A 243,793-nucleotide genomic window follows, 5' to 3' on the forward strand; every position below is an offset into this window, starting at 1 on the left:
TGTGTGTGTGTGTGTGTGTGTTTTTCCACTGTGATTATAAGGTCAGAATATACTTTATTGTTCCTGAATAAGCCGTCTCAGCTATATTTCCTATAATGCCATGAATCAGCTATTTTAAACCTAAAGTTAACTGATACAAAAAGGTAAGTACAGATTTGTTGCTTCCTGTACGTGTCATATAAATGAATAGAAACTAGATGATCTGAGGTAAATTGAACAAGTTTGATCATGTGAGACTTTATGCAACTGAGAGTTAAAAGAAAAAATACAATTTTTTTTTTTTTCAAATACAAGCACTTCTACTATTTCCAAAAATCTTCAGAATTGATTTTTCACTTCCTGAGTAAAGCATTTTAATAATGTATTACTGAGAGTATATTCTTCCGTTCCCACCCACCCTGCCTTATCCTTTCTAATTTTTTTTCATGCTCTTAATGTGGGTCTATTGGATTGTCTAGGCTTACGATATCTATGGAATAAATAAGAGAAAGGGGAAGTATGTTTGCTTAAACGGGACTTTTGCCTACAAGCGAAAATATAAGCTCGAGATTGAAAAGGCAAGCAATTTAATTTTTAAAAATCAGTCAAGAGCAGACAGCATAACAACTGATGGAAGTTGCATAAGAAGATCCAAGATCTCCACAGAGACAAAAGGAGAAAGAACGAATTTGATTCAACATTCTGTAACACAATAATATGATTACTTTTTAATCACCAGGAAAATATTCTGACGGCTTTTCTCAGTTTTTATTCACTACTTATGCAATCAAAATTCCCACTAGTTTCTATCCCATGCTGTTTTCTCCAACTAATATTTAATTATATTAAGTTTATGTAGCCTTGTATGAATCACACAGAACACAATCTTACTCATTTAGCTGCAGGAAGCAGTGTCTTTCACGCTCAGAGACAGGCAGAGCTGTTACAGCTTGAACAAAAAAACAGATTAAAAATGATACCATACTCATTATACTCCAATGGCCAACTTCATACTTCCTTACCTAACCATATTTCTTTAAAAATTGAGAACTGTTACAGTTATGCCGATTTGATGGGTATAACTGTATGATCGCAGCAATATGCAGCATATTGTAGTTTGTGTAAAAATGAAATATACCACTCAAAACAGTGCTTTGAAGACCTACAGCAATTAACTATCATGTTCAAACTGAGGCTTTCAGGCTGACTGCAGTTTTAGTTGCTGAGTCCCATTCTAACGACTCAGGTCATAGATTCCAAGGCTATTTTTGTCTCTTCAAATGTGTAGAGAAACATTTAAAATCAAAATTTGCCTCACATACATACAACGCATATAGATCTTCAGGAATGACATGCATATGCAGGGAAGTACTATGCATTTCCCATTGCATTTCAATGAAAGGATAGTTATAATGTGAAACAGTGTGAAATGATCTGCTATGCGGTTGGACTTGATGATCCCTAAGGTCTTTTCCAACCTAAGCAATGCTATGATTCTATGATAGAAATTTAAATAGAACTTATCTAGATCTCTCAAAAAATCACTGAAAAAAGCAAAAGAAGAGCCAGAATGAAAGGAGATTTTACGAACAAGTCATGCTTGATAAACAGTTTGCAATTAGTTACCAGATAATTCTTAATTTAGAATCATAGAATCATAGTATTTTTTTTAATTGGAAGAGACCCTTCACAGTCATCTAGTCCAACTACCCTGCAATGAACAAGGAAATCTATAGCTAGATCAGATTGCTAACAGCCTGATCCAGCCTGACCTTGAATGTCTCCACGCATGAGGCTTCCACTGCCTCTCTACGTAACCTGTTTCAGTGCCATACCACCCTTATTGTAAAAAACACCTTCCTTACATCCAGTCAAAAGTCTCTCCCTCTTTAAGTTTGAGAGCATTTTCCCCTTTCATATCACAATAGACCCCGCAAAAGAATCACAGAACCATAGTAATTGGAAGGGACCTCTAAAGAGCCTGTCCCCTTCTTTCTTATAGAATCCCTTTAGATACTGAAAGGCCACTTTCAGGTCTCCCCAAGGACTTCTCCATTGTGAACAGCTACAGCTCTCTCAGCCTATCCTCACATGGAAGGATGGAACCTTGGATCATTTTTGTGGCTTTCCTCTGGATACATTCCAAAAGCTCAGTGTCTCTCCTGTACTGAGGACACCACATCTGCACACAGTACTCCAGGTGAGGACTCACCATTGCAGAGTAGAGAGGCAGGATCACCTCCTAGACATTCTGGTCACACTTCTTTTGATGCAGCCCAGGATATGGTTGGCATTCTGGGCTGCAAGGGCACATTTCAGGCACATTCAGCATGCCATCTACCAGCTTCAGGATCAGGACCAGGACCAGAGCCAGTATCAGTACTTTTTCTTCTTCTCTCTTTCTCTCTTTCAATAGATGGTTTCTTACAGATCGTTTTGAGAGTGCATCTGTATTTTTTGCTGTTGTGTCAATTAAATAAATATAATTAGTAAAGAAATGGAGAAGAGGAAAACCTTCTGGTCTACCCTATAGAATCCAAGAGTGAAATACTTCTGAAAACCATGCTGTGTCTTGGTCTTGACAAATGCTATTTATGTATTTATAGGTGACTGGACACTGAGTGTATTTCCAATGCTAAAGATGCTTAACCACTGGCTTATAGGTAATGTCAAATGAAAAATACTAAAAATTATTTTTTTCTTGAGAAGAAATGATCATTGACTTTCTGAGAAAGTAAATGACTTTCAGTGAACCTTTCATGTTTGTATATTTGTATATGATTTACAAATTAATGGTTAGTACCAGTGTGAGTTTACAAGCAAACAGAATATTAGCTAAGTACAGTGAAAATTCTCATTTAGTTTACTTCTTCCACATTAAAGTTACTTTCCAAAAGAAAAGAAGTCATATTTTTCACCTCACACATCTTGCACTAACATATAGATACAAAAAATGTCCAGTAGAACTACTATTTTGATTGTTGTTCTCCCTTAAACTCACCTGTGAATACTCCTGTCTGAGCAAATGTGTAGACCATGTCTATATCTGATCACAGCAATGAATTATTTTCAATAAAACACACATGATCAGAGGTTAAATTTTTACTAAGGAATCCATCTGTGGATAGAGTAAATACATTAAAGGAAATGTAGATTTGTAAACTCATTCTTCAGTTATGCTAAAACCTAACAAGTCAGCATTCTAGTATATAGGAATCTTAACTCTTCATCTGAAAATTACTGACTGCATTTTCTTAACTTGCAGGATGTTTTGAGAACAGTTTTAAAAAGGATCAGATTCCATGGTGGTGAACTTTATTAAAGAAAAAATCTGCAATCCGTACCTAAGCAATTTCCTGTTATTATCATAATCCCACTTAATTCATATCTCAAATGTACTAGCATGAATATTTTCTGATCAACAAGTGGTTCATCAGAGATTACCATGTATGAAATTAAATTGGAAGACTCGGGAATAGAGAAACTACATTAAGCCAACAATACTTGGCTTTCTTTTTTCAACAAGATTTTCAATCATTCATTCTTGATCAGCAGCTGATACTCCCAGCTGCTTCAAACCTTTGCATTTTTCTGTTTAGAAATCACAGAACTGATACCTAGATCATTGACATTTCTGGCTTTTGGATCATGTCCTACATATGAAGGAAGCATGTTTAAACAGTTACTAGTACTATTAACAGAACTGGATAATGCCTGTATAATAGGCATAGAAGTTTAATTGACATGATATTAAATGTTGACTTCTATACTTACTTAATACTTAATGGCTGCTTCCACCATTTTCAATTCTGTGTCAACCTTTTCTCCTTCTAATGTTCTGTCATTTAACATACAAAATAAAGTCCACATAGTGTTCATACAAGATTCAAACAGATTTTCTGCTGCTTCTGTTTTGATTTTATTTGGATTTATTTTTCTAAACCAAGTTACTGTATACCTTGCCAGTGTAACGCGTCAGGAAATAATGTATTAATTCAAACAGTGTTTGTTTGGAGGAAATCTCTGATAGCTTTCAGCTGGCTAAACACTCTTAGATAGCATCCTGTTGGTTTCTAAAACAGAAGTGAAATACTGGTATGCTTAGAGAATGACAGCTTTGAAGCAATATCCTTAGAACCTACAAATACTTACAGTCTAATAGTACTTAATGATAGCTTTTTCTCAGAAGCTGTCAAGTGCTCGAGTTCATGCAGTTCATGTATATAGTTCAATTAAAACCTAAACTATTTGCAGACAAATCTTGCATTCTTGAGCTCTATAGAATCCATTCAAACACATCTTCTACATGATAACAGGATGGGCAAATTAGATAGTTCTGTGGCAAACTAAATCTATCAGTGTTTATTTTTGTAGAAATTTGTTGCTAAAACTGTTTTTTTCACACATCCAAAAATACATGGAATTTAATAACAAAACTATGAAACATTATACAGAAAAGGAAAATGCAACTTAGATTTGTTTTTAAAGCATTTTAAAAAAGCCTGATTATTTTGTTTTCCAAGGGAAATAAATAGCTAACTGTGCCATATCTAAATATGAATGAAATTTATTGTGCTTCTAAAATGAACTTGAAATCTTAGTGGTCAAATGTAATGATTCATAACCATGCTTTCATAGTCTTTTTCTCTTTTAATACTCCCTGAAAGAAGCAATCAAGGAAATTAATCACATACTCATGAATGTTAAATGCATTATTAGTACATGTATACTTCTGTAGCGTAATAGCCTTTTACTTCCCTTTAAAAAAAAATTACTTTTTGTCCCTCTGAAAGTAATGGCAACTTTTTATTTCCATGGAAACTACAACACTATTTGATAGAACAAATTCTCAGCTATAAAACACAATTTTCCAACATAATTACCACAATTAGCTATGCATTTTTGCCAGCAATGCTGCACCTGTAAAAATCTGCCTGGCCATCCAGAACGTGCTTGTTTTTTTGATATTTAGTCACTTCTGCTGAAATGCACCATCCACCAACTCACTATGCTAGCATACAGTTTGGTCTCCATAAACATTCAGCAAGCATCAATGAATGTCAATGGGTGCCATTTTTTCTGCATAGAGGAATTCAATTACACACCTTTGCTTCATACATACTTACTTACATGCTAGACAACACTTTGTCAGACTGCCTCTCTGCTGCCATCTGTTGTATGGCAAGAAAATGGAATGAAATGTTGGTGGGAAGGTTCACCCTCTACTGCCATGTCATCAACATCACCTCTGACATTGCAGACCAATATAATAAAACATGAGGTATTACTTTTGGGGCAGCCTTTATATTTTTCTAAAGCTGCAGCAAGATATTATGTTATATATTATGTTAAGCTCAAAAACCTAGAAAACTACCAGCTGGTTAATTGTCTATTAATATATCTTTTCTATGGCATACCCATACACAAAACGCTTGCTTTTCTAGCTGTCTCTGCCAATAGTGCTTCTTCATAGTAATTTGTATGGAAAATATGTCCAAAAATAAATAAACTTTTTAAAGTATAGGTACAGTATAATCACTATTACAATATTGTGTTATTTGCTGATAAAACACTGGTATTTCCGGCTGATAAGGGCTACATAATCAACTTATCTCTAATTAAACATAATTAATGTTAAGACAAACTGGTAATAGACAAATAGCTGTTCTAGTACCATTAGTGAATACTTTTCTTAAAGAGCATAAAAGTATTTTTATGAGCAGGCTATTTGATTTCCTGTACAGGAAAAGGCTTTTATCAACTACTCAGTTCTGTCAATCTTTCCAAAATAAAATGTTAAATTTTAGATAAGTAGTACAAACCATACAGAAGATAGGAATAATTTGAAGACACTATAGTTTCAGTAGAGTAATTAATTAATTAATTTCTGGAAATTTTATGCAATCTCTCACTAAAAAAAAACACAACAACAACAACAACAAAAACAAAAGAAAACAAAAAATGAAAAACAAACAAACATACAAACAAAAAAAAACCCCAAAAGTCTATACTTTTGACAGATACCTGGGAATACTCACTATAGGACTGTTATAATTTGATAACTCTTCCCTTTCCTGAGAAGAAACCATGATTGCCACTGTTTGCCTTTCACAACCAGACACCATGTACATTTGGACTTGGTTCCTGAGAATTTTCTTTTCTCATTTCAACCTTTAGATCACTAAAGAATCAGAACTGACAGTGTTGATGTAGTTTCATAATTTCTTCCTAATGTGATCAATGAAAGCTTTTTAAAAAATGAAATAAATTTTGTCTGAAGGGAAGCTTTAGTCAAATTTCAGGATATTTATTGGAGAAAACCAAAAGTTAACCCACCTACCCCACAAAAAATGGAGTTCCTGAGAAAGAATCCCACCTCCAAAATTAAAAACATGTTTGCCTCTGTGTTCCTGAACCTGGCTTGATTTTATCAATACCAAATATTTACTTTCATGGCTTCTTACAATATCCACTGTAACAAAGCAATATCTGAAACATGCACTGGACTTCAGAACAACAGTCATCTGTTAAATAAAGCATGTTTTCTGTCAGCAGCCTCCGTTCTGCAGCATAAGGTATCATGATTTCACCATCTCTAGCTTAAAATTTAGCTCCTGTAACATCTTTACTATTTACATGTTAATGCATGTTCAGACTCAACTTTAATATATACCAGCTTGCTCACTGGCAGAGAAAATCTGTCTTGGAGAAAGAACAAGAAGAAAAGATTGAGATCTGTTCTGTTTCAGATTTATTGTTAGACAAGGTCATTGGAATGTTTGAGTAGGATCTCAATTAAATTGCCCTGGCTCAAGTCCTTAGTATTACATTGATTTGCATATGAGTTTCTTGTGTGACTCCATAAGGACATAATTTCAGTGTTCTACTAAAATTCTATTAGACATGAAACAGATTTTTGCTTTCTGGGACAGTCTTTATATAGTTATGATGAGAGATGCTCTGAAAGAAATGCCTCCTGTTTTATAATGTTGGTCCACAATGTCAGAGACAGATGCTGGTGGTATGACAATAGAGGTCAAACCTTCCCTCCAATATTCCCTTATATTTTGCTGCCATGTGACTGATGGTGGCAGAGGAGCAGTCTGACAAAATGGTGTCTGACATGGAAGTGTGTGTGAAGCAAAAGTGTATTTGAATTCCTATACACAGAAAAAACGGCATCCACTGATACTCATTGACACTTGCTGAACGTTTATGGAGACCAAACCATGTATGCTAGCACAGTGAGGTGGAAGGCGATGCACAAACCCACTACATAAAATGGGTTAGTAAATAATATACTTACAAGGGATCTATATCTATAGATCTATCTATGGGCCTAAGTGAAAAGTAAAATGTCTGGAAATAGTTAAAGGAAGTAAGTCTTTTCTTCTAGCCAGTTAACCAACACAGAAGGAAGGCCACAGAGGGAATATGACTCTGAGCTGGATGCAACAGGAAAATACAACTAGATGTTTGAAAAATGAAGAATTTGTCTGCAAACATACAAAATCTCAACTAGCCCTGCAGGGACACACTAGCCTGTTTCATGAGGAATAGACTGGATGTAATCTATGTGATGAAATCCTTGAACACTTGTGATCTGGTTTCACAACTGCAAATGAAATAGGCAAGTTAGGCCACAGCTGTCATTATACATTCAATGTGTGAGGCCATTGGGCAGGGGCCTTATCCTGCCAGTCAGGAAACTGATTTTGGAAATTCCCTTCCCACAGAAGTGTATACATATTCCAGTTGCAGACTATTACTGAAAAAGTTGTATATTCCTTCTATAAAATTTGGCTGACTACGCAGGCATAGTGTAGTAAATTTGCAAATGTTGAGGATAGGTGGAGGGTCTGTCATGAAGAAGTACAGCACATACAGGAAGTCCAATCTCTTACAGTGAAAATTTTCTAACTGCTTAACTCTAGGATGAGTATAAAGATAAGATAATAAGGCAGTCTTTATACACCTTCAGAGTTTGTACTTGTCCAGATCTATAAGTTCTCTGAGGAACAATCAAAATTTGAACATATTAGAAGGGTAAATTATGGGAGAACAGATACCATATTACAGAAAATAAATGTATTAAAGCTATCTGATGAAAATTCCTCTCACATGTCTCTGTTAATTTCCTTGACATGTACCAGAAAAGTAAAATAAATCACTCAATGGGGAATAAAGAATTAATAAAAATAGGAATGAAATTTTGTTTTATACAAAGGAAGTTATACAGTATAGAAGAATGCTAATAATAAAGTTATCAGAATTTTAAAATATACTTCATTGTTAGTGCAAATTAGATTTATCCATTCCATACCTATGGAATGTGAAAATGTAGGTAGCGGCAAGTCTTACAGCGTGTGAGGTCAGTCCTGCCCCCAGACACTTTTGTATGTGTCATTTATCTGTTAAAATGCTAGCTAACACTTGCTGATTTTAGAAAGTATGTGCATACAGCTGTGGACAAGATTGAACAGAGACTTTTCAACTTGAAATTTCTTCATACAAATGCAAATACTTTTTTGCAATCTGATACTAGTTAACAATAGAGTCATTCATTCATTCTCACTGTAACAAATGAATAAAAATCCCCTTCTGTTAGCAGTACACAGACATTTGATAGTAACTAAATATCTGTAGTGATTATGTGTTACAAGATCTGATTCTGTTGTATGTAAGTTCTGTTTTCATCTCAGCTATAGGCTACAAAACAACTATGTTCTATTACTTGCTCACGGGCATTGGAAAAAGAAATCTTCCATCCACAGCTGCAATAAAAAAGGTGAATTTGATTTGAGGAAATGAAGAAAACTTCAGGGTTCGCCTAATACTTAGGTCATATTCACTATTAACAGAAAAGTATCTACTGAATTTCAGTAGTGGCAGATATCTTAGTCTTTTTATTGTTGGAGTTCACTATTATATGAAACTTTCCAATTATTTCATTAATCTGAATTAATTCAATCAAAATGGTATAAAAGTGTCTATCAGTCTGCTGGCTATACTCTTGATAATGCAGCCCAGTATGATTGGCCTTCTATTTCACAATAACCTACTTATTGAAGACTTATGTCAAGAAGTAAGAGATGCAAAAATATGCTATTGGTTTTATTTATTATTATTTTATTCCTTTCAGACAACTACTATCAGGGTGTTTATAGTCCCTGTCAAATATTAGAGATCTTGAGAAAAAAAATTACCTCAGAAGATTTTGAAAGGATTTAAAACTGTCAGTCATAAACTCTGCTATAATCTTTAAATTACTTTCTGAAAATTCTCAGCACAAGTTGCAAAGATATTTTGTCGAGCTGTTTAAGGACCTATCTGCAACATCTACAGAAGTGCGGTTTGGCAAAACCACATCCGTTAGTGCCGATATTTCAAGGATTTTATTTTGGACTAGCTGTACATGGTCTTACAGATTGAACACCCCTTAACAGCTGGTGTATATTATGTGCACTTCTGACAGCATCTTCCAATTTAGTTTCTTTCAAAAGGAATTTAGCTAATGTATTCCAAGACTATTCCGTGATCTGAAGCTTTTTTTAAGTGAAGACAATTGAGAGATTCACTTCAAAAGCACATACCTGATCTAAACTAAAATACTAATGTGGACACACTTACGGTATCCTTAGATACGTGAGGAAATGGAAGACATAAAATCATGAAAGAAAGGGTGCAGGAAGAAAGAAGCTGTGGATGTCAGTGATCTAAATAGGAATGTGGTGAATCTAAATGTGTTTAAATACAAAGTACCATGACTACTGAACAAGATGCCAAAAGGATCAGTCTTTCAGTCACTTAATATATAATCTGCAAATGTTGGCAGAATGACTATTGACAGAAGGAGTATCAGTATTCTAGAAGTGTCTTGCATATACTAACACTAAAGTTAAGAGCACTGACTCTCTTGAAGCAATCTGACATTGGGTAGCCTTAGATGTGGTTTGTATAAGATACAGAAGCACTTCAATATTTATGCGAACACAAGGAGAGTCCTACTGAGGTTCTCAGCCTGCTCTAGCATTCTAGAATTCTTGAGGCTGTCAATGTTTTTCCTACTACTTGTGTCTCATGCATATATACAGCTTATTAATTAGCCAATACTGAAGCATACTTCTCTGGAAATAACTGGTTATAGAGATAAAAAATGTTGATGAAGAGTGAAATCAAACAATAGAAAAGAGCAAAGATCCTGAATGAGCCCTAAGCATTTAAAAGAATCATAAAACCCAAGGAAAATTGAAGAGTTGCTGTTCCATATGTGTATGAGAAATAACAGGGGAAAAGCACAGCAAACAAATTTTCCCCTAGATTCAAACTGTTGTTTAGTATGAAGAAAACTGCGGAGATGTTGCCAATCAATTTTGCTGTTTCAGAAAGTGAGTAGTTTCCTTGAACAATGTTCCACTTGCTTTTCTCTCTGACCCTTGCACAGCAACCTCCTCTCTCCCTTCCTGCTGCTTCCTTACTATCTTGCTTCTCTGTACTTCAGTAGGAAGAACATTCCACAGTAACCACAGAAGGAAAAATCTTTGGTTATGTGGTAATCCTGTAATATTACTGTGATTTGACAAAAGACGTTTCAGATGGGTCTCTCTTTGTTCTCCTTGGTAATGAGTAGACTGTATTGGTCTTAGACTATATTAGCAGGAGAACACTGAGAATGCAGTTCAGTTCATTATGCTTGCTGTAATGCTCTATCTCAGTTGCTTTATGAATTTTATCTTCTCTGATGCATCTGTTTTAACAGCTTGTCTGATTTCTGCTCTTTGAAACTATAAAGCTGGTGGTTATTAAAGGCCTGTCTGACTTTGGTGCCAAGGAAGATTATGGGGAGGTTACTTTGACTGCCATCAACACAGCAGTGTTAGTCGATGACTAACTTGATATCTTCCTATGGCAAGATGACCTGCTTAGTGGACGAGGAAAAGGCTTTGGATGTTATTTATTCAGACTTCAGCAAGGCATTTGATAGTGTTTCCTTTATCATTCCCCTGGAGAAACTGGTGCTCATGGTTTCGATGGATGTACTGTTTCTCAAGTAGAAAACTGGCTGGATGGCTGGGCCCAAAGTGTTGTTGTGAATGGAGTTAAATCTAGTTGGCAGTTAGTGCTCCCCAGGGCTCAGTATTGAGACCAGTTTTGCTTAATACCTTTACTATAAATATCAATGAGGGATTAAGTGTACCCTTAGTAAGCTTGCAGACAACACCAAGTTGTTGGGAGTGATGATCTGTTTGAGGGTAGGAAGGCTTTGCAGAAGGATCTGGATAGTCTGGATTGATGGGTTGCATACAAGTGTATGGCATTCAAAGAGGCTAAGCGCTAGTTGCATTTGTGTCACAATAACTTCATACAATGGTAAAAGCTGGGGGGGGAGGAGTGGTTACAAAGCTGCATAGAGGAAAAGGACCTGGAAGTGATGGTTGGCAGTTGACCAAACATGAGCCAGAAGCGTGCCCTGGTGGTCAAGAAGGCCAACAGCATGTTGGCCTGCATCAGAAATAGTGTGGACAGCAGGACAAGGAAAGTGATTGTTGCCTTGTGAATCAAAATGGTGAGGCCACACAAGTTTTGGTGCTTAGTACTATGCTTGGTTTTGGGTCACTCACTACAAGAAAGATACTGAATTGCTGGAACATATTTGGAGAAAAAAAACAAAGCTGGTGAAGGGATGAGAATGCAGGATATATGAGAACTGGCTGACAGAATTGAGGCTATTTGGTCTAGTGAATAGGATGCTAGCAAAAAGGAAGTTCATTTTGCAATGGGAATACTATGACTGAGGACTGTAAGATCTTTAGAAGGGATAGGCAGAACAGGAAAGGTGGGGAGATATTCTCTATGTTAAGAAGAGGAGATATTGTGAAGAGCAGCCTCTAAAAAACATGACTAGGCTGAGAGCTTCTGGGTAAAAATTAGGGACTGGATCAATTAATGGTATCTGGTGGTGGATGCGATATATTACAGGGTGCCCAATCAAGGGGAGCTTGTTGACAAGGCATTCTTGCTTCCATTACAAGTGCTGCTATTCTTGCAAGCTCTCATCGTGATGGGGGATTTCAACCATCCAGTTGTCTGTTGGCAAAAAAAAAAAAAAAAAAAAAAAAAAAAAACGCAATGGACAGCAAGAAATCCAGGAAACTCCAAGAGTCTGTTGAGGATAAATTCCTGATCCTGGTATTGGACAAACCAAACAGAGGTGAAGCTTTACTGGACCAAGAGTTCGCAAATGAAGAAGAGCTCATTCAAGAAGCAGTTTGGACTGTAGGAACCATGCTCCACCTGAGTTTGTGATCTCAAGGAACATAGGCCAAGCAAAAATCAGTCCCTGAAATTCAGAGGAATGAAATTCCACGGGGTGAGTTCTCCTGGGAAAACATCCTTATGGACATAGGAACAGAACAGAGCTGGCAGCTCCTTAAGGACATCTTTCTGAGATCACCAGAGCTTTCTATCCCATAGCATAAGAAGTCAAAGGCAGGGAACGAGCATGACTGAACAAGGACCTGCTTGTTAAACCGTTGGATAGAAAATGAATGCACAGATAGCAGAAGCAGGAATGAGTGTCCTTGGAAGAATACAGGGATGCCATTCAAACATGCAGAGATGGGATCAGGAAAGCAAAGGCAGAGATAGAATTGAATTTGGCAAGGGATGTGAAAAATAACAAGGATTCTACAGGTAAATTGGTCAGAAGAGAAAAACAAGGAAGAAAGCATTCTAGACCATCTGGTCTTATCTGGCTCTTCTCTGTTACTTGGAAGTACACACCCTTCCCACATCATATCTATTTTAAAGCTCTGGTTATCAGCCAAGGTAAAGCCCTACCTTTCAAATATTGGTGGCCTGAGTAGAGGTACTAGAAGTAAATTATTCAGTAATTCAACACCACTAAATAAATCATTAAGATTTAACTGCTCTCCAGTTCCTAGAGAAGTCTCTACAAGACTTTATTAATTAGATAAATCCAGTAGTACTTAAAAATCTGTCTTCTTTTGCATGTATTTATTAAATACTGAAATGAAACCAACAACACAACAAAACGTTAGGAAGATGACCTAAAAACCTTCAGAAGACTATTGTATGATGGAATTTACTTTCAAAAAGCTTAACTTCAAGAAATCAGGGTTTGGTGCTTATCTTTATAAATTTTAGCAATGTTGTTGAGATGGTACTGATTATTTTAGAAATAAAATGATGTTTCAGAATGATCCATAGATGTTTTGAATACTGATGTTCTAAGAATTCCAAGTGGAAAAACAGTTATTTTCAAGCGGCTACAATTTTGTCCTCAGAAACTATTTGTTTTGGACACAGTTCAGTGTTCTTGAATATGGTGTGGAGAAAATTTATAGTTCTTCTTTGTTCACTCTTCTAAATCCTAAAAAGATACACGTACATTAGCCACCATTTGATGAACACAGACATAGTTCTTGTTGACGATATGTAACTAGTTTAAAGAGCATGCAAGTATGGTTATAATGGCTTTAAAAATGACTTGGACTTTTCGCTCAGAGCTTAAACAAACTCCCAGCACTTGTGCAGTTTACCATGATTAACTAGGTGATTTCTTTGTGCAATATTGTTTTCTCTAGAATTTGTACAAACTCAAATATTTATTCATTTTAACATTAAATGAGGGAAAATAAAATACTGTAGGAAAATATCACTTCAACTGAGAGTACTGTACCTAAATTGCTCTGACAAATGTAGGCAAAAAGTGATTTTAAAAGACCAGTATGAGAATCAAAAATCTGTCTTCAATACTTTAACAGGATTTCACAAAGAAGTCTCCAGCATAGCAGTGCTGCATATATCAATGCTCTTAACATACACATACACACACTTGGAAAAAGGTAGCTGAAAAACAGATCACCAACTCCAAATTAAAAAAAGATGATTTACAAAGCAGTACGGACAAATATTTACCTCCACCCTCCAGAACAAAAATAAAACAAGACAAAACAACCCTCTCCCGTTACCCCCCGCCCTTCCCTCCCCCAAATAAATAAATAAATAAATAAATAAATAAACCCACCCTACATGTAGCATTGAGTCATTTTAAATTGAAAAAAGTTAGTAAAGTGAGTGCTTTTAATTTACTGTATGCTCAGGACTGCACGACTCTTGAGACTACCGATAGAGTGGGATAGTTGAGTAGAACACCAACACCTACTTGACCACAGAATCATAGAATGGTTTGGGCTAGATGGGATTTTTAAGATCATCTAGTTCCAACTCCACCTGTTATAGGCAAGGACACCTGCCTCTAGACCAGGTTACTCAAAACCCCATCCAGCATGACTTTGACAGCTGAATGTGCAGGAAGCAGTTGCTAAAAAAACACCCATGGAAACAGTCCGAAATTTCAAACTGTGAAATGCATTTGTTTTTGATATTATAGAGTGTAAGTGTAGAGTATGAATTGCAGTTGTTCAAGTAGTTGAAATTTTTCCTGCTGACTTCAGTGAAACAAAACTTGGCTTCATTGGCAAGTTGGTAGACTAAAGCAGTGTAATTGCCCAGTAAATAACAAAGTTAAAAGGTATGAGTCTGCATATAGTTTACTCTTTGAAACCTGAATCTCTGTCTTCTCAGTCTTCATGGAATCGGAATGGTTTGGGCACAATGGGACATTTAAGATCATTTCGTCCTAACTCCACCTGCTACAGGCAGGGACACCTCCCTCTAGACCAGGTTACTCAAAGCTCCATCCAGCCTGGCTTTGAATGCTTCTAGGAAGGGGCCATACGCAGCCTCTCTGGGTAACCAGTTCCAGTGTCTCACCGCCTTCACTGCAAAGAATTTCTTCCTAATATCTAGTCTAAACCTACCCTCTTCCATTTTAAAACCATTTCTCCTTTTCCTTTCACTACATGAACCCTCTAAAAAGTCCCAACCCAGCTTTCCTGTAGGCTCCCTTCAGTTACTGGCAGGCCGCTATTAGGTACCCCAGAGCCTTCTCTTCTCTAGGCTCAAGAGCCCCAGCTCTCTAAGCCTGTCTTCGTAGGGGAGGTGCTCCAGCCCTCTGGTCACCTTCGTGGCTCTCCTCTGGACCTGCTGCAACAACTCCATGTCCTTCTTGTGCTGGAAGCCCCAGAACTACATTTGGATTGCCTCAGTGTAAACTGTCATAGCATCTGTATTTCCAGTAAGTGTTTGGAAGAAGGGAGGAGATACAAGGTTTGTTTGTTTGTTTTCCTTAGATGTTAGTATGTATTAGTGGTTTTCTTTCATGTATCTGTGGTCATCTGTCAGCTTTTGTAACTTAAAAATGGAGTAGTATTCCCTTGAGTAGTTGACCACTTTCTGGTAAATTCCCTAGACACCACTTAAGGAAAAACAATATTCCTTTCATAATGTTTAACTACTGTGTTTAAGATTGTTCTTTATTTTGATCTTTACTGTTCCATTTTTTTGGTGAAGAGTTTCATTTTTAAATACAAATCACATTTTTACATGAAAATCTATTTTTCCAGTGGAATTTCCAGTGGCTTAAAAAGTAAAAACAACAACAACATCAAAAAAAACCAGAACACAGTACAGAAAAAAACAACAGAAAAAAGATACAGAAATAACAAAGGAACAAACAAAAAAAATCCAAACAGCAACAAAAAGTAAAAAAAAAAAGTCCCAAAAGATCCAACTGTATTTAACCAGGCAAGCCAATTTGCCTTGTGGTGGGAGCCCCAGAACTGAATGCAATACTCCATGTTCACATGTGTTGTGAGAGCAGAGCAGAGGAGCAGAAGCACTTTCCTTGACCTTCTGGTCATGTTTCTCTTCATGCAATCCAGGATATAGTTGGCCTTCTGGGCTGCAAGCACATATTGCTGGGTCATGTTGAAACTTTCATCAACTGACATTGCTGTTTTAATACTGTTCAGGATTTTCAAATATAGTCAAGGCTTTTAACAGCTTTATTGTATTTATCATCTGTCGTGTGGTGATCAGCAGGAAAGGATGGAGAAAGTTCAGCTTTTTAGAGACTGTTTGCATATTAAGAACTGCCATACTCTGTCACTCCTGTGATCAATATTAGAAACAAAAAACAAACTGCATAGGCAGGAGAGTAAAATACTGTGTCAACCCTGAAACTAGTCATCATGTAGAGTAATTTAATCTGTTTTGTCAACTTAAGTTAGTGATTTATCCACTATGAAGCTTACTACTCTCATCATCAAATAGTTTACTGTTTTCAGTTAGCGATAAATTAAAAAGTATATTTGTTGCTGAACCACAAAATCCTCCTGCTTAGAAAAGCTTTAATATCTTTTCCTACACAGTAAAAAAAAAAAAAAAAAAGCAGCCAAAACATGCTGTACTTGTTGGCCTTTATGTTTTTATATGAAAAATTATGGTACAGAAACATGTTATAAATAATACACATAAATATGTTAACATTTCCTTTCAAGAGAAATTAATAAAAAGTGGACAGAAAGCAGAAAGCAGTGGTAAGAGCTTGCAGAAGGAAGATCTGCCTGCTGTAAGTGAAGAACACGTTCGATTTCATCTAAAGAATGTGGAGGTGCACAAGTCCATGGGACTTAATGAGATCCATCCCATGGGTTCTGGTGGAACTGGCAGATGATGTTGCCATGCTGCTATCATATTTGAAAGTCCATAGCAGACTGGTGAAGTTCCCACTGATTGGAAAAGGGGAAACATAACCCCCATTTTCAAGAAGTGAAAAAAAGAAGACCAGGGAACTACAGGCAAGCCAGTTTCACCTCTGTGCCTGGCAAGATCAGGGAGCAAATTCTCCTGAAGGCCCTATTAAGGCACATGGAAAACAAAGATGAGGTGATAGGTGGTAATCAGCATGGCTTCACCAAGGTAAGTCCGTGCCTGACAAACTTGGTGGCCTTTTATAATGGTGTTACACCATCAGTGGAAAAAGGAAGAACAACTGACGTCATCTACCTGGATGCATCCAAAGCATTTGACACTATCCCACATTACATCCGGGTTGCCAAGATGGAGAAAAATTGATTTGATGGATGGACCACTTACTGGATAAGGAATTGACAGGATGGTCATGCTCAGAGAGTTGTGATCCAAGTGGAGACCAGAGACGAGTGGCATTCCTCAGGGATTGCTGTTGGGACAGGTGTTATTTAACATCTTTGTAGGCAACATGGACAGGAGGATCAAGTGCACCCCCAGCAAGTTTGCAGATGAAAATAAGCTGACTGGTGCAGGTGACACCCTAGATAGAAGCGATGCTAACCAGAGGGATTTGGACAGGCTTGAGAGGTGGGCCCATGCCAAACTCATGAAATTCAACAAGGCAAAGAGCAAGGTCCTGCACCTGGATCGGGACAGTCCCAAGCAGAAATGCAAGTTGGGCAGAGAATGGCTTGAGAGCAGCCCTGAGGAGGAGGTTTTGGGGGTGTCGGTTGATGAAAGATTCCACATAAGCCAGCAGTGTGAACTTACAGCCCCGAGGGCCAACTGTATCCTGGATTGCATCAAGAGAAGTGTGACCAGCAGATCAAAGAAAGTTTTTCTGCCCATCTGCTCTGCTCTCGTGAGACTCCACATGGAGTACTGCATCCAGTTCTGGGGTTTCCAACACAAGAATGACAAGGATTTGCTGGAGCAGGCCCAGAGGAGGGCCACAAAGATGATCAGAAGGCTAGAGCATGTCTCCTACAAGGACAAGCTGAGAGTGCTGGGGCTCTTGAGCCTAGAGAAGAGAAGGCTCAAGAGGGACCTTACAACAACCTTCTAGTACCTGAAAGGGACCTGCAGGAAAGCTGGGTTGGGACTTTTTAGAAGGGCATGTAGTGAAAGAAAAAGGGGAAATGGTTTTAAACTGGAAGAGGATAGGTTTAGACTAGATATTAGGAAGAAATTCTGAACTGTGAAGGCGGTGAGACACTGGAACTGTTTGCCCAGAGAGGTTGTGGATGCCTCATCCACATTCAGCATTCAAAGCCAGGCTGGATGGAGCTTTGAGTAACCTGGTCTAGAGGGAGGTGTCCCTGCCTATAGCAGATGGAGTTGGAACAAGATGATCTTAAGTGTCCCATCCAGCCCAAATCATTCTATGATTCTATGCTATAAAGAAGCTTACTGCTCTATGTCCCACTGTCTCAACCTCTTTCAAAACAAGTGAATACTTCTTGTCACAGTTGTATCAATTTGCTTCAGTAAGGAAGTCAGCACTTCAGGTTAATGATGGCATTCAGCAACAGTGAATTAACCCATATCAAGTTTCAAATAATGCTTGTTCAACAGACTTTTTCTTAGTTCTCTGAAAAAATAATGTATTCTTCCCAATAGCACTACATACACTGTTTGATTTGGAAGATAAGAAATACAGCTTCATGCCACACAAACTGCTGTAAGAGAGGTTGATATTACCCAACTTATCATAACCACCTAAAGTTAATATGTATGGCTGAATCAATAAAAATATCCACAACTGACAGGAGCCTCTATAACTTTGCACTCCAGGAGACATATCAATATCATTCAACCAAATGAAGAAATTTCTGCTCTTAAAATGGTTCAAAATAAATTCAGTGCAATTGTAAATTTGATTTTTCAGTAATCTAAGCATTAAAAGGTGTCTTTTTTTCATATATCATAGAACTCCAGGGGGAAATGTAGTTTGAAGTCGAAAACAGATGTCAAATACAACCACTCTTTTAATAACTATCTTCAATCAGTTGAAAATATAAGCCTCCTATCTAGCTCTTATTTTTTAATTAGTTTAAAAAGCTTTAATAAGTATGTAGCTTGCAATGTATTTCGTCTCCAGTTTCTTCTTTCCTTAATTAATTTAGATTTACTATGTTACTCTGTTCAGGCTTAGTGAGTGAGTCTGAAAGTGAGGCAAATTAATTTTCTCATTTCATTTTTGTTTCGTTGTCCATTAGTTTCCCAAAATACTGTAGCTTTTGAAGAATGTCAACTACTTTTGCTGAAGATCTGTCTGAATCAGGATATCCAACAAATGGTAGAGTTACATACCAAGAAAAAACTGCTCTATTTCCTTGGGGTACATTATAATAGGAAACACTCTTAAGCTATATAGAACAATATCATCTCAGGAGATCTTTAAAATTATCTTGGAACTGGTCAGCTGAATTAAAAGCTGAAATAAATTCACCAATAGCAGTACATTTTCATGGCTAGTGTGGCAACTCAGTAAGGAAGACGATTATCAGAACAAAACCACAACAGACCTCATGAAAATCATAAAATACAGGCATTTGGAAAATTATAGACTTAAAGGACTTTCCCACTTAATCTGGGGTGGGGAAAAAAAAAAAAAACCTAACAATCTAACAAACAACAAGATACAGAGGCTTGTGTTACACTAAGCTAAATTGCACAGAATTGATATTGAAATTGATTTTTGTATAGTCTAAACATTATTGTACATGAAAAAAAACCACAACGCTTTAATATTTGATTTACTTTTTGAGCTGGTTTAGAGTACTGGGAATGCTTTCCTCTTCTGCGATAATGATACATAAATTAAGGATAGAAGACTCTTTTGCATACTGTTTGAAGAAACCTTTGAGTATTTTAAATGAAGGAAAGATGAATTTAATAGTTTATTAATTTGTTTTCTAGACTAATATAGTTTACTATGCATATATTCAAGTTTTATGGAAACTAAAACAGTCTCAGAATATTAGTTACTACTTGCACTGTAAGCTTTTAGGACCTCCACAAGATACTGTGATCTTAATGAGCATTTAACTAACAAAATTAGAATCTTATTTTAGTTTATCTTCTTCAGTTACTTAGAAAATGATACCAGTGGTGTCATTCTCGCAGCACTGAGAAAATTCAGTAAATGTCATCTTTAATTGATACATTTCAGATCATTAAAACATCACTGAAAAATACCGTGCTGACAACACAACTTCTTCTCAAAACAGCGAGGTGAGCCTGAAGAAATACTGGGAGCTAATGAGCAGAAGTGTTTAAGTACTCTGGAATACACACTAGATAATGGTCTATGCTGGAACAGTAGATGAATTTTCAGAATTCCAGGCAGCCAACAAGAAATGGACTCTGTTTCAAATGCCTGTACATACCTAGTAAGCTTCGGAACAATGAGTTTATATTCATGTGATGAGGAATATAAAGAAAGGTAGAACTAGAAGGACAAGAAGAACTTCTTTTGCCAAACACCTTTTACTTCCCTTTCTTTGAGAGGTTCCTGATCTTTCCCAGTCTTCTTTAAGTGCAACTGCTTGAGTCTGATATTACAGGAAGCAATGGTGAAAATAAAAAAAAATGTAGTGTAAGCAGAGAAGGCTGTATGCCTTGGCCTCTTTTCAAGTCCTTGAGGAGCCTAATTCTGGCTCTAATAATTTTGTCTTCCATCTTCCAGTGGTATTCTGGAGTGCACTTAAAGGAACATGGCCAACAGATCAAGGAAGATGACCCTCCCCCTCTGCTCTGCCCAGGTGAGGCCACATCTGGAATACTGGGTGCAGTTCTGGGTTCTTCAGTTCAAGAAAGACAGAGAACTTCTAGAGAGATTAAGTGGAAGGCCCCAAAGATGATGAAGGGTCTGAAGCACCTCCTGTATGAGGAAACGCTGAGAGACCTGGGGTTGTTCAACCTGCAAAAGAGAAAGCTGAGAGACGATCTTATCATGCTTATAAATATTTATGAATTAAAAAAATTAAATACCTGAAGGGCAGTAGTGGATGCAGGTAGGCTTTTTCAGCAGTGCCCAGTGATAGGACAAGAGGCAACAGGTACAAACTGGAACACAAGAAGTTCCAAGTGAAAAAACTTCTTTACTGTGATGGTGCCAACAGAGCACTGGAACAGGCTGCCCAGGGAAGCTGTGGGGTCTCCTTCTATAAAGATATTCAAAACCTGCCTGAATGCTTTCCTGTGCAACCTGCTTTAGAGATCCAGCTTTAGCAGGGGGTTGGACTAGATGATCTCTAGAGGTCCCTTCCAACTCCTACAATTCTGTGATTACCTAATATTAATAATTGCTTTAGTCCTATTAATAATAGAAAATCAAAATCAAAAGATATATTTTTTTCTCCTCTACCAAACACTGATACAGAAAATGTAAGAGACATCTGCTAATATTTACTATTTTTTAAACTTGAAAAAAGTAGTAATAATAAAAATTATTATTATAATAAAAATACAATAAGCAGTATGTTTGCTTTTACGGATTTTCAAAAAAGATAAAATAAGCTAATTTTGAAGGGATTTTTTCCCTTACATAAAAAGTATAAGGTATATTATACATTAATTCTCACAACCCAAAAGATACAGCTGTACAATAAAAACATAGGGAAAATGCAATTAACTAATTTGACTTGGTAAGAGCTACCTTCTTTTGGCTTTTTGTCCAGAAATGCAAAAACAGTATGGCAAATACTAAAAACGAAAAGGAACATGTCACAAAGAGTTAAGAGAGAATATCTAAGCTTTACTGCATAAAAATTATTAATGGAATTTTGCATTAATCCATACAAAGAGAATAATACCTTGACAATCAAAAAAGTGAGATTTTTAGTTTACTGACAAAATATGAGTAGGTACTGTCTGTCCCGAAAAGAGCATATTTGAGCACCATTTCAGAAAGAATCTCCTGAAACCCTAAGAACCTGATTTTGCACATTTAGTGCTGTAGAAATCAGTAAGAACTTCTTGAATGCCCAAATACTAGTAGAGACTATTCAACTCCAGCTGTGGTGCCCCTGTTCATTGCAGGGGAGTTAGATAAGATGGCCCTCAGAGGTCCCTTCCAACCCAAAGGATTCTATGAGTCTATAATTCTACGGAAAGATTCTTTTATGATTTTTTCTCTTGTACTTTCAAGAACAAACTCTACAATTTGATTTATGTTTGTAATGGTCTTTAGCCGGGATAATACTGCAGTGGAAGATTAACTAATGCAGAAAACAAGAGTCCTCAGAACTGCTGATTTATTCTGTTGAAGATAAGTTTTTCAAGTGGTCTTCAAACTTTCCATTTTTATAGTGATTCAGTCATAAATATTAATATCTTTTTTCTCTAATGCATGGAACAACTTGTAAAAAAACTTACAGAGGTGTATATGCTATTTACAAACAAAAAAATCAAACAAACCCCAAACCAATAAAATACGTTTTGCCAACATCTCTGGGTACACTGCAGTCATGTGCAATAAGACATAGAGTCTGAAACACCGTATTTTCTGTTTTTCATTACATAGTACAATATATGTAAATTACCACAATGTACTATTTCAGTGCCAGGAATTTATTGGCCCTACTGACTCTCCTGTTCTCCATACTGAATAGTTGCAGCTCTTTCAGGTTCTCCTTACAGGAAAGGTGCTCAAGACCCTCAACCATCTTGGTGGCCTTCTGTTGCACTCTCTCCAGTATGTCCACGTTTCCTTTGTACAGGGTGGCTCAGAATTGATTTATCATATTACAGAACGCCAACTGTAGTTTTGTCCTCGCACATTAGTTTTTGTAACTTTATGCCATATCATCTCAGCACTTTATGGCAGCTATAGAAAGGACCACCTGAAAGCTTATCTCCTAACCAATCTGAGGAGTGGTTTGATCTTCACTTCCCAGTCAACTCTTGATTTGTTTTCTGCGAGGACATAGAAAGTTGGTAACCAATTCTAACTTGGTACTAAAACTTGAGCTGAGGTCAGCACACAGGGTGAGCAAACACATTGCAACTAAAGAATCAAAAGCCAAGAGTAAAGGATACATCTGGGAGCCTGGAGTACCCTGTGAGCACAGTCTCCAGCACAAGTATACTTCTACACCACGCACACACACAAGCAAAGAGCCACCACACACTCAACTATTCCCACGGCCCATTGCGCCCTTTATAGCCGCCGTACCCCCGTCCCGGCAGTGCCCTCATTCCCCCAATCACGGACTGTCGGCGCCGAGCACGCGCGCTTATGTGCGCGATGCGGAGAAGGGGGCGGGCCGGAGAGGCGGGCCGGGGCCGAGCGTGAAATCCGCATCCGGGTGAGGCCGCAGCGCGTGGGGCTCGTGTGTGGGGGATGGATTTTAGGAGTAGGGAGCGATGTGACTTGCTTTGCGCGCACGGTCTGCGCGGGAGCGTTGGGGACGCACAGCGGTCCTAACAGCCGTGCCGGTGTCTGGCGGGGGCGGTCGCTGGAACGTCAGGCGGGATGAGGAAGCTCTGCTGTGAGGGCAGCTTGCCCGCGTTAGCTGAGCCTAACAGAGAGGAGCAGCCATTAATTCCGGCACCCTCACCTTCTTCTTCCCTGGGCCGTTTAGCTACTGCCAGTGGTAGTGGAACCGCGGCGGCTGCTGTAGGTGCTGCTGTAGGTGCTTCTCTCCTGAGGCCTACCTTTCTTTGTGCCGCCGACTGGTTGCTTCTCCGTGCTGCCTGAAGGCCGGGCCCACCTGCGCAACTGTCATGACACTAGTGGTGGCCATGCTCTGTGGGCGTGTGGCTATGGGAATGCTCAGATGGGGTTATAGCAACACATCAGTGGAGCTGTTGTGTTTTCCAGTCTCTGCTCTGGAAAACTGATGGCAGTGGAAAGGCAGTGTAGGTAGTTCTCTAGCCCAGTGCTTTGGAAATGACCTCTGTCCATTTGCTTCTGAGGAGGAGAGGGTGTTTGTGACCAAGGTTTCTGACGTTATCAGAAATCTTACATCGTGGGGAAACATCTAGTAAGATTTTCAGTGCTGTCTATGTACTTAATATCTGTTTATGTAAAGGGTGTTAGGTATTGAAGTATTTCTGAATAGCTATCTGAGTCCTTGGGCTTCTAAAAACTTGTCTATAAATCTAGTCTTTAAGCATTTTAGTACTGTAGAATTCTCTTTTTTATAATAGGTCTGACTGTCACCTGTTGGGATCTCAGCATCTGAGCTCTACCTTTTGCTCTAGGATAGTCCCTTCATGAGCTCTGTATGCAGCTTTAGCCCTTCTCAGCAGGCTATAATTTATTCTGTAAGCATTTATCCTTTCTGTCTGAGTAATTAATTTTGCCCATCAACTGTACACTGTGGATGTTTTTCTTGCCATTTTATTGCTGCATTTTAGTGCAGCATTTTATTTGACTGTTTTTTTTCTGTCTTGGTACTTGAAGACTTGTTGATACAGAGTTGTATAACTTCTCATTTCTTTGTAGCTATTTTGTTTTCTTTTGCTCTTTGTATTTTGCTCTATTTTGTTTCTTCATTGCATGATTTTGTTCTGCCTCCATATGCCTAGTTTGGGTATCTGAGTAACTGTTGGTGCAAGTGTACTGGTATTTTGTGGGGTTTTTTTCTTTTTAGGATGTTAATTTTTCTGCCACTAATACAGGAAGTAGACTGCTGATCATTTTCAAAGAGTGTTTGTAGGATACATGATGTCTTCTAACAAGTGCAGTAATGACCTTTGTACTGATAGGACTTGAAAGGAGTAGGAAAAAAAATCACAGCAGTGTTTGAATGAGATGCCTGAATGTACAATTAATAGGATACAGCCTTTCAAGGAACCTCTTAAAAACATGCTTGAAAATATAGTGCACATTTATTTTACGCTGTTTTGAAAAGAAAACCATGAAGTATAGGAGACAAACTTAGATGCTTTTGTGCATAGTCTCAGTAATGCCTTCTGCTATTAGCATTTGGAGATCATAATGTTCTAGACTGGTTTCTTCTACCTTGAAGCTGAGGTGATATTTTATTGTAGCTCACCTGAGGAGGTGTGTGGATTTTCTCCACACCAAATTGAGACTGGATAGCAACAATTAAAAAGTGATTATACCCGGTGACCTGTTCATATCTGTGTTGTTCACATTGATTTTGAGATGCTGATTGGTCTTCACTAGAACCTGGAGTGCAGTTTAAGTACTTCTGTACTCAGTTACTCATTCCTCGGTTGTTGTCTGGTTGTCTTTGAATGCTGTAGACCAGCTCCTTTATATCTCTTCCCAGGTGACAAAACCACAGCTAGAGGTCAGTGATGAAAATATGTTCTCTAGACTCTGTTAGCAGCTTATGTGGTGTCAGCCTGATGTTCAGGATGATAGTTACATAGATTTCTGAGTGGCAAAATACAATTATGCTATAATGTGTGTTTCTGATTCAAAGGAACAAATGGATAGCAATCCTAAGGGCAATAACAGTGGTTCTCCAAATGTTTTTAGAACTGCTAAGACACCTAGGTATGATGCATGTCTGAGCAGTTGGCTTGGTTCCTCCTGGCTTCCTGAAAGCCAACTTCCAGGAAGGCTTGTAACACCAAATGGAAAAAGTTTGTGGTATGATGGAAACAAGTTTTCTGTCAGTCTTCAGAGCTCTCAATACCTTCTTTCTCATGTTATTTGAGTCCATCTAGATTCATAAGGTGGTTGTTTCATTCTGCAGTAATCTGGTATGCTTGTGTTCTGTAATCTGCTATTGTCAATCTGTGCAATTTTTGATTCCTTTAAATGCCTGTGTAAGAAATATCTTTCTATTTAAATAAAAGTAATTTAGTCGTAGTAATGGAGGAGAAAAACCTCTTCTTAAACAAGTCTTGATATTATTTTTCAGCTATATTTTTTCTTTTGTCTAGAGCTTTTTCACTAGTATGGGGGCTTGGGTTGCAGACAGTAAATTTTAAGTCATGCAGATTAAATCTGCCTTTAAGTATACTTTAAGTAATAGACTATCTAGAATGTGCTGCAAGTTAGTTTTCAGGCAGTGTAACTCTTGTTACATTTAATCTCTTTTTTACTTACATATTTAGCATAAGAATGCATCAGAATTGAAGGCAAGAGTTATTTTTCTGTTTTATAAAATTTATGTTTAATATGCAAATAACCATCACTTGTGCTAATAAAAAGAAATACTTTTAGGCTTTCTCACTTTTGATAATGCCTGCTGCAGCTATAATCTCTTTCCTGGTATATTGCTGAAGTACCTGCTTTCCAGACTTGAGTCTCCAGAAGTGGTGCAATTGTAACATAAAGGAATTAAGTTATTTGTAATTTTCTTTATGTAGAATAACACAAAACGTAGAATTTCTTAGCATACAGTGGGAATTGTATTCTTTCATCCTAAAGAGTTTGGGATGAACTTTCCTTTTATGAAAAGATAGCTGGCTTTTGCCCTTTAAATTGTTCAGCTGACAGGCTTATTTTTGGAATGAATGAAATGAATTTTCAGGCTTCTACTCATTGCTTCAATGAAGTCTTAAAAAGGGAAATTTGGTCTTAGGGTATTCAGACTATGTTTGGAGCAGTAGAATCAAGTTATCCATACACTTTTGCTTTTTTTTTTTTTTTTTTTTTTCATTGATTTACATTGACTTTTTCAAGTCACGATGAGCATTCGCAAATAGATTAAAAAGGTTGGCCTTATAAAACTCTTCTGAAGTTTTTCATAAACTGGTTGTGGAATGTGTCAGTCTTAGCTTGTTTATAAGGTTAATGTTTCATGTTGATGGTGTTGTTACAGATATTGTCTAGTAAACTTTTCAAGCCTTTGAAACAGGAATGAACATGATAATTATAAAAGTATTCTGGATTCTTAGTAGGAAAAACATATTTCTAATGCCTGTATACATTTGAGCACATTTTTAAACTCACTGCTATGTGCTGAACATTTTGAAGAAAAAATCTGTTTTTTATTACTTGTCATTGAAGTGATCACAATTCATTGTTTATATGTATTTCAGCGAAGAATATGGGAATGACTGTAGCTTAAATGGCTAACTTTAATCTTTATGAAATAAAACTTTTATTACATTTTCATGAAGTTCTAAATTTCATGTAACAAAAACACACTTGTTCAAATCATTGTGCTAGTTTAGAATAAAAAAAATCTAATCTCAGCTAGTTTATGGAACACTGAGGCAGTATTATTATTATAGGGTAACACTAGTATATAGCTTCAATAACACTTTTAAAATATAGTTTTCATTTATTCAGTACTTTCTTGATCAAATAACCAAATTTTAATCTTTTAGCTATTTTCTGACACCATGTAACATCCTAATACTTTAACATTAATTAGGTAAGTTTTCAGATACAGTGGAATATAAGTTGGGTCTTGTCCAATTCTCTTACCTTTAAACTCTCAGGAATATTACTACTTTAGTACAGATCTCCTGGAAAAGGTGGAAAATCTTTGTGCGCAGTTGTAAACTAATCTTACTTGATTCTGCTACAGTATGGTGGGTTTTTTGGTTGTTTTATTGTTAGTTTTTGTTTTTCTTTAGGAAAACTTAATTAAAATAGTTATGCTGGTAGCAAGGATGTTTCCAAATTGAGATTCTTGCTTCTATTCATCTTCTCTTCGAACTATAAAGGAAAACAATTTGTACTGGAGTCCTTATTGCTTGTAGTCTGTAAATACAATTGGAAATTAGCACTGAAGACTGATAGTGTTAAAAACTAATTTATTTGTAAACAAGGAATATAAGCATATATTAAAGCACAAAACATTCAAAAAGCAAATTATTCCAACTGGGAAAATTACTAATTTTGAGACTGATCCAGAATGTGTTAGTGAACTATTGCTTTTACATCAGCCAAGAACTTAAAAAGGGACTTAATGTACTACATAGTGTCTGTAAAAACAGTTCACAATGGTGTTACCAATGTTAAAAACAGTAATGTTTGAGTATAATTATTGGTTGTTTTTTTCCCTCCAGTTTTGGTATGTAATAAGGAATTGTGCTGTTATTATGGATTACTGTATTCTTAAGGGTTTTTAATGTAATTATTTTATGCACTAAAACAACACAGGCCAAGGATGTATGTATGCTCTCGGTTTGAATAGGAGCAGAAGAATATGCAGTTGGCCAGCATCTGTTTCAGCCAGATAAATGCGTGTAAAAATACAAGGAAAAGATTTAGGGAGTGATTGTATTCTGTTCAGTTTTTTGGCTTATCTGGAGAAAAAAAAAAAAAGTAACATGCCAGTGTTTTGCAAATGTATGAAGTTAATATGTAGGCTGCTTAGAAAGTGATGCCTCCTATTTGTTTCAGTAGAAACTACAACAGATACAATGACCGTACTACTTGGTAGAGCAAATTCTCAGTTATAAAACAGTTTTCCAACATAGTCACCACTATTAACTATGCATTTTTTGCTGGTGATGAATAAGAGCCTTCATGCTGTTCATGTTTAAAAAAATAATAAAAAAAAATTTGCACCACTGGAGGTGATCTGCTGTCACTACTGCTGAAATGCACCATCTACTGTGTCACTATGCTAAAATCCACTGTTTGATCTCCATAAGTGTTCAGCAAGCGTTGATGAATGTCAGTGGGTACAGTGTTTACTGCATGGTGAAATTTAATGGCACACCTTTGCTTCATATGCACTTCTATGTCAGACTGCCCCTCTGCTGCTATCTGTTACATGGTTTAAAAAAAAAAAAAAGCCACCAAAACAATGGAATATTGGCATGAAGGCTCAATGTCTACATCCATACCACCTCTGATACCTGTCTCTGATGTTGTGGGACAACATAATAAAATAGGAAACAGCCCTCTTAGTAATGTAGTTGTAGGACTTTGGTCCTGATTTTTATGGGCTGTTAGTTCTATCCTCTCCTTGCACATGTGATACTTCCTGGGAATAATACAACATTGAGTACATCTAGACATGAGCAGTATCACTGGTGGTGGGTGGGGGGGGGGTGCCAGAATTTCAGAAGAACAATGTGACTTAAAATTTCTATTATGGATTTCATACCTACTTCAAATGAGTATTCTGAGCACTTGAGAGAAGATAAGCAGCTCTTGGTGAGGATACTAAATGTGAGCTGATGGGCGTGCCAAGTATTTGCTCTAAGCTGTGGATGTTCTTAGAAAATTACTGTCATAGAGGCTTACTTTTGCATGTGATCTTTTCTGTACTGTGTCAGTAGGGTTAGAATTAACCTGTAAGAAGGTGAGCAGGTTTAGAAATGCTTCATCTGTACGTATCCAGAATAAGTGTTGCTTTCTTGGAAAGTTCTCATCACTAATCCTTGCTGAAATTGGGTTACATGTTTTCCAGATAGTGTTTGGGGCTTTCCGTAATTTAAAGGTTTCTCTGGCAGGAGTTACCTGCTAAGCCTAGTTGCAGAGGTATGTGGTAGTATTACTGTTACATTCTGGGAAGAACATACTTAGAGTAGTGGAAATTAAGCCGAGATTGCCCTGAGTGTAGTATATTCTTACAAATTATGTAGATGCATGGAGTGCGGAAGGAATTGGGCTTCTGAATTTTCTGATGCTCCACATAATTTCATGGGACACATCTTCCTTAATGTTCAACAAAGGTTAAAATTTTGGAAGCATGAACAGGTAAGGTTTCTTCTGGCTTTAGGTCAGCATCTAAGAGGAACTGTAACATGACTCTGCACTCTTTGATTATGTAAGTTTGTCCCAGTTGTTTCAATGCTCTACAACAAAACATTAGAGGAACTGGAGAAAAAAAAAAAAAAAGCAAATGTATTTCAGTATATTCTTGCTCCTGTACTAATTGAGGTGAGCTGACTCCATTCTCAGAATAGATTTTATCCCACAATGTCAGCAGTTGTTTCATAAGACAGAATGGTGGAGTACTATTTTCAGATTGTTTTGGTAGAATTTGTACCTTTTGTTACTGTTTCCTGTGACAGGCTTTGCAAATTTTTAATTTCATTAATGCTGCTAATAGTGATTTCAGGAAGTGCAAAAAAATATTTTTAATTCTATTTTTATTTTATTTTTTTAATTGCATGTAAAAAAAAACAACAACAACAACAAAAAACAAACAAAAAAAAAAACCCCAAACCAGGTTACGAATAGCTAATAATTGGCATTTTCATTAATTCTTATGAGAACACTTATCTTAGAAAAGCATTTGCAGAATATGGACTATAACTTACCTTTTACAACCTGTAGAGGTGTTGGAAAACATCATAGTGTGATATAGTAACTCCACTTGTCCACATCCTGTTCAGAAAAATGATTAAGAAACTCAAGGCTTTCTGAGAGGTTGAATTTTTTTGTTTTTATTTCTGATGGTCGTTAAATTTTTATAAAATGATTATGATTAAAATATTCTCAATATTAAAAAATGGCAGATGTTTTGAAATGCAAATTGTTAAAAGACAATATTAATATCAGAGGATTTTTAAGTAGTTCTAGAAATGTTGTTAGAAGATGGCTTTTCCCCTACTCTGCTAAGACATAATACATAAAGACAAAGGATTATATTAATTTCAAAGATGTTCCTGATTGTTCTGTTTAATATTCTGTATACAGTATTAATCTATGTATTTTTAAACTGTATTTTAAAATGGTAATAATAACTTCAACATTCCTTGAATTGATTCCTTCATAGACTTGAATTACTTTTAATAAACTTGTTCATTTAAATCTCTTGCTCTTCTCCAAATCTGATCTTTTTTTTAATTGACTAAAATGAATAATTTTATATTGTTATTTTGTAGTAGTATATTATAATGAGATTTCCAAAATGAGTTGTCTGTTGTTGAGAAAGGTCTTTTTCTTCTTTTATGAATATCTTTTGCTTTGTTTGGTATAGCAGCTCTTGTTTGAAATGTCTGGATTTTAAAAAGGTAGCCTTTTTACCTGATGTCTTTGAAAGTCTTATTTCCTCTCCACATGACATTTAAAATTATTGTATGAGTTGTAGTAAGTAAATGGAAAGGATTTGATCTGTGGTGACCAATGATAGTCCTGTTTTGGTGAGGAACTAGCTACACCTCATGTAGGACTGAACAGATTTGGTTGCTTCTATGTTCTATCAACAACAAAATGGAGGACACAAGGAATTATTACTTTTCTCTTTTTTTTTGGGGGGGGGAGGCGGGGAAGATTGTTCCCAAAATGTTGTTCCCATACAGCTTGAGATAAGAAAGAAGTACACTGTGTAGTCTTCTGAGATCAGAGACGACTAAGAGGACAGCTGGTGTCCCTTTGAAATCACAGAATCACTGAAGTTGGAAAAGACACCCAAGATCATCCAGTCCAACCATTCAGCCATCACCACTATTTCCCCACTAAACCATGTTTCTCAGTACAACATCCAAATGTTTCTTAAACACCTCCAGGGACAGTAATTCCCCTACCTGCCTGGACAGCTTGTTCCAGTGCCTAAAAATTCTTTTGGAGATGAATTTTTTCTTTATGTCCAACCTGAATCTCTCCTGGCACAAGTTGAGGCCATTCCTTCCAGTTCAATTAGTACTTATATGGGCAAAGAGGCTGACTCCCACCTTATCACAACCTCCCTCTGCGTAGTTGTGGAGAGTGAGAAGGTGCCACCTGAGTAGATTGTTGTTCCCTCAGTTGTTCGTCATAAGACTTGTGCTCCAGACCCCCTCACCAACTTTGTTGCCCTTCTCTCAACATGCTCCAGGTCCTCAATGTCTTTCCTGTAGTGAGGGGCCCAAATCTGAACACAGTACTGAAGATGCAGTCTTGAGCAAGGAATTAAAAGGTTGCTGATTTAATATGCATGATTAAGTTCAGCTGCACAATGCAGGCATGTATTGTCCTGCTTTTCATTGTCAGATGTGTTACCTGCAAAATGAAGTTGCTAATAACCTATAAAAAGCAGTGTAACTAATTTGAGTTACTGTGTATCATGTTTCATCAGCTGTTTCCTGTAGATGTTGTCTGATCCCCCTCCAGTGAAAGTTAAATGAAAGCTGTGCTATTAAACAGGTGTAGTTCATATTTAAAAGACACACGTGATTTAGTTTTTAGGTGTTAAGGGACAAGCACTTAGGTTTAGGTATTTCTTAGAAGACATCACCTGATATAATAATTGGTGAGATTTATATTCAAAGTACCATCTAGATGAGAAAAGTGAGTTTGTATGTTAAAGAAGCATATCTGTGTGAATTAATGTGCATAAGAGAAGAGGTAATAATAGCGTTAGATGGCATTGATTATTTGGGCAAGGCTGCTTATGTGGCCTGAAGGTAGAATTTGGAGATTCAAAATAGTTTCAAAGACTTGAAAATGGTTTTGTGATTCCAGGCCGTTACAGGTAGCTGAGGGAGCAAACTAATTCTTATTTCAAATAGGTGGCATAGAATAGCAGTGGTTTGTTGCTAGTTAATCTGTTTCTAGGCCATGAAAGGGAAACTTTTTCCATCAGGATGTGTAGCCCTGGCTGTGCTTTTCTGTTAATGTTTAGGAAAATCTTCCAAGGTGGTTTGTACCTAGAAGTTGTTTAGTGACATGACAATGAGTTCTTAAGCTCAGCTTAGAGATAGTGGCAAGCAAGTCAGACTGAGTTACAAAACTGCTAAAACAAAAGTGAAATGCTTTGAGTATTGACTTAGATTACATGCTACCAGTTTACTTTTGAAGTAGTGTTGATATCTGGGTAAATGGTTACTGATTTCCTTGACAAGTTAAAGAGAAATGGCAGATTCACTCCTATAACAGAGAGCAGAAGAGTAGTACGTGTTCTGTCAAGTGATTTATTTTCAGATCCTTGAGAGCCAGCAAACTCAACATACTACTTACTTTCTGTGCTTGTTCTTGATTGTAATGTCTTTAGTTTTTATTGCAGTGTAATATCTTGCATAGAACTGACTGACTGGTAAATAAGGTGGTGTTGAAACATATTGCTGATACAAGAGCCTACTTTAAATTTAATCTTAAGTTGTACAATTGTAAAATCATTAAGGCTGGAAAAGAACACCAAGATCATCTAGTCCAACTATCAACTCATCACTACCATACCCACTAACCCATGTCAGTCGGTGCCACATCTACATGTTTCTTGAACATCTCCAGGGACAGTGACTCTACTACCATCCTGGGCAGCCTGTTCTAATACCTCACCACTCTTCCTGAGAATAAATTTTTCTTAATGTCCAACTTGGACCTCTCCTGGGACAACTTAAAGCTATTACCTTTTGTCCTATTGCTATCTAGGAAAAGAGGCCCATGCTCACCTTGCCACAATCTCCTTTCAGGTAGTTGTAGAGAGCAGTAAGGTTTCTCTTGAGCCTTCTCTTCTCCAGACTAAACAGTCCCAGTTCTCTCCACTGCTCCTCATAAGACTTGTGTTCCAGATCCTTCACCAGCTTTATTGCCCTTCTTGGGACATACTCTAGGGCCTCAATGTCTTTATAGCAATGAGGGGCACAAAACTGAACACTACTTGAGGTGCAGCCTCACCAGTGCCAAGGACAGAGGGATGACTGCTTCCCTGGTTCTGATGACTATGCTACAAGCCAGGATGCCATTGGCCTTCGTGGCTGCCTGAGTACACTGCTGGTTCATGTTCAGTTAGCTCTTATCTAATGCCCCCAGATTCTTTTCCACCCCACAGCTTTCCAGACACTGTGCACTGTGCCCCAAGCCTGTTTTCTGGGGTTGTGACCAAAGTGCAAGATCTGGCATTTGATCTTGTAAAAGCTCATATAGTCTGCTTCAACCCATGGATCCAGCCTGTCCACGTAGCTCTGCAGGGCCTTCCTAGTGCCAGGCACTAGACAGTTCTTCCCAACTTGGTGTCATCTGCAAACTTCCTGAGGGTGCGTTCAGTCCTCTTGTTGAGATCATCAGTAAAGATATTAAATAGGGCTCAGTACTGCCCCCTGAACCAGTCACCAGCTGGATTTAACTGTGTTTACCACCACTCTCTGAGCCTGTCTGTCCAGGCATTTTTTTTTTTACCCAGCAAAGATACGCCAGTGCTGAGTTCAGGCTGACAGGCCTGTAATTCCCCAGGTCCTCCTTACAACCTTTCTTGTAACTGGGAGTCATATTAACAAGTCTCCACTCATCCAGGATATCCTCAGTTGTCCAGGACTGCTGATAAATGATGAAAAGTGTCTTGGCAGTCACTCCCGCTATCTCTCTGGTGAATCTCAACTTTTCCTGGGGACTTGTGACAATCCAGGTGGAGTAACAGTAGTTTCTCTGTAAACTTAGAGAATTGTATGAAGAAGAATAAGAACAAAATCTCTTTCATTACTATAACGACAGCTAAAATATTCATAGAATAGGGGACACCAAGAAATATATATCAATTTAGAAAAATATCAGTTATAGAGTGACTTATTTGACACCTGTTACTCAGTACTGTGTAAAGCTTTTGTTGCTTACAGAACTTTCAGTAAAGGCTGTAGCTTTCAAGTTCTACCATCATGCAAATAAATATGATGTAGTGCACGCTGATTTTAAATTCATTTTGTTCCTTTTCAAGATTTTTGAATAAGATGAATGTAGGTAAAAGATATCCAAATTTCTGTTACAGATGCCAAACTGTTGCTCTTTCCAGTTAAACATTTTGTCATTAAATACGCTGCCAAAATGTGCGACTCGAATTGATTTCATTTATTTTGCGGTGGGACTAGAAGGAAGGATTGGAATTGCATGACTTTAAATTTTAGTACTAAATACACTACATACCTAAATTTTTTCTTACATAATTTTTTGTTTATTGCATAGTATAGTATAGATAGTATGGTGGTTTATTTTATTTATTTATTTTTTTAATTTCTGAGACCTACAGAGACCTACAGTCAGCTTCTTCTATTTGGCTTCCCTTTTTTTTTTTTTTTTACAATACTTTTCTAGGCTCCAGTATTTGAGCTCAGTGTGTATAGAGAGAAATAAACTGGGAATCCTGTCTCTGAGGATAGCAATCCAGTATAGTTTTAGATGGAAAGCAAAATATTTTAGTACATAATATTTTAGCTTGCCAGTTAAGCTTTTAACAGAACTTTATATGTGTGCAATTTCCAAAATGGAAGTAATGTAGAATTTCTAAAGACTTTTGCATGTGATGTACGTGCTGTAGTTGACTTGCCTTCAGTTTTGTAAGCCACTTCAGTGAAAAATCAGTATTTTGTTCTGACAGATTACAAATTGAAGAAGAATTGCATCTCATTTGAAGGGCTGGTTTTCAGTGAAGATTTGTGGCCTGTTATGCTGTCTGCTGATGGGGCTCAAGTTTTTGTTCCTTTTCTGTCTCTTATGTGGGAAACTTTAAAAAGTTTGATGTGAATCTTTTTTTCTTCTGGATGAGTTCTTGCTGGCATGGTTAGAACTAATGTACTGTTAAAATAACTGCAGAAGTTTTCTCAGAAATTGTCAGTATAAATACTTGTGTTTAAAAGTTACTGTCAACCTAGAAGATCCATATGGAAATTTAATATGAATTGCTGAATGGTGAATAGCAAGATGAGGTATCGATAGTCTAGGATTAGATTTATTTTATTACTAAAAGATAAATAATTTGTTTTAGGATTTTGTGAGTAGTTTTCTCTTGTTAATGAATGCTTTAAAAGTTTGTAATACTCTTGTCTGACTTTACTGATGTTGCAGGTACATAAGATCTGATGGATTGATAAATGCATGTATGAACTGCTTGTAAGGTGTATAAAGAGGCCTGACTTACTCTTTGCTGGAGTGAAAAAAAGCAGTACTAGTTCAAGTACCATTTTCTTTGAAAGGAGAAAACATAGGAATTAATATGCTTGAAAATTTCAAAAATAGAGACAAGTTATATTTAATTTTGGAAACTGTTCCATTTAAATTGTCTGTCTCCTTGAAGAGAACCCATTTCAACACCCTCCTCTCCAGCTCCTCCTCAACACCACACATTGCCCCAATGATACATGCTAAGATGAAGTTAGAGGGTTTTTTTTTCTGTAATTGTCATAGGAAGCATAAAAATGTATATTTTTTTATACTTTCAGAGCACAGTTGTAAGAATCAGTCACATTTGAAAGAGGCCAAGGTAAAACTATAAACTCACAGTAAAATGTTTCAAATTGTTTTTACAATTTCTAAGATATTGATCTGTCAGTCTGCTTAAAGTGTTGCAGTGTGTTTAAGATGGGTTTGAGAAGTTTATTTTGTCTATTAACAATTTTCCTTTTTTTTAAGTTAACAAGAATGTTGCAAAAATATACTATACTTCTATTTTGAAGACTCTTCAGCAGGTACCAACTATGTTTAAATTACTCAGACATACTACCATTCTTTTAATGTAAAATACACTGTGATCTGATTACAGTTTCCAGGTTAGAAGACTAGATGATAAATGACAATTTCTATTAAAAAATGAAGGTTTGTTTAATGTATGTCAATTACTAAGGAGAGAAAGGAAATAGCTTTGATTTTTTTTAATGCTTTTTTTGAAAAATATCATGTTTTCAAATATGAATTTGTTTATTTACAATAAAGTTTTTGTTAAAATCTGTAAAAAAAAAAAAACAAAAAACATGGAACCAGCTTGAAATTTCAAACTGTGAAATGCATTTGTTTTTGATATTATAGAGTGTAAGTGTAGAGTATGAATTGCAGTTGTTCAAGTAGTTGAAATTTTTCCTGCTGACTTCAGTGAAACAAAACTTGGCTTCATTGGCAAGTTGGTAGACTAAAGCAGTGTAATTGCCCAGTAAATAACAAAGTTAAAAGGTATGAGTCTGCATATAGTTTACTCTTTGAAACCTGAATTTCTGTCTTCTCAGTCTTCATGGAATCAGAATGGTTTGGGCTCAGTGGGACATTTAAGATCATTTCGTCCTAACTCCACCTGCTACAGGCAGGGACACCTCCCTCTAGACCAGGTTACTCAAAGCTCCATCCAGCCTGGCTTTGAATGCTTCTAGGAAGGGGCCATGCGCAGCTTCTCTGGGTAACCAGTTCCAGTGTCTCACCGCCTTCCCTGCAAAGAATTTCTTCCTAATATCTAGTCTAAACCTACCCTCTTCCATTTTAAAACCATTTCTCCTTTTCCTTTCACTACATGAACCCTCTAAAAAGTCCCAACCCAGCTTTCCTGTAGGCTCCCTTCAGTTACTGGCAGGCCGCTATTAGGTACCCCCAGAGCCTTCTCTTCTCTAGGCTCAAGAGCCCCAGCTCTCTAAGCCTGTCTTCATAGGGGAGGTGCTCCAGCCCTCTGGTCACCTTCGCGGCTCTCCTCTGGACCTGCTGCAACAACTCCATGTCCTTCTTGTGCTGGAAGCCCCAGAACTACATTTGGATTGCCTCAGTGTAAACTGTCATAGCATCTGTATTTCCAGTAAGTGTTTGGAAGAAGGGAGGAGATACAAGGTTTGTTTGTTTGTTTTACTTAGATGTTAGTATGTATTAGTGGTTTTCTTTCATGTATCTGTGGTCATCTGTCAGCTTTTGTAACTTAAAAATGGAGTAGTATTCCCTTGAGTAGTTGACCACTTTCTGGTAAATTCCCTAGACACCACTTAAGGAAAAACAATATTCCTTTCATAATGTTTAACTACTGTGTTTAAGATTGTTCTTTATTTTGATCTTTACTGTGCCATTTTTTTGGTGAAGAGTTTCATTTTTAAATACAAATCAAGGGGATCTATTTAATTTTGAAGCTCACATTTTTACATGAAAATCTATTTTTCCCATAGCACTAGTTTAAAAATAAAAAAAAAAAAGTAAAAAAAAAAAGGCAAAATTCTCCTATTCTCCTGTCTTAATATTTAATTTGAAAAGATCTCCACTTGAGTACTTCGAATTAATATTGTTTGTTTGTTCAAGTTACCACATGTTCTTTTGAGTATGTATGTATGTATATTCATAGACTATGTTTTAGTTTGAGATGTTGGCATAATAAACTTTTTCTGTAATGCTCTGATACTAAGACTGTGTGAAAAACTCTATTTTTAGATATTTAAATCAGTGACAAAGTTCTCTTGTGTTAATACTTTATAGTTTTTATGCTTGGAAAGCTTCTCACTTCATCATACAGACTCCTCTGTTTAAGTTCTTTTAAAATACATTTTCTGCTAGTAAAAATATTTGATGGTATTCAGGTAGGCTGGATGTTAAAACAATAGAGAAGCTTACCTATTTCAATTAAGTTGTTGAAACTTAATAACTTAAGTAGAAATGCCTTTGAAATATGACCATTCTATTCTACTTTCAAAGCCTCAACTTCTTAGGTTTATCTTAGGTTATTGAAGAACCTGTGTGTCCTAGCATTCCAAAATCCTTAACAGTGAATGGTTTTGTACCAGTTGTTTATTTACTTCCAAGTAAAAAGATTGTGTTGCCCGAATAAGCAATTTACAAAAAGTAAACATACAGTTGAAGTGTCCAATTGCATGAACTCTTTACTGTCTGGTTTTGAAGTGCAGCTCTTCTTTTAGGAGAAACATAAAATAACAAAGCACTGTATCTGTGAAGACCAAGAGTAAAACATAGATAGAGATTGCTGAAAAAAACCCTTTCATTTGTTATGAAATGTGAACTTTAAAAAAAAAAAATGCTATTTGTAGATGTCTTAACTTATTCACGGTTGAATTGTGCAACTTAATGAACTTTTTTGAGAGTTTTGAACTAATTACAGTTCAAATTGAAGGATTTTGAGCAAATTAATCAATAAACCAAGTTTTCTGTTACCTCCAGAGAATAAATATCCCCCCATGCAATTCTTCTTGTAAAACCTTTTTTCATGCTAACATCACCTCATCCTTCCTCAGGAAATATCTTTGCTTTAAGAGATTTAATTGAGACTGCTTTATGAAGTCATGATAAAAATATTTCACTAGGATTTTGCTGTCTTTGTCCCCCTCTGTGTCTGTGGAGACTTCTAGATATACTTTCCCTTCCATTCTTCTGTGGAAGTTTGTTCACTTGTCATTAACAAACCCAATTCTAAAATGCTCTTGAACAGATATTGGTTGTTCATAGTATAATTTAATTGGAGAATGATCTCTTTTCTAATTTTAATTTTTATTTTTTACAGCCTTTGCTTCTGTGATTCAATACATTTCCTAGCTGTACTGTTCTTAATACTCTGAAAGTATTGGGTCTTAGATTATGTATGGGAGGGAAGTAGAGGTTTTCTAGTCCAAAACTTTGCTTAAAGGAGGATAAAGAGTAGGTTGTTCAGAGACTAGTTCGATTCTGAGTATATCCTGGAATGAAGAGCCAACACTGTTTATGGGCTACCCCATTTCAATAGTGGGTCAGAATTTTCATTATTCTGGCATTTCTCCTGTGCATCTTGTCCTGTTCCTGTGTAAGTCTGATACCAGTCTAGCTCTGTCTTCTAAGAGAAATTTGAAATTTTATGGTCACTAGTATGGTTTGAGTGTTAGTCATTAGAACCTAGTGCGGTCACTTTTGCACAAGCGTTTACAGGGTGATTACTGACTGATCTGTGTTACCTAGTTAATGGTAGACAGGTCAAGCTTTTCTTAGCTATTTATTGAATACAGACATATTTCCAGGATTCACAATTGTCAGTCATCTGAAGCAATTACAAGTATATGCCTGGCTGTGAAAAACAGAAATGCTCTTTAATTCTAACAATGTCTGTCTCATTGGTGTTATTGTTTCTTTCTTTCAGAAAACACAACATATTTTCATTATATCTGCTTTACTGAACTTACCACAGGAGTTTGTGTATGTCTTATAAATTCTGTGACTTTTGAATTAAAAGATGTTTGTGGTGCAGAAGGCTAAAGGGGGACATTAAATAGTTTTTAAAATTATTCAAGTGGTTGATTATTTTATGATGACCACAAAAGTTTGTGGTCTGGTCAAAAGAAACTGTGGTGAAGATTGGAAGCCTTTGAAGGCCTTTCTATAACATCTTAAATTGTTAGAATTCAGTATTCTGAGAAAGAATACTGAATATTCCATTATTTGTGGAGGTGAATAGCAGTACAATCCTTGCTCTGGAGTTAAAATGGTCTTCATTTGTATCCAGGTATCTGCAGTGAAAAAGGGTTTTTTTTTTTTTGCTTGTTGGTTTTTAAAAGTTCTTTAAGAACTAAGTTCTTAAAGTTGGGAATAGCTGACCAAGACTCACAGCAGGTAAAATCCTCAGTGACTAAGTAAATATGTCACTAAAATTGCTTTTGTCAGGAGGTAACCCTCTGGAGTTAAGTCTGTCCTTGTCTTGTTAGCGAGTTGTGTGGTGGTTTTTTTTGTTTTGTTTTTTTTTTCCTGACTATGGGTAGATCTCAGTGACCAAAGCATTTAGAAGCTAAACTATACAGACCTTCTCTCCATTCAACCTCTTAATTTGAAGCATCACTGTGGTATGATATAATCCTGAGTACTTAAGATTGGGCAAGGAATTCCCATGTGGTCCATGGACTGTGGTTTAGTATAGAGTCAAAAATGGTACATTTGTGTGGTAGATCTCTAACTCAGGAAATACTCTGAAGTAAAGCTTAGCAACTATTTCTGAATCACAAATAGAATAATATTTTGGACACTGGCCTAGAGTTGACACCTTCGTACTGATCCAGGAGAAAATGCCTTTGTTCCAATGTATATTTGGTCTTTCCTGTACTTAAATGCACATCACATATGTGGTACTTCTACATTTACAGTAGCTTTTCAGGTAGTTTTACATACAAAGTTGGGCATCAAGGAAAAGTTGTTTCCCCCCGCTAGTAATTTCCTTTTGCTCCCAATTGGTTTTAGAAAGACCTCCAAAGAAAAATCCAGTTTCCTGACCACTTCATGGCTAACCAAAAGTTAAAGCATATTAATGAGGGCATTATCTAAATGTCTCCTGAAAGCTAAGCAGCATGGTACATCAACACTTCACTAGGACAGCCTATTCCAATAGTTTACCACCTTCATAGTAAAGACATTTTTCCTAATGCCTGGTCTGAGTCTCTCCTGGAACAGTTCTGTGCTGTTCCCACACATGTGGCCATCAGTACCAGGCTCTGCTCCTGGGAACCTCTCTCTGCTTTCTCCAGTCAGGGAAGCTGCAGCAAGATGATCTTTCAGCTTCTCCAGGCTGAACAGCCCAAGTATCCTCAGCCTCTCCTCACAGGGCATGCCTTCCAGTCCTGTTACCAGCTTTGATGCCCTCTTCTGGGTGCTTTCAAGAACATCAACGTTCTTTTTTGTATTGTGGGGACCAGAAGTGCAGATAGTACTCAGAGTGATGCCACACAACTGAGAATATGATTCATGAATAGCAGTTTTAATTTCTTTGATAAGAACTATATCCAAGGAAAGAGTAACTTTTGTTCAGCTCATGATTGTATATAATTACTGAGATTTTTGTCCACCCTTATTATGCTTATGAAGGTGTATATTTTAGTGTTTAATCCTATGCTGTGCTTTATTGTTCTGAAAATGTTTCTTAAAATAAAATTGGGAAAGGCAGTTATAGAAGTTCTCAAGATTGCACAAGATGTTCTCATTACATGAAACTGATGTAAATGCAACTTCTGCATCTTCTATTTTATTACATACTGCACTGAGTTATATGAAAGTAGTGTTATTTCAAAATGAGTTATAAAGCTAGATATGAAATAATCACAAATATAATGAAGGCTCCTGTTTCTTACAGGCTCTGCACCTTTTGTTCGGGGCTTGACTCCTGAGTAAAAGACCTAGAAGGTACAATGTTTTTTTGTTATTGGCTGTTTGTTATGAATCTTAAATTTGCTCTTAGAATAGATTAAAAATACTTCGCATATGTTATTTTATGCAGATTAATGTTTGCCTGTTACTGTCACATTCCTTAATGTGCTGGTTTTATCTGAGAACAGTAAGACCCCTGCCTTCTTAACAGTAGAAAACTTAATTGAATTTCTAGGTTTCTTTGGACACTTTGTTCTCTAAAATTACAAAAAATTGTATTTCTTCTTAAAATATCATCCTAATGTTCATCTCTTCTTCTAGCCAGGAGTCTATAGATCTCATTAAAAAAAACGCTCTATCTTATCCAAGATTGATTAATGAGTACTGAAATTGAAGTACCATATTTCCTAATAGAAGAATTTTGAGAATATCAGAGGAAATAGTCATCCTAATTTCCTATCACTATTACTAATTTATTAGTTATGCTTTAGTTATGAACTGTTAATTTCTCATGGAAGTCCAGTGTAATTTTTGATAAAGATTCTCATTCCTTAAACGCTGCATTTACTGTATTAGGAATGCAATAAAATTTCCCAAATTGTAATTCCTCATGGTCTTGTTGAAGTTTGCCTCTGGTCAGATACATACTTTACTTCCCAGAAACAAATGGTAAATAGTGAAATTCTAATGCAGAATGTACATTTTGTCTTTGTAGGAATTTTTCCAAATCATTATTTTATCTGGTTAGGTGTTTTTAAAGTTTGCAAAAGCTTTTCATTACAAACAACATTGCTGTAAGGCAAATTTCAGAATTGGAAGCTTAAAAAAAGCAACACTAAAAGCCGCATGCTTTCCAAGTTGATCCTTCGAAGTGTACAAAATTATGCAACTAAGTGTACTGCTTTCTCAAAATTATGGTCCAGTCAGTGGTGGCTTGTAGAATGTATCTGGCAAAATTAGTTGTTTCTGTTATCAAAGCAAACTTATATTTGACTTAAAGATCAGGACTTGATTTATTTGAATTGTTATCAGAGTTAGACAAATGAAGAATTCTTAAATTCAACATTTGAATCTCTACTAATCTTGATTTCTGGATTTGAAGAATACCAGGATTTATGGAGGGATTACAACATTCCTTCTCTGAACAGCTGGACTGGGAAAGAGGGGGCTTTTTCTCCCATCTTACTTTTTTATATTATTCTTTGTGAAAGTCTACGCATCTTCCTGTGTATAAAAACATGACTTTGGTCTGTCTATTAGATAAGTGTATTTCACAAAGTTCTCATGATGAGTGTTAAGCTGATGATTGAGTGTTGGTGGCTGTGTTTCGTATAGAAAGCCTGTGAGCATCTCAGGTAAGTACATGTCTGTATTTCATAGAATCATAGAACCATTAAAGTTGGAAAAGACCACTAAGATTATCTAGACCAGCCATCAATCCATTACCACCATACCTACTTAACCATGTCACTCAGTGCCACATCTACCCTTTTCTTTCTTTTCTTAAATGCCTCCAGGGACAGTGCCCCCCAGGCAGACTATTCCAATACCTTAGCACTCTGAGAGGGAGCATTTCCTAATATCCCACCTGAAACTCCCCTGGCACAACTTAAAGCCATTACTCATTCTATTGCTAGTTATCTGGGAAAAGAGGCTAATTCCTGCTTTGCTGCATCCTCCTTTCAGATAGTTGTAGGGAGCAATAACGTCTCCTCTGAGCCTCCTCCAGTCCCAGTTCCCTCAGCTACTCCTCATAAGACTTGTGTTACAGATCCTTCAAATTCCAAAACTTGCATTGTTAGCAGTCATAGGGAATGTCCTGAGAAAACTTATCATTGTTGACCCTGCTTTTTGCAAGCGGTTGGACTAGATGACCTGCTGAGATCTCTTCTAGTCTGAATTATTGTATGATTTGCTGTATACAAACTTGATAATAAAATCCAATATTTAATGAAAATGCAGTGGCTTACATCTCTGTAATCCTTGAAAAGTTTTCTTTTCAAAGGATTGTGACCTTATTATCTAATTTTGCAGTTGCTTGATTCCAGTAACAGGCACATTTTAAGAGATCACATTTAGTCATGGTGAGACTGGTGTTTCAGGTTTGTTTTCTGGTTTGGTTTATTGTCTTTTTTTTTTATCCTTCTGTGTGTTGTCAGCACTTAACGTAATCTTTCCTATTCTGATGCCACAAAACCTTTTTTTGCCTTAAGTCTTCACTGGCAGCTGATCTTCATACATTCCCTGAGTGAATCATTCAAAAGGCGGGAACTCTGGGAGTGATGTCTCTCCTGTTGAGAGCAAAGACCAAGTTTGCAACCTGTTAAGGTACTTTAAACATCCATAAATCTATGGATTCTGATGAGATGCATCCCAGAGTTCTGAGGGAATTGGCTGATGTAGTTGCCAGGCCACTCACAGTGATAGTTGCAGCAGTCAGGTGAAGTCCCTGGTGACTGGGGAAAAGGCAATGTCACACTCATTTTTAAGAAGGGTAGAAAGAATGACCCAGGGAACTACCAATCTGTAAGCCTCAACCACAGTGCCAGGGAAGGTCATGGAGCATATCTTCCTGGAAGCTGTGTTAAGACACTTGGAAGACAGGGAGGTGATAAGGGGCAAGCTGTATGGCTTCATCAAATGCAAGTCTTTCCTAACCAACCAAGTGACTGCTTATGATGGTATAACAGTATCACTGTGCAAGGGAAGAGCCACTGATGTCTTCTCTCTGGACTTAAATAAAGGCCTTTAACATGGTACCCTACAACATCCTTTTCAAATTGGTAAGATGTGGATTTGATGGGTGAACTGTTCATTGGATGAGGAACTTGTTATGAGATCATACTCAGAATGGTGGCCAGTGGCTCAGTGTCTGGATGGAGATCAGTGGTGAGTGGTGTCCATCGGGTCACTACTGAGACCAGTGCTCTTTAACATCTTCATCAGTGGTGTCAACAGTGGGATTGAGTGCATCTTCAGGAGTTTTGCAGATGACATCAAGCTGTGTGGTGCAGTCAACATGCCTAGGGGATGGGATGCCATCCAGACAGACTTGACCAGTGGGCTCAGGGGAGCTTCATGAGTTTTTAAAAAAAACCAAGTGCAAAGTCTTGTACCTGGATTGCTGCAACTTCCACCATCTGTACAAACTAGAAGAAATGATAGAGCACAGCCTTGACAAAAAGGACCTGGGGATACTGGTGGATGGTAAGCCAGACATGAGCCAGCAATGTGCCCTTGCAGCCCAGAATGCCAACCATATTCTGGGCTGCATCAAAAGAAGTGTTGTCAGCCAATTACTGTACCCAGATGTGGAGTACCCAGTACAGGAGAGACATGGACCTGTTGGAGCACATCCAGAGGAGGGCCACAGAAGTGATCCAAGGGATGGAATACCTTCCTTATCAGCTGATAGAGCTGGGACTGTTCACTTGGAGAAGAGAAGGCTCTGGGGAAAGCTAATAGAGGCTTTTTAGTATCTAAAGCGAGACAGAAGAATTAGGGGGATAGACTCTTTAGCGGGGCCTGTTGTGATAACACAAGGGCAGATTCGGTTTGGATATAAGAAAGAAGATCCTATAAGGATATTGAAGCACTAGAACAGGTTGCCCAGAGAGGTGATGGATGGCCTCTCCTTGGGGATGTTCAAGATTAGATTGTAGGGGACTCAGAGCAACTTGATCTAGCTGTAGATGCCCCCCTTGTTTTCTTTCAACTCAAGTGGTTCTATGATTTTATGAGATATTGTTCCCAGTCCCTAGGGAAAGAAACGTTTTATGCAAGAAGAAATATACATTTGGACAGACAGTAGCTCGTAGTAATAATTCTTGTATTAAGACTTTATCTAAAGCGTAATCATCAACTGCTGAATTTCTGAAATGTCTTTTGTCCAAATTCATTAGTACTTAGTCTATACATTGCTTACTCATATACTTGCCAAATTTGCGGTTACATTCTGATTTTTTTTTTTGTCTTCATTAAACAAAATATGTGAACAGGCCTGTGTTTCTTTTTTACAGACCAGAAAGCTTTTTGTTCAAAAGCAGAGGTGCATTTAAATGTGTAACAAGGGATCCTTCCTAGCTGGTTGTATAATCAAAGAATATTAAGATAGTGTATAATTGAGGAAAATTGTAGAAAGGAATATTGTATAATCAATAATATTAAGATGTTCTAATAATGAAATAAACAAGAAAATTAGGCAAAGCAAGATAAAGAGAATAGATAGGATGCTTACCTGTATTGCAGCCTTACTCAGTAAACTCCAGTGGAATGGATCTTCAGAAGAGAGATCCTTCCCCACTGGTAGTCAGCTCTTAAATGGGTCTAGGAGAGGTGGAGCCAGGCTCCACCCTTTCCTGCAGCACAGGTGAATTGCTTTCACCTGTGCTCCCCCGGCAGACTCATTGCTTGCCTCAGGTGATTAATCAGAGGTTCAGGGCGTGACTTAGCAGTTCCCATACACTGGTTGACCATCTTTTAGCCTAGAATTTATATGGAATCTCTGAAGACTTGAAAATCAGTGGATTAGCAGTTGTATCAAAGGTATTTCCATGTCTTTCTTGGATTTCTTTGGGATTTTTTTTTTTTCCTGTTTCCCATTTAGATGATATGTGGCATGATTCAAAATCATGCTAGGCCAAACAGCCAAGAAATGCCTGCTAAAATTTGTGAAGCAAGGTAATGTTAAGATAAGTCTGATCACGATCTCGAAATTATGAATGCTATATGTAAAATGTAATGTAAATATGATGGATTCAATAACTGTGTGTGTGTGTGAAAAGTGACTTACTTCTGTTTCATATATCCCTAAATTTTTGAAAGTGTTCTTGTTGTGGTTTGTTGTTGCCTTTGAAATTCTTGCTAATGTTTAATATGTGTTTTTCCTACAGAGACATCTGTTTTTACTGGATGTGATGATAAATTAATTGATCAGTTTTATTCTTTGAATATTATCTTTCGTATTTTATAGATTCTTGTTTATTTGTTTTCCCTCAGCTCTACTTCTCTAATTCAGTGTGCCTCTCCAAAATTTCTCTGAATTTCTTCCAGTTAGTGTTATAAAACAGGGTACTAAATGTGGAATGTACTTTCTCCTGTTGAGATTTGACAACTGGTTCTGAGAAAAAGAGAGTATCTTTTGCTCTTTGGTGAGAAAATCTGCTATTTGGAATGTGGTACTTTGAAGTAACTTCTAGTACAGCCTATGGAACCTGAAGCCATGACATGCGTAGTGTAGATAAAATAGTCATTTGCCTTTCTAAAGATTTTAGCTCTGATTGCTATATGAATGCTGTTTCTTTGAATAAGTTTAGAACGTTACTATTACGTAGTTTTAAAAGTTCTTGTTAAGGTGCTAAGCACATTGAAAGTATTAGGTATATTTCAGGAACGTGTTGTTAGACTGAATTTATTCCACAGCAGTTAGTTTGGAGTTTTCCAAGCGCATCAACAAAAGTAAGAGTTAAGAAAGACGTTTCACCTTTTCACAGAAACATTTCTGTTAGCTGAATTAACTGTGTTAAGTATATTATAAGAAATTTCTATTGCAAAGTGCATCAGGCTATATACAGGGTTAAATGAAACTAGAGGTGTTTCAATAATCATGCTGAAAGACTTATTACTATTGTATGTTTTAATTCAAATTAAACAGAATGCAATTATTGCGGGTTCTTATGATTTTATATATTTAGCAATTTACATTCTTTTCCACAATGAAGCTCTTTTTAAATCAAGAGGAGGGCTCATTTAACATAGCAGCCTTCTATAGTAAAAATAATTCATCCAGAATTTTCAGATTCCTTTTAGTACCTCAGATTAAAGATCAGGTTAAGTTTTATAGTTGCCAACTTGTCTTGGAATGCCATTTAGTAGTGTATGTTCACTTTCTCGTTTATACATGGCTGCCTTGATTCTGCAGTTGCTGTCATTTATGTTTGCAGATTTCATATTTTTCAATAGCATATTAAAGTTCTGAATGTTAACAGAATGCACGAATAACAAACCAGTTAAGATTAATACTGACTGGAAAAATACTCAATCACCTTCTCCCTCTGGAACAAACTAAACATTTGCAGTCCCTAAAAAGATGTGTAGTTCTGAAAATCAAAACTAAATATTGGATCATGCTCTTTTTCCGTTGAACCAGATCTACTTACATTTTAACAGTGTTGATTTAATTGAAATTTATCAGTAAGAACTTGGAAATAATATGTTAAAGTTTGGAAGATGTTTATTTAAGCTTTTCCTGGTAGTGTTTTCCAACAGAGGATATAAACTGAAGGTATCTAGTTTGACAGAAATTTGGAGATGTCCTCCAAACCTTTTGAACTGTTCTGTTTCTGAAGATGTGCTTTCATAGTATAAAGTTTCTCCACCCTATAAACTAAAGTCAATTCACTTTGCAACTATTTTGACATTAAAAAAAAAAAAAAGCTATATGTCTTTTTGAATCATCCTTCATTTGCATATCATGGTGAATTTTTTTTCACTTAATTATTTATAATACCCTTCCATGAACAGCCATGTATATCTTGGGTTACTTTCACTAGCAACTTAACTTATCCTGCAGTTTTGTAAAAGGAATGTCAGCTTAACTATAAATATTTCAAAATACCACAGAATTTAGGGCTACAACTCAAAAATGCTGATCAGATTGTAAAATCTAAATCAACCCCTGCATGAAACCTAGAGACGGACCTCTGTGGTACCAAAAAGATTTCCAGAAATTCACTGCAAGATTTTTCTGAACTGCAGTTTGTGCTGACAGCTAAGAATAAATGGGAAAGGCAGGAAACATATTTGATTTAATTACAGTGCTGATTTGGAAAAGCAGCTTAAGAATAGATGCTGTTTTTATATTTTAAGTTCTCATCACAGAGCTGTAAATTATACTGCATATTTCTGTATCATTAAATTGAGTTATGTTCATTATTAATTAAGAAAATTCTTCATTTCAGAATCTAATGATCTGAAATTGTTTTTTATAATATTCAGATAAACTGGATTATGTTGCTGTCAGTATCATTTCTGTAGGTACTAGACAATTGCTTGCTATGTTTCAGAGCAATAGACGTAACTTCAACTTTTCCTATTTTCCCATCTTAAAAAGCATTTGTTACTGTCTTATTCTGTTCAATATTGTGCTTATCTTTTCTCTTGAAGATTTTAAAAGATTCAAATCTTTTACTTGTATCAATAAAAATTTGCTTCTTACAAGAAATCTTGCAGCTCTAGTCCTTGTAACCTCTGAATTTTTTTTAATTTCTTTTTTATAGTACTCTTGATCTTTTGTAGAACTTGTACATTGGGATGATTTCAGATAGCTTGTGGAGTTAGAGTTGAGCAGTGAATGACTGAATCCTCTTTTCTGAATGTAAAGGTGATAAGGTTAGGAAGAGCACAGTAGATGAGCTAGGAATTTGTATCCAACTGTTTATTCATCTGTCATTTAACTGAGTTACAATATAGGAGTCATTTTTTTTTTCTTTTTGATTCTTAGTTGATCAGAAAATTGACACATTTGTCTTATGAAACTGACTAATGAAGTGTATTCATTTTCCTGCAGTGTATTGCGTTGTAAACAGGATATAAATAATTGGTGATTTTGGTTTTGTTTTTAAATCAGGATTTCTACCATACTGTAGTACTTGTTGAAAAATGGATGATGATGATTTTGGAGGATTTGAGGTATGTTGATTTAATTTTGAAACCTAACTGTTTATGTGGTTTTGACAGTATTATTTTCAAGAAATATATTACACCTGTGCTTCTGTTAATTTTGTTAACTTATGAAAATGTCAAATTAATAGTTATGTACTTTAGTAATGCAGACTAACATTTTATTCTGAAGTTGTACTGAAGTAGGGGATGATAAATAGATTTTATTTAATCTTTAACTTCCTAAGTATTGTATTCTCAAGTATCATAAATCTTCTTAAACTAAATTTCTGTTTGTTAAACATAGCTGATATTTGTTCAGCAATAAACATGTCCCTCGTACCTCCATACATACCGTGTATCTGGTCTATTATCCTACATTTATGTTGTTTAATTGCTCAGACATTTTTATATTGCTGACTGAGAGTTTTTACTTCTCAGGTTCTAACACGCACTACTTGTACGTGCTTTGTAGATTATTTATATTTGTACATCTGTTTTCTGATAGTAAGATGCATGCTCAGTGCAATTAGATAAATTACTTAGAACTTACGTTCCTGTCTACTATATGAAAACTTTGGTAAAAAAAAAAAAAAAGTTTTAAAACATTTTTTATATATATAGCATTTTATAAAAAGTATGATTTTTTTTTTCTGTGTTCGTAGGCAGCAGAGAGCTATGAGTGTGGAAATGGTGACAAGCAGACAACATCTCCTGCTATTCCATGGGCAGCATTTCCTACAGGTATTGATTTTGAAAAACAATATATAAAAAACCCAGGGTTTAAATTGTTAATAATGTATTACTGTTCTCTGTTCATTGTAAATGCTAGAACATGAGTGTGTATATGCAATAAAATAGTGGACAGGAGTGAAAGAGTGACATAAGAATGTTTCTGAGTAATTATTTTCAGAAGCTGTACATTGCATTTCACTGAGGAATACAAGTGAGAAAGATAAGTATAGTTTATCCAATTGAAATGTTGACTGGCCCTTAAGTCAGTCATGGATTAAAAAAAAAAATAAAAATGAACTGCTTTACTCAAAGAAAACTCTCAATTTTGAGCATAGAGGGTTTGTTGCAGGGGCTGAGAATGAAGGCTGATCTAAATGTAATGCCTCCCATTTTATTATGTTGGCTCACAGTGTCAGAAGCAGATATTGGTGGTATGGCAGTAGAGATTGAACCTTCCCACCAGTATTCCATTACATTTTGTTGCCATGCAACAGATGACAGCAGAGGAGCAGTCTGATGAAATGATGTCTGATGTGGTAGTGTGTATGAAGCGAAGCTGTGTCACTAAATTCCTCCATGCAGAAAAATGGCACCCACTGGCATTCATTGACGTTTGCTGAATGTTTATGGAGGCCAAACAGTGGATGTTAGCACAGTGAGGTGATGAGTGGTGGTTTTCAGAGGTGGATGGTGCATTACAGCTGTAATGACAGCGATGTGAAAGACAAACCGCATTCTGGACAGCTATGTAGATTTTTATAAACACAGTGTACAGGCTCTTGCTCATCCTTGATGAAAATGTGTATCTAATGTTGGTGACTGTGTTGAAAAATAGTGCTTTGTAGCTGAGAATCTGTTCCATCAAATAGTGTTACTGTGCTCTTTGTATCTGTTGCAATTTCCATGAACATAAATAGGACTCATTACTTTCAGAGCAATGTATGTAGACTGTTATGAATTAATCTGCTTTCCTTTTGTAAGACTTAATTTTGATACTCTGAAAGAAAAACCCTGTTTGCACCTGTATGCAGGTGAATTATCAGATGATGTAATTGAAAGTTTAGTTTTAATCTGTAACGCAGACTGTAGTCTGAACTGTCTCATATGGCATAAATTCTTTTTCTTGTTTATTAACAGTAGTATGTGAACCTAAAAAAAATAAAAGCAAAACAAGTTCATGAAATTTCAAAGTAGGAGATGGGGAGGAGTGACTGAGTGAGGAAATGGTGAATAGAGTGACAAGCAAAGGGTCTGAGTGGATGGAAATAGAAAAGATGTTGAACTGGGATCACCCCAGGTATGCACACATAAGTAAGTAAATGCATGTAGAATAGCGTTATTAGCAGAGCTCTCATTTATCTTTTGAGAAATCAGTACAAACGGGGCCTCTCTGAAATAGCTGTTGCCCTGAAACACAATATGTGATGATCAAACTGGAGCAATTAGAAGGCTCTGCGCAGAACTATGATCTCATTGGGATCACAGACAAAATGATGAAGATAGCTCAAATGACTGAAATGTTGGAATGGATGAAGGGTAGGCCCTTTAAGAACCAAAAGCTGGGGCAGGGAGTATCCTTTTATGTAAGGGAATGGAAGGCACAGAACTCTTTTGGGGTAGGCGATCAGTCATGAATTTATGAGTCTGGATTAATGGGCAGACCGACACAGCTGACATTGCTGCATTTGCCTGCTGTAACTGAGGCCTTCTTCGGCTTACTTCATCCCTCAGAGGGATGTTAAACATTTTAGGATTTCTTGGAGAGAAGACACAGCAAGACACTCACAGTCCAGGAGTACAAAACATAAGCATAATAATGTAAGAAACATAAGCATAACATTATGTTCAGGATTGAAGGATGATCTTCATAAGGATGTTTTAAGCTGAACTGAAATACTAATGCAATTTCATACCACCTGTTACATACACACACATAAAAAATGAATTAAGAGATCTTGAATTACAGACATAGCAAATATTAATTAGATTTTCCTAGAATGATGAGTCCATGCTGCTGAAAGCAAAAGCTTTGTGGGGAAAAAAAAGATATCTCAGGCTTGCCTTTATTCCTTGTCTTCTGCAAGATCATGTGGGTCATGTGTTTAGTTCAAACCATAGTGTTCAGAGTGGTTATCATTTGTTGCTCCTTGTTTTCCAGGCTTTATTTTTACAGTTGAGGAATTGAGATTTTTTTTAATTTATTTTTTGTTTCTTTTTTCTTTCTCCTCAAAATATTAAACTTTTATTATTGAAAGTCACTGAAAGCTCAACTTGATTATAAAAGAAGTTTCACAAAAAAAATTATTTGAAAAGTTGTCTTATGTGTCCCAGTCTCATGTTTTTTGCTTCTGTGGTAAATTATTTGTTTGAACAATGGCTGTGTTCTAATAATCATAGCCAAAGTATGAATGGTAACAACTTGGGAATCAGTGTTGCGCTAGGTTTTTCTATTTGTGCTAGCAGTTTTAATCACAGAAACATCTTGTCTGCTCAGTCAGAATTATCTGGTATGTTACTTTAGTTGATGTTCCATCTATTGGAAACAGATTTCAGCTGAAAGTCAGGGTATCAAGTGACAGCATAAAACTGAGACCTTATTGTTGTGGTGTGTTGTTTTTTTTTTTTTTTTTTTTTTTAGCAATTCAAAAGGTAGTGTTCTCTGTCTTCATCTCTGTCACTTCAACTAATAGAGGAGGTAATGGCTTTAGGAAACTGCCTTTTCTTTGTGAACAGACATTTGGAAGGGCGGGAAAAAGTTAAATAGAATCTTCTAGTGGATTTCACAGATAATTTATGTTACATAAAGGAAGCATAAAAAGTCACATTTAAGATTATGGAGAAGAGTTAAAAATACTGCTGTTTCCAAGTCTGTTTTTGTTGGTCTTGGTTACCTAAACTGTTCTCTCCTTTTAATTTTTGAAATACTGTTCTCTAGCATTTTCATCCAGTTTTCCTTTTTTGTTTGTTTTTTTCTTCTCCATGTGTCTAAATACATTCTTGCTTTGCTTAACACCCTGGTGATCTTCTTTTATGTAGTCTTTCTTCTTTCGTTTTCATAGATAAAGGTTTGTGTCTTTCTTAACCTGAATCGTAAATTGGGAAGGTAAAGAAGGTGGAACATGGCATACCGGATTCAAGGAATAGATTTATCATTTAGAATGCCTCTAGGCCAATTATATTTACTTGTTCTGTATATATGTATGAATGCAATTCTTTCAGCGATGATTTTGAGAATCTGAGCCTTCCTCAGGTAATCTCTACAGTTCACCAGATATATTAGAGTGAACTATTTTTTCTAATGCAATTGCATATACTTTTTGATTGCACGGACTCGAGCAGAAAGGCCTCTATGTCAGAAGTTTCAGAATAGTACTGTCAACATATAGTCATTAAATGATTTCAAAGAAAATGTTATTCTAGTAGGTCTTTTTCTTTCATGAAATACTTAATGGTTGTAATTGCTTGTGCTGACATAACAAAATTGGGGGCATTTCTTTTGGAATATTTATGTTAGCCAGCAAACATCAGAGACAGATGTTGGTGGTATGGAATCTTCCCACCAATATTTCCTTATGTTTTGTTGCCATGTGACAGATGGCAACTGAAGGCAGTCTGACAAAATGGCATCTGATGTGGAAGTATCTATAAAGCAAGAGTGCATCACTGAATTACTCCCTGCAGGAAAAAAACCCACTGACATTCATTGATGCTTGCTGAATGCTTATGCAGACCAAACAGTGGATGCTAGTACAATGAAGAGGAGGGTGGTGGTTTTCAGCGGTGGTGACAGTGACATGAAAGACAAGCCACAACAGATTCTGGACAGCCATGCAGATTTTTAGAAGCGCAGTGTGCAGATTCTTGTTCATCGCTGACAAAAATGCATGGCTAATGTTTGTGACTATACTGAAAAACAGTGTTTTGTAGCTGAGAATTTGCTCCATCAAATAGTATTATTATGCTCATTGTATCTGTTGTAGTTTCCATGGATGTAAATAGGATGTATTACTTCCAGAGCTGCGTATGTATTGTATGGGCAGAATTGTGAAAATAAAAGATCATAGGATTTTGTTGTTAAATTAAGAAAGTAAGCAAGGATTTATTTTTACTTAGAGTGTATCTGAATCTGTCATAAAAGCATTCTAGTTTCTGTAGCGCAGGGTTGGTGAATATCCTCTGTTCCTTTTCTTGCAGCATAAACTGCAAGAAAGAACTCACACCAATATTTAATTACATTTTTGCTTTACTAGCTGTAAAGTTATTAACTTGCTATCAAAAGATAACTATATTGTTGTTCTTTTTGATCTGTTCTAAAATGAAAACTTGCTTTTATCAAGTGTCTTGGTAAAAATTTATAAAAGATAGGAACTTGCAGATATGTTTTTACAGTTGACTTAAATTGATTTGAGGTCATGCTGAAACTAAAGTGCTCTGAGAAGAGACAATAGTTATGGATGGCGGTTGCCTCCTGAAATCTTTGTGTAAGTTACAAGTCTAAATTTAGTGTGACTGTATAAATTTGCATTTTGTTAAGATGGTAGTACTTAAAAATAAAAGAACTTTGTGTGGAGTTACATTTCAGCGCATTTTGTTTGTGAAAGTTACATATTCTTATTTGACTATGACTCCTTAAACTTTTTGCTACTGCGATATGTTTAGATTTCAGAAACATAATTTTTGAAGGCATCTTCAAGTTGTTTGTTTTTCTGTTTCTATTTCATGCACTAGAGTTTGAAGTCCATATAACTCAGAATGTTGATGTTCTTCTGGAGCACTCTGTGCCTTCATCCTTCCTGGATCCTTCCGACTCATTCACTTTGTCAAATGATAATGTGGCAACATCCAGTCAGACAGCCAACAATATGATAAACTCAGCTGTTCTTGAAGAACAGGTAAAACAGCAATCACAATTTGTATTTCAACAAGAGAACTTGATGTATTAAATATCTTAGCATTACGTTTTTTCTATACAAATTTAGTTTGTGTTTTAAGAGCAAATGCTGGCCCTTTGATTTTTGTGATTTAGATTCTCAAGCAAAATAACTTTTGATTCTGTAGGAGTGTAGGACATAAGAAAATAGTGTTTAAGTCTTCTAATTGGGAGATTCCATACTAGTTTGGTATGGACTGCAAGAGTGATAAGTATATTAAAGGCCTGTTTATAGTACTAAGAATGAAAATAGGAACTGGTAGCAAAAATTTCTATACGTATATACGTGTGTGTGCGTATATATTACTGTTAAATCTGTAAAGATATACTTCTGTTTAATTCTTAAGTGATATTACAGTTAGAGAATTAACATTTATTTTTCCCCTTAATTAGAATGAATTTTATTTTTTCCCTTAAATTCAGAGAATCAAAGAATGACAGAATTATTTGGTTTGGAAGGGACCTTAAAGATCATCTAATTCCAGCCCCCCCCATGCTGGGCAGGAACACTTCCCACTGGATCAGGTTGCCCAAACACCATACAACCTGGCCTTGAACACCTCCAGAGTCGAGGTATTCATAGCTTCTCTGGGCATCATGTGCCAGTGCTCCACCACCCTCTGAGTAAATAATTAATTCTAGTTTGAAACTATTACCCCTTAACCTATCATTACACTACTTGTTAAAAGAGTCTCTCCCCATCTTTCCTGTAGGTCCCCATTAAATACTTCCAGGCTGTCTCAATAGATCCTTTTCTCGAGCCTGCACAAACCCAGTTCCCTCAGCCTGACTTCATTGGAGAGGTACTCCAGCCCTTTCATCTTTGTTTTGGCCTTCTCTTGACTTTGGGTAACAGGTCCTTGTCCTTGTTTTGGGAGTCCAAGGCCAGATCTACCTTCTCTTTGTTTCTGACAAAGTGAATTGAGAGAACAAACTGCAGCTCTCTATCTGTCCGTTTTATATTCTGGATCTTGCACATTCATGTACAGTCAAGGTCTTTGCTATTTTTGCTTGTTTTTCATTGAATCTAGTTATCAAAAAGTCGGTTCATTACTTTAGTGATTGTTTTAATAAAATGTGTTGGGGGAATGGACTACATCATATCATTCAGTCCTCTCCTAAAAAAACATACTGAGATGTTCCTTTGCTTCCCCTCCCCTCTCCCCCCAAATCTCAAGTGCTGTTAGCTTTCAAAAAGTTGTTAGAGAACATATTTGCTTTTTAGCTGAAGTTAATGTACTCGTTTTTTCCTTTGAAATTTGAAATTCCTCTGCAGCTATACAAACAAGTAAGGTTTGATTTTTTTTTTTTTTTTTTTTTTTTTTCCAATTAGGAAAAGAAATGAAGCCGTATCTTCTGTTAATTGTACCATAAAATATTTAAAATTTCACCTAATTTACCTTTATGCTTTGCTGAAAGTATACTATTGTTAATGTACTCTCTGTCTTAGGTAGTATATTCAAGAGGCCTCTGTTTCAGTTCTTGTACTTGTGCAGTTTACAGAAATAGCATTAGCTAACTGCTGCAGACGTCTTAGTTACTCTTATTCTGTTGGTGTAGCCTCAGTATTTTTCTGTATTCTGATTTTAATTGAAATCTATTTAATCACTTCACTTTCTATGGCTACTGTTTGTATTCTTCATTTGATGAAAAACAAGGAGTGACTAATCCATGGAAGTTTATTTCCCTTAAGCCTGATGCTGTTAGAGCAATGATTTTGTTTCACTCTTGTCCCCTTTTCACATATTGTTAGTGTTTTGACCTCATTCAGAACTGAAGTATCTGATGTCAGTCTCCTTAAAAGCCTTCTACAAAGTATTTCTTGAAAAGGCAATGGAGGAGATGTAAAGAATTGATCTGAATGCGAGTAGAATTTCTAGTTCCTGTTCCATTGTTGGAGCTTTCTTTTTGGCTAGCACATTATCCATGCACCCTCTCACATGTATGATGTCAACGAAATATGATTACAAATAAGAAACCTCTGTGTTTATATTTATTAAGGTCTGTAATTTCAATTGGAAATGAAATTTAACTTGACTGGAATATTAAATTCTCTTTGCTATCTCTTTTACCATTTTGTTTTCCTTGTAAATTAGATTCAAGTAGATATTCCAGTTGCCTCTTTGAATGTAACAGAAGATAAGTCTTCAGTCACATCGTCCGTTGCTATGGATGATGCTCAGACACAGAGAACAAACGAATCAAAGAGCTGCCTTCAACAAACTCTAGCAAATCTAGAAATCAATCTTTGTGCTGCTGAGGAAGAAAAATTAAAAATTAAAAAGGTATGTTTTGTTTTTCTGTTAAAAAAAAAAAATAAAAAAAAATCTTACATTTACAAAGCTCTCTAAGAGAAAATAACCAAATTGAGCCAGTTTTTAGAAAGACAAAATGTCTCAGTGTAAGGTCATATGGTACGAAACCTTAACAATGTTTTGGGAGTGTGTGTGGTCTCTGAAGTTGAAAGTGCCTTTGGCTGTCTATATAAATATAATGCCTTTTTTTTTTTTTTTTTTTTTTTTTAATTTCTCTTGGGAGATCTGGTAAATAAATTCATGTTGCTTCCACACTGAGTGTTGTAGAGTACCAAGCAGGATCATGCTTGTTGTGGTGTATCTGACTAAATCAAATGTCACTGAGATGCTGGAGACTAAGTGTCCTATCCTCTTGGTGGGCTAGGGTTACCTTTTTAATTCTCTGTTTGGTAACCAGGACTAATGACAATTACTTGAGACAAATCACAAATTTGAGTCTCAATCACTTAAGACTCAGCAGAATTACAGTAGCGAAAGTGAAGTGAAAAGGAGAAAAAGACAGTGGTTATCCAGTGGTGCTTATACCTTTTATAATCTGGTTCACATATACTCAGTCTGTTCTAGGACCTTCCAGGGAAGAGGCTGGGCAACACCTCAGTCTCTCACAGGTGATCCTGCAGGTGACTGCAACATCTTCTTTTCCTGCCTAGTTTTTGAGACATTAACTCAGCCCAAGTCTCTTACCACATGGAAATAAAAATGAAGATGGAGATGAGTAATTAAGACAAGATTGGGAAGATCTAGTGTGAATTGATATTGCTGGAAGTTAAGAGCATACCAAAAGGGAAGTAAGGTTAGCATGAGTACACATTATAAGAGAGACATACAAAGAAATAAGAGCTACATCGTGGGTGTCCAACCTCTTGGCTTTCATGGGCCTCATTGAGTGATGAGGAATTATCTTGGGCCACTTTAACAATATTATATAACTAACAAACCTTGTTTTACATTTTAAATTTTTGTTTTTGAAACATTAAAAAAGGGCCACTAAAACTCATGGAATATTTGGCTTTGTTTTTGTGAAACTAATACATCACTGGTTCATTGAAAGTGTTTGCACTTCTTAGTGAGCTCTCAAGGTGTTTGTTCATCAAAGAGTTTCACTCTTGTCCTTTACCCTTAAAAACAGTTGTTCAGAAAAACATGTACTGCCAAAAAAGTGATGACATGAATAAGGTGTGATTGTGAAGCAAGGGATTTTTTTCTCTCATCAGAAAGGTCTTATTAAAGAGACATTCTCAGATTTTTCTTTATGTTGAATGTCTGATTGCAACTCTGTATATTCCATTTGAAAACTTGCAAGAAATGTATTTACATCAACTGAAAATGTAGTTGTAAATATATGAAAAAAGATGATGATTTTCTAAGCAATCTTTAAACCTTTTGACAAATTCCTTTGTCAAAATGGAAATCAAGGCTGCATATTGTTCGCTGTTCAAAGGACTGTGTATAGCCAATGTACCAAAATGCATATAATTCTTTGCCTGAGCGCTGCAATGTGTGCTCCACTCTCTCCCTCCACCCCATCTTGTGCTGATTTCAGCCCCAAAAATGTCCATCACACACTGATTGTTTGTTGTTGCTGAGTGATGGGCACACACTTGGGGCCAGGCTGGACCACACAGTGGGGAAGAGCCACCACCATGATGGTGTCAGGGAGGAGGGAGCAGACCACAGTATGGCTTTGGGCAGGGCTGCATGTGGACCGTGGGCTGTGGGTTGGGCATGCCTGCTCTACATAAAGAAGTGTTGCAAACTCTCTCTCTACGCTTGAATCAGACTTTGAATCTCAGATGCTGTCCTTATTTCATCCAAATGCAGGAGTGAGCTAAGCCTACCTGCTCCTTTTGTCCTCTTTTTGACCGTCTCAGTTGCACTTTTTATTTTTTTTTATTTTATTTATTTATTTTTTTGAATAGCTATCCAGTGATTTGGATGCTTATTTGTTTCTAAATTGGCTTCTTCAGTGGCTGAGAAAATAGTTGTTCTTGAGCAACTGAAAGGTGCCCACAGCTTATTTATAGGGAAGCATTTGGTAGGAGCAACAGCTACATGGGAAAAAAAAAATGGTCTTCAGCTTTTTGTTCAGCAAATAATTTTGGAAATTAGTAGTGGTGCCATTTTCCTTCCACTTATTTGGTTCATGCTGGGAGTTGGTTATGTTAAGGTTCTAGTCATTTCGGGGATGGAGGTGCCTTTTAGTGAAACCGTTCTCTAAAAGTACTTGAGGTATTCAACTGTAGAAAGACAGAAACCACTTAAAATGTGGAAATACTTGATTTTAAGTATTTTCTGATGTTATGATAGAAAATGTTATTGTCTTCAGAACTGAAGCTAGTTGGAATGATGATTTAAATCTGTATTTTCACAGCTCACAAACATTTTTACTTCTTTTATTGCATTTTGTAATCTTTACAGGAATTAGAATATTTACTGGAAAAACATAGTGTACAAGAAATGAATTTCTTGAAGGAGAAAAAAGAGAAAGCTCTTTCACATCAAGATCATTATAAGATACTTCAGGTAATTTCATTTCATTTCTTGCAGTATGCTTTTATTTTCAAGTGTTCAGTGTGAAGTATGTTTATGTTGAACAAATCCTCTCAGTATCTACAGGCCTGCTCCAGAATTTGAAGAATTTTTAGGGTCTTCAAATCAAAACCTGATTTTTACATTAGCAGGAATATAACTTTAATAGTCTGCATCATGCATCAAGTATCTGTCCATTTCTCTATTGTATGAAAGAGTGACAGATAAAAAGCCATAACATTTAACTTGTCAGAAAAACTCATGTATTTTGTCTTCTGGATATGGTCAAATCAAATTAGAGAACAAAAGTGAGTCATGCTTCTAAAAGCTACAAGTTAAAATTAATTTCTTGAAGCTTGTACTGCTTGTAATGCCAGTTGCTTTTGTCTTTCTTTGGCTTGTATGACACAAAAGAGAGTATCTGTGGCACACACTGAGCAAGTTTGGCAGATACAAAGTACAGATGTCAGTGAACTTTTTTTATGGTAGGAACAGCCAGTTATTAGTTCTCTTGACTTGAAAAGCAGAGTGTAGTGATGATTCTGGGATAGTTTTGTGAGTTTTCAGGTTAAAACTTTTAACTGAAATTATTCTTGAGTCTATGAATGTGCATAAACTTGGAGATCTGGAGTATTGCATCCAGTTCTGGGGCCTCTAGCACAAGAAGGACATAGAGAGTTGGTCCAGAAAAGTGCCACGAAGGTGGTTCACAGGACTGGAGCACCTGCCCTACAGGGACAGACTGAGAGAGTTGGGGCCCTACAGCCTGGAGAAGAGAAGGCTGTGGGGAAACCTTATAGTGACCTTCCAGTACCTGAAGAGGGCCTACAGAAAAACTGGAGAGGGACTTCTTAGAAGGGCATGCATCAACAGGATGAGGGAAAGTGGCTTTAAACTGGAAGAGATAGTTTAGACTAGATATTAGGAAGAAATTCCTTACTGTGAGAGTGGTGAGACACTTGAACAGGTTGCACAGTGAGGCTGTGGATACTCCCACCATGGAGGCATTCAAGGCCAGGCTGGATGGAGCTGTGAGTAACCTGGTCTAGAGGGAGGTGGTCCTGCCTATAGCAGGTGCGTTGGAACTAGATGATCTTAAAGGTCTCTTCCAACCAAACTATCCCATGATTCTATGACTTAATTCCTTGTATATGTTTATTCTAATATTTGATAGCAACAATTGTTGTATATGATAGATCTAGCATGTAATACATCTGAAAGAGCATTACTTCATGCTGTTTTATACTTCCTAAATTAACTGACTGTTAATCACAGATGCCAGAAGTTTCAATGTATTCTGTATTTGCAAAAGCTGGTTTGGAGGTAATAGAGCCAAACAAGTGGTCAGATCTTTATAGCAGGTAATGTTTAGATAAGACTCGTTGTTGTTAATGTTGTTGTGAGTTTGTTGCATTTAGTTCTGAGAAGATTTCATTAGTCTGACTTTGACAACTCAGCCGGTTATTTTTCTTGTGATTTCATAGGCTTTATTGGCTTTTCAGGTCTGGTTTGGAGTGATTTCATTGGACGATCACAGGGGCTATTTTCCAGTATTAGTCTCAGCTTAAGTTTTCCCTACTGATCAAGATGTTGCCTTTTGTTTTAAAGATTTTCTAATTGTAGACTGCTTCTATACAGTGGCAGAAGTGTGGGGGTAGGACTTAAAGATAAGCTTTAATGTTGCTAGAAACGGTCTTAACTTCTTAGACACACATTTTTGCCTTCTCTCTTGCAAATAAATATAAAATACTAGGTTTTTTTGAGAAGCTTTGTCAGTCACCTTGTCCTTTCATGTTCCATAAAAATATGGGTAGCTCCTAGGGCTTCTCTTTTTTTCTTTTTTTTTTAAATACATTTCTCAGAGAATACAAAATATCAAAATGTAAATGCAGAGTTTTCCAATTTTAAGATAAGTAGCAGAACCAGAATGCAGACTTTATCTTTTTTGTTCAATATGTTTTTCCACTTCATTGTCTGAACTCTTTTTAGTTCTATAAATAATGGATGTTTGAAGCTCTGGAATTCATTAGTCACTTGTTCATGTTTTTCTTCAATTGTAAATATTCATTCAAAAAAAGCTACCAATTGTAGTCATAGTTTAGAACTATCTTGCAACTATCTGTACTATATGAAAGCAATTGAATAGGAAGATAGAATCATCAAATCCTCAGAGTTGGAAGGGGCCTTTAAATGCCATCTAGTCTAACTCCCTGCAGAGAACAGGGACATCACAGCTATATCAGTTTGCCCAGGGCCTTATCCTACCTCACCTTGAAAGTGTCCAGGGATGGAGCATCAACCACAACACTAGGTAACTTGTTCCAGTGCCTCCCCACTCTCACTCTATAAGATTTTTTCCTTATATCTAACTTAAATCTATTTCTTTGAGCTTGAAGCCAGTTCCCCCCTGTTCTATTACCACAGACCCTGCTAAGGAGTCTGTCCCTTCTTTCCTGTATTTTCCCCTTTAAATACTGAAAAGCTGCTATCAGGTCTCCTTTCAGCTTTCTCTTCTCCAGGCTGAATAGCTGCAGCTCACTCAGCTTGTCCTCATAGGAGAGCTGTTCCGTTCCACACATCATTTTAATGTGCTCCAATAGTCCATGTTTCTCCTGTACTGAGGACTCCACATCTGGATGCAGTACTCCTGGTGGGGCCTGACCACTGCAGAGTAGAGGGGCTGGAACACCTCCCTTGCCCTACTGGCTTTTTTAGATGCAGTCCAGGATGCAAGGGCACATTGCTGGCTCATGTCTGGCTTCCCATTCACCAGTATCCCCAAGTCTTTTTTCGGCAGGGCTGCGCTCAGTCTTTACATTCCCCAAATTTGTATTGGTAGTGAGGGTTGCCTTGACCTAGGTGCAAGACTTGCACTTGGATTTGTTGAACTTCATGAGGTTCACCTGGGCCCACTGCTCTAGCCTGTCTAGGTCCCTCTGAATGGCATCCCATCCCTCTGGTGTGTCGACTGCACTCCACAGCTTGGTGTGTTATCAGCAACTTGCTGTCAATGTCATTGATGAAGATATAAGAATTTCGGCTCCAGCACTGATCCGTAGAGGACACCACTCATCATTGATCTCCATCCAGACATTGAACCATTGACCACTGTCTGGACTCGATCCTGCAGCCAGTTCTTTGTCTATCGAACAGTTCGCCCATCAAATCCATATCTTTCCAATTTGGAGAGAAGGATACTGTGTCAAAAGCCTTACTGAAATCCAGATAGATGATATCAGTGGCTCTTCCCTTGTCAATTGATTGAGTGACATGATCATAGAAGGCCACTAGGTTGGTTAAGAGGGATTTGCCCTGGTGAAGACATGCTAGTTCTTCTGTATCATGTCCCTGCCACATGCCTTAGCATAGCTTCCAGGAGGATCTGTTCCATGATCATCCCTGGCACAGAGATGAGTCTGATAGTTTGGCAGTTCCAGGGGGTCATCTTTTTTACCCTTCTTAAAAATGAGTGTGGTGTTACCTTTTTTCCAGTCACCAAAGGTTTCACCTGATTGCCACAGCTTTTCAAATGTCATAGAGAATGACAAGGATATAAGCAGGTTTTTTGGGAGATGAGTTTTTATTATTGAACGTTTCTTTATAAATACCTGGAAAATGTATATGCAAACATAAAAGTTATTCTGGTAGATCCACATGGTATACTGAAAGCCTTCATAATACATTTCAAACCTGTCATGTGAACAAGAAAAGCAGAAAGGTGTTAATAAGATTCATGTAGTACGTAGCAGTTCACTTGAGCTTTAATATGATACTTTAGATAAAAAGAATCTCTCAGTTTTTGTTATCCATATTCTGTTTTCTGATGCAGATTATCTGTTTTCTCTTAATAGTCCTGTTAGTAAGTGGCATCCTCTAACTAACATATTGTAAAAGGAACATGTGGTTCGAGAAGAGAAAATAGTGCTTGAGTTCTAGACTTCTAAGTGGGAACTTAATTATTTGGACAGATTGTTTACCTGATAAGACTTACGATCTTTGGTCTAGTGGCAGTCAACAGTTTTTGATGATTCACTAAGAACTGGATCATATTTTTCCTCTGCTATTTCTTTGATTTACCACGCAGTTTTATTTGAGTAGTGCATTGCTGTTGGAAAACTCCAGTTGTGGTTATGCACATTTTTTTCCCATCGTCAACAGTTTCTGGAAGTTAAGCAGGCTCTTTTTTTTTTTTTTTTTTTTTTTTTTCACAGCACAATGTACTTGATGTAGTGTGATCTTTCTTTTTGAAACAGACGTTCTTTTGGCAACTAACTTCTATTCTTCTAACTTAATAGATCCATAGTTCTTTTTTGAACGTACTGAAAATGTTTGTGTTTAGAATCTTTTGTTTCTGTTCCCCATTTTTGTTTAGGGAACATCTCTGCAATTTTTATTGCGACAGTGACTTCAGTTTAATAATATTTCTACTGCTGCAAAAAGTCATGATTAAAAACTAACTAGTTCAATATTACTATTTCATTTTGAGTAATGTTCTTGTGTGTAAAGAAGCAGATCAGGTAGAAACCTTATTTAAGTAACATTTTAGAAAGGTGAGAAATCTTATGCTGAAGAAAATGTTGATGAATTAGTACATAATTATGCAAAGACTGTACATTAATTCTTAGCTGGAATTAAATTGCATGGTAATGTAATTATAATCGTTGCTCTTATTAGATGATGTTTCATCTGCTTATTTCTGAAGCTGTTGATTTTTGGGGATTCTTTTCATTGAGTTTCCACTAAATCTGACATTTAAATTATAAAGCTTAATATTATGAGGGGACAAAATAGTAGAATCTTAGAATGGCTTAGATTGAAGGTACTTTAAAGACCATTTAGTGAAAGAGTGATTGGTGGCCATCTTGGCCACAGTGGCCATGAGGTGGTTGTATTTAAAGTAAGTGATAGGAGGAAAACCGCCACCAAAACATCGATACTGGATATAGGGAGAGTAGATTTCAGGCTATTCAGGGAAATTGTTAATAAGATCCCTTGGGAAACTTCTTTGGGAAGCATTGGGGCACATCAGTGCTGGTCACTTTTTAAATTCCACTTTCTGCTCTTGAGTGCACAGAAACAGGCAATTCCAAAATGCTAGAAGTCAAACAGGGACGGCAAAAGGCCAGTTTGGCTAAACAGGGATCTTCTTTCAGAGCTTAGGTGGAGAAAAGAAAGCATATGGCTGCTGGAAGCAAGGTTAGGCAACATGGAGAAAACTGCAGGGATTCTGTCTGCAGTTACAAGGAGAAAATAAGTGCGGCCAAAGCTCAGTGAAAGTTGAAGCTATCCAGTACTGTGGGGGACAGTAATAAGGTTTTATTTTTGAATTTGTTAACAACAAAAGGAGGACCAAAGAAAGCATGACTTCTTTACTTGATGAAAACAGTAATCTTACAAAGTAGAGATTTTTAATGACTTCTTCATCTTTGTCTTTAACACTGATGATGGGCTCTGGCACTCCAGATGGCCTGAGTTAGAAGACTGTGACTGAGGTAACAATCAATTCCCAGACAACACTGAACTTGTGTGGGATTTACTGCTCCATGTGCATGCATATAAATCTATGGGATTCATCCAATGGGATTCATCCCAGGGTACTCAGGGAGCTGGCCAGTGTCAGCATGAGACCTCTCTCAATTATTTTTCAGCAGTCTTGGGAATGTGGATAGGTCCCATTTGACTGGAAGCTGGCAAACATTGTTCCAGTTATCAAGTTATCCAGGTATCATGGGTTCATGAGGGGAAGGTCCTGTACAATTAAGTTAATTTTGTTTTATGACAAGGTCACCCATCTATTTAACCAAGGGAAGCCAGTTGATGTTATCTCCTTGGATTTCAGTAAAACTTTCATTACTGTTTCTCACAGTATCCTTCTGGACAAAAGGCATACGGCTAGACAAAAATGTAATGTGCTAGGTGAGCAATTGGTTGATGGTTTAGGCCCAAAGATGCATAATAAAGGGTGTTACATCAGATTGGCAGCTGGTCGCTAGTGGAGTTCCCCGCAACTCCGTTTGAGGGCTAGTTCTATATAATCTTTTAGTAAATGACTTGGATATAGGACTGGAAGGTGTTTTAAATGAAGTCTGCTGACAATACTAAACTGGGAGGAGCGATTGACTCTATCAGGAATGGAGAGGCCTTGCAGAGAGATTTAGACAAACTAGAGAACTGGACAATCACCAATTGCATGAAATTTAACAACTTTCTTCCCTGCTGAATGAGGTTTGGGGATCTTGATTGACAGTAAGTTCAACACAAGTAGACAGTGTGCCCAGGCATACAGGAAGACCAATTGTATCCCGAGATGCATCAAGTATAGCAGTGCTAGCCAGTCAAGGGAAGTAATTGTCCCATTCTACGCTGCACTGCTATGGCCTCACCTTGAGTACTGTGTGTAGTTTTGGACTCCACAGTACAAAAAGGACATAAAACTATTGGAGAGTATCCAAAGGAGGCCTGCAAAGATGGTGAAGGGTCTAGAGGGGAAGATGTGTGCGGAGCAGATAAAGTCTCTTGGTTTGTTCAGCCTAGAGAATAAGAGACTGAATGGGAGACCTCACTGTGGCTATGGCTTCCTCATGAGGGTGAACAGAGGGGCAGGTGCTGATCCTCTGGTGACCCAGCGACAGTATCTGAGGGAATGGCATGAAGCTGCAACAATGAAGGTTCAAGTTGGCTATCAGGAAAAGATTCTTTACTGAGAGGGTTGTCAGGCACTGTAACAGGTTCCCAAAGGAAATGATAATTGCATGGAATTTGCCAGAATTAAACAGGCATCTGGACAATGCTCTCAGACATATGGTCTCATTTTTGGGTGGTCCTGTGTGGACAGGAGTTGGACTCGATAATCCTTATGGGTCTCTTCCAACTTGGAATATTCTGTGATTCTATGACAGTGTATAATAATGCTAAAAAGCAAAGAAAGCATAGCTGTAGCCTGTTTTGTGTTAAAGTTTCATTCAATTTTAAATAACTCCACCTTAACTTCAGTTCATATTAGAAGAAGAGGATAGAAAATACTCTGAGCTGCAATTAAACTGGACAGCTGAATTCTGAATATACAGATTCTTCTGTTACTGGGAAGTTAAGCTGTAAAACAGAATTCCTCTTCTTGAGCTGGCTCTGGAGGCTTAGGGATGACTGGCATACCTAGATCATGTACACATGGAAAATACCATACCATTTTGCTGTCTTTTCTATTTCTGTTCTATAAAACATAAATGTTCCTGTGCTTGCACACTAGCTGTGTTAAGCTACTAGAATTAATTTAGGCAATTTTAATATAATATACCATTGGTTTTAGATAGAAATTGAGTTATAATTTACACGACATTCTTCATAAATATCCCAAATTTGAAAATGTTAATGTTTTTATACATAGGTCATTCTGAAAGTAATATCTCCTTTTTATTTCCATGGAAACTACAACAGATACAAGAGCGCAGTAACACTATGTGATGGAGCAAATTCTCAGCTACAAAGCGCTGGTTTTCAACACAATTACCACCATTATTGTTGGCATTTTCACGAGTGATGAATAAGAACCTGTAGGCTGTGCTTCTAAAAATCTGCACCAGTGGAGGTGACCTACTGTTGCTGTCACTACTGCTGAAATATGCCATCTCTGCCTTGCTGTGCTCACATCTACTGTTTGGTCTACATAAACAATCAGCAAGCATCAGAAAATGTCAGTAGGTGTAGTTCTCTCCACTTGGAGGAATTCAGTGACAAATCTTTCCTTCATAGACACTTCCATGTCAGATGCCATTTTGTCACTGTCTCTCTGCTGCCACATGTTGCATGGCAACAGAATGTAATAGAATAGTGTTGGAAAGGTTCAACTTCTACTGCCACACACTACCAACATCCACCTCTGATGGTGGATGGACCAACATAATAAAATGGGAGGCATTACTTTCAGAGCAGCCCTCAGTAAGTTTACAGATGACACCAAGCTAGGAAGAAGTGTTGATCTGCTGGAGGGTAGGAAGGCCCTGCAGAGGGATCTATGCAAGTTGGCTTCATGGGCTGAGGCCAATTGTATGAAGCTTGACAAGGCCAAGTGCTATGTCCAGCACTTTGGTCTTAACAACCTTATGCGTTGCTACAGGCTTGGGGCAGAGTAGCTGGAAAACTGTGAGTGGAAAAAGGATCTGGGAATGTTAGCTGACAGCCAACTGAATAGGAGCCAGCAGTATGCCAAGGTGGCCAAAAACGTTGATGGCATCCTGGTTTATGTCAGAAACAGGGTAGTCAGCAGGACTGTATTTAACCCTGGTGAGGCTGTACTGCAAGTACTGCATTTGATTTCGGGTCTCTCAATATAGAAAAGACATTGATCCCTTGGAGTATGTCCCAGGAAGGGCAACAAAGCTGATAAAGGAGCTGGAGCACAACTCTTATGAAGAGAGGCTGAGGGAACTGGGATTGTTTAATCTGGAGAAGAGAAGGCTCAGGGGAAACCTTATTGCTCTCTACAGCTACCTGAAAGGAGGTTCTGGTGAGATGGGAGTTGGTCTCTTCTACCAGTTAAATGTTGATAGGATGAGAGGTAATGGCTCTAAGTTGCGCCACGGGATGTTCAGGTTCGAGGTTAGGAACAAAAATTTCTTACAGTGGTGAGATATTGGAATAAGTTCCTCAGGGAGGTGGTGGACTCACCAATCCTGGAAGTGTTCAAGAAACATGTAGATGTGGTACTTAGGGATATGGTTTACTGGGCATGGTGGTAATGGGTTGAAGGTTGGACTGGATAATGGGAGTCCAAACTTCTGGTTTGCCTGGGCTGCACTGAGTGAAGATAAATAGTCCTGGGCCACATATAATATAGATCATAGATCTATATTGCTCAGGTTGGAAAAGACCTTCAAGATCATCAAGTCTATATAATACTGTTAATTTATGTAAGTAACAAAACTTTTTACTTTTTTTTTAGTCAAAACATAAGAGAGCAACAAAAAACATTAGCAACTCTAGAACTCTGTGTCAGCTTGAGTCCTGTTTGCACTCAATGCAAGGTATCAGACAGTATTAATATAATTGTTGTGAATACTTGACCATTCCTCATTTGAATGCACTCTAATAGGTTCACATCTCTCCTGTACTGAGAACACCACATCTGGACACAGTACTCCAGGTGAGACCTCACCAGCGCAGAATAGAGGAATAGGATCACCTCCCTTGACCTTCTGGCTACGCTTCTTTTGATGCAGCCCAGGATACAGTTGGCTTTCTGTGCTGCAGGTAGCTCATTGATAGCTCATTTGCCATCCACCAGGATAGTAGGGGTTGCCATGTCCCAGGTGCAAGACCTTGCACTTGGCTTTGTTTGCTCAAGCCTATCTAGATCTGTCCAGATGGCATCCTGTCCCACCAGTGTGTCAACCATACAACACAGCTTGGTGTCATCCACAAACTTGCTGAGGGTGCACTCAATCCCAATGTTGGCGCCATTGATGAAGATGTTAAAGTGATCCCAGTACTGACCTCTGAGGGACACCACTCATGACTGATCTCCATTCAGAGATTGAGCCACTGACTACCACTCTCTGGGTTCAATCTCATAACCAGTCCCTCATCCTCTGAAGAGTTCACCCATCAAATCCATAACTTTCCAATTTGGAGAAAAGGATTTTATGGAGGACCTTGTTAAAGGCTGAAGTCCAGATTGAAGACATCAGTGTCTCTTCCCTTGTTGACTGACGCAGTTAATATCATCATAAAAAGCAACACAGTTGGTTAGGCACGACCTCCCGTTGGTGAAGCCATGGTTATCCCAAACCACCTCCCTCTCTTCCATGTGCTTTAGTGTAGCTTCCAGAAGGATCTGCTACTATGATCTCCCCTGGCACAGAGGTGAGACTGACAGGTTGGTATTTTCCTGGGTAATCCTTTCTACCCTTCTTTTTCCAGTCACCAGGGACTTCACCTGACCACCATGACTTTTCAGAAGTCACTGAGAGTGGCTCTGTGACTGTGTCAGCCAGCTACCTCAGTACTGTGGTGCATCTCATCAGCACCTGTAAACGTACGGACATTCAGGTTCCTCAGGCAGTCACAAACCTGATCTTCATTTACAGCAAGAAGGACATCATTCCTCTGGTTCCCACCTTCTTAACCATCCACTTGATGGCTCTGTGTAGAGCAGTCACTGGTGAAGACTGAGGGGAAAAAAAATAATGTTGAGTACCTTAGCCTTCTGCTTGTCTGTTACAAGCCTGCTTGTATTGCTTACTGTGAGAATTACACCCTCCTGACTTTTCTTTTCCAAAAGGATATATCTATGAACCCTTTCTTATCCTTCTTTGCACCCCTTTCTAAGTCCAGTTCCAGATAGTCTTGGCCCTTCTAACCTCATTTCTACACAGCTTGGCTCCTGGGTCAGATATTCCCCCCACCACCACCCCCTTTTGACCCAGGTGGACCCCATTAGCAGATATCAGGCCAGGTGCCAAGTAAACTGCCCCATGGTTGAAAAAGTCAAAATTCCTGCAATGGCACTAACCTCTTAGCTGTGTATTTATGAGATGGGTTTTCCTGGTCCTCTCAGTACCTCTTGATGCCACCTGTATTCCTGCACTGTCCATTCATTCCCCAGTCTCCTGAAGTCTCTTTTTATAGCCCTCAGGCTTCTCTTGGTAATTATCACTGCCAACCTGAACTATCAGTAAAGGGTAATAATCAGAGGGGCAAACCAGACTAGGGAATCTCTTAGTCGTGTCCCTTACCCAGGCCCCAGAGAGGCAGCACAGTTCCCTATGGATAGGGTCTGGTGATATGGGACTCTCCATTCCTCTCAGAAGCAGTCACTCATGACAATTACCCTTCTTTCCTTTTTGGTGGAGGCAGTCTTGAGGCATGGAGTTGACCTCGTTGCCCTAGACAGCCTCGTTGGTTGACCTACCACATTCCTACTTACCTTTCCCTCAGGTTTTAAAGCCTTAAACCTGTTTCATAAGAGCATCTGGAAAGAGGGTGGGTAATGGGGGGGAGGGAGAGGGTGGTTTCTTGAAATGGTAGTGGGGATCTGCTTCTATTCCTCTGCATCTCTTAGGTCTTCTCCCCCTTCCTGGCAGCAACAGGGCAGGGGATCCACGACTGCTTGGGGTGTATCACTCAGTCAAGGTGATACCCACCTTTCTTATAACTATGACAGGGAGCTGCTCCTCCAGTCTATTTCCTGCTTACGCTTCCTGATGCTCCTTGATCTTTCCATCTCTTTGTGTTCTGCCACCAGGCTGAGCAGATCATCCACTTGCTCACACCTCACACAGGTGGTATCTCTACCATCCTCTGGTGTCAGCAGCAGGCTCGGGCACTCCCTCCAGCCAGAGACCTGAACAGCTGAATAGGCACATGGTCTGCGTAGCTGCATTCTATTTTACAAGGGCTTTCTGCCTAGTGGAAACCATGATTAGATTTGTTGTGTGGGAAGCAGCCAATCAGTGAGCTAGACCTCCAACTGGAGAGGGGTGCTCACCCTGCCTGCGCAGACTGCTGCACCATGCTTTCAGTGACATACCATGCTCTGTTTGCAGCGCTCCTGTAGAAGCCACTGCTCCTGTCTCTGCCCAGCCATGTCAGAGCCATTACCATGTGGAAGGCAATGGCAGCAGCAGCTGCTTGCTGAGAGGAATTGTTTCCTGGCGTAGGCGATTCCTTGCTTCAGTCTGGAATGCGATTCCATCAGAGCTGTCCGTTTGCAGAGAACTTAGTCAAACTTGTTAAATACTTTTAACAGCATTTTGGTTTTTCATGCTTACATACTTGGAGAAATGAAGATGCATAACAAATTTTAGAATGATAGTTTGGAAACAACTTTGAATAACTGTCCTTTCCTTTCCCTTTAATTGCTAAATCTTCATATTTGCTGCATAGCTTTTCAGTAAGCTCAGAAGAGTCACAGAATGCATCTTAATATATTTCAATCTAAAATTCATACATTGGAGCATTAGAGGTTATTTACTATGTAACTAACAAGTCAAGTTTGTATAATACTTTTTACTTTTATGTAGCAGTTTCAATTTTCATTTAAATTGTCATGATTTTTTTTTTTTTTTTTGGAGTAACTTATGATAAATTATTCAGATTGAATATGCAAGAAATTCCTTACTAGAATACAATGAAATTATCTGCTTCCAGGGAGATTTGGCTCTTCTTTCTTCCTTCTTCCTTTTGAACATATATTTTGTGTTCTTCAATATTGTAATCGTTTACTGTGACTATGTTGACTGAGAAAAATTATTTAGACCTATGTGGGATTTGGTCAAAAATGCAGTGAACATTTCACATGGAGGAAGAGAATATGGTAGCTATCCTGTAAAAATAAAAAAATAAAATAAAATAAAAAAATCTGAATATATTTCATGAAAATATGCAAAAACTCGCAACAGTCTAGTCACTTTTGCCCCCCTTCGTATATCAAAGTACTCTGTCTTTACTTGCATATTCTTTTGAGAGCAAAATGTTTATTAAATAAAAATAGCATCCCTTAGCCCTTTTAGATGTTGTAATTCCTACGATTTCAAAAACTGTCAACACATTCCTCTTCTGTCACCACGAGTTACGTTATCTTGTTACATACCAATCACTGACATAGCAGATTAATCTTTCATTGCACAATAGATACCCAGTAGAGGTAAGAAACAATTTTTAATTTGATTTTTATATGTATAAATATATTTAATATATATTTGCAGCTGTTCAGGTTTTTAAATATGGCCTCAAGTCTTTTAAGTAGCTTTACATGTGCTTAATTATTTTGCATACATACAGTTGAGGACAGCTGTATTTTAAAAGTATTTCCTTACACTTTTTGAAACACTTCTAGCCAAGAGCCTTACTGTAAGCAGTGCTTGTGCCCCTTTGAGAAAGGGAGCTACTCAGAACAAGAACTTGTCTTAATCATGATTTTTCTCATCTGTATTAGCCATTTTGTGGGAGGTCTAATAGAGTGCAAAATACCCAAAAGTTTCAAACATACAATATGCTAAAACTTTAAATAAAATTCAGTCCCAGTGCTGCAGTCTTTAAAAGTCTATGTACATTTTGTTTCATCTTTATACAGTGAGTAAATCATGAGCTTGTTTCTGCATCCCTTCCAGCTGACTTGTAGAAGGGAACTGAGGGATTCTTGAATTCACAAGGACAACATACATATGGTCTTAGTTTGTAGAAGTAGAGGAAGTGATATTTGCGTCCAAATTAAAATCTGTGCCTCTCCTTGTCACTTTTTAGCAGTAGGACTCTCACTGATGCTCTTTTGTCCATTTTGTTCTCCTGATTTCACTTGGAAATAGTGTGATTTCTTTTACTTTTCATTTTTTTTAATTTTACTTCACTTTTCTGAAAGTGCATTAGATTAAGAACTGTGAAGATGGTTACTGTTTTCCAAATGAAGAATTCCAGAGATAAAGCACAGTTTTGTTGTGGTTATAGGAAAGAAGAGTGTGAGATGGAAGAGTATAACATAGAAGAAATATAATGACAAAGTAATAGTGATCTGAAGAGTGAGTGCTAGGTACAGAAATAAAAGGTCAGTTACTGTCTCAGTTATGTGTATGCAAGTCTTTGAAAGAAGCACATTTCTCAGTAGGAGACAGTGGGAGAAGGAAAGATAAATTAGATTTTACTCATACTAATTCTGTTTATGTCACTTCACCTACCTTTGTTGGCACAGGAGGAAAATTGGTTGGTAGTTTTATTTCAGTTCTTTCTTTAAGAAAGTCTTTCTGTAAAAGGACCTGACACTTGTCACTATTGAAATTCATACAGTTTGCCTTGGCTTATTGATCCAGTCTATTCAGGTCCCTCTGTAGTGCCTTTCTATCCTCTGGCATCAGCATTCCCTCCCAACTTGGTGTTGTCTGCAAACTTACCGTATTCAATCCCCTCATGAAGATTATTAATAAAGATGTGAAATAAGAGTGGCCCCAATACTGAGCATAAGATGGCCTAGACCATATAGTTTAATAATATTTCGTTGTTAAAATGTCACAGGTCTGTGTGTTTTTAAAAAGCTAACATTGTAATAACTTTTGGCTATCTGTGAGTAACTTAATGCAGTATCGATAATTGCTGTCTTTTTCAGAGTATATGATATATTTGATATATCTGATATGTTCTGGTTTAATTAAAATTTTATTTTTGATTATTTGAAGACTTTCCTTAGAGGAGGAAAATAGATTAAATATATCATCCTTTTAACAGGAAAAAAATTAAAATCAAGCTCTATTTCCCCCTCTTCCTTGGAGGAGGGGAGAAAATTCTCTTGAGAAAAGAGTTTTGCTTTTATTTAATTATGGTAGTGTTTTACAGAAAGTATAATAGAGGATTCTCTATAGACTTGTGTCTGTTTCTATTAGGTCACAACCAAAAAATGTTAGTACATTTTACAGTTTTCACATAGGAATACTCTTCAGCTGTTTAGGTTTATATGTTAGGGTCCAAAGAATGGTTTATTTTTTTTTCCAAATACTCAAACTTCATTGATGATAAAGGAACTAGAGGTAGCTGTAGCCGTTGCTAAATAAGCCAAGTTTCCTAAAAACAGGTTTAAGGACTACTGAATACTGTTGTTCCTTCCTGGATGTTTTATATATTGCTTTCCCATCTGAGTTTAGAATCTCTATATATTTTTAAGTGGGATTATAGCTGTTCACTGTTGAGAAGTGGTAAAAGAAATAACTGAATCACCAGACTTCCACTCATCAAGCAACATGAGAATTAAATCAGTTTTCAGGGATCGATGCTGAATGGCCTTTTGCAAGTACATGCAACTTAAGAAACAAGCAAAAGGAACTGTATACAGTGGTTAAACTAATGTTTAAATAACTGTGGTGATTTGGGATTCTTCATGTGGCTAGATCTATGTTATGGATAGTGGATATTAGCTCATTAGAAAGGCAATCTAGAAGAGGAGGTGAGGTTGTCATTTATAAGAATTAGCAGCTCGGACTACAGAGTATTTGAGAGGACAGCCCACAGAATTTGAGAGAGCAGAATTTGACGTAGGCGATAACTAACTGATGTCACTCTGGGAAGATCTATATCATAGTGGAGACTCAGGAAAGTCTGATTACTGGAGGAAGATGAAAAGGTTGGTTTACAGATTTACTGGTTTACCAGCCTTTTGGACTTTGGGAAATGCGTGGAAGAAATGCCATTGGCAGCCATTTGGGGCAAATGAAGAAAGTGGCTGGGAACAGCCAGTATAGATTTATCAAAAGGTATTTGTGCCTGAGCAACCTAGATTGCCTTCTGTGATGAACCAACTGGATTGTGAATGAGGGGAATGCAGTGAATGCTTTATGTTGACCTCAACACGGAGAACGGAGGGCTTAGAGGAAGCCTTCTGGCAGATTGTAGAGTCATAGTGTGGCTTGAATTGGAAGGGACCTTAAAGATTGTCTATTTGTAACCCCCCTGGGGGTTGCCACAGATGTCCAATAGCTGTGATGTCAGAAAGATAGAGCAAGACAGGTTCTACTAAGGCACACAGCAGGAGGGTGAATGATAATGTTTGTAAATAAAAATATAGGAAGTTAGAACTTGGTGTAAGGAAAAAAAAAATGTAATGAAGGTAAGCATTAGAATATTTTAACCAGTGATGTTGTAGAACTTCCATCCTTGGAGATTTTCAGGGTCCAACTGAACAAAGTGGTTTGCAGTCAGTGTTTATCCTGCTTTCAGTAGGAAGATCAACTTGATGGCCCCAGGAGATCCTTTCCAACCGGAATAATTGTGTGATGTTGTGATTTAATACTTTGATCATAAACCAAGAAAAATAAATGTCTATTCCGATTCAGGAAGGTCATAACTGAAATCCAGGGGATACTCCCTGGACTAAATTATTTGGAATATTTTACTCCAGTCTGACCTAGCTCATTGCCAGAAAACAGACATTAGTAATTATGGGCAGGGCCAGGAATGTCTGAACCAAAAATCTGATTAATTCAGTATTTGAAATTTTATACTAATCAGAATATCAGTTACTGTAAACTTAAATTTCAGTTGCATAAAATGTAACACTTGGACTTTGGAAATGTTTGTCTTGTTAAAATAGGAATACATACAATGCAATGTATTTATATTCTATGAGACTTTGGAGTAACTGTAACAGTAATTCAGAATGTAGAACTGCAAGAGTAGTTCACTGAGTTACACAACAAAAAACAAGAAGAACTTATTGTAAAATCTGTGAATCTGTGGCTTGGGGTTCTTTTTCGGGACTGTAAGAAATGCTTCCTTCCACATTGAATTTTACTGAAGTTAAGTAACAAACACTTTTCTTTGGTTTCTGAAGTACTCCTTCTGTATTTAAAATAAAATAGATTAGTTCTGCTTTTTCAATTTACTTGTTGTTGTCTTTTGTGAAGGTGTAACTTGTATTTTGTCTTTTTTTTCCTACATGGCTTTGGTTATTTAGGAATTTGTTAGGTACGTATAGCAAATAACCAACGACTAATCTCAAAGTTGATATTTTGCTAGCAATTAACTGTATGCAAGGGAAATGTTGGAGTTAATTGTAGATGCAGTTTGCGTTTTGGCTTGGGCAGTCCAGTCTAAGTGTCGAGTGTTCTATTTCATTTCTTGACCCTTTCTTCTTTTGAACAATAGTGTCAAGAGAAGCTTATCCTGCAAATCATCAGCTGAGCAAGTCTTTACAAAGCCTTGCTGTCTTCTTGACATTATCCCAAACTCCTTGAATCGATGCTTAGATTCTCAAGCTGTTCTTCATTTTGTCTTCTGATCTACACAATTCTTGTCACCTTTCTAATGGAACAAATACAACAGCTTGATGAAAAGATTATTGTCTCTTGGTTGATCTGCAAGTTCTGTTAATTTGTTTGACTTGTCTATCAATCTTATTTTTCATCAGCTGTCCTCAGATTTTTACACAAGTTTTGTTTTTGAGGATGCTAGAAAATTGGTATAGTTCAATATAAAATCTCTAATTGCATTTACTTCTTCACAAAAAGAGCAGAGGAGATAATTTGCTTTTTTTTTTTTCCTACAGATATTACTTGAGATCTCTAGAAGCAACTCTCTCTGTATATTGTTGTCTTCTAACTTTCATGGTAGAAATTGGTGTTCAGCTCGTTTTGAATTATAGTATTTGCCTGGGCAATTAATACATTTGATTAGACAGTATTATTCTTACTGAAATAAATTGTGGAAAGATGTTGGGGATTAGCAGGATGGAGGGACTTGCAGCACTCAATAAAAATGGCAGACGCTTTGTGTTGGAGCAGTTTTGCCACACAGCTGTTGTTTGGCTGGTTTTCAGAGAGCATGTCTGATTTGTAAATAGATTTTTGGAACACTAAAAACATTTCCCATGATGGAAAAGGATTTAAGATTGGCAAGAGAAGTAGTATTCACTTTCTGAACTTTATATTGAGATGACTGTGATACTGACCTATTCCTTCAACGCTTTTGAGTACCTCGAGTTAGGGTCCATGTATGTCCAGTTTTCTTAAGTATTCCCTGGTTAATCCCCTTCCTCTGAAGATAAGACTTCCTTTCTCCACTGCAGACTTTCCTCTTGGGATTCCTTAAGGCTAGTCTTACAGATAAAGTAAGGCTCTCAGTACCTCTGCCTTTTCCATGTCCTGTGTGACATCATCTCCTTCAGCAGGTGCATTTCAGCAGTGATAACAGTGATGTGAAGGACAAGTCAAATTTTGGATGGCTGTGCAGATTTTGACAAGCACAGTGTGCAAACTATTGTTCTTTGTTGGCGAAAATGCATAGCTAATGTTGATGACTGCTGAAAAATAGTGTTTTGTAGCTGAGAAGTTTCTCTATTAAACAGTGTTGTTGTGCTCTTTGTATCTGTTGTAGTTTCCATTGAAATAAATAGGAAGCATTATTTTTAGAGCAACCTCCATACTTGCAAGAGACGTTCTTGTCTTTGATACCCCTTGTTAGATTCAATTCCAGTTTAGTTTTGGCTTTGCTAATTTCAGACAATGTCGATGTATTCCTTCCAGGTTATCTGTCCTTGATTCTGCCCTCTATATGCTCCCTTTTTTTTTGTTTTCGTGCTTTATGCATGCATGGTCAACTTTACTAGTGATAACTGAGGCAAAGGTGGTGTTAAGTACCTTAGCCTTTTCTTTGTACTGTCCAGCTTAACCAGCGTTTTCTTCTGACAGCATTCCTGGGTTTGTTGTCTTGTGTGCTCTTTCTCCTTGGCTTTCCCTTGGTATTAAGTCCCATTATCTTGATTATGGGGGGAAGTACCAAAACATCAGTAGCATAAGATGCCCTCGCACAGCTCTAGCTCTATTCCTAAGAATTATCTACCCATATTGTATTTTAGAAGCCTTATGACAGTCAGAGGAGGCTTCCTGAACTGTACTTTGCCATTTACTGTATCATATAGTTTTGCCAACAAAATGGTTATTAATGCTAAGTACACGTAGTTTACAGATTGTTTAATAAATTTTGCTTCTTACATAGGTCTTTTCTCAGTTAAAATCCTCAGTAGAGAATCTATATCCTGTAGAATATATTAGCAGATATAACCTGTAGTTGTTTTTTCACACAATATTCATGTCTTAAATGTAACATTTCCAGTATATATAGCACGTGCTTGAAGAGTTTTTGCAGTTTCTTGGGGGACTACAATTTTCATAATTTTTGAGTATGTACAGGCACTCACATACTATTCCTTTTACATAGTCTTTCACATATAATAATTCATATTGTCTTCCAGAAGACTGGTACGTTGATAATCACTCATCTCTAGCTCAGCCCAGTTTAAAGTGAGCAGCAAGTGTCTTTACAACCATAATAGGAAGTTGCTCATGAAAATTTGCTCAGTAACTCGCTCCATTATTTACTTCAGTGAATTCTGTCATTGTATATGTCAGCTAGCAACGTTTTTTGTATAAAATATAGTATCTCTTTGATTCCTGTGGTGAACTTAAAGTTGTGCCTACTACATGTTCCGTTGGTTATATAATGGAATCTGAAATGTTTTTTTTTTCCTTCCAGCAACACTATTTGTTCCTATATTGTTAGGCTTCCAGCTGCTTCTCTCACTAGCATCCTGACAATGTGATCAAAGTGAAAATCTTGTAGACCTGAAGGCAATCCTGTATCTTTCTTTAGGAAAGCTTACATTATTTAATCAAGCATTCTTTATCTTATATACAATAGCACACTCTAGTGTGTATATAATTAGACATTATGGATTTATTCTCATCATGTTTAACTCAATTTTTTTGTGATTTTGTTCTATTGTGTTCAAAAGATTTTTTCCCCCTATATTTGAGTTATAGAAATATTAATAGAATCATTATGACATTAAGTATCAATTTTAAAATTAACAAATAATGCTTTGGAAGAAAAATAGAGTTGATAACTTTTATGGAAAAGGAAAACATAATGGAGTAATTGAGTCTAATATGACAATTCTTAGTGATTTAACAATATACAGAAAAACTGTGTGTGGAAGATGGGAAAACACCTTATAATTTATTTGCATCTAGGAGCTTACAGTTTGCTATTTGAAATTACTACAGAAGTTAGGAAGAAAGAGAGACTATCACTTTTGAAGATATTGGCTTAGACTTGTGAATAGTTCTGAAGATACAAAGCCTTACAGGAGCTAAGCAGTCAGCAACTGGCTTGCACATAGAATCATTACGATTGGAAAAGACCATTAAAATCATCTAGTATAACCATGAATCCCTCACCACTATGCCCACTAAATCACATCACTCAGTACGCCATCTACACATTTCTTGAAAATCTTCAAGTGACTCCACCACTTCCATGGGCAGCCTGTTCCAATGCATTACTACTATATCTGAGAAGAAATTTTTCATAATAAACTAAACTTCCTCTGGAGCAGCTTGAGGTCATTCCTTCTCATCCTATTGCTAGTTACTTGGTAGAAGAGACCAACCCTCAACCTCACTACAACCTCCTTTCAGGTAGTTGTAGAGAGCAGTAAGGTCTCCCCTGAGCCTCTTCAGACTGAACAGTCCCTCAGCTTCCCCTCATAATTTATGCTCCAGATCTTCACCATCTTTGCTGTCTTTCCTAGGGCATGCTCCAAAGCCCAGTTTCTTTTGTAGTGAGAGCCCCCAAACTGAACACAGCATTCAAGATGCTGCCTCACCAAGGCTAAGTACAGAGGGATGACCACCTCCCTAGTCCTGCTGACTACCCTATTTCTGATACAAGCCAGGATGCCATCTATCTGTTTGACCACTTTCGCATACTGCTGGCTCCTGTTCAGCTAGCTGTCAGCAAACATCAGCATCCTTTTTCAGCTCACAGTTTTCCAGCCACTCTGCCCAAAGCTGTAGCCATGCATAAGGTTGTTATGACCAAAATGCCAGTCATGGCACTTCAGCCTCATACAATTGGCTTCAGCCCATGGATCCAACCTGTTCAGATCCCTCTGTAAGGCCTTCCTACTCTTCAGCAGATGAGCATTTCCAACTTGTCATCCCCTCCTCCAGATCATCAATAAAGATGTTAAACAGGACTGACCCCAGTACTCCCCTTTGAGGAACACCCCTAGAGACCAGTTGTCGGCTGAATTTAACTGCATTCACCAGTCTCTGGGTCTGGCTGTCCAGCATGTTTTTTACCCAGCAAAGAGTACCCACTATCCAAGTCATATGCTGCCAGAATCTCCAGGAGAATGCTGTGGGATACAGTGTCAAATGTTTTACTAAATTCTAGGCAGACTATGTCCCTAGTCTTTCCCTCATCCACTTGATAGGTCACCTGGTCATAGAAGGAGATCAGTGTACTTGTAATAAATAATATTCTCTTCAAACTGTCATAGACGTTGGCTGATAAATCTGAATGAAGCAAAGCTGATTTCTTACTATTAGTTCTTTCCTATCAATTAATTTCCTTTACTTCGGGGAGTATGTAAAGAAAGTCAGTACTCTTAAAATGTGTTAAATGGGATCTTTATGTTCGTTTAAGTATATCTTGGTGTTGCTACTCTAGCTTGTTTTGTCACTTCCCGTTTGGCGTGTGGCTTTAGACAAGTTTCAAATACTGGAAAATTTGAGAAAATTATTCTAAGAAGACACACTCCATTTTTTTGCTTTGCATCTTGATTTGCCTGTCACTGCTAGTAAGGGTCAATATATTTATGATGGGAGCAGCCATAAAGGTGACTAGAAAGAATGGCTTCAAGCTGCGCCATGGGAAATTTAGGCTGGACGTTAGAAAATACTACTGTCTGTGAAAGAGTGGTCAGGCAGTGGAATGGGCTGCCCAGGGAGGTGGTGGAGTCACCGACCTGGAGGTGTTCAAGGAATGTTTGGATTTTGTGTTGAGGGATATTTAGTGTTTAGTGAGAACTATTGGTGATAGGTGGATGGTTGGACTGGATGATCTTGTACGTCTTTACCAACCTTGGTGTTTCTGTGATTCTGACTTGGCCCTGGAATCACAATCAGCAGGAAATAACTGCTAAAACACTGGCAGGAGAAAATACCTTCCAGGCTGAGGACTGCTACGTTGGGAACCTGACCTGTGAACCAGGAGCAAATGCTTGAAGGGTACAGGTGGCCTCCTGAAAATGCCATCAAAAAGGATAGCACCAAGGAACTTTTATAAGAACTTTACATCTGAAAAGCAGGAAGTAGTCCGGGAAAAGTAAAATTTTGTTGGAAAATCGGAAACCTTTTCCAGGGATTTTCTCAGGTGTAACGAATTAGCATTTCTTGTGTACTGTAAGAGGCAGTGTCCCATGCTCTCTTTCATTTCTATGATCTAAAAATTTTCTTTCCAAAGTGGAGTCTTTGTCTCAGAATTCCCCATATTGCAAACTTTTCTTCAAGATTTTCTAGACAAACTGAGCCTTTGTTGTGGAAGCCTATGTGACTGCAAACTCTGTGATGCTGGTGGTCTTCAAAATGCAATTTTGTTATTTATTTGGTACTGCTCCTGATCCCATTTTCAGGCATCAGTTTCTTCTGAGATAGTTTTTCATACTTAAACTATTTTGAGGTCAGTTTTCTTAGGCCCCTTTGAAGTTGTTTTTGGCACTGCACACTTACACACAGACACACCCCAAATACATATCTGGGATTAGTTTGATGCAGTTGGTACCAGTAGTTTTATTAAATTTATATTTATTATTTATATTTGTCTGTATAATCTGTCAGAAGTAGTTTTGGCAAATATAATCTGTCATTAGTGTAGTTGTTGTTATATTACCAGTAACTTTATAATAAAGTACATTGAGTAGTATTGATAACTTGATGAATTTGTTATATATATTTGCTGTGTTTATTATAACTAATTCTCTTTTTAAATCTGTTTGTTGTGATTATTTTTAGTTCTACTCCCTCAATATCTACTACATACATCAATTTGCTTCCTGGTAGTATCTATAATAGCTTGTTGTTGATGTAAATATTTGCCTTTTAATCATAGTATATTTACCTTAGGTTTGTGATAATCCATAATAAATAAAAGATAAATCTTCATTGTTCTTGTACCTGTGGAATCTTAGAATCCACTGTAGAGATCTCTGTATACCCATAGCCTAGGTAGCCCTTTAGATCGTGATAAAATTTACTGGAACTAAATATCTCACTTAGTTGGTGAGCACACTTGATCTACTGTATCTTACTGTCAAATTTAAAGTACTTCAGACAGATCTTCACTTGAAATCCTACTGTTCTAGTAAGAACACTAAGAATCTTACTATTCTAGTTTGAAGGTCTTTTTTAATAAGGAATGCTTTCTTTTTTTTTTTTTTTTTCCTGTTAGAACAAGTATTAAAAGTGAATTTCCTCATTCTATAGATTTCTTTTTATCTAATATTTGAATCTTTGTTATTCTACTATAGTAGTTACAGCTTACTTGTTCTTTTTGTTCATTTCTCACAGTGAACTAATTTAAATTTGACTTGCAGAATTAAGCATTAAATCATTTTTTTCTTTAAACCAGTTTTATAGTATTGTGCTGTAAAAATTTGACTAGCTCAGCCCCTTTCTACATGAAACGTCTAAGCTGAGCTAGTTTATGATATGTGCATGTCAGTGCAATTAAACAGATGTGCATAGATATTGTTGTGTATTGTTACTGGAAGTAGGAGTTATTTACACTTCAAAATGTTTCCATCTTCAGCTTTTTTGCTTCATTTCATTGTTCTTACAGGGCTTTGCAAAAAGAAATTCTGTTCAAGTTAATCTGAATCTAACTATGTTTGAGTTAATAATTGGTCTGTATAACCACGATTTCAGACTCTTTTTGCTAAGATGGAACCAAATGACTTAGCAGAGTTTTCTAATCGGATTTAATGGAGTTATAGACTGATTAATTTGTTTTTAATGGTAATGTATGACTTTCATAATTGAACATGCTTTGTTTTATTTATTTGCTTCTTTGATCATACAGCTACTTGCTATGTGTGTTCCCTGTGGCACTGTCAACAATTTCCAGAGGATAGATTAAGGTTATCATTTTTCTGTATGGTGTAACACTGGTCAGGAAACTTACTTGGTATTTGTATTTCATATTGCAGCCATATTCATACTTTGGGATACAATTATTAATAATTTCACTCGACTCTATTTGCTTGGGGAACCAGGCTATGGGGAGACAAGAGGGAATGTTCAAACCAGCATGTTACTATTGTTATGTCTACTCAGTATGCTTCAGGTTTTGTTTAAGGTTAAACCACTATTTACAAATATCTCCCAGAGATTAGCCCTGAGACTGGATAGTTGTGGGTGACAGGGATTGTTGAATGGTATGAGCAGGTACCTAGAACAGTGGGCTTCCCCAGTGTTTTGGAACTTAACCTCTGAGCAGCTTCAGAATCCTGAAAAACTAGTGAAATATTTGGAAAGTTGTGTTGTTACCTTGGCAATTCTAAAAACGCACAATCAGTGCAGTCTGGTGGGACCTGGCCCATCTACTGAGCCAAGTTCAACACTGTTCAGCACTCTAAAGAGCAAGAAGTATCTAGATTTGATGGCAGTGCAACAGCCATGCAGTTTCTCCAGGTCCTGCAACAGGCCATGCAATTGTTTCAACCCCTGGAACAGGCCTTGCAGTTCAGTCAGAGAATCAGTCTGTGCCAGCATCAACCAGTCCTATACACAAGAGAAAAAAATGTCCACAGAAGTCAGCTTTTTTAGTAAGGACAGAATCTACTATTAAAACAAGGATGGAAGAAAAAAATGAGGATGAGTCACGGCCATCACAAGGACAGGAGGGGGAGGAAGAGTCAGAGTTCATTTCTGTCCAGTTGCTAACAATGAGTGAGCTGCAAGATATGCAAGACTTAAACTGTCAGCCAGCTGAGCATATATTCATCTGGTTGATCCAATGGATCCTCAAGGATCACCGCTGGGATCAGTGCTATTTAACATTTTGTCGGTAATGTGGACAGTGGGACCAAGTGCACCCTCAACAGGTTTGCAGATGACACCAAGCTGAGTGGTGCAGTTGACATGCTGGAGGAAAGGGATGCTATCCAGAGGGACCTGGACAGGCTTGAGAGGTGAATCTATGCCAGCCTCATGAAGTTCAGCAAGGCCAAGTACAAGGTCCTATATCTGTGTTGGGGCAATGCCAAGCACAAAGACAGATTGATTGGAGAATGGCTTGAGAGCTGCCCTGAAGAGAAGGATTTGAGAGTGTCAATTGATGAAAGACTCAACATCAGCTGGCAGTGTGCGCTTGCAGCCCAGAAGGCCAACCGTATCCTGGGTTGCATCAAGAGAAGCGTGACCAGCTGGTAAAGGGAAATGCATCTGCCCCTCTACTCTGTCCTGTAAAACCTTGCCTGGAGTACTGCATTCTTTGCTGGAGCCCCCAACACAAAAAAGACATGAAGTGTTGGAGCAGGTCCAGAGGAGGGCCATAAAGATGATCAGAGGACTGGAGCACCTCTGCTATGAAATCAAGCTGAGAGAGTTGAGCCTTTTCATCTTGGAGAAGTTTCCTGCAGGACGTTATAGAAGCCTTCCAGTATCTGAAGGAGGCCTACAAGAAAACTGTGGTGGGATTTAATATAATGGTATATAGCGACAGGACGAAGGGAAAAGATTATAACCCAAAAAAGAGTAGACTTAAACTAGATATTACAAAGAAATTCTGTGTCCAGCCCAGAGACCCTACTGTGAGGGTAGTGAGACACTGGAACAGATTGCCCAGAGAGTTCTGGATGTTCTGACCCTGGCCTCCACCCAGGCCAGGCTGGATGGAGCTTTGAGCAACCTGGTCTAGAGGGTGTTCCTGCCCTGTTCCAGGTGGGTTGGAACTAGATGACCTTAGAGGTCTCTTCCAACTCAAACCATTCTATAAAAGCAATTGGAAAAGGTACACAAGCCTTCACCCTGTGGAGATGACTTTTGTCAGCCATGAAAGGAAGATGTCCCTTCAGAAAAGACCTGATATATTTTCTAGGCAAGTGGATCACTAGGGATAAAGTTATTCAGCACATAATGGAATTGGCTGTGCTGGAGGTAATGTATGTATGACCTCAATGGTGATCAGTTATCCCAAGATACAGACAACACCAAGTTCCCACAATCTGTACGGTAAAAATTTGTACAGAGTGCACCATCTTGTAAGCAAGCAGAAGCAGCAATGGTTTGGAAAGATAATGAAAATCCAGCGGTAGATGAAGTGGCTAGTCTACTTTGACAATATGAAGGAAATCTCTCTTACTCCCTATGGGTTTGTTTCTCATCTGTGGAGAAACAGACCTGGGAGTTCCAGCAATTCAGAGACAGTATCTCTTATTCCCTACCTATATAGTATTCAGTATCTCCGCTATTAATCCAGTATCTCAGCCATTAGAATTGAGCATTCCTGTTCTCAAGGGAGGGGATATAGTGGGTATATACTGCATGCCACCTTCTAGTTTTACCTGCATGATTATGGAAAGGATATGAGAAAGTGGGATATCAAATCCACCTCAACCCTAGAGGCAGGTATACAAGAGTTTTGAGGAAGAGCAATTCAAATAGGGGATTCTTCCAGGAAAATAGCTGCTCTAGTTTCCAGTGGACAGTCTCCTAGACAAAGAAGGCGGTTTGATCCTGAGTTGGATAACAAGTCTTTTGGTTTGCATTCATGAATACAATAACCAGAACCAGAGGGGCCCTATTTTCTAGTCATGTGGAGGAATGAGACAATCGGGTTTATTGGAATGTATGGATTTTATGGCCTGGCGTATTAGAAGCATGGAAGTATAAGACTTTAGAGGATGCTAGTGTAGTTTACTCTAATGCCATCAAGTTATAAGGGAGTAGAATCCATCTGTATTTCTGGAGTAACAGGATCTCAAGCGCTAACTGCATTGGAGGCTGAAATAAGCCTAACTGGGAATGAGTGGCTAAAGCACCCCACTGTGTCTGGCCCAGAGACTCCATGCATCCTTGATATACATTACCTCAGAGTAGGATACTTCAAGAATCCAAAAGGATACTGTTGGCCTTCAGTATATATTTCTTGCAGATGGAGGACATTTATCAGCTGTTCTTGCCTTGCCCAGTCTTTCAGAGGATGCTTTGCCAAAGGACTGGGAGAAGCAGGTGCAAGTTGTTACAGTGACAACACACTGATGGCAGTGTTGCACCAACTGAGACTGATTCCCATCCGTATGCTGATATGTCAACTGGAGAGCCAAGGAGTAATCAAAGCCAAAGACTGGCTCACCTTTAACAATTTCATATGGCCAGTGCGAAAGTCCAGTGGAGAGTGAGAGGAATGGACTATCATGGCCTTAATGAAATCACACCACTCTTAAGTGCTTCAGTGCCAGGCATGCTAGAACTTCAATATAAACTGGAGCCAAAGGCAAATAAGTATTATTCCATAATTGATATCGCCTATGCGTTTTTCTCAATCCCTTTGGCAGCAGAATGCAGGGCACAGTTTTCTTTCAATTGGAGGGGCATCTAGTACCTGGAGTCGACTACCCCAGGGGGGGAAACAGAGTTTTACCTTTTGCTATGGTCTGATCCACACTGCACTGGAACCGGGTAAGTTCCTGAACTCCTGCAGTATGTTGATGACATCCTAGTGTGGGGCAACACAGCAGAAGTAGTTTTGAGAAAATAAACCAAATCCTTCTAAAAGCTGGTTTTGACATGAAGCAAAATAAGGTCAAGGGACCTGCACAGGAAACCCAGTTCTTAGGAATAAAATGGCAAGATAGATGTCATGAGTTCCCTATGGATTTGATCAACAAAATAATTTAAATCCTCACCAACTAGAAAAAGGAAAACACAAGCTTTCCTAGGTGTTGTGGGTTTCTGGAGAATGTATATTCTGGATTACAGTTTGACTGTAAATCGTCTCTATCAACTGACCCAGACAAAGAATGATTTTACATGGAGTCCTGAGCTACAACAAGCCTTTGAACAAATTTAACAGGAGGTAGTTCATGCTGCAGCCCTTGGGCCACTCCAGACAGGACAAGATGTAAAAAATGTGCGCTACATTGCAGCTGGGGAGAATGGCCACACTTGAAGCCTCTGGCAGAAAGCACCGGGGGAGACTCAAGTTTGATCCCTAAAGGTTTCAAAGTCAGAGATAGAGGATCCAAAGCCTGTTACAGTGAACCCAAAAAACACACTGAGCAATACAGTCTGGGTTATTTCTGTGTCGGGGAAAGGCATGGTTGTCCAACCTTTTGGCTTGCATGGACCGCAGTGAGTAAATAGGAATCATCTCAAGCCTCGTATATGATATTGTTGAAGTATACAACTAACAAACCTTTTTTTATTTATTTGTATTTTAATGGAAGCATTTAAAACTACAGCAACTAAAACATAAAACTAGTGAGATATTTAACCATGTTTTTTTGTGAAACTAATGCATCTGGTTCAGTGGAAATATTTCAGTTCTTGGTGAGTTCTCCAGGTATTTTTTGATCAGAGATTTTTGATGAAATTCTGCTCTCCCTGTCCTTCACTCTTGAAAACAGTTTAGTAAGGAACATTTTTCTCTGATCACATAGGTCTTATAAAAGTCTAGTAGAGAGACGTGATCAGATTTTTCTTTGAGTTGAATCTCTGATTGTGTTCTATATGTTCAGTTTGAAAAATCACAAGTAATGTATTTATGTCTACTGAAAGAGGGGTGCTTGGCAGGGAAGAGCAGCTGACACAAGGCCATGAATCAGGGGCTGGGTCACAGTATGAGCAGGGCCAAGGCACATGTGGCCCACAGGCTAGGAGTGTCTTGGACATGTCTGGGCAAAGGCGAGCCTGTACATGGTCCTGGATTCACTTGGTAGGTTATGTGTAAGGACGGTGAAATCTGATGTGTACCTTAAAGGAATTTGATGTTTGTTGAGAAGAGCCAGCAACCAGTAATGGTACAGTAAGAATCAACTAGATTGAAGAAAAATAGATTCTAACCCTTTTCTCAAAACCATAACTGGCTTCAACATGCAATAATCCAGCACCATGCATCATCTGTCCTGCCCTGAAGGACTATTACGATAGATGGAGCCCAAAGTCATGGACTAAATGAACTCTGTGGACAATTCAGAGGGCTTGCCCATAGACTACTGGAATGATTCCCATGTGATTAATCAGGATGTGTGGGAAAGTGTAGGAACTGAGCATGATGTGAATTTTACAGAATAAGGGGTGGATGTTGTCGTGGTTTCTGATGAGAATGCATTTATAGCACATCAGTATGCTGCTGTTGCTAAGTGATAGGAGTGTGCAGAAAACTTGACCAGACCGCTCAGTGGAACAGCAGCTGCCATTATGGCATGGCAGCAGGCAACAAGACTGCTGGCTTGAGTTAGGCAAGAGATTATTCCATTCCATGTGACGTCATGCAGAAAGGCTATCAAACTGTGGGGAATTGTCTGGGGAGTGGGCTGCTGCTCAGGGTTTAGCTGGACATTGGTCAGTGGGTGGTGAGACATTGCTTTGCAAGTGGGCTGTTGGTTGGCAGGCATTTGTTTTGTTAGCTGGGCATCAGTTGGCAGGTGAGTAATTACATTGTGGATATGTGTGTGTGTATAGTTGTGGTTTTGTTTTTATTTTTCTTTTCTGTCTTAGTAAACAGTTTTTATTTCAACCCATGATTTCTATTTTGTTTTCAGTTTTCTTCCCTGTCTCACCTGGGGAAGAGTGAACAAATGGCTGTGTGGTGTTCAGTTGCCTGTCAGGTTAAACCACAAGAGAATTGGACATGTGGTGCAAGTTCTGTATGGGCTTGACCTGTAATTGTTGCAAGATAAGATTTGTGAGATCCTTCTATTTTCTGCACCAATTTTCCAAGCTGATTTAATACATTTGTGATCTGTGTTCTGGCTGATTCAAAAACAGATCACTGAAACTGATAATGAGAGAGGAGGGGAAAGTTTTTCATATTTTTTACCAACTTATTGTTTGAAAACATGATGCTGCTCATTGGTAAGCATGAAATACTGATGAGAGTCTAATGAAGTATTCACATTACAGACACACTGTAAATCATATGCAAGCATTTTTTGTGTGAAGGCAAGAGAAAAATTAATGTTTCTGTGCATTAGAAGAAGAATGATATCAGGAAAAAGTATTGCTGTTCTGAGAAAGCTAGGTCTGATAATAAAAGAGTTAAAATGGGTTAATAATATAGTCAGTAAATAAAACTTCCACAACATTTTAAAGTTATAGTTGTGTTTTTATTCACTAACAGTCCTTCAGAAGTCTAGCCATCCACAAGTGCATCAAGAAACCAGAAAAAACAGAGAAACAAAACAACAATAGCAAAAAAAACCCACACAGAACTGCTCAGAATGATCTGGAGGGTACTAGAGTAAAATTAATAGATAAACTAAGTTTAACTTTTGGAAAAGCTTGCATTTTGAGTACATACGTAATAATAAAAAATCCAAGAGGTATATGTTTTTTTTATAAAAGATAGCAAAAATGAGAAAAATAGTTGTAATCTCTTAATTAATATTGTGTGCTTATATTGTATATAATCTTTCCATGTTTTATATAGGAAAAGCATAAGCAGGAGTTAGAAGATATGAGAAAAGCTGGACATGAAGCCTTGAGTATTATTGTTGAAGAGTTCAAGGTAAATGAGTTAAGACGGCACATTTTCCAGTGTCATACTATATAATGAATATGCACTACAGATGGTCTTCTTTAATACTTAGTTTTGGTTGCTCAGCCTCTTTCATTATAAAACCATTTTGTTGGTTGCTTCCAGTTTAGACTGCTTGCCCTGAAATTTTACATAGCGTGTTTTCTCTCTCTGCACTTCAGTTAAAGGGGAAACTTCAGATAAAATGTTAGCCATTTTCATTAGTGAAAATTAAATCTGGAGTGCAAGAAAAATGCTTAGTCAATTGTGTTAAACTTTGATCTTAATTACTTAGTGTGCACCTACATTTTGGATCTCCTTGGCTTTGACAAACTTCAAACTGTAACCTCACAGAGCAATTGAGCAGGTTTTTTAAGTATTTTATTTATTTATTTTCACAGCACTAAGAGGAGTTCGGGATAAAATAAGGCTGAATCTGTAACTCTTTTCATGTTGTTCCTATTTGCACTGAGCCAGTAAGATACAGGAACGGAACATTATTGTACAGGATCAATCTGTATCTATTGTACTGCTTTGAAAACATAATAATAAGAAATGCGCAAACCTAAGGATTCTAATTAGACTTAATTGAGGTAAACAAGGTGTGACTGGAAAAAACTGATTGTAGGAAATGGAAAATAGAGTTGTTGCTGAGAATGAGAAGGGAAATATGCTGTCAGCTGGGAGCACCAAACTGGTAATGTCATTACTTAGGTTTGGTTTGGAACTGGCAAAGCAAGAAAGGATGGTACTGAGACTGTCATTTCATTCAAGTAGTAAGCTGAAAGGTTGAGTCTAGGGCCTGCCTGCTGGTCAAGAAACCTGCAGTGCAGAAGAGGTTAGGCCGACTTCTTTGTTTTCAGGAAATATCAATATCTTACTTTATATTTATCTCTCTGGAAGTGTCAGGACCGACAGCTCCAGGAGGGCCATCTATACCGGCTTCTAAGTCTGTTGCAAAACCTGGAACTAAATGCTATGCAAAAACTTTTTTTTGTTTAATTAGATTTTGTGGGGCTTGTAGCTTCTCTTCCTTATATGTAGGTTAGGCCTAACACGTTCCAGGCTTGAGAAAGGACCACTGTAGGATACCTGATGATGCATTTAGGAATACTTTCTTGAAAGAAGGTATAGGATGGGTCAATGAACACATGTTGTATCTCAGCATTTTTCATTTCTGTTTTGCACTAGCTTTGTATAAAATGTCTGTTTCCATGTGACCTTACAGTTAGAAAAAAAGAGATCAGTGATCTATTGGTAATTGCTGCATTTATGTTTCTTCCTCTTTATTTCTGAAAATGTAAGCAAGTTGTGAAATGCACCTATTCTATTGTAGTGAATGAACAGATACATTTTCCACCCTTTCAATGCCTTTGTGTGAGCTAAAGAAGAGTTGCATGGATGACAGAAGGGATTATTTAAGGAATATCTCTTCATGCTTATCTGGGTAAAATGATACACATATGTATAATTTTTTTAGAATTATTTTACAAGTCAAAAGCAGTTGTGAAACTCTGACATACCATCTTGAAAAAAGGATTTAAATTTTTCAGTTTCTATGATACACAAAAGATTAGGTATTCAATTGAATACAGTGATTCTTAGCAATGTTTAGCATGCTATTTCTCGTAAACTGTTAGTCTTCAAGTTATACAAATATATTCTAATCGCCATAGAATGAGTCCATAGAAAAGGACTCAAAGATCATCTAGTTTCAACCCCTCTGCCATAAGTAGGGTTGCCAACCACTAGACCAGGCTCCCCAGAGCCACAACCAGCCTGGGCTTGAATGCCTCCAGGGTTGGGGCTTCCACAGCCTCCTTGGGCAACCTGTTCCAGTGCTTCTCTACCCTCCGAGTGAAAAATTTCCTCCTAGTATCTAACCTAAATCTCCCCTGTCTCAGTTTAAAACCATTCCCCTTTGTCCTATCACTATTCACCTTCATAAACAGCCATTCCCCCTCCTATTTATATGCTCACTTCATGTATTGCAAGGCCACAATGAGGTCTTCCCGGAGCCTTCTCTTTTCCAAGCTAAACAAGCCCTGTTTCCTCAACTTTTCCTCATAGGAAAGGTACTTCAGCCTTGTAATCATCTTAGTGGCTCTCCTCTGGACTCGTTCCAAGAGCTCTGTGTCTCTCTTGTACTGGGGGCCCTAGGCCTAGATGCAGTACTCCAGATGGGGCCTCACAAGAGCTGAGTAGAGGGGGACAATCACCTCACTCTCCTTGCTGACTACCCCTTTTTTTAATGCAGCCCAGAACACAGTTGGCCTTCCGGGCTGCAAGTGCACGCTGCTGGCTCATGTCCAGCTTCTCGACCATCAGGACTCCCTGGACATTCTCTGCAGGGCTGCTCTCAAGGAGTTCTTCCCCCAGTCTGTATAAACACCTGGGATTGCCCCAGCCCAAGTGTAACACCTTGCATTTGGCCTTGTGGAACCTCACATTGGCCCACTTATCCAGCCTGTGCAGCCTGATGCCTTCCCTTCCCTCCAGTGTATTGACTGCACTGGTCAGCTTGGTGTCATCTGCAGACTTGCTGAGGGTGCACTCAATTCCATTATCTGTCATTGATAAAGATGTTGAAGAGCTCGGTCTCAAGACCGAGCCTTGAGGGGCACTGCTTGTGACTGGCCTCCACCTTGACATAGAACCATTGATCACAATCCTTTGGCTGTGACCAGCCAACCAATTCTTAATCCACGGAGCAGTCCATCCTTAAATCTATGCCTCTCCAATTTAGAGAGAAGGATGTGGTGATGGACCATGTCAAAGGCTTTGGAGAAATTCAGGTAGATGACAACACTATGTTGGTCACATCCAGGAAGAAATTCACAGTTCCCATAAAATCCATGGAGCATTGGGCAGTCTGACATGAGGGAGGCCGTGCTCATTGCTGATACACTGACATGGGTGCAGAGAGAATACCCATGGCAACATACGTTGCAGAGATATTATGAGCCAGCATGCAAATGAGCTCCCAGAAAAATCACAATAAAGGCTTTTGTTTGCTCAGAGGAACATTTTTGTGGCATTTTGAAGTGGAATTTGCCCTTCCCCTGTCCACTCCATCATAGAAGGCCACCAGATTAGTCAGGCACAACATTCCCTTGGTGAAGCCACGCTGGCTGACTTGAATCACCTCTTTGTCTCATATGTGCCTTAACATAACTTCTAGGAAGATCTGCTCTTTGATCTTCCCAGGCACAGAGGTGACGTTCACCAGCCTATAACCCCTGGGTCATCTTTTCTCCCTTTCTTAAAAATAGGAGCAATGTTTCCCTTTTTTCAGTCACTGGGGACTTCACCCGACAGCCATGATTTTTCAAATGTGATGGAGAGCAGCTCAGCAGCTACATCCGCTATCTTGCTTGGAGCCCTGGGATTGATATCATCCAGCCCCATGGACTTACATACATTCAGATTCATCAAGAGGTCTTGGACTTGTTCCATTGTTACAGTGGGACAGAATGTGCTCCTTTCACCCGCACCTAGAGCTTCAGGGTCCTAGTAGACATGGGGAGGAACCTGACCACTAGTGAAGACTGAAGCAAAGCTCTTATTGAGCATCTCAGCTTTTTCCATGTATGAGGAAGCCAGCTCTCCATCCTCATTTATTGGAGAGGGCATACTCTCCTTGATCTGTCTCCTCCTGCTTATGTACCTGTAGAACCCCTTCTTGTTATTTTTCACATCCCTTGCCAAGTTCAGCTTTATCTATGCCTTGGCTTTCCTGATCTTATTTCTACACATATGGACAACGTCCCTATACTCTTCCCAGGCTACACAACCCTGCTTCCACTGTCTTTACATATGTTTTCCCTCAGTTGAAGCTGCAGGTCCTTGCTTAGCCACCTCCTCTGCTCAATTTCCTCTGCTGTGGGATGGAGAGCTCTTGTGCTCTCAGAAGGGTGTCCTTAAAGAGATGCCAGCTCTGTTCTGTACCTATGCCCTCAAGGACACTTTCCCAGGAAATCCCATCCAGCAGTTCTTTGAGCAGCCAGAAGTTTGCTCTCCTGAAATACAAGGATGGTACTTTTTGCCAGGCTTGCATTCCTCCAGATCACAAACTCCTCCCAGGGCATGATCACTGCAGCCCAGGCTGCCTCCAGTCTTAACCTCTCTGATGCTTTTCTCTGCATTGGTGGGCAGCAATGCGTAAGCACCAGTAAGGCTTCACCTTGGATCTTTCCGTCTAATACCTTGGCCAGGAAGTTATCCTCATCAGACTCCAGGAATCTGGATTGTCTGCCACCCACTGTGCTGCTATCCCAGCACATATCCAGGTGGTTGATATCCCCCAACAAGACAAGAGCCCCCAAGTGTGACACCTCCCGCAGTTGAAGAGAAAAGGCCTCATCAACAGGCTCCCTCTGATCAGGTGGCCTGTAGCAGACCCCAACCACTGGATGCCCTTTACTGGACCGATCCCTGATTTTCACCCATAAGCTCTCAACCTGTTCATGGCTCAGACACAGTTCTTCACAATCTATCCACTTCCTAAGATAAAGGGCAACTTCCGCTCTCTTCCTACCCTCTCTATCCCTTCTGAAGAGCTTGTAGTCTTCACATATTCCAGTCAAGGGATACGTCTCACCACATTTCAGTGATAGCAACCAGATCATAATTTTCCAAGCACATTGCGGTTTCCAATTCCCCCTGCTTATTTCCCATGCTGCTTGCATTAGTGTAAAGGCACTTCAGATGGGCTTTCTGGCATCGAAAGGTTTCCTCCGCTGCTTCCTAGAGGGACACGAGAAGGCCTCTTCTGAGGAATTCCCACAAGATCCTACAGGACAGTTCAGAGGTTTTTCCATATTATCTCCTACAATGACAACATTCCCAAGCCCTTTTCTGTCCCGTTGACCTCCCCCATCAAATCTGGTTGAAATTTCTGAACTACACACTCCACCCTAGTGAGCGTCATTTTATCCCCACCCACCTTCATACCTAGTTTAAAGCTTTCTCAGTGAGCCCTGCCAGCTCCTTGGCTAGGATCCGCTTTTCCCTTGGAGAAAGGTGAGACCTGTCCGCAGCCGTCAGGCCAGGTGCCGAGTAAACTGCCCCATCATCAAAGAACCCAACCTTTCAGCGACTTATTCAAAACCTGCGTTTCCCTAGACCGCTCCATATCCCTTAGCACCCCAGAAGGGAGAGAAGAAAATACTCCTTGCATACCCACTCCTTCAACCATTTGCCCTAAACTCCTGTAATCTTAGGATGAGATTTCATAGTCATGAAATTTGTATTAAAAAACACAGAAAAATAACTAAAAAATGAACTTAGTTTTCTGAGTAAGGCTAAGTTTCCCCTTTTCACATTTGCCTCATTTGATTTAATTTCTGTGTTTCATGTTTCAACATGACTAATTAAATATTACATTTTATATTACGTTATAAAATATTATCACCTATCATCTGCGGGTTCCATTTGAGTTTGTTTCACATTTTTAAACAGTACTACACCTGAGAAATCTCTTTTTTTGGCAGAGATTAGATTTACTTTAATACTGCTTTCCAGAAGGCATGAAGGAGGATAGTAAACTTTTTTTTTTTCTTTTCAAGTTCAAGTGTTTAGTGGTATTGTACTGACAGAAGTCTATAGCTATTAGAGTTAGACTCCTATCATCGTCTGATAGCCAAATGTATTATTTAACATAAACTAATCAATTAATTAGTTTTGTTCATTAGTGAATTAAATATTTGATTATCAGAAAAGTTGCATATAATATATTTAGATATAAATAATCTCAGCTATATTTACCCCATCAAGACAGACACTAAATGTTTTTGTTTTGTTTAACTGCTAGTTTATTTATTTAATTAATTAATTATATGTTCTTGTTTTTTTTAACATTGGGTCTTGACATCCTTATGCTCTTCTCTATGTTTTATGGTCAGAGGGAGCAAGGCAAATGTAGGGTGTCAGCAAAGAATTTAGTACTTTTCTAGACAATGTGTGCCAGTTAAAGGAAATTGGGTTAAATTTGTCTTTTATTTTGTTTTTAAAATTTACTTCTTTCTGATAATTTATTAAATACAGAACATGCATTTTATATGGCTTGCCTCATTTTCTTCTAAATGACTTGAAAAGATTTGGGCCTAGATGAAAATTTTATTCTGTATTTTAAAGACCTATTTGGCTGGAGTGCTCTATCTCTCCATAGAAAAAAGATTTTCTCTGAACAGTTATGATAGCACAACATGAAAGCTATCTCTGAAATGCCATGTCATGCAGTATCACAGCATTTCAGTGTCTATGCCTTCTCACTTGGCCAACTAGTCAAAGACATGCAACTTTTAGTTGCTGTTTAAACTCTGTTAGTAATGTAGATGAGAGAAAAGGAAAGCTTAAATTTCTCTAAGTGTGGAATTTTATGTACAGAAAATAATAGTAAAAAAATTTAGAAGATCTTAATGATCTCTTTATGCTATTTAATGGATAACTTTTTTCCTCTGAAAAAACTGTACATTCTGGGTATGGCTTAAGTATTATCAGTCAAGTTTGCACAGTAAAGTCCATAAAGTGACTCAACCTTTAGCATGAATAACAATAAACTGAGAAATGGCATTGCATCTTAATGCACATGCACATGAATGCACATGCACACAGGTGCACACACACAGATTTCCTAATGTTATTATTTTTTTGTTAATGTCTTTGTACTTTGACTGACTTCCATTACTACACATTTGAGTGTGTGTTTCCTGGGGGGTGTTCTTTTATGTTTAAAATTACACAAAATTTCCATCTGCTTTTATTTGATTTGTGGTTGCAAAGATCATGCTTGGCCCATGGAATCTTACACTGTGCCGAGAGGATGTGGAGTTCTGTCAGCCAGTGAAATATGTCTGGCTTTTTTTTTTTCTTCAGCAGGTTTCATGTGCTTCTCTTCGTGTGTGGTCTCACTATTCTGAATATATTTAACGGAAATACTTGCCCTCTCTATCTTCTGTGTGCTGCTCTCTTTTAAGCAGCCTATGTATAAGAAATCCGAGATCCAAAAAAATTTCAGTCCTGACTGAAAACAAGGTAGTGTTACATAGAAAGGTACATTAATAGTTGCACATTCCAAAATTTATAACAGCATTCTGCATTCTGGTTAGACAGAAGTACTAGTTGATGTGCACTTAATAATGTACATCCCTGTTTATATATGTGTGTGTACACACACATATATAATTATATATAATTTTTTTATTATTATTTCTTTTTTGCAGTCATTGCTACAGTGTACAGTTCAACAGCAAGAAGCAGCTACTGAAAAGCAGTATATACTAGCAATTGAAAAACATTCTTACAAATGTCAAGAGCTTCTTGATGCTCAGGTATGTATGTGCATTTACAAAAACTTTTATGATTGTCTTTTAGTTTCAGCTCTTCTCTGTTTGAAAAAAAAGTGCCTTTTGGAGCAAAGAGGATGACCAGTCCTTCATTTTGTGTCCTCAATGTAAGAGTAAACACAGTTGCTTAAAAATGCTAAGTGCGTGATAACTCTGCATGTGTTGGATTTGAGTATTTTATAACATTTTAATCTCCTTAGAACAGATTCAAGAACAGCAAAAGTACTGTTCCTATAATCTGTTACATTTGCATCTCAAACCGAAAGGCAGGGACAGAAATGTTCAAGAAATTCAAATTTATCTGGGGATCTAAGTGAGATAGGTATTAATTGGTGTTGGGTTTTTTTTGTTTATTTTCCGTAGAACCCAACAACATAAGAGTTACAGTGTGCATAAGACATAATGCCCTGTTCACAATTCAAATAATATCTGCATTTAATGCAGCTTACTCTTGGATGTCTGAAGAGATTTTGTTCACAAACTTAAAAGTATCTTCATTCACCTGAGTCAAAGTTTGCCATCTTTATTTGTTATATGTGACTGAAATTTTGAAGCCTAATCAAGCAGACAAAAGGGCAGAGAGTGCTCTCTGGTAGAACTACCAGACTTAATAAACTAGAATTTATTCTGACTATAAATTTGTTGAAAGAGTTCTGAAAAATGTTTACTGTATTTTTATTTGTTAATAGATCAGTTCTTAAATGTATACTTCTCTGTTTTACTATTTCCTTCTGTTCAAATGATTTTGTTCTAACACTTACTGAAGATAACTGAAATGATTACTTACGATTATACACCAAGTTGTTTACCTTTCTATGTTATGGCATAATGCATATATATATTTATATGTAAAATTATGAGTATCCATATCACTTCAAAGAATTTTTTTGCTGTAGCGTTAATCACATGGTGCAAGTATGTTTTGTACACAAACACAACTTCTTTTTCTGGTTTCCTTTAATATTCTTGTCTGAAAAGCAATATTCGGCTTTCAAATTTTAAGCACACTTAATTCCCTCTTAAATTTTCTGCTGTTTTATTTCCAGTTCCATAAAATCAAGATTCTCTCACTTAATGTACTGACTCCTATATTTTCTCCTAATTCTTTGCCTTAACATTCCTACCTCTCCTCCTTTGGTAAGGAAGAATAATTCTTGCTTGTTTAAAACCTGTCATTATTTCAGTTTATTTCAGTTTCAGATTTTAAAGCTTTTATCAGAATGCCTGTAATGGAGATGTGTGTCGTTTGTCTGGAGAAGTATTGATAACTGCTGCTGATACTTGTATAGTATTGTATGTTTCAGCCTAGAGGAAGATATGAAAGCTCTAATTATATCTCAGTTTGACATGCATGATTTTTCAGCATACTGACTAGCTGGAGCTACCGTTATCATCACCTTCTCCAGGAGGGAGCCATCAGCTCCTCAACAAAAAATATCCGTGGTTCTGAATCTTCTTTCAGCTGTCTTTTTCACTGCACTCCTCTTCTGGTTCTGTTTCCATAGGTCTTCAGTTTAAGGCCTAGCTAAAATTGCAAGAAATTCTTCAGGGTAAAATACTCTCACTATTTTCTGTTGTGGTCCTTCTTACAGGTGCCTTCTCCACAGGTTCTAAAGTCAGAAAGTTCTGGTCTGTATTTTAATTTAGTTTCATTTGCTTGAAGTTCCTACGTGTGTGTTATATAGTATTCTTTCTTTTCTCAGACTGGAAAAGCCTCAGATTTTGGATGTTAACGTTTTCGAAACCACCTGGGATAGTTTGCACTGTTGTTAAAAAAATCTGCTCAAGTTAATTTGATCAGTGCACTCCCTGACTATACTAAACTGTCTTTCATTGAAGAGTCCATTTATATAGATGTTATGACTACCCATTGCTCTTGAAACAACTACTTGAGATATGAGTTGTCAGCATCACTTACTATCCAGTTACTGTCAACAGATGCTGGGTAGTTATGCATCTACCCTTTTTCTTAATCCTTTAATGTCAGTCAATTGTCTGTTATATCCTTTATCACACGTTCCTTAGGTGTGGAGGTTATAGGTCCTCACTTTAAATCCCATGCTGGAAAGTGCTGAAAGAACCAGTTCCCTCAAATTTGCTGATGACCACTGTGATGGGTACTTCCTGGTGCAGTCTCTAGTGTTGCTGTTTATTTTCCAAGGGAATGTGCTCTCAGATCTATATATCAAGCAGCAAAGCAAGTATTCCCATGGCATTTTAAGATTTGTGATGGCGCTGGTCAGCAAACAGGACAATAAGAACTTCTTTTTTGCCAGAAAGCAGTCTGGTTAGATAATAAACATTTAGGAAAGCAGTGCATGTCAGTTGTACACATATAGTGTTTGAAGATTACAGAGGAAATGTTATTGGTAAGCAAGTGTCAACTTAAAGTGGGAAAATCACAAATTTCATGTTTTTTTGAGGCACGCATTTGATGTTGTCTCCTGAAAATGAACGCCAGTTTTGATCTTGTGTTTGAGCTTGTGTGTTTTACAAAAATGAAAATCTTTATTAGTCTTCCAACTTTATTTGAATCTGCCCACTATCTCAAGCTAGTTAAAAGGTGATTTTTTCAGTCCCTTTGCACTGTTTATTTAGCTGAGATACTGTCAGTCTCAACAAAAAATCTTATTTGGATATTGCATTTGCTAATCCAAGTTTTCAGATCTTCCTTGGATTCATGAAGTTTCAGATGAAAGCAGCTCTGTAGTGTGATTTTTACTCTTCAACTTTTGCTTATGTAGCAGAATCTCCACTTCTTATTATGAATTAGTCATCTATTCTTGCCAATACTGAAAAAATAAGTAATGTTATATGGTTTTTCTTCTTTATTATTTTTCTGTCAGCTATTGTTTAAAAAAATATTTTCCACATTTTTTTGCTATCCTCCATTAGCAAACATTTTGCTGTTTATAAAGCCTATATTTTAGGAATCCATTTTGTCTTATTTTTCCTGGTGCAATGGAGCAATTGTGAATAACTCATACAGTCTGCAAAATGAATTGAATCACAAAACCAGAAGAGCTAGTGAACACTTTTCATTCATGTTTTTGCTACGGTCTCTTATCTCTGTATTCTTAGGGCAGTTTGTGGACTATTTCAATAGTCTTTATTACTATGCATGCTTTCTGAGAAAACTGTTTTTAGTGTTAGACAACTGAATAGCTTCTTATTCTATTTATAAACAGTAACACACATTTACAGCAAAAGATTTAAAGCAAAAGATTTAAAGATTTTACTGTTGTCTTGCATTAATATCAGCCTCCAATGTGCATCAGGTTATTCAGATTATTCTGCACGCTGCTGAATTGAGTATTAAGCTTAGTTGTTTTATTACCACTATTGTAATTTTCCTCTGTATTGTATTGTTTTAACTTTTTAGTAATGTTTTGCTGGTTTCTGAGCTTCCTCTTAGAAACATTTTGCTGCTTTGTTAGCCACTTGGCCCACATACTGGCAAAAAAGATACAGTTCAACCATACAATAATAGGTTATAATTTGAGGAAGTGGAAATATGTAACAGATGTTGGAATTTTTAGACAGATTTTCCACCTTGCACTGCCAAACACTCAGATGCCAGTGATAGTAAGGACAATGTAAGAAGTTATGGTTACCAGATCTTGACATCTGATTTGCACTTAGTTTAGCAGAAGTGAAGAAAAATATAAAAGAATATGCTGGTAGCTAGCCTTTTTACAGGAGCAAAAAATTATTATTTTTTTATGACTGCCTTTTTCCTCAGGATAATGTTTTAAATTGGTAGCAGTGGACATGTTTTGCTAACTTTACAAAGTCCTTCTGTTATAGCTCTCTATTTTTGTCATCTCTCTTTCAAATGGAAATAAAGGGATTTTTCCCACAACGTGAGTTATTTCTTACTGTTAGATTCTTTCATGAGATTGAAATAAAAGTAGAATTTAGTGGGCTAAGGTTTCTTGTTAAAATAGATGAACAAATTTGAGTCACTGAATTCTTTAAAAGCCCAGTCCATTCGGTTATGTTTTCTTCAGTGCTTGCTAACTGTTTCTGTAGATGATTTTTCCCAGGTTTTGAGAGTCAGGGCTTGTTCTAGTCCTATGTAATGAAGGCAAAAAAGTTTTTACTATATTGGAAATGAGAGTTGAAGTCTTATTATCAATGTGGGTTTTTTTATAAACTACTCACTAGAATGCAGTTTCATGAGATGAAAAATTCTGTTATAATTTTTTTATGAGAAAAACGGGTCATTCACTTGTAGTGTAGGTTAGACATATTTTTCAGAATGTTATGAAGGGAAGATTCCAAGCATCATTTCATTACTGTGTGAATTTATTTTCCTCAAATTAGAAAATATGTAAAGGTGCAGGTTTGGTTGACACATTAGAAGAAAGGGGCACCATCCTGAGAGACCACAACAAACTCAAAAGGTGGGCGTGTATGAACCTAATGAGGTTCAGCATAGCAAAGAGCAAGATGTTGCACTTGGGTTGGAGTAATCTCAAATACGTACAGACTGAGAGAAGAAATCCTTGAGAGTAGCTCTGCAGAGAAGGACTTGGGAGTCTTGGGGGATGAAAAACTAAACATGAGCCAGCAGTGTGTGCTTACGTCTCAGAAGGCCAATGGTATCCTGGGCTCCATCAGAAGAGGGGTGGCCAGCAGGGGCAGGTAGGGGATTGTACCTCTCTACTCTGTCTTCAGGAGGCCCCATGTGGAGTACTGTGTCCAGGTTTTGGGCCCCCAGTACAGGAAAGGTGTGGAGCTGCTGGAGAGAGTCCAGAGGAGGGCCACAAAGATGACCAGAGGACTGGAGCACCTTCCCTATGAAGACAGGCTGTTCAGACTGGAGAAGAGAAAGCTGTGAAGAGTACTCACCGCAGCCTTCCAATATTGAAAAGGGGATTATAAAAAGGAGAGATATCAACTTTTTACTCATATAGATAGTGATGGGACAGGGGGGAATGGTTTTAAGCTCAAGGAGGGAAGGTTTAGATAGGATGTCGGGGAATTTCTTCCCTGAGAGAGCAGTGAGGTGCTGGAACGGACTAGCCAGAGAGGCTGTGAATCCCTGTAGGTGTTCAAGACTACGTTGGATGGAGCCCTGGGCAACTTGTTCTTTTACTAGATCTGGAGGTTGGTGGCTCTGCCTGTGGCAGGGGAGTTGGAACTTGATGATCCTTGCGGTTCCTTCCAATCCAAGCCATTCTATGGATAAAATTATATTCTGCAGGGTACTGCAAACAGCACAACCTTTTTGTTTCTCATAGTGTTTGGATGGTCACATTAACTTTGTTTGTGCTGTGATGTTGTTTTTCAATGGTTACCTTCCATAATTGAATTGGTCAGGTTGGATACTCAGGAAGAGTGGTAAGGTGTTAGAACAGGCTGCCCAGGAAAGTGTTGGAGTTGCCATCCCTGGAGGTTTTCAAAAGAAGTAAACCTGGCACTTAGGTTTAGTGAGCATAGTGGTCAGCGGTTGGACTAGATGATCTTAGAGGTCTTTTCCAACCTTAACGATTCTGTGATTCTATTTGGGCAAATCATGATGCACAGATTACCAAGTTCAGTGTAGATAAATTTGTTAGCTGCTATTCATAGTTTATGTAAGAGTAGTCAGTAAAATAACCAATCTGCGGAAACATAAATTGGATACCTACCAGTTATAGTAAAATAATTATAACATTGTTGGATGAAATCCTGTTCTCACATCTTTTTCCACAAAACTGTACAGGACTAAGAAAGGAACTGTTGACATTCTTAAAAAGCATTCCAGTAAAAGCGAGACACCCTATTTTCCATTTTTCTTTAAAGTTGCAATTTAGGATTAATGGGACTATGTAATGGTTATAGCTGTACTAAATTGGATTTAATTATTAATTATTTTAATAGTAAAACAAGTCTTGCCTGCTTTGGCAGGGGCGTTGGACTCAATGATCTCTAGAAGTCCCTTCCAACCCCCACAATTCTGTGATTCTGAGATTTCATTCATACGACGTATTTATCATAATATATACTGTGTCACCCTCCAATAGATATATATTAAAGGAACATGTCGTGACTCTTGAGAAATTAATTTAACATATAAAAATAACAAAAATCCATGACTCTTACTGCCATGATTAAATCTGTTTACAATGTGTTCTGTGACTCACATTTCAGAAAAAAAAAAAAAAGATTTTTTAAATTTCTTTTTTACAGGAATCAAGAAAAACCACAGGACCTCTGTATTTATATTTGAATCTACATCAAACAATTTTCATTTGGAACCATTGCCTAGAAAACTTCTTTCAGGGTGGAAAATGCAACCTATTTTTGAATGCCTTTTGTTTTAAGTTGCTACTTTGCTTTAAGTTGCTGTCCTTACTGCTTTCTGGAGAATGGAGTAGAAGTGATAGTACATGCATCTCTCCAGTTTGGAATATCACTTTTCAGAAGGATATGTCTTTTCTTTTGTTGGAAAACACTGTTACATGTTTTATGGGCCTTCATGTCCCACTACCGTTTTACTCTTCCGAATTTTTACACATCAGTATTTTGCACTCTGCACTCAGTAACTCCGGCCAAGGAATAAGAAGATGCAACTGATAGCTTTGTAAGAAAATAAGACAGATAGCTGACTAAGCTAGTTAGACAAAGTGGTACGTGAATTTAAAGATTTTAGAGCTGGCTCAGTATCTCTCCATAGTATGCCAAATAGCTTACATGCATTATATGTATGTTTAGCCTAGCAAACTTAAGACTGTTAGAAACAGTGTGTTTCAATATACAACAATCTTGTATATTCTACTAATAGGGACTAATTCACCCATTATATTCCCAGTTTTTTTCCTACCTTCAGATAATATGTAGCTGTTTCTGCTACAGTTTCTGCTTCAGTTTCTGTTTCTGCAGTTTAGTCAGAGAATTAATATGGTATTTTTCTTGAATAATGGATGATTAGATTGAAAATTCAGGCATATTTAGACTTCTTTTTTCCTATTTTCTGATCCTTGAATTGTTGATAAAGAAAAACCTTACCTGAGGTTCCATTTAAAAGCTTTATAGGCAGTCTTACAGTCTAGACAGGTTAGATACTTTTTCCAAACATAAGACTCCATAAATAGGTATCCATCATAATTTTCTTAGAAAAATTGGAATAGAAATGGTTGCTTTTGTATGGGCACTATTTCCAATGAACTCATTACCCACTGACAGGAGACTAATCACTGTTACTTGAACAGTTTTATTAGTTTTTTTGTTGGAGAATGGACAGTTAACAAGTACAATTACCAGGAGGTCTCAAACTTGACATGCAGATAAGACTTAAAAGAAAGTGACCTTTTTAATGCGTGGAAATCCATAGATTGTTTAGATAGTTCATATCCAGTGCCTTACCTTTCTGTGCTCTTCCTTTATTCTTCTGATAGTAAAATGTCGTTACCTGTTAAAAAAAAGGAAATGTTGAATGAGAGAAGTGGGTTATGAGACAGGTTTGCTTAGCTTATAGGCATTTATGTCTGTGATTTTTTAAGCACCAATGGTCTTTATAGGTAACAAGCTTTTGCTGTATTTGAACAAAACTCCACTCTAACAACAAGCCAAGTAAACAAAAGCAGAACATTCTATTACTTCTAGTTAGCCAAAAAATACAATCGTGTGTAAAGGCTCTCAATAGAAAAAGATTTAGGTTGGATATTAGGGGAAGGTCTTTACCAAGACAGTGGTGAGGTGCTGGAACAGGCTGCCCAGAAAGGTTGTGGATGAAGATACATTTCAGTAAAAAAAAAAAAAAAAAAAAAAAAAAAAAAAAAAAAATCTAGTTGTCCAAATAAAAATTTTGAGGCCGAGTACGCAATTATTCAAAATGTTTCTGCAGGTCTAGTACAAGAGAATTTGCTTTTCTGGGTTGCATGGATAGCTGTTGTAACATTTGTGATGGTATATGAACTGCTGGAAATTGAGATGTGAAAGTAACTGTTTATGGAAGGATTAATCCACATGAATAAAAATGTACATTGCAATAGGAAAGGACTGCCAAGCTATTCACAAAAAGTTGATAATCTCAATCAAATTATAATCTTTGTACTCTCATGAGATACAGGGAAGCTTTGTAATGAAAAGAAGTTGTAACGAAATATGCCAGAGGTCATTAGCTTATTGCATTCTAGATGTACTTAGAAATAGTTAATTTTAACATCTTGAAAAATCATGACCATGTATTTATACACAGCTACAGTTCTTAAAAAAATTTCTGTGGATTCCATAAAATACAAAATGCTATACCATGTAGATTTTCTAATGTACCTTGGAAATACGAGAACCTAAACTAAATTAAAGTGATCATACTTGAAATGACAGTTACAGCAGCCTTTATGTTTTTTTTGTAACCTTACTCAATAGGCAACTTGTTTTGTGCTCATTGGTGAGCAAAAGTGTATTTTCTATTTCCCTTTCTGCTTCCAGAAGAAGCAAAATGATTTATATTATACTGCTGTCTATATCTCATTTAGTTTGGTACCGTGTCTGTCAATAGAAATCATCGAATTCAACTGATAAGTCTAGGTGTTATTAAACTCCTCATTACTGTCACAATGGCTGGCTGGTGTAACTTTTCCCTGTTTTGTTCAGGTAAGCAGTTGTTTATTCTTCGTTGCAGCAAAGGAGGGTTTTTTTGTTGTTTTTTTTTTTTTTTTTTTTTTTCCTGCAGAAATTTATTAAAAATTAGAACATTTGAAATTTTCACATAATAAAAATTAGTCGATCCCAATTTCTGTATTTTCAGGATTGCAGTCTACTACAGTGTTCTAAAAAAGTAAAATGCTATGTAAGTGAGGTTACTGTTGTACATAAGGCTGTAATTATGGAGGTCTCTACTCCACTGCTAGGAGAAAAAAATACAAGTTGTCTCCATGGTCCATATAGGTGTGTTCTGTTTGCACTGTGTATCAGTGCAAATCTCTGTATTGTTTCAGGACTCGGGATGAGCCTGTATGTTTTCTTGTCGAAATTTTCTTGATATGTGTATAAGTGCCCAGAAATGTAAATGTTGAAAATTACAATCCCTTGGAGAGTGTTGTAAAATACAAGGGCAGCTCTGAATGGCAGCTTTGCCTTCTATTTTATTATGTTGGCCCATGATATCAGAGGCAGATGTTGGTGGTATGACAGTATAGGTTGAACTTTCATATTCCGTTATATTCCGTTATATATTGTTGCTGTGCAAGAAATGGAAGCAGAGGGCCAGTCTGACAAAATGAAATCTGATGTTGAAGTGCATATGAAGCAAAGGTGTGTCACTGAATTCTTCCACGCAGGAAAAAATGACACCCATTGACATTTGTCAACATTGAACATTTATGGAGACCAAAACGTGGATGTTAGCAAAGTGAGGCAGTGGGTAGTGTGTTTTGGCAGTGACATCAGCAACACTGGGGTACTTCCACTGGTGCAGATTTTTGTGGGTGCAGCATGCAGAATTTTGTTCATCACTGGTGAAAATGCATGGCTAATGGCGGCAACTATGTTTAAAAAATAGTGTTCTGTAGCTGTGAGTTTGCTCTGTCAAACAGTGTTATCATGCTATTTAAAGCTATTGTAATTTCCATGGAAATAAATTGGAAGCATTACTTTTGGAGCAACATACACACATGTGGAAGCTGGTCCATTATGGCAAATTGAAATACAGTCTCTTCATATCTAACCTAGAAGTCAGATTGAACTGAAATACTGGCACCTGTTAGTCTAGTAACTTTAATCTTGCTTACAGAGTTTACTGTAGTTTGATTGTAAGTGTTTTAATTAGAAGTGATCTTCTTTAATAACCACTCCTTAGAGAATTTCTCTATGATTCTTAACTGATATCAATGAATTTTGAAGCTTTTAACTTACATAAGTGAACTCTGATTTAATGTATGTGTCTGACTCAAATTTGTTTTCTATTGTGTCATTCTTTTAAACAAATGTGAAATAACAGATTTGTCATCTTTGCAGTCAGTCAATAATAATGAAAATCATCTTGCTATAATGAAATTCATCTATTGTTTCAACTTTGAGTTGATGAGGAAAAAAAAAATCCATAAATGCCCTGAATAATAAATTTAGTGTTTGAAAATATGAAATCCACAAAAATAAATTTAACTTATTTATAATTAAGTATGACCGCAAGGTGAATTTCACTGCTAATTCCACAGGTATTTTCCATTAGAATGTCTGCTCAATTAAGACTATTTTCAATAAATTCATAAGGAAATGCCTCTTTACATGTTTACCCTGGAAAGATTGTTAAGTATTTTATTTTATTAAGTAAACTATAAGTCTTCTATTCTATTCTACAAATGTAATTTTTTTTTTCCAAAAATACTGTTGCATTTTGGAAATGTATTTCTAACTGCTGTTAGAGATACTTCTAACTAAACAATAATAAAATTCATGAAAGATCAATTGCAGTTTTTTAGAAATGCTGATGAAAGGACTATTTGTCTGTATTTGTGTAAAAGTGCAAAATGTTGCACTTTTTTATGCTTTCATTTTAAGGTTATAATATATCAACTCAATATCTAATGAAATATACCGATTCGCTAATAATTGTCAATAAGCAATAATAATCTACAGTTACATTATTTAGCTTTGGAGAACAACTTAGTTCTTGCAAACGAAACCCCTGTATTTCAGATGCTTAGAATCATAGAATCATAGAATCACAAGGTTGGAAAGAACCTACAAGATCATCTGGTCCAACAGTCCTCCCATTACCATTGCTACCACAAGCTACTAAGCCATATCTCGTAGCTCCTCATCCAGATGCCTCTTGGACACTGCCAGGGACAATGACTTCACCACCTCCCTGGGCAGGTCATTCCAGTGACTGATCACTCTTCGGGAGAAAAAGTTTTTCCTTATGTCTGATCTAAATCTCCTCTGGCACAACTTGTGGCCATTTTCTCGGGTCCTGTTTGTTGCCTGGGAGAAGAGGCCAAACCCCTTCTCATCCCAGCTCACTTCAGTAGGTTACAGTGAAGTCTCCCTTGATCCTTCTCTTCTCCAGACTAAACAATCTCAGCTCCCTCAGCTGCTCCGCATAAGATTTGTGCTCCAGACCCCTCACCAGTTTCTTTGCCCTTCTCTGGAAAACGTTCCAGGGCCTCGATGTCTTGTAGTGAAAAGCCCAAAACTGAACATAATATTCAAGGTGCGGCCTCACCAGTGCTGAGTACAGGAGGATGCTGAGTACAGGATCCCTGCTCCTGCTGTCCACACTGTTTCTAATGCAGACTTGGTTTATTGAAAAATAGATAAATAGGTCATGATTTGAAATTGTAAAAAATTATAAAACCACATGTAGACTACTGGGTCACTCTAGAATCATAGAATCACCAAAGTTGGAAAAGATCTCCAAGATCATCAAGTACACCCATCCACGTACCACCAGTATTTACCCAGTAAACTATGTCCTTTAGTACAACGTCTAAACATCTCTTGAACACCTTCACAGATAGTGACTCAACCACCACCGTGGACAGCCCATTCCAGTGCCCGACCACTCTTTCAGAGAATAAATTTTTCCTACTATCTGACGTGAATGTCCCCTGGTGCAACTTGTGGCCATTCCCTTATGTTTTATTGCTAGACATACAGGAGAAGAGGCTGACCCCCGCCTCGTTACAGCTTCCTTCCAGGTAGTTGCAGAGAGCTATAAGGTCCTCCCCTGAGCCTTCTCTTTTCCGGAATAAACAATCCCAGTTCCCTCAGCCGCTCCTCGTAAATCTTGTGCTCCAGACCCCTCACCAGCTTCGTTGTCCTTCTCTGGACACACTCCAGGGCCTCTCTGTCTTTCTTCTAGAGACGGGCCCCAAGCTGAACACAGTAGTTGAGGTGTAACCTCACCGGATCTGAGTATAGGAGGATTATCATCTCTCCGCTCCTGCTGATTTCTGATACATACACTATTTCTGATATAAGACAGGATGGCATTGGCCTTCTTGGCTGCCTGGACACTACTGGCTCATGTTTAGCTGAGCAATGACCAACACTCCCAGGTCCATTTCTTTCACACAGTCTTCTAGTCTCCCTGCTTCAAGCCTGTAGTGTTGCATGGGATTGTTGTGACCAAAGTGTTGGACCTAGCACTTGGTCTTGTTCAAGTTCATACAGCTGGGACCTCAGCCCATGGATCCAGCTTATCCTGATCCCTCTTAAGGATCTTCTACCGTCATGCAGATGGACATTTCCTCCCTGCTTGTTTTCAGGTGCAAATTTACTGAGGGTGCACTCAGTCCCCTCATCCAGATTATCAATAAAGATATTAAACAGGACTGGCCCCAACACAAACCCTTGGAGAACACCACTTGTGACCTGTCACTGGCTGCATTTAACTCCATTCACCATCAGTCATTGGGCCTGACCTCCAACTCATTCTTTACCCTGCAAAGTTTGTACTTATGCAAGTCCCGGGCTGCCATCTTCCCCAAGAGAATACCGTGGGAGATAGTGTCAAAGGTTTTGCTCAAGGTATAGGTCGACTATGTCAACGTTTTCTTCATCCATTAGGTGGGTCACTTGATCACAGAAGATCAGTTGGCTAACCAGGACTTGCCTTTCATGAATACATGCTGGCTGGGCCTGATCTCCTGCTGATCACACATGCTGTGTAATCTCACTCAGGACAATCCGTCATATAACCTTCCCTGACACCAAGGCTGATAGGCCTGTAGTTCTCCAGATCCTTCTTATGACCATACTTGTATATGACAGTCACACTGGCAAGCCTCCAGTCCTCTGGGACCACTCTGGTTGACTGTTGATAGGTGTTGAAAAGTGGCTGGCAGTCACCTCTGCCAGCTCCCTCTGAACCCTTGGGTGTATCCCATTTGGCCCCTTGAACTCGTGACAGTCCAGATAGAGTAAACGGTCTCTGACTGTTTCCACCTGAATCATGAGGTGTATATTCTGCTTGTATATTCTGCTCCCCATCCCAAGCTTCCAGGTCAGAGGATAGAAGTACTCTGAAGATAGCTGGTCTGACATTTAAAGACAGATTTAAAGAAGGCAATGAGAAATACAGCCTCTTCCTTATCCTCAGTGGTCACATTCCCCACAGCATCCAGTGAAGTCTGGAGATTCTCCTTAGCTCTCCACTTAATGTTAAGAAAAAACATGTTTGTAAAAAAGTTTTTTGTTGTCTTTTACTACAGCAGCCAGATGGAGTTCAGGTTTGGTTTTTGCCTAATTTTCTCCCTACATATCCTTGCAACTTCCTTGTACTCTCCTCAAGTTGCCTTACACAGGAGGTAGACTCTTTTTCTCCTGGAGTCTCAGAAGAAGTTCCCTGTTTGTCCTCACAGTTTTCTTATCTGCTGGATCTTCTTATGCACAGGGGGACAGCCTGTTCCTGCTCCTCTAAGACTTCCTTCTTGACAGGTGTCCAGCCTTACTAAACCCCTTATCCTTCAGGACTTATCCAAAGGACCCTGCCTACCAGTGTCCTGAACAGTTTAAAGTCTAACCTCCAGAAGTCCAAGGTAGTAGTTTTGTTGACCTTTCTCCTGACTCCACCAAGAATCAAGAACTCTACCATTTCATGGTTGCTCTGCCAAGCCAGCTCTTGATCTCCCCATCTCCCGCCAATCCTTTGTGAAGAGCAGGACTGCGACCTGCTAGAGCATCTCCCCTGGGAGGCTCTCTTACCAGCTGCATCAGAAAATTATCTTCCAAGCACACTCTAGAAACCTCCTAGACTGCTTCTTCTGTACTGTATTACATTTCCAGCATATATCAGGAAAGTTGGAAGTTCTCTGTGAGAACAAGGGCTAGTGACCTTACTACTTCTGTCAGCTACTCACAGAATGCCTCATCCATCTCTTCATCCTGATTAGGCAATCTATAGTCCTCTTCCAGAATGTCAGCCTTGTTGGCTCTCCCTCTGATCCTTACCCATATAGTATCAACCTTATCATTCCCAGCCCCAAGCTCAACAACATCAAAACACTAACATAGAGAGCCGTGCCACCAGCTTTTCTTCTTTGCCTGTCCCTTCTGAAGAGCTTATAGCCATCCATTGCAGCACTCCAGTCATGGGAGCAGTCCCACTGTGTTTCAGTAACAGCAACTAAGTCACAGTTTGCCTGCTGCAGGATGGCTTCAAGCTCCTCCTGTTTATTGCCAATGCTGTGTGTTTTGGAGTAGATACACCTTTACCCTACGTACCTAGTTTAAAGCCCTCTATACGAACCCTGCCAGCTCCAGGACTTCATTTCAATAGTCTTTCACTTCCTGAAAAATGTTTCAGATTTCAAGAAAACTTGATGCAATTTTCTCATTGCTGTCATCTTCTGGCTTTCAAAGTGCATGATATCACAAGGGGCTAAAAGTGAATACAGTCATGTTCTACTGTATGTTTAACGGAGAGTACAAATATAATTTATGTAGTTGTTTAAATGAACTATTTAAAATGTGTGATTATTTGGATTATTGTTATAAATTTTATAAGAAATATTGCTATATATAGTGTTCTTTTCAACTTCCTTTCTAGTACAGTTCAGATTGAGAGGAAATATCAGATAATCAGGAAGTAAAACATTTCTTCTTATCCTGTGTTTCTGTTGGTAGTTAAAGACACATTGTATATTTCCTTTAAACAAATCTAAATTTTGAGTTGCTTTATAAGCAGCCAACCATAAGTCTCTTGAATGAGTTGTTTTTGTCTGTTCTTCTTGCAAACTGTTGTTAAAATAATATAAATATTTTCTTCCAATAGCACCAGAGACTTCTTGACATTTTAGAAGCAGAGAAGGAAGTCTTGTCAGAAAAGATAGAAGAAGCTTTGATGCAGCAGTCACAAAAACATAAGGTATTGCTTTTATTTACAAAAGAAAAATGGTTCCAGTGCACACTATAGATTTCATAGGCAGTGATTCTGTCACAATTATTGACAGGAAAATTGATTTTTCCCATTCAGCAGTTGACTGTAATTATTTTTAGCCACTTCTCTATTGTAGTTGAATTTTTCGCAATATTTACAGGAAGTGCTGGACAAATGTTTGGATGAAGAAAGGAAAAGAAGTAAGGAGGCTGTGGCAGCTGCTGCAAAGGTATCTCTTGCTAGGTATTAAATATGCAGTAGATTATTCCATGTGTGTCATTACAAATACCAGGTTTAGCAACTCATTTCATAACCAAATTTGTCAAATGTTATGTTCTCATCTGTGTTTAAAGGAAAGTCTGAGCATAGAAATAAGCAAATTAATAGATCTACTTTATCTTATGTTTTCATAGAGATAGTCTGTGTAAGCTATCTTCTTCTATTTAAGCTAACCTCTGAATTAGTTTATTACAAGAAGTTAGAAAACTGCACTTCAGTTGTTGATGTTACCTGAATGTGTTTCTACTGTCTTTGAATTAGCATCAGTATGTCTCAACTTGTAGAGCTGGGTGGCAAGGTCAATTGATATTAAGACAGTTAGCATTGTATCTTACTTAATTTTTGTTAAAAAATGGTGATTTTCATTGAGGACAGGACAGTGAAATCATGTGAAAATACAAACATTTCAACAAACTATATGTAATTTCTAACTCTGGTACAGTACAAATGTCAGTTGCTTGTAATGATTTGAGAAGACTACTAATGCAAGTTAGCTAGCACAGTGTCTACAGTAGTACATCGTTTATATGTTCATATTGCACCTCTCTCAGTAACATTCAGTAACACAAAACAAATCTGGGAGAAAATGTGAGTATAATAAAATATCTGAATTGCACCTTTCTGATTTTGGTTACATTTTTAATATACTTAATAAATGACAAAAAAAAAAAAAAAAAAAAATCAAGTTCCAATGAATTGCAAGAAACAGCTTTATTTTTAAATAAATGAATTTGAGGAACCCAATATTTATAGCTTTTTATAATTTTTTTTTTTACTTGTTGCAGTACTATCATCAAGGATACTGCACTGATAAGCTGATAAGATTATCACTGCACTGATAAGCTTATTAAAATAAGGAGAAGGAGTGAGCTGCCAGCCAGTGTTTGTTTTGAACTTCAGCATGACATTATTTGTAGGTGTTGTGTAATGATAGATTGTCTTGCTGATAAATATATTTGTGAATGGTTCAGCTTGTATAGAGCTGTGCATTGTCCCTTTTACTTCAAATTCAGTGTGTTTCTGCTGATGATTTAATGTAATGGTTGAATATAAGCATTAAAAAAAGATGGAATTATACTTCTTTTAGTATGCGCAGCTAAAGTGTTTGGGAGTGGAAGACACATTTGTTTTAAGTATGCATTGGCTACTTTGCCAAAGGTAGTGTTTGTACTGTTCTTGGACTTCATTAAATTCTTGAAGATTAGAGCCTCCCATAGGAAGTCCCACGATCATAGAATCATAGAATGCTTTGGGTTGGAAGGGACTCAAAGATCATCTAGTTCCAACCCCTATGCCATGGTCAGGGATGATGTGGTGTGTGAATAAATATCACCAACTTACGTGGTTTCTTCTCCATGTTATTTTTTTTGTGATCACAGAATGCAAGCTAGTTATGATATGGTATACCCAAATAGGTGGACATTTAAAATCTTTGCTTGCAGCTTTTTAATTCCATAACTGTTAAGTCATTGTCCTGTGGTAGTACAAGATAAGTAGCACTTTAAGATGGATTGAAGTTCATAATTCAGAAGTAAAAATATTTTTCTCGTATCCTGTCATCTCACTGATCTCATTAGGAAAAGTAAAATGTGTTCTTACAGCACCCACACTGGCTATTTTCTTCATTTACTTCTTGATTTGTTTTGAAGGTTGAAAAAGAAATAGTACAGGAGGTTATTCTGAAAGCTGTAGAGGAGGAAAGGAGAAATATGGAGAAGATTCATGAAGAAGAAAGAAATATGTGGAAAGCAGAACATGAGAGACATAACAAGAAGATTGCCCAAGCTGTTTGGGAAGCAATGCAAGAGCAAAGAAAACATAATGAAGTTAGTATATTTTATTCTTCTATGGACTTCCTTTGTTTGTTTTATATTTAATTTTTAAGGTCTTTCTAATGATATGATAGATTTTCTTATGATACATTGTTTTTCACTGCTTTTTGATATGCACTGCATTTGTAAATTATTTCCATTTAGATGGAAAGAATTTGGCAGTTTCAGAACATAGCTCCTGCGACTTTTTGAGGCATGTGTATTGAAATGAGGTAATTGTGCACTGTAAATGCCTGGTTTTCTTCACTGACTTCCAAAAGAGCCCAAGAGAAATTGTTAAGATACTGGCATTATGCTGTAGATTTATGTGACTTTTTCCTTTTTATACCTATGGAAGAAAAGTTACATTTATTCCTTATTATGCTGGAATTCCATTGTCTCTCTTAGTAAAAGAATGTTTTACTGAGATAAAATATAGAGTAGGTACAAAATAAAGAGGATTATTAAAATCAGAAACATAAAACATTAACAAACCAATGTTTTTAGAGTTATATCTTAGACAACTGCTTCTGTAGGGATAGTTGTATGTATTAAGAAGAACATTCCCAGCACAGTACTTAACGAGACAGGAGGGATCTCAAATTAAGTAGTTCTTCCAAAAGTTCAATTTTGTAGTCTCTAGGTCAAAATATCTGAAGGAACAGTCTGTTTTGTTGGTGGCCTTGTTGTTTAAAATTCTTTGCACTGTAAGATTCAAGATGTATTTCATTCAAATGTTGGAATTTTATGTTGCTGTTTTTTTAACACGCTGAACAATAAAAAAAGAAAAAAGAAAAACAACAAACCACACAGCTTTAGAATTTAAAGAATAGGATAAAATATATGTTTAAAACCCATCTCCTTGCAAACAGATGCCATTACCCTTTCCAGTGTTTAAAAGAAATATTCATCTCACAGCTAACCAAATTTACAAAGTTATTTTTTGATGCAAACCCATTACTATAATCTGCATCTGTTTTGTGTACATTTCTAATATAAATAAAATGATTTTGTTTTGCGTGTAGCAGACTTAATTTTTTTGTATGTAAAGATATCAACTGATAGGATGTCAGTTTTCAAAGTAGTAATTTTACTGTGATAAGCATTACTATGATAAATTTTTCATGATCAAAGGATAATCCAGTGACTCCAAAGCTAAACTTAAGCTAAGAACACTACTCAAGGGTTAGCTACAGTAAAAATAATTTAGACTACCCTGAATGACTGTTGGTACCAGTGGTCCAGAGGAGTTATTAACAGCAGAAAGAACAATAATGTAGTTGCATGCTACAGTAAAGAAAGACCACAGTTTTATACCATGTGGAATGTGAAGAGATTAGTAGTAGGAGGATATAGTAATGAATGTGTCACTAAATTAATGTGCACTTTAGTGATATTCCTAAGGCAGATAGTTCTGTCCTTCTGTGGAAACCTGTGCATCTTGGACAAAATGTGCTCTCTGTCAAATGAGAAGATTAAGGTTGGTTTTGTGTTTTAAACATTCGTCAGGGAATGGGTCTCATAGTTTAGTGTGTGAGGTCAGGCAGGATTCTGTTTTTGTGTATTTGGGTTGCACATAAAATATATTCAAGTGACTCAAGGTAGGTGTTTTTTTCCTTGTGGAACATGCTACTGGAGTTTCTTGTTTTGGAAATAATCACGGGCAGCACAATATTAGAAGTTTAGTATTGATTGATATATTTTCAGACAAAATCTTAAATAGTGAGATGTCAGTGCTTTTCCAAGGAAGAAATTCAGGACTTCAAGAGGACTTTTCAGCTTGGGATGCTAGCTAATCAAGCAGTTCATTATGTTAGATTATTCAGTTATATACCGTGATGCTGAGTAGTACTTTGTTATTGGAGAACGTTGTTAGTACTTCTCCCATAAATTTCTTTCTTTTGACCTAGTTATGCAGCATTAATTAATTCTTTTTTCTAATACTGAATAGCTCTGACAACTTTGATTTTAAGAGGAATAATTTCTCTTACAATAAATTATGATTTCTTGTTTGAATTAGTTTCCTTTTTTCAAATATTTAATCTGTTTTCACTTAAGTAAAATGAAGATTTTTCTTGAGATTTCTAGAGTTCTCTCATATAAATACGTATAACGTATTTGATGTTTTGCTCTTTAATCTTTGGTTTATTAATGCAAGTTCTTTGGGAAGGATGGACTTTCATATGGAATGCTTTTCTTTGCATAAATTTTCACTTTTTACTTCTACTATGAAATTACTTATGTCCGTAAGCCATTACTCTTATAAACATTCTACATCTGCTAAAATTTTCTAAATCTAGCAACAAAGAAAGCCAAATAAAGCTGATATGCCAAATTGGAAGTTGTCAGAAGTGACTTTGATTTAGAGCTGAAATATCAGCTACAATATAGTTGGAACTACGATCAAGCAGTTTGTCAGCAGACAATGGTTTTATAGAGCCTTCTACTTATTAACTGTTCACTTACTTGCAGTTGTTCAGACAGCATAATCGACATGTCAGGTCAGCCCTGTAATGGCCAAAAGTAAAATTCATAGTCTAATATTTTGGACAACTAAATGTAAAATTATGATAACATAATGCCTCTTAATTCCTCATATCTTGTTGTATAATTCTTTATGCTTCTTGCTTCAGAATTGTTATTTGATAATATTATGTTTAGCACCAAATGATGAAACAAGTGTGTATGCATGTAAGTGAACATGCACAATATGTCTTTTAGTGTCAGGGATATAAAAACATTATAAAGCATATAAAAACATTATAAGGCATATAAAAGCATTATAAGGAATACTGTTATTACAAGAGAACTAACTTTTAAACCATCACATGAGTTTGGAACTTAATACTAAGGAAGAGAAGCCTTGATCACAACAAAACTCTCTATCCTTTTCAAATTCTCACAATTTGGAAGAATATGTGTTTGAGATAGAAAAAATACTTTTATGTTTAAAATTGTCTTTCTTTTACCAAGGTTTCTTTGTCATAGAAACTTAGATTACAATTGAATTTTATCATGTTGCAAATTAATTTTAAGAGATTGGTTTTAATGATTTGAACAAGAAAATATTATGTCAAGCATAGTATTAAAGAGGAGGAGTTTTCCTTTGGTAATGCTATACGTCTGCAAAATTGACAGACTGGAAAGGGTCATGTACGCTACTGCAAATAGTTGAGGCAGAATGGTTTGCAGTCATGAAACATATAGGTCACTCTAGGAATGAAGAATGAAAAAGTCTGAACATATGCTAAATTTTATGATCTTCTTTGAGATGAAGTCCCAGTTTATAATCTATGATTGAATTATAACCACCATGATTAACCCATTATCAATATTAAGAATATTGTTACCAAATATGCAAAGTAAAGATAAACTGACAGTGAAAATAATAACTAAAAAATTCTGAGTTAAAGCTTCCTTTTTTAAAAGTAATTAAAAGAATAAGGTATCATAAATATGATGCTTAGATTGGGGAGAATAAGCTCTCCTTGAAATAAGCAAGTCATCTTTTAATTAAAGAAAATGTACATTTGCAAAGTAACTACATAATCTTTTTGCAAGACGTTGAAAAGTTATTATTGGTGAGGAAGTTTAGCCCGCTAAATGTAGGCTGGCATGTCTCCATCATTTATCTTTTATTTTGGTGTATTGGATTGTTTTTTTTTAACTGGCAACCTTCCTGCAAAGAGGATTTAAGAGGCCCAGTAGTTCTCAGTGTTGAGTGGAATGCTTGAAATAGAAAATTATCCCACTAGAATATTTTATCTAGTCTTTTTTTTTTTTTTTTTTTTGACTTAGAGGTTGCCCAGTGCATACAGAGAATCTATAAACTTATCTAAAGCTGAACCTGTCCATATAGAACTCAAAATGGCATTTAAGCACCTAGTATAAATGTAAGTGGAAAAGACAATGAACAGTGCTTTCCACTGTTAAAGATTATTTTCTTCCCACTTAGTTTTACTCTTTGAAAAAAAGAGTAAATTTGGGTAGTAAAAAAGAGTGAAAAATGGGGGATATAGGGCAAGTAGAGCAATAAAAATTTCAATAAAATAGAAATAACTATAGCGTAGGTTACTCCAAAAGTAATGCCTCCTCTTTTATTGTCACAGAAATTACAAGCACAAAATAGAATTTGATAGAGGAAATTCTCTGCTACAAAATACTATTTTTCAACATAGTCACCAACATTAGCTATGCTTTTATGTCAGTGATGAACAAGAGCCTGCATGCTGCACCCATAAGAATCTGCACCAGTGGAAGTGACCCACTCTCACTGTCACCAATGCTGAAACACCACCCACCACCTCACTGTGCTCACTGTTTGATCTCCATAACCATTCAGTAAGTGTTGATAAATGTCAATGGGTGCCATTTCTTCCACATGGAGGAATTCAGTTCCAAACCTTTGCTTCATTTGTACTTCCACATTAGACTTCATACTGTCAGACTGACCTCTGCTTTCATCTCTCACATGACAATACTATGTAATGAAATAGTGGTGGGAAAGTCCAACCTCTATTGTCATACCACCAACATTTGCCTCTGATGTCATGGACAAGCATAATAAAATAGGAGGCATTACTTTTGGAGCAAGCCTCATATAATTACTGGTCAGTGCAGAGTAAATATAACATTAGCTAGAGCAACCATAACACTATAATGCAGAGAGCTGTATGTAGCTATTTTAGCTCTCTGCATGGTAGTGTTATAATTTCACAAAACAAAACAGATAATTTTTTTTTCCTTCTCATTTATGTAATGAAGACATTAAAGACAATTTATGCCTGACAATTTTAGTTTAAAAAAAAATCTTTAAAATTAAAATGATAGCAAACATCTGAAGGGTGAGCCCTGGATTTTTAGGTCTATGCCGTAACTTGAAGGCTTGTATTTAAAGTATCACATAGAATCTACTGCATTTTACCCTGATTCTCAGGGGAGGAGCTTGAATTCATAATTGCCATAATCCCCGTGTGCTTTATGCAAGACTCTAAAGAAGACTGCAAATAATTAGAGGAAAAAAAACAACAACCCAAAACTATTTTATTAGAAGAACTAACATAAAGTCTGTTGGACAGGAGCAGAAGCACTAAGGCAAAATTATGTCCAATGGGTAACTTGTAGAAAAACTGAGGCTGTAACGTTGCATTCTGCAAATCCAAAACTAGGGTATGCAAAATGTAACAAGATAAACAAAGAAAAAGTACTTTTGCAAGAAAAGTTAACTAACAGGCTTATGGGGAAAAAAAAAAAAAAAAAAAAAAAAAAAAAAAAAGTGAGTTTCCTAGTAGTCTTTGCTGAGTAAGTCTCCAAAAATTCAATACAGTTCTAGTATCCTCATGCACCTAAGGGCTCATATCTTCTAGCTATTATATGCAGAACTGTTATTTCTAGTTTATCATCTTGGAATGTCCAATATAATTGTAACGGAAAACATCTAAATGGCTTAAAAAACTTGATTAATTAAAATTATTTGGCATTGTATGGGTTTCAAAGTGTTTTTAATGTTTTGTAGCGAGTTTAAAAATACTAGAAGATGTAATTTCTCAGAAGTATGAAGTCTAGAACACAGTGCTTAAATCTGAAAAACTAATGGCTGCTTACCTGATATGTTATTAAAACTTCCTAAGTATTCTTAAAGAGAGTTGGAGTTGCAGAATCACAGAATCACACAGAAACAGCAAGGTTGGAAAAGACTTACAAGATCATCCAGTCCAACCAGCCACCCATCACTAATAGTTCTCACTAAACCGTGTCCCTCAACACAAAATCCAAACTTTCCTTGAACACCTCCAGGGTCGGTGACTCCACCACCTCCCTGGGCAGCCCATTCCAGTGCCTGACCACTTTTTCAGAGAAGTAGTATTATTTCCTGACGTCTAGCCTAAATCTCCCCTGGCACAGCTTGAAGCCATTCCTTCTAGTTCTATCACTAGTTACACTAGTGATAGAGAAGAGGCCGACTTCCACGTCACTGTACCTCCCTTCAGGTAGTTATAGAGAGCAATAAGTTCTCCCCTGAGCTTCCTCTTCTCCAGACTGAACAATCCCAGCTCCTCCAGCTGCTACTCACAAGGCCTGTGCTCCAGACCCCTCACCAGCTTTGTCGCCCTTCTTTGAACCCGCACCAGGGCCTCAATGTCTTTCTTGCAGTGAGGGCCCAAAACCGGACACTGTTTTCAGTGAGGTGCAGCCTTACCAGAGCTGAGTACAGGGGGACTTCTGTACTACTCACTTCTCTGTTCCTGCTGGCAACACTGTTCCTGATGCAAGCCAGGATGCCATTGGCCTTCTTGGCCACCTGGGCACACTGCTGGCTCATGTTCAGCCGAGCATCAATCAATACCCCCAGGTCCATTTCCTCTACAGGAGTTCTTACAGTATGCTTAAGGGAGTTCTTCTGTTCATAGTTTTGGCAAGTCATAATCACTTTCGTGTTAAATATCTTAAGGATTTCCACAGTCTTTTATAAATGAAAACATGGAGGTACTGGATCCATACTTAGAGAACTAGCTTATTTTTCTACTGCTGCTTAATTGTTAAATTTCAGTTGAAAATTATTTTCTGCCTAAATATTTTTTCCTCATTGCTCTGTATTTGGGAAGGGTGGGAAAAAGTAATAAACTATTTTGCCTATATACGTTATTTCCCATTCTGATTTTTCTTTTTTAATCAGATTTATTAGCTGCAGAATGGTCTTTTCTTAACTGTGTAATCTTAAAAACAAGAATCACAAACAAATAAAAAGATTTTTTGCTGGTACATGGAGTCAAGAGTTTTATAATAAATATTTTGAAGAAAATATATGAGGATTATGTATTTATTGTCAAGACATTCTTATGTATAGATTCATTAATACATCTTTTGTAAGTGTCAAACCTACAGGATTTTGTTCATTGGCACTACCAATTTTTAAATACAGTTGTTATCCAGTTATCTGATGTTTTCATCTTGTTTCCCTGCAATTGTGATAGTTTCACCCTGATGGATAGCTAAAATCCAGCACACCCCTCTCTCACTCCCTCTCCTCAAAGGATAAAGGGGAAAAAATACAGTGAAAAAGTGATCAAGGTTTGAGGTAAGGAAAGAGATATCACTCACCAATTACTGTCACACCTCACCCATCCTGCTTCACTGCAGGCTCCTTTCCATGTAGATCTGGCCCAGGGCATGTTCCTACAGGGACTCTCCATGGCCTGCAGTTTCCTTTAGGCCACATCCACGGCTGCACTTTATGCTCCTCAATTGCTACATGCAGAGATATGCTCCATTTGGTGCCCATCAACTGCAGAATGATAGCCTGCTCCACCATGGGCTTCTCAATGGGCTGCAGAAGAGCTGCTCCATGCCTGAAGCATCTCCTGCCCTCCTTCTGCACTGGCCTTGGTATCTGCAGGGCTTTTTCTCTTACATTTCTTATTCCTCTGTACCAGCTACTCTTACACAGCAGATTTCATCTTTCTTAAATCTCCTATCCCAGAGTCACACCCAGTGTTGCTCATGGCTCAGCTCTGGTCAGCACTGAGTCCTTTTTGAAGCTGGAGCTGGCATGGGGCAGTTGCTGGGCTCTGTTCACAGAGGCCACCCTTGCAGTCCCACAACTGTGCAAAACCTTGCCACCTAAGACAAATACAGTGGCAAAACAGCCAATCTGGTAACTTAGTCAACGGGAATGAGAACCTCTGTGTTGCGCAGTTGATTGTCAGTTATTTTCTGTGATATTTGGTATTTATGCTTCTTCTGTATGACTGGGAACTGTTTCCTTTCCAGGTTTAGGTAGCTGCTCTGTGCTGTCTCTTGGCTTGTATTGAATTTAGAAGCCTAAGGTACTTTTTGCTACGTGCTTCCTTTGAGCATTTTTTTCTGTCTATACTAAAAACATATCTCTATTTGGTACCACCTTGTGAATGCATCACTATCACTTTAAACTTTAAAAGTAGATACTTTAATGTTTTCTTTCTGACTATCCAAATACTAATTATTACCTTCAATATGCACATTGTTGCTTGTTTTTCTGGACTGTATATTGGCTTTGTTTCAGATCTGATTTTAAATACAATTGTTTAGATGTTGCTGGTCATTTACGCAGCAGATCTGCAATATATGACATTTCTAGCCACATAGATACAATCATTATTCTTTTAATATTACATCTTTATTTTCCCTGACTCAATTATTGTTTGCAGATTTAGAGTACTACTTTAAAGGTCTTTTTCTAGCCTTTTAGTGCGGTCTCTCCATTGGTCTTTCTTTGATAATAGGATATGTTCCTATCTTTCTATCTTTCTATCTCTGCATCAGAGATTACTTTCAATTTTCTTTTCAATTTTTCACTCTAATTATATTTATTACTGAAAGATACTTTTTTTTTTTTTTTTTTACATAAAGAAGTCCATGATGTTAACATTGCCTTTACATGTTTTATAATGCTTTTGTACTTGAGAATGACCTACACAATGATATTAATTTCACTTCCTGAAATAGTCTTTGAAACTTCTCATTTATGATATACAGGACATTGAGTGCACTGCCAGGTAAATATACAGAATACAAAATAGTATTTATCAGTTTTTCTTTGTCCGTTTCTTATCTGTTGCATAGCTTACAAAATCCTGTTGGGGATGCAGGCAGTGTCTGAAATGCTCCATTTGTTCTATGCTTCATAGTATGCCAGTATAATGGTACATTTAATCTTGTAATTCCAGGAATAAATTGTTAGACTTTATTTGACTGATTGAGAGAGTGTTCAGTTTTGGAAGGAAAAGCAATATCTTTTTCAGCAACGGTCTTGGCCTATCACAACACTGTCATTCATGTTCAACATTTGGTGGGTTTTTGCCAGAAGTCATTTTTCTTAATATCATGGTCCCTGGCCCTATTACAGTAGTGACAACTATATTATGAAATGTGGTGGAGAAAAAATTGCTTTTCTGAATTCATGTACAATTTATATTGCCTTTGCCGTATTTTTCAATTTTCAGTGCTTAAATTTCTCTTAAGAGAATATGAAATAGCACTTTGCATGCGCTTTTTTTTTTAGGTTGAATTAATTCGGCATTTAATTTTGTAGGTAATAATCTACAGTCATTGTCTCTTTTAAAATTATGTATAGTACCAGAAGTTAGAGTAGTTTTGTTATGAAAACATGAAAGAAAGCAATTATATATTTTAACAAAATTTTCAGTTTCTCTTTCTTCTTAATTTGCCACTTTGTTGCAGAAATAATAATGGGTCATATGTTTATGGACAACATTGGTTTTGTAAGTCTCTATGGGAACAACTGTTTAAATAAAATGTTTTGTAAGTTTGAGAGCATGAGGATGCACACAGCAATACCTCAGTATCTCTCTCAGGCGAGAGATTCCTGCTGTTGGTAGTCCACTGCATGCTAACTTTAACCACTTCCAACTTCAGAAGTACTAGTTAATACTAAGTATTAATTAAAATCACAAACATTATAATTTGAAGGTTACTATTTTCTGAAAAAAACATTGACATTGCAGTCCGTGGTTGTATTTCCTAGATAAAATTTATTACTGCCACCTCATCCTTGTGTGGAAACAGAAGAATGTTCCTATAAAATTGCCAACAATCATATCACAGAATCACAGAATGGCCACAGAATGGTTGGAAGGGTCCTCAAGGATTATGAATCTCCAACCTCCCTGCCACATGCAAGACCACCAACCTCCCCATTTAATACTATACCAGACTGCCCAGGGCCCCATCCAATCTGGCCTTGAATACCTCTAGGAACAGGGCATCCACAACATCTCTGGGCAGCCTGTTCCAGCGCCTCACCACTCTCATGGTAAAGAATGGAAGTTCTGACATCTATCCTAAATCTTCCCTCCTCCAACTTAAAATCATTTCCCCTTGTCCTGCTGTTACCTATCCTTTCAGAGAGTTGACTCCTCTCCTGTTTATAGGCTCCCTTCAGGTACTGAAAGGCTGCAGTTAGATCACCCCACAGCTTGCTTTTCTCCAGGCTGAACAAGCCCAGATCCTTCAGCCTGTCTTCGTATGGTAGGTGCTCCAGTCCCCTGATCATCTTTGTGGCCCTCCTCTGGACCCTCTCCAACAGCTCTCTTTCTTGTACTGGGGGCTCCAGACCTGGACACAGTACCCCAGATGGGGCCTCACAAGAGATAGAAGGGGATAATCACCTCCCTGTCCCTGCTGGCCACTCCTCTTCTGATGGAACCTGGGATACCATTTGCTTTCCAAGCTGCAAGAGCACACTGCTGGCTCATGTTAAGCTTTTCATCCGTCAAAACCCCCAGGTCCTTCTCTGCAGGGCTGCTCTCAAGGACTACTCTTTCCAGTCTGTATGGATGCCTGGGATTCCTCTGGCCCAAGTGCAAAACCTCGCACTTTGCTGTGTTGAACTTCATTAGGTTCATCCGGGCCCACCTTTCAAACCTGTTGAAGACCCTCTGAATCCCTTCCTTCCACCGTGTCAACTGTACCACTCAGCTTGGTGTCATCAGCAAACTTTGCTGAGGGTGCACTTGATTCCATCATCGATGTCATTGATATTAAAGAGCACCGGTCCTAAGACAGACCCATGGGCGACGCCACTCATTACTAGCTTCCACCTGGACATAGGACCGTTGATGACCACCCTCTGTCTGTGGCTTTTCAATCAGTTTCTTATCCACTGAGCGGTCCACCCATCAGATCCACATCCCTCCATTTTGGAGATAAGGATGTGCTGGGGGACCATGTCAAAGGCCTTGCTCAAGTCCTGGTAAATGATATCAGTTGCCTTTCCCTTGTCCACAAATGCCGTCACTCCATCATAGAAGGCCACCAGATTGTTAAGCATGACCTTCCTCTGGTGAAGCCATGCTGGCTGTCTTGGATCACACACTCATTCATCATGTGATCAAGCATGTTGTCCAGGAGGATCTGTTCCATGATCTTCCCAGACATAGAGGTGAGACTCACCAGCCTGTAGTTCCCTGGGTCCTCCTTGCTCCCTTTCTTGTAAATGGGAGTGATGTGACCCTTCCTCCAGTCATCCAGGAACTCACCTGACAGCCATGACTTTTCAAATATGATGGAGAGTGGCTTGGCAAGCACCTCAGCCAGCTCCTTCAGAACCCTGGGATGCACGCCATCCAGCCCCATAGACTTGTACACATCAGTCTCATGAGGCGGTCTCAGACTTGCTCTGCTCTTCAGCTGGGGGGGATTTACCACCCCAGTCCTCACCTAGAGGTTTAGGGATGCAGGGCTCAGGGACAAGAGAAATAGTAGAATCCCAGCCACCAGTGAAGACCGAGGTGAAGAACTCATTCAGTACCTCAGCCTTCTCTTCATCCATTGAAGCCAGTTCTCCTTTTACATTTACCAAAGGAGGTATACTCACTTTGGCCTGTCTCTTCTGTCCAATGTACCTGTGGAATGTCTTCCTGTTGTTTTTCACGTCCCTCGCCAAGTTCAGTTCTGCCTGCGCCTTGTCTTTCCTAATCCCATGTCTTCAAGTCTGGATGGGTTTTTGTTGTTCTTTTTTTGTTTTGTTTTGTTTAAGTATTGATTGGCATGCTCTGTTACATAAAGTACATTTTCTTCTTTTTGTTTTCCTGCGGACATATACAAATACACACTCTGGTGATGTGGTAGTCATGCTAAATGTGTACGCGGTAAACAAGCTTAGATCTAGTGATATTAAGTAGCAGAAGTACGTTCCACCCCTCCTTCATTCTGAAGGCGCACTGCTACTATTTTTGCTGCATCTGCTTTTGAATATCCAGAATGAAGATGGAGATGAGGATAGTTCATGGTAAATCCAGTGACATCTTCTGATTAGTCCTAAAAATAAATAAGTAAATAAATAATCCACTATTTCCCTTTTTCCTTTCCCCTCTTTCTTTTTTCATCTAAATTATTTAACATACACTGATTATTTTGACTGGCTATTATGTAATCTTTTGTATGTTTCAGGAATCTTGTTTGTCATCTCATGTTACTGAACTTTGAAAATGGAAATCTTAGCTAATTAATATTGTTATGTATTTTATGAGTGACTTCGGGATGCTGGAACTTAAGCATTAGGACAATCTGTTTGGTTCAGAAAGATGTTTCCTGGACAAATAACTTATGTAGATAGGTTGTATTTGAGGTGATAGAGGTGTTTTAATTTGTTCCTGGCTTTCTTTGTTACAATATACTTCTATTACCAAATCAAAGTTGATTTAGGGTATGCTAATTGGGGCAGAATATGGTCACGATAAACTTCTAGTAGGAAGGAAAAGGGTGAGATGTGTTACATTTATGAAATATTTTTAATACTTAACATTTTCCTTTTACAAAGGAACTTATCAAGAAAGCGTTAATGGAGGAGCAAAAACGAAGTGAAAAGGCAATCGAAGAAGCTGTTAAAAGGACAAGAGAGGAACTAATGGAATATATTAAGGAGCAGAAAAGGGTGAGTTACCTGAGGCTAAAGGGTTTTATTTCTTGGAGTGAGAAATCTTGAAATCTGTCTCGAAATTCACAAAAAAAAAAAAAAAAAAAAAAAAAAAAAAACAGAATCAGGAGTAATATCTTTGGATTTGTCAAACAGTTTCTTGTAATATAACATACTTCTACATGTCAATCTACAGAATTTTGTTTTTTTTGCAAATCAAAAGGCAGAATAATAAAATGAATAAATTAGCTGGTTTATTAACTTTTTTCTTTAGGAAATTCTATAACAATCTGTCCTTAATTTCTTAGATTTCTGCTATCTTCAGGAATGGAGACCTCCATTTTCTTTCCACCTACATCTACAGTTAGAGCTCCTTGCCTTTATTCCATTTTCTGATTGCTCTCAATCTTTCTTGTCCTTCTGAAGTTTTCACAAATAAGAGAAACAAAGAAAATACCATATTCAAAGAAACAAAATTGTTTTTTATTTATCTAGTAGGAGCAGCATTTCCAGTTGTTTCACAGAGTTCTTGAATATCAAGTTATTGCATAAATTGTTTTTTCCTTTATTACTCAATTGCTACATAATTCTATTCAATAAAAAATTTCCTGTCTGGAAACTGAGGACAGTTAGCTTTTTCTGGCATAAGATCTATAAAATTACTGTATTTAAGATCAGATGGGAAGATATTTTTATCTTCAAATCATTACGCATGGTAGCTTTTTTATGTTTATATAAGAGATATAATAAATAGGCCTTGATCGAAGGCCATGCCCTGTCAGAGTAAAAAAAAATATATATGCTTTATGAACTACACTAAAAAACAGCCTGTGGAAAGAATTTTCTAAAATAGTTCAGTGAAAACTCGTAGCTTTCATATTTTTTTTTTCCTTGAATTATTTGGAGAGTTCCAGTTATACCTTTACGAAAGTAGCATACCTTTCATCATTGTTTTTAAAACAAATTTTAGAATCCTTCAAGCAAAACTACTACAATATCTGTACCTGGTTAGCAGTGGTTAAGCAATTTAAGAAAAGAGCAAATTCTTATCCAGAAACTTCATCTTATTTTGTAATAGCGTAAAATACATTTTTTTTTACTCTGTGGTAAATGCAATATCGTATGGGAACTGTTGAGTTATGGCCTGAACCACACTGATTGAGCACCTGGGGAAAGCACCTGGTCAGCCCTGAGAGCACAGGTGAAAGCAATTCAGCTGTGTGACCAGAAGAGGTGTAGTCTGGCTCCACCTCTCTTAGACCTCATTTAAGGGCTGACTGCCAGCAAGGCATCTATGTACGTTATAATGGTCTCTATAATAATGGATAAAGAGGCAAAGTTGCTTTGGAGGTAGATCAGGATTGCATTTTCTTAGAAACCTAGAAAGTATACCCTCAGACTTAAGCATTCTCATTCTCTAACTTGTACTTTGGTTGCATAAATAAAAAAGTTCTTTTTTTACACACGTTTACTTAGAGTTCTGTGATGGGGATGTGCTTTGAGTTGTGCTGATTAACAGTTTTAGACAGCTGTCACTGTTCCAAGATGTAGAGTAGCTGCTCAGTAGGCATTGCTGAGGTATTTCCCTTCTGCTGAAGATGTTCTTTCTGTGTTCCCACCCCTACCCTCAGTTCCTCCCTTTCTCATCCACATTCTTTTATGAAAATAGAAGTATCATGAAGAACTTATACCAATTTTCTGTGTGATGATAGGATTCTTTGAACTAGATTACTTAACTTTCTTTCATTCTCTTTACACAGCACTCTTCAACAATACATTTTCCTCATCAGTATTCTTTTAACGTAAACTCTTTAGAGCTGTTGTAGGTTTCATAAAATTATGGAGTAACAATATCATATGTATAAAATTTGTCCGTACATATGATGAAGTTATAAAGACACTATTTCTTTATTAATTAGTTTAGCACATGATATTTTTGACTTTGTTACCTAGAAAGAAGTCTCTCAGTATCAGTGGAACAAAAAGTTACTTATCTCTTTGACTATATTTTCTCAAGGGCGGATGAACAGGTAACAAGCATGGATTGTTTTACAAGAAATGAGAGGTTGAGAAGATAAACATTAAGTGGGGAAATGAAAAATTAAGAAACAATATCATAAAGGTAAAATGCCCAGTGTAAGGATAGTGTTACTATTTACTATGCATTCAAGCCAAAGTGTCTAAATCAAGTGGGGAATGTCGTCAGTTCTTCACCTTTAAAGATTAAAGGACAATGCAAACTAAAATAGAAAAAGAAAATCCAATTGGTAACGTATCATTTGAGAAAATGAATGAAAGGTAGACAATGTGATCTCATTATGATCTTTTAATATTCCAAATATAGTCCCTGGTTTTTTTAATAGCACTAATTTGGCAGTAGCTCATTGTATATACTTCAGTTTTCTTTTACTTGTTGCATTTTCAAGGAAGATTTTTTTACTAGAAAAATGTTTGTGTTGCTGTGAGAATCTACATATCTAAGTTATGAAGGATGTTCTGTGGAAATTTGACCCATTATTATTTTGTAATTACTTTGTAACTACTGCTGTTCCCAAGTGTTCTACAAAGCTGAAATATAAAATAATGCTGCTATATCTGGTGAAAGAAATCTTCAAAAGCTATCAGATTTGTAGAGGTTTATATAAACCTTCATGATAACTTAAAGAACTTTTCTGAGTCAAATTTTAATATACTTGTTACAGCCAATAGCCAGAATTATTTTTTCATCAGAGGTACATCCACACTAGGTCCAAAAAATATCTTTATTAATTTTCTGAAATTTTGTTTGACTCTGTAGTATTGGTAGATCATTGTTTGAACAGAAGTATTGAAAGCAAAACTATGCTTGACTGTCTTGCTAGAGTAAGGAAGAAATGAGTAGAGGGCAGTGAATTGTAACACAGATGAAAAAGAAGGCAGGCACTAAAGTAGGATTAAATAACAAGCCACTACTTTAACTTTAAATTATCATAAAAATAGACGTTATTTCTAGATTATATCCAGTGCATAGATATAACACAGTACTGAGTGCCTCTTATATTAATGAGACTTGGATATAGAGGGAAGCACTTTGGTTAAAAACAATAAAGAAGAACTTTTCTGTGAGTATCCACATTTGTCTTTTTTGACATAAGCTCAAGATTTACTAACTAATTTGCCAGTGTTGTCTTTTGTGGTTTGAAACTCATAATCCTATAACCTCTGGACTTGCATTTCTGACTGCTCTGAAAATAGTGAGAACTATGACAGACCCCAGTGTTTTGAGTGCCCCAAGATATAGTAAATCACATAGGCCAGCCATTCAGACCCGCTGTGCATGTGTTGTTAATTGGATGGAGAATGCTCTTCCAGTTTTTGCATTGTTTCTAAAAAATCTGCTGTTTGTTTTCATATTGATTGTATCTGAAGAGGTTCCCTGGTAGTAGGTGTAATAGCTGTTAGTTTCTTTTTTCCTCAGTCTGTTTTGCAAAATGCTGGTGTAGTAGTATATATTTATATGTTGGTATGTAGGCATATGTATAGGTATACGTATTACTAGGAGAACATGGCAAGGAATTTAATAGCATGTAAAATCTAACCTTTTATTACAACTCCCGAACTGTTATCCGTGGACTATGAGATAAAGACACAGCAGGTGACTTACCTCAGACCTGTACAACTGTATTACTTTTGTAATAATTTTGGTTAAAAATTTCATTAATGAGTATGTGGTGCTCTTCTAGGAATATAATAAAATGCTTCTTATGTGGTCTTAATGTGACACTTTGGCTACTTTGGCTCATTCTGTGAGCACTTTTTGCTTTAGTATTGGAGTAATGAATTAAGCGAACAGAAGCATAATTTTGTTCCAAAGTGCTGACTTTTGTAAGCAGTTTCAAGGAATTTTCACATCTGTTGTTTGCTCCCATGTGCAATGTAATTAATTACAAGATTGACTTAAATTTTTGATATACATTATAAGTATTCCAAGTCTGTGGTTAGAAGAATAAAAGAAGCATGGTAGGTTCCTGTGTAAAGTGATGCTTAGACAACACCTTTGCCGTAGCCTTTTGTTTACATTCAGACTCCTTTTCACCCCTGCGAAGTGCAGGCTGTAGCACATGCAACAGTTCATGGAACTGTACAGCAGGACATACTATATAGAGACAGTCCAAGTCACCTGATTAACAGGAATAAGAATTAATTTATGAACCAGGAACAAACTTGCAAACAAATTGTAAAATAACAGGAAAGCAGTATCTGAAAACAAAATCAATATTGATATTGGATTGTACTAAGCTCCCATGCTTCTTAATTTTACTTTGAAGCAGTGAAACCATTCATAAAGGCCATGTTTTGTCTTATTTGTACTCATAATGTGGAATTGCAGATTTTTCTTTGTATGCAAGGCGTTTGGTGCCTGCAGGAAATTTCTGAATGTTATGTTTTATGACTAGTTGAGATTTTTTGAGATTTTTTTTGAGTTTGAGATTAAATTGCAGGCAGAAAGCAAGAAGAGAAGCTTAATAAATATTAAAGCTAAGCAATATTAAAATAATTCAAAAGTCTTAAATGATTGAAATAAGTGAATTTTGTTTACTGCTTTCAACTGAAATAGTTGATATTTTCAATATCAAAAACTACTAAATTGGTTTATGGGAATTTGGGTAAATACTGTAGCTGGTAGTCAAACAGCATTTTCTGTTTCTAGCAGATGAAATGGTGTAGAGATCCAGGTGGATTCCAGCAGTGACACATAAATATTTTAAAATAAATTATGCATTTGTTTAGTAATTTTTTGTGGGGCCTTATATACTTGTTTTGCCAGTGGACAGGGTCAGCACAAAGGTCACAGAAACCAAGTTAAAGAAGTATATTTATTTTGTCTGAAGTTTAAAGCAATGAGATAAGAAATGAAATGATACAACAAGAATAAAAGAGAGCAAGGCAATGCACCTAAGCACTACTTCATGAGGATAGCAATGGTGATCAGGAAAGATACATCATCAGTTGTCCTAATATTTTACCATAATCCAACTCCACTGTTGCTGGGGAGGCCCTGTTGCAGTGAGGACTTGGAGAGCCTTTCCTGGTAACTATGAAATCCCACATAGCGTGTCCACTCATAGAAGAGGTCTCTAACTTTGCTAAAAGAGGATTCAGCTTTTGTATTGTTGAGTAAACAAGTTTATGTGACAATTAGGTGGAAACATCTGTTTTCATTATCTACCTCAAGCCTGGCCAGGACTTAAGGAGGAACCAAGGAAGTTTGTGTACTAGTAAGGCCTTGACACTATGCTTCTAAACAAGAAAAGGTTAATATATTCTCATGACACTTTATCTAAGCTACATCTCTTGGACATTTTGTCCAAGGTGCATATTTTGCTAATGATTAGATACTGATGATCCCTTCAAGATTCATCTTGAAGTCAGCTTTGGTTTGAGGCCTACTGTTCAGGCCTTAGTACCTCAATACTGCATGTAGAATTAAGAAAAAAATAGGAATTGATTATTAGCATTATAATTAATTAGCTTTTATTAACTTTTTGGTTTTCTTTCCTGTTCATTATGTATCTTAGCATCACTAAATTTCTTATAAGCAAAAAGACTTTGCTACAGTAGTTTTAGCAAAAAAAAAAAACCACAACCACACTCCAGTCTCTTGCAGTAGGTATGAGGAAAAAGTTAATCACCTGGGATCTTTTGGACTATTTCTCCAAATGTTTTATCTAACGAAAATCAGCCTTGCTACCCTAGTACTGCAAGAACATGCTTGCATACTTTATTTTATCCACTGTAATTGATCTTATTTCCTTCTGCTATTAAGATAGAAAATTCTGGTAGGGTAGTAATTTAAATGGCAGGCAAAGAAGGTTTGTCTTGTGATCTTGTATTCAGTTCACTGCTTTATCTTTAATGTTCAGAGAATTGCTTTTAGAGTGAGTCTCAAACTATACATATGAATTTGGTGAATTCAATTAAAAGTTCGGTTTTTTTGTATGCAGGAATGTTGTAGTTATTTTTAAATTTATTAATTTCGAGGAATGTGTACCTCATACTGATAGTTGAAATGCATGTGGATATCACTTTTTTGGCAGTATTTCATACTTAACAAATAAAAAAATCTGTTATTCAGTTTTAATTAAATTAAATCAATTTAATCAATTTAATCAATTAATTTAATTAAATCAGTTTTAATGTCAAATTCAAACCTTCATTTTTCTGACAGTTATAAATTACATGTTCTGAAACTTGCTGCATCTCAGGATTCAAAAGAGACCTTAGTTACCATTGAAAATTGAAGCAAGAGTACATAGCTTAGCAATACACCACAAAAATTAGCTTAACAATTCAGTGATTATTAACTAAAATATGATATTTCACAACTCCAGAGATTGTTTAAAAACTTACAGTGATGGGTTCTTCATTCTGGGTCAAATCTGTTTTTATATTTGCATTGACTTATGAAAGCACTTCATTTTTCTAACTACATTTTCTGGTGATAAAGCTGGAATGGATTTCCAAACCAGTATTTTGCCATCATATATCAATCCTTTCCATGGTAGTAACTATGTCAAATTGAAACACCACAGTTCTTTTCTAGTACATTACCTGGTCAGTATTAGGAAACAGTTCATGAATTTATAATTCAAATAGGGATGTTTGATGTCAGGCTGATTCTTGGTAGAGTGTGCTTTATTTTGCTTAACTTTTTTTTTGTCTAGTCCTTTGGTCACAAGGTCAAATAACTGCATCCCACTTCTGTTTTCACTGTAAAGGGTCATCAAGACCTAGCAATACAGTTACTACATTCCCAGTAGTCTGTTGTTTGTATCTGTAAAAGTATCAGGAAAAAAAATAGTACCGTAGTAATAATTGTCTGTTAGTTACTCATCTGTATGAAGCTTTTAAAAATATTGTGAAGAAATAGTGAGATTTTTGGCATTCTACGCTTTGACCTCTTCTGCAATGGCGTGTTAGTGTAATACTTTATTATTTTTTCCATATGGATTTTTTGAGGGTAAAATTCTGTTTTGTAATCACTGAAGAGTTTTGTTATCCTTTTTATATAAGGAGCTTTATCCAGTACACTCCCTTTAAAAATAAATGATAAAAGTCCCATTTTATTTTACTATGAATATTAAAGCCCCAGAAATTTCTGCCCTCTAATGGAATACAAGACTTTTAACTGAATTTTCCTAGTCATTTTACAGGAATTCTTACTCTTTCAGTTATCCATCCTAGGGTTTTGACTGTGTGCACAATTGACATTTTAAATAATTACTTGAATTATTTTTTCTTTATGCTTGTTGATACAAGACTTTGTGTGAGACATTTATGCACTGTTCTCCCTTTGTGCTTAATTTCTTTTTCCATTCCTGTGGTTGAGTTTTTAATGATTACAGTACTTGTGTTGTGCATTCTAAAATAATTATTTCCAGGACTATCAAATACATGATTGAACAGAGTTCTGAAAGGATGACTTGCAGTAATTTAAAGTACATTAGGTCAAATGTTTCAATAATATGAAATATCTTTGTGCAGATTTTTTGTATAGTTTTCAAATTTCTTCATTGTTGTCTTTTTTTCATGTTAGCCTTTGATTCACCACTTCTCTTACAGCACTTTTGATTGATACGTGATTGTTCACAGCTAAGATGTAAAATACAAATAATTCATCTTGTTCATATATCATTTTTTTCCCAAAATCATAAAGATCTAGTTTCATAAACACTGCACTGTTCACTAGGACAACAGTGCTAAATAACTAAAGCCAATATGAAAAATATTTGTAGAACCTGTTCTTCAATTCATTTTATTCCCCAACATTTTAATTCCCAACTAAACTGAGTTTAGTCTCTCAGTTGTAGTTTCCAACTTAATGGATAAAGCTACTTCTCAAGGAATACTCAAGTAGAAAATTAATGAAATTACATTTTAGAAGTTAACCATGAGCCATTTTTTTTAACTTTTCCCTGACTTCAGCATACTAATTGTGTATTAAGGAATGTAAGTAGTATAATTTCCAAAATTGCAAGTTGTTTTTGTTTGGATATTTTGTTCTGTTTCCTCTTGTCATAGAAAACTTGACATAGTTATATTTAGTAGTTGACATACTTCATTGGATCATTTAAATTGACATGGGACAATAGGAGAAGGCAATGGGGAAAATCAAGGGAAATATTTAAAATAAAATAAGAATTTCACCTTTAAGGAGGTGACAGGACCAGCTGCCCAGCTGAAGTGCCTCCACATTAATGCACACAGCTTGGGAAACCAACAGGAGGAGCTAGAAGCTACCCTGCTACTATCCCAGAAAGCTGGGATATAGTTGCCATCACTGAAACCTTGTGGGATGATTCCCATGACTGGAGTGTGGCTGTTTGTGGCTACAGGCTGTTCAGAAGGGACAGGCCAGGAAGGAGGGGAGGGGGTGCTGCCATCTACATCAGTAAAGGAATACAGTGTGAAGAGCTGTCCCTAAAGAATAATCATGAGAAAGTCAAAAGCATATGGGTGACAGTTAGAGACCAAGGCAGCAAAGGGAGCCTTGTGATCAGTCTATTCCACAGGCTACCCAATCAAGCAGAGCCTATTGATGAAGCCTTCTACCTCTAGCTACAGGAGGTGTCACAATTTCAAGCTCTCATCCCGCTGGAAGGGACTTCAACCACCCAGACATCTGCTGGAAAAGTGGCATGGTGAGCTATTGGTAATCCAAGAGACTCCTGGAATGCATTGAGGATAGCTTTCTGAGTCAAGTAATTGAAGGCCCCACCAAAGGGGATGCAATACTGGACCTGTTGCTTACCAATGCAAATGAATTGATTGGTGATACCAGAATTGGAGGCTGTCTGTGCTGTAGTGATCATGCTATGGTGGAGTTCATGCATCTGAGGGATATGAGACAGGAAAAGTGTAAAATTAGGATGCTAACTTTCAGCTCTTCAGGGAGTTAGTCAACAATACACCTTGGGAAACTGTCCACGTGGGCAAGGGTGTAGAGCAGAACAGGCAGATCTTTAAGGAATCTCTCCTTAGCAAGAGACCAACATGGCTGGACCAGGACCTGCTGATCCAACTGAAAAGCAAGAAGAAAATGCACAGGCAGTGGAGATGGGCAGGTACTGTGGGAAGAGTATAAGGAAGCTGATAGGCTGTATAGAGATGTGGTGAGGAAGGTCAAGGCTCAGCTTGAACTAAACTTGGCGAGGGGTAGACTTGGCCAAGAAGAACAAGAGAGGCTTCTACAGATACCTCAACTAGAAAAGGAAAGTTCAGGACGGCACACCTCCCCTAGTGAGTGACACAGGCAGGCTGGTAACAACAGACTAGGAGAAGGTTGAGGTACTTAACAACATTTTTACCTTGTTCTTCTCTGATAACTACCAGCCACACAATCCTCAATTGTTTGGTAGTAAGGCACTGGGAAAGCAATGTCTCTCCCACTGTAAGTGGAGATCAGGTTCGTGACCACCTGAGGAACCTGAACATCCAGAAATCTATGGATCCCAATAAGATGCATTCCAGAGTCCTGAGGGAATTAGCTGATGTAGTTGCCAAGCCACTCTGTGATATTTAAAAAGTTGTAGCAATCAGGTAAAGTCCCTGGTGACTGGAAAAAAGGCATTTCTTTAGAAGAGTAAGAAGGATGATCCCAGGAGCTACTGTCCTGTTAGACTTTCCTCTGTGCTGAGAAAGGTCATGGAGCAGATTCTCATGGAGCCATACTAAGGCACATGGAAGATAGGGAGGTGATACAGGAAAACCAGCAAGGCTTCACCAAGGACAAATCCTCTCTGACTAACCTAGTGTCCTTTTCTGATGATGTCACTCAATCAGTGGACAAGGGAAGTATCACTGATGTGTTCTATCTGGACTTCAAATAAGGCCTTTGACACAGTACCTCACAAATTAGAAAGATATGGATTTGATGGGTTGTGGATTTGTGGATGTTCAGTGATGAAGAACTGGCTGCAGGATCAAGTCCAGAGAGTGGTGGTCAATAGCTCCATGTCTAGATGGAGATCAGTGATGAGTGGTGTCCCATGGTTCAGTGCTGGGATTGATACTCTCAAATATCTTCATTCAGTGACATTGATAGTGGGGTCAAGTGCACCCTCAGCAAGTCTGCTGAGGACATCAATCTGTAGGGTGCAGTCCACACACCAGAGGGACAGGATACTATTCAGAGGGACCTAGACAGGCTTGAGCAGTGGGCTCAGATGAAGCTCATGAGGTTTGACAAATTCATATGCAAGGTCTTGCACCTGAATTGGGGTAATCACTATCAATACAACCTGGGGGATGTAAGGATTGATTTTTTTTTTAAATGCACAAGAAGGGTTTCTCTCAAATAGATGTTATGCAGTTGCAAAAGTACAATATGATATTTTCCATTATTTTTAATTTTCTCGGATTTCTACACTTAATGTGTTTTATGCTTTTGTCTTTTCTACGTTTCATGAAGAGGCATTACAAGAGCATGTCTGGAGTTTACTCACCATTTTGTATTTGATCTGATTATTTTTGGTTATACATTTTATACTTACCTTGTGGACGACTGAATTTTCTTTCACTTTTTTAAATGTATTTGTTAAAAAAAATAAAAAATAAAAAAGATTCTTTATTAAAATAAGGAAAAATGCAAACATTCAGAAATGCTTGTCTTCTTAGTTATATTAGATATATGTCAGTTCCAAGATATCTGTGACCTTATTTTACCAGAAGCCTCAAAACTGCTATCTTCTAACTAAATAGTTGCAGAAGGGTCCTGTGATGAAACAGTTCGTTCTGACAAAGGTTTGCCTTTGAAAGCTAGTCATGAAACCTTGTAAATAATGATACTTATAATATGAGATTAATGTTTATAAGATTGTCAGATAATGCAGTTAGAAAAACACGAGCTGAAAGATAAGCAGGAGCACACAGTTCTTCCCATAATATGTGGAACTCCTTGCCACCAAATGTTGCAGATGTTAAAACTTGTTTTTGCTTTTTTGTTGTTGTTTTAAATTGACTGGAAATTCATTGGATTGCCACTTGTTTGGTGGCAAGAACTGTTAAAGACAGAAATATTTTGCTCTGGCTAAGGTAGTAACTGAGGTAGTGCATGCTTTTCCAGCTATACTTTTTGCTGGGTTCTTGCTGTTTGCTTCTGGTAAAGATTGATTCTGGGCTAGTTGGACATTGGTCTAAATTGTACTGAAATGTTGAGTACAGTCTATCATTTGTTCTTGTTTGTAAACAAAGTGAATAGAAACTAAAAATAATTAATACTGCCATTTACTGTTTATTTTTTTTTAAACAAGGCAATATGTCTGCATGCTAGGTCATAGGGAAGTGTAGGAGGAAGCACTTGGCTTGATAGTTGCTGCTGCTACCACATTTGTAGAACCTATCTGTGGATTAAATACCATTTATTGCCTCACTACTAAATATAGACATTTTTTATTTGAGTTCTTATTTTTGGCAGCCATTTTTTGTGTCTAAAAAGGTGGAAAAAATACAACAAAACAAACTTATGTAAAGTGGTAAGATGCTAAAAATGAAATTATGATTTAAAGTCTAATTCAATAGTTTAATATTTCTGCTTCTAGTTGTCTCCGGAGCCTTGGTGAATAAGTGCACATTAAATCCATTATGCTTTCATATCATGAAATAATAAAAATATGTAGTTCATTAAAACTTTATCTCTGTGAAATTATTCAACTAAAACTTCATACTTAAAAGTAAGAATTTCTTGTAGTATGCCTTCAACACATCACTAAGGTCAGGAGAGTCGAATATTACTTTAAAGCATTTCTGTAAGCATTTTAGGGATGAAGGCAAACTATGTCAAAAGCTGATCAGTTTGACAACTCCCACAAACTATGAAGCTGTAATGTGTTTACAACAGTTTTATTAGTGGAAAATAGTGAGGATTTTTTCAGGGTAAAAAAACCCACAAACCACCGTCCCTTTCAAAATTATTTTCATTTGAGGATCAGTGTCACTACTGACAAAATACTTTTCCCTTTCTGAGATATATAAGTTGCACAAAAGAGCCTTACTCAGACAAAGGCATACAGTGCTGTATCAAGCTTTCCTTAAAAAGGAACATCAACAAAGCATTCAGATTATTTTTTTTAAGACAGTGGGAGATTGATTTGAGAGAATACTGGAACACTTTTGCTCCCATAAGAAATATTCCACCTGGAGAGTGGCATTCCATGCGGTCACTCACTCAGAGGGTGTTCTAGTCTCCTAACTAGGACATCAGATCACTTAAATGTTTTCAATTTCAATTTTCATTGTAATATCAACTTAAGCAAGTATATGTCTATCTGTTAAAGGGGACATCTGTGCAGACTAGAACGGCGCCCACAGTTCAGGCTGAGTTTTCATTCTACTTTATATCTTCTGCTCTCGTACAGAAGAGTTCAAGAAAGTCACAATCACATTTACTTCCTACTGGCTTGGGGTATCTTGGCCAATCTGCCAATGTCCTTCTCAAAGTAAATAAGGCCTCTCAACTTCTAAAATACTCGTCTCATCAATGAATGCATAGGGCAGGGAAAGGTGTAATTTAACTTATCAATTGTGCAAATACACAAACTGAGGAAAAACAACAGTGTTTTGGAGTTTGTTTTTCATTTTTAGTCACTATGGGGGTAACTTATCAGTAGATATGAAATTTTCAGATAGCAGTGTGGTTTTTCCTGCTGACGTATGTGCAAACTGTCCAGAAACTGAGTCAATCTGAATTAAATTAAAAAAAAAAAAAAAATCTGAATGTCTTAGAAAAACTTTAGTCATCAAAGTAGCTAATTGGTCACTGCTGTGCTTCAAACTAAACTCTTCTTCCAATTGTTTCTTGCTAGAAAAGTCAGGAAATTCTTTGCTTCATATTTTTTTAAAAATATATGGTAAATGTTCAGATTTCTTCTACATAATTTACTTAAATTTTATTTGCCTTTTGTTCAAAACCAGGTATTTTCAACTCTTAAAATTCCACAAATGTTAGTGAGTTTTATGAAAAGAGGAGCTACAAAATTATTCTGTTGTTCAGTTCCAGTATTTTTATTGTCAGCCACTAATTTAAAATCACTTATTAATCTAATAGTTAAGTAATTTACTGTCGATTCATTGCTATTGAGTGCTTCATAAAGTATTCATTCAGTGTTATCGTTTGCATGTTTATAGCAGGAAAAAATGCAGTACTCGAATATTTTACCTATGTAAACCATTATGTAATTCTTAGTTTTAGTGACCACTAGCTGTGCAGAAAGAAAAAGGAACTCTTGTAGTTGACATACATAGGAAAAAGCAAGCTGGGAAAGAGAGTTTTCTACCAAGTAAATGTTCTTGTACTGAACAGGTTATTGAAAGAAATGTTCTAAATGACAAAGATGTACTTTGTGAAGCAAATGCATTAACCAGTAACCATTTTCTGTGTTTGTGTTGCTAAACTACTACCCCACATAGACAGCAAGCAAATTTTAATTTATGGCATTGATCTTCCTTCGGGAAAGTTTACTGGAAACCAAACAAATTACATGTATCAGACAACTGCTTAATGTATGCAGCTTTTGTAGACTTCAGAGAGCATATTTTGGCTTACAGAGGTTAAGAAATAAATTTACATGTAAGGACTTGAGTAATTACTTGAATAACAGACTTACATTTGTTCAGTCTGCAGACTCTTATCTGCCATCCCATCTCACTTTACATGGCAGAAGCTGAAAGCCAGGATATAACCATTGTAAGAGAAATTCACTGTAATGCTGTGTGTTCACATGTGATTTGTGAAGTTTTGCCTCACAACTTTTAGAAGATGCATAATTAAACACTGTATTTATGACTAATATTTACCAAAATGTAAATACACACTTAATAATTGCAGATATTAAAATAAGATTTTTTGGGGGGGGGGAGGATGGAAGGAGAGAGGGGTTAGTATTAGCTAGTTTTTTTTCCAATGTTATAGAAACTAAGAAACTGTACTATATTTGTATTTAAGAATCACTGGCAAGCTGGTATAAACCACATCTGTCTTACTGCAAAGCAGTGAGAAAAGTAAGCTGTAAAGTTTCTTTTCTGGTATTGTGTAAAGAAATTATTACTTTAACTTGGTAGTGCTGTGATTACTTTTAGGTGCTGGAATCCTAGTTGTACTTCGTAGTTTCCTTGACCGTGTGTTTTCTGTGCAGTTTTGCCCAGACAAAAAGATGTGTGGGAGTTTGCCTTTCTGTGGATCTGATGTGTGCTAGGACAGTCAGCTTATGTATCTACTGTACAATTAGAAGAAACAGATGTATTTTTACTCGCTTGTGATGAAGACTGAGAATGTTTGAAAAATACTAGAGTTTACCTTAATACATGTTTATAGCAGTTTCCTAAAGTGCAAGTTATCCTAAAATGCATTGGCCATAAGGTCCATTTGTCTAAGGTTCATCATTCTTTAAAATCCTAGACTGGTTTTTTCATGAAAACTAATGTCTCGCATTTAGAACTACTCAAGGTAAAGACTACAGGAAAATGCTTAAATTTCAGTGTAAATGTTAACATGAATTGGGCTTTCTACCCTGTTGAGTAAAGGTCAGAAGTTTCTCCTGGTCATTGAAATTCTGAGGAAAAATTTCAATGACCAGGAGAAACTTCTGACCTTTACTCAGGTGAGAAGATATCTATATGTCTATATAGTTGCTGTTATTCATCCATCAAAATCATCACAAAATCATCAGTTAAGTTCTTCTTAAACAAATTAGACTATAATTTCTCATTAGTATAATTCAGTACTACGACTAGAAAGGTAGTTTTTTACATTATTTGTATGAATATGAAAAATACCTTACTACACAAAAGGTAGCCTACCTTGTTTATAGCACTTTTTATTTTGAATTGAATCAAGTTAAAGGGGAAATCAGCAGACAAGAGAAGGTGTCTTTGATTGGATATCAGGCAATTTCAGATATAGTCATTTGAAAACAAAATTGTAAATCTACAAAAACAAAAATGTCCTATTGGACTCAATTATCAGACGTGTGATTTTTTTCTCACACTCAAGATTTTAAAATATCTATTTTAGAAGATTTTCTATTTTTTACATTTTCTCTGTAGTAAAATCTGTATAATCGATGCTTCCACTTCTGAGGAAATGTCACAATGTTTGGAACCATTTTCATTTTACCCATACATTAGTCTTTAGCTTTATTATCATATTTGTGGCACATTGTAATTAAAGCAATTTTTGTAGCATTTTGGCTTTCTGTCCAACCAAAAGTTGGCATAAAGTTCAACTAATTTGTTGAACTACATTTTGTTGTTTCTGAAATGACTGAATGGTTGCTTTCTAGACATTTGCTGTGTAGTTAACCTCTTTCAATTACATTTGACTGAATTCCTTCAACTTCTCCCATTGACTGCGTCTTTACTGTCTGTGCTTCTCTACAGGATGTATCTATCCACTTTTGTGATACATCTATTGGCAGTAACCATTGCTGTTAAGCAAAATCTCCTGAAACTTGATTCTTAATATAACTTTAAATCCACAAAAATTACACTATAAGAATATGGATTCTTGGGGTGAAGAAAAAAAATATACATTTAGATTATATATCCTTTCCATTTATTTAAATTGCCTAAAATTTTTGTCAGTCCATCTCCATTGTGCAACTAAAGAAGGCTCCTGCTACAACCTCAGGAGAGAGAGGAAAAGGCAACACCTGCAGCAGCACATTATCACCTTGTAGGCAATTTATTTAGGAAAAGGAGCTGAGAATATGAGTCAGAATTTAAATATAACTAGATCTAAAATGATTTTTAAGATTTATGGTAATAGTATATCCCATTGCTGTGAATGCATAGAAAGTAGTCGTGTTATAGTTAGATGAGTTTCATTTACTAATCCATTTGTTTTGTCACCTGCAAAATCGTACATCAAAAGCAGAGAATTCATTTTGTCTAGGTAAAAATCATTCTAAAAATCATTCTTTCCAGTGATGGTGATTATCAAAATTTTGATTTGCATTCTTTTTAAGTGTGCTTAAGAATCAAGCACAGCTTTCACCTGAAAGCTTATTATTTGAAGGCAAAGGCAAGTAGAGAGTCTGAAAATCAGTTTCTCCTAAACTATTAATGTCAAATGAGTGATTCTTTTTTTTAATACTTGCTGTATTTTAATACAACTTAGAACAAAGTATGGACTTGTTGTTATTCTCATTTGTGAATATTGCAGTGGGCAAACACAAAGTTTAATTTCAGAATTTCAGAAAAAGTGTTTGTTTTCCCTCAGGCCACATTAATGGGAGTCTAAACCCTGAATGTTACCACCAACACATTTTAACAGACTGGTTTCCCAGGTTTTAAAGTTTGGTATCACCTTGAACATTTTTCTTTTAAATTCCATCCCCCTACCTTTCAACTTTAAAAGAAAAACAATAAAGCTGTATAATTTGGGGTTGAATTCATTAATTTGCTTCAGCAGCACAAAATTCAGTGTAAACAACAAACTTGTATGTGAAACTATTTAATCACATAATCTATTTTGGTATCTATATTTTGTATAGTTTTGTGTCAGCTATTTTAATAATTTAGCTATAAGTTACCAGTGCAAAATTTCGTGTTACTTCAAAGCACGTCACCATCAGATAGGCACATATTTGTTATCAGGGTTCACATATTGGTGCTTTAAATTAGCCTGATGTTTGAACATCTGTGCCCCACCCAGGATGAACTTGTGACCAACAGATCAGTGCCAAGAGAGACAGTAGTATGATAGGGTCACTGAGAGTTCTTCAGCTTAGTTTCCTGCTCATTCAGCTGGGCCTGTTTTTTGGCCTTAAGAGGATTAAAGAAACATTTACACTGAGGCTGCAGAAGCATTTTCACACTGCTCCTTTACCCAACTCAAAAAAAACCAGTATAAATCCGAAGAATTAAGTAAGGGATATATGTAAAGTTGTACTGTAAGGTGAGTTGGTATACCTGCTCTCCATTTTCTCTTCTGTGATGACATGATTAAGCAGCATCCTGCATGTAGTACAGAAATTAGATGTGTGTTTTTCCTCAACTTTTAATCTCTATGATATTTTGAAATATCATTTCTAGATATTAAAATGATGGAGGAATATTATATTCTATTGATCCTATTAGACAGTTTTCTTAAGAGCGATTTATGACATTTTCTGCCACTTCTCAGTAATGAATGAAAAGAATTTTTAATTTCCTAGAAATTATAATACTGTGTTTAAATGTTTAAAAATGCATAGGGGAAAAATACAGTTCTCTGCCACTTACTTAGTTTCATTAAAATCTAAAGGAAAATATTAAATAAGCAAAATTATAGTTTTGACTCTCCTTGATTAATCATGTATGTTGATGAAAGTGATTTAGTTGAAATACATAATCTATTGTATGTATTTTGCAATTATTCTGTAGTAAAATTACAAGAGTTTGAAATTCTTTCCTTAAGTTGAAACTGTTTCACATGTCCTTTCGTGCCTCACTGTCTAAGTCTTCAAAGACCAAGGTTAAGCCTGTACTCTTTATCCAGGCAAAATTCCAGTTCAAACCAAAGTCGAGTGGTATTATAGCTGAGAAAAACTGTGATATCGAAGCCAAAAGGAAAAAAAAATGTCAGGATGAATTATCACATTCAATATTTCAGAACTGCTTAGATATATTTCTTTTAATCCAACATACATAAATAATTATATATACAACTGGTAAGATATATGCCAGCTTTGGATTTTGTCTGCAATCACATAATTGTTAAAATTTCTCTGTGGAGTAGTCTGTTCACATTAACAAAGGTTTACAGTATTAACATCACCCAAATGTATCCATCAGTGGATAGTGTTTTTTTCTATGTCATTAGTTGATTAAGCAACACCTGAGGAATACACAAAGTCTGACATGCATGGTCCTTCTATTATGCAAGAATTTGACAAGACAGTAAGAGTTCCTTATTTCTTTCTATTGTTTATCAGGAAAGCTGTGTGTGATAAGAGGAAGTGAGGCATCCTTACATTCCTCCTGTCCTCTGTAAATGAGGCTCTTCTGTGTTACTCCTGATCCGTCCTAGTTGTACTATAATTGTGCAAGACTTTAGAATAATATTTCTGGAAATCAGAATCATAACCAGATCATATCTTTTGAGATTGCCTCTTATGTGTTCTGTACACTTACTCAAAATAAGTTTTGAAGTTAAGTACAGGTAAAATTAATTCTTAATTAGATAAGTAGAATTAGGCATTTTTAATGCAACTTGTGGCTCTTCTCCTTAAGCATTCAGAAGAGAATTTAAGATTGACTAAGAATAGCTGATAAAAATAAAAATCATCAAAACAAACAAAACCCCACTAACAAAGGCTGTACATCCTTGTGTGAATGAACATAAGTACTACTATTTTAGCACCCTAATAAGAGAAAGACAAAGGACAAATGTATTATGGAGGTTAAACATTTAATATTTCATTACACCGAGTTAAGTGGATGTTTAGAGTACTTGGTGAAGTTATTATTAATGAAATATATACACTATTCATTTGTTGCCTTTTTCTTTCGGACTCATCTGTTTCTTTGTAGACAAGTTTGTATTAAATTATTTGTATTCCATGGGTGTTTCTTAATTCAGAATTTTTGTGTATGTGTAATTGGAATCATAGAATGGCATGAATTGGAATGGATGCCAAGAATCACCACATTCCAGCCTCCCTCCCACAGGCAGGGCCATCAACCTCCAGATCTTGTACTAGACCAGGTTGCCCAGGGCCCTCTTACATCTTTAGATTTTGGGTGTTTAGTCTTGAACACCTACAGGGAGGGGGGCATCCAAAGCCTCTCTGGGCAGCCTGTTCCAGCACCTCACCACTCTCTCTGTGAAGAACTTCCCCCTGACATCCAATCTAAACCATCTCTCATTGAGCTTAAAACCATCCCCCCCCCACTCCTATCACTATCTACCTGGGTAAAAAGTTGATACTTCCCTCCTTTTCATAATCCCCTTTTAAATACTGGAAGGTTGCAGTGAAGTCTCCTTGCAGCCTTCTCTTCTCCAGGCTGAACAAGCCCAGCTCCCTCAGCCTGTCTTTGTAGGAGTGGTGCTCCACCCTCTGATCATCTTTATGGCCCTTCTCAGAACTGTCTCCAACAACTCCACATCTTTCCTGTACTAGGGGCCCCAGACCTGGACACAGTACTCCAGATGGAGCCTCACAGAAGCAAAGTAGAAAGGGACAATCACCTTTCTGTCCATGCTGATCCTCCCTCTTCCGATGGAGCCCAGGATACCATTGACCTTCTGTGCTGCAGGAGCACACTGCTGGCTCGTGTTTAATTTTTCATCCACCAGGAACTCCAGGTCCTTCTCCACAGGACTACTCTCAAGGATTTCTTCTTCCAGTATCTGGGATTGCTCCAATCCAAGTGCAAAACCTTGCACTTTATGTTGAATCTCAGTAGGTTCACACAGACCCATGTTTCAAGTTTGTTGAGGGCCCTTTGGATGGCTTCACTTCCTTCTACCATGTCAACTGCACCACTCATCTTGGTGTCATTAGCAAACTTACTGAGGGTGCACTCCAGCCCATTGTCAATGTCATTGATGAAGATGTTGAAGAGCTCCAGTCCCAGGACAGACCACTGGAGGACACTGCTTGTCACCAGCCTGCACCTGGACATAGTGCCATTCAACACAACCCTCTGTCTATGGCCTTCCAACCAATTCCTTATCCACTGAATAGTCTATTCCTCAAATCCATATCGTTCCAATTTAGAGATGAGGATGTGGTGGGAGACCATGTCAGAGGCCTTGTACAAGTCCAGGTAGATGACATTGGTCGCCTTCCCTTTGTCCACTGATGTTTCTGCTCCATCATAGAAGGCCATCAGATTGGTCAGGCACAACCTTCCTTTGAGAAAGCCATGCTGGCTGTTTCGGATCACCTGCTCATCCCTCATGTACCTTCACGTGTCTTTTAGGAGGATCTGTTCCATGATCTTCCCAGTTACAGAGGTGAGGCTCACTGGCCTGTTCCCCGAGTCCTCCTTCCTTCCTTTCATATGAATGAGAGTGACGTTTCCTTTTTTCCAGTCCCCACGGATGTGAGAAATACAAGAATCCTGGCTGCCAGTGAAGGCTGCGGCAAAAAACTCATTTAGTACCTCAGCCTTCTCCATATCTGTTGTAGCTAGTTCTCCTTTCTCATTTACCAGAGGAGGTATGCTCTCTTTGGCATGCCTCTTCTGGCCAATGTACTTATAGAATCTCTTCTTGTTTTTAACATCCCTCACCAAGTTCAGTTCTGTCCGTGCCTTTGCTTTTCTAATCTTCTCTCTGCAAATTCGGACAGCATCCCTGTTTTCTCTCCAGCTGACACACCCTGGTTTCCACACCTGGTACAGTCTCTTCCCTCAGCCTGACTTGCAGGTCCTTGCCAAGCCCTGTCAGTTTCCTGCCTCCCCTGCCCACTTTCTTGTTTGGAGAGATGGAGAGTTCTTGTGCTCTCAGGAAGGCATCCCTGAAAAATAGCCAACTTTCTTCCACTCCTTTGTCTGTAAGGAGATCTTCCCAGGAGATCTCATCCAACAATTCCTTAAACAGCCTGAAATTTGCTCTCCCTAAGTTCAGGGTCCTGACCCCACTCTTTGCCAGGCCTATGTTCCTTGAGATCCCAACCTCAACCCGGGCACGACTGCTGCAGCCTATGCTGTCTTCAGACTTAATGCCTTTAATGATCTCCTCTGCACTGGGGAGCACCACATCCAGCCACATTTCACCTCTTGCTGGTCTATCCAATACTTGAACCAGAAAGTTATCGTCCACACACTCCAGGAGATTCCTGGTGGATTCTTGCAGATGCCCCATCGCCAGAGGCATTCAAAGCCAGCTGAATGTGGCTCTGGGCAGCCTGGTCTAGTGGTTGCTGACTCTGCCCACAGCAGGGGTGTTGAAACTAGATGATCATTATGGTCCTTTTCAATTCAGGCCATTCTATGATTCTATGATTCCTGGATCTCTTGCAGCTTGCTGTGTGATTTTCTCCGCAGTTATCCAAGTGGTTGAAATCTCCCATCAGGAGTAATGCCTGTGAACACACCACCTCCTGAAGCTAAATGAAGAAGGACTCATCAGCAGGCTCCCCTTGATCAGGTGGCCTGTAGTAGATGCCCTACTACAAGATGCCCTTTATTAGTTCTGTCCCTAATTCTAACCCACAGGCTCTCAACCTGCTCCTTGCCATTTCTCAGAGGGAGCTCCTCACAGTCTAACCAGTCTTTAACATAGAGGGCAACTCTTCCACCCTTCCTACCTAGCGTATCTCTCCTAAAAAGGTGATAGCCATCTACAGTGGTATTCTGGTTTTGTGAGTCATTCCACCACATTTCCATGATAGCACCCAGATCATAATTTTCCAAACACATCATGATTTCCAACTCCTCCTGCTTATTTTGCCATGCTGCATGCTTTAGTGTAAAGGCACTTCTATTAGTCCTTCTGACACAATCTTTCTCTCTGGCATGCCATACCAGGGAGTTACTACACCAGTCAATCTCTCAATATTAGGTATACTGCTTAGGGACAGTTACAAATTTTATGAAGTTGATGTTATCCACCTTACTTTTTACTATAGGAAAATTAATCAGTTCAATATGATCAACTTGGATTAACTGAAACTAAAATCATCTGCAATTTTGTTTTTGTTGTTACAGGCCAACTCCTTGTCCTTTTACAAGTCTCTATTGGCAACAAGAGGATCCTTAGGAATCTTGAAGCAAAAAACATGGCTAGCAACATCTTTTTGAGCAGGCATATACAAGGCTGTCAAATTGCAAAAGAGATATTCCACAGTGATCAACTTTATTGTAATTCTCAGTAGATTGACCAAGATCTCTTACATCTTTAGATTTTATGGTATTTCTTTTCTTTGATGACATTGTTGCATCAGCAACTTTTTAAGGTGCTTCTGCAGCAAATGCTCTGAATTTTGCTGCAGAAGTTTGGCTTCAACTTCCAAATGAAATATTCAGTAAATGACAGTGAAAACATGAACAATCCAATCAGTACTGAAGAAGTCCTTTAAGTATGGCCAAAGAAAAGCCTGTCTGGATAGTAGAAAATTTCTATTCCCTAAACCTTAATGCTTAATTACTTATTTCAATGCATACATGGTTACTACTGACTTAATTTACCAGATTTACTGCAGCCTGATTCCTTGTTGAGTTTCTTTTTGAGAATCTATCTAGAATGGTAATATAACTTTAAATATAGGTATTTCATATGATATGATCTTTCCCTCTTCCTTCAAGTATGTATGGTTTCGTCCTGTCACATCTTATAATTTGTGGTTATGATGCTTCACAGAAGCCCTGTGTAGTCTCTAACAAGTCTTTAGTAGTCATATTAAAACAGCATTTGATAGTGACTAAAACTGACTTGGGTACTTAAAACAGTAAGGACCCAGGATCTGACCAGCCTGGATAGAAAGCTGTTAGATCATTTAGGTTTCCATAGTTTAGATGCTATTATATGTTTCCAGTTCCTACTTCCATATCAGAGAAGGTGATCTGATGAAGATGGCCCGTGGTTACATTCTGATTTGTCTTCTGCTTTGCATCTGTCTTGAAGGGACTGTACATATCAGGAACTGTGTAGGCACTTGCAGAACCAAATGCTAACCATTTTTCTTTCAGAGATTTTGTGGACACTGCTGAGTTCCATGATGGGTAGAATCAAATGTAGCTCAGAAGTGGATACAACATAGATTCACTCTCATAGCTCTATTTGTAATATAGTTGTAGTAACGTTCACAGAGTTATCAAACTGAGTTAAGGTGCTGAGTATTGGCAGGGAAAACAAAGTTATCAAGAGGATGATTGTTATCCACTGCAAATACATTTTTTTCCCCCCCAAAATTAGAAGAAAATCTAGTGCCCAAAGGAAAATAAGAATTGGTCCTGTGTGATACAACATGTGGGAAGTTGGGTTTTATTTGAAACCTGTCCAGTCTAAGCCAGCATTACTAAACCCATAAGTCTATAAAACATTGAAAGCAGCCTTCAAAGTAACTCCTTATTATGCTGTTCCATTAATTTAATTAAATGCAGTTTTCACATAATATACAGGTGCCAAATTTAATTATTTTGTTATTTTATTAGTGGAACTGATCTGTGCTTTTCTGCTGCTCTTCAATAATTCTACAAGAGAAGAACAGTGGGATATGACAGTTTTGGGATATTTTTGCTTTAAAAATAGATAACTATAAAAAAGAAATCTGACTTCATGTATTTAATGAACATTTTCATGCTTTGGATATTATGCTATAAGGAAGAGACTTGTTTTCTACAAATTCAACAAGTTTTTCCAAAAGCTTTTCTTTTGGAAGCCTTTAGGAATCAAAGAGGTGCATGTCCACATGACACACATGAGTGACCTTAATAGTGGGAGAGTCAATAGTGTATTGAAGATTTTGCAGGCATCTGAAAGTTTGCAGCATTAGGACCTCAGTCTTTAAGGTTATACAAGGGCATTTGATTGTATAATATATCTAGATACTTAAATACTGTTTAAATGTATTTCCGTATGTTTGTCTTAAGTATGTTGTATCTGATTGCTATACCCATCAGCAATTACAGTAACAGTTACAGTAACTCTATATACTTAATATATGGTTATTACCAGTAAATAGTTTAATAAAGGAATCCTATGTTGCTAAGCTATTCAATAGATAGATCTATCCAGAGGTTGCTTATGTGTTTGTACACATAAGTATTTCCATTATTATTTTTGTTTTCCTAGATAATGTCCTTTTTTCACCTTTTACAGTAGTCTGAGCAGGTGCTGCAATGATTTTTAGCTCCTTTATGCATTCCTTGATTGAGAGTAAATTTCCTTCTTTTATTTATTTGAAGGAAAGTTGGCATTTTCTAACATTCCTGTGTCCAACTGGGAGAGAGTAGAGATTCTGAGAGGGTTGACAGGGTGTTTTCTCACCACTTTCAGCAGACTAGGAAATCTGTTTTAAAGATGTCTCCAACATATGGGATTATTTTAATGGTTTAACTGATCAAGTTTGGAGCCTAAATTCCTTAAGGATTAGAAGTTGCAGCATTATTTATTATAAGGAGAAAGAAACATTTTCACATTTCAGACTCTTTCTAGAGATTCTGTCTTGAACATTGATGACCTTCTAATGAGTAGCAGATACTGTATAAATTACAGCCATGAAGAACCTCATTTTTGTATACTTAGTAAGTGTTATCAAAAGTAGAAATTCACAGGTGAACAGACAAAAATGTCCTGTTCTGGGATTAACTTGAAAATAGGCTCTGCTACCCATATGTACCATATGGATCTGTTTTCCTTCTCATCCATTAAAGGAATGAGAGGAACTAGTTCATTGTTTCCTCATCCAACTCACAGATTTGCAGGTTCCACAGGTTTTTTGTTATATTTAATGCACTTGGGAAAATTTTAAAGCCTTTTGTTGAATCTATGGAGAGAAGCTCATGTCAGTGCACTGTGAAAACTTTCTGAAACCATAGTTTTGTTAGAAAATATGATCACATTGCTGAACTTCTCTAGCTGTGGAATTTTTCAGAATCGTGTCTGTGGCTCATGTGTGGATTAGTTGTGAAAGAAAAAAAAAAAAGAAAAAACACCACAAAACATACCTCATAAAAATTGTACCAAAAATTGTGCCCTCATTTTTTATTTTTCCTCAAAGACAAATGTCTACAGATCAGACTGTGAGAAGACACCTATGAGTCTTATAATTACACTGCAATATTCTATTGAACACTTGAGTTTGTAAGCCAATATAGAGTACAGTATATACAACGAATTTTGCACTAAGTTGCAGTAGTGCATTTGAATGGATTATTCCATACTGTGAATGGGAGCAGGAAAATTCTGCAAAAGCTGAGGTTGTAATTACACAAGAAAACTCACAATGTTTCAGAAAGAATTATATTATTCATAAAAAGTGACTGCAGTTAAAAATTTATGTAAGATCTAAAATGCAGTCATTTCATTCACTTAGGACAGAAGTGCAGGTCATTCTTTAGAAAGACCATTTTTTATCTGTATTTCATAATGCAGAGTGATGTTATATGATGTTTTAGTGAACTTTTTACAAGTTATTACAGATTTACATACAATTAGATAGAACAGAAGTACCTAAATTTTAATTTGATCACAACAATGATTGATGACAACAAGGAAGTTGTTTTACATCTAGAGTAATTGCTTCATGAACAACCCAGTATACTTTTAATATTATATCAACTGTGTAGAATTAAATTATGTTCCTGATTCTAGTGGGCCTTGAAGATTTTTTTTTTCCTTTAGTCCTTAATTTTTAAGTACATAAATATTTAGGAGAAGCAGTTTTCATCATGAACACATTTTATTAATATTGTGTTCTCCATGGAGATACTTTTCAAAGTGTGGAGGAACTCAGTTAAAACAGAATTGTAAAAATGAAAATATGTAGAGAAACCAAGATTAAATATAAAAGAAGATAAACTTACAACAAATACAATAAAATCTTGATTACTTTTACCTCCAGTGTTGAAATGTCATTTTTCTACTGAGGAGGACTTGGAGGACAAGAAGATGCTGAAATATGTAGGATTGCTCATATTACTAGTCACTTGGAAAATATGTGTGTAATGACATCAGAATAGCGTCTGTAAACAATTCCTTGTGGATAATCACTATTGAATTAAAGGAATTACCTTGGAATTAAATTAAATTAAACTCAACAGCTAACAAGCAGCTACTTGTAAGCACTAAATAGGTGGAAAGCCTTTTTATCAACTCCACTAATCTAGACCTACTAAGTTCAGTCTTCAGAACACATTCTGCTATACATCAATCTAAGTGTTTTCAATTACATGAACTATTTTACATTTGAAATTTCCTGTCTTTTCATGAACTTGATTTTCTTTGAGTGACAAGGGTACTTTTCAGGATTTGAAGTTTTTTATTTCTCTTCTATGGATAAATAAAAACACATATATGAATGTATTAAAATGATTTATTGATGTATTCAATATTTTGTATCATTGTTTTGCATGAATTTCTTAAGAAATTCACAGGAGACAAAAACTGGTTTCTGATTTCATTATGTTTAAGAGAAGATGCTCTGCTTCATTAAATAGTAATGCCATGTTTGTTCTTTATTTTTACAACATATGTGATTGAGATCAACTGTTCCAGTTAAAAAGTAACAACAGTACTCAATATCTTCATTCATTTTTAGTCTCAAGTCATTGTAAACATTAAATCCTTTTAGAATTACAGAGACAGAAGAGTGAGTGGAATTGCATTTGGCTACATTAATCATCAGATTATCATTTGAAGTACTGATAAATTGTTCAGTATACATTTTTAGAAATGTATCTACCATTTTCTACAGCTTGAAATCTGTTCGCTACTGGAAAATAATGACATCTGACAAATAGTTTTCAAAGATATTCACCTTAGTATTTACACAACAGGGAAAAGTGGAGGACCCTTATGTAACAATTTTGCTTTCTTTACATCTCTGGCTGAACCTTAAGCCACTGTGAGGTTAATAATAAAATGTATCTTTACTATGATTAGATCCTATTTTCATCCTTATAATTTCATACCTAAACCTAAATTTGGGTTGTCTGTAAAATATGTTATCATTTTCTAGTAAGGGATAAAATAATTGATATATAGTAAATACTTAAGAGTTCTGACTGCATTTCTACTCTAGCCATTTGAAATTTTTAGATGTTTGGGAAATAGTTGGTGGAAGAAGAACTAAGAACTTATGCCCTGAAAATGTATCTATTTGTGCATAATTATGCTAGAAAGGGAAAATGTGAAGGATGTGAATGCTTCTAGGACGTGACATACAGAATTGAGAGCATTGAACTGTATAAATTTAATATGACTGAAAACATTAATACTAAATACAGTGATGGTGGGATGTAGAAAATCTCCTCTCTTGTGGTAGATCAAAACCAATACAGTACATTTTTCAGTATCTACAGAATTAAAGCAGCTAACTTAATTTGGTTATATGAATACTCCATCCCTAATATGCTATTCATACTCATTATGTTTGCATATGAGTCACATTCAGTTTGAATTTACCAGATATCCATTAATGTTTGCTTAAATAATGAGATCATTCCATGAAGTGAACAGGGCCTTCTAAATACAAAGGGACGACTGTTTAGAAAAACTAGGTTTAAAAAAACCTACTTGTTTAATTATATATTATGCAAGGAGCAACACTGTAATGTTGAGGCAGTCTTCAAAAAAACTGGCTGTTCCAAACACTTGATTAAATAATCTATTATATAATGAAGTTTCACTGGATTTCTTTCTGTTTCCCAGTTAATGAGAATGCTCCCCTTCTGAACAGCCATTTCAATGTACTATTTTCAAAATCGGTATCATTTCACTATTTTTTTGTTTTGTTTTGTGTCATGAGAAAACCCTAAGTCTTTTCTGAGTGTTTAGTCAACTACTTTAGCATGGAAGAATTTTAAAATGTCCCTTTCAGCTTAAGTGACGAGTTCTGAACTTTTATGTTACTGAATTTGCATAAACTTTTAACAATCAATTAGCTTTATTTCCAAAGGGAGACTTCCAACTAACCACTTGAGCCTCAACAAAGGTTCTTCAAATTTGTTATTAATTCATGAAGCATAAAGTCCATCTCAAGCCTGAATAAATTCTGTATTGTTCATACTGCAGCCAACAGCTGCACACATTGAACATTTACTTAGTTTTCAGTGAAATGAACTTACAATGTACAGCTGGAGTTCACTGCCTTGATACAACTAACAGCACGATAACGGAACACACATTTGGTAAGCTACTTTAAAGAAGAACCTATTTTTAAAGAATCGGCAAGGAGAAGTTGCAAAAAAAAAAAAAAAAGAAAATAAAGAGCTTAGCCAAAGCTCTTGATCAAAGCTCAATGAAAGACTCTCTTAATAAGAGCGTCAAGATGATGCAATATGCCATAAAAGGAAAACCAATGAAAATCAGTTTCACGTTAAGATCATCCAACATATCTATCAAAAGCAATAGGATTTGATGACATAATAATATTTTGAGAAACTGGATTCTCACATCCTTTCTTAAGACGTAACATATGATTTTATATGAATTGGACTGTATCTATCCATTCCCCAAAGGGAATGGTCAGGTCAGAAGCAGAAAAACATCTGCAAGTTTCTTCATACAAACTGTTCTTTTTATTTTGGACTAGAGAATCAAGATACCTTTCAAATCAGGAGAGATCCATCATCACATCAACAGTGTGCCCATTTTGTTCTTTGTTCTTGACCTTTATAGGTACGGATTCTTCAGAGCTTGGTTTAGTGTTTAGTCTTTCAGTTTCTTGTCAGTAGCAGCTGTTATTTAAATAAGAGGTCTGCTCTGAAAGTTATACATCCTATTTTATTATGTTGTCCCACAATGTCAGAGGCAGATGTTGGTGGTATGGCAGTAGAAGTCGAACCTCCCCAGCCAGTATTCCATTCCATTTTATTGCTGTGTGACAGATGGCAGCAAAGCGGGGTCTGACAAAATGGCATATGAAACAAAGGTGTTTCAGAGAATTCCTCTATGCAGAAAAAAATGGAGCTCACTGACATATTCACTGTTGCTTGAACATTTCTGGAGACCAAACAGTGAATGTAAGCACAGTGAGACAATATGTGGTACATTTCAGCAGTGACAACAATGACAGTGGGGCACATCTGCTGGTGCAGATTTTTATGAGCACAACATACAGGCTCCTTTTCAGCATAGGCAAAAATGCATAGCTAATGTTGGTCAGTATGTTGAAAAATAGTGTTTTGTAGCTGAGAATTTGCTCTATCAAATAGTGTTATATGTTCTTCCTGTCTGTTGTAGTTTCCTTGGAAATAAATAGAAGGCATTGCTTTCAAAGTGACCTACGTACATTTTATTTTGGAAAGAAATAATTGTTTAAAAGCTGATACTAAAATGTGTGTATTAAAAATTCTTTTTGTGGATGGTTGCTGAATTTGGTGTTTGAATTTTTGTTGGTGAATATGTATGAATTTTTGCTAATTAAACCCTAATATTTATTTCTAGATTCTCTTATTCTTTCTTTCTTTCCTTATTTCAACAGCTTGATCAAGTTATTCGTCAGAGAAATCTGTCTAGTTTGGAACTTTTCCTCTCATGTGCACAGAAACAGTTAAGCAGTTTATTAAATGAAGAACCAACCGCATCACAGGAAAAGAGAGACTGACATTCTCTACACCACTGATACAGTATGATTTGTGAACTTGCAAATCTCAATTAAACAAATGGCAAATGTTTTCATTTGGAAATGTATCATTGGTTCTAAATTTCTCTGAAACTATTCTTGAGAGAAGTATCTGTGTATTCAGTTTTTTCTTTTAACGGGAAAAATAGTTTTTATTTATGATTTAATATTATTGTCTTCTCTAGTAACCTATGATTGGAGCTCTAGGCAACTACAGCAATGATGAAAAAATTCCCTTCCATTTCTGGTTTAAAGGTTGTTTTCATGTCTTGATGTAATTTTTTTAGTTTTTTTAATTTTAAAAGAAATTGAAAAAAATTAAATATACAAGTCTATCTTTATTTCTCAAGTATATGCCCAAGTGCATTGCCTGAAATGAGTGTGAGAAGCTTATTAGCTGTTATTACTTTAGATGCATAATGGAAGAATCCGTGCTGAAAGATAAGAGCTTTGACAGTCATTTCTTCAAACATTTGTAAACAACTCCAGCAGTAGTGACAGAAAAAAATTTAAAAACCAAGCAGTGCATCATGTCAGAATAGTTTCAAACATTATTGTAACCATTGTCTGGTATGTATTCTATTTTTGTTTTACAAAGGTCAGGGACCTCAGTTTCAGGAATAAGATACACGTAATTATGTGAATATGCATACTGCACTGCTTCAGTGGAATTTCTGACAGAATAAGGAGAGCATCATGCTGACCTCAGATGTCATTTTTAAACCCATTCAAGGAAGTAGTAATACTGCCAACTGACAATGGGCTTTGGATCAAGTCTGTGAATGAGAAACTCAGTGCCTACACTCTTGGTTGTAGACCTGGAACCTTAGTTTTAAAGTTCTGAATGAAATAATGCCTAGGAATATAAATAAACTGAGAATGATACCTCTGATGGTGAGCTTGTCATCCAGTGGGGACCCATGGGCAATTCTTGTTATTTTCTGGTGATTGTGATTTTTTATTTCACTTTTTTTTTGTTTTTCCACTGGCAGACACTTTCCATAAATTGCTTCCTTATAGCCGTAAACTCCAAATAGTTTCCTATGTGTTTGTTAATATGAAATGTGTATTGCAGAAGGTTTGTTTTTATTTAAATCTTTTTCTGTGCTTACTTTTTGTAATCAGAATGAAAGTTTTTGCCTTCTGTATGGCTGCAGAGTTTCACTGAATAAGTAAATGATGCAGATTTTATTAGATAATGATCTCTCCCTCCAAATGTATGAAAATCCAGATCTTTTTGATTGACTGACCAGTTTCCTTTTCATCTGATAAGCCAAAAGATATTTGAGTGTTGATGAGTCTAAACAATCTTGTTTACCTAGATGGAATAAAGAAAAAATATGGTAGAATTTGTTTGCACTTTGTTCTTACCATTTGTCCTCATCAGGTTTGCTATGGAAGAGTTTTGTTGTGTTTCAGCAAGATGTGGTCATGGAGAAGTGGGAGAAGCTTATGCTTATTATAAGTAAGATGTTACTGATAAGTATGGTGTATCTTCCCCAGTGGAACATCATGTGTTGGTCTCCGCTTTTGAATACTGTGATTATCACATAGAACAGCAGGGATTTTTTTTTCCTTACCTCAGACAGTGTTAGTTATTTAGGTGTTCTCTCTATCCTGTGAGCAAAACTGCAGAATTAGATGACAGACATACAAAATCAGACTGGGAGCACTGACTGCTTTCAAAACTGCAAGTCTCAGAGAAGAAATTCAGCAGAAAAAGAGAAGATATCCAGCAGGAAAGAAAAAAAAAAAAAAAAAGAGTAATGTAGTATACAAACTTTTCATTATGTGTTAAACTCCATCTCCTCCTCATCATGCCCAAGAGATTATTTTTAGTTTTCATTATTTCTGCCTAATCATAATGTCACTGAGTTATCTCTAGATGTGTCTGTGTCCATGACAGGCCCACAGGCCCAGAAAAAGGGAGAGTGCTGATGATTTACAGGCCAGTTTGGTCCAGTACTGTGATTAATGGGGCAGGGCACATACGGATCCATGCCCTGGGAAAGGGAAAAGGAAAGGGGGTAGGGTAGGGAGATGGGCCTAAAAACAGAACAGTGGCAACGATCTGAGGAGGAAAGTTAATTTACTAAATATTATATCGGAATGCAAGATAACACACCATAATACAATATATAATTGGAATTGAGGCTAATATATCAAATAAAATGAGAGTGAGAGCGAGTGTACGAAACCGATGGCTGGGGAGCATACCCACACACTGCCAGGAGCAAGAGAGAGAGTCCTGTGACTTGCCAGCTTTGTCTTCCTCTCTGAACGCAAAGTCCTCTGTAGTATGTAGTTCTTCTTTTCTGAGAGCCAGGTATTCAGAAAATTGTCAGTCCATGGAAGTGGGGCATTAACTCTTTAATTCCCAGTGCTTTACATGATGTTATGATGTGGAATACCAATAACAAAAATCATAAAACCATGACATCATAGGAAAATAATTTGTGGAAATTTTGCTAGAGGAATGTCAAGGAAAAGTTCGCAAAACCATTCTAGTTCATGGCAGGTGACATCACAGGATTTTTTTTTTTAATTACATTATCTTATTTATAATATCCTAAAAAATAACATTTTAGATAAGTTGAAAGCCTAAAGGTTCGAACTTTATCTGCCTCCAAGGCATGACTGCTAGTGCAATTTTTAAGTTTCTATAATAAATAATCCATATTCTTTGTATCCAAGATAACATAAATTATTTTGACAAGAGTTATGTGCAGTGGGAGAAGCAAGAAGCCCTAGAACTCGTGCTTAGGCTCAACAAATGCAAAATAGAAAATATTCAAGCTCTTCAGTCTGCAGTCGTATAATATGCATACTATATGCATGTATATGATTGTTGACTTTATATTAGAAATTAGCTATAAATCTGATTGTATTAGAATGTGTCTAAAAGCTAGGTAAAACAGTAATAATAGATCTAGTGTATCTAATGGTGGCTTTATTAGCATCAGTCAGGTTCATCCTATTTGATAATTTTCACTTGATGATCTAGACCAGAGAAAATCAGAAAAGTGAGATTTCTAGCCAATAATTTAATGTTGCTAACAATTATTTTGATACCATACAGACCTGTGTGTTGTATTTCTGCACATTCCTTTTGGCTTTCAATCTGCTTCCTTTACAGAATTATAGTTTAGCTCTGAGATTATGTATATATAAGTTATTAACAAAGAAGAAGTCATTTTCCACGCTTTTTTTTGAACAGTGTCTATAGCTGAGGTAAATGAAGGAATATTTTAACATTTACCTTGCTCTAGGAATAACTTTGTTAAATAAAAGTCATTTTTACAAAGCATTTGTTTCCTTCATAGTATCACAGCACAGCTGAACAAAGAAAAAGCAGTAATCATTTTGAAGGCTGAGTTTGCATTAGCGTTTTAAGATTTTTTGTGCATCATTACACTGGCTTCTGGTCAAAAGTTGCCTCATCTCCTGCCATCTCAGTAAATGGCAATGTTAATTCCTGACTGTCTGAAACTAGTGGTGTAGGCATGACCTTAAAGGGCCTATTTCCTATTCAATACTGAAGCTCCTGTAGAGCATGGTGGAGCCTCCTCTTCCACTGTGCACTGATGTTCACATACTTGAGCTTGCAGAATTTTTCCTTCCCCTTGGATGCAGAGATTTCATCTTGTTTCCTAACAGGTAACAGCCACTGATTTAAAATTACTCAAGTTAACACATATAATTTATGCTTACTTTCAGATAATGGACAGTATTGATGCAGTATCAAATGGACTTTTTTCTGTTTCCCATCATTTACTTCAACTAGTTTAGGTATCGTAAAATGCTGATGCAGGAGTGACTAACTTGTTGACAAGATTGTCCTGAAAATTTTTACATGGCCATTCTGAATATTGTCTGGAAAGGCTTCTTAACTTCTGTGTCATTCCTGTTTCATCAATGGATTTTACATATGCCAAAGAAAGCTTGGTGTGGAAAACACTTTATTCATGGGTATAATTTGGACCTTCAGGAACAGGCCAAACAAATCTTTTTCTGTGATGTGTCCAAAAATATTGTCATAAAGCTTCAAGAATCAATTGTCTATTTTCTAGTATTTCTTGTTAGAGCGTCCATAAAACTAACAGTGATGCTGATGAATCAGGGTCATATTTGGACAGTTGAACATTATGGGGAATCCAAGGAACTTGTGGAGTTCGTCAGAGTTTGTGTTTGGTTTGTTAGTTAAAGGAAAGGACAGAGATGTGTAGACTTCTCATTGCAGACATTACCTAAGCAGTTCACTTGTCACAGTGATGCAGTAGCTAAAAATATCCTCAGCAAGCTCTGCCGCATGCAGAGCAAAATTTTTATACTATGTATACTATATGTATACTACTTGTTTTATACTATCTGAAGCAGATTTGTAGATTATGATTATTACATATCTGTGAGAAACACTTCATTATAGCATTTCATTATAAAGATATATTGTAATGTTGTGAAAGATGAAAATCATCTGTAGGTGCTGGTGAAAGTAAGTATTTAGCAACACCAAAAAAAGATTGATCTTTTTTATTTTGAAGTCATTTATTGTGCCGTATATAATTTACATTTTTTCTATCATCTTTCTGAACAGTCATCTCCTGTGATGAGTGTGATCAGAATATCTTTCATACTGTGTAATTGTAACTGTTTAAATATGCGTCAGAGATTCAAAGTTGTTTATATCGTCTTCAATTGCTTGCATTTCAGAGTTTAAACTAGGCATTTTTCTGATGCTTTCCATTTGTCCAGCATGAGTAATATGATAGACAAAGAAGGTGCTATTGAATAAAAACTTCTACTGTTTTTCTAATGGTATTTTTTAACAGTTTGACAGCAAAAACTAGTAAAAAGGAAAAAAAAAGTAGAAGTTTATTAATAAACATATCCAGAAATAAAATTATCAACAAAATGCTATAAATTTCTCTTTTTTTACTGGACTTGGTAGTAAGTCTGTATCAGTAGATAAAGATCACCATCAGATGGAAAGTCATTTTCATTCATTCTCTTTCGGCAATTTAAAATATTTTGTCTTTTCACAAAGTTTGAAGGGTTTGCACTTCCGAGTTTAAAAGTAAGTTCCCCTCTACACTATGATGGTATTAGGCCCTTTGGTGAAAGGAGATTTGTTTTTTCTAAGTGAACACTGAAGGATGTTTGAATGCTGAAGTTCTTGTACTACTACCAAATTAGGGCATCAGCTGGTACTTAGCATCAATCTTTCTACATAAATTTTCTGAAAGATAGCTGATTACCATGATAAATATCCAGGCTCTATTTCTATGGCAATAATTTTAAAAATTCCATTATTTAAACCTCCAGTTCTTTTATCATGACCAGAGATTACATATTTAAAGAGCGATGAAGTTCTGACTCCCAGGAATTCAGCAAGAATTGTTGGCTGCTTGCAGCTCAGATTATTGTTCTTCCTCACATTTTTTGCAATTGTGTCTGCGAGTAATAGAATGTAAACAGCTTTCTATGGGCCTGAAAGTCTTCTGAGAAATGTATTTCAAAAGCACATTTCACAATCTTTTTTTCTAAAATAAGTATCAGCACTTGTTCTGTTTGTTGTGTATCAAGGAGGTGGGATGAGCTGCTGACTGAGACCTTGGTGAAGGGCTACATTTCACAATACCGTAATGTTGCTAAAAATAATATATTTCTATATTATTCTTGAAATAAGTTTTTCCTCATTTGGTTCATTAGAACTAATAGCAACTCTAATTTTCCCTACTGAAAAGCTTGTAAAAAATACATACTATGAGGTGTATCAGCAAAGTGACTATTACAAAGATATAAACCAGACTATTTTAGCATGAGGCTTGACAGAAGTAGAAAACATGAAGTAAGTATAATGTGTTACTACTTGTTATATAGTCCTTCTGTTACTATTTTTACGTGATAGAGAAAATGGAGACTTTCTGAAATGCTGTATCTGTGGCAAATGTAACCAGACTAGAGTTCATTACTCGTTCACTGTATGGTCATTGGAATAGATGACCTTTAAAGGTCCCTGCCAATTCAAACAATTCTGTGATGCTATGCTTCTAAGTTTACAGCTGGATGGTATTTTGATTAAAAAAATCCCAGCTGAAACAGGATGAGTCTTACTAGTTTTCTCAAGGTCAAAGAGTCATAAAAATGAGAACATTTTGCTTTAATTTGTGGATTATTGTTTGAATGGGTCCAAATCTGTCCTGGAGTGTCAGAATCCAAGAATTTCAGCAGGTGCTTTGGCTAAAGACAATAAACATGCATTTGGTCTGTCTGAAACACTAACATTGATGTTGGAAAGCATGATTATTTCAGAAACCAATCTGTAATGCAATTTTCCTCTCTTGTGTCTTTATGGTTTTTTGTGTATTAGTCACGATTCACTAGGGCAAAAGGAGCAGTATTTTCACAAATGTTTATGAAAATGATGGTGGATCAAAAGGAGTAGTTGTAAGCAAGTCACTCTAAAAGTAATGCCTCCTATTTATTTTATAGAATCATTAATGTTAGAAACGATCTCTCAGATAGTCTAGTCCACATGTCAACCATTCACCACCATGCCCATTAAACTATGTCCATAACTGCTACATCTATCCTTTTGCTGAAAGACTTCAGGGATGGTAACTCCACCACTTTCCTGCACAGCCTGTTCCAATGCATTACCACTATATCTGAGGTGAAATTTTTCCTGATATCCAACCTGAACCTCCCCTGACACAACTTGAGGCCATTCCCTCTCATCCTATCACTAAGTACCTAGAAAAAGAGGCCTACCCCCATCTTTCTACAACCTTATTTCATCTAGAGAGAGGATAAGCTCCCTCCTGAGCTTCCTCTTCTCCAGATTAAACAATGCCAGTTCCCTTAATGGTTCCTCATAAGGCTTGTGTTCCAGACCCTTCACCAGCTTCATTGCCCTTCCTGTGACATGCTCCAAGACCTCACTGTCTTTCTTGTAGTGAGGAGCCCCAAAACTGAACACATTACTTGAGTTGCAGCCTCACCAGTGCCAAGAACAGAGAGATGGATGATCACTTCACTAATCCTGCTGACTACACATTAGTGATACAAGCTAAGATGCCACTAGCCTTCTTGGCCACCTGAGCACACTGCTGGCTGATGTTCAGCTGGCTGTTAACCCAGATCCTTTTCTTCTGCACAGCTTTCCAGCCATTGTGCCTTAAGCCTGTAGCAATGCATGGGGTTGTAACCAGAGTGCAGAACCTGGCACTTGGTCTCATTGAACCTTACACAGCTAGACTCAGCCCGTGGATCCAGACCATCCAGATCCTTCTGTAGGACCTTCCTATCTTCAGGCAGATTGATACTTTCTCCCAAGTTGTTTTATTTGTAAACTTACTAAGGGTGCGCTCAATCTTTTCCAGAACAGTAAAGATCAGTAAGGATATTAAACAGCCCTGTCCTCACTATACACCACTCATAGCCAGTTGCCAGCTAGACTTAACTGCATTCACCACCATTCTCTGGGCAAAGCTATTCAGTCAGTTTTTAGCCTGCAAAGAGAACACTTGTCCAAAATATAGAATGACAGCTTCTCCAGGAGAATGCTATGGTAGACAGACTAAGGCTTTTTTGAAGTCTAGGTAAATTACATCTGTAGCCTTTTCCTAATTCATTGGACAGGTTACCTGGTCATAGAAGATCAGATTGACCAAGTAGGACCTGTCTTTCATGAACCCATGCTAGATAGGCCTGATCTCCTGTCGTCCTACATACACCGTGTGATCACACTCAAGACAATTTGCTCCATGGCTTTCCCTAATACCAAGGTCATTCTGACAGGTCTGTAGTTGCTTGGATTGTCCTTCTGACCCTTCTTGTAGATAGGTGTCACATTAGCAAGTCTCTAGTCACCTGGGACTACCCTGGTTGACCAGAACTGCTTATAAATATGGCTTGGCAAGCACTTCCACCAGCTCCCTCAATACTCTTAGGTGAATCTCATCCATCCCCATAGACTTTAGATGGAGTAACAAGTAGCTAACTGCTTCCTCCTATATTATGGGAGGTTTATTCTGCTCCACATTCCTGTCTTACAGCTCAGGGAGCTAAGTACCACAAGGATAACTGACTTGACTATTAAAGATAGAAGCAAAGAAGGTTTTGAAAACCTCAGTCCTTTCCTCATTCTCAATTACAACGTTCAGTGCTGCATCCAATAAAGGATGGAGATTCTCCTTGCATTTTCTCTTGCAATTTTCATTAACTTTAACAGTGGTGGCCAGATTAAGTTCTTGCTGGGCTTTCAGTTTTCTACATTACCCTCTGCGTATCTTAGCAACATCCTTGTACTCTTCCTGAGTTCCCAAACCCTTCTTCCTAAGGGTCTTTGGAGACATGTTTTTTCCCAGAGTCTGAGCAACATCTCCCTGTTTATTCAGGCTAGTCTTCTTCCCTGCCAACACATCTCTGCCTGTTCCTGTGCCTGTAAGACTTCATTCTTAAGGAATGCCCAACCTTCCCCGACATCTTTGCCCTTCTGAACTGAATCCCAAGGGATTCTCCCAACCAATGTCCTGAACAATTTAAAGTCTGCCCCCCGAAACTCCAAGGTAAAACTCCAGTTTTGCTGACTCCCTTCATGACTTCACCAGGAATAGAGAACTCTTTTTGTGGTAAATATGCCCAAGACAGTTTTCAACTACTTTGTGCCCCACCAGTCCTCTGTGTGTAGGCAGGGTGCTTCCCCTTGTAGACTCTCATAGCAGCTGTGCCAGGAAGTTATCTTCCACACTTACAAGAACTGTCTAGATTGCTTTCTCTTTGCTGTATTGTATTTCCAGTAAAAGTCAGGTAAGTTGAAGTCCCTCATGAAAACAACAGCTAGCGATTCTATGACTTCTCACAGCTGTGTCTTCACAGTGCTTCTTCATCCTAGTTGAGCAGTCTATAATAGACTTCCACCAGGATGTCAGCCTTGTTGGCCTTTCCCCTGATCCTTACCCATGAAGACTTGGCCTTATCATTCCTAGCAATGAGCTCTACATCGTCAAAACACTCCCTAATACAGAGAGCCACCCCACCATCTCTCCTTCCTCACCTACCCCTTTTGAAGACTTCATAGTGTTTATACGCAACACTCCAGGAGAATGATCCCACCATGTTTTGGTGATGGCAACTTGTGTCATAGTTTTACTGGTGCACAATGGCTTCTAGCTCCTTCTTTTTGTGGACCATGATGCATGCATTGATATAGATGCACTTCAACTGGGCTACTTGTCTCACACCAAGTCCTGGCATGCTGCCCCTACGCTTTTCTTCTTTACCTCTTCAAACCTAGTTTAAAGTCTTCTAAATGAAACCTGCCAACTCTTCACTGGAATCCTTTTTCCTCTTTGACCCAGGTGGACTTCATCTATAGTTTCCATGGAAACTTTAACAGATACAAAGAGCAGAATAACACTATTTCATAGAGCAAATTCTCAGCTACAAAACACAGTTTTTCAACATAGTAACCACAATGAGCTAAGCATTTTCACCAGTGATGAGCAAGAGCCTGCATGCTGCACTTCGAAAAATCTTATCAGTGAAGGTGACCCACAGTTTCACAGCTACCATGACAGCATCCCACTGCCTCACTGTGCTCACATCCACAGTCTGGTCTCCAGAAATATTCAGCAAGCATAAATTAATGTCAGGTGCAATTTTTTCCACATGGAATAATTCAGTGACACACCTTTGCTTCATACATACTTCCATGTCAGTTGTCCATTTTGTCAGACCACCCCTCTGCTGCCAACTGTCAACATAATAAAATAGAAGGCATTACTTTCAGAACAATCATTGTATTCTCTCTGTACCCTTTTGAGACTGAGGAAAAGAATATTTGCAACAGAAGGTCTCTAGAAGGAGGAGAAAAGTAATAATAGTACTGTGATTTGACAAGCACTTCATGAAGAAAAGAAGAGGAAATGGTATTCTTTGATGCTATCATCTTTGTAGTATATTAAGGAAAGAACTTATTTCACAAAATAGAGAGGGATGACAAAGTCAAATGAGAAGTGCAGAAAGAAGGTTCTGGATCTATAATAAAGTACCTATCTAAACCTGCAAATTTCTCAGATATACTGCAAAATGAGTAAAGAAAAAAGAAAGGGGAAGATTCACTATTTCCTATGTAGTTTAGATAGATAGTATTTTGTTTCAGAACTTCTCAGATTTAGCAGTGGTTTCTACCAGAAAACAGTTCTAGATGTAAGCCTAGATGTGTCCCATTCTGGGGCCTGAATGCAAGAAGGACATCAAGCTGTTGCAGCAAGTCCAGAGGAGGGCCACAAAGATGATCAGAGGGCTGAAGCACCTCTCCTATGAGGACAGGCTGAGAGAGCTGGGGCTTTTCAGCCTGGAGAAGAGAAGGATCTTGGAGGACCATATACCTTCTAGTACCTGAAGAGAGCCTACAAAAAAGCTGGGGAGGAACTTTTCATAAGGCAGGTAGAGACAGGATGAAGGGAAATGGCTTTAAACTGGAAGAGTAGATTTAGACTAGATATTAGGAAAAAATTCTTTCCTGTGAGGTAACAGGTTGCCCGGTGAGATTGAGAATGCCCTCTGCCTGGAAGCATTCAAGGCCAGGCTGGATGGGGCTTTGAGCAACCTGGTCTAGTGGGAGGTGTCCCTGCCTATAGCAGGGGGGTTGGAGCTAGATGATCTTAAAGGTCCCTTCCAACTCAAACCAATCTATGATTCTATGGTTCTATGATTGAAAACATCTAAAACCTCAAAAAATAAAGAAGTAGAACAGTTTATACTTTGCAAAGCTTAAAAGCCTTTCAGTGCTAATATATTTAAATCCGAATATGTTAGTCTGAGAAATGTCAAGAGGGATTCCTTAACACCATGTTTTGGAAACTTGTCTAGAGGAATGGCGCTTACTGGGGATATTGGTGAATCAGGATTATTAACAAATTCTCGTTTGACTGTTGCACTAGCATTAAAAACATTATATAAACAAGAGAAAGGTCCTTAAATGTCTGCCAAATAAAATGAAAAGAAATCCAGAATTGTGTTGGAAGATTATATATCATCTGTTAATCTACTTAGGAATAAGAAATATGCAGATGAAATACATTTTAATTTGAACATGCTACAGAACTTGGAATATAAATTCATGCTAGCTCAGGACAGCAATAGAGAAGGTCTAGAAAAGACTGATAGCTACATATTTCATGAATGACAAGACTTCTCTGAAAACTGAAAATAACTGATAGGAAAATCAGAATTAAATTACACTTACTCTGATGGTATCCATATACGTATATGGTATTTTTATTAAGATATTTGTATCAAGAAATATATAATACAAATAGAATGGAAAAAATGTGTATGCATAGTTTTTGGAATAATTTTTCCTCAACAAGTTCTCATGTATACTGGTGCCTCTGTGTTACTGCTGCAGTAGTTTCTGTGCTTAAAGAAAATATATAATCCTCAATAGTTCTTGTTGACAGTCTGCCACAGTGAATAAAGTCATGCAGACCCAAAATTAATCACTCCCACGTTATTTGGCTTATTACATACCAAACTGACAGCCTTGAATTCAAGGCAGCTTGAATACAGATAAGGCAAAAATGTGGACACAAACAACTATACTTAGTGTGTCAAAATTCTGTCAGTGATCCTGCTTTTGGGAAAGTTTCCTCACATTAGAGAGTCTGTCTTGCCTAATTTTGATACGCAGTAAAACTTAATAAAAATATGCAGAGTTGATGCAGTCAAAACACATTTGCAGCACCTGTGATTTATATCTTGGCAACTGCTTTTTAAATCTGATTGTCAACAACTAGTGAAGATCTTGGTACCAAAGAGGGACGAGAGTAATTCTTTTTCCTGTCAAGCTATATCTAAACTTCCTCTAGCTATATCTAACCTAAAATTAAAAATAAAGAACATAAATAGAAGTGATGAATCACAGTTGAGAGAAAGATGGAAATACTAGAAGTATGCTAGATCCTCATAGATCTAACTAATGAACTATCTAATAGTTCATTAAAGCAAAGACAAACACAATAGTCTTCAACCAACCTTATAAGCATAATGTATTCAGTGTATTTCGCTTAACTGTCTGGAAAGCTAGTAGAAGATGTTCTGGTTTTCATCATTCCCCTTTCTGAGATCTTAGATCATGTAAGAATAATGATCCATTGACATTATAAGAAGTTCTCATTTAGCGCACTAAAAAGATAAAGATTTAATGCTGAAATAAGACTGAATTGTTTATTAAGAATGGAGGCTCTTTTTTCCAACCCTAGATCCTGTGATATGTAAGACATTGAAAAATAATAAATGTTTACACTGTAGCTTGTCATTTTTATTGCCATTTCAAGGAGTTCTGCTCCTACGAGTTTAACAAAGGAGGCAGAATTGAGGAGATCAGAAGGAAGATGAAGCAAGTGGCCCAGCATCATTAGCTGAAAGAGGAAGGAATTCTGAAAAGAATGAAAATTATGGGTAGTGAGAGAAAGTGTTGAGGAGTCTTATCAACTATTCAGATGTACAGCTAAAGCTGAAGGGGATCCAGGAGGGAAGTGTGAACGTCTGTGTAACATTTGTTTCCACACACACGCATGATTGAAGTTGGAGAGTGCTTCTGAAAGAGATTTAAATGGAGTTGATTTCCTGAGCTTGTAATGAATTCATGTACTTTGGGTTTAGCTGATTTTTTTTTCCTTTTGTTTTGTTTTGCTTTGTTTTCTTGGATCTTTTTTTTTTTTTTTTCCTTCTTTTTTTTTTTCCTTTCTTTCTTCCCACAGGAAGGAGTAACGTTTTCAAACTGACTGTAGTTCTGGTCCAAAACAGTTTTAAGATTCTAGTTTGGAAATGACAGGATCAAATTCTCTCAAGCTTTCTCAAGGGATTATGGCCCGGCAAAGATTAAAAAGTTTCTGCTGTCTTGATCCGAATCCAGAAATTCTTTCCACTTTTTAGTCTGCTTTCCAACCAGTGCTGCTAAGGTGCATTTGAATCAAAAGACTAGAGTCTAAGCAGTTGTTTTTCTCTCTCCCTTGTCCTCTTCTCTCCTCCCTTGTCCGAACTCCACCACTCGCCAAAGTTTCACTCCCTTCTGTCTCCTCCCTCTCTGCCAAAAAATCAAGAAAAACAAAAGCTCACAATCCTGTTTTTTAATAAGATCAAATTTTGAGGCTTTAGTTTTGACTCATGAGGTAAAAACTGCTCAGCTTTTTATTCCTCCTCATTCTTAAAAACCTGAAGTTGCTCTCTGTTTTTGCAAATAGGAGATTTATATCCTCTTGTATTCTTAAGAACAAGAATTTTCTTTTCTTTTTCCTTTTGCATTGATTCTGACCACTGACATTTGGACAAAGCCTACTGGTCTACACTGACAGCTGGTCATATGCTAGTATATTTTTTCCTATAAATGTTCCTGATGATTTGTGTTTTCTGACATGTTTTTGGATTGCCATGATACAATGCTGTTAAACAGAAATACGGTTGTTTGTTTTTTTCATCCACTGTCAAAATAATTCACAAGGTTGCCTTCATATTTAAGGCAGGAAACACAAATATACACACACAGAGATACGCATCCGTCTGTCACAGGTGTTGTCACATTGGGCTAATCATACTGTCCGTTTAGGAAGCTGTTGTTGAAGACAGAGAAGGAGCTTTGCAGATCAGAACTTCACTGCAGAGTAACTTGAGCACTGACTCAGAGAGTAGTCATTGTAAAGAAATTAAATAGTGCCTCAGTTTACTGCTCTGTAAAAGTGAGGGTTCACTGAAGCGTTTAGAAGTTGAAACAGAGTTCTGAGAAGACACTGACGTGCTATCTAATTCTGATGACGTAAGCATCTGTCTCCCCTGAGAAATCAACTAATTCATGTTTAGAAAGCTGTCACTTCAGAAACAATGCACTTACAACATTCCTTTTACTCCATCATCAATGGATGTTTATTGGACTTCCTTGTTGTTTTGTTTACACTATAAAATATGAAGCACAAAACAAGCACGAAGCAAAAGAATTTGCTAATTGGTGTATTGGTGTTAAGGAAGATAAAACTTTCCAATTTACCTTTAAGAAACATTTATTTGATCAAAAATTCTGTGTCTTCTTTTGTAAGGAGTTTTGGGGAGTAGGTTGCATATGGATATAATGATTAAATATTTGTTTTTGTCTTTTTTTTTTTTTTTTTGGCCTCCTCAGAGTAGCTAGGTACCATGGGGATATATAAACAAGAAGTGACTGACCATTCATGTGAAAAGAGGTTTCATGAATCACAGGAAAACAGTAAATTATATGTCAAAGCACATTTCATACTTTTTAGGGGATACAACTATGACTACATGGAATGGTTATAATAATGATACAGATTCTTTTTGATAAGATTTGGGGTTGCATGGGAGAAAGGTTTCTGAAAATACTGAAGCTTCTGTCTAGATGTAGACTTCTGTTTTTAAGGAGCAAAAAAACTTACTTTAGCTGCCTGCTCCAGTATAGCTCATTGAAGTATGTGCCAAGTGTGTAAACAAAATCCTGGCAGAACTAGTAAGCCTGCAGAAGGTCAGACCCTGAAGTGAGTTTTGTTTGTGAGCAGCAGCTCTAGAAGAACACCAAGGGAATGGTGTGTGCAGTGCCATCAGTTAGTAGAAGATGAAAAAACTATTTAAGCAGTACTGCATTTCTGTCCACAGAAGTGTATTTTTGTTTCTTTGGTGTTAGGTTGTGAAGGAAGAATTCTTAGTGTAGAGGAGGAAGCTATTTCTAAAAGATAACTTGCATTGTTTGGAATTTTCCTTCCTAAGTTCCATCCTTCTGTATTGGCATAAATACTCTATCCCTCTTTTGACCTGATCTTGCAATTAGCTCTGCCTGAATGCAGATTCATACTGAAGTAGTATCTTCTTTGGCTTTACTCAGGCCCTAAAATGGCACATATATCCGTGAGCCCTAGTGAAGACAGTAGGGCTGGGAAGTTAATGCTGGCAAATAGCAATTGCCAGCAAATAGGCAGCAAATGAGTGCTTTTTCCTTCTGCTTTGAAAGAAATCAATTCAACCAAAATCAGCACTTGCCTTCTTGCCCAGTTCTGCTTGGCTTAGCAATCTGCTACAGGAACCCGACATCCATTTTGTTCCATGCATACTTCTAGCAAATAGTAACATGTAACTCCTAGAACTGCGCAGCAAAAGGGAGAGCGCAACATCTCTAACACAGTCATAGCTGTTTGGTTTTCAGGTACTTTGCTGGCTGATAATATTATGTTAGCCACTGAGACTGCCATGTCTTCCTAAAATGCTTTTTCACAGAACGCAGTGTCTGAGGAACATTATCTTCCTGCTGTCCAGAAAGCTGAGCAGCAACACTGACACAGCAGTTTGTGATTCTGGAAATGTCACTCTTCTGACTCAGTGAGAAAAAGCAGATACCCCATAGCAAGAGCTTTCGTAATACCTTTCCCTGACACCTAGAATCTGTAAGAATGAGGTCAGAGCAGGCATGGAATATATGAGACTTGAATCTCATCGCTTGACACGAAGCAGTGAAAAGAAATGACTTCAGTCTGAAATCTGAACACCCAATTACTGTCTCTGGAAGAAAATTTCTTGTGCAGAGATCAAGGATCAAGAGAACTACATCTATACAAGTTAGTAAAAAAGTATATGAGGTCTGCTTTAAGCCTGTCTTTAGAGGCTATACTTCTCTTTCCTCATTGCTTTGTGTATTGAATGTCTCCATTGCTTTGAACGGAAGATAGAAAGTTCTTCCTATCAACAAAAATGATTTATTTTGTTTTATAGCCAAAATGCAGTGGTTGCACAGGGTGCTGGTGACTAGATGAGCAGACCCATGATGTCAGTTACTTCTTCTAGGAGTGGGTGATAAGGAGCCGAGGAAGGGGTGGCTCCTGATGAATGGGAGGAGTCCTGCTGCTAAAAACACCCCTCACAGCAGTGAGGCCAGTCATTTCATCATGTTGCAAGTAAGGTGAAAAGCAGTGAAGATACCCACTTGTCCCCATTCTAACTTTTGGTCATTATCATCATTCATCAGGTGTCACGTCACATTTAATATTTTCCATCTGTTGTTGGCTGTATGGTCTGGTACCACTCAACCATAAAACTTGTTGGCTCTGAACTGCTAACTAATACTGACTGGCATGCCAAACTGGAGGGTGACTTAACTGTGGTGAAAGACAGACAGAATTGTTTCCAAAGTACACCTAAGGAGGCCCTCAGCAAAGCAAACTGATTTTGGAGTTTTTTTATCAATTTGCTGCCAGGAGGCTGTAAATAAGATCCCTATTATTTTAAACTGTTGATACTAAACCACATTGGATCTCATCAGCAGCCTTTAAGCCAATAGAAGTTTCCGGACATTGCTAGAAGGCATACATTCCTAACATCAGATGAGCTCCATACCAGTTGTTGCAGACTGGTTAGAATGAGCAAAGGTACTGCAGAGAATACTGAAATCCTTGGGTGGCCTGTGACTTCTGTTTGACTACTTTCATCTTGCTTTTATGGACTATGATAAATCATATAAGTATGGCTTTCTTCCTGAAGAAATTTGTTTGCTTTATTTATTTGGAAAATTTCTGCAACTGCACTCATTACAGTTTCTTTTTGTGCTACTGAACTAGCTATGGCTGAAGCTCATTCAAGAATGTTAAGTTTTAACACTGTGTGATTTCCCCTCGTGATTTCTGAACCACATTCTGAATAGATGTGCTGGTACTACACATTTGATAAACAATGATAAACACATTTCCAGATAAGCTGTTGGTATCTCAGAAATGAATCACTTCTCTGGAGACAGAATGCCACACTCAGTCTGAAAAGGTTTGGATATCCTATCCCCTCCCCACCCTCCCAGCTTTAAGATCAGAGAAACATTTAGAACAGAAAACAATCTATTTTTACAAAAATCACACAGTCACTCTGGATATTATTTATATTTAAATTAAAACCAGCTTTTATGCCTTTAGCTAACTCGGAGAACTTTTGTTATTTAAGGAGGCCCAAAAAAAAAAAAGTAGAAACAGGTTTAAAATACCTCAGTAATTCATTTGAACTTGGCATCACATGCTAAGAGGAAACAACAGCACCCTTCAGTGCCTACTTAATACCAAAAACTGGGGAGAAAAAGGTGAGATGCACTATGCTTTTATTCAAAAGCGACCAGGACATGGTTTACAGAAGAAACATATTTTTTGTGGCAGAGCAATAGTTAAACATTGCTTGGACTGAGTCAAATGCCCAGCGGTGCCTGTTTGGAAGATTTTCCTTTGAGTCACTTTGTTTGAAATGTAATAAGTGACTGGTCAATCTGTTGTTAGAGCCTCTGTAGTTGTTGCCTGGAATATTATTCCAAAATGTTTACTCCACAGAGGTGTCTCATGAGTGGTGCCTCTTACTCATATCTGTCATTTTTTTAAGAGAGGTAATTTGAACTTTCTCTGTTGTTTTGCTCACATCTAGCAGATGTTCATACGAGCAAGAGTGTTTCATTCAGTCACCCTGTCATTGCATATGCTTCCAAGATGAAGTCGGGGCCAGATTCAGTGAGGACTGATGTGAATGGAAAGACAGATTCAAGGCGGAAATATTCAGAATAAAAGAGCTTTTCCAGTATTTCCAAAGGACCTGTGAAAAAGTGAAAGAACCGATGTTTCTGCTGTCTGGACCCAGGAAGGGGTCAGTGAGAGATCCAGATCTGTTGTGGGAGATGCTGTCAAGGAAGTTAGTAAATGAAGGGCTTGACATGACAATCCCTGATATTCTGAAAATCCCAGGTTCGTAAGTTTTAAATATGTCTTAGCAGAGTTTTTGGAGAGAAACTGGAACACACTGGAAGCAAAGGAGGCTTAGTATGATTTATAGATCTTTACACAGCCATACAGTTGTGGTCCTTAAACAGCCAATGTACTCCCACCACAAAGAGGAGCTGGAAAGAAGTCTGGCGTGTTTGACCTAAAACTCCATAGTATCCAAGCTGCCATATCCTTTTGGTTGGTGAATCCTCGATTGATGACGAACTGGAGCTTGTGCTGGTGCAAGGTGTCCATTTGAACTGAGAAAGAGATGAGTTCCAGCAGCATGAGAGGGATCAAGCTCTGGGATGCATTTTGACATACACGGAAAGTATCACCCTAAGTCTGCTGGCAGCTGCTTACGCTCAGACCCCCTTCTAAGTCTAACTTACATGCCTGACTGCCTGCTGGACAGGCTTTATAGCTGAACAGCTCATTCTTGTAGTCCTACTAGGACTCCACTACCTCTGCTTTTAGAGTAAGTTTGGATTCATGAGATCCTCTTCAAAGTATGGAGTTGAGTCTAGTAACTGTGCTGGGAACAAGATTCATTGGCTGTAGAGTTTTGCAGAGGATTCTGAGGACAACTACTATATTGCTATCTATTATGACACAAATAGTACTTGGTTTTTCTGACTTCTGATAAAGCTCCTCCAATGCATTCTTTGGAAGACTACCACTCAGAAGGAATAAAGGACTCCATGAAAAAGGTATCTAGAGGTTCTGTTTGATTAGAAGTTGAATGAGTCAACAGTGTGCCCTGACAGATAAAAATATCTACCATGTCCTGGGGTGCATCAGGTCCAGCACTGCCAGCTATTTGAGGGAAGGGATTGTCCCACTCTGCTCTGCACTGGTGTGGCTTCACCTTGAGCACTGTGTGCAAGTTTGGGTGCCACAATATAAAAATGGATATAAAACTATTAGTGCTGAAAAGAAAGCTACAAAGGGAAGGGTCTGGAAAATGAGACTTGATGAGGAACAACTGAGATCTCTTGGTTTGTTCAGTCTAGAGAAGTGGGGGATAAGGGGAGACCTCATGTTGGCTTATGGCTTCCTCATAAGGGGACTGGAGGGTAAGGTACTGATCTCTGCTCTCTGGTGACAGTGACTGGACCCAAGGGAACAGCATGGAGCTGAGTCAGGGGAGGATCAGGTTGGGGATTAGTGAAAGGTTCTTCACCAGTGCGTGATCGGGCACTAAAACAGGCTTCCCAGTATGGTGGGCATGCCAGAATTCAAGGAGTATTTGAACTATGCTCTCAGACATAAGATTTGAATTTTGGGTGGTCCTCTGTGGAGCCAAAAGTTGGACTTGGTGATCTGCCTGAGTTCCTTCCGACTCAGGGTTTTCTATGATTCTGTGAAAGATTTTGGACAATTGCATACTGTACATGCAAAGAAATCAGATAGGAAACCTTGTAAGTGCACAATAACGTTCCACAAAATCTGATCTAGTTGGATTGATTCGGATCACGTGCTCCCCACATTAGTGGTTGTTATTTCTATTCACTTGCTGACAGATGTACTTTGATTAACTGCCATTTTCGGATGATAAAGTATTATGGAAAGAATCAGCTCATTTTCCAGTGGAAACAGTATAAAACTCTCAAAAGGATTTTTTTTTTATGCTATTTTTTCTAACCTTGATAGTTAGAAAGGTTTATTTAAAGGATTCTGGATTATTTAAAGGATTCTGACAAACTTCACAGGTGTAGTAGATGCCAATATTGCACTTAACCTGGTCTGTAAGAGTTATGATATGGATATCAACTGGCAAATGCTCTCCTTGTGCTCATTCCAAGTTCTGTTGGAGTTATGAGCTGCTGGTATTACAAGAGATCATGAGTTGGTGTTGGTTTACACAGAGACTCCAGAGAATAAACAGAATCCTTATGTGAAAAGATCCTGGAAAGAATCAGTGGGAAAATTCTGAGATCTTTCCTGCTGTCTACTCTGCAAGTAATAGGGTGCCTCAGCCTCATTGATGGGGAGATATGATAACTGTAGCACCTTCCCAGGACCATACCCTGAGTGCTTACTAGCAACACAGGGCTACAGCTTTTCTCTAGTATTTTTTCTCTGCAGATGTAGTTGGGAATTATAGAGAAGTTTGTTGCGGGGTGAAGAACTTGAGTGAAGCCTGTACTGTGGGGCAAGGGCTGTCCTTGGTGATAAAACATCCTAATGTTTTGATAAAACACACATCTAATATTGAATGGTTTCCTGTTGAAGGGGCTGCATAGAGTATGCAAACCTCTCTTTTCACGTGATCAGTGTCCTTCTGTCTCCCTCTCTTCTCTACATGTTTATTTCTTTTTAAATCAAACAAGAAAACAACAGAAAACTTACGCTACCCATTTCTACATTTTAGTAAAACATCTAGCAATTAAAAGGAAGTAGTTGTGACCTCATCTGGCAAAGTATAAAAGCTGGTTCTAAAAGTGGTATTTAAAATCCTGACATTTAATTGGTAGCTGCCAGAGAAGGACACACACAAACTTTGTTTAAGTATAACTTGATTTCCAGCATGAAGGAATCTGGAGATGTTTTGACATATTTATTTTATGTAATGGAAGTATTAAATAGGAAGTGAGAAGTCAGATTTTTTTTCTTAAAAAAAAACCCTATTTCTGTTTATATAACCAGACAAATCTTAACACTACAGTAATGCCCTATTCCTCTTTTCCGCTCCATAGTTTTGTCCACGTCTCTGCTGCTTACATTCCAGTTCCATCTTGGTCTAGATGATGTGCAAGTCAATTACCTCGTTGTCCTTTTTGTCTAAAAGCAAGAGTCATTAACAGGCAGGATGGAAAGATGTATCCTACACATGCTGCAGTATTGCTTACCATCACAAGATGTGTATATTTTGAGAAAAACATCAGAAAATGTGGTTGCATAAATCAGACATTCTAGAAGAATATGCAATGTAGATAACAGTTTATGGGTTAACAGAGCTTTCTTAAGGCTGAACTTATCATAGAATCACTAAGGTTGGAAAAGACCTGTAAAATAATACAGTCCAACCATCCAGCTATCATGAATATTTCCCACTAAACCATGTCCCTCAGTACAACATCTAAATGTTTCTTGAACATCTCCAGGAACAGTGACTCTACACCTCCCTGGGTAGCCTGTTCCAGTGCCCGACCACTCTCTCGTAGAAGAAGTATTTCCTAACATCCAACCTGAGTATGCCCTGGCTCAACTTGAGGCTATTCCCTCTAATCTTATTGCTAGTTAAATGGGAGGAGACTACCATCTCACCACTACCCTTCAGGTAGTTGTAGAAAGCAATACTATCACCCTGTGCCTCCTCTTCTCCAGGCTAAACAATCTCAGCTCCTTCAGCCACTCCTCATAAGACTTGTGCTCCAGTCCCCTCATCAACTTCACTGCTGTTCTCTGGACATGCTACATGGCCTCAATGTCCTTCTTGTATTGAGGGGCCCCAAACTGAACACAGTTCTCAAGGCATGGCCTCACCAGTGCTGAGTACAGAGAGATGATTACTTCTCTGCTCCTACTGCCAACACTATCTCTGATACAAGCCAGGATGGCACTGGCCTTCTTGGCCACCTGGGCACACTGTTTGCTCATGTTCAGCTGAACACTGACTCATTCCCTCAGGCCCATTTCCTCTATGCAGTCTTCCAACCACTCTGCCTCAAGCCTGTATCATTGCCTGGGATTGTGTAACTTGAGATATTAAGGTGGAAATAAGGTGTCCCCCCATGCATCTTTATGTCTCCCCCACTATAACTGATACTAACACTGAGGTAAGAATGAATTTGGATGACAGAGCCCTTTAGATTATTCTGGCATAAATATTCTTTTGAATTTGTGTCTTCACTGAGAATAATCAGAAGGCAATGTGCTTTAATATCTTTCATTTCTAGTCCTATCCAGGTGGTTGTCTCCACCTGAACAGTCTGAAGAGGCAAGTCTGGTTCTCTAGTAATGTGGGAAGGTCTTAGCTTTCCTGAGAGCAAAATTGTTTCACAAAGGGGAGCAATGAAAGGAGACTGCTCTAGCATGTCATTCAGAGAACATTTCAAGGTCTGATATACTAGGTTTGAAACCAGCAAGGCTAGAGATCAATAGTAAAGGTTTTTTTACATTTCTTAGCTGCTTTTCACAGATACCTCTATATCTTACCTGTGGCATTTATATTGTCATCGCTGGTCATTAAGATGGAAATCTAAAGAATGATCTCATGACCAGAGGATAATTCAGATCTCTGACTAATGGTTCCCAGAGTATTGGCAAGTGTTTATTCAAAGGATCATAGGAACTGCATGGAACTAACTTGCCCTTATGCTGCAAGGAAGAGGAAAATGAATGGCTGACAGTGGTCCAGAAATTTCAACAAGAGATGTAATGGTTGAGGAAACTGCATGGTCAAGGGAGAAAACCCCTGCCTGAAGCACAGAAAAAATGCTTTACATGCAAGACATTAAGGGAGGAAAAAACTGAAGGCAATTTTGCCATTTAGAAGAAATCAGAAAACTCTAGAGGTAGAAAATATAAGTTGCCAGGAAAAATTTTAATAATAAGTTTGATTCTAAGAAACTCTGCTACCATACATGGATTTTTACTCATGTAAAAATGAACAATCAGTGAAAAAAAGTGCAAATATGACAGGTTTATAGTACGGAACGTTGCCCTAAAACTGCTTAACAAAACATATACCTACTTTGTTTAAACTTATTTTCAACTTCATATTTCAGGTGAGCTTTCCAGTGCTGTACTTGATCATAGCTTATAAGACAGTTTCTAAAGACTCTCACTATTTTGTTCAATCTCTGTTTCTAGATTTTGTCCTAGAATTTGTAACTCTCAGAGACTGTCTTTGGTTGCAACTTTTAAAATACAGTTGATATTTGTCAACAATTGCTATGAAGAGATATTCAAATAGTTGTGGTGGTGTTTTTTTTACAGAGGCAGGTGGGTGTTGACAAAAAAATCATAAATTTACCCTAGCAATAGTGAAGAAATTATGAAGCATGCAAAATTTTCTCCTTTTTTACAGAGAACTGAAGTCTTTGCTCAGACCATTTGAATAGTACTATTACTGAAAGGAGTGGGAATCTCCTAAAATCATCAGCACAGTGTGGCCCAGTAGCAGCGTTACAAACACTCGGAAATGAATGCTGCCCACTATGACCTACAGAGCTGTTTTGTAAAAGTTAGCCATCAATCTGAGACTATTTTATTTCATAAGACTGTTCAGTCCCAGATGCTTATGCTTGTTCTTTCTGAATCTCATGAGCTTTATTATCAGCTCAGTTCTTCATACCATCCCTGCTATTTTAGTCCCCTTGAATTGCAATCCTGCCCTCGAGGATAAGGACTGCTCCTGCCAGTTTGGTCACTTAGCTCGATTTCACAGCAGTTCTCACAACTCTTAGAGCCCAACAGTTTAGCCAGTTTTCTACACTGATCCAATGCATCTATCACCAATATAGTGATTAGGAAACTGTGGGACATTGTGTGAAAGCCTGTACATAAATCAAGGTATTCAAAATCTGCCACCCTCCTCTTGCCCACAGTTTCAGACACACCATCATAGAAAGCACTGAAATTGTTTGGATATGATTTTCCTTAGACAAATCTATGCTGGCTCCCCCTAATCACCTTCTTATCCTTGTTGTGTTTAGAAATGGCTTTTTAAGATTTGTTCCGCAATGTTCTCAAGGATTGAGATTATGTTGACCAGAATGTTGCCTGTATCCTTCTTACCCCTGGAAAGCAGTACATCTGCTTTTTTTTTTCTTTTTTCTTTTTTTTTTTTTTTCCCAGACATTAGGAACCTTCTTCAATTGTTATAGCCTTTCAAAGATTATAAAGTTCATCCTTGCAGTGACATCAGCTAGCTCCTTCAGCACCTTTGAATATGCTCTACCTGGTCTGATGGACTTGGGAATGTCCAAGAGGGTTAAGCAATCCCTAATTTTTTTCCTCTCCTGTGGATACTGTTTCACTGGGAGGCCTAAGGATAAGCCTTATGTGTGAAACTTCAGCCACAACATGCATTGAATACCTCACCTTTTTCCTTACAGCCTATCCCTTGACTAGTGAGTGAGGGTCTGTCCTTTATTCCACCAGTGTACAGATAGGAACAGTTTGTTTTTTTTTCTTACTGATTTCAACTCTGGGAGGCTTTGCCTTTAGCGTAATTCCATTCCTACTGATGTTACTCATGCATACAGTGCACATGTAATCTTACAATTTTACTATTTAACATCAAAAATTTTTGCTGTGATGTGACCAATGCTATCAGGACACCAAATCTCTTAAAATACAGGGAAAAAAAAAAATAGCATGGTGTGATTAAGTTAGTTAATGGATGCTTAAATTGCACCTCAGACTGTAAGCTAGTCCTATACTTTCATGTCACTTTCAGGAATTCAATCTATTCACCAGCTGAGCCACATAGAGGTTTTTTAAGCTATTTGATTGGTGGTGAGAAGCAACATGCAGACCCTAGCTGATACTGTCAATGTGCTTTAATTCATGTTAGATGCAGGAAAGTATGGCTGTGCTGGTTTGGCCCTGAACCACCTGAGAAAAGCCTGAAGTAGGCTTGAGCATACAGGAGCTGACCACCTTTAACAAAACCCACTCTCCGTCCTGTAGTCCTTAATCCAGTGTCGTTGGCAGTTCAGTTCTGAGACAACCCAACAAAGGTTTTTTCCCTTATGTAGTAGAAGTCTTGCTTTGAAACACTTCAGTCAGGTCTTAGAGAGGGAGATGTACAGAGCTGGCATAGCAGATGGAAGAATTATCAAGTCAAGAAGGCAGAGGAGACCCCAAGCAGCTTTGGTTTAGGCTGATCTGTTAATCAAAACTTCTGGGAAAAATCCAAGCCTCCAGAGTTTGAAGAGAAATAAAAAATGCTGCTTCATATTATACACAAGCATATAAAGATGTTCTAAGAGAGAAATTCTATTGGAAAAGGGCTTTTCTCCATATCCATCTGGTAGCATGTGCTGGAGCAGCAAGAGAATGCTGGTCACTTTTCTGAAATGTATAACATATTAACCTGCAGTGTATGCATAAATACAGAAGTATTCCATAAAAATTCTGCTTGAAAATTCTTTTACATTATAGCAACTTTCTAATGAATTTCTGTCACAGAATCACAGAAAGACCAAGGTTGGAAAAAACATACAAGATCATCCAGTCCAACCATCCACCTACCACCAACTGTTCTTATAACCCTTATCCCTCAACACAATGTCCAAACGTTCCTTGAACACCTCCAGAGTCAGTGACTCCACCACCTCCCTGGGCAGCCCATTCCAGTGCCTGACCACTCTTTCAGAGAAATAAGATTTCCTAACGACCAGCCGGAATCTCCCCTGGCGCAGCTTGAAGCCGTTTCCTCTAGTCCTAGTCCTGTCAATCCTATTCAGCCTAATTGTCACTTTAGACTGATTCATATCCACAGGTCTTATCCAAAGCCCATCAAAGACAAAGTAAAGATTCTCTTTCGCTTTAATGGGTTTTGAATTCAGTCTATAAAACAACCTGACATCTGCAGTTCATACTTAGGCCTTCATGACTCTTTTTCCCTAGGGCTCTAAAACATTCTAACATCTGGGAAGCTGTCCTTTCCTGGTGTTTCCCATTTGATATATGTTTTTGAGCAGATTAAAAAGAGTAAGCTGTAGACCAATTGAGTCCTCACTTTTTGGATTAGTTCAGATTCTGCTGCAAATCAGAACAGCAAGTAATTCTTTTCAGACCTTACTCTAGTGCAGAGAAACTGGGACAGACTGCGTAGTAAGGGATAGTAAGATAGGTCTTTGTAGTGCAAGGGATTGTGGTCTAGAAAACAGAGGAAGAAAGAGAGATATCATTGTCATCTTCTCAAAGGATTTGAGCAAGTAAGAAAAAAAGGTCTGTTTCTGAATCAGTGTGCTTGATTCCAATGGAAGAATTGAGATGGTTTGCCTAGCATAAAAATTTCTTGTCCTTTTTACTCTACACTCCAACAACTCCAAGAGTAGGAAACCACCACTTCTGTCCACAAAAGCCTGACCACATGTTCACCTCAGGAATTTTGCAGGGTTTGTCTTTCAGGGAAGCAGCAAATACTGCCTTCTTATGTAACAGTAGTGGTGAAAGGGAAAAGACTAAACCACTTGGACAAGCTTGGGATGAAGTACATATATAGAAAGTGACCACTGAAACATAAAATTTCCACTTGGAGAAGAAGACAGGAAGATGACGGTATTGTCAGTAGGAATGGGGAGCCAATAGTGGGAAGGAGATGCACAGAGATGCACAGGAGAATTTTCCCAGCCCCCAACCTGGAGTGGTTAAGCTGAGGAGAACTGAAAAAAGTTGTGAGTAAAGCTCAGTGAAATAGTACTTGTATAACCCTTTCTATTCTTAACACAATGGTCTTTATCTTATGTATCTTTTGGTGAACTGAGACTGATTTGTCTTGAAGGCATGATTTTGCTCTAATAGTGTTCAAAAGTCTTGAGAAGGAAATGGCTTACAGGTTGGAAAATGGGATCACTATTAGGAAGTCACAACTAGCCCCCAAATGATTGGTCCTTATATTTCCATTCATGGGCTCTAAGACAGAATTTAGGCAACAGGAGAGGGGAAAAAAAAAAAAAAAAAGAAAGAAAGAAAGAAAAAAAAAAGAAAAGAAAGAGAGAGAGAGAGATCTGAGGCATGGTTTGCCACAAACATTCACTGAAATCCCAGCTAGCAATCTGGGACCTTCTCTAGCCCACTTACTTCTGTCTCCAAGCCACTCATTTATCTGCTGATCATGTTAGGCATGAACAGCATCCTGAACTCTCTCCATCTGGAGTCTTGCATATGATTTTTAGAAAGACTCCAACACAGAATATGTTTCTTTTCTTTGTTTTTGTTTCTACTTTGTTATTTTTTCCATGTTCAGATTCAGAGTTTAGATGTTGCTGTGGTTGTCATTCTCACAATGACACTCTCATAATTAGTCCCTACATTTCGGAATCATCAATAGCTGGCTTAGGATACATTAAGATCTCAGGCATAGAATATTTAAGTAAAAAACTTAGTTAAAGAGGGAGTATAGAAATCCTTGCCCTAAATTCCTCTTTATACAGAGATTTACACAGAGGGCCAAGCCATAAGCAAATGAGGTTTTGTAAGACTTAGATTTTCCCATGTTTTCTGTTGCTGAAAGGTCATGATTTTTTTAAAGATCTTTGCTGTTTCTGGGCTAGTTTCTTCTCCAGCAACCTCTAGGGAAGTCATAATGTAGTGTTTGTGATGACATCCGTTTCGTGCTGTGGAAAGAATTTTAATGTCATGAATTCCAAATAATGACTGGAGAGATGAGCTTGAACTGGAATCTCACAATAACATAACCCCAAACTAGGTGGAATTTGAATCCCCAGCTGAACTTACACGTCGGAAGCCAATACTCTGTTTTCATCCCCCATCTTACAGTTTTTGAAAAAAATCAGATTTGGAATTATCTTTCTGAAATGACTATCTAATGGTGGCTTCAATACCAGAACAAAAGGGGAGGTGGAGATAGGAAACATGCTAGAACCCCTAATTGGAACAAGTGGTGAGAAAACCTACTAAATAACAATCAGCAATGAGAGCTCATTTTGTGTTTTGTCCAATCTGTCCAAGAATCTCTTCTGCAAAGTTCACTAGCTAAGAATTTGCTTTCTATGTAGACAGTCATTCTACCTGTCCATATGGGTCATTCTTAGTGGCATATCTTTTAACATTCCACCATGACATTTTTAAGATTCAGACAAAAGCTCTACAGATTAAAGAAGGGGCGTAAATTCTCCCTTTATAAATGGGAAAATTACTGTGCAGGGAAATTAAACATCAGACCTAAATCACACTAGAAGTCCATGGCAAAAGGATTCACTCTTCCAGTCCCTCTGTACAAATGTCTGAATGATAATGCCAATTTTAACTGCTAAAATGTGGTATACCAAATGTTCACCTCAAGATGGACATATGACCTGAATGCAGCTCTTTCAGTTTAGGTACAACTTGACAGTATTCGTGTTGCCTGGTAATGTTCAGGATTCAGGATCCAGGATCTATTTATATTCTAATATTACTATATTTTTATATAAAATTGTAACTTTTTAATTGTAAAATCATACAATCATACTTCCAAGAGCCAGCAGATTATACTGAACAATCCATCTGTAGTCACATTGTTCTGGGTTTAATTATCCACATCCCTTCCTGTACCATCTTCCACTAAAGTCCATGGTCAAGTTCTTTACTTCTTCAGTGCACCAGAAAAGGAAGAGCTAGCATGATTTATATCAAATTTTAATGCTATTTTAAAAGGTACAGGCCCTGCTACTCACAGAGCAGAAAATATTACTTTTCACTCTTTGTAGTACCAGGTAGTCCTGAGAGCAAGTCAAGACTTTTCATAATGGAGAATTATGGTGTACCACACTGAGAAAGAAAATATTTTTCCTGGCTTTAGTCAGTTAAAGGCCAGCTTTTACATCTTGAAGGCTGAGACTCTACAGACTTATTACCTTTTCCTTTTTATTTTTGGCTGTTCAGTAACCACTTATCCTCAATAATACACTGACTCTGAATTTCCCAAGGAAATATGTTGTATGTAACAACAAAAGGTTTCATTTTGGTGGTTTCAAAAAAGGTTTCAAAACAGTGGATGTTTTATTGCATCTCTATTCTGAGAAAAGATGAATGTTATTCTTGCCCATTCCGTTCATGACTGTGTACATGGGGCCATCCTTTAACAGCCTTCTCTCTAGACTTGCCTCACCCAGAGTCCACCAGAAGCTGTTCCAGGATGTTCTCTCCCCCTGATTATCTTCTGCACTTCATCCATTATCTGGCTAATCCAACTTGTGATATTTGCTGTTGTTATGGTTTAACCCAGCAGGTAGCTAAGTACCACATAGCTGTTCACTCACTCCTTGCTTTCCAGTGGGATCAGAGAGAGAACTGAGAAAAAAAATGTATAGAATCATGGAATTATAGTATGGCTTGCACTGAAGGGGACCTCAAGGATCAAGTTCCAACACCCCTGCCAGAGGCAGGGTTGCCAGCTACTAGATCAAGTACTAGATCAGAGTGCCCAGGACCCCATTCAGCCTGGCCTTTAACACCTCCAGGGATGGGGCATCCACAATCTCTCTGGGCAGCCTGCACCAGCACCTCACCAATCTTTCAGTAAAAAACTTCCCCTGGTACCTAATCTAAATGTCCTCTCCTTTAGTTTAAAATAATTCCTCCTTGTCCTATCACTATCTACCCTTGTAAAAAGTTCTTTTGTCTCATATTCATAAATTCCTCTTTAAATATTGGAAGACCACAATGAAGTCTCCCCCCAGCCTTCTCTTCCAGATTCAATAGGCCCAGTTTGTGGGTGCAAAGTGATGTGTTTCTTTCTGGCTCAGACTGTGACAACACTATGGAACTGTAACATTGTGAATTCTCACTCCGTTTCTGATTGGTTGTGACAGACTTGCAGCTAACTGGTGACTGGAGACAAAGTTGTAACAATCTTGTGAAGGCCTCAGTGCAAAAACTGTACTGTAACACTGTTGTGAAAGGTGCAGAACAAACTCAAGTTGTTCTCAAACACAATGGAGAAGCCAGAAGTTATTGTCTTGCTAAGGTGGTCTTGGGTCCCTCCCCACCTCCCAACCACAACCTCCACAACCACCACGCGAAGGGGAGAAGCACACAGCATGCACACAGCACAAAATAGTAGACTCTCTCTACCTGGCAACAGCTCCTGGCCCAATCAGAAGGGACCATCATATGGCATAAGAGGCACTGCCAACCCCACAGCTGGCAGTGCTTGCCCCACCACATCCTCAACCACCCCAGAAGAAAAAGGAATATGGACCCTCCATCACAGGATCCACAGTGGTGACTTGCTTTTCTTTCCTTTATCCTTTCTCCCTCCTTTTCTTCTCTTTTTTTTTTTTTCCTCTCTTGCTCACCTGTCTTTTAGTGAATAAAAGCACTCTATTCCTTGATCAACACCTTGACTCCATTCCAAGTCTTAATTCAGAAGGATTGGGGTCAATATCTTGAACCTCAAGCCTCTTCATCTTGTGACAGAGTTCCTTCAGCCTGTCTTCAGAGGAGAGGTGCTCCAGCCCTTTGATCATCTCTGTGGCCCTTGTCTGGACACTCTGCAAAACCTTGATATCTTCCCTGTGTTGGGGGTCACAGATCCAAATTCAGTACTCCAGGTAGGGCCTCACAAGGGCAGAGTGGAGAGGAACCTCCCTTGCCCTGCTGGCCACCCTTCTTCTGATGAAACCCAGAATACCATTGGCCATCCAGGCTGCAAGCACGCAAGTTAGGTTTTTCATCCAACTGGGCCCCTAAGTCTTTCTCAGCAGTGCTGTTGTCTAGGAGTTCTCACAGTCTGTCTATGTATCTGGGAGTACCTCAACTAAGTGCAAAACCTTGCACTTTGCTTTATTGAACCTCATTGGTTTTATAAGGGCTCACCTTTTGAGTTTATCAAGATCCCTCTGAATGCCATCCATTCCTGCTGCTATATCAACTGCACCACTCAGTTTGATATAATCAGCAAACTTGCACTCAATCCTATCATCTATGTCATTGGTAAAGGTGTTAAACAGTACCAGTTCAAAGATGGATCCTTGTAGTACATTGCTTGTTACGAGCCTCTACCTGGACATGGAGCCATTGACCTCAACCCTCTGGCTGCAACCTTTCAACCAATTCCTTAGCCACTGAATCATTCACCCTTCAAATCCATCTCTCTAGTCTAGAGATAAGGATGTCATAGAACTCATGAGTTGAGATAAAACTGCTTACTAAGATTAAGAAAAGGAAAAGGGTAATAGTTATGACTACATATGTATATGTATGAATGTATATAACAAGTGATGCATCAGCAATTGCTCTCTACCTCCCAGCTGAAGCCCAGCTAGCCTCCCAGGCAGTGGAAGAGGGCCAGATGAACTCCGACCCCATTCAAAACTCTTTCCACAATGATGTCATATGGTATGGAATATCCCTTTGGCCAGTTTAAATCAGCTGTACTAATTCTGTTCCCTCCGAGCTCCTTGGGCCTTTTGCTGCAAATGTGCTTGGCTCTGCACAACACAGCTTTGCATGCAACTATGAACATAAGTGTGTTATCAATGTTGTTAATCTATTCTCTTTGAGCTTAAGCCATAACCCCTTTTTCTATCACTGCAGACCCTGCTGAAGAGTCTGTCCCCTTCTTTCCTGTTCTCTCCTTTAGATGCTTGAAGGGCCACTATCAGGTCACCTCTCAGTCTCTTCTTCTCCAAGCTGAACAGCCTCAGCTCTCTCAGCCTATCCTCATAGGAGAGCTGTTTCATCCCTTGGATCATTTCTGTGGCCTTCCTCTAGACATGATCCAACAGGTCTCTGTCTCTCCTGTACTGAGAACTCTGCATCTGAACGCAGTACTGCAGGTGAGGCCTCACCAGCACATAGTAGAAGGACAGAATCACTTCTCTTGACCTGCTGGCCATGCCTCTTTTGATGCAGACCCAGATACGGTTGTTTTTCTGAGCTACAAGGGCACATTGCTGACTCATGTCCAGCTTCCCATCCACTAGTACCCTCAGGTACTAGTGTTTTTTTCAGCAGGGCTGTACCCAGTCCTTTCAATCTTTTTGGGGTGTTCCCACCTGCAGCTGTACCCCTCTGCTCCTTTGTGGAGATGAGACACAGATGGGCTAATGACTCCTTATATGGGCCTGGATGTGTCCATATCAGGGTGTTACTTGCCTTTGTCTCTGTTCACCTTCACATGTGTGGAGAAGAGATTTTATCACACAATCTAACAACAGGTATAAAAACATTTTTAGTGTTACCATGTGTTTTAAAGTATCTAACAGCTGGAATATATGAAATACTGCTCTGACTTTAGATCTTGATGTGCCTCCCAAGCAACTTTGTCATTTTGTCCATTGTTATGGAGGCCATTATATTGTACATAGCTGAACTGCTGATATCTTGTGCCAGAAGTAGATCATTACACTGCACTGTCTCTCTTCAGACATTTCTCTTCTGAAATAAAATGATGCATTTTCAGCCCAGACATTATTTTATGTCTTTGAATCCATCAGTCAGAACATGGCGATCCAGCTGGAACAAGGTAAAGCGTGTCCAGTGTTTGTAATTCACTCGGTTCTTTGGTGTATGTGCTGTATCAAAGTCAAAGATACTGGTCTAGAGTCTTATTCTAACAATATTGTACTTCATTCTCACAATGAAAATATGTTTTGCTATACATTTTTGCCTTATACCATCTAAGTCTTTTACATTGCTGTAAATGTAGCAATTACATTGCTACGTATCCCTGTTAATTGCCTAAAGTCTCATACTTTCAATGTCTGCACTGTACTGTAGCTTTTTAATTCCTGGATATTAATGACAGTTAAAACGGGTTAATTTTCTACTTTCCTTTTCAAATTTTCCCTTTTCTGTTTTGTTTTTCTAAAAGATGTAATTCATATAGTACACAGGACCTTTTTTTATTGGGACTTTTTTTTTCTGTAAAATATCACACACATCTGATTCATTCGTCTGTATTTGGAAAAGAATATCATCTACTGTGATATCTCTGGCACGTTACATAAATTTCAAATCCGAGCACTAAGATTCCATTTTGCAAAAATAAATACATTCCCTTTTAACTCGCATCTGTAGGATATCCCAAATGTACATGACTATGTTTACTGTGCACTAATATTATATGTAGTTGTGCAAGTCATAAACATATTAGGAAGGCATTAATGCTTAACACATATCCTTGATGCATCAATTAAAGTTGGTCCCTCAAACAGTTGAGTCCTTCCTTTCAAAGAATGTTCCTTGCCTGCATTTAGAGAGGGAGGCCAGCCAGAGGAACTCGCTGTTTATTTTTGAACCAATGTAAAAGTAGAACAGGACCAGACATCTCCTACTGTAGGCTAGATTTGACAAGGAGGTCACCTTTGTTGCACATGGATAAAGAATCACATTCCCTGCTGAAAAGCGAGGCTACTTTTAAAAACAGGCTAAAACTATTCATTCCTGAAATTGTTTTAATTTCCATCTGAATAAAGCATCAAATGGAATGGCTAGGGAAGATTAAAAAAATCTGGCAGGCTGCAGGCCCAGTGCGAGCTACAAGTCTGCGTAAAAAGAAACCTGATGAAATTGCTTTTTGTAGTGCTGACAGAATTTTGTCTCGGCATCTACAATGTCCTAATCACTGTAGGCTGATAAAGAGCCATTCACAAGAGCAGTTCATAATGATCACGTAAATTTTACATAAGTATGTGTGATTAAAAGAAACAGTCCAAAAATCCAACAAGCATTATCCTGTCCTTTTTATAGAGTAGTATAGATTTACTGGCTATATTTTTTTACTATAAATGAAAGCCTTAGGACTTGGGAGATGAAATGGAGAGGAAAGGAAATATATTTAACTTATTTAAGTGCTATTGAATAATTTCAGTGTACATCAAGACTTCGTTCAGATATACTGAGTATAAACAACCCAGTGGGACACCCTCCTCATCTTGCTATTTCATATCTCTCTGTCATCAGACTGCACTTCAGTGGATGGCCATCTCTCTACTGCAAACAGAAGACCTCTGTTCCTTTTTTCTGAAAGAAAAAAAAAAAAAAGAATTTTTAATAGGTTACTAAAACTAAAGTCATAGAGTCATTTGAGTTGGAAGGGACCTTTAAAGATCATCTAGTCCAACTCCCATACAATGAACTACATGGGACAAATATGATCTAATCTGACCATTATATAATGCAAGCTATAGCATTTCACCCACAAATTTCTGCTTTAAGCCTGGATCTCTGGCTATCTGAGTCCATGTGCACATATCTGGTTGAGCTGCAAGCCCTAACTAAGAGAGTAATCATCTTGATCACATGCTTTCCCTCCCTAGTAAAGAGACATGTCTTTCCCATAGTCTGGGTTTTGTTTATCTGCATGTTCTAGTCACTGAATCTTACGTCTGTCTTATTCTATTTGATTAGAAAGCTATCTCTGATATGAATTTGTGATATTTCTAAACCAGACTCACACTCTGAGATGTGTATTAGTAATCTCAAGTCATTCTCTTAGGTCTTTCGGAACACTTTCCAGTTTTTCTATATTAGTTTTTGCAGAATAGACATCAAATAGGATAGAAGACTGCAGGAAAGCTCTTCTTCATGAGAGGTGTTTCATCCCTTGGATCATTTCTGTGGCCTTCCTCTAGTCACAGCATTAATTGGTGCTTGCTGAATGTTTCTGGAGACCAGACTGTGCATATGAGCACACTGAGATGATGAGTGGTACATTTCAGCAGTAATGACAGTGATGTGAAAGACAAGCCACATTGCAGATGGCTATGCACGTGTCACACCACAAAATAAATAGTGTCTCGATCAACTCATCCACGTGCATATGCGAATTATCAGGAAACTGTACATGAAGCTGAATATCAACTTAAATGCTTTGGAAATTGTGGCAATGTTGGAATATTGCAAAGTTTGCACCAGGTGAGTTCCATGAGTGCTAATGCAGGAACAGAAAGAACACCTTATGCTAGTTTGTCAGGACTTGTTGAACCAATACAAGGCTGAAAGTTTTCTGGATTGCATCATTACCAGTGACGAAATATGGTGTCACCATTATGAGCCAACATAATCAATGGAGTGGTGATTTGAATTACCGACTGAAGCAAAAGTTAAAGACACAGCCCTCAGTGAGTGAATCACAGAATCACAGAATCACAGAATCACAGAATCGTAGGGGTTGGAAGGGACCTCCAGAGATCATCGAGTCCAACCCCCCTGCCAAAGCAGGTTCCCTACACCAGGTCTCACAGGTAGGCGTCCAGGCGGGTCTTGAATATCTCCAGAGAAGGAGACTCCACAACCTCCCTCAGGAGGGCAGGGACAGCAGGGAACAGGGCAGCCTGTTCCAGTGCTCCGTCACCCTTACCGTAAAGAAGTTCTTGTGCACATTTGTGCAGAACTTCTTATGCTCCAGTTTTCGGCCATTTCCTCTTGTTCTGTCTCCACACACCGCTGAAAACAGTCTGGCCTCGCCACTCTGCCCCCCACACTTTAGATATTTATAGACCTGGATCAGGTCCCCTCTCAGTCTTCTCAAGGCTAAACAGACCCAGATCACTCAGCCTTTCTTCATAGGGGAGATGCTCCAGGCCCTTCACCATCTTTGTGGCTCTCCGCTGGACTCTTTCCAAGAGATCCCTGTCTTTTTTGTACTGAGGAGCCCAGAACTGGACACAGTACTCCAGATGAGGCCTTACCAGGGCAGAGTAGAGGGGGAGGATCACCTCCCTCGACCTGCTGGCCACGCTCTTTTTAATGCACCCCAGAATGCCATTGGCCTTTTTGGCCACAAGGGCACACTGCTGGCTCATGGCCAACCTGTCGTCCACCAGGACACTCAGGTCCCTCTCTGCAGAGCTCCTCTCCAGCAGGTCATCCCCCAACCTGTACTGGTGCATGCAATTATTCCTCCCTAGATGCAAGACTCTACACTTGCTTTTGCTAAACCTTGTCTGGTTTCTTTGAAGTGAAGTGATGTGCATTATCTTTTGGGATAAGAAGATTCTTCTGGATTTTCTGGAATCCTGACAAACCATCAATTCTATCTGCTATATCATGATGCTAGCTAAGCTGAAGGCTCAAACTTCCATAATCAAGACAAAGAAGAAAAAAAGCTTTTTTCTTGCAACATGATAGTGCCAGGCTCCATACAAGTTTGAAGACCATGGAGCACATTGTCAATCTTAAAGAGACTGTCCTACCATATATTCTGTATGGTCCAAATTTGGCATCTTTTGATTTTCATCTGTTTGAATGATGAAAGATGGATTACGTGGGCAACATTTTCTTAGCAACAAAGCCATCATAGATGCTCTGAAACAGTGGATCACATTCACTGCTGCAGGTTTTTTTTTGTGTGTGTAGCATTCAGGTTGTTCACTGCTGGTAAAAATGCATAGCTAATGGTGGTGACTGTCAAAAAACAACATTTTGTAGCTGAGAATTTGCTCTATAAAGTACTGTTATTCTGCTCTTCATAGCTGTTGCAGTTTCTGTGGAAATAAATAGGGGGCATTACTTTTGGAGTGACCTTTATATATTTATGTGCATATATATAAAAATGTTATATATTTATATATAATATATGTAGTACACATATATATATGTTTCTTTTTATATATTTTTACTTTCAAGAATACTAAGTATTCTTGAATCCTGCACTTTGATGACAACAATCCCAGGCAATGCTATAGACTGGGGCAGAGTGACTGGATGATTGTGTAGAAGAAACAGGCCTGGAGGTGTTGACAAATGCTCAGCTGAACATGAGCCAGCAGTATGCCCAGGCGGCCAAGAAGGCCAATGCCATCCTAGCTTGTATCAGAAGTAGTGTTGCCAGCAGGAGCAAGGAAGTGATCATCCTTCTGTACTCAGCACTGGTGAGACTGCACCTGGAGTACTGTGTTTTGGGCCCCTTGATACAAGGATATTGAGGCCTTCAGAGGCATTCAGAAAAGGGAAATGAAGCTGATGAGAAGACTGGAGCACAAGTCTTATGAGGGGCGACTGAGGGAATTGGGATTATTTTGTCTGGAGAAGAGGAAGCTCAGGGATGACCTTATTGCTCTCTAAAACCACCTGAAGAGAGGATATAGTAAGGTGGGAGTCAGCATCTTCTTCCATGTAACTAGCGATTGGACAAGAGGTAATGGCCTCAAGTAGCACAAAGGAAGCTTCAAGGATGGACATTAGGAGAAGCTTTTTCTCCAAAACAGTGGTCAGACATGGAACAGGCTACCAGGGTGGTGGAGGTGTTCAAGAAACATTTAGTTGTTGTACTGAGGGACATAGTTTAGTGGGAAATATTGATGATAGGTAGATGGTTGGACTGGATGATGTTAGAGGTTTTTTCCAAACCTGGTGATAAGAAATTTTCAGCCAGGAAGAGGAATCCATTGGATGGCAGTGGAGCCACACTGTATGACGATCTCCATTTTTTACAGTCAAGCATGGTAAACACTTAGCCTTTGATATATTTAATGTGAATTACACAGATACTCACTTTTGCTGCCATTATTTACTAATTTTTCAGCTAAAATTGTAGTCATACAGGACTCTACCAAATGCTTTAGATAATGGTAAAAATATTATGTCTTTATCAGTGTCTTTCACCATCAAATATGTTGTCTTTAAAAGAAAATAATATCTAGAAATCAAACCCAAGTTTTTATTATAGCATATCTTTCATCTTACCATCATAGTTTCTTCATTCATTTTGTATAATTCCCCATAGCAGCCTGTCTGTGATTTTGCCTAACATGTGTGTCAAGCTATTCTCATACTTGCCCTGAATCCCTCCAACCTTTTTCATAGCTATTATTATCAATGTTTATGTTCTATTAATTCTCTGCAGTTTCCTGGTGTTCTATTTTTTCTTAAAAATCAGCATTTCTAATGGCTCAGAAATTGTCTCAATATTCTCTGCTGCATTGTTTTTTGTTTGTTTCTACAAGTAAAAAATGCCTTTTCCTATAAGCACAGTATTTGAATATCTATTGTCTAAACAAATTAGATATTTTCACTAAAAAAGGACTATATCAGTCTGTTTATTTCCTAATGAACAAAAGACAGATACATTATATTTATTGTACACATATGATTTTTCTTCAACTGGCTTCCATTCAATACGGCAGTATTTTAGTTTAATCTCTAAGTGATCCATGGTGCTGCAAGCAAAAGAACCGGGTGTTATTTACCCCATATGACCCCATAATGGAATAATTGTCATCAGGCAGTTGTGTGAACACTATCCTGAATTTACAGGAGGTAAATGGGGTCTGGGAGATGGCTAGGACAAGAAAAGCAGGCAGAAGATATGAGCTGGGGCTGAGGTGCGTTGCAAAAGCTATAGCAAATCATCAAAGTAAAATACAGATTGGCATTAGACAATGAATGTGGAAGGTCAGAGTCTGAAGTATCTCCAGACTGGATCACCCTGGCACAGTTCAGGTGAAAGTAATTGTCAAGAGAAAGCTCTAATCTCCTTATGACTTTATTCAGACATCTGAGGTTCTTTCACTGGCACAATGTTGACACAGTTAAAAGTAAAATCCCAGACAATCTGTATGTCATCATCTACTATTTTAAGCAAGATTCCTGCTTTGTCTTTTTGCTTAATGACTTAAGTTCAGTTCTGGCACTGCCAGATGGGCTTGTGTGGTGGTCAACACTTTGACTAGTGAGCTCATCACAGGCAGCATAGATAGCCTGAGGGCTTCCAGTACTGTTAAGACAGGAAGCTAAAAGAATACAACAAAATAAAACAAAACAAGAAAATCTTAGCAATATTAATATATATATATATATATACATCTCTGTAAAGTAATAGAACAGTGCTACTGAAAAATAACCAATTTGGAGTAAAGAATATGAGAATATGATTACTATACAGTTGCACATTTTTTATAAGGAATCAGAGTTTTTTCAGTTCTCTCTAGAATTTTAACTAGAAAAGTCCCATTCTTTCTCAGTGCCTTTCAGCATGAGTTTATTCAAATAATAATTTAATTTTGAATCCATAAAAAAACATGCAAAATTTTAATGCAGGATCGAGACCAATAGGGTGACAGGCTCTAACTGGATTTTGATGTTGCAAAAGTTAAGTTCGTGTGTTTCAGGAAAAGATATTATGAAGTTGTTTTATTTGCCTGATGTTTATAAACTGCTTATTTTTTTGCTAACGTGGACATACATGTTGGTACACAAACTAGATGTAGTCACACAGCCTAGTTTTCTACCATCATATGTGAACCATATGATGATAATTTGGTGTAAAAGATTGCTATATCAGGCAGAAACTAACTTAGAGAAGATCTTTTAGTTTCCTGCTGTGATTTTACTAAATAATCTGAAGGTATCACTCAGAAGTATCTAGACACCGTTGTGTTAGATTTTAGACAGCGCTCTGATAAAATAATCCTTCTCCAATCACTCAGCTGAAAAGAAAAAAAAAACCTGTTCTGAAATGAAAAATGTCCTAAATGGACAACAAGAAGATGTTGTTGGGTAAAAGATGACTTGAGGATAAAATAAATTATTGGAATGATAAAGGAAGTTAATTGCCTCTGATTTCTTTCATTTTCATACCATGTGGTTTAAATGAACTCTTTTACATTAGGCAGCACAAACTGGATGCTGCCCTTGTCAGAGAATTCAACATTTAATATGTTTCTCTGTATTGACAAACCCAGGCAGGAATTTTCAGAAGAGGAAAGATTATACAACAAAGTATCTTTCAAGTTTGATCTCAGTGTTTTTCAGTTGCCTTCATTCTTTGACTGATTGCGTTCTTGGGAGTTGTATGAAGAAGAAATGCAAATGAGCTGTTCAAAAGATTTCTTTTTTACCAAGAATTGTAGCTGTGTATAGATTTAAGAAGTGATCTTTATGTATAGGAAAATGTTTGTCTGCAGTGTAGTTTAAAGTCTATGGAAATTCCCTCATGATTTTTTTTTTTGCAAATCTTAAGCAGTATATGTAGATGAACATGTGACTGGAGTAAATCAGGACAAAGGAATAAGAAGATGCCTTAGCTGCTCTGCCTATATGTCTTAGGAAAATCTTTGTAACTGGAACATACCTAAGAGATGTAATATTTGAGTTTTCTCTCAAAACTAGTCATCAGTCATCTATCTACTGTAAGCTCCTGTACAATCAGTGGAGGGAGACAGGAGCTACTAGAAAATGACTCATCACATATGTTTTGGAAACCTATCTCAGGAAGACTGAGTCAGCATCTGGAAGGGTCCACTTTCTCCCTCTGTAAAGAGAGAAAAATATAGTGCTTCATGTATAATCAACAGATGATTTCTTGTCAAATCTGTTGTTTGTACTGATTGCTTTGTTTTCCTGTCTTTCCTCTTCATTAATTTGGTAACAGCTTCTTTTTTCTTTCATTGGCGAGGATCATTCACAAACACACAAGACACTGTCGCTATTGGCTTCTTCAGTGTTGTTTTAGAAGGTGCAGCAATTATTCTCCAAAAATAAAGAAGATATACTTTATAAATCAGAATACACAAGGGAAATCTGCTTTCATTGAAAGGTTTAGCTGCTAAGTTTTCTCATGACATAGTTACATAAAAAGACCTAATTTATTTTTCCTGGGTCTTCTGACGTGGGAGAAAATTTGCAACAACCTTGCTGTATATATGGAGCTGGATTCCAAGTGAGATTTGAAATAAATGCAAAAGTTTAATTTCTAACACAAGATTTGTTTTGCAGAAGAGTGGCTAAGATGGCAACCAAGCATTCAGGAGACGTGGATTCGTTTCTGTGTTCTGCTGCAAACTATATGATTTTGAAAAAGTCATTTAATCTTTACATTTCAGTTTCCTGTGATAAAACGTATTTGTTTCTAAAGCTAAATAGCTCAAGAGGGATGCTCTAAACCACAGTCCATAGGTTTACTTAAGAAAAGTAGATAGTTTTTAATCAAATGCTCTTTTCATAGTCAAATGTTTGAATTTAAAAAACAATTGTCTGTCCTAAACTGCCAGTGCCATCATATTGATTAAAATCTGATTTGAAGAGTGCTTCCTGCACACCAATTGTTCCAGCCAGCACAGATCACTAGAACCAAATTAATAATTTAGCAAAGCTTATCTCTCTTTCTCAACTTCTTCCCAACAGAGAAAACTCCAACAGAGAAAATTCTCACGTGCATCCAGTGAGAAATGTCCTGTCACCCTTAAAATCTTTCCTAAAGAATGACCATTGCAATAAATCCAGCTGACAGACAAATACAGAATAGTCTGAATAAAAAGTCTTCCAAAAAAGCAAAATGGTTACTGCATAAAATCACACCACTGATTTTATTCCTTCTGAGCCAGTAAAGCTTGCAGTTCAGGAATTTATTCTAATTTCAACAATTTGAGGATCTAACAGGAAGATATTATCTCTCACATGGGGAAGTCCAGGGCAGAGTAGCATCTGATTACCTCCTTATGTGGTAAAGATAACTTTTGAAGTTGTTGGAACAATTTATTCTGGATGTCATCTCCAAGAATGTGGAACAGAAGAAAGTTATCAGAAGTAGCCAACACGTATTCACCAAAGGGAAATATTAGATTTATATGATGTCATGAACAGCTGAGTAGGTGAGAGGAGAGCAATGGATGTAGTGGACTTCAGCAAGACTTTTAACACAATGTCCACAAAGTTGATTAGAAGCCTGGAGTATCTCTCTTACGAGGAAATGATGAGAGATCTGGGCCTGTTCATCCTTGACAAGGTAAGACTGAGATGGGATCTTATTAATGTTTATAAATACCTTAAGTATAGGAGACAAATGGACATGGCCAACTCTTTTCAGTGGTTTCTCAGGTCAGCCTCTTCTGCTGTGTAACTAGCAGTAGGACTTGAGCAAATGGCCTCAAGTTGCACCAGGGGAGATTCACACTAGATATTAAGAAAAATCTGTTCTGCAAAACTGTAGTCAAGTGTTGAAACCCAGGGAAGTGGTACAGTTACTATCACTGGAAGTGTTCAAGAGTTTAGATGTTGTACTAAGGAACATGTTTTAGTGGGAAACTATTGGTGGATGGTTACACTAAGAGACCTTGGAATCCTTTTCTAACCTTGTTGGTTCTGTGACTTTAGGGAAATGGAACTGATTACTTCACTTGCAACAGAGCATGGGTAAACTTGAAGCTCAAAACTTTTCTAAAACCTGGGAAACTGAGTTCTGTTATTTCCTTTGGCTCACACTCTGTATATAGTTTATGGAATATCCTATTTTTGTTCTATGCCATATTATAAATGGGAGTTAGCAATGTTCTCTTACTGTAGAGATGTAATGGGCTAAATCAGAAGGGGTTCAGAAGAAATAATTCTGATAATAATCAGACTTAAATAAGGGGATGAAATGAACTAATATTTCTATATAACAGGAAAAAAAAATGTATCTAGGCATTGTGAACTATTAAATATGACATAGTTACCAAAAGAAGCAATGAGGATTCTATTAACTAGGAAATTAACTTTTTTTCACCTGGTTTAGAGGCTACATAGTGGGAGAAAATAACTCAACTGGCAAATAGAAAGGCCTGAGATATTTTAGTGTCTCCTATTTTATTGACCTAATCTTGTAATTTATTAAACATGTAAGAATCATAGAATCATAGAATGTTGTTGTTTTTACAGAGAATTCAAGGTGCTTTTCAAGTTTGCCTAACACCATAAGAATGTCATCTGAGATAGTCTAGCAATGTCCAAGTCTCCGGTAGTCATAAATAGATGCTAAAACTCTAGTCAACCCAAGCTGAAATCGCATTATGCTGTATTTTGTCCAAACACTCTCCCAGTTTCTGACTATTTCAGTTTAAGATAGCTCCTGAGTCTGGTGTGTTTGGTCCATTTAGTTTTAGACTCTACAAGAGAAAGGGTTGTAACACAAAATGGGAAAAATGCTAAAAAACAGAAACATAACTTTGTTTAAGAAATCTACTGATAACTTACCAGGAAATCTAGGGTGCTAAGCCTATATGAATTGCCCTTCTGAAGCTGGGTTACATCTGCCATTCTTGTGGCATCTGCTCAGTTGTTCTGCACTGAAATAGCTGCTTTAAGCAAGATGTAGAGCTTTCTTAGAACCTACCCCAAGGCAGTGAGTTAGTCATCAGATAAACTAAAAAAACATTAAATTCACTTCAGAACATTAACTAAACTTGTTATCATCTTCACTGTATTCTAATTCAAGTTGAAAAGTCCACTGTTTTCACCTTCCTTATCTAACAGCATTTCTGCACTGATAATAGAAGGATAGAAGGGCTATAAATTACTTCAGCATTGCCTGTTCCTTGCTAGAGGAACATCGGTTAATGCTCATCAAGGGATTAAGTGAGCCTTTCCTATTACCTGCATAGAATGATGTCAGCCTCTATTGCATTTTCTTAGAAACCTATGAAGTATATCACCAAACTTAAGCATCCTTCTTCCCTAACTTGTACTTTGGTTGCATAAATAAAAAAGTTCTGCTTTCACACACATTTACTTGGAGTTCTGTGATGGGGATATGTATAGCTGTGATGCTTAACAGTTTTAGGCAACATGTTACTCTTTAAGATGCAGAGTAGTTTGAGAAAGTTGTTCAAGGCATTGCTGATATATTTCCCTTCTGCTGAGGATGTTATTTCCATCCCTCCTGTTCCCACCTCTACCCTCAGTTCCTCCCTTTCTCATCCACATTCTTTTATGAAAGTAAAAGTATCGTGGAGAACTTATACCAATTTTCTATGTGATGGTTTCATTTTCATTTCTCAGTGCTCTGTGGGGATGGTTCTCATCCTTGCCCAAAGCTACTTCTTCAAAATGTTCAGAACATTGAACTCCCAGTCTATCCCTTCATCAATATATTTTTTCCTAGTTGAACCTTTTAAAGATTTTCCTATACTCAGGTACCATTTTCACTATTCATACTTCTAGACTCAATTTTCAGCCATCCACAGGAAGCCTTTGACAGGGAAAACACATGACTTACTTCACATCTATAGTACTTCAAAATACTTTCACTTTTCTTTTTCCCTTCTCTCCACTACCACCTTGTGTCAGGTTTTGGTGTGTATTTGTTTGGTAGTCATGAAGGTTTGCAACTACAGGAAGGATAAGAAGGTATTTGAAAAAGAATTCATAGTATCATAGAATTATAGAGTGGTTTTGGTTGAGAGCAACATTTAACATCGTTTAGTTCCAGCTTCCCCTGCTATAGGCAGGGACACCTCCCACTAGAGCACATTGCTCAAGGCTCCATCCAACCAGGCTTTGAATGCCTCCAGGTACAGGACATCTACATCCTGTTCCAGTGCCTCACCACCTTCACAGTAAAGGATTTCTTAGTGTCTAGTCTGAATCTACCTTCTTCCAGTTTAAAGCCATTCACTTCATCACTGAAAGTAGTAGGTTTTAATGAACAGTCTGTTGAAGTCAATATGAGTGCAACAGCTGGAAGTATACAGAAAATAACAGCTTATCCAGTTAAAGGCAATCTGTGACTTGCCTAGATGTCAGAGCAAATACATTTAATGCTGGACTTCAAGTACTAGTAGAGCTAGACTAGGATAGCTGCCTGCAGATAGAGTGATCTACCTTTTGCCAAAGGCAAAAACAAGTATTTGTTTTAACACTTTTAAAAATAGTGTTCTCTTGAGGTTTTATATTCAAAATTTACAGAGGAAGGAAACAGAACCAATTAAATTTGAAGGAAAAAATAATAGGCCTGAATTGGCTTTTATCAGTTCAATAGTTAGTGGAAAAGGAGGCCACATTCCTGGCAGACTGTGACCCTTGAAGAAACCTGTAACTCTTCAAAGAGAGGAGTAATCTAATTACTTATTATGACTTTTTTCACAAGTTAGTTTAGAAAAGGAGACAAAATTTAGAATTATAGAATTTTTAAGTTTGGAAAAGACCACTAAGATAACCTAGTCCAACTGTCAACCCATCACCATGCCCATTAAACCATGTCCCTAAGTGCCACATCTACCATTTTATTGAAAACCTCCAGCGACAGTGACACCACCGCTTCCCTCAGCAGCTTATTCCAATACATCACTACTCTTTGTGAGAATAAATTTTTCCTAACATCCAATCAAAACTTCCCCTGGCACAACTGAAGGCCATTAGCTCTTGCTCTATCCCTAGTTACCTAGAAGAGGCTTACCCCCATCTCCCTGCAGTCTCCTTTCAAAGAGTTGTAGAGAGTGATAAGGTCTCCCCTGAGCTTCCTCTTCTCCAGACTAAACAAGCCCAATTTCCTCAGCTGCTCCTCATAAGACTTGTGCTCCACATCCTTCACCAGCTTTACTACCGTACTGCTAGTACTCATAATCTCTGTGTCACTTTAAAATGTCAAACATCATGCTTTGTAGGCTGACAACACCAGGCCTATGAATGCCGTGCCTAAGAGGTGTTGAGGCACAAAAAATGGGGGAAAGGGTGACACCTGCTGCACTGTTAATCTTACTCCTTGCTGCATCTTGCCTCAGCTGTTTTCTGAAGGTCAAGAGTTAATCAAATGCAACTATATCACCCAGCCCGGAAAAAGATCCCTGCTGAAGATACGAAACAAGAGAAGCCTTGTAATTTGTAACAGCTAAGCTCCATACAGAGTAGACAATGGAGAAGATTTGCTATTGACAATGGTCAATAGCTGATCTTGGAGATCAGTCACATCTGTTCAAATGGAGCATTGTCTCTGGTCTCTCTGTAGCTATCATTTGTACAGCGTGGGAGTTCTGTACACTTTGGTGTGCATTGTGTTTGTAACACTCTTTGCAGTAAAGACCTGGACTGGAGAGCAAACTACTGTCTTGCTCTTCCAGCACTTCCATGACACTTCTGACAGCATCCTCCAGGGAAGAGGCTGGCTAAGTAAGTAATGACTACAACAAAAATTAAGCCTAAACTTGCTTGACCCGGCTCCTCATCACTAGCTTTTTTTGTAATTCCTGGACTTATAGTCAACAGGGGCTTATGACTGAGGGATAAGGTAGAGAGGTTAATTGCTACAGCAATGACAGGTCCTTCCTGCTTTTTGTTTTGTTTCGGTTTAGATTTTTTGATGCTGCCTAGGGCTTTCTTTTATACTCTGCTTCCTAAAATGTCTGGTGCTGAGAGATGCATTTATCCATAATGATGAACACATGGTATATGCTGCCTAGGTATTAAATATCCTTGCATTTCACAGGGACATATTGTTTTAGGTAAGTAAGTGATGCTGCTTTTTAAAAAACTTTGAGGGAATTTCCTGAATCAAAACCCATGTCCCCAGGGTTTCCACTACATGCGTTAAATGAAGGCCACATATCTGAAAGCATTCCTGGCTATATTCCCTCTAACTATATAATGGTAAGACTTCAAATTGGAGTTACACGTTTTATTAATATTTAAGTGAGCCTCACTCTGTGACTTGACCTTCATTCTGAATATGTGTCAGGCTTTTCCTAGTCTGCCCATGGAGCACTTCTCAGTGTTGCAAAAATACCGGCCAACATCACACGTAATTTTTGGTAGAATATTCTTGATGCAAGAAAACTTATTCCCAGAATAAGCTGTAACCTAGGAAGACAAGTGAATCAAACTAATCAGGTGATTTTATACTATCATTATTTGCTGGACTGTAAATATAACAATGATATGAGTAAGGCCTTGAAAGCAAGACTTTGTTTGACCGGTTTGGTAGTATGTATATTTTTTTGAAGAACCCATTAAGTATTTTAGGGAGTTATTTGCTGAACGTAAGCGTGTCTTTTAAAACACTTGACATTCTAATAAAGACTCATCAGCTGAAGTATAGAATTTGGCGGTAATAAATGGTAGAAAACTAACAATTTGTAAATGGCAGTATGTGTGTTCTAACCCAGAGAACCATGAAGTCCCTTCACCCAACTAAGAGGAAGAAAACTGGTGCTTTGGTGAAATTAAATAACTGGTAAATTCAGCATGAGCAGAATAGTTAAAAGTGAGTGAAAGCTTTACTCTTCTGAGTTGTCAGGTCTGTTTTGAGAAGGTGTTAATAAGGTATCCTTCTAAATTACTTGGCAACTGTCAAAAGTATTCTTGAATAATTTGGATTGGTGTCTAAAAGGGAGTGTTCAATTCTGCGTAGCTAAGTGTGGAAAAATAAATGAAAAGCATAACAGTGATACCACAGAGTATATCTCCAAGCCCACATCAAAGGAGAGAAAGAACTGCTAAGGTGGGAAAAAAATCCACTATGGATGTTGCTGACTGTGATTTTTGTCATGTGTTTGAATGGCTTGGAGCTGTAGAACAAGGCTGCAGTTGTCAGGGTATGAGGTCCTGCTACTTCAGAGGAGTCAGATTATTGCTCCTCAGCTGTAAGAAACAGAGACACAGTGCCAGAAGCCTGTAGACTTTGGCCTGTGTCTTATCCACTGCTGGCATGTGTTCTTTGCTCTAAGAAAAAAAATAATAAGAGCTATAATTCTGATGTAAGAAGAGAAATACATTGTTGATGTTGCTAACATGAAAGAGGTGAAAAAACAAATGGGATCAGAAAAATCATGAGAAGGGCCATGAGGTAAGGAATGTGTCACATCTTGGCTGCCTGGTTTAAATCTGGTTCAGGTGAGAGCAAATGAAAGGTGTCTCTCTCTGAGAGAAGGGAATGTCTTCCCATCTTTGAAACTTCTCCATTCAAGTCACCAGTAAAATATACTGAAACTAGAGATGATTCACACAAGTGTTGTCCCTACTTTGTCAGTTCTGTAGGTAAGAAGAAGACTAGGCTGCCCATTCAAGAAGATGTATTTTCGAATGAAAAGATCTTTTCCCAGCTCAGCTCTTCTCAGCTCTGGAATTGTCTCTGTTTTAAACTTTCGATAAAAGAAAGACTCCTGCACTGAATGTTATCATTCCTGAGCTACTCTGAAGTCATGTAGCTGTCCAGCAGTAGCAGTGTTAATGACATCTACTGAAATTATTCCTAATCATCCTCAAAAATCCAGCAGCAGATGAACCTCTGCCAAAGCACCTACTGCTAACGCACTACTCACCTTGTGATTTGTACAACTGGCTTACTATCTAACCTATTCCTAAATCAATAAGAGGCTAGATAAACATGGTTTTGCATACTGAACACATTCAGTACTATTAGAAGAATCTTTTATGAATGTTCAGTTTTTGATGGGTTAACTGTCAGGTAGGACTGCACCTGACTGCTCACTCACTTCTCCCCATTTCAGTGAGGAAGAGAACTGGAAGAGCTAAAATGATAAGAATTCATGGGTCAAGTTAAGAGCAGTTCAGTAAGGTTATAGGAAAAAACAGAAGAAAGAAATAGTGCAAAAGCAGTCATACACCACCAGTATCCCATTGCCAGCCACTCTCTCAGCAACAGCAGCTTTGGAGTAACTTGAAAGATTTATTGCTGACCGTGACGTAGTATGGTATGGGATATTCCTTTGGTCAATTCCAATTACCTCCACTGGCTATGCACTCTCCTAGGCTCTCCATGCTACTTGCTGTAACACAAATACAGGCTTAAGCAACACTGTTTTCTTCTACCAACATAAAACAGAGCACTATATGAATTGCTATGAGGAAAGCATTTCCATAAGATCCAGAGTCAATACAAATTTCTAAAAATTTGCACAGAAATCACTGGAGAGCACCCTGACTGTCTGGCAAAATTACTGTATAGCTGTTCTGGTTCCAGCTATGCTAGAGTTAATTTTCTTCACTGTAGTGGATACATTAGTATGTTTTGGATTTAGAATGAGAATAATGTTAATAACATTTTAGTTGTTGCAGACCAGTGCTTACACAGAGCTAAAGATTTTTCAGCTTCTCACAGTGACTGCTCTGCCAGTGAGGAGCTGGGTGAAAGTAGAACCAGAAGTTCTGATCCAGACTGTCCAGAGGGATATCCTGTATCACATGGCGTCACGCTGAACAGTAGAACTGGGGAAGTTGGCAAGGAGGACTGCAATTGCTTAGGGATTGATTGAACAATCAATTAGGGGTTGACTGATGGTGAGAGATTATATTGTTTTATTTATTATTTATTTATACTTGTTTTATTTATTTTTTTCTTATAGTGTTTTTTGTTGGATTGATGTTGGGTTGGTGTGAATTTTTTTGTTTATTTATTGTCTGTCCTTTTTTTCTTTTCCCTTTCTTATTAAACTATCCTTATATCAATCCACAAATTCCTGCATCTTTCAGTTATTTCTTCTATCCTTCAGCAGGGCAAGAGAGAGTGAGCAAATGGCTATGTGCTGTTTATCTGCCTGCTTAAGCCTCAACCGCGGCTTATGCTCACTGGACTTTCAACATAAAGAACTTTCCAAACAAAGGATTTATCTGAAAAACTTGAACATTACCTTCTTGCTTCAGCCAGGAAATTCAGAGATACCAAAGCAATATGGAATCTGATTTTTAAACTAAGATTCAGGCCTACACTTTTCTTAACCAAACGACTTTACTATGAACAAATAAACCACTTCACAGTGAATAAAATAAGGTAGACTTAACCAGATGCAAGATCCAAAAGTAGCAGTGACTCTGTAACGTCTTCCTTTAGGTCTTACAGGCACATAACTCTTTTTAAAAAGTTAGTTTGTTACAGCAGCTGCAGGAAAAGGAGGGAGTTCTCCACTGTAATGCATTAATTTTATTGTAGGAAAGGAAAACAAAATTAAAATTCATTTGCAGTAAATCTGCTAGAGTCATACAGGTAATATCATTTTAATATAGTGGAATTTTTGAGTCTTTTCCCTCAGTTTTACTCAGTGTGCCCTGTTCCTTTTCTTACTGTCCCAGAATTGTCCATGAGGAACAATATTGCAGGAGTGAAGGTAAGGAGAATCTCAGTGTTTGATTTCATCTGAGCCAAGACTGTACTTTGTTTTTCCTTCCTGGGCTTATCTGTTTCTTGAATCTTTTCTCTCTGGCTTCCATTCTTAATAAGAAAACAGGTGTTCAGATCATACTTCCAATTTTCAAATTCAAACTCTGTTTCTGACAGCTATGATTTAATTCCTTTTCACTCGGGAAATTCTTTTCCACTTCCATTCATCCATTTCTGTCTGAAAACCAGCCAGAAGGATTCTCGTTGTTGGCATTCCACTATTAAGATATGATTCTGTTTCTTAAAACTGAAAATGGAAGTGGGGAGATGGTTCCAGAAATAATCCGTCACTCCAACATGTAAGTAAAATTGTGAGGCTACATGCTGTCTGTAGATGATAGCCAGATTCCTAGGAGATGATAGAATCATAAAATGGTTTGTGTTGGAAGGGACCTTAAAGATTGCTTAGTTCCAGACCCCCTGCTCTAGGCAGGGATACCTCATACTAGATGAGATTGGTCAAAGCCCCTTTGAGCCTGGCCTTCCAGGGAAGGGGCATCCACAACTTTTTTGGACAACCTGTTTCAGTGTCTCACTACCCTCACAATAAAGAATTTCTTCCTAATAGCTAGTCTGAATCTACCTTCTTCCAGTTTAAAGCCATTTCCCCTCACTACATGCCCTTACGAAAAGTCCCTCCCCAGTTTTCCTGTACATCATGTTAGATTCTCCAAAATGCACACCTATAAGCTTGACTTTGTTTCTCTAAGCATCCACTTCAAAATAAAAGAGTGCTTGGAAAAAATCGGTGCCAATCTCACCAAATTTCATCTTTTAAACAATGAGAAAGTGAGAGAAAAATAAATAATCTATTCACTTAAACACTATCTCAGTTTAGTTTTTTGAAGAAGTACAGAGAGCAAACATCCTATAGGAATCTATGCAAAGATTAAAAAATCTTCACACACTAAAAATTTTGCCAAGGTATCTGTAACAAAAAATCTTACCAACTAATAGAGGTAATTCAATATGTCAGTACATAAAACAATTGAACATTGGGTGTCCCAGTGAATTTCCATATTGTAATGTATTTCAATATCTACAGTAAATTCTTATCTTTTTATTTCTTAAGTCTGTAATGCTGATTTTGTTGAGGACAACAGCAGCAGCCATGACTTCTAAGGTTAGAACAAAGAAGAATGAAATACAAAGACAAGTATGGCAGATTGCCTAGAGGGCGTGTGAAATTATTTTTTCACATGCTCCCTCGGCAATCTACCATACTAGGGACTAGAAGGTAGATACAAGGAAAAGTAGAAGCAAGGTAGAACTGGAAGATGTGGGGGGAAAAAGCAGAACCAGGCTGATGGACACAAGGAGTAGAGGAAGAAACTGAGCAGTAGGATGATGAAGGTATTTTTACCTATCAGAAGGAATTACAACTACCTTTTTTTCTCAATAAATACCTTTACGACACAACTCGTCTTACAATTTAGACTGTTGATTTCTGATTCCAGACATAATTCACTAGCTTCGCGTCCTTCCAAGATGAAGGTCATGATCTTCAGTGACCACTGTAAGTAAGTCAGAGCTCCTCTCTTACAAACACTTTATGCTGGCCTGATTAAAACTTCTAAGATTTTATAACTAATGTTTAGTCATAAAGTAAGCTTCCCCTGCCCTCTATTTTCTTTTCTTTTCTTCCACTCCAAAATAAAATTTGAAAATATCTCTATGTTAAAAACTAAACCAAAAGATCTTTGAATAATTAGGAAAGGAGCACAGAAGCCCAATGTCTTGGTGCCGTGTAAACTATTTTCTTTATCACCCCACAGCATTCAGACTTGTCTTGACATCATGATATTCACATCTATTAAAGAAAATATGAAATAGCCAGTTTCTAAGATATTCCAGAAATTATGACTTAAATAAAAAGTCCATTCCCATTGCCGTTTCACCAACAACACTGGAAATTAGGATTGAATTTTATGGATACATTTCTATTAAATGTTAGTGGTCTACTAAGCAAACTGTTAGACAACAGGAGTAGCTTGGTCTCACTCCTACTGTTAAAAACACTCTTCCTTTCTATGTTATTCTGGTTTTGCCAAGAAAACCCTCATTTTAATGTTATTAGTTTTCTTGTGCTTCTAAACTCATTAGGGAGTCACAGCAGAAACAGCATGTTACCAAATCAAAAATTTTCAGGTCTGAAAATGTTTTTAACAATACATCAGGCAATACCAGACAAGCATCCTGAGGAGGAACTGCCTTCTTTGCAAATGGGCTTTTTCTGTAACCATGACTTGTGAGATGATAAGGCTAAAAAGAATAGTTGGAAGTTCACGTCAGATGTCCAGACCAATACACAACATTAGTTCTTAAAAAGTCTTGTCATCTGGCTCTCAATATATTGGCGGTATATCTCCCTTTGCAAAAAGCTGTGTGACTGGAAGAAGCAGAACTAAAACTGCACATCAGATAGATTTTGCAAGTCCCTTGTTGTTGGTAGCTCAGTGGAAGAAAACACACAGTTCCACAGGCAGATGGGTTCAGATGGCTTCACAGAACATCTGGATGAACCACCCAGGACTGTCTCCAATTTATAGGGCCTTAGCAGGTCCATGGAAATCTCATGAATCATAAAATCATAGAATCATAGAATCATAAAATGGCTTGGATTGGAAGGGACCCCAAGGATTCCCAAGTTCCAATCCCTCTGCCACTGATCTGGTACTAGACCAGGTTGCCCAGGGACCCATCCAACCTGGTCTTGAACATCTACAGGGACAGAGCATCCACAGCCTCCCTGGGCAGCCTGCTCTAGCACCTCACCACTCTCTCTGTGAAGAACTTCCCCCTGACATCCAATCTAAACCTTTCCTCTTTGATCTTAGAACTATTCCCCCCTGTCCTATCACTGCCTAGCCAAGTAAAAAAGATTTTCCTTTTGTAATCCCCTTTTAAATACTGGAAGGTTGCAGTGAAGTCTCCTTGCAGCCTTCTCTTCTCCAGGCTGAACAAGCCCAGCTCCCTCAGCCTGTCTTTGTAGGAGTGGTGCTCCACCCTCTGATCATCTTTATGGCCCTTCTCAGAACTGTCTCCAACAACTCCACATCTTTCCTGTACTAGGGGCCCCAGACCTGGACACAGTACTCCAGATGGAGCCTCACAGAAGCAAAGTAGAAAGGGACAATCACCTTTCTGTCCATGCTGATCCTCCCTCTTCCAATGGAGCCCAGGATACCACTGACCTTCTGTGCTGCAGGAGCACACTGCTGGCTCGTGTTTAGTTTTTCATCCACCAGGAACTCCAGGTCCTTCTCCACAGGACTACTCTCAAGGATTTCTTCTTCCAGTATCTGGGATTGCTCCCATCCAAGTGCAAAACCTTGCACTTTATGTTGAATCTCAGTAGGTTCACACAGACCCATGTTTCAAGTTTGTTGAGGGCCCTTTGGATGGCTTCACTTCCTTCTACCATGTCAACTGCACCACTCATCTTGGTGTCATCAGCAAACTTACTGAGGGTGCACTCCAGCCCATCGTCGATGTCATTGATGAAGATGTTGAAGAGCTCCAGTCCCAGGACAGACCACTGGAGGACACTGCTTGTCACCAGCCTGCACCTGGACATAGTGCCATTCAACACAACCCTCTGTCTATGGCCTTCCAACCAATTCCTTATCCACTGAATAGTCTATTCCTCAAATCCATATCGTTCCAATTTAGAGATGAGGATGTGGTGGGAGACCATGTCAAAGGCCTTGTATAAGTCCAGGTAGATGACATTGGTCACCTTCCCTTTGTCCATTGGTGTTGCTGCTCCATCATAGAAGGCACAACCTTCCCTTGAGAAAACCATGCTGGCTGTTTCAGATCACCTGCTTATCCCTCACGTGCCTTCACACATGTCTTTTAGGAGGATCTGTTCCATTCCATGATCTTCTCAGGCACAGAGGTGAGGCTCACTGGCCTGTTGTTCCCTGGGTCCTCTTTCCTCCCTTTTATGTAAATGGGAGTGACATTTCCTTTTTTCCAGTCCCTGGGCAATTCACCCAACAGTCACGACTTTTCAAATATGATGCAGAGCAGCTCATCAACCACATTAGCCAGCTCCTTTAGGACCCTGGGATATGTGTCATCTGGCCCCATAGACTTGTATACATTCAGTCTCATGAGATAGTCTTGGACTCTCTCCGCCCTTACAGCAGAAGGCAATTTACTGTCCCAGTTCCCACCTAGAGGCCCAGGGATGTGAGCTTCAGAGACATGAGAAATACAAGAATCCTGGCTGCCAGTGAAGGCTGCGGCAAAAAACTCATTTAGTACCTCAGCCTTCTCCATATCTGTTGTAGCTAGTTCTCCTTTCTCATTTACCAGAGGAGGTATGCTCTCTTTGGCATGCCTCTTCTGGCCAATGTACTTATAGAATCTCTTCTTGTTTTTAACATCCCTCACCAAGTTCAGTTCTGTCCGTGCCTTTGCTTTTCTAATCTTCTCTCTGCAAATTCGGACAGCATCCCTGTTTTCTCCCCAGCTGACACACCCTGGTTTCCACACCTGGTACAGTCTCTTCCCTCAGCCTGACTTGCAGGTCCTTGCCAAGCCCTGTCAGTTTCCTGCCTCCCCTGCCCACTTTCTTGTTTGGAGAGATGGAGAGTTCTTGTGCTCTCAGAAAGGCATCCCTGAAGAATAGCCAACTTTCTTCCACTCCTTTGTCTCTAAGGAGAGCTTCCCAGGAGATCTCATCCAACAATTCCTTAAACAGCCTGAAATTTGCTCTCTCTAAGTTCAGGGTCCTGACCCCACTCTTTGCCAGGCCCATGTTCCTTGAGATCCCAATTTCAACCAGGGCACTGCTGCAGTCTAGGCTGTCTTCAGACTTAGTGCCTTTAATGATCTCCTCTGCATTGGTGAGTACCAGATCTATCAGCACGTCACCTCTCTTTGATCTATCCTGCACTTGAACCAGAAAGTTATCGTCCATGCAGTCCAGGTGATTCCTGGATCTCCTGCAGCTTGCTGTTTGATTTTCTCAGCAGATATCCATGTGAAGTTCAACAAATATGAAGTTCTGCACCCAACTGGAGCAATCCCAAACATGAATTAGGGCTGTATGATAAAGGAATTGAGAGGAGCCCTGAAGAGAAGGAACTGGGGATTCTGGTGCACAAAAAACTGAACATGAGCGCAGCAGCATGCACTTTGTGTTTTACTGTATCCTGGAGAGCATCAATAGAAGCATAACCTTCAGGTCAAGGGAGGTGATTGTCTCCTTCTGATCTGCCCTCATGAGATCCCATCTGCAACACTGCATTCAGCTCTGAGGCACAAGAAAGACATGGACCTGTTGGAACAGATGTGCAAGACATCCATAAAGTTGATTGTGAGCCAACATAATATAATAGAAGGCATTACTTTTGGAGCAGACCTTGTAGATTTGTTGTCCAGCTATTTCTTTCCCCCTCACCCTCACCTCCCACCCTCTTTTTATCTTGTATTTAAAAACTATTCAGCAATCTTGGAAAGACAGAAGAAAATAGGGAGAAAGTACAGAAATACTGTATGTATTCTTAAAAGAAGGAAAAGCAGTGGTAGAGGCAAGGCAGATGCAAATATTATAGATGTTTCTGTTTGCTTTGTGTTTACTGATTTTTACAAGAGTGATTTGCAAAGAAAGAAAACTGTAAAACAGAAGCACATTTCATACACTTCCTTGTAAAATTCACAGCATTTAACCAGATATGACAAGAGTCTATGAGGTCTGCCACTAACCAGGATGCTAAAAAGGCTGGAGCACTGCTGTTGTTTACTCGGAATCTCATAGACTCAGTTAGTGATTTCCATCACTTTGCAATGCCCCAGAGGCAGATGTTGGTATGACAGTAGAGGTTGAACCTTCATGGCATTTGTTGTACATTTTGTTGCTATGTGACAGATGATAGCAGAGGGGCCATCTGACAAAATGGTGTCTGACATGGAAGTATATGAAACAAAGGTGTGTTATTGAATTGCTTCATGCAGTAAAAATTTTACCCATTGACATTCATTAACACTTGGTGTTTATAGAGACCAAACAGTGGATGTGAGCACAGTGAGGCAATGGGTGTTGGATTTTAACAGTAGCAATAGCAAACGTGGGTCACCTCCTCAGATATGGATTTTTATGAGTGCATTATGCAGGATCTTGTTCATGGTGAAAATGTGTAGCTAATGGTGGTGACGATGTTGAAATAGTGTTTTGTAGCTAAGAATTTTTTCTGTCTAATAGCATCATTGTGCTCTTTGTATCTGTTGCAGTTTTTGTGGACATAAATAGGAGGCTTTATTTTCAGTGCAAACTATATATAATGCTGTTGACAATCAGAAATTTTATGTATATATTTTGGGACCATCACTAGAAAAATGACTTAATCTTGAAAGATTCTTATTTTCTTCCTCAAAGAAAACATCTCTGTTTCCCTGAGGCTTCTCATTAGGGTAGACTACTAAGTTATAAATAATCAGCAAACATTTTAATGCATTGAATATATTCAGCTACTGTACCAACTGAATAGATAGCATTGAGTAACAATATTAAGTAATTTTAAAAGAGATGTCATTTAAGCCATAAAATTCAAGAGGCTATGATGGAAATAAAAATTATATTATTTGATTTTATATTTCAGAAATGAAAGTAAAAGAGGATAAAGTAGTCAGTGCATTAAAATTCTTTGCTGTACCTGCTATATAAATGAGACTTATGGGTTTTAAAAAACGAGGTTGAAATATTTGGAACCTAACCTCAGTAGGCAACATCAAGAAAAATAACTAGACAGAATATAAATGTAAACTACTATAGAAAATAAGAGTCCATTTAATGCTTATTTTTCTTATTCACATTGATGGAGAAATTTTATTTAATCATCACTTTTGTTAAGAAGATTCATTAAGATCTGTTGAGATCATAGAAGAAGACTTTTAATGCAGGGAATTGGTCTAAAATGTAAGTGAAATATATCCTTGATCTTGCTGAGTTGTTACATTTAAAGTCACACTGTGAATGCTGTACATGTTTCAGTTAGTACACAATTCTTTTTTTTTTTTTTTCTAGACAAATTATCTTTCTGAAAAATCTGGCAAATAAAGATGGCGTGGAAAACAAAAGGACACTATAGCTATACAAGGAAACTTGCATTGAATTGCATACTGTAATGATCAGAGTATTCTGCTTCTTTCTAGAATCCAGTTTTCAAAAGCACAATTTATTTTTTTTTTCAGTAGTTTTCTATAAATATGTTCAGTATTTTCTATAGAAAATTAAAAAACTTTAGCAAGCTCTTGAAAAACTGAACTAAAAGGAAGTTTGTCTATATGGTCTATACTCTGGCTTCTATTGTTTACATTTTATTATCTTCCATTTTATAGTCACATTAATGTGGCTCCAAAAGGCTTGTGTTTCTTAAAGTGTGACAAGGCACACATTAATCTCCCTGCCTCAGTAACTACAGTAAATAGACAATGTGTAATCATTTATGTAGATAATATTTTTTCTTGATGATGAGTATTACATATAGACTATAGGCTATCTACTTCTTTTCATTCAACACTGATTTATTTCATATGCATAGTGGACCAGTGTGCAAGGAGAGTGAAAAGTTCATGATGAACCTGGAATCCCTGAGTCCTTACAAATGACGAGCATTCTTTGTATGTTATGCTACTTAAGGTATCAGTTAATCCTTTGAAGAAACAGAGATAGAAGTCTCATATAGACTCTTACAGTATTTGCTACCAGAGATGAGCAAAGGTTTTGGTTACAAGCAGGCTAAATACTTGACGCTGTTGTTTTGATCTTTACCTGAAAAGCTGAGCCTCCTGTGGTCAAAATATACACTGACATACTAAATACATTGAGGCTTGGGCATCTTCAGGAACCTGGCAGTGGTTACTCCAGCCATTATTTTTTTTTCTTTTCTGAAATCTGCTTTTGATTTATTTCCAGAATTAGGAGTATTCACAGTGATTTAAGTTTTCTTTCTAGCTAGCAGGCCTCTGATGATCTTGTAAATACCATGGAAACAAATATTAAAGAAAATGGAACCTGTCTGGCAAGGATAGCCAGCATGACTCTGGTAGGTGGTAGAAAATATTCTAATCACCTCCAGGAGAAAAAAAGCTCCATCACATCTCTCCCACTCCAGAACTATAGCACTGCAACCTTTAAATCATGCCTGCTCTTACCTGTGCTTTTACAGAAAAATATGTGAATACCATGACTTTTCCTCTGGTAACACCTAAGCAGAGCATTCCAGCTGGCTGAAGAGAGCTCTACAGGATGGTGAGCGGAAGAAAGAGAATATGGAGGGATTAACTGCCCTCCCAAGAAGCAACCAACCTAATGAATAGTTATGACAGACTCTATTGCCTGGAACATGCTTAGAAATACCCAACAGAAAATCAACACACTCTTACTCCCAAAAGCAGTAATATCTAATTCCCAGGCTTGAGGTCATGCCAGCTCAGAGTTCAGCTTCATAAATTTATCTAAAATGCGCATTTTTTTTCACCATGGTTCAGCTCCTCAGAATGAGTTGTACTTCTCAAAAAGAAATTTAACTAATGTCTGGGGGGTTCGTGTATTACTGTGTGTCAGCACAAACGAACGCTAAATCAAGCAAATGCAAGGCAGCTAACGTCTACCTTGGCCCTAAGATTCCATGGAAAGAATGTCACCTAAACAAGGTCTCTCCTACATTTTGCAGTATTCATGGGTGCATTATAGTCCAGCGTCAAAAGCATGAATTTTTTTTTCCCCCATTGCTTTGCCAGTGCTCTTTTAATTTCACAAGAAATCTTGTTCTGAGCATAGACAGAGACTAGCAGTAGATAAAAGTGAACTCCTCTCTTTTGAAACACCAAGGAATTCAACCATGACACAAGGCTGCAGGAAACAGGGCTTTCTTTGTTTCCCTCAGCACAGAACTACTTTTTTTTCTTAAACAAATTCTTTCTGTAAACTGTTTTATTATTCTTTTGTGAACAATGTCTTGTAAACTAGTTTATTCTCTCTTAATGTTTATGGTACATCCATGACAAACTCTGAGTGTTCATCCACTCATTTGATGCTTTCTTAGCCTATAAAGCCACAACCATAAATGGTTAGATAGCTACTCCCTGACAAAATACAATCTGTTGTTCAGTTTTATCTGGGTGCGTATGTCACATGACAATATAGACTAGAAAAGTTCTATGCCAAATGAGAAATTTGAATTCATCCTGAATTCATTTGGTATCTCTGATTTAAGAGTTTACTGCTTATGAATACTCTCTTTCAGTGTCTTAAAATTTATTGAGAACATTCCTAGCAGCAAGTTTTTTTCACAGTGATATTCATGTGAAAGAACAAAAATGGGCATCGCCACTCCCAACACAAATCCTTTTTTCTGCATAAATATTACTTATTTCAGATCTAGATTACCACTCTTTTATTCTAATCTGAATGCCTGTGTTCCCCACTACTGTGCAACATTAAACTATTACAAAGTTCTTACCCAGAGAGGTTTCACTTCAGAGATTTCTGTCAATCTGTTTTATTGCTTTTAGACCATTCAGACTCAGACTTCACAGTCACACTGTTGTTCACACTGTTGTAAACTACAACAAGGCATCAGTCCAAGTCTGAAATAAAGATCTTTGATATACTGCAAATTAAGGACATAGTTCTTTCTTACGGAAGTTTTTATCTTCATAGAATGCTGGCTGGAAAAACAACAGCAGAAAAAAGTGGGTTTTTTTTCTGAACCATTCTGGCTTAGAAGTCTTTCTTCCAAATAATTATTCTATTTCTGGGATACAGTGTATTTCATTTCAGAACAATGTCCATTTTATGTTACTGTAATGTCATACAATAATTTATGTCACAATAACTACTTTTCTTCTGTAAATGAGACTAGTTTGTTTGTGTCAAAACTTAGGCTTAAGATTTTAAAACACACATTTTTTCCTCTTTCTGTAAATAATCTATAAGTGTAGATTATCACTGAAAATATTCCTTGAAGAGCTGCATTCTGTATTAGAGCTTTGAGAGTTTGGGGAGCAGGGAGGTAGAAAACCCAAATAAGGGTCAGATTCTGAAGACAGATCTTCATACTCTGACACCAAATGTTTCTGTAGAAAAAGCATGTGAGAAATGGCTATAGAAATCTACGTTCTAGAGACTTAGTGTCTTTTCCTCAAATAAAATACACAGAAATGGTAGATTACGATACTGTGTGCTACCTACCCAAGAAAGATCAAAATCAAAATAGTGTGAGTATTGCTTCACTGTTTGTTTCCTGGAATCATTTCAGGGTTTTTCATCATTTCTCAATTTTGCCTAATTCTACAAGCAACACAAGATAATTTCAGTGCAAGCATAGACAAAAGCAAGACATATTCAATATTTATTCCATAGTACAGTCAAAAATATGCTTTGTTCTTATCAATATTTTCTCCTAAAAAGCAGCCATTTGTCAACTGTTTCATTTAGAATCGAACAGTGAGTAGCAGATAGAACCTCTCTATCATGGACAGGGCTTGTACTAAAATCTTTCTAATACTCTTAATTTCCCATATTCTAATTTGATTTCAAACCTTGAAGCCTTTTTAACAAGAGTTTACCATAAAGCCATAAAACCTGTAGTGTGTAAATAATGTAACTTCTAATACAAAGTCCTAAGTAAGTCAATTTCTGAGACCATATTATTTACAAATCCATCAGATCTCTTTCAGGAGTTTGTTAAAATGCATGAAAGGATTGGCAGACTCTTGAAGACAAGGCTGATCCTCCTCTCATTAAGACATAGATCAGTTTTGTTATTTTGCAGGCTAGAATGTTACAATTGACAATTGTACCATGGCCATCAGAAGGAATAAGTTATCTTGGTACTCACCAGGTGGGGCTCTGATCTGCTTATGTGACAAAAAAAAATCAAATAGTCATAGTAAGTGTCCTTAGATGGAGTGATGAGTGTGACCTAGAGTGTAATAATCTCAGTTCAAACTACAGAATGCATCAGAAAGCACAGTCACAGTTGCTGTTCAAAACTCTTTAGAAAGCAGCGAAAAACAAACTGAGACCCAGAAGCTAAAATAGTCTACTAAAATCAGTAGGTGCTTCTTTCTTTAGTCTAAAGTCTTAAGTATCAGGAATGAGATCTGAATCCCAAGCTTGCTTTTTTATTACTGGACCCTCCACTCTAAAGAAAAGAAAGAAAATGAAGTAAGGAAGAAGTAGCTTAAATTCTTTTATCTTATATCTATTTATCTCACATAGTAGTTATGCTATAATTCTGCATAAAGAAAACTAAAATTGAAGTGAAGTGTGACATGCCAGCATTTGAAATGCAACATTATGCAACAGGGAGAAAAAGGAAAAGAATGAGATCTTCAGGCTCAGTTGCATTGGGCAAGTTGTTGGACAAAGCTGGGAATTTGGTGGCTTTTTTTGTTCATGTCATTATCCCACTATTATTTAAATATAAAATAGATATTTTTCATATTGTAGAAAGAAGGATTTTGATTGTCAGGCTTTTCATGTCAGTACTCAGAACTTGGACAATTTGTTTTCCTCCTCATTCTGCCAACCTACTTAAGAAGACAAATTAGATTATAAGTACTGTATATTTGTTGGGAAAATATATAAAGAATATTAAATGAAACTACCACTAATTGAGTATTTTGCCTCAGCACATAGAGCTCAGTTTGTCCAGATGAAGGGTTGTTATAAGATAGGATGTTAGACTGAGCACAGCTGCTAAAATGCTATCAAACTACACAATCAAATTACTGTGTCCAGTTTACTAGTGAAATATGTTTGCTATCAAATTACACCATCCAGTGTCAGCAAAATTGTCAATCTTATGCACTGTAAGCATCATAGGTAACGTAATATTTTAACAGTATATCAGGGTTATTTAGGTTAATTATCTGCAACTACATCAGTACTATTGGCACAACAATCTGCTTCCATGACAACCTGAAATTCATTTGATCTTCCTATGTTTTGAAAACACAAGTAATTTAGTTTTTCTCATGCCCAGACTAGTGGTGTCAAAACGTTTAGACATTTTAATTTAAAAAAACTGTGAATACCTGTTGAATTTGCAGAATCAGAAATCTTGCATTTGGACTGTCACGGCTCTAAAAGATTTCTCAGATAGTGAAATTATTGCTACTTATAATTGTAAAAAATTTTGTTGATTTCCTGTTGTTCTGCAGAGCTAGTAATTGACTCTATTCTACTCAAGGAAGAAATAACAGTGTTTTTTGGCTTTGACTTGGCATTTAGCAGAAGTACAAAACTCAACCAGATACAGCAACTGACAATGAAGGAGGGCAAATCAGCCTTGGTCATCATCCTAAGAGGAACAAAACCAATTTTATTTTGCTTTATATGTGAGAGCACAAAAACTTAAATGTCAAGGGGATAAAGTAATCTACCAGGAAGTAGATTTCAGGTGAAATACTGATTACATTCTAAAAGCTTCTGCATGGCAGATGTCTTGATCATCATAATCCTGACTGGGCAGGATCTTTCTCAGGCTGCTTGTTTGAGGATAACAAGTTAATTCCCCATCAGAGAATAAGCCTGCCATCTATCCGTGTCATCTATCTAAACAAAAATATACTGTGCCATAGCATGAAGTTAGTCCTGTCCAGAAACTTTACCTTAGTCTGAGAAATCTTCTCTTCCTAAACTTTGTATGGAAAAGTTCATTTTTTGACAAATCAACAACTTACAGAACACTTAAAACTAAAATGCCTATCAATCTGGGGAAGAGGATGAAAACGAAAAGTGCTCCTTTGATTTCAGATCATAGTGTACTTGAATTACAGAAAAAGAATAATTTATCCCAGTCCCGAGCATTTCCTCACCTACTCTCCCCTTTTCACCTAGGTTAGAGAGACTGAGCAAGCAAATTAATTTAGTACAATTATCCCTTGCTGTTTTCTGATAAGGTTTGTCTATATTGCAGGGTGACTCTGGCAGACAGAAGGCTTCACTTTCAGCTTCAGCTGAATTTGGAGGTTTTCAAGTGTCTTCCAACATTTGGATCATGAAATGCCACTAAGCTAGTGCTGTATACAGATAAATACAAAAGACAAGCATCTGACTCATGTAAAATTAAGATGAGGAGTCCTAACATCAAGACAATTAGCTCTGACCATCAGGATGACAGAAACAGTGATCTATTTTCTTTGTGGGTTTTTTTGTTTGTTGTTTTGCTTTGATTTGATTCTTCATATCTCCATATTCTGCTTTCTTCTTAAATTTATTTTTAAGTTGTATCTTCCACACCTTTGTTCCCTTTGTTTCTTCTTTGGATTCATCTTCCCTACATTTTCCATAAGTCTTCTTTTTGTTTGTCACTTTGTAAACTCCTTTCATCTCTGGTTGTTACTCTCCAAATCCAGTTTACCTGCTTCTTTTCCCATTGAAAGTTTACAATATTTGAAATAATTTTACTTTGAGCCTATCAAAGGAATTATTATATCCATCTTCAGGTATAAATAACCACATATGCAACTGGCGGAAGTAGTAAATCACAGTAACTCGTACTTCTCTTATTCTCATTGTCTTTTTTCTGTGATTGGCTGTAATACAGCGTAAAAAACGAAAGTGTTGTTATTTCTATTATTTTCCCCTATTGTTTTTACTCTATGTGACTTCTTTATTGAATCAAAGTGGAATTTGTGTGGGTAGACTTATTTCAAGGGGTGAAATACCCTTTTTCCTTCAATTAGATTTGTTTGAAGGAAATGTACCTGTCTTACCTCAAAGAAAACAGAATAGTGAACATCAAGGCTAAGTTAGCTGGGTCTGTTTAGCCTTGAGAAGAGAAGACTGAGAGGGGACCTGATCCAGGCCTAGAAATATCCGAGGTGTGGGGGGCAAAGTGGCGAGGCCAGACTCTTTTCAGCAGTGTGCGGAGACAGGACAAGGGGAAATGGCCAGAAGCTGGAGCATAGGAAGTTCCGCACCAATGTGCGCAAGAACTTCTTTACGGTGAGGGTGACGGAGCACTGGAACAGGCTGCCCAGGGAGGTTGTGGAGTCTCCTTCTCTGGAGATATTCAAGACCCGCCTGGACGCCTACCTGTGTGACCTGGTGTAGGGATCCTGCTTTGGCAGGGGGGTTGGACTCGATGATCTCTGGAGGTCCCTTCCAACCCCTACGATTCTGTGATTCTGTGATAGCTTGGTGAGGGGGTTGAAAGATCCATTAGATTTTCCTTGGGGAACAGCCACATCTGTGCTTGTGAGTACTGCCAAAGGCACATCAGTGCTAGATGCCTATAGGACAAGAAATGCCCTGTGTAAAAGAGATTCTGCAATCTGATTTACCTGAGTTCCAAAATGATACATATAACTTTGTTTGAAATAACACCAGCTGTTACAATGCATTATAAAAAATAAATCAACACATTAGTTACACTGATGGACAAAACATCAGTGTCATTGTTTTTCCAAAATCAGTATGGAGAACAGAAGAGGCATATGAAATCAGCTCAGTCTGTTATGTAGAATCACAAGCTGGATGTCTAAACATGAGTTTGAAATAAAAGATTTCTAAGCTAAAGCAATAGTTTGGGCATTGTCCAGGCATTGGTATTTCAGCTTAAAAACATCTTTCATGGGAAAAGAATTGACTCTCTTTGGCTTTATGGGAGCTGCTCCTATGTTTCAACCAGAAAAGGGGGTCCACTCTTAGCTGTGTTGTCACCAGTTCAGCCCTGAACTGTGGCAGGGCAGGATCTAGACATTTACATCTTTCTGTCCTGGACAGAAGCAGCGGAGTTGGACAAGTAATGATTCTGAAAAATTAGTGGTCCTTCTGGCATTTGATGTAGATTCATATTGGAAGACACTGAAAATCTTTATTTTATATTATTATATACTTCTTACTTTATCTTATTTTATTACTTGGTGATATCTAAGTAAATATAGAAATTAGTATATCTGAGAGGAGGACTCTGTAGCCTGCTGGAGAGAATTACTTCATACTGGTCACAGGTTAGCCTAGTTGATTCCCTACTCACTTTTAATTTGGAGAATCTTGATTGACATTGAAAAGCTGGCATTAAGTCTTTGCCTGAAAATAAATCCTGAATTTGGACTTGTCTCCTAAATACAGGCTGTTTTTGCTCACTTACTTATTTTGGATAGAAATTATATTACATAACCTTTGAAAATCTTCATCAAAGCTGACATAACTTCAATACATGGCTACTTGTCAAAAAAAGAAAAAAGAAAGAAAGAAAGAAAGAAACATTTTGTAATCAAGTTCCTTGCTTTCTCTGTTCAGGTGTCTCTTAGAGGTGATTTTGGAAGCCTGTATCTTTCCAAGAGATGCAATTTGTCACTTTCTTTGTAGCCATGACATCAGTGTAACATGTTATGTGACGGCTACAATATGAAGCTTCATAATATGCAGTCACTTGCTGGCAAACCATGATCTGCTCCAGCAAAGTAAAACGTTGTTCCTTCTGCTGAGTTTGCATTTCCACTCAATATAAAACAAAGACTGCAGGGGCATTTTAAACATTGGCAACTCTTTTGGTGCATAGGTTTGAATTTGTGTCCTTAGATAGTGTGTCGTGGTTCCAGGAGCTACAAATGGAAGTGAAAACAGCTATTCTTGAGCAAGAATCTTACAAATCTGTGTGTTGCACAATGGTCTCTTGAAGACAGCGTGCATCCTTTCATTAAGCTTTTCTGAGTTATTCTTTCAATAATTTTATTAATATTATATAGTAATAATAGCTAAGAGTACTTCTCTCGCAGCCCTTCTCTGGGGGAGTACTCTGTTGGAGATGCAGTCTTCCTCTCCTCTAACAACATACTCCAAGTCATTTTGTATCTTGCTTGGAATCAATAAAGTCTGTCTGTCAGCATGACTAAGCACTCCGCCTGTACAATTTCATGAGCAGCTGGGTGGATGCTGGCATTCAAGAAGCCCTCTCTATGTGTAGGGTCCCAGAAAATGCCTTGTTCTTGGAAATTCAGTTAATTCTCAACACTATCTGGAATCGGTTATTGCTGTTTTTCATTTATTGTGTGCTTCTGCGTTGAGAAAGTGCCAAAAAACCACGTGTGGCAATCCTTCTAACTTTTTTCTCATGAGATTTCCTTTTTTCTTTGCTGATTTCATGCAGTTCCCCACCCAGCTTTTCCATGCCCAAAAGTTCCTGATAATTTGGACAAATAGTGACAGTCTGAACACTTATCCACAATCTCAAGCCAGTATTTTTCACACTTACCCATTTTTATAATAAATTTATTTAGGTTTATAGAACTAAGTGAATAATACAGTTATCTTTCATATAGCTAGTCATTTAGCTCCAAAAGTGCATTTCAGTTCATTCATTGTATGCTTTTACTGAATGTTAGAGCTTTCTTCGGAGAATCCTCATAGAAAATGCTTTCTTCTTACTATAATTTGTATTTTAAGCTGCCTTCCATAATCTTCAACCATATAGTCAAAATCAATGATGTTTCAATTTTTGATACAAATGTGTAGTTTCTAGTGTGTGCTGCTGCTAATTAGATATTTAAAGATACACGCATTTCATATAGAACTCCAGTAGTAGCTTATTGAATGCACTCACAAATGTTTTGAATTAAAACAGAGATGATGATTTTGTATACTATTCTCAGGCATCTTGAAATACAGAAATAGGGTAATTGATTATTTGAGTTTATTGCAGTTTGCATAGTGAGCTCAAATATGTATGTTTACTTCCATGCCAGAGAGTTAACATTTCCTATCTTCTTAAGAGAATCATAGAAAGATCGAATCACTCGGGTTGGAAAAGTCCTTAAAGGTCATCAAGTCCAATTAAAACCTAACCATACTACCCTAATTCTAACAACCCACCGCTAAATCGTGCTCCTGAGGACCACATCCAAACCGTTTTTAAACACATCCAGGGATAGTGACTCAACCACCTCCCTCGGGAGCCTATTCCAGTGCTTAACAAACTTTTCTGTAAAGAAGTTTTTCCTGATATTCAACCTAAACCTCCCCTGGCGCAACTTGAGGCCATTTTCCCTTGTCCTGTCACCAATGAGAAGAGACCAACCCCACTCTCACTGCAGTCACCTTTGAGATATTTGAAGAGAGCAATAAGATCTCCCTCCAGCCTTCTCTTCTCCCTGCATCAGAAAAGAATAAAGGAAGTCACTCATCTCTCTTTTTTTCAGTACAAGAGTATAATCAACGGGGACCCTTCCAGTTGAGAGATATACCATTCCTCTTTGCGATGGCTGGGAAAACATAAAAATTTTCACAGTCCTTGACATACTTTCCATGTGGGTCTTGGCACCCAAGGTAACGCCATTTCACCCAGAAAACTGTCCTCTGTTCTGGTGTGGCAACCATGCAAACTAGGCAGTGATAATTTTGGAATAGATCTTTAATCCTTCTCTTTTAAAATAAAAACATTAATAATAAAAAGCATAATCCTTTAAAATGAGAGGGGTTTTTGCTGGTTGTTTTTTGTTGTCGTTGTTGTTTTGGGTTGGTTTTTTTAGGGGGGGAATTAAAAAATAAAGGATATGTACTTATTTGCAGTGTAAATTTTTTGAGAAGCACAGAATTCTAGTTGTTGGACTGGAAAAAACAACTGTTCAAGAAATGTAAGAACTCAGTTTTATTTCAGGTTTGAAACATAGTGGCTCCCCAAGCCCAGACATGCAGATTTTAGCTTTACCTTCTAGGGTTTGGCATCTCATGTATCTTGGCAATTAATTTGGCCTGTACAGTAAAATTCCGTGCCTGAGCTTGATTAAACAAACAATTATGAATAACATCCTCAGAAATATTAAGACCATGGCCAGGACCAGGCCAATAAGATAATGAAGTAGGTATGCTCTTTGGCTAAGCTGTTTCATAAAATAGAAGGACCAGGCAGCGCATAACTCTAAATTGATAGCAGTAATCACTAGTCTTTCACAATTTGCTAAGTCCAATCAGAAATTCCTGAAATTTTCATTTCACTTTTTTCTAGGTATTTTGTCAATTTCAGTGGAAAACACCAGGCATGGTGGTATATTTATGAATATGATGCTACTGACATGACAAATAAATCATGGTTTTGCACGAGGAGGGAAAGATAATTTTTTTTGCTCTTAAAACAAAATGGAAGTTAAGACATCTGTTACCTAAGGAGGGTAGATGCAGAACTTAGTCTCACTGATATGACAGAGTAGAAGAGACCACCAGCTTGATAAATTCTGAAAATTTAATTAGAAAAAGGAATATGCTTGATCCCCAAGCATAATACTAGAAGAATTTCTGAAAGTGGACTTGGACTCAGGAAAAACTGAGACTTAGGAGTCTAGCTCATGATTATTAGCCTCTGATATCAGCAATATCAGGGAGTGGCATGACAGTTCCTCACACATTTCCACATTTATTTACTCACAAGACAGTCCCTAACCTTGTTTGTTGTTTGAAGATTGATAGTAATTATAAAGCACTGACATTCCCTAAACTGCATTTTGAAATGGGTCAGCAATAAATCATAACTCACCACTATCTAACCTTTGAGAGGCATGTATGGAATAATATTTGCTTTGGTTAAAGCAACATTCTCAAAGTGAAATGTCATACTTGTATGATTGGAGGAAAAGACTGTTCCATAAAACTGGCATTTATGTGTCATTTTTAGGCTTATCTGCCTTCTTGGATTAAGGACATACAAAAATTTAGTAAATCAGCTCCAGTTCACCTCAGGTTGTTGTTGATGGTGATATAACATACTTTGTCATAACTGTCATTTTCTTTCTGAGAGGCATTTACTCTTGCTATGTCTACATGGGCACAGTTTTAATATTCATCTTGAGCTGCATCTTAGCACTAGGATAAACATCACAACTTCACAATATTGCATGAAACTCACACAGATTCCTGATGGTGCTCTATCACTAACAATCCAGTTCCCCTCAAGGCAGTCTTCACAGTAAACTCATCTTAAGTGCTAGGGTTTGTTTAAGTAGAAGAAAGACAAAGGATATGAAAATACCAGAATACCGTAGTAAGGGGCTTAAAATAACTAGCCCTGAGCAAATAACAACCTTCATCAGTTTTACAGATAATAAATTGCATTGGCATGACTCTGATACTTCAAGCATTTTGCTCCCTGCCTGTAGAAGGCAGCTGTGCCTCATACCAGGTTCTGAAGAGTGATAACTTGTAAACACTCACCAGTTGAGATAGTGAAAGAAGGGGTAGAGGATGATGGTGGTGGGGGCGTGCTTTGCTATTTTCCAGAATTTGAATTTCCCACTTGGCAATACAAAACCTGTGTGAGAAAGAGAGATGGGAAGCTACTATGTGTAAATCCTTTAATTTAAATAGACAATGCAATGGACTCAACTACAGAAGCCTCAGAAGAGTTTTTTCCCCTCTCCTTAATTTGTGAGTGAAAAGACTTTGAGTTGACTCTCTGGTTACAGCTATGCATCCAGCTTGCAGATATTGGAAGGTATTAGGTCTCCCCATCACCACAGCCAGATTCTTATCTCCAAACTAAATACACCATGTTTTCTCAGTCTCTCATAGCCCTCATGGGTCTCAGCTCTGTGGCTAACTTAGTGGCCTTCAAATAACTTCAAGTTTATAACAATCTTCCTGGTTTGGGAGGTTCAGGGATGGCATAGGGAAACACATACGGATGCATAGGACAAATACGGATGTAGAACTTCAGATGTGGCCAACCAAGCACTCACTTCCCCAAATTAAATGGCTATGCTCATGTTTCAGCTATTTTACTGTTTTTTGCTATTTTACCTTTTTTTCTGATGGGATGTAATCCTATTTCTTGTTCAGTATTCTGTCCATCAATACCACATGAATTTATGGTTCTTTTCATCATCTTCTCTATTTGTCTAGTCTATCCTGAGGCATTACAATTACATGGGATAAATTACAATTACATGCTGGATAAAGGACTTTGCAATTATTTTTCATGAATTTCATAAGGAATCTGTCAGCACATTTCTTCAGCTTCTCTAGATCCCTCTGCGTGATGAATATATGAGCTGCCATCCAGCAGCTTGATGAGGCTGCCTCTTCTTCTCTGGGTCTTCTCTGGGTCACTGATAAAAGATGAAATAAGATTCTATTACCTATTACTTTATGGAAAAAAAAAAGAGAAATTATACATCAAACAACTTTTAAGGGACCTAGACACCTTTAGACGTGCATGCATGCCAATTGTAAGAAACTTACAGAGGACAAATTGAGATACACGCATAGATGTTTCCTTTATGATACTGAATGTCCTTCATATAAAATTATTTGCCCTGCAGGTATTCTTGTTGAGAAGCTCAGGAGACTGACTGGCATTGTAAGTTATATATAAAAAGATATTACTGTCTCCAGATTACTGCATAAAGAATGTCAATTCTCTCTAAAGCATTGAGTTTTACCAATAAAGTTTTCTTCAGTGGTAAAAGTTCAGCCCTCTTTAATGTCTCTTGAGCTCTAAACAGTATCAAAATTTCTCTGGAGCTGTGAAAGATGGGAAAGAAAGAATCGGGAAAAGGTAAGCCTCCTTGAGACTAAGAGCAAGATAAATATTTTACAGTGAAATTCAGCATAAAATATGAAGATAAACTACTGTAAAATTCTCTAGAAAAGGTAGTTCTTCCTGACTTAAGTTAATCATATTAGTGCCATCTTAAAATGTGTCATGGCGTACCTGTACTATGAAATTCTATTAAAATAACAACAATGGCAACAAGACATCTCATTGGCTTGTGACAATGAAGAAGAGCAGCTACTTCGAGCACTTTGTGTGGATGAGCTTTCTGCCTAGAACTCCACTAGTGATATTTGTAGAGTCACTGCAACTTGAGAAAAGCTTAGACCTCTCCAGTAATAATAATAAAAAAAGGTAATAATTCTTTATGATCTCTTTTTCTTTTTTATTACTTTGGACTAACATTTGAGTTCTTCTTTGTCTCCCTGCTTGTGTTAGGGGGTTGGAATCTTTCCCAATCCTTTCTATTTTTTCCAATCTTTTCCTATTCTTTATTCCCTAGATTGCATACAAGAATTACTAAAGTGTACAGCTCCAAATAACAGTGTTAAAAATAGAAGTTGGGACTAATGGAAGAGGAAAAATGTACAGTCAACAAATATACAGTTGGAAGAATAGCATGGTTCAAATGGTACTTTACAGGTATTATAGTTGGAAAAATTATCACAATGGAAAAGAGATAATCAAAGAAGAAATGCTCACCCAGATCCAAGAATCTAGACTTACAGTGGAAAACTCCAAAAAGGAAGGATCACCAGAAAAAGGTCCTTCCCTAATGGCAGTCAGCCCTTAAATGAGTTCTAAGAGAGGTGGAGCCAGGCTCCACCCCTTCTGGTCACACAGGTGAATTGCCTTCACCTGTGGTCCTGTAGATGACCCAGTCCTTGCCTCATGTGATCAGCATACTCAAAGAACAGTGGTAGGAAGTGGAGCTGGAAGCATGGTTAAGCAAATTTTTCCTAAATTATGGATTCTCATTTTCCAGAAGTTATGGATAAAACAGTCAAAAAATTGTCAGCATCAAATCTCTATTGAATATGTTTGTATTGAAAACTCTCTCCCTAAATCCTAATAATCTCAGAGTTTTCAGTAAAGAACAAATTTATAATACATATCTTGTCCCGGCTTACTTTACTTGTACATTTTTGAAGGCCAAATATTTAAAGAGAAGGTATTCACCAACACATTCCTATCATGTGTCTTAGTTCTTCAGACACTATTTTAAACAATTTCAGCACTTGATTCTTTGTTGTTGCAGGAGTGTCAGGAAATGATGGCTATTCAGACTCCCCTGTTCTCCACTTGTCTTAATCAGTCTGATCTCCTGGGAGCAGAAATATTTCAGATGAAGTGTCTGGTCTTAGTTTAAGGGGATTTGGTGATGCCTAAAAAACAACAGCATATAGGATGATTTAATGTTTTCTTCTGGGTTTTGAATTTTCTTTATGTGTAAAAATTCACTGATTATCCACCTCTCCTACTTTAAAATATTACCGTTAACTACTGTATCAATAAATAATAGTAACAGGGTTGTTACTCATATACATACCTTTTAACTTCCCTGAATGTGACTGTTTTCCCTTTTCAGAGCATCCGTGATATAATATACTCTTCATCACTTGTTATTATCTAAACTGAATAAATCCTTTGTCTTTTACAGATTTTCTAAACCCAGAAGTTAGCTTATATCTTTGATGTAACAGAACTGACTGTAGATCAAATTATACTTGGGATGTGTCTATACCATTTTCTTCACTATTTATTCCATGTGTCCTAAGGTTGCCCATCTCTGTTGTCTAACAGCTAAACAATACCCTCTCTTGCATTGATGGAAAAAAAAAAAAAAAAAAAAAAAAAGCAGATGGAATATTTGAATAGCCCTAGCCATTATGCTGCAGTGTCAGAAATTTGGTTTGTCTTTCATGCGGTGCACTCATAGCTTTAGTGTCCCAAACCATCAGCCTGTAGGCTCATGCCAACCCATAAAGAATGTGAAGCATTGCTTTTCAAATTTAGTTTGTTTCTTTTTTTACAAAGAAACTTTTATTTCCCATCTTCAAAATCTGCAGCTACAGATTTTGTAGCTGTTCCCATTTTTATAGCAAGTTGCTTCCCCTCCAGAAAATAGCAGTATAGTAAAAAATACATCCCAGTAGTAAAAAAGCTAATCAGCTTTTAAGGCTTAGAAGCTGACATCCAGTAGAAGTGTCTTTTAAATAGTAGTAGCTAGAGAGGAGATAAGGTGTCAAAATCAGCTTAGACATCCTCTTTTTTCATGATGATTTAAAGCGTATATTTGAGTCTAGATCACTTGAAACACTGAATCATAAAACTGTACACTGTGCAAAAAGAAAGTCTATAGGGAGTGAATCAATAATGAATTACTTGGAAGGATTACAAAGAAGTTGTCTGAGCAGCCAGGGATCAGGTAAGGAAAGCTAAAACCCAGATAGAATTAAATCTAGCCAGGGACATAAGGGGAAAGAAGACATTCTACGGGTATTTTAGTGATAAAAAGAAGGTCAGGGAGGATGTGGGCCCTCTCTGGAAGGAAACTGGAGACCTGGTGATGAAGGATATGGAGGAGGCTGAGGTGTTCAATTACTTCCTTGCATCAGTCTTCACTGGCGAGGGCTCTATCTGCACCACCCAAGTTGCAGATAGATATGATAAGAACTTGGAGAAGATCTGCCTGGTATAAATGAAGATCGGGTTCAAGACCACCTACAGAACCTGAAGGTGCACAAGTCCATGGGACTCAGCAAGATCCATCCATGGGTTCTGAGAGAACTGATGGGTGAATTAGCAAAGCAGCTATTCATCATATTTTAAAGGCCATGGAAGTCTGGTGAAGTTCCCACTGGCAGGAAAAGGGGAAACATAATCCCCATTTTCAAGAAGGGAAAAAAAAGAAGATCCAGGGAACTGCAGGCCAGTCAGTCTCACCTCTGTTCCTGGCAAGATCATGGGGAGATCCTCCTGAAGGCCCTACTAAGGCACATGGAAAATAAAGATGAGGTGATTGGTGGTAACCAACATGGCTTCACCAAGGGTAAGTCACTCCTGAAAAACTTGGTAGCCTTTTATAATGACGTTACTGCATCAGTGGAAAAAGGAAGAGCAATTGACATCATCTACTTGACTTGTACAAAGCATTTGACACTGTTCCACATCACATCCTGGTCACCAAATTGAAGATAAATGGATTTGATGGATAGGCCATTTGATGGATAAGGAATTGGCTGGATGGTCACACTCAGAGAGTTGCAGTCAACTGGTAGAGACCAGTGATGAATGGTGTTCCTCAAGGATTAGTGTTGAGGCTGGTGTTATTTAACATCTTTGTAGGCAACATGGACAGTGGGATCAAGTGCATCCTCAGCAAGTTTGCACATGGACACCAAGCTGAATGGTACAGTTGACATGCTAGAGGGAAGGGATGCTCTCCAGAGGGACCTGTATGGGTTCAAGAGGTGGGCCCACGTCAACCTCCTGAAGTTTAACAAGGCCCAGTGCAAGTTCCTGCACCTGGGTGGGGGTAATCCCAAGTACAAATACAGGTTGGGTAGAGAATAGCTTGAGAGCAGCCCTGAGGAGAGGGATTTGAGAGTGTTGGTTGATGGAAGATTCAACATGAACTAGCAATGTGCACTTACAGTCCAGAAGGCCAACTGTATACTGTATCAAAAAAAGTGTGACCAGCAGATCAAGAGAGGTGATTCTGCCCCTCTACTCTGCTCTCATGAGACCTCACCTGGAGTACTGCATCCAGTTCTGGAGCTCCCAGCACAAGAAGGACATGGAATTGCTGGAGCAGATCCAGAGGAGGGCCATGAAAATGATCAGAGGGATAGAGCACCTCCTCTATGAGGACAGGCTGAGAGATTTGGGGCTTTTCAGCCTGGAGAAGAAAAGGCTCCAAGGAGACCTTATAGCAGCCCTCCAGTACCTGAAGGGGGCCTATGGAAAAGCTGGGGAGGAAATTTTTAGAAGAGCAGGTAGCGACAGCATGAGGGGAAGTGGCTTTAAACTGAAAGAGGGCAGATTTAAACTAGATATTAGGAAAAACTTCTTTCCTGTGAGGGTGTTGAGATACTGGAACAGGTTGCCTAGTGAGGTTGTGAATGTCCCCTCCCTAGAAGCATTCAAGGCCAGACTGGATGGGACTTGGAACAACCTGGTCTAGAGGCAGATGTCCCTGCCTATAGCAGAGGGGCTGGAACTAGATGATCTTAAATGTCTCTTCCAACTCAAAGCCATCTTATAATTCTATGAATCCTTAGGAAACCAGGCATCCAGAGCTGTTCTGCTCACTTCATTTTTTTCTGTTGTTTTGGGATAGTTGATGTAATGAAACCTCTTTGTGTGAGGGCAAGTATAAGCAGAGTGATATTAATTGTAATATTGAAAAGCAGAACCAAGACTGACGCCTGTGCCACTGAAGGTCCTGGGCAGAAGGAAGTGATGCCTGCAATTATGTAAGATAGAGACTAACCTGTCTGGGAGCCGGAGAGATGATATGCTCACAAGCCTCATGTTTGGTTTGTGAGGCTTAACATTCCTGCTGTTTATATGAGGCCCACCAAAAAGTAGCCAGTGTTGTCTGTACATTGCTCTATATATTGGTTCTTTTCTTTTCCTCAGAGGTGAAATAAGGACAGGCTTTCAGTCAGACCTTACCGTGCTTCTCAGACTTTGTGAATTTTAGTTAGCCCCCCTTAGTTTAGTGGAGGGGATTTTTTTTCACTGCGGTTTCAATACTTAAGCAATGTACTCTAATGTACCATTGTAATTTCAGTTTGCCTGTCAGCCTGATTGTATAAACCCCTTGGTTTTGCCTTCTAAATACAGGAAAGTCTATTAGACAGTGTATAAGATTTACTCCCTCCATTGCATTTGTAGCCGTAGGGAAGGCAGGGAAAAAAAGCTATTGTGTGAAGAAATAACTGATTCTCAGTCAAATGTAGTGATGCGTGTCACATTGTTGGAGAGAAGCAATAGGACCCCTGGTCTAAAGCACATGAAAATATTTGGATCCAATGCAAAGCTCCTTCTGTGTCCATTGTTCATGCAGAAGCCTGCAGTGGCAGCCTCTGCATCTAACTCTCCAGTCTCCATGGGGCAGATAGTCTAGGATATTTTTGAATATACATCACTTAATACCAGCTGTTTATCTCACTCTGTGAAGAACATCACTCAGCTCTTGAACTGGAGTTCACCCCTCTCTGGTGTTAGCTCTCCACCATATCTCGTCAATGTGATTATGTATATGTTCATATTTAATACAAATGGGATCATTACAGTGCAGTGCTCAAGGGCCTGATGGTGTAAATATTTTTGGAAGCAGAATTTGTCTTTGTAATACTGAGACTCCCAAGAAAAGAGTGCAGCTTTAGCAGCTCCCTTGGATTCATGCAGATATACATTTGACCCAAAAACAAATCACTTCCTACCCCTTTATCCCACTCCATGGTGACACACAGAATACCATTTTTCCAATTTTAGGAAATCACACTGACAAGGATCCTTTACAAAACATTTCTTTACAAAATGAAACAATTGTTTTTCCATTATATTGACATTTTTCTCTGTGGAAACTGCAAGGGAAAGAGCTCTGCCGAACGTATCTTGCTTTTTTGTCTTTTTAATATATGCTGTCTGGAATTAGAGAAAGGTATTCTACACCTAAACATGATTAAAAACCATATAAGTTAAGTCGTTTTGAGCTGAGTGCATGTTATAAAAGCCACTGTGAGTCACAGGCAATTTTAAAGTCTCAGTTATGTGTGGTCCTTGTTTGGAGAGTATTAGGCATAAAGTTGTCAGACTGGAGCGCTAATGGGCACACTCAGTAGGTGTGATTTATGGGACTTTTTGCCTTCTGAGGATGAAGTCATGCAGTGTATCAGAGTTGCCTTGAAAATGAAGCAATTAAATTTTGTCATCTTTCTTCCAAAATTGTCCTGAATTTGGGTGAGTGCAAGCATGGAGGAATGAAGAGAAGGGGTTGGGAGAGAGAGTTGATTAGATTCCATATGTTGATCAATGCTTATAATACTTTTTTTAAAGTCTTTAATTGAATTGCATTTGCTGAAGCCTGGTGCCATGACTGGAGGCAAATAGCACATCTTTTACTTGCCAGTTCTATTTATATATCTGTGAAGTAGATCACTGTAATGTGTACAGATGGGCAATAACTACAAAATTATTGCATAATTTTTCAAAATTTTATGATTGCTTTTCCTACTTCCTCTTAGAATAATGGTTCCACTGTACAGCCTGCAGACCATTCACTATATCTTTCGTATATTTTACCACTTCAGCAGATTTTAATTTATTGGAGACACACTAGAAGTGGTAGGTAAATAATCTACAGAACAAATCAGATCTATAAGACAAGGAAGACTTGAACCAGTATTAAATTGCTTTGGAGATCACTTCGTAAATGCAAATATATATGATTTTTCATCTCTCTAACTTGGCAGAAAAGGGCAGTAAGTGTGTGTGGGGAGGAAGTTAACTGAAAACCACCCACCACCAGCTTTACAGAATATAGAACAGGTCTGTGATAGGATGTCTAGTGGGATAGAAAGTGTTTTTGTACAATTTGCAGGTTTAAACCTGACTCAGGGAAAGTTTCAGACATTCTGAGAGAAATCCAATCCTCTTTCAAGGGAGTAAAGCAGTTTTGGTGTTGCCACCCGGGTAGTCCTGACCTGTGTCTGTCTTTGTATTGTCCCTTCTACAGTCCTATCCATTTTGCTTCCATTTCTGAAATGATGATGTATTATATTTCTTTTTTTCCTGAGTTGTGATTATGAGTAAGTTAATTTGTGAGAGTATGTACAATCCATCACTCGTTTAAGTCCGTTGAAGTCTTAGAGTTGATAAAATCTGTACTGGATATATTCCTAAAACAACTGGCTAGTGGCAAAGAGAAGCTGGAATTTCAATCCCGCTTCTATGCATTATCTGGTACATTGTCAAAGATCATCTTCTTCTCCTGAAGGCAGAGCTAAGTGCTTTTGAGCAATATGCAGGTTTCTTAGTCTGACTTCTGAAAACTCTCAAGTCTGCAATCCTAAGAACCACTAATAAAGAACAGTATAAATGCCAGTTTGAACTAACTGATGAAACTTTTTCTGTTACTGGCTTAGGATTCCATGAATGGCCCTCCAAACTTGAACCTAAATATCCAGAAATATATTCCATTTTGGGAGCTCTATTAGAAATTTCTCTCAGAGACCCTTAATTTTCAAAAGGGTTCAAGGAACTAGAGATCTTGACTTACAAAATTGCTACATGCTGTATATTTAAATACATATAAATACCACAGTCTTATTGGGTAAACCATCCTTTCATTTATGAAATACTTAAACACAGCACCTATGGAAGGTAAAACTGTAGAAATATGCTTTAGAGTTAAATTCCCGTTCATCATTCTTTGTTTAATCTTTATAAACAAAAATACCTGAATTAATAACTTCTATACCCACATTGGGCAACAGTGGGTTTTTGTCCACGCTGTTTAATTTTCATACAAACCTGGAACGTGAAAGATCATTTCTCATTTTTTGTTCCATAATTTTGTGATATTTCATGTGTTACATAATACTGTAACAGGTTTCATCTCTGATACTCATTTTGAATAAAGGATGTATGTTATGTTTTGTTCACGTTTCCCCAAAGCATAAGGGCTCTGACTTTGCTGGATGCATTGTCTCATCAAACTAGAACTACATACTTAGTCGCATTTCACTTCTTAACACTGTTATGGACAGACTTAACATTCTCTAAGGAAAGTTTGTTTGTATTTTTTTCACTGTAATCAGCAGTTTCAGAAGAAGTTGGCAGTTTCACTCAGGGGCCTCCTGTACCCTGACTGAAATCTCTCAGGTTTTAGCCTAGGTTTTCCATAGAACAGAGGAAGGTAAATCTGTCTGATGCAAACACCAAAAAATCATGAGGTTTCCCTTTCACATACAGACAAGTAAGAAGTCAAATTGTCTTAGATTCTCAGTCTCTTTGAAATGTTTACTCTTGCCTTTTCCTCTTTCTGTATTTTTTTTAATACTTTGACATAGTCAGATCTTTCACCATATGGAATTACTTCTACCTTCCCTCCTGGTACACACTTTCCCACTCCACATGATGACATGTGACCACTCAACTCATAAACAGGAGTTAGGGAAACAGAGGTTAAACCACGGGCACCAAAAGTGGTTTTGAGAATGCACATGTGGAAAAAGTGGGATAATCCACAAGCATGTGGTTTGTTGACCATCTGCCTCATGGTCTGAATGTATAATAAGCCGTTCACCCAGAGTTTACAATAGAAGGGATACAATGTTTTTTTTCCTGGTAAAATACTCTGCATCTTGGCTTAAAAAGCATGTTTGCTTCCCTTCCCGTGGTGAGGTACAGGTGCTGCACACTGCTATTATGGTCAGTCTTTTCAGTAAAGTTTCCACACAGGCCAGGATCGTCTTGATCGTGATGAATTGCCTATATTCCAACTCACTTTTATCTTTTTCCTCCTGCAGCCCCATCTAGTGGCTCACTGCCTCCGTACATCTGCCATGTATCCTACCCACACACATATATGAATGACAAATGTGTAAATAGTTGTATACACCGACGTAGTGTATAAAAAATGCACAGCTTCACCTGCATGCATATACAGTATTGGGCAGAATTTGAAAGGCATTTAGAATCACTCAGGCATTATTTAAGAGCCCGAGAGCTTCTACACGCAAGGAAAATCACCTCGCCTTCTGGTAGCAGAGAGCTGAGGTACCCCAGCCCCCGAGACACAGGAATAGGTCACCTGCTAGGTGCCTGGGCATAGTCCCTGCCACCAGCTGAGCCTGCTTAAAAGCCGTCTGCACTACTGCCTCACAGGCTTGCCACACAAAGGAGCTGATCTCACAAAGCTCGTGCCAAGTAGGTCAGGAGTGGCTCTCAAGTGCAACCGATAAGAATGATAAGATGTATTTTGGAAGCAGTGAAAGGTAGTATCTTCCAAAATGGTGTAAACTATCATGGAGAGGAAAAGCCAGATTGCTGAAAAAGGAAGTCGCCCCCTGGTTTTTGCACTTAAACTTGTCCTTCTCAAATGTAACCATACAAATTTGAATGCTTTGTCAGTTGTCTCCCCAGTTAGCCTTACTTCCACTCTTCTGTTTCTTTTCCGACCAGTGTCAGATACATGAGCACTATGGCACAGTTCTGCTCCCTTTCACCATTTACTTCAGGTGCCTTTTCTCAGGTGTTCTAAACTCTTAGTCTTTCTTCACTCTTATTCTTTCATTGATTTAGAATTTCCATTGTAAACAGGCCTAAGGTGATTAAACAAAGGAAGAAGACCAGCTAAGAGGATAGGAGAATGAGACTAATAGGAAATATAGTGCCTCCAACAGGAGTCAAGAGTGGATAATGAAACCTTAATCTTATGAGGAGCTGGTGAAACATCCTCAATACCTATGTCCCACTTTTGAGAAATGATGGTCAGCACCTCCTTCCAAAGAGTCACCTTTTGACTTCAGATAACTCCTCCTTTAGCTGTGACTCTAGGTTAGCATACATGCTGTGGGAGGCTCAGCTCCTGGCTCGCAGTGAAAGGTTCAGCAAAGACACTTTAATACAGCTGCTTACTAGAAAGGAGAGTCTAATGATGCAGGAGGACAAAAACTGTGTGAGACACTTAAACGGGTAAAGCAACTTCAGAGAAATTATTAACCAAAAAAATTTTCCAGAAGTGCAGAGCTGACTTCAAGGTAGGACTTATTTATGTAATCTTCCACCTGGGATGTTAGCAACAGACTAGATCCACAGTTATAATTAACCACAGAGGCTGCTGTTAGTCAAGAATTGCTCCAAAGAGTGTGGGACATGGGACACAGGGCCATGTTTATGGTACAGCCCAGGTAATCGCTTTTCCTGCTGTTCCCTCTTATGTTAAGGGGGGGACCCTCTGCATGGTTTCTAGATCTGCCATTCAAATTCTCACTTCCTGTCACCACACTCGTTGAAGTAGCCACATCTTTTCACAATATAAAGGTCTAATAGGAATGGGACAAGAGCTAGTGAGATGAGGCTTAGAGGTTTGGCTCTCAGGTCTGCTGCTGTCAGACTTAATGCAGAACATTTCATCTTCCTTGTCATAGTCTCCCACCTGCAAAAAAAAAGCAGAGTTAATAATATTTAATTACCTCCTGGTACTAAATTTCAGTTTAATTAATGGGTTGCAGAGCACTTTGAAGTGCTCACTTGAAATAGGCAAACAATAATTAACATTGCATATTTATTTAGCGAGCTTTCCTTACCAGGCACAATCTGCCTAAAATTCCCCTTTCAATAACTGTTTGCACTGCTCTAGGAAAAACAAAGTGGTTCATCCAGTATGTTTTCTGTGGGAAGGCTTTTTACTGCATGAATCAGGTAGCTGAAACTTGAATAGATGAGCTGCCAAGACAAGGGGCAGACAGGCTTCTGAATGGGAGGGAGAGATGAACAGATACATAAATGTTCATGCTCCCACAGAAGCACGTGTCTTGTGCCACTCAGCCTGAACAACACAATGACAAAGCTGATCTTCACTTCTGAGCTTGTCCAAAGCCAGTCCCTCTGGTGCTCGTAAGTATGGGTGAGTGTGAAAAACACCAAGATAATTTGTTCAGGAAAAGATACAGCTAGTTGTTATAGCAAGTTGCACTCTTTTTATGGAATGGTTGCGGCACAAGTGATGCAAGGTGAAATGCAGCCACCTACAGCAAATGAAAGAGTACACAAGAAAACAGTCTATCTGGGAGACTTTGAAGGATCCTGATTACTAGATGTACCTGCACAGCTGGAGAGAAGGTTGAGTATTAAATGTGGCTTGAATGATGAACAAATAATTTCTCAGAAAAAAGCTGTGTACTTTTGGATAGGACTGAACAAAATAAATCTAGGTCAAAACGTTTTCTATGGGGAAACTTAGTCCAGATTGACTGATATTTTCAAAATGCTGCTCTGTTGCTCTTTTTTCACTTCCTTAGCCCCAAAGTGAGACTGGAGGTTCCTAAAACCTCTGCCTGATGTTGTAAGTGAGAAGGGGGTGGTTCAAAGCAAACCTCTGAAATTTGATTCCTAAACCAAGCAGGCTTTGCCTAGTTAATCTGTAAAGTATCAAACACTGAAGATTGCTCTTAAAGCCTGTTGTGAAAACCTGCCTCCTAAAAGAGAGAAAGGCATAGGGTAAATTGTAACCACATTTCAGTGGTATTCTGGGATCAGGAGCTCAACTGCATTGGTCAGGCCCTGGAGAACAAAAAATAGGAAAACACACCTGGTGAGCCTCCTGTGCTGATAATGTTACATAACTTCTGAAGAGATCATGTTGTTAGGAGTTGGACTTGATGAACCCTTCCAACTCTGGATATTTTGCGATTCTATAATAGAAGAAAATCACATACTGAAATGTCTTCCTAAAGGTTTTTGGAAAAACTAGAGCTATTTAATGATAGTGATACTTTTTGTTTGCTTATGTCGGCATTTCTAACTGAAACTTTCATAAAATGTGAGACAGAATCCTCAAAATAAGAAAATTAGTTTTAAAATCATGGCATTTCTAGAATAAATAAGTAAATAAATATTGAGTTTTTACTTTACCTCCCAATGACCTTCTGATATTTAAGGTTTTAGATCTCCTTTTCAAGCTGCCTTCTGTAATCAGTCAGGCTGGAAAGCTGTTTGTTTTTCTTTCAGAGAAAGCAGAGTTTATAGAATAACCACATGTTTTTGTCAGCTGAAATTGAAAGATCATTAAATGAAGAAAAACTCAAAACAAAATCAATAGAGATGTCAAACCCAGAGGGTCTTCCTTCCTTCCTTCCAGCAATAAAGCTCTCGCAGCCCCATTTAGTCCAGCACCCCAGCCCCTAGTGAGAGCTCACAGGGGCAGGGTCATCTGGGTAAGGGGATGCAGGAATGTGGGATGGGAAGGAAGCCCATGCTCCAGGCCCACCACCTAGGCTGCTGGCCTCTGCAGAAAGTACATGTGCCCACCTTGCCTCGCAGCAGTTCCAGGAGCAGCTTTAACAAGACTTAAGATGCTGCCTGCATGATGATCTGAATAAAAATTTGAATGAGGCTGGAACAGATTTCGAGTTGTCACTGAATTCAAAAACAATTCAAGCAGTAAGATCAGACTTGTCCCTATCTTTGGCTGAAGCTGACCACATGCAGAAGTGCCCTCTAATGTTGTTCATGAAAAAGAAAGCCTGCGTGCTCAAGCAAGGCTTGTGATATCTGCAGGTGTATTTTTCTTGGGAAGCTAAATTTCTAGAGAAACAAAAGTTTTGGTTAGTTTTATTTGGCAAGACAAAAATGCCATCCTAGAGGAAGACTTTATTTAGAAACTTTATTTTTCCTGTTAACACAGATATTTTTTTGAAAAAAGTTAAAAGGTTCAGAAGTTCATTGGAGAATTTATTGTATTAGAAAAAAAGTGTGCTATAGTTTTAAATAATTTTCTGTGATACTAACTAGTCTAAAGTAAGAATTTATATGTTCAGTGCAAAAGGAAAAGAGAATTACTGTCTGTTAACCAAACGCCTTGCTTTGCTAGAATGAGCTATGTAACGTGGAATTCCACTGATGATTTTTATTTCTTAGTGGAATGAGCTCTAATGACTTTGGTTGCTGAAGTTTCCTTGCTATAATGGAGAAACACTTTTCACCATTGGGAAGATTCTTCTTCAGACAAAACCAGGAATATTCAGCAAGCCACAAGATCAGCTACTAGGTGAAGCTGGCACTTGAAACTAGGAAATGAAAATAGTGTACAGTCTTCATACATGCCCAGCAGGCAATGAATCTAGATGGTTTTGGTGTGGCAGATAAAAGGTCACTATGAAATGAAATATTAATCTTTTTTTCTACACAGCCAGAGTTCACAAAATAAAACTGCTGGTGCAGCGCCTTTTAATATCATACTAAAAATAGGATTCCACTACCGTACATAATATATCACATTCTAAGTACTTCAGCTTTAGGAAAACTACAGCAAAGGTTTTGCTAATGGAGAGAATGCAGAAAGGGCAAAAGTGGAGTTTCCTAGTATCTTAGAAAGGCAAAAAAGACACAAAGGAAGCATCTTTTAATAACATGGAAGTGACTTAACAAGAGAGCTTGTAAGAAAGAAACAAGAACATAACACAGGATAATTAGAAAAGACCTCTAACTAAGGCCCACTACTCGGATGGAATCAGCAAATATTGCACTGTTTGTTGTGTGTGACTGCTGGAACAAGTGGGAACACCACAGTTTCCTCTAATATTTGAACTTACTTCCTCAGCCTCCAAATGATCAGATCCAGAAGTAAGTTCACAGCACAGGGAATAGCAAGAAAACTTGTTATAACACCCAAAACCAAACATGAGCAGAAATGTAGCAAGGGCTTCAAATGACAGTTTTGGAGAGCATGGTATAAGGACTTCTTGCAGAACGCATCTGTGCCTCGTTCTCTGATCACGTGAGCAAATGTATGTGTGCAAGGGAAGCAGCTTGCTTGTGACTTGTATGGGTCCCAGAGTCCAAAGCTCATACAGGGAGCCTCAACCTTCAGAAGGCAGCTGGGAGTTATTACTGTGGGTGGCTTCTTAGTTTGTTTTTCCTCAGAGGATCCTCAGACACTTCAAGCAGCTACAGCCAGATTAGATAACCCCATTGCAATTCCTGCTATATTGCAGGTGAAACAATAAAAAAGTATTAAGTCAGGAACATTCATCTGTATTGAGAGATTTTTAATAAATTACAAATAAATATATCTGCTTCAGTCTTTTGAATTCTACTCTCTTGTGTTTAGCTATGTGTTTTCAGTTGAAACAAAATCTCTTTGAGTTGTAGACCCAACAAAATCATGAGCTATTTTTATAAAAATAAAAATAATCTGAGCTGGGATTTAAAGTAAGGTGTGGTGGAACTGCGAGGGTGAAAAGTTCGACTGTGTATCAATAGGCAGTGGGGAGCTATTCGCAATTTCTTTACTTTCCATTCAGCAAACATAAGATTTGCACAGGGAACATGATGCCACATCTCTTTCTGCAACTTTCTGTTTTAGACGTAGTTTGTGCATTTCCCAGCAAAAAATCAAAAGCTATCATCAGGCACTTTGGCAAAAGTGGACAGAATGACACAGAATTTTACATTTGAAATTGAAGTGCTGCCCAAGTATTAGGTTTAACACCATGTGGGAAAGGGTCTGGGAGGATAGTTCTGAGCTGACTGAAGCACAAGCTAGAGGAGACATGTACTCTCAGGAAGGCAAGGAAAAGGTGAAAAGGCATGGGGGATGGAAAGGAAGATTGGTAAAGAAACTGAAAAAGATGAAAACTTTGGAGATGGAATAGATTGGAGAGGACAAGGAATAGAAGATAGGAAAAATCCAGACAATTTGTCCATCCAGAAAAAGAATCACAAACAAAAAACTAAACAAAAAAGCAATCTCAAAGTGTAGATAATCACTTTCATTGTCTGTTTTCACTAAACTTTGGATGAGTGGAGGAATTAATGCTGTAAGAACTGTATTGAAGAAAACGGGTTTAGCAAAATGGACTGCTTTGCTTATGGTAGTTTATGAACAAGTTAAATGCTCAAGACTCCTGCTCTGTCTCCTTAAATACTGCATTATTGCAAAAAACTTTCTGCAGATAAGTATATTTAGTAAACACATAGATTTCGATCTTTTATTTCCTTACAGCCTATCTTCTCTCTTTTTTTCCTTACCCTGTGTCATGTTTGTGAGGAGGAGGACTCATATCTCTGCAAGGCAAAAGTACAAAATAGGAAGAGTGATTGATAGATGATATTTTATGAGCAAAAAGTATATTTAAATGTTAATTTCCTTGTTATTATCATGGGGAAGAATCTAATTATTGTGAAGCATTTCTAATAAATACAGTGTTTTTCTGTTGGCTATTGTGTTTCAATGAAATCCAATGCTGTTGATTAAAATACTTTGGTTATTTCTTGATGAACTGGGCATCATTACAGCTTTAGGGGAAAAAAAAAGGAAGGAAAAAAAAAAGTGATAGTGGTTCCAGACAGCTATTTGTCCTGAATTCCCTGCAGCAGATTCTTTTTCTCTAGTCAGGAAACTCTAACAACTCTACATGAATGAGCCAAAGGAAAGCAGTGGTTTTGTACACTTCCCTAACATTCATGTGGCTTGGGCCAGTCTAGAGGCTTGGAAGTCTTGCTTGGGGACTCTGAAACTTGCATTTTCAAAGTACTCGATAGACATTTTGGATAGAGGACAACCACCTCTTTTCCCTAAAGTCCTTCATTTTAAGTTTTCCATTAATACTTATTTTTTCCAGTCGTCCCATCTCAAAGAAGGGTTGGAGATTTTCATTCAATGCTGAAGCTGTCAATCAAAATTGCTATTTTTTTTTTTAAGATTCTTTCTGAAATCCATCCTCTCATCTCCGTGCACATGATTAAAATTGATGACAAAGCCCATGTCGTTCATAGCTCCAAATGTCCTGTCTGATATTAATATCTCCCCTCACAATAGTCAGGTATATTTTTTTTATCTTACTTTCACCTTTCTTCATGTCTTTTATGTCTAAAAGAGATCTTCATCTCCTTTTTCATCCTCCTATGGCAAACAGGTACTAACACATTTAAAACTGCAGTGAAACAGCAAGCAGCAACAACCAGTGCTACACTGGAAGGGAAAGTTCAGGACTAGTAGGGCAGTTTAAAATAAACAGGAAGTCTTGGATACTCTTATTTAATATAACTGAATTCTGTTTCACCTCTCTCTTTTATGAGTGTAATACACTTTTTCCCCAGGTTATCTCCTCGTTCGCTCCATCCAGCAAGAAAAATTTCTTGCTTTTGAACTTTAGATTTATAGAAAATATACTTCTGAGCTATTTTTTAATGTTTTAAACCTATTTCTTCAGGCTATCTAGGTTGTTTTTTGTTGTTGTTGTTGTTTTGTTTTGTTTTGTGGATGTGCTTTATTTATTTTTACTATTTCTATTTTCATGCAGCCATGATGGCCTGTAAAGAACTGCTCTCAGTCTTGCTTAGATTACCCCAAGAGCACAAAGTGCTGAAGATTGAGACTGTAAGTGAATCTCCTCTCAATCCGGGACTGCAGAAGGACTTCAATATTTGGCTAAGTTTTTTCCTACTCTTTTATTATTCTGATTATTCAGTAGGGCACTACATTTTCCAGGTAACTATCTCCTCCATCAAAATTGTGTCCATTGTGCATTTTTTTAAGGTGCCTTTGAAGTCAAAACAATAACAGTAACAAAAATCAAATAAAAAGTGTTAACACGCCAAAATCATTAGTCTGGTTCTGTCACATTGCTTTACTCATCTGTACCTCCAAATGTCAGCTGGCACTGTGTAGCTGATGTGTACTATGTTTTGCATTCATCTGGGCACAAAAGTTTGTCTAGTAGAGGTTTCCACCTTTGCTGAGTACATTAATCCCTGAAAGGCCGAAGGGTAACATAAAATTGAGGAAGAAAAAGGATAGTCTTAATTTTCTTAAGATCAACTCACAAAAGTTACATTTGTTTTGTTGAATGGAGAACATTTCTAAAATTTATTCTAACTGAGATGTGTGTGAATGTTTAAGCCACATGTGACATCTGTTGAAAATAAAGATTTATTTTGGCTGAACTCTCTGTATTAGTAGATAGATATCCTTCTTTGAACTAGATCTTAGTTCATAGCCTTGTGCTGCTATGGGATTAATTTCAAAATTTATATTTGTTTTTAATATGAAGAAATCACTTGCGGCTGATATTTTAAAGTCTTTGTATTCTTTGGATAGGCAAGCTACAGAAAAGTGATAGGAAAATTAAAAAGGACTGAAAACAACAATAATTTTAGATAACATTGTCTACAATTTTCTCCTTTCTGTTTGAAGGATTATCCTAATCCTGCAGAAGTTACTGGTAGTCTTGCCATGTAGTGGAGTTTCTTGTGTTTATTGTTGCCAGTCTCTTGCTTGTGGACATGTTTGAGCTCATTGTTTCCTGCTAGAAAAAACTGTCATGACAGTGCACAGACATGTAATCAGTTTTCATATTGCTGTCTCTTGCTGTGACTCTTCCTTCCTAGGATATTCTTTGGACTGTTGGATCATTTTTCACCTGGCTTTTCCCAGGGGGCAAAATGAATGCTTGCAGACACAGAGAGATAGAGAGCAGGAGAGGAGATCAGTGTAGAGGTATCGATTGGTAGCATTTGGATAGGCCAGGTTTCGGTGATGGTGAGTGACTCAAACAAGATGTTCCAGCCACTCACTCCACCCTGTACTTTCCTGACTACCTCTGCGGTTTCTTTCACTTTATGCTGTAGCTTTTTGTCTTCTCTGTGATTCTCCTACGTGTTGCACACAAGTTTGCAAAGCAAGAAATAGTCCTCAAAGGAAACTGTCATTTGAGCACATCAACAGTGAAAGAAGCAAGACTAAAAGGCAACACATTCAAATGCAGTCCAGCAGTAAATCTAACCCAACAAGAAGTCTTCCTGCTCCCCTTCTGTGCTTCCAAATATCCAGTGCACATCAATGAATTAAAAAAAAAAAAATCTTGAAAGACCTGAGAATGCAATTGTTTACTGGGAAAACACATGGCTAACCCGAATCTCAAAGCTACTGTTTTCTCAGCACTTGTACGATCATGAACAACTAGCATAGAAAAAAAATTGCTCCCCTTCCCCACACAGAAAGAGGCAGATGAGGTGGTCAATGAAAGATGTTCCTATGAATTTAGTGCATACATCATTGTCCTGGTTTCAGAGTTGCTTTTCTTTGTAGTGTCTGGTGTGATGTTATGTTTTGGCTTTGAGAAAAAAATAATATTGATAACACACCAATGTTTCAGTTGATGCTGAGCAGTGCACTACAGAGCCAAAGACTTTTCAGTTTCTTGGCTTCTTGTACTGTCCTGCCAACAAGGGGACTAGAGGGGAACACAAGGAGCTGAGGAAGGACAGAACCAGAACAGCTGACCCAAAAAAACATCTATAAAACTGAAGGGAGCTGGCTGGGGGGCAGCAGCTGCTCAAAGACTGTAGAGCATTGGTCAGGGGTGGTGAGCAATTGCCTTATGCATCACTTGCTTTGAAAATATATATACATATTTCCATGGAAACTACAACGGATACAAAGAGCACTTACATAACACTATTTGATAGAGCAAATTCTTAGCTACAAAACACTGTCTTTCAACATAGTCAGCACCATTAGGTATGCAATGAACAGCAGCCTGCATGCCACAGTTATAAAAATCTTCATGGCTGACCAGAATGTGATTCGTTTTTCATGTTTCTATTGCCACTGCTGAAATGCCACAACCCATCTTCTCACTGTGCTAACAACTGTTTAGTCTCTATAAACATTTAGCAAGTGTTAATGAATGTCAATGGGAGCAATTTTTTTCACACGGAGGAATTTAATGATATAACTTTTCTTCATATACACTTTCATGTCAGACTCTATTTTGTTTGAGCGCCACTCTGCTGCCATCTGTTATACAGCAACAAATGGTGTATTGGTGGGAAGGTTCAACTTCTACTGC

General features: G+C 37.7%; 1 protein-coding gene and 1 long non-coding RNA gene across 14 annotated transcripts; one reads left to right on the top strand and one right to left on the bottom strand.

Moving 5' to 3' along the window:
- Window positions 1-18,431: 18,431 nt before the first annotated feature.
- LOC149919739 (uncharacterized) lies at window positions 18,432-22,952 on the bottom strand. Its single transcript, XR_016470026.1, has 3 exons — window positions 22,841-22,952; window positions 20,656-20,730; window positions 18,432-20,584 (listed from the first exon to the last, which is right to left on the bottom strand). It is a non-coding gene; the product is annotated as an uncharacterized LOC149919739 (long non-coding RNA).
- Window positions 22,914-241,533, top strand: CCDC91 (coiled-coil domain containing 91). 13 transcript variants are annotated; one of them, XM_090147865.1, is made up of 17 exons: window positions 22,956-22,973; window positions 35,635-35,675; window positions 41,244-41,293; window positions 45,864-45,937; window positions 48,885-48,946; window positions 49,582-49,660; window positions 54,380-54,543; window positions 55,295-55,384; window positions 56,678-56,866; window positions 59,315-59,419; window positions 89,393-89,470; window positions 96,703-96,810; window positions 111,536-111,628; window positions 111,801-111,869; window positions 113,569-113,745; window positions 126,050-126,163; window positions 155,260-157,888. In XM_090147865.1, the coding sequence occupies exons 5-17, from the start codon at window positions 48,917-48,919 to the stop codon at window positions 155,380-155,382; spliced, it is 1,419 nt and encodes a 472-aa protein (XP_090003991.1). In that variant the 5' UTR covers window positions 22,956-22,973; window positions 35,635-35,675; window positions 41,244-41,293; window positions 45,864-45,937; window positions 48,885-48,916; the 3' UTR covers window positions 155,383-157,888. The 13 variants fall into 13 exon arrangements, with proteins under 13 accessions (XP_090004006.1, XP_090003996.1, XP_090004026.1 ...); XM_090147870.1 differs by lacking the exon at window positions 35,635-35,675 and having other exon boundaries at window positions 22,917-22,973; XM_090147852.1 differs by lacking the exon at window positions 45,864-45,937 and having other exon boundaries at window positions 22,959-22,973.
- The last annotated feature ends 2,260 nt before the right edge of the window (window positions 241,534-243,793 follow it).

Source organism: Phasianus colchicus, chromosome 1 (genome assembly GCF_987193195.1).
Source record: "Phasianus colchicus chromosome 1, bPhaCol1.hap1.1, whole genome shotgun sequence".
Classification (NCBI taxonomy): domain Eukaryota; kingdom Metazoa; phylum Chordata; class Aves; order Galliformes; family Phasianidae; genus Phasianus; species Phasianus colchicus.

What these genes read in the sequence shown, in the direction of transcription:
- CCDC91 (XM_090147880.1), top strand. Translation starts at nt 48,917, where the DNA reads ATGGATGATGATGATTTTGGAGGATTTGAG. An exon ending in ATCATTATAAGATACTTCAG is followed by an intron (nt 59,420 to 89,392) that starts GTAATTTCATTT and finishes TGTTTTATATAG; the next exon opens with GAAAAGCATAAGCAGGAGTT. An exon ending in CTGTGGCAGCTGCTGCAAAG is followed by an intron (nt 111,870 to 113,568) that starts GTATCTCTTGCT and finishes TTTGTTTTGAAG; the next exon opens with GTTGAAAAAGAAATAGTACA.